The sequence below is a fragment of the Eschrichtius robustus genome, chromosome 15 (genome assembly GCF_028021215.1).
Source record: "Eschrichtius robustus isolate mEscRob2 chromosome 15, mEscRob2.pri, whole genome shotgun sequence".
Taxonomy (NCBI): Eukaryota; Metazoa; Chordata; class Mammalia; order Artiodactyla; family Eschrichtiidae; genus Eschrichtius; species Eschrichtius robustus.
In genome coordinates this window covers 80,745,081-81,031,759 of record NC_090838.1, presented here as the reverse complement: position 1 = coordinate 81,031,759, position 286,679 = coordinate 80,745,081, and the positions used below count along the sequence as shown (strand labels likewise).

The 286,679-nt window shown below is 47.4% G+C and overlaps 6 protein-coding genes and 2 non-coding genes across 16 annotated transcripts in view; 4 read left to right on the top strand and 4 right to left on the bottom strand.

Annotated features, from left to right (window-relative positions):
• Window positions 1-5,308, bottom strand: part of SH2D6 (SH2 domain containing 6) — a 6,669-nt gene extending 1,361 nt beyond the window's left edge. The window contains exons 1-13 of the mRNA XM_068564167.1: window positions 5,246-5,308; window positions 4,949-4,974; window positions 4,551-4,585; window positions 4,110-4,175; window positions 3,877-3,996; window positions 3,149-3,274; window positions 2,468-2,528; window positions 1,665-1,818; window positions 1,463-1,523; window positions 985-1,063; window positions 805-835; window positions 647-671; window positions 176-231 (exon numbers count right to left, since the gene is read on the bottom strand). Of these exons, the coding sequence (XP_068420268.1) occupies window positions 176-231; window positions 647-671; window positions 805-835; window positions 985-1,063; window positions 1,463-1,523; window positions 1,665-1,818; window positions 2,468-2,528; window positions 3,149-3,274; window positions 3,877-3,996; window positions 4,110-4,175; window positions 4,551-4,585; window positions 4,949-4,974; window positions 5,246-5,308 (903 nt within the window). The remainder of the gene's footprint in view (window positions 1-175; window positions 232-646; window positions 672-804; window positions 836-984; window positions 1,064-1,462; window positions 1,524-1,664; window positions 1,819-2,467; window positions 2,529-3,148; window positions 3,275-3,876; window positions 3,997-4,109; window positions 4,176-4,550; window positions 4,586-4,948; window positions 4,975-5,245) is intronic.
• Window positions 5,309-12,333: 7,025 nt separating this feature from the next.
• TRNAE-CUC (transfer RNA glutamic acid (anticodon CUC)) lies at window positions 12,334-12,406 on the top strand. The gene has a single exon. It is a non-coding gene; the product is annotated as a tRNA-Glu (tRNA).
• A 9,690-nt stretch (window positions 12,407-22,096) lies between these two features.
• Window positions 22,097-36,951, top strand: CAPG (capping actin protein, gelsolin like). 4 transcript variants are annotated; one of them, XM_068564887.1, is made up of 11 exons: window positions 22,097-22,167; window positions 22,995-23,050; window positions 30,397-30,432; window positions 30,595-30,767; window positions 30,873-31,027; window positions 31,218-31,385; window positions 32,847-32,996; window positions 33,343-33,435; window positions 33,931-34,063; window positions 36,091-36,179; window positions 36,770-36,951. In XM_068564887.1, the coding sequence occupies exons 3-11, from the start codon at window positions 30,410-30,412 to the stop codon at window positions 36,833-36,835; spliced, it is 1,050 nt and encodes a 349-aa protein (XP_068420988.1). In that variant the 5' UTR covers window positions 22,097-22,167; window positions 22,995-23,050; window positions 30,397-30,409; the 3' UTR covers window positions 36,836-36,951. The 4 variants fall into 4 exon arrangements, with proteins under 4 accessions (XP_068420988.1, XP_068420989.1, XP_068420991.1 ...); XM_068564888.1 differs by lacking the exon at window positions 22,097-22,167 and adding an exon at window positions 22,610-22,630; XM_068564890.1 differs by lacking the exons at window positions 22,097-22,167; window positions 22,995-23,050 and adding an exon at window positions 23,882-23,900.
• A 1,054-nt stretch (window positions 36,952-38,005) lies between these two features.
• ELMOD3 (ELMO domain containing 3) lies at window positions 38,006-66,261 on the bottom strand. 3 transcript variants are annotated; one of them, XM_068564884.1, is made up of 13 exons: window positions 66,054-66,261; window positions 64,752-64,928; window positions 63,376-63,662; window positions 59,452-59,529; window positions 58,879-58,948; window positions 55,080-55,148; window positions 54,009-54,100; window positions 52,533-52,656; window positions 52,176-52,298; window positions 49,370-49,500; window positions 39,823-39,899; window positions 39,408-39,535; window positions 38,006-39,020 (listed from the first exon to the last, which is right to left on the bottom strand). In XM_068564884.1, the coding sequence occupies exons 3-13, from the start codon at window positions 63,427-63,429 to the stop codon at window positions 38,758-38,760; spliced, it is 1,209 nt and encodes a 402-aa protein (XP_068420985.1). In that variant the 5' UTR covers window positions 63,430-63,662; window positions 64,752-64,928; window positions 66,054-66,261; the 3' UTR covers window positions 38,006-38,757. The 3 variants fall into 3 exon arrangements, with proteins under 3 accessions (XP_068420985.1, XP_068420987.1, XP_068420986.1); XM_068564886.1 differs by having other exon boundaries at window positions 38,006-38,955; XM_068564885.1 differs by having other exon boundaries at window positions 64,764-64,928.
• Window positions 66,262-66,375: 114 nt separating this feature from the next.
• Window positions 66,376-79,563, top strand: RETSAT (retinol saturase). 3 transcript variants are annotated; one of them, XM_068564602.1, is made up of 11 exons: window positions 66,376-66,653; window positions 68,767-68,949; window positions 69,276-69,517; window positions 70,358-70,559; window positions 71,149-71,346; window positions 73,102-73,221; window positions 76,593-76,731; window positions 76,966-77,075; window positions 77,151-77,317; window positions 77,513-77,672; window positions 77,932-79,562. In XM_068564602.1, exons 1-11 carry the CDS (start codon window positions 66,485-66,487, stop codon window positions 78,069-78,071), a joined length of 1,830 nt encoding a protein of 609 aa, XP_068420703.1. In that variant the 5' UTR covers window positions 66,376-66,484; the 3' UTR covers window positions 78,072-79,562. The 3 variants fall into 3 exon arrangements, with proteins under 3 accessions (XP_068420703.1, XP_068420705.1, XP_068420704.1); XM_068564604.1 differs by lacking the exon at window positions 77,513-77,672 and having other exon boundaries at window positions 77,932-79,563; XM_068564603.1 differs by lacking the exon at window positions 68,767-68,949.
• Window positions 79,564-79,570: 7 nt separating this feature from the next.
• TGOLN2 (trans-golgi network protein 2) lies at window positions 79,571-88,153 on the bottom strand. 2 transcript variants are annotated; one of them, XM_068564606.1, is made up of 4 exons: window positions 88,087-88,144; window positions 87,139-87,851; window positions 85,546-85,629; window positions 79,571-79,953 (listed from the first exon to the last, which is right to left on the bottom strand). In XM_068564606.1, the coding sequence occupies exons 1-4, from the start codon at window positions 88,130-88,132 to the stop codon at window positions 79,918-79,920; spliced, it is 879 nt and encodes a 292-aa protein (XP_068420707.1). In that variant the 5' UTR covers window positions 88,133-88,144; the 3' UTR covers window positions 79,571-79,917. The 2 variants fall into 2 exon arrangements, with proteins under 2 accessions (XP_068420707.1, XP_068420706.1); XM_068564605.1 differs by lacking the exon at window positions 79,571-79,953 and adding an exon at window positions 80,066-84,298 and having other exon boundaries at window positions 88,087-88,153.
• Window positions 88,154-95,293: 7,140 nt separating this feature from the next.
• Window positions 95,294-253,484, bottom strand: TCF7L1 (transcription factor 7 like 1). Its single transcript, XM_068564300.1, has 12 exons — window positions 253,248-253,484; window positions 253,101-253,164; window positions 252,735-252,862; window positions 120,614-120,697; window positions 102,459-102,591; window positions 101,370-101,472; window positions 100,982-101,065; window positions 100,092-100,235; window positions 99,197-99,356; window positions 99,004-99,111; window positions 98,015-98,090; window positions 95,294-96,728 (listed from the first exon to the last, which is right to left on the bottom strand). Exons 1-12 carry the CDS (start codon window positions 253,482-253,484, stop codon window positions 96,295-96,297), a joined length of 1,755 nt encoding a protein of 584 aa, XP_068420401.1. The 3' UTR covers window positions 95,294-96,294.
• LOC137778194 (U6 spliceosomal RNA) lies at window positions 241,031-241,137 on the top strand. Its single transcript, XR_011076774.1, has one exon. It is a non-coding gene; the product is annotated as a U6 spliceosomal RNA (small nuclear RNA).
• Window positions 253,485-286,679: the final 33,195 nt, after the last annotated feature.

Below are 286,679 nucleotides of genomic sequence, written 5' to 3'. Positions count from 1 at the left end.
CCAGGTTGCAGTTATTCGTGCTCGCGGCCACTCGAGCAGAACAAAGACGCGTCCGCGCCTGGAGCTGCACACACGTGTTCAGTGGTGGACACCCACCCGAGAGGGCTCCTGGGTGGGGACTCGGGCTCTGCTCCCGTGGGCCTCCCCCACCAGCCCTCTCCCAGCCCCTCCTCACCTCGGCAGCTGGGGCATTCTGGGTGGCAGCTACAGAGCAAAGAGAGGCTCTCCTTCCTGCCGGAAGAAGCAGATTATAACCCTGGGGCTGAGAGGGGATTAGGCCAAGGAGGCTTCGGGGCCCAGCTGCGAAGGTTAGGGAGGTCACAGAGGGTGTGCAAAGGCCTGAAGCCCAAAGCGGGACACCCAGTGCTTCACTCCCCCGCCCCAGGGCTCTGGTAGGACCCACCGGCTAGGCCACGCGTGACCTCCAAGTGAGGAGTGATTTTAAGGTACAGGTTGGGAGCTTCCTGATTTGGTGCAGACCCTGGAGAATGCCCAGGGCGTCCTCTGAGACCTGCTCTCCGCTGGAGTCAGAGCTGCAGGGACCCCCTCAGCGAAGCGGGGTGCGGGGGGCTGGGAGGCAGTCTGAGGCCCGCAGGGGAGGCCCTGCCGGAGGGCTTGGGTTCATGCTGACAATGGCGGTACTCACCTTTAGAGGTGGCATTCGACGCTCCCTGGCACACAGGATGTTGGGTCAGAAGAGCTTGGCCCTGCAGGCCTGCTCCTTTGGGCCGGAAGTCCTACCCTGAGCCTCCCTCTCTCCCTCCCAGCTCAGCCCACCACCACCCCGAACCCCCAGCCTCTTACATTCCGAGCTTCCTGGGGGGCCGTGGTGGGCCTGTGGGGAGTGAATTGGGGAACAGAGCTCAGGGGCTTTACCTCCTTCAAAGGAAAAAGTCCAGTGACCTGATCCCGGAGATCCCAGGGTCAGGGCTGGGAAGCCTGGGTAGGCCCTTCAGGCCCCCAGCACGCACCTGCGGCGCTCACCTGGGCCCCACTGATGTCCTTGGTAGAGGGACTGGGGGCCTCAGGACTGGGGAGCTCAGAGTCTGAGGCAAGGCCGGGGCTAAAACAGAGAGGGCAGGCCGAGCTGAGCCCCAAGCGGGGAAATCCGGGTGACCGGGGCAGGGCAGGGGACAGCGGCGGGGTCTCTGCTTCTCTGCAGCCTGACTTTTGGGGAGTCTTTCCAACCAGGCAGAGCGCTGTCCTGGCTGCAGCAGCTGGGAAGCTCCCCCCAAGCCCTTGCTCTAAGGGGGTCCCCTCCTTGGCAGGCACCGTGTGGGGCAGCCCAGACCAGAGGCGTCCATGTGGGTGTCTGAAGGCAGATGTGTGATGGTAGGGGTGCTGAGAGAGGATGAGGGCAGGAGATGGAGCCAGGAGACTGCATCGTGCTGCCGGTGGGCAGCAGAGGGCCTCAGGGCAGGGCGGGGCGGGGCGGGGTGGACGGAGGGAGGGAGGGGTTCACCTGGACCGGGCTCACAATCTAGGTATATGTCCTCCTCGGGCTTCTTTGCTGGGCCCGGCACCTAAGGTAGGCAGGGGCGTATGGGACCCAGGGTTTGACCAGTGAGCGGGAGGGAGGACGAAGCCATCACTTGGGGGAGCTACTGGCACCTCCCCCCCTCCCCCCCTCCCCCCGCCCCCCCCCCGCCCCCCCCGCCGCCCACAAGGTGGACCTGGAATGATTGAAAGTGCTCCTTTGCCCGGAAGGGGGCGCCCATGAGCACCTCCCCCGTCCTGTGCGCAGACACCGTGAGCACCCAAGGGGAGCTCTGGGCGAGGCCCTCCCCAGAAGGACACTGGCTGATGCCCTGCCAGGGCCTGTGGCAGAGGGGGAGAGCCTCGGCTCCGGGCCTTTTCCCTGGATTTAGGGATATTTCCTGGCCCTCCCAGCTCACCCATCACCACCACCACCAACAACAACTTCCTAGCCAGAATCCTCGAGTGAGGGGCCACTCACCGCCCGGTCTGGTGCACCCAGCTCTGGGAGGAAAAGGAGAGACCCACCAGCAAGCAGCAGCAGCAGGGAGAAAGAAATTCAGTGAAACTTAGGCTGGAAGAGTGGTGTATCCTTGGAACTTCTCTGAGGGGATCCTCAGAGCCAGCTTTGAAGTCCCAGGAGAAAGCCATCCTCACCCCCGATCGCCTTACTTCACATCCCCGGGATGCCCCCCGCCTGTCCCAGAGACCTCAGCAGGTGCAGAAGGGCCCCGGAGTCAGGGACTCTGTGACCTCAGGCAAAGCATTAAGTGTCTCAGGGCCTCAGTCTCCTCCCGAACTGCCTGCCTCAGCGGGGATTGGCAGGTAAAAATGAGGAACAGCTGTGGCGGATGCAGCGACCGGGCAAAGCATGAGATCAATGTAAGGCCAGCTCAACTTCCCCCTGGCCCCGACCTCGTGGAGGTCAGGATTCCCCTTCTCGGGGTGGGGAGTAGGTGGGCCTCGGAAGGAGATAGGACATCCCCATTACCTCGCCTCCCAAAGGGCCAGCTCTGCTTTGTGGCCTCCGGCGGGCTCCACGCTGCCTTGGGCTGTGGGCACAATGCGGTGGCGTGAGGGGAAATCGGGTGGGGGGCTATGGAGGGGAGCTGCGGCATCGGGAGGGCAAGGCTGGCCGGGGTGGGAGGCAAAGGGACTATGTATATCTGTGCAGCTTGAGAAACACTACAAGACAAGCGTTAATGTGCAAAGGAGGCGAGTCTCCTCTTTGCCTCTATTCTGTGGCTCTTTCTTTGTTGTGAATCTCTCCCAGTTTTTCTTTTTATTCCAATAAAATATATGATGAAAGTGGTAGCTCTCAAAGCTCACAAACGGGATCCTGGCAGGGCTGAGAGCTGGCAGCGACCCGCAGCTGAGTGAGGGATTTCTTCCCTCTGTAGGCAGGGAGGGCTCCACAGGCTTTAGGGTCCGGGAGGGGCAGTGGAGCTTCAACCCCCCCCTCACCCCCCCCCCACCCCCGCTCTCCTCTCCTGGCTCAGGCGAGAAGGGTGAGTCTTGGGTGATGCTGATGGGGAGGGTGCATGGACCAGGCCAGGCAGGTGGGAGGAGCGACTGTTAACGGGGCTATGGCTTCTGACGCAGCTAATTTTTCAGGGGCCTCTTGCATGCAGACGTGGGGGAATCTTGCAAATGAGATGCCTCTTAGATTTACTCACTGGGAAATGGTAGCCTGGGGTGGGGCAGGTGGGGAGGCTGTTCATCACCTCGGGCTGGGGCTGCGGTGGCGGTGGTGGCGGTGGTGGTGGTGACATGGGAGGGCCCAGGGGGCCAGAGTGATCTGGCAAAGAACCCCTGAGCATTGTGACCCGGTGGGCTCCTCCCACGTAGGTTCCAAATTTCCTCCTGCCCCCCACCCAGCCTCTGTTCCCTCCTCCCTCCCTCACTCCCCTCTGTGCTCTCTGGCTTCCCGACAGCCCCGTCTCCATGGCAACTGGAGGCGGCCAGCTTCCCTGCCCCCACCTGGCCGAGCCTGGGAGCTGTCGGGGTGGGATGCCAGCAGCAGCCAGGGCTCTCCTGGCATCCCTACCCTTGCTCCGAGATGTGCTAGGATCTCAGAGGGGGAGCGCCAGGCCCCAGGGACCCTGTCAGGCCTCCTGCTTTCCCACTGTTGCTTTGGTTACACTGCCCCTCCAGGCTCCTCTCCCCTTCCCACTCATCCTCCTTCCCTTCTCCCCTCCTCCCTCCCTCCCTCCCTCCTTTCCTCCATCCCTCTCTCTCTGCCCAGCCAAGAGGCCTCAGTGACTGCCAGCTGAGGGCTCCCCTCGCTGCCCCAGGCCAGACAGAGGGAGACGGGGCAAGGCCTGGGCCCTCTTCCCTTGTGGGGACCCTCCCGTCCTGCCTGACCACCCAACCTCCCTGCCTCAACTTCCCAGCCCTCACCCAAGTACAAAGAGTCCTCCTCAGTGCCAGGAAGGTGGGCAGGGGCTAGGTGGCGGAGCAGAGCCTCACAGGGGGGCAGCTCATATTTATCCTCCTCTTCTTCCTCCTCCTCCTGGGCTTCTGGGAGGGGATGCTGAGCACAGGGAGGATGGAAGAGATGCAGGAGCAGTGGTGGCCGCTGCCTCCCCCCACCCCCGACCCCGGCTCCGGCTCCGCAGCTGAACTTACCCTGCGCCTCCAGGTCCCTGGGGCAGACAGAGGAGATGGGCAGGGGTCATCTTTTCTCCAAGCTGGGGAGTCTGAATGGGAGACTGGTGAGACTGTCCTCATCTCCTCGTGGCCCAGTCCCTCTCTAGCACAATGACTTACTCTCTCTCCAAAATATCATAACCCATCTGCACTCTTACAGTGGCCTCAAAGGAACCATTCATGATGGGCCTTTCCAACACTGCAGCAAGACCAGTGAGGCGTTTTGGAGATAAGGGGGTCTCACAGCCTGTTCCACCTATGCCAATCCCCTACCCCATGCATCCCTAATTCTGACCAAGACAGGTGGAAGAGCTAGGCCCCAGTGACTTAGCAGCACCGGACTATAATGGGCAGGAGGTGTCCAGAGTCCTCAGGGGAGACTCGACTTGCAGGGGCTCCTACGCGTCTGGGGGTTGGTCACTTACCTGCACATCTTGGGGGTGGAAGGGGTGGCCCCAACCTGCAATCAGACTCCAGTCAGCTCTGCCCAAGGGGCCCTGCATTTGTGTCAGCCAGACCATGCACAACCCTGGGACATTCATATCCATGACGGTATGAATGGCGTCCCCTGGAGTTGTGTGATGGCAGCCTGGGACCAGGGCAGCAGGAGGAAGAGTCTGGGGGCAGAGCTAGTGCCTGTGGGAAGCTGGCAGTGGGGGAGCCCTAGCGTTCCCAGGGAGTGGAGGTGCATGAATGGTCTCACTGGGCATGGAAGGCCCAGGTGGAACCAGCAACACTCTAAGAATGCCTGTGCCCAGGAAAGGGACAGCGAGGTGGAAACAAGAGAGGAGGGCAGAGGAAAGAGAGGAGCCCAAGGACTCACCTGGCCTTGCTCCTGCTGAGCTTGTCCTAGAGTCAGGGAGGAGAATAAGGGGGTGGTCAGTGCAGGTGGGATGTCTCTCCCTGCCCGGAGTCCTGGGCCCCAGGGGTGGGCAGGTCTGTGCACCTGGGGCTGCCCCAGGACCAAGTCTCACCATGGCCAAGGTAAAGGAGCTATGCCTCCCCAGGGTCCAGGTTCTGCCACAAATGGCCTGGGGACAGGGGCCCTATTGTTCCCATCATTTGCATCGTGCAAGCACCAGGAAGGTGGGCCTGCTGTGGCCTCCAGCCCCAGACCAACTTCGTCCATGCCACTCCCAGGGCCCAGCCCTAGCTCCCCCACGACTGCATCCCACAGCTGCATCTCCTGCCCCCTGCCCCACGGGAGGAAGAGCTCCCTCCTCAATGCCCAGGCCCGCAAGGCTGGACCAAGGGCCCAAAAGCTTCCTGGTCAATGTCGCCTCCTCCCAGAGACTCAGACTCTACTCAGAATCAGCCAGACCATGACCCTTTACCAGTTCACAGAAGACAGGGTATTAATGGCAGATCCAATTAAAACCAGGAGACCATCCCTGCAGACACTTCTCTTAGATCCTTTGTGCCTGCTGTCATTTGCTGGTGAGTGATGATCAATGATCAAGGAGATGGAGGTTAGCGAAAAGCTCAGAAATACACACTTATATTTAGTTTGACAGCTTCCTTTCTTGGTGGATGTAGTTATTCATTCAGTAGGTAGCTACTGAATATCCACTATACCCCAGGCACTGTTCCAGGTGCTGAAGGTGCTGTAGGAAAGTTAAACAGGCAGGCATTACACATGAATTTCCTCACTGGATTCTCACAATAGCTTCATGATGCAGGTCCTAATTTTATCCCTGCTTTGCAGATGAGGAGCATGAGTGTATTAGTCAGCTCGGGCTGCCATCACAGAGCACCACAGGCTGGGTGGCTTAAACAACAGAAATTTATTCTCTCACTGCTCTGGAGGCTAGGAGTCCAAAATCAAGGTGCTGTCAGGGCTGGTTTCTGGCGAGAGCTCTCTTGCTGGCTTGCAGATGGTCAGCATCTTGCTGTGTCCTCATATGGCCTTTCTTCTGTGCATGCAGGGAGAGAGAGAATTCTGGAGAGAGAGAGATTTCTGATCTCTTCTAATAAGGACACCAGTCCTATTGAATCAGGGCCCCACCCTTATGACTTCATTTAACCTTAATTACCTTCCTAAAGGCCCCATCTCCAAATATAGTCGCACTGGGGGCTAGGGCTTCAACATATGAATTTGGAGGGAGACACAATTCAGTCCAGAGCACTGAGACTCTGAGAAATGGAGTGACTTTCCCAAAGTCATACAATTAGTAAGTGTTGGAGGTGGAATTCAATCCAAGGTTTGCACAACCCACAGCCTGTGCACTAACCACTGAGCTTCCTGTACCTCATCTAGGATTGGGTCCTGACCCTCCTTTCTTGTGATGGAATTAGAAACATCAGTGATCACTGGTTTCCTTAGGGAACCCATAACTTCCCGGTGCTCTGTTACCCGGGTGAATTTTGGACCTCTGACTTCTGAGAAGTGTTGAGGCAAAAAGAAAGGGCAGGGCCTGGTGTCTGACTCTGTTTAGACCAGGGAATGAGGGAACGCAGACGAGGATCATGAATATAAGATCCTTCTAGGACACTGTAACTTTCCTGTGGTTATCATTTTGGTGATGTCCTGGCTGTTGGCACAAAGGAAAAATGAAGGCCATGAACTTGCATCTTTGGAGGCCATGGGGCTGGGGGAACTGGGAAGAGAGTCCAGGGTTGGAGCTGGCCACAGACTTCAAAGGCCACATGATTCCTGAGACCTGCAGGCAAAAGGACACTTAAGAAGCTATGAGCTCAGCCATAAAAAAAAAAAAAAAAAGAAATAATGCCATTTACAGCAATGTGGATGGACCTAGAGATTATCATACTAAGTGAAGTAAGTCAGACAGAGAAAGACAAATATCATATAATGTCACTTATATGTGGAATCTAAAAAATAGTACAAATTGGGAGTTCCCTGGTGGCCTAGTGGTTAGGATTCCGGGCTTTCACTGCTGTGGCCTGGGTTCAATTGTGGCATGGCCAAAAACTGAAACAGAAAAAAGTCTTTAAATAAATAAATAAAAATTAAAAATAGTACAAATGAACTTATTTACAAAACAGAAACAGAGTCACAGACATAGAAAACAAACTTATGATTACCAAAAGGGAAAGAGGGGAGAGGGATAAATTGGGAGTATGGGATTAACATATACACACTACCATATATAAGAGAAACAACAAGGATTTACTGTATAGCACAAGGAACTATATTCAATATCTTGTAATAAACTATAATGGAAAAGAATCCCCAAAAAACTATATATATATATATATATATATATATATATATATATATATATACACACACACACATACACACACATATACATGGCCAAATCACTTTGCTGTACACCTGAAACTAACACAATATTGTAAATCAACTATATTTCAATAAAAAAGAAGCTATGGGGACTTCCCTGGTGGCAAAGTGGTTAAGAATCCGCCTGCCAATGCAGGGGACACAGGTTCGAACCCTGGTCCGGGAAGATCCCACATGCCGTGGAGCCACTAAGCCCGTGCACCACAGCTACTGAGCCTGCACTCTAGAGCCGCGAGCCACAACTACTGAGCCCGCGTGTCACAACTACTGAAGCCCGCGCGCGTAGAGCCCGTGCTCTGCAACAAGAGAAGCCACCGCAATGAGAAGCCCGCGCACCGCAATGAAGAGTAGCCCCCGCTTGCCGCAACTAGAGAAAGACCGCGCACAGCAACGAAGACCCAACACAGCCAAAAATAAATAAATAAATTTATTAAAAAAAAAAAAAAGAAGCTATGAAAAGTCATTGGGGTGGCTTAAGGGGGGGCCCATTTGGTGTCATGGGAAAAACTGTGCAAAGAAAAACAAAGAAAGAATCCAGGCTTGGAGTCAGGGACAAGAGTCTCCTCCCGACCTCCACTCCCCAGCTGACCTTTGTTCCACATTTGGACCGTAAGGCAGGGGGCAACTTCCCTCACCAAGGGGACCTGCTGTCAAAGTCAGCAAGATGCTCTAGACACCACCCCGCTGCAAACTCCAAACTGAGTGGGTTTCCCAGTCCAGACTGCCCTTGCCTCAACCACCTCCTCCTTCTGTTCAGGGCTTTGCATAGGCAAATGCCAGGGCCTGGGTGAGGGAAAGAGCCCCAGGCAGAGGGTGGAATCCATGCCTTCTGGGTGGGGGCACCGGCCTGGGCAGATCAGGGAGAAGGGGATGGAAGGAGGCTGCCTCGCAGCTTTGTGTCACCGCAGCCAGCCCTGTAGCACCGTGCTTCCTGCTGATGGCACAGGCAGATTTGGACAACCTCTTTCTCCATCTTTGGCACAGGACTGTTTTCTGTACAACCATAGCTATTCCCTCGGGATGAATTCCTAGAAATGGAATTACTGGAAACTCACATTTCAAAGGTTCCAATGCCCCATTGCCTGGCAGCACCTGAGTGCCCGTTTTATGGTCCTTCCAGAGCACACAGTGATTCTCCACATTTTCCAGATCTCAGCTGCTGATCTCCAGTAAGAACAGGCCATTGTTTTCAGGCCCAACATAGTCTAAACCCACCCTAAGAAAACAAACAGCTCTCTAGAGCAGTGTTCCCCCACGTGCATGATCACAAGAATCAACTGGAGGGGCTTGTTAAAAGTCTTAGACTCCCAGACCTTCCCTGAGAGCTTAAGAATGGGATGTTCCAGGAGGGAAGTGGGAATCTATATTACTTTAAACAAGCATCCTAGATCAATCTTATGATCAGTCAAGTTTGAGAAACGCTGCTCTAAGGGAAACATTCTGAGAAGATGCAACTCCTAGGACATCTTTAGAATCACACTCAGCCTTTAGCTCCTGGGGAACATGGGGGTGGCCAGCAGAGACGAAACATGACACAGACCCTATACTCCAGGGGACCCTCCGAGTGATGGAGAGGCCCCAGGAGACATTCAATCTCTCTGTGCTGCAGTCTCCCCCTGTGTAAGTGGGGGTGGGAACAAGGCACTCCTTGTGGTGGAGGCGCTTCTGTTGAATGAGATGAAACACGTGAAACACACAGCACATGTGTGGTAAATATCAGCTCTTCCTGAGTAGGTGGTGCCACGGTCCATGGAGTTGCTGCCAGCAGACAGGGAAGGTGGCCAAGGCTGGCTGGGGTCCCCGGTGTGAGCGACGTGGGAAGCATTGTGAGCAGGAGGGGGTGGATTCTGAGGATCTGATGGAGGACAGGTAAGCAGGCTGTGGCCAGAGGTCTCAGAGGTGAGAGAGTGCAGGCTGCGGAGCAGGGGATGCTGAGGTGTGGTGGCTGGACCCCTAGAGGCTGAAGGTCTGCCATTCCCACTGGCTGTGGAGCACTTCCTGTGTTTGGGGCCACTTCCACCGTATGAATCCTTGCCTCCATTCACAGAAGCCAGATGAGGCCTTCCCAGCCTCCCTTACAGCTGGGGTGCAGGCATTCTGCCAGTCAGATGCCCCCATGCTGGGCTTTGTATCCAAAGCAGGCACCAAGAGGCATCCATCCGGGACTTCCCTGGTGGCACAGTGGTTAAGAATCCGCCTGCCAATGCAGGGGACACGGTTCGATCCCTGGTCCAGGAAGATCCCACATGCCGCAGAGCAAATAAGCCCATGTGCCACAACTACTGAGCCTGCATGCCACAACTACTGAAGCCCACGCGCCTAGAGCCCGTGCTCCGCAACAAGACAAGCCACCACAATGAGAAGCCCGCGCACCGCAACAAAGGGTGGCCCCCGCTCACCACAACTAGAGAGAGCCCGTGCGCAGCAACGAGGACCCAAAGCAGCCAAAAATAAAATAAATAAAATAAAATAAATAAATTTATTTTTAAAAAAAAGATGAAGAGACTCCGTTTCTTATTAAAAAAAAAAAAAAAAAGAGGCATCCACCCTAGGGAGGAGGTGACAGCTATATCCTGTTTCCAGAGGCCAGGGAGGCTGAGATCCCAGTGGTACCACCCAGGGCCAGGATCAGTAGTGTTGGCCCAGAGGTGCCTCCACTAGGCCAGCTTGGCTGTGGCCTTTGGGACATTGTTCCTGGCTGATTCTCTGGTCCTCCTGGAGATGTGGCGAGCTACAGAATATTTTTAATAAATTATTTTCCAGCCTAAACTAGCTAAGGCTGGTTTCTCTTACTTTCAGTGAAGAAATCTAATTTAGAGACACAGCATCAGTGGGATCACCACATGGATACCAAGAAGCCCAAACTGTGAGGCCAGGTACAGGTGTCTCATGGGAAGGTGGGACGAGGTAGAAATGAGTATCATAGCTTTACATTTCTATACTCTTGGACCTTTTATATGACAAGCATTAATTAATTTTATAATTTAAAAAAAATCAGTCAGTACAGATTAAAAGATAAAAAGGAGATAAAAAAAATAAAAATAAAAATAAAACAAATTAAAAAAAAAAAAAAAAAAAAAAGAAGGAGGACTTCCCTGGTGGCGCGGTGCTTAAGAATCTACCTGCCAATGCAGCAGACACGGGTTCAAGCCCTGGTCTGGGAAGATCCCACATGCCACGGAGCAGCTAAGCCCACGCGCCACAACCACTGAGCTTGTGCTCTAGAGCCCGCGGGCCACAACTACTGAGCCCGTGTGCCACAACTACTAAAGCCCACGTGCCTAGAGCCTGTGCTCCACAACAAGAGAAGCCACCGCAATGAGAAGCCAGTGCACCGCAATGAAGAGCAGTGCCCGCGCACAGCAGCCAAGAGTAGCCCCCGCTCGCCACAACTAGAGAAAGCCCGTGCACAGCAACGAAGACCAAACACAGCCAAAAATAAATAAATAAAATAAATAAAATTTAAAAACAAAAAGAAGAAAAGAAGAGAAGGAAGGAGGGATGACCTGGAATTCAACCATGAGGAAGCACCAAGAGAAGGACAGCCTAGGAGAAGGTAGGGCCCTGGGAGTGGGGGTCAGGGCCAAGGGGAGTTCCGGGGTGCGGAGCTGGGGCCACCACGGGACAGCCAGGTCCCCTAAGCCAGGGAAGTAGGGGGAAAAGTGGGGGGGGGAAAAAAAAAGAAGCATGCTCTTAAGACAAGGATTCTTCTCCGGGGAGAATGGGAATCCATCGGGGCAAGTGGCAGGGGTGGGGTACAAAGAGAGAAGGAGAACTTTCTGACCATGAGTTAGGGCCTCAGAGGATGGTGAGGGGAGAGCAGGTCCTGCGAGGGGTGAGGGAGAATGAATGAGTCCTCAGGCAATTTTGACCTGAGCAAGTAGTCAAGTTAGAGGCCCAAGAAGCTCCTAGGGAGGGGCCTGAGGCCAACTGAACTGTCTGTGATTGGGTTAAAGTTAATGTCGGGGACCATTTTGAAGGAAGGTGGTTGAGAGGAGGGAGAGAAGGGGTCCTCCAGGGCTGGGGAGCAGAGGGCAATGTTGGGGCTGCTTTAGCACAAGCTGGCAGAGGTCCCTTCTCCTCCCCCCCACCGCTGCCCTCCCAGGCCTGCTGACTCAGCTTACTCTGGTGGCAGCTGTGACACGCGACGGAGGGCTGAAGGAGGGACGACACACAGACCAGCCTCCTAAGAGGGGTCTCTGGCCTCTGTCCCCTCCTGGTGCACCAGCATGGATTGCCGCAGCTTCAGAGGTTTGTGACAGACTCTCCTTCCATCTCTCTGAAGCCTGCGCACCGCAACGAAGAGTAGCCCCCGCTTGCTGCAACTAGAGAAAGCCCGTGTGCAGCAATGAAGACCCAATGCAGCCAAAAAATGAATAAATAAATAAAAATTTAAAAAAACCAAAACTTGTTGTGTGGTTTGTGTTTTTCTGGGGGGCAGTGCACTAGATTTCTACAGATTCGCTAAGGGTTAGGGTCGGGGCTGAAGGCTGAGGCTGGTTTTCCCTGGCCTCTAGGGTAAAGTGCACAAGCCGGCACCGCCCTGGTCCCCTCTGCCCCTGCTGGGGTGCTCCGTCTCTGTCCCACACACCCTGCCCTTCCCTGTTCGGGAACTTTTGCTCACAACAGATTTGGTCATGATGCAGCTCTGCCTGGAATCCCTGCATGGCCCTCCCCGCCATGGCTCCTCGAATGGAAACAGAGGCTTCTTGTTGCCTGGTAAGATCAGCCCTACCTACCTCTCCAGCCCCAGCCGTTCCATTTTCTCCCCACGGACTCACTCACACTCACCTTCTCTCTGTGGTTCCGCCATGACTAGGCCCAGGTGGCCCATTCTGCACTCTGTTGACTTAAGGAAATTTCAGGTGGAAGGAATTTAGATATTTATTGTCCTTACAGAATATGACAGAGAGAAGGCACTCTTCAGTATAGCAAAACGTGGAAATTCCCTGATGGTCCAGTGGTTAGGACTCTGCACTCTCACTGCTGAGGGCCTGGGTTCAATCCCTGGTCGGGGAACTAAAATCCTACAAGCCATGTGGTGCAGCCAAAAAAAAAAAAGAAAAGTATAGCAAAACACAGTAAAAAAAAAAAAAAGACGGAGAGAGAAGAAAAGAAAGAAAAAAGGACTCTCTTATATGTATGTTATACTTTAAGAATTTTAACCAACCCCCCCAAAGTCCACTCTCATCGACTCTGCAACTGGCAATCTTCACAGATGGTGCAAGCACCTTGTCCCCCCGAGACCCCAGCCCTCTCCCTCCACCTCAACTCCTTATCTTGCAGACCACCAGAGCTCCTTTAGGTGTCTTTCAACTTGATGCATTAGCCCACTGCTGAGATTATGCCCTTGGGAGAACCCAACAGGTGCCCCAGTAGCAGGAAGCCTGGGTAAGATGGGGGCAGGGTGGCTGCAAACACTTATAATAGTACCTGGCTTTGTTCATCTCTTTCTAGTCTCTAACAGTCTCCTTACCTGGGGGCTGTGCCCTTGCCTTTCTTCTGCAAGAACACTCCCGCCCCTTGCCTCCCTCTTCCTTCAGGCCACAGCTGAAGTCACCCTCAGCAGGGGTCCCAGACCACGGCAGTCTGGCAGTCTGTTCCCGACACACTCTCTGGGCTCCCACCGTAATTAAATCTATGGGTACATTTCAGGGCTAGACTGTGGACTCCCACTCAGCTGTAAGAGCTCTAAATGGGTAGCAACTGTGTCTGTCCAGTTCACTGCCAAATCCCAAGTGCCCGGCCCACAGCTTGGCACAGAACAGGCTCTCAAAAACTATTTGCTGTAGCTGCACATTCAAACCTTACTCATTCTTCACCGCCTGCTCAAAGACCCCGCCTCCCGCCAAACAACCTCGGTCTCTCTCCTCTGAAAGGCCCATGGCTTGCTCCTTTCCTGCCACCGGACGCTGACCACCGTGCCTAGGCTGAGCACAGTCCTGAGGCCCTTTCCCTGTTTATCTGCTTCTCTAAATGCAAATGGTTACCAAGGACTCTTCTCTGGGTACCTTTGACCCTGCCCTCACTCTACTGGATCCTTTCCTCTATTTACCTTAATGAGTGGAGGGGGGGTGGGCATCTATTCTTCCCCCCCACTCTCCCTGCACTCCACACACCACCACCCCCCACAGCCCCCGCCTTGGCCAGATGTAGTATGGCCCTGCTTAGGCTTCTTCCTTCTTCAGCTCATATCCGGAGAGCCAGGCATCTCCTGTTGCCGTTGCTTCCTTGTTCCTTTCTCCCAGGACTGATGAGCAGAAAGACTATGGACAACTGGCCTGCCTTCTACCTTCCCCCTAGGAGAGACCTGGCGCTGCCACTCACGGATGTGTCTTCATCCGCACATCCTTCCTTGATAGGTGTGGAGAGCCCTGAGATCACCCTCCCCACCTTTACCAACGGAAAAGCTGAGACCAGAGCGGAGGTGGATGCTGGGCCTTGGGCCAGAGCCATCTAATTATGTACACAAGACCAAAGCCCTCAGTGCCTCCCACCCCGTCGTCCCTGCCGCTCTACGGACCTGAGCAGCTGTTCCACCGCAAAGGGCGGCCCCTGGTGGTGAGAAGAAGCGTGGTGGCCTGTCCCTCACCCCCTAGACTGGCTGCCAGAGGAAAGGGTGTGGCCTGCAGGACCACCGACAAGGGCTTCATCCAGTTGTCGGTGCAAGAAAAACTCAGCAGAAATCTGTGAAGTCCTATACAAATGCAAGATTAGAAAAATATGTACAAACAGTATTCAAAACCTTAAAGATAACTTCAACTCTAATTCCACTATAGGTGGAAGGTGTTACTAAAACAATGAATTTGTTTAAGGTTTTTAAATGCCAGTTTAAACAAACTTTTATTGAAAGCATTCATGCGCTAAGGCTGTCTCTGCCAAAATGGGAATCTTGCTGTTGCCTCAGGATGTGTAACCCGTATAGGTGCAGGTACTTTCAAGTATAGAATATGTATGTTCCTGAGTCGCTCCCAAGGCCCTGAGGGGGAAAGCACCCAACTTTTGGTGCACCTTACCCTTAGACACATTTTCTGTCATGACTTCATAACACTGCCCTGTTACTTTAACTGCACCCTGCTGGCTGGATCTTCAGGAAGCAGAGATAGGCATTAAATGGCTTTGGCATATCCTTGGGCAAGTCACACAGGCTCTTACTGATTCAAGAGTCTGGTGCTAAGTCCTGGAATGCAGGAGAGAATGGGCTCTTATAAAGAGTGCACTGATGGGGCAAGGGCTGTCTCCAAGTTTCTATGGTAACTATCTCTCGTCTCTAGGGGCAGAGGGGCTACTTAACAAAAAGCTGGTTGTCTAGTTACTGAACCCAGGTTTGGCTGCTCCCCATTCAGAAGCCAATAATTTGAGAGGCAAGTGTCAGTAGAAAGGAAAGGTGCTTTAACCAGAAGAGTGGGCAATCTGGGGAGAAAGTAGACTCGCGTCCACAGACCAACTCCAAAGATTCTGCTCAGCCATGACAGTTTTTAAAGGGAAAAATGAGGGGGAAGAATCTCAGTGAATCATCAAGGCAGGAGGTTGGGTTCTACATCATTCTCCACTGAGTGGAGACTGGCTGACTCTTCAGGTGTGATCTGCCTGCAGGATTGCTAAAGGGGCAATTGCGGATAGAGAGCTAGTCATTTTTTAAACTGCTTAATTATTTATTCTTACTTCTTTTTATCTAGGAAAAGACTCAACAGGTTAGAGCATAAGTCAGGAGTTAGTTTCAATTGCTTAGTGAACTCACTCCTGTAATTAGGTTCTTTTAAGGAACAGAAATGGGCAAACAGGAAAGGGGCCAAAATGCTTTCAGTCTTTTTTTTTTTTAATTTTAATTTAATATTGGAGTATAGTTGATTAACAATGTTAATTTCAGGTACAGCAAAGTGATTCAGTTATACATATACATGTATCTGTTCCTTTTCAAATTCTTTTCCTATTTAGATTATTACAGACTATAGAGCAGAGTTCCTTGTGCTCTACAGTAGGTCCTTGTTGGTTATCTATTTTATATACACCAGTGTGTACATGTCAATCCCAATCTCCCAATCTATCCCCCCAACCACCCTTCCCCACTGTTTTCGGTCTTAACAGAAATACTTGGAAAACCAAGCCTTTGAGAACTTCCCAGGCAGCAATGGACATGCTTAGAGACCACCTAACCAGTACATATGACCCCTACTCTGGTTACCAAAGGGAATCTGGGCGTTCTACTTTGAATATCCTTTCTAGAGATGTTTCTAATTTTTCCAAGATTAAATTTAGGAATATGTCTAGGAAGCAGCTGGTCTCCACCCAACTACAGAAGAATAAACTCTCACTGACATTACAGGGTCGTGGCTATACTGTCATAAACTAAGTATTTTCCTATCTACCTTGACGATCAGGGTCACAGCAGTATATGGCCAGATCAGAAAGTGTAAACTCTGAAAATGGGGTTGGAGACAGAAAGTCCAATGTGTTGCTGGCCACTGTGGTGTCACTGCTCCCGATACAGGTGTAACCTGAATCCTCACTTGGGAGCCAGAAATCAGCTGAGAAGAGGCTTCAGGAGAGAGACTGCCCTGGCCCCGGAAGGTGGGTGAAGTGGGGCCTCAGCACTGCTCATCCCACCAGACGGGCTGGACCCTTGAGCTCCTGACTGGCACTGAAGGGCTTGGGTAAGTCCCTGCTGTAGTGTCTCAGTGGATACTTAACGCGACCCGGGAAGTTAGGACAAGAGTTCTGGCGCTTCACGCTGAGGTGTGAGCACTTTGAGAGCGAGCATACTGAATGAGAGTGCCCTGGTTATTACTTCCTGGCAGCCCCTCACTGTTATCTGGCTCTGCCATATAAAGCTGATGCCTGGGCGCAGGGCGCTGACAGCGGTCAGACACCGTGGACCGAACATCCTGACCTATACCCCAGAACTCGAAGGACCCTGGCCTTCCCTGGGCTTCTCCAGGAGACCTGCAGGCCACACAGAGACCCCAACAGGCTTAGTCCTGCCTCAAGGTCCGGGCTGCTCCTCGCTCCAGGAAAAGGGAGTTCGCTCCAGGCGATGGAGGAGAGGGTCAAGGAGGCAGACTCTGCGTCCCTCCAAGGCGGCTGGCCCAAGCGTCCACCGATCATCCCCTTCCCCGGCAATCCCAGCCTGGTAGGGAGGGCGGGGCTCTGGATCGCTGAGGAGGGCTCGGGCCGGCGACCCCACGGTGGAGCGGTGTGTGCGGGGGCGGAGAGCCAGGCTGCGGGGAGAGAAGGGCTCTCTTCCCCACGGCAGGGGGACCCACAACCCGCACTGCTGATCCCACCTCGCCAGACGCTCGCTTCCGGTCGGGAGCACCACCCTCCCCGAGGCCCCGCCCCTCACCCACTGCCTGCTGGGATTTGTAGTTTGTGGGGGAGGGACAAAGGTGGCCGGTGCGCGCGTTTGTGTCTGTGTGTTTTTGTGTGTCTGTGAGTGTGTCTCGAGGTCCGCTGTGGCGTCTCCGTCCTCCTGATCTCTCCCCCGAGGGCCCACTGGTCCCGGGCTTGGCGCAGGGATCGCAGGCCACCGCTCCCGAGGTCCCGCCCCGCGGCCCACTCTTGCTGGGATTTGTAGTTCGGGCCTGGGTGGGGCCGCAGGTGGGGGGTTCCACCTGGGTCCGGCGTGGTACCATCCTTATTCCTGCTTTTTCCCGCGTGCCCTGGATCTGGACAGTAGGTCTGGCGCGGTGTCGCAGCTCCAGCCGAGCTCCCCCAGCCCTTCCCCCGGTCCGCCGCCCCCGCGATGTATATGCCGGCGCCTGGAGGACAAGACGCTAGATGCTAAACTGAGGCACGAAGAGGGGCGCGCTCTGGCCGGGGTGGAAGGTGGGGAAAGCCAGAGTGAGGACTTGGCCTGGGAGGCCCAGCCCAGGTCTGCTGGGCATGGCTGGACTAGGCGACAGTCCAGGGCCCTTTCAGTTCTTAAGAGTCTGCGATCAGTGGTGTCTCAAAATGATGACCAGACCCGCCCAGGACTGGCTGGAAACATTAGAGGTGATTACCCTATAGAGCTGACAGATAACATTTTTATTTAGTCAAATTTAGCAACCCTACAGAAGGAGCCCAGGGAGGGAAGAGGGCTCTTCTGACCACGAAAACCAAGAAATGGGGCGACACTGGCCCATGGGTTTGCTTTGAGGATCAAGTTGTGGGGTGGGAGCTGTGTGTGGAGGGGGTGTTTTGGAAACTGTAAAGCTCCGGGCATGGGTGAGGTGTTATCTGAACTCTGAAGCACTGGAGAAAAGGTGCTGGGCTTTCAGGAGCCACACTTTAAAGGGGAAGTTACACTTACTGTAGTTAAGTAAGATGTCCTATTAGGAGAAGCTGGGTCGTAGGTACGTGGAACCTCTCTATACCATTTTTTTAAGTAGGGTACAAATGGGTCGAGCCAGGCCTTACCATTTATAAGTTACAAAGCCCTTTCATTTGTTGACAGCCTTATTGAATGTGCAATTCAGTGTTTTTTTAGTATATTCTCAGTTGTGCAATTGTCACCAGAAACTAATTTGAGAACATTTTCATCACCCCCAAAAGAAACTCGTACTGATTAGCAGTCACCCCCTAAAGTCCTCATCCCCTCGGACCCTAGGCAATCACTAATCTACATCCTGTTTCTACAGATTTGCCTATTCTGGACCTTTCATATAAATGAAATCATATGATATGTGGGCTTCTGTGTCTGGCTTCTTTCACTTAGCATGGTGTTTTAAAAATTCAGGTTGTAGCATGTATCAGTACTCTGTACTATTTTTATAAATAAAACTTTTTTTTAAATTTTTTTTTAAAAAGATTTATTTATTTTATTGATTGATTGCTATGTTGGGTCTTCGTTTCTGTGCTAGGGCTTTCTCTAGTTGCGGCAAGCGGGGGCCACTCTTCATCACGGTGCACAGGCCTTTCACTATCGTGGCCTCTCTTGTTGCAGAGCACAGGCTCCAGACTCACAGGCTCAGTAGTTGTGGCTCACGGGCCTAGTTGCTCCACGGCATGTGGGATCCTCCCAGACCAGGGCTCGAACCCGTGTCCCCTGCATTAGCAGGCAGATTCTCAACCACTGCGCCACCAGAGAAGCCCCTTTTTGAAATTTTAAATCCCAGTGTCTAGAGGATGAGCAGGGGTAGCCCCTTATGTGTGGAGGACTCAGAGCTGGCACTAGCATTCAATGCCGAGAGCAGGATGGGCCTTGGGAGAGGAGGAGGGAGAGCAGTGATGTGCAGTGATAGTTGGGAGGGGAGGCCGGGGGTCCTACCACCTTGCTCTGCATTTACTGAGTCCCGGAGCACGTTATTTTGACCCCACTTGGCCTCCATTTCCTCATCTGTAAAATGAGGATAATAAGAGGATCTACTTTAGAGGGCAAATGGGAGGATTAAATGAGAAAATCATATGAAGGACAGTGCCTGGCATATGGTGCCAACACTCAAGAGTGTTAGCTCTTATCATGACCTTACAATGGCGTGAGGACCCCATGTGACCCTGGCCTTGAGGGGGTAAACCTGTCCTCTCGTGTCCTCCCTGGGGACCAGTCCCTCCTGCCCCAGTCACTCGGTACCCTCCCTGCCACCACAATGCTCCACCAGAGCTTCCCCTGGCCCGCTCATTCATGCCGTACTGGACAGTCCTATTTTCCCAACAGGTCACCAAGGAATTCTGCGGTGTCACCATCCAGGATGCCTCTGAGCACCCAGCAGTGATTGAAAAGAAACTTTCTAATCATGAGCTTTATTCAGAAAATACGGCCATCCAGACCCCCAGCTCTTCCTCAGAGAAGCTGAAATGATCTAGAAAAATTCACTGCAGATCAAATTTAAAGCCTAGCAGTGGGCTTCCCTGGTGGAGCAGTGGTTAAGAATCTGCCTGCCAATGCAGGGGACACGGGTTCGAGCCCTGGTCTGGGAAGATCCCACATGCCGCGGAGCGACTAAGCCCGTGCGCCACAACTACTGAGCCTGCGCCCTAGAGCCCGCGAGCCACGACTAATGAAGCCCGTGCACCCAGAGCCGTGCTCCGCAACAAGAGAAGCCACCGCAATGAGAAGCCCTCGCACTGCAACAAAGAGCAGCCCCTGCTCGCCGCAACTAGAGAAAGCCTGCGCACAGCTACGAAGACCCAATGGAGCCAAAAATAAATAAAATAAAATAAATTCATTTAAAAAAAAAAAAAAGACTAGCAGCATCCTGAGTTAGTGCCTTCAAAGGAATATTCTGGGGGAGCTGTGATATTGGAATTTTCAGGTATTGCAACAGATCCCTGCCATCCCGCCACCACCCCGCCCCGCCCAGGCTGAGGAAATGCAACAGTTCAGCCTGATCTGCCCCTCTGGATTGGAGTCAGAGGAGCCAGAAGGGACTCCTGTCTAGTGCTGCATTTTACAGATGGGAAACAGGCTCAGAGAGGGCCATATGGCAGGGTAGTTAGAAGCCAGGTTGGGAACTCACTTAGGGAGAATCCTTTGCAATTTCAGGAAATTCTTAGCCCCGGAAATCAGTCCATAGCCTGGGTCTATGGGCACAGAACCAGAAAGCTGGCCATCTTGGGCGGCTGCAGACCTTGGCCAGAGCCCAAGTAGCCAAAGCCTGGAAGTCAGTCTCCGATGCCTTCCTCTCCTGGTTTATTTCAGCCAGATGTTTGTTTTAGAAGTAGGAGTTTATTAATAATAATGGTAACGGCAGCCTGCACGTGTCTAGGCCTTTATTCTTTTCAAAGAGGCTCCCATAGGTCATCTCATTGGACCCCCACAATCCCTCAAGGTAGGAGGGCTGGAGTAATTGTCCTTGTCTCACACGTGAGGAACCTGTGGTTCAGAAGGTTTAAGTGACTTTCCCAAGGTGACAGAGGCTAGGGCATTGCTAGAATTTGAGGATTTTGCTCTCTGTTAATTCAGTAAAAAAAAAAAAAAATTTTTTTTTTTTGGAGTGTCTCTTACCTGCTGAATGCTCTGCTGGGTGCTGGGGTCACAAGGATGACCTGATACGGTCCCTGGGCTGGAGGAGCTAACAGTGTGATGGGGAAAGCACACATGGCAGATGAGAGAAAGGGGTGGTGAGGGAACTTTCTGGGTTGGTAGAAGTGTTTTATATTTTGGTAGGGATGTGGGTTGTATGAGTGTTTGCATATGTGAAGACTCATTCAAATGCACACTTACGATTTGTGGTTTTCACTGTAAATTTTACCTTAAAAATGCAGAAAATGGAAATGTGCTGCCTAGCATAGCATAGCATACACTATGCCTAGTAGGGTCTTGGTGGGGCTCAGCTGTCCAGAAGCGGGCCAGGGGTTGACTAGGTGGCCCATGGATATAATTCCATCTTTGCTCCCGGGGTATGGCTGAAAAGTTTTCCCACGGAGTCTGAAGACTCAGATGGCCCAGTGGCCTGATGCCCAGAGCACCCAGGGAGGACTAAGGAGGAAGTCAGGGATTACTGCACATTTCGAGGAGGGATATTTAGGCTGAGTGTGTAGGTGACCAGTTGGTCAGAGGAGGGTGGACATGTGGGGCGGTTTCTAAGCATTACTCAGGAACGGAGTGTAGTCGCTCATTGTTGCCCAGATGGAAAGGGGTAGAACCAGGCTTTGAATTCCTTCCCTTACCCCAGGCCCCATCACAGGGCCTTGGAGAAAGTCATGCTGGTTGGAATTTTCCAAGCTGCTTCCCAAGAAAGGAAAAGTCCTCTTACCACTGCATCAAGGGGCCATGTCCTAATCCTGATGCCTCTCGTCAGCTGACATTTGCCGGGGTTTGCCTGCTGTGCAGGGCTCTCTCCATTCAGAAGCAAAAATGGAAGTGTGGACCACTTGCTGTCCTGCTCACTTCCGGAAGGCCTAGCCTCTGGGCGCAAACACTGGCTGGCCTGTTTTCCTCTGAATAAAGACAAGAAGGGTGGGACTTCCTTGGTGGTGCAGTGGGTAAGAATCTGCCTGCCAATGCAGGGGACATGGGTTTGATCCCTGGTCTGGGAAGATCCCACATGCCATGGAGCAACTAAGCCCGTGCGCCACAACTAGTGAAGCCCACGCGCCTAGAGCCCATGCTCCGCAAAGAGAAGCCACTGCAATGAGAAGCATGTGCACCGCAAGGAAGAGTAGCCCCTGCTCGCCACAGCTACCGCTTACCACAACTAGAGAAAGCCGGTGTGCAGCAACGAAGACCCAACGCAGCCAAAAAAATTAAAAAAAAAAAAAAAGACGAGAAGGGTGAGGAGTTCCAGTTCTAGCACTGGCTTTGAGGCCAGACCAGCCTAGAATCCTGGTTCTGCTACTGAACTAGCAGTGTGACCCTGGACAAGTTACCTACCCTCTCTGAGCCTCCGGGAGACTTCATCTATTAAGCGGCATAATGACAAATAGTTGTGAAGACTGAACGAGGTCACGTTTAAAGCACTGAGTACATAGTAGGCACTCGAGGGAGAGTAGCTGTTACAGCTTAATCCAGGCCAAAAATCTAACAGTTGAGTGGGTTGTGAACACTGCCTTGCTCTCACCAAGTTTTCTGCAGAGTACTGTTGTTAGTTTCCCGAATACCCGCCCCACTTCTAGGTTCGTTTTGGAGCCGAGTCTCCCCCATGGCTGGGGGGTGGGGGGGAAGGGCGGGGGGGTGCGGAGGAGACGACTATTGCGAGGGGCGGGCTCAGCAGCGCCCCCAGCCAGCTCAGGCCCCTCCCTCTGATTCACTCGGGGCGTCTTTTAGCCGGTCACGTCGAGGGCGGGAGCGGGGAGGGGAAGGGAGGGGAGGGGAGGGCGGCAGAGACAGTGGCCGGAACAAGGCAGCAGGGCGCAGGCAGGCAAGTAGCGCTTGGGGTCTGACCACCCGGCGCCCGGGCTCCCCCTGTAGGGGTCGGAGGGGCTCAGCTGGTCGCGGGCCCCCTCCTCTGCGCGCCCGGCTCCCCCTTCTTCTCCTAGGGGCGCAGCCGCGTGTCTAGTCAGGTCTCCTCGTTTCCCGTAAGGAGGGGCGGGAGGGGGTGAGTCAGTGCTAAAGAAATGCTTTATTTTCCTCCATTTGGGAATTGAGCACACCTGCTGGGGAGACCGGAGAGGGAGGAAAAATGAGTCTGTTAAAGAACAACTTTTAGAGTCTGGTTACCAGATAATGTGATTAATAACGTTAGTTATTGTTAGAGTTCCAAGGCGCTAGAGAGTCCTAGACTCTTTTAACTGACCTGCTCTTTTGTTTCGCTGTTCGTTCGCAAACGTCTCCCCCCCCACCCCGCACCCACCCCGTGGTGATGGGGCCACCTTTTTAGCCAGGTGAGGGTCCAGTGTGGAGAGAGAGCAGTGACCCCCATTCATCCTTGTGCCCTTGCTTGTGCCCTGCGGAGTCCAGAGCCCTAGAGCCACCGGGTTTTGCACCAGTGCAGACCAGCGTCGACGAACCTCGCTGGGGCCGGGTGGGGGCAGGGCGAGGAGAGGTGATCTGGGGTTTAACTTTCCATCCCTCTGCTAAACCGTGAAGGGAGAGGGCAGGGGCATTGCTTTGGGAGGTGCTGGGGTCCCATGGTAAATTGTGTGTTGGCAAGTGAAAGCCATCTAGGTTTATTGAGCGTCTATAATTTGCTCATTAATTATACCATTTCATTTAATCTTCACTTTTGTCTTCATGCCCCTTTTACAGGTAGGGCACAGGGAGGCTCCAGGAAGTTAAGTCACTTGCAGGAGGAAGCAGAGCCAGTAAGTAGCCAAACTGTCCAACTCTTTCCATTCTACCACGTTATCTGCCCAGCCTCTGGCTCTCGTGAGGACAAGACCCTCTTTTTAAGGCCATGGAGACACTCAGGTGCCAGCTAGCGTTTGTGTTCTTTGAAGAAGACATTCAACTTATCTTGTTCTGGTCCAGAAATTCTAACACATGCATTGATTCGCTTCCACTGCTGCCCCCTGGGTGGGGCCTGACCCTGAAGGCTGAGCCTTATCTCTTAACTAGCCTGTTGATCAACCCTGGGTCAGGCCTGGCCTGTGTCCAGGACAGGTGGGCCAGAGTTCTGGACTCCGCTGCATCCTCTTGCACGGATTCAGGAGGGCGTGGAAGCTTCCCTTGCTCTGTCTCCTGCTCCCTGTGTGATCACAGGCAAGCCACTTGTGCTCTCAGGGCCTTCATATCCTCCTCTGGAAAGCGGACAAGTGAGTTGGACCAGTCTAGCTCCAGGGCCTTACGATGTGATGGAGGCAAGATGGCCCCTGGGTTGAGCCAGAGCCATGCTTATTTTTATTGCTGTCCCTCAGAGCACCCTGGGCCGAGACTGTGTGACAGTCAACATCTGGTGAATGAGAAGCTGAGCAAGGGTAGATCTGAGAGGCATCCAGCATGCAGGACACAGCAAAGAATGTTTTCCCGGCCTCAGCCACTCCCTGGGAACTGAGCTTTAACAACAGCAACAAAAAAATCAAATGTATGCATTCAGGCAAGGAGAAAGGCAAGTCGAGAAGGAGGAAAAAGTGGTGCAGAGCCAGTGACCCCACCCAGGAAATGTGACTAACCCAGCAGAGGCTGGGGCCAGGCAGACGTGCCTGCCTCAGTCTGGTGAGTGGGGAACATAGGCAGTCTTGGCTTTCCTGTGGTTTCCCTCGCAGGTCCCAGACTCAGAGCTGCCAGCCCTGGCTTGCAGCCGGCGGAGGCCACTGTGACGGGGCTCCGAGCTGGCGTGGGCCTCCACCTCCCTATGGGGGTCTCTGAGGAGCCAGTCTGGCCGCACTCCCTGCCAGCCCCCAATGTCGATCTCCTCTATCTGGGACTGCCTGCCTGCCCAGCACAGTCTACCCTTTCCTGCCGAGGACAGGGCCTTGGCACCAGCTGGGGAAGGAGCCCAGGGGTGGGGCTGATGGGTGGGAATATCAGGAGATAGCAGAGGGAAGGGAGAGGCCGCGGGGGGGGGGGGGGGGGTGGGGGGTGGGGCTGGCTGGAAAGAAGCAGAGCCTGAAAAGCAGAAGTGGGAGGAAGCAGAGCTGCACGGAGAGGTGAAAGTGGAGCGAGGCTGAGGGAGGATCGGTGTGGGATGGGCTGGCCGGGACCCTCTTAGGTGGGCAGGCGAGGGCAGAAACAGAGGCTCATGTTTCTGGAAGCCGCTTTGTCCAGGACTGGTGTGCCCCACCTGCTGTCCTTTCCAGTCACTGGAGCCTCAGCTGTCCGGGCAACGGGTGGATTGGGCTCACCATACGGATAAGGAACTCCTGGGCCGGGGCTTGTCCTGGCTTGTGGGAAAGTGGTGCCCAACCTCCTGACAGAGGCCACCACACTGAGTGACCGGACACCTGAAGGCCCTCAGACAGCCCGGAGGTGCATTCAGATTTGAGGACACTTGTTCCTAAGACAGGATGGTGGCGTGATGGTAGATAGGTGGGCTGGAATGGCTGGGGGCAGGTGGGCAGGCCTCGCATTTGAATTTAAACTGTGTGGCACGGTCCATTTTTTTTTCTGACCTGGATCGAAGCCGTGCCCCGTGCAGTGGAAGCGTGGAGTCTTAACCACTGGTGGCACGGTCCATTATTTTGCAAATTCAAGAAGACCCCAGCCCACGGTCCAGCCAGCTGCCTGGGGTAGGGTAGGGGTGGGTGAGGGAGGCGAAGGTGGAGCCAGGAAAGGGTAGGAGTCCTGCTTGGTGTCAAGGGAGAGAGCACTGGCCGAGGAGTTTCCAGGCGAGGCCTCTGGGCCCAGCAGCTCCTGCAGATGTCCAGGGTGCAGGCTGGGAGGAGCTGGTGTCATTTCTAGTGCTGACACTCGCCCCTTACTCTTTCTAGGGGAGAAGGGTAGGGGCTGTTGCATTTCACACCTAAGGGCAAACCGGGACTGTGCGGTGAAGGGACCTGTTGGGCATCAGTGGACTCGGGATCTGAGGAGGGCACAGATAGCGGGGAGGACCTGTCATTCTGACAGCTGGCAAGCACTGCCGCAAAGGTCTGCGTAACTGACCCCCCCACTTCACAGTGTGTCCTCAAAGGCCGGCTCCTTCCGGAGTCGGGACCTTGGGACAGCCAGCAGGGCAAACATCCTGCCCCTACCCATAGCCTCTGCTTTGTGCCTCCAGGGCTGCTCCTGCCTGTTGATTTCCTGTGCTATCTCTTTTTTTTTTTTTTTAATTTATTTATTTATATTTATTATTTTTTTGGCTGCGTTGGATCTTCGTTGCTGCGTGCGGGGTTTCTCTAGTTGTGGCGAGCGGGGGCTACTCTTCGTTGCGGTGCGCGGGCTTCTCATTGCAGTGGCTTCTCTTGTTGTGGAGCACGGGCTCTAGGCGCGCAGGCTTCAGTAGTTGTGGCACGTGGGCTCAGTAGTTGTGGCTCGCTGGCTCTAGAGCGCAGGCTCAGTAGTTGTGGCGCAGGGGCTTAGTGGCTCCGCGGCATGTGGGATCTTCCCGGGCCAGGGCTCGAACCCGTATCCCCTGCATTGGCAGGCGGATTCTTAACCACTGCGCCACCAGGGAAGCCCTCCTGTGCTACCTCTTAGGCTCCATCTGGTCTAATAATTGGAGAAAGTCCAGTTAATCAAATACATTCTCTGAGTGCCTGCAGGGTGCCAGGCACAGTGTGAGGTTCCAGCTCGACCCAAAGAGGCAAAATATGGCTCCTCCTCAAAAGGCCTTATAGTCTAGTGGGGGAGATGGCCAGGCCCATAACGCAGCACACTGTGGCAGAGTGGGAAAAAGTAAAGGCTTTAACATAAGAGGTACAGAAGCAGCTGCCTTTTGAGGTGGTGAGTTCCCCATCACTGGAAGTGTTCGAGAAGAGGATGGTGAGGGATGTAGGGATTTCTGCACTGTGCGTGTTTAGGTGCATGTTAGGAGGCAGATGTGGAGTAGGATTAACTAAGTATTAAGGCTCCTTCTAATGCCAACATCTGTGATTCTGTGACATTCCCCACGTAGGGGAAGTTTGTCTGCGGTCCCTTGCATGTGATAGCTTCCTGCTTCACCACCCCCATCAGCTAGACCTTGAGACTCGCATGGGTTGTTCTTTATTTCTGTGTCCCTCCGCCCTCATTTTGCCCAGTGCCAAGCTCCCAGTATAGACCCTGAATGGAATTGAATAGACCCTGTTGTGGGCTGCTTAAGGAATGCAGGAGTACCAGGCATGTCCCCTGCTCTGGTTGAGCTGTCAGGTCATGCTCCAAGACAGCCTGTAAGCAGGAAATGAAGGGTGTGCTCCTAGGTGAGAGGGCTGGGAGAACTCCCAGAGAAGGCCGAGGCCACCCAGTGTCCTAGAAGCCTCTTCAGATGGCTGCGGCTTGAAATGGGCCCGGAGGGGTGGTGGGGCTTGGATGGACGTGAGGTGGAGGTTCACACTGAGGAAGCTGAGGAGCTGCGGGCTTGGGCAGAGGAGCTGGAGGGCGAGGAGTGACAGGCCGATGGCAGTGGGCGCTTGCGGGGGAGAGCTGTGAGCAGGAGGCTGGCGGGCAGCTTTAGAGTCATCTGGAACTTCTCCAACACTGACATCCGGGCTCCACCCTGGAGAGTCTGGTTTTTATTTTTAAAGAATCAATTGTATTTATTTATTTATTTTTGGCTGCGTTGGGTCTTCGTTGCTGCGCGCGGGCTTTTCTCTAGTTGCGGCGAGCGGGGGCCGCTCTTTGCTGCGGTGCGTGGGCTTCTCACTGCGGTGGCTTCTCTTGTTGCGAAGCACGGGCTCTAGGCACACAGGCTTCAATAGTTGTGGCACGCGGGCTCAGTAGTTGTGGCACACGGGCTTAGTTGCTCCGCGGCATGTGGGATCTTCCCGGACCAGGGCTCAAACCCGTGTCCCCTGCATTGGCAGGCGGATTCTTAACCATTGCACCACCAGGGAAGTCCCGAGAGTCTGGTTTTAACTGGCCTTGGCATTGGGATTTTTTTAAAGCCCCCAGGTGACTCTGATGTGCAGGCAGGTGTGAGATGCTGTTCTGGACAGAGTTAACTGGCAGCATAAGAACCACCTAGAACATAGTTCAAGGTGCAGATGCCCATCCTCACTCCAGATCCGTGGAATCAAAATCTTCAGGCCTGGGCCTCGATGTTTTTATAAGATCCCAAGGTAATTCTAACCGGCGGCTGGGCTGGAAAGCCAAAGTGATGAGGGCCAGGCAGCCAACCCCCCTCACCAAAACACTGCAGTGGTTCTCGGAGGCCTGTAGCCCCACAAGTGGGCTGCCTGCTTTTGAGTTATGGCCTGAGCTCTCAGGTCAGGACACAGAACAAAAAAATATGGGAATCCCCTGGCAGTCCAGTGGTTAGGATGCCACGCTACCACTGCAGGGGTGCGGGTTCGATCGGTGGATGTGTAACTAAGGTCCTGCGTGCCGTGTGACACGGCCAAAAAAAAAAAAAAATTAGACAGCTCACAGTTGGCCCACTTGTTCACGCCATCTCTGTCCACGAACTCTCCCCACCGGCTCGGTCTCGGGGGTGGCCGCCTCACCACTTCGGGCCTGAGTCGCAGGCTGAGCTGTCCGTTACAAGGGATGTGGGCACAGCATGTGACCCTCTGTGGGATGGAGAACCGTTACAGGTTCCCTCCCCCAAACCTCCCCCTCTCTGCCTCCCCTCTACCTTGGGGAAGTGTGGTTCCAAAAAATGCCTTCAGCTATGTTTTAAGTTAGGAAGGAAAAGGAAAGTCATTTTCACCTGGTATTTTACACCCATGGCCACTGCTCCTGTTTCCCCCTCTGTTTGGTACTCAGACTCAACATCCTCTGCTCTCCCGACCATCCCCCAAAGATTGCCCTTTGCCCTTCCTGCTTCCCCAGCCCCCAAGAGTCTCCTCATGGTGCCTTTTAACCCTGAAGTTCCCCAGGTCCTTCCCTTGCACCGCTGGGGCTCCCTGTTAGCTGCATAGCATGAACTAGGTGGCAGTGCTTGCTGGTGTGGGCTCTGCATTTTCAGCCAAAGAAAGAAACCCTCTAGTCATGGGAACACAGGAAAGAGAGTGAGTGAAGCTACAGCTACTACACTTGTGAAATTTTTTAAACGATAGTATTTTTTTAAAATGCTTGCCTTTAGCACTTTTTTTTTTCCCTAAATAACTTTTGTCCAAAAAAGGTTGCTCTTACTGACCTACAGAATAAAGATGATATTCATCATCCTGGCATTTGAGGGGAGCTGGGCGTACAGAAGTGATACCTGAGACACAGACGTAGAGAACAAACATATGGGCACCAAGGGGGAAGGTGGGGGTGGGATGAATTGGGAGATTGGGATTGACATATATACACTATTGATGCTATGTATAAAATAGATAACTAATGAGAACCTACTGTATAGCACAGGGAACTCTACTTAATGCTCTGTGGTAACGTAAATGGGAAGGAAATCCAAGAAAGAGGGGATATATGTATACGAATAGCTGATTCACTTTGCTGTACAGTAGTTACTAACACAACATTATAAAGCAACTATATGCCAGTACAAATTAATTAAAAAAAAAAAAAAGTGATAGCTGATGCCTGGGACTGGGGGAAATTCCCTAGGGAGGGAGTTAAGTATTAGAGAAGGCACTAAGTCTAATGTTAGCTGTAGTTTTTTTTGTTTTTCTGAGATTTTTTTGTTTGCTTTTGGTAGATGCCTTTTATCAGGTTAAGGAAGTTCCCTTCTATTCCTAGTTTGCTAAAAGCTTTTTTTTTTTTTAAATCAAAAATGGATATCGAATTTTTCTAAATAATTTTTCTGTATCTATTGAGATGATTTTATGTTTGTTTATATGGCTTGTTAATAGGGTGGATTACATTGATTTTCATATGTTAAACCAACGTTGCATTCCTGGAGTAAACCCTATTTAGTCATGATGTTTTATCTTTTTATATATTTCTGAACTCCATATGCTAAAATTTTGTTAATATTTTTTTCCTGTGTTCCTGGGGGATCTTGGTCTAATTTTCTTTTCTATAATGTATTTATCTGGTTTTGTTATATCAGGAAAATGGTGGCAGCATGGGATGAGTTGGGAAGTGCTCTCTTGTTTTCTAGAAGAGTTTGTGTAGAATTGGTATTATGCCTTCCTTAAGTTTTTTTTAAAATTAATTAATTAATTTTATTTTTGGCTGTGTTGGGTCTTCGTTTCTGTGCGAGGGCTTTCTCTAGTTGCGGCGAGCGGGGGCCACTCTTCATCGTGGTGCGCGGGCCTCTCACTACTGCGGCCTCTCTTGTTGCGGAGCACAGGCTCCAGACGCGCAGGCTCGGTAGTTGTGGCTCACGGGCCCAGTTGCTCCGCGGCATGTGGGATCTTCCCAGACCAGGGCTCGAACCCGTGTCCGCTGCATTGGCAGGCGGATTCTCAACCACTGCACCACCAGGGAAGCCCCTTCCTTAAGTTTTTGGTAGAATTTACCTGGACTTGGAATTTTTTTGGGAAGGGGGAGTTTTTAAGTACAATTTCAGTTTCTTTAATAGATATTAGAACTCTTCAGGTAATCTATTTCTTCTTGAGTGAACTTGCATAATTTGTGTTCTTCAAGCACTTTGCCCATTTCGTGTAAGTTGTTAAATGTACTGGCATAAAGTTTGTAATATTCTCTTTATCCTTTTAATACTTGTAGACTCTGTAGTGGTGGTCATCTCTTTTGTTTCTATATTGGAAATTTGAGTCTTTTCTTAATCAGTTTGTCTAAAGGGTCATCAATTTTATTGATTTGTCCAAAAACCAGCTTCATTGATTTTCTCTATTGTTTTGGTTTTTGGTTTATTGATTTTAAGTCATTGACTTTAGACTTTTCAAATATAAGCAGTTATTGCTTAGAGAGATGTATCCCAGCCTCATGCAATGCCCAGAGTTAGGAGTCTGGAAGCAGAAGAGGTCACAGCAAGGGGAAGACACCGGCCCAGGGCCAGAGACTCCTAGTCGTTTTCACTAGTCACTGTGTGATTTGGGACTTAGACTCTCTGAGCCTGAGTTTCTTTGCCTGCATAATGGAGCCAGGGATAATCTCCTCTTGAGCTCTTGGAGATGAATTAGTTGAGTATGAAAGCACTTGGCCACCCGGAAGGACCTCCCCAGACCAGTGTGAAGGCTGGTTGTCATGACATTTGTAATAAGAATGGCTTCTTGTGTCTTTCCAGATCTGGAGACAGCATGTACTCACCCATCCCCCAGAGGTAGGCTATGCACCCCGTTCCCTTCACCCCTCCCCTCTTCTCTTCCAAGGGCTGCCCCTCCTCACCCCCACACCACAGTCCCCAGGCCTGCCCAGGTCTCTCTGCTTGTCTCCTCCACCACTTGTGGGCCCCGGCCACCACCAACCCTCCCCCCTCCCGCAGTGGCTCTCCGTTCCCAGCCTCGGTGCAGGACCCCGGCCTGCACGTATGGCGGGTGGAGAAGCTGAAGCCGGTGCCCGTGGCCCCTGAGAACCAGGGCATCTTCTTCTCGGGAGACTCCTACCTAGTGCTGCACAATGGCCCGGAAGAGCTCTCTGACCTGCACCTGTGGATAGGTAAGTAAAGGGGCTGGGAGGACTGGTGGGGGGACTGGCCCGGGCAGGGGTCGGGGCTGGCAAGGGTCTCACGGGCCGTGCCCTGCCACCTCCCACTCGCCCCAGGCCAGCAGTCGTCCCGGGATGAGCAGGGGGCCTGCGCCGTGCTGGCCGTGCACCTCAACACCCTGCTTGGGGAGCGGCCTGTGCAGCACCGAGAAGTACAGGGCAATGAGTCCGACCTCTTCATGAGCTACTTCCCACGTGGCCTTAAGTACCAGGTCAGAGCCCACCTCCCGTACCCCAACCCGCGGCTGCTCTCAGAGTCGGGACCGCTTCCAGCTGGTCCTTACCCTGCAAAAGTCGCAGGCCCACACGGGGCTGGGTCCTCCCCACCTTTCTGCCTGCCTCCCAGTGGGATGGGGTGTGGAGCGCTCGGGCCTCCATTCAGGCTGGCCATCTGGGCTGTAGGAAGGCGGCGTGGAGTCAGCATTTCACAAGAGCTCCCCGTGGGCCACCCCGGCTGCCATCAAGAAACTCTACCAGGTGAAGGGCAAGAAGAATATCCGTGCCACGGAGCGGGCGCTGAGCTGGGACAGCTTCAACACAGGGGACTGCTTCATCCTGGACCTGGGCCAGGTGGGTAGGCAGGGTTGACTGAGCACCCACCTGTGTTGACACCGTGTGTGTGTGTGTGTGTGTGTGTGTGTGTGTGTGTGTGTGTGTGTGTGTGTGTGTTTTGGCCGTGTCTTGAGGCTTCTGGGATCTTAGTTCCCCAACCAGGATTGAACCCGGGGCCACAGCAGTGAAAGCGCTGAGTCCTAACCACTGGACTGCCAGGGAACTCCCTGGCATTGTGTTTTAAAAGGTCAGGGACCAGGAGGCCAGGGCAAAGGGAGAGGGGCTGAGAAGCTCTAAACCCATTCCAAGTGGGGTCGCTGCAGCCATTACAAGACATCCCTGTATTTCTTAGGACAGAAACCTCCCTCTGCTGTCTGGCCATTGCCTCTAACACTGGAGCCTACTCTCTCCTTCTCCTGGAGCCTTTGTAGCTCCGAGTTAAGCCGCCTTCCAGCCCATGCGTTAATCACTTCACTCATCCCTTCCCTCCGTGAATCTATGTGCCTGCTCTGAGCCAGCACGGGGACCACAAATTGCTCACCCAGGGCAGGCAGCCAAGACGGGCCTGTCACTGGCTGTAACCCACGGCAGGAGGTGATGAGGGCCCTCTTAGGGGCAGTGGCCTGTGCTGGGGGAGCTGGGGGCAGGGAGAGGCCTTCTAACCCAAGCCCAAGCCATTGTCCCAGGGAGGCGCCATTTGACTGGACCCTCACGGAGGGGAAATGCCGTTCCAGGCGAAGATGATGGGTAAGCCGAGGCACTGAGACAGATAAGGGTGCAGACATGCATGTCGACAGCAGGGAAGGATGTAGCCTGACCGGGACCCAGGGTGGGAACAGGAGCGGTGGGAGTGGAAATGGCTAAGGAGCTGAGATCCAGGGCAGGAGGAGATTGATTCTCTGAGGGTCTGGACCGCATCTGTCGTGCTAAAGATTTGGGGCAGGAAGAGCAACCCAGATGCTGTTTGGAAGGAGGACTGGAAGTAGTGAGATGGAGGCAGGGGACCCGCTCAGGAGGGCTGATGAGGGCCGTGCCCGGCGGGGGTGCAGAGGTGTGTGAGATACTGGGCCCAGGGATGTCATTCACCCATTCATTCATTCAATAAATATTTATTCTGGGCCTAACGATGTGCCCATTTCTGTTTTGGCACTGGGCCTACAGCAGTGGGCCAAGCCAAGCCAAACAAAACAAAACACTCATGCCCTAAGGAGGCTTACTTTCTAGTCAGGGAAGATAGATTATAAACAAGATAAAGATGTTTCAATATATGACACAAGTAATGTGGAGAAAGATGGGGATGCGGGGGCAGAGAATCGCTCTTGCGAAAGACTGTCATTCCCGTCCCCAGAGAGGCCTTGGTTCCCCTCTGCCTTCTTGATTGTCTTTGATCATCTTGCCTCAGAGGGCAGTTCTGCGGACCCTGTGAAGGGCAGGATGCAGGCTGTCGGCTCTAACCCGCGCCTCCCCACCTCCCTCCAGAACATCTTCACCTGGTATGGTGCAAAGTCCAACATCCTGGAGCGAAACAAGGCGCGGGACCTGGCGCTGGCCATTCGGGACAGCGAGCGCCAGGGCAAGGCCCGGGTGGAGATTGTCACCGATGGGGAGGAGCCTGCCGACATGATCCAGGTGGAGAGCTGTGGGGAGGGTAGCTCTGCTTGGAAGCCCCTGAGAGAGGCAGTGATCAGCTGGGGGCACGAGGGCGACGGGTGGAGGGCTGTGAGGGCATCTGCGGTGCTGCTCAGGGCTTGGCTAACTCATCGGGTGCCTTGGTGGGATTCAGAGTCAAGTACCCCTCGGGACGGAGGGGCTGGTGGCCGGGCAGGAGGACCTAGCCCTCCCCACCTGTGCCCGGCGCCCTTGTGCAGACAGAGTTTGTCCCACTGGGGCGGTGGCCCTGGGTGTGATGGGCTGGGAAGGTCCAGGCTGAGTGCCCAGGAATCCCTGGAAACGTGGCCCGCCCTGACCCCTGCAGGTCCTGGGCCCCAAGCCCGCTCTGAAGGAGGGCGACCCTGAGGAAGACCTCACAGCTGACCGGACAAACGCCCAGGCTGCGGCTCTGTATAAGGTGGGCGCCCCAGGCCTGCCCTAGGACCAGGCGGGGTACGAGCCTGGTGCTTGTGGGGCTGAAAGGAGAGGAGAAAGCAGTGGGAGGTTGCGCCAGCCACCAGGGTGGTTTTTCCAGGGCTTGGAGTGAGGGTAGGATGGGAAGTGAACGGATGTTGGAGGAGATGAATGCAACTTCGCTTCCGGCCCATTCTTGGAGAAGGTTTGAAACAAGCCCACGCTGAGCTTTATTTTGTGGGATTCTTTACCTTCACTCGTTAATTTGGAGTCTACTTAATTTCCATGGATTCTGGGGCTCTGTGAGGCGGTGATTGAGCCTGAAGTAGGGCTGGGGGTCGCCCAGGATTTGCCTGTCGTGCTCCCTCCACCTCCGGTCTGCTGCTTGGCCTGGGGCGGTGGGAGGTGCCGCAGCTGGAGAGGCAGCTGCTCCTTGGTGGAGATTAGGGCTTTGTGCTGCAGGGAGGAGGGTGACATGGCACTGCCCATCCTCCCCCAGGTCTCTGATGCCACTGGACAGATGAGCCTGACCAAGGTGGCCGATTCCAGCCCCTTTGCCCCCGAGATGCTGATACCCGACGACTGCTTTGTGCTGGACAACGGGCTCTGCAGCAAGATCTACATCTGGAAGGGTACGTGTGGCTTCTGCACCCCAGCCTGAGACCCCTGCAGCCACTCTGACCGGGCAAGGCTTCCCGCGGGAGGGCTCGGCCGACCCAGAGACGGCTGACTCAGGGAGCCTCCGCGGCTGTGGGTTTTCTCAGGGTTTCCTGTGCCCAGCCCGTTAATTCCAGGCAAGGGCTCTGCACCTTTAGTCTGCCTCCGAATCACCCGAGGGCCTGTTAACACCCATAGCTGGACCCCACCCCTGAGATTCTGACTCACGAGGTCTGGACCAGAGCCTGAGAATCTGCACATCTAACCAGTTCCCAGGCCTTGCTGCTGGCCCAGGGCCTGCGTGTTAGGGCCACTGTCACAGAGCTCTCCTAGGCCTTTGGCCGCTGGGACCCCTGATCCTGCCATTCTGCCTTGGGGTGTGAGAGATCGATCTTAGATATGAAATCCCACCTTATGCAGTGGGTAGCGAACTGGTAAAACTTGTTTTTCCAAGAGATTGGGTTGGCTGGGAATGAAACACTGTTGTGCGGAAGCCTGTTTGCTAGATCCAACTCTGAAAATGCAACAAAGCTCTGAGTCTCTGAGCGGTACCGGGAGCCTCCTTATTTCTCTGTGCTTGTCTTTTCTTGAACGTGTCTCACCTCCCTGCCCAGATTATAAACCTCTTGAAAGCAGGAACCATATGGTCTCTAGTGTCCTGACGAGATAGCATGTGCTCAATAAAATATTTGTGGGGTCAACCAAGGCCAAGAGAAATTCCCATCCAGGAGGATGGAGAAACGTTAGGTGTTCTAACTTGGCAGCTACTGGGCAGTAACACTCCTGCCTCAGGGAAGGGCCAGGAGTGGCAAGCAGCAGGGCAGCTTTCTAAGAAGTAAGGCGGTTGGGTGGGGGAGCATTGTGCTTCTGGGGCTGCCTTTTCCCTCCTGCCTCTGGGTACCTTCCCACAGAACCAACGGGGTGGGCGTGGTGCTCCCAGATGCCCACGGAAGTGTATTTAACCCCAAGCAAAGAACCAAGACACCGGGACTTCCCTGGTGGTCCACGGGCTAAGACTCCGCGCTCCCAATGCAGGGGACCCAGGTTCGCTCCCTGGTCAGGGAACTAGATCCCACACGCTGCAACTACAGAGCCTGCACGTGGCAACGAAGATATCCGGCGTAGCCAAATAAATGCATATTAAAAAAAAAAAAAAAAGAACCAAGAAACCAGTGGAGAAGCAGGAAACTTGGGAGCCAGGAAGAGGAGTACTTTGTAATCACAAAGGAAGGATACAGCACATTAATTTCAGACACGGTTGTCGCGAACTAGATTTTCATAGCCTGGCTGGAGAGCCAACCACAGTTCACAACATTGTTTCCCAGGAAAAGCGCCTCCAGCTGGAGCGCAGTTTGGTTAAAGGGACTGCCTGCAGGCAGGAAGGGAGGACGCCGCTCTCCCTTTTTATCGGCTCTTAGTTGGCATAACTATTAGGCCGATGTTGGCATCTGGCTTTGTGGGAGTAAGATCACAGTCACTCACATCCTTTTTTTGGTCCAATTTCATTTTGCAAAAAAACAGTTGATAACAGTGCAGCTGACAGACTCAAAAGGCGAGGAGCCCTGGAGTGGGAGAGAGGGGCCTGAGAGTCTGATGCCAGGGAGACATTAGTTCTCCCTGAATATCCCTAGGGCCCTGGCCCGGGGAAGAGGGCTTTGATGATTGGAGCAGGCAGAGGGCAGTTTTCATCCGGAGCTGCCAGGTTGGGAGGGGCTAACCTCCCACCTCCAAAGAGCCCCCTGAGTGTTCTTAGTGCCTCCTGGTCCATTTATTTTAAAAGGAGCCAGCTATTCTCTGAACCCCCTTAAGTCTCCTCGAGAGAAGTGGGATGTGGGCTAGAGAGGGTTACCTTCTCTTTTACAAAATCTCCTCCTGGGAATTCACTGGCGGTCCAGTGGTTAGGATTCTGGGCTTTCACTGCTGGGGGAACTAAGATCCTGCAAGCCTCGCGGAGCGGCCAAGAGATAAAAAATTTTTTTAAAGTCCCCTCCCTATGATCCAGGGCGCAAAGCTAACGAGAAGGAACGGCAGGCAGCCCTGCAAGTGGCTGAGGACTTCATCGCCCGCATGCGGTATGCCCCGAACACTCAGGTGCGGAGCCTCCCTTCCCCCCAGCGCCCTCCCCCTCGGGCTCCTCCCTGGCCTCCTGCCTCTCAGACTGGACTAGAAGGGCGGGAAAGCCTGGGGCACAGTCAGAAGCAGTCAGGCCTCCCTCCCAGACCCACCCTGTGGGAAAGGCCTTCTCAATCCTTCCAAGTTTTACAATGCATGTTGTTTTCTAAGAGGATGTTTGGGCAGTGCTCCCCTGGGAGCCCAGCACGTCGGGTGCGCCTCTGGGCAGCTTGTGCACCTTCTCCGGGCCGAGGTCCCTAGCTGGTTCCGCCCCTTCTCATCCCAGCACACGGCCACACCACAGGTCATCCTGAGGGGAGCTGATAAGGCTCATGTATAACTGGGGCATCTGTGAAACTGCGCCTGAGTCCTCGAAGCAATCTGTTTTCTCAGCCCGCGTCCCTGTGATCTTTCTCGTCTCTTGGCTAATCTGGAGGAGCATACCTGGCCTGGATGGCATATGGACTCGGGCCTGGTGCCCAGCACCCTCCTCCCTGGCTCTGGCCCTCCCCCGCAGAGGCAGAGGTGGCAACCTTGTGAGCCAGACTCCTCCCCTGCTCATCCCACAGGTGGAGATTCTGCCCCAGGGCCGAGAGAGTCCCATCTTCAAGCAATTCTTCAAGGACTGGAAGTGAGGGCGGGCGTCGCCCTGCCCCCACCTGCCGCCCGCTTGCTTCTCCTCCAGCTGCCTGGTCAGCGCCGAGAGGCCCCCCCGCGGATGATCAATAAAGGAGACCAGTGCTCTTCCCGCTCTCTGCCTGCATTGCCTGCCTTGGGCTAATTCTTCCCGCCCCACCTAGTCACCTGGCTCCTCCTCATGCTGGGCGGAGTAGGACCCAGGGGACAATTCCACAACCCGTGAGAGGCCAGAGCTGGCTTTGCATGATGAGGCAGAGGGGCCAGGAGTCCCAGTGGGCCTGGCAGGCACTGCTGTGAACCCAATAGGGAGGTGGCACAGGGCCAGGGCTCAGGATCACTTTCAGCCCGAGGTTCGGTTCAGTCTCACGAACCGACTGGGAGAAGGTTGTGGCGGCGGGTATGGGATGCATCTCCACTCAAGCCGGTATTTCCTCAGGCGCCTCAATAATCCACTGCAGGGCAGCTTCCGAGTGATGTATGATCGATCACCAAGCAAGGGCACGGCTCTACACCTCTGTGCGGGAGGCTGGCTTGTCACGTCGTTGCATCGGGTATTCGGCTGATGAGCTCAGAGACGACACAAGGCAAACAGCAGGGTCCATTACCAGCCCCGCCCTTGAGGCGTCCTGCTGACAGGAGTCCCTTCCATACTTGGGTGGCCATCTGTCGTCTCCACCTCTGTGATGGGCCTCCCCCTGCATGGGGCAGCCTTGGAGAGGCCTGCGGGGCTGGACAGTTGTCTTCCATGACTCTACTTGAGGGAGGTCAGAGGACGGGAGAGCAGCCTAGTGGGGCTCTCACCTGCCCCCCGCTCCCCAGCGCCAAAGCCCTGGAGGCCCTTTTGTGAGTCGAGCGACAACAGCCGGCTTCCCCAGAAGCAAATATAGGACAAACACCAGGCAACTTTAACAAGAGCCAGGGCCGCCTTGCCCACTGGTTACAGCGTGCAGTCTCCCGGTCTGTAAGTGCAGCAGGGTGAGGCTGGACAGTGTATATGAACTTGGCGGGAGTGTGGCCAGGGCACAGCGACCTCTCCTGGGCCCATGACCAGCACCAGAGACAACCAGGACGTCACCCGGCCGAGTGCCTGGCTCTAAAGGGGACCCTGGGGTAACAGGGCCGCAGGAAGGCACAGAGCTTGTCTGGAAGGAGAACACTTGAGACTCTTAACCCAGAAGAATTCTTTTATTTAAAAACTGCTGGTACGTGAATTTCCTCCTTCCCTCGCCCAGGCCAGGGAACCATCCCTGATGGGACCTGCACAGCCTCCACGGGGGTAGCCCAGCTGGTGGGCGGTTAGGATGGGTGGCAGCAGACACCTAGCCCAGCGCCTGGCTCTGTGTCACAAGCAGTGGGGAGGAGGGATGGGGAGAGGTGAGGGCAGGATAAGTGCAAGGCCAGAGACCCCAGGGGATGGTGAGGAAGGCAGGCCCATGTCCACTCTCTGGTTCATGCTGCCCCCTGTCAGCTGCTGCCACCGCTGCCATCTCCCTTCACATTCTAACTACTCAGCCCATGTCTGGTCCCTGTCCCGTGGACCCCTGAGGCCTGAAAGCCCCGCCGCCAGGGAGTCAGAATTCCGGCACCTCTCCTTGGGAATATCTTTGATGTAGGGCTGTGTGGAACATCCAGATGGGGTCTCCCACCTCATGATCTGTCACTGAAATTACCTAGGACCCAACTCTGGAAGCTGTAGCCCAACTAAGATTATGGCAACGTTTTCCTTGCTCTGTAGGAAGGTCTGCGGGGAGTGGGTCAAATTTAACAGCCCCTCATGTCTCATGCAGGTGAGGGTCCTTGGCTCCCCCAACAGGCTTCCTACATCCCTTCTGCTAGGGCCGCAAGGGGCAGAACGGTGCCAGGGTACAAAGCCCCTTCAAGGCTTTTGATCCGGCGGCGCTCACTGGGGTTGGTCAGATCAGCCATGTGCCTTCAGAGGAGTGTGGTGGCAGGTCACACACTCCTGTGAAAGTGAGATCCTTGGAGGGAGGGGCTTGTGGCCCAGCACACTTCCGCGCCCCCAACAGGGAGGCCTGTCCCTTTGACACTCCAGCCAAGTAGATCTCCAAGGTCTTGAGCAGCCGTCTGGGGCTCTTCTTGGCCAACACCTCCAAGTCTGGAACAGAGAGGATTGGGGAGCAGGAGGCTTGTGGGGGCTGTGGAATGCACAACCCAGAGGCTCTGGAGAGGAGGGTGAAGGAGTCGTCTAAGATGGAGAGCTCACCAGAGAGGGAGACCTAGGAACCAGATTCGGCCACAGGGACCACACGCTCTACCCTGTCCAGGACAGTCTCAACTTCGAATAGCCAGTCCAATTGTTGCGCCCAGCTTTTGATTCAGAAAATATAGTCACCCGATGTACAGGGCCAGAAAGGGAGGAGAGTGGCGGCAGAGGAAGGAGAGCGGCAGGCTCCCGAGGGTGGGATTGGAGGCCTGGCGAAGCTGGAACTTGAGAAGCCGTGAATGCGGGGTGGGGGGAAAGGAGGGCACCCAAAACCAGTCTAGCAGCCACCCTGGGGTCCCTGAACCCGGGGACCTAGGCCTCCCCAGAAGAGCGAGCGAGCACACCTCTGAGGACAAAGCCCGAGTCAGAGATGGTCTTGTGCTGCGTCCTCCAGACGTGCGCGAGGCGGAGGAAAGCGGCGGCGTAGAAGCTGTTCACCACCGGGATCACCTTCTGCTGCCGGTTACACTCCCTGCGGGACGAGGGAGGTCACCTGCTCAGCAGTGGACAGAGGCTGACACCTGGGGGCCCTCCCGCCCCGCCCCCAAGGGGAGCCCTTCCCCAAGCAGCCCTCACATCTGAGGTCAGGGTTGGGGAGGAGAGATGGGCTGCGAGGCTGGTGCACGGGGATCTGTCCAGGTACCCCGGAACCAGCAGGTGAGGAAGCGAGCTGGGAGGATGAGGCAGGGGGGTTGGGGGGTGGGAGGGACCCAGGCTCTGCTGGCCGGGGAGGGCAGGGTGAGCAGCGTGGGGACTCACCTGGAGAGACATTCCTCCCTTAAGGCCTGGATGGTGATGCGGGTGATGTTCACGGACATCAAACAGAAGGGGAATTGCTGGAATGGAGGGGGTACCGGGTCAGTGGCAATCCAGGCTCTCACCTTCTGTGCTTCCCGTCACCCACAACCCAACCTGGCCTGCGGGAGACAACAATCACAGCCAGAGGCAAGCAGCTGGTATTACTGATGCTTACGTTTAATTTTCACAATAACCTTCCCATTTTACAGAGGAGGAAACTGAGGGTCAGTGACCTTAAATAACCTTCCTAAGGTGTTGGAACCAAGATTCCTACTGAGGTCGATTCACTCGGAAGCTGGTGCACAAACCCCTGTGCTAGTGCTCCAGCCTCTTCAACATCCGATCCATCAGCTCTCCTTGGCCTTCACCAGGCCTGCCCCGTGCGCTGCCTGTGGACCGCATCACCCCCTGGGGTTGGATGGACACAAGAGGAGTGAGGCTCAGTTATCTAACCAATTCTATAGGTTCTTAAAATTTCTTCTCCCCTTCTCTGGGCTTCTGGTTATCTGCTCATAAGCTTTTCACCCAAAAGCAGACAGAGAAGGTACAAGTAGGTAAAAAGCCAGCCTTGACTTAGGGCGCACCCCCATCTCTTAGTAACACAGAGGCCTGAGAACGGGCTGTGCAGGTCCCACTCCCGAGCGGGGCAGACTGGGTCCAGCAGGGCTGCTTTACCAGGAAGGGCCTCCAAATTCCCTATAGCGTCCACCTGAATGCTTTCTTTTTGGAGGGGCCAGTTCCTTCCTATTCTTTAACAACAAAAACCCAAGCAAATGAAAAGAGGCTTTCCCCAGGGGATTTGCAAATACTGCATGTTAGTTTCCGCTGTTGAACCCACACAAGGACATCGGCTGAGAGGGACACATAGACCAGTGCGTTCCTTAGCTCAGAACAAGAGCCAAAGTCTGTTTATCCCATCTGCTTCCCTTGAGAAGAAAAATCCGTTACATTGTGATGTAGAACTGTGCTGTCCAGTACTATAGCAACTAGCCACGTGTAGCTATTTAAATTTTAATTAACTGAAAATTAAGTAAAATTATAAATTCAACTCCTTAGTCATACTAGCCGTATTTCAAGTGCTCAATAGCCACTCTTGCTTAGGAGCTGCTACATTGGACAGTGCCGATAGAGAATATTTCCTTCATTGCAAAAAGTTCTAGTGGCCAGCACTGAACTGTAGAAGGTCTTCTGGCTCCACAAGGATTTTTCTCAGGGCCTTCCATGACACCTGGATTCCAGATCTTGGCCTGGCCACCTGCCAGCTGTGTATCCTTAGGAAGGCCACCCAAACTCTGTGAGACTCGGCTCTCCCGTCTCTCAAAACCACCTAGAGGGGTGGGATAGGGAGGGTGGGAGGGAGACGCAAGAGGGAGGAGATATGGGGATATATGTATATGTATAGCTGATTCACTTTGTTATAAAGCAGAAACTAACACACCATTGTAAAGCAATTATACTCCAATAAAGATGTTAAAAAAAAAAAAAAAGAGTGAACACAGCAGGCCTGAGATTGCCATCCTTAGAAAGGCCTGCTTATAAGGCTGGCATCTGGGAACTTGGATTTTGAGAGGGTTCCCACCATTCCCCCTCAGGCTGACTACTGTACCCAAACTGTGCAAACCGTACGGTTTATGCTGAACACCTGCCTTCGCTCTGATTCTGGAATTTTGGTACGTGCTAGACAGATGGTGCCTGCGTGACCAGCCCCCAGTAAAAACCTCGGATACTGAATCTCTGACGAGCCCCCTGGTTGGCAACATTCCACGTGTTACGCAATTCGATGCTGGAGCAATTAAGTGCGTCCTGTGTGACTCTACTGGGAGAGGACTCCTGGAAGCCCGCACCTGGTTTCCTATGGATGTTGTCCATGCACTTCTTCCCTTTGCTGATTTTGCTTTTGCTGCAGTAAATCACAGCTGAGAGTACAACTATACACCAAATCCTGGGAGTCCTCCCAGTGGTCCTGGGGACCCCGACACAAGGGCCATGCTGAGTGGAGTCAATTCGCTAATCCTTACAAAAACTCCCCAGGGTAGCTTTTATTATCCACAGTCTACATTTTCTATTATCCCACAACCTACCTCACAGAGCTGCTCTAAGGAGTAATTCAGATCACATGTGCAAAATGCTAAGTGCAGCACTGGCCTGAGGAGGTGCTAACAAACGTTCATAATTATTATCTGAGCCTCAGTGGGTAGCTGAGGTCAGCAGCAATGCATCTCTACCTTCGGGTATTGCCTATTTAATTATCATAATATTTGTATAATATCATGCCTTCCCTTGATTTCTTTCAGTCTAAAAATAAATATGGGGACAAGAACATGGTAGCAACACAATTAACAGAGGATCTGAACTTAGTGTTCATTCATTCTCAGGAATATTTTTATAAGAGCCTACTTACTAAAAAGCAGTGAAAAACTGGAATTCAGATAGAAATATCTCCTTTCCTTTAGCAGTTCCCTTGGACCTGAAAAGTGTGGCTTTGAGCTAAAATACCACACTGAGGCTGTGTTTAGGGAACTGACTAAAAAGACAGCAGAGGAAATCAGACGTGGACACTTCTGAGCCTCCATTTAAAATTTCATTTCTCTTCACGCCTCACAGTTGGGACTGAACACCTTTGAACACTGAAGCAAGAAAACCAGATTGTCTTTTGCGGCTGCTGCCGACATGGCCCCATTCCTGGAGGTTCCAATTCAGTAGTTCTGGGGAAAGGAGGGGCCTGGGCACCTGCATCCCCCCAGGTGACTCTGAGGCAGGCTGCTGGCTGAGAACCCCGCTGTAAGGAGCCCACTGCTGGGCGAGCTGTCAGGTGATGGCGGTCCTCGCCCCAGCTTCACCACTTACTAGCTGCCCAGTTTCGTATATGCCCAGGAGTGAGATTGCTGGGTCATATGGTAATTCTATTTTTAGTTTTTTAAGGAACCTCCATACTGTTCTCCATAGTGGCTGTATCAGTTTACATTCCCACCAACAGTGCAAGAGGGTTCCTTTTTCTCCACACCCTCTCCAGCATTTGTTGTTTGTAGATTTTCTGATGACGCCCATTCTAACTGGTGTGAGGTGATACCTCGTTGTAGTTTTGATTTGCATTTCTCTAATAATTGGTGATGTTGAGCAGCTTTTCATGTGCCTCTTGGCCATCTGTATGTCTTCTTTGGAGAAATGTCTATTTAGGTCTTCTGCCCATTTTTGGATTGGGTTGTTTTTTTAATACTGAGCTGCATGAGCTCTTTATATATTTTGGAGATTAATCCTTTGTCCGTTGATTCGTTTGCAAATATTTTCTCCCATTCTGAAGGTTGTCTTTTCATCTTGTCTGTAGTTTCCTTTGCTTGGCAAAAGCTGTTAAGTTTCATTAGGTCCCATTTGTTTACTTTTGTTTTTATTTCCATTACTCTAGGAGGTGGATCAAAAAAGATCTTGCTGTGATTTATGTCAGAGAGTGTTCTTCCTATGTCTTCCTCTAAGAGTTTTATAGTGTCCAGTCTTACATTTAGGTCTCTAATCCATTTTGAGTTTATTTTTGTGTATGGTGTTAGGGTGTGTTCTAATTTCATTCTTTTACATGTAGCTGTCCAGTTTTCCCAGCACCACTTACTGAAGAGATTGTCTTTTCTCCATTGTATATCCTTGCCTCCTTTGTCATAGATTAGTTGACCATAGGTGCGTGGGTTTATCTCTGGGCTTTCTATCCTGTTCCATTGATCTGTATTTCTGTTTTTGTGCCAGTACCATATTGTCTTGCTTACTGTAGCTTTGTAGTATAGTCTGAAGTCAGGGAGTCTGATTCCTCCAGCTCCGTCTTTTTCCCTCAAGACTGCTTTGGCTATTTGGGGTCTTTTGTGTCTCCATATAAATTTTAAGATTTTTTGTTCTAGTTCTGTAAAAAATGCCATTGGTAATTTGATAGGGATTGCATTGAATCTGTAGATCGCTTTGGGTAGTATAGTCATTTTCACAATATTGATTCTTCCAATCCAAGAACATGGTATATCTCTCCATCTGTTTGTATCATCTTTAATTTCTTTCATCAGTGTCTTATAGTTTTTTGCATACAGGTCTTTTGTCTCCCTAGGTAGGTTTATTCCTAGGTATTTTATTCTTTTTGTTGCAATGGTAAATGGGAGTGTCTTCTTAATTTCTCTTTCAGATTTTTCATCATTACTGTATAGGAATGCAAGAGATTTCTGTGCATTAATTTTGCATCCTGCAACTTTACCGAATGCATTGATTAGCTCTAGTAGTTTTCTGGTGGCATCTTTAGGATTCTCTACTTATAGTATCATGTCACCTGCAAACAGTGACAGTTTTACTTCTTCTTTTCCGATCTGTATTCCTTTTATTTCTTTTTCTTCTCTGATTGCCGTGGCTAGGACTTCCAAAACTATGTTCAATAATAGTGGCGAGAGTGGACATCCTTGTCTTGTTCCTGATCTTAGAGGAAATGCTTTCAGTTTTTCACCATTGAGAATGATGTTTGCTGTGGGTTTGTCGTATATGGCCTTTATTATGTTGAGGTAGGTTCCCTGTATGCCCACTTTCTGGAGAGCTTTTATCAGAAATGGGTGTTGAATTTTGTCAAAAGCTTTTTCTGCATCTATTGGGATGATCATATGGTTTTTCTTCTTCAATTTGTTAATACGGTGTATCACATTGATTGATTTGCGTATACTGAAGAATCCTTGCATCCCTGGGATAAATCCCACTTGACCATGGTGTATGATCCTTTTAATGTGTTGTTGGATTCTGTTTGCTAGTATTTTGTTGAGGATCTTTTTGTCTATATTCATCAGTGATATTGGTCTGTAATATCTTCACGTTCCTTTGCCGGGAAATGAAGATTTACGAGGATCATCTCTGCCCTACCTTTTCGCAGGCTTGTCATGTTGATGGAATGAAATAACAGACGGAAATTGCAAGGAAAGCTATACAAGTTGTTGTCTGTGAGTAACTACTGTTGTGAGGGGCTTCCCTGCCTGCCAGCAATCAGCCAGATGGGGCCTGCATCTCGGCGTCTGAACTGTAGCACTCCTCCTCCTCAGGACAGCGTGGACCATGCACTTCCATGGAGTCCTGGGTTCCCCCAGCATCTGTAGTTTCTGGCCAATTCCCCTTTAGTAGGATGTACCACAGGTACCTGACACCTCAGCTCTCTCCTTAGGAAAGAGACAGGACTGGCTGCTGGCAGGTCTGAGTCCCCCAGCTGTTACTCTGGTCTCCTACATGCCTCATGGAAAACTGCATTTTCAAGATTCATAAGGGCTTGAGGTGAAGTTTTCCTTTAAACCTTGGAGTTACTTAAGAGTTCAAGGAATCATAAAGCCAGAAGGGACCTTAGAATCATTTAGGCCATATCTCTTATTTCATAAAACAGCAAAGTGAGGCCCAGAGAGGCTAGGTGACTTGCCTCAAATCACAGCTAAGTAATGATACTGCAGATGGAACTAGGATCTAGTTTCCTGACACCTACACCAGCCCTCTTATTTTATTATTTTAAGCTGCTATTCCTTCTTATTGTCTGACGTGCATGTTGTGGAGTAAATATAAATCCACAATGAATTCCACAAACGCCAGCAGGTGAAGGGATGAGGAACAGGTTGGTCAAAGTGGTCAGGCTGGTCCGTACCCAGATCAAGTACCCAGGGCATCCTCTCTCATCCTGCTCTTCCCTCTGCCTGGGACGTTCCTCCCTCAGATATCCAATGACCTACCCCTTCACCTCAGTCAAGCCTGTCCTTGAAAACGAATGAGGGATGCTGAATTGGCACTAACCCTCTACCCTGGCTTCCATATTTCTGCAGGAAGGTCTTACAAGAGAGCCTTCAAAAACCACAAGAAGGGAAGCACTGAGGTCAGAGATGATTTCTAGGAAATACTCATTAGCTGGGGGACCTTGGGCAAGCCATTTCCCCTCTCTGGGTCTTCACTGTCTGTACAACAAGGGGCTGGCCCAGTGACTGCTAAGATATGCCTCAACCTCTGGGCCTCCTATAACAAAGCAGCGTTGCTACAAGAGACCGCATTGTTTCAAAAGCTAACTGGTCCGGTTCTCAAACTTGACCCAGACATTAACTCCCCGCATCGTGAAGAGCACAGAATACGCCCACATTCTCAACTCATGGGTCCTGATATACCTCAAGACCAGATCCTCACAAAGTCCCCTCTTGCCTCCTCCAGTGTCTCCTGGAAGAGATGGGCGTACGTGAAACCGTCAGGTTTAATGGGTACTTTTCCTCAAAGATAACACAGATATGCAGTGAAAGAAATGAAAAACTGTCCAGGTGGCAGGAACTGTGTGACTATTTGTTTTGTAGTCAAGAAGTTTTAGATTCAAAATGGATCTATCTTACTTTACAATGGCTGTGTGTACATGTGTGGATGTATGTGTTCTGTGTGTGTGTGCAGGCGCAAGCGCAGATATGACTTTGAAAACACAAGATGTATTTACGTTTGCATGTATTATCCGTAAGATGCATATAAAATGTATTTTTGCTCACAGCAATCAAAAGTTACTTTGATAACTAACACTCCTTGAATGACTAATGTGCTTAGCACTTTACACAGTTTTTCTCCAACTCAGAATAAGTGTACGGAGTTGGGATTATTTTCTCATGTTACAAAGGAAGAAGCTGAGGTTCTGAGAATTAACTAATATGACCAACGACACAGTTACCGGAACAGTCTGTTTTTGCAGTGCAGGCTGGCCTGACTCCAGCTCTAAGACACAATGATCTGAAGAAAATGCTGCAGGTCTGACCTTCAGCCACTCATTCTCAGCTCCTCTCCCTCAGGCAGCATCACACCCCCCTTCCTGTTCTCTGTGAACTGCTGCTGGGGCCTGGGCAGGTCTGCTCACCACTGGAGACCATTCCTTTCAGAGTCAGGAGGGAACCAGTGACACATATATATTTTCCAAGCTCTGGCCACTGAGAGGGCCTAGAAGCAGTGAGATCTTAATACCAGTGAGAACAACCAGCACTCAGATCTTGGTTTCCAAATATCAGTCTCCAACTAAAGAACAAGAGCTCTTTGGAGAAGTGGTTGATCTCAGGGCTGGGAATCATTCAGGGAAAATACAAGAGCCTAGAGCATCTTTAGGATCCAGAAAGTAGAAAAGTGCTCAAAAAAGGACAGGGCATGCTGAAAGGGCACAGGTACCACCTGAAAGAGCTCTTAAAATGGTCGACATGGGAACAATTTTAGCAACAAAATAAATAATAAAAGTGTTGGGTTATATCCCATAGAATAAAATAAATATCTGAGTCCATGCGGATATAAAAAGTACCTGAATCAATAAATAGCAAAGACAATTCATTCTTACAGAAGAAGTCCAATTAATAAATTTAAAAATTATTAAATGTAGGAGGAATGAGGGAAACAAAATCACTATCAGAACCAAGTTTGAGGAAAAACAGGATATTTGTATAGCTTCCAAGTATCTTCCTCCAAGACAGTGATTAATTACAAAGGGAAACACAGTAACTTTACAGCGTAGAAACCTGGCTGATACCGCCTGAACCATGTGCCCAAGGTTAACTTCACCAAGAATAAGACATGTTGACATGGGTACTCCTGACATGAGGTACGTCACTTCTGTAGTTGTCAAAAACGCATAACCTGGGGCTTCCCTGGTGGCACGGTGGTTAAGAATCCGCCTGCAGGGGACACGGGTTCGAGTCCTGGTCCGGGAAGATCCCACATGCCGCGGAGCAACTAAGCCCGTGCACCACAGCTACTGAGCCTGCGCTCTAGAGCCCGCGAGCCACAACTACTGAGCCCGCGTGTCACAACTACTGAAGCCCGTGTGCCTAGAGCCCGTGCTCCGCAACAAGAGAAGCCACTGCAGTGAGAAGCCTGCGCACCGCAAGGAAGAGTAGCCCTCGCTCGCTGCTACTAGAGGAAGCCCGCGCGCAGCAACGAAGACCCAACGCAGCCAAAAATAAATAAATAAATAAATAAATTTATGAAACAAACAAACAAACAAATGCATAATCTCAGTCTAAAATTTATGTGGCAGATGGAACCACCCCCAGCCTCGCTCTTTCTTTTCCATTTCAGTTGGTGGTCACTCTGTCTTTCCAGCTGCTCAGGCTAAAAATCACCATTAATGCCTCTTTTTCTTACACCTGTACCCAAACCATCCGAAAAATATGCTGGCTCTATTCTCTACAGCCCATACACTCAAGATTCTATATCCAGAATCTGATCACTTCACAACGTCTCCTCTGAAAATACCCTGGTCCAGATCACCATCATCTCTAACTTGATTACAAAAGCCCTCACCAGAGACTACCCTCAACCCAACGGCTGGTAGGATCCATTTAAGAAGGTAAGTTGGATCGTGTCACTCCAGGCTGTTCAAAACCCTCATCTGACTCAGAATAAAAGCAAACATCCTCATCATAGCCTACCGGGCCCGACACCGTCTGCTCCCTGTTACCCCATCACCTCCTTCCTACCGCCCTCCCTGCTCCTCTGCTCCAGCTGGCCTCCCTGCCGTTCCTGCACATGCCACACGTACACCTCCTTTGGGACCTTTGCTCTAGCCGCCCCCTCTGTGTGCAATGCTCTTCCTCCAAATACAAGCTTGGCTAACATCCTCACCTCCTTCAAGGCTTGGTTTAAGTCTCACCCTCTCATGACAGCAACCCTAATACCCCATAAAACTGTAATCCTCCCACATTCTCCTAACCTTGCCTACTTAGCACTTACCACCTTTAACATACTCTATAATTTATTTATGTATTAGGCTTCCTGTCTTGTCCTCTCTGCTAGAAGGATCTTTGTCTGTTTTGCTCACTGATGTTTCCCAAGCACCAGGAACAATAAGTAGCACAGGGAATGCTAAATAAATACCTGTTTAGTACATGAATGAATTCCAGGCCCCATGAATCTGGGACAGATGAATGGCAGGAAACAGGTCAAGTTTGTTTTCTAAAATGGAGGGACTACCACCTTTTACTACAGGGGAAAACCATCAAACCAACCCTGGAGAGCAGGCCTGGAAAGAACCTGAGGGCTACAGGAGCCACTTCTGGCCTTTCAGCAAGTCCACGTGTCACCTGACACTTGGAGGCAAACCTTCTTCTCTGGGCAAATAAAGGCTGACCCCCCTCCTCCAGGGCCAGGAGAACCTGCCAACACTGGGAGGGCAGTGAGCTGAGACACTGGTACCACAGTTGTGTCTAGTGCTTTTGCACATTACCTCATTTAATTTTCCCAACTATCCAGCTGACGTTTCCATGATTTCCTCTTTATGGATGAGAAAACCAAGGCTCTGAAGAGTTGAGGCACTTGCTTGAGACACACACTAATGAGTGGTGGAGCTCAGATTCCAGCCAGGTCAGGGTGACAGGGATGCCCATGCCTGGTTTGCCTCAGCTGTCCTGAGGGCCCTCAGCAATTGGAGATCTACCTGCAAAGCTGTCATGGTTACTAAGGAGAGCCCTATGCCCAGGTCCTAGCCCCTACAGCCCTCTCTGCTGGCTTCCCACCAAAGCCCCACCTGGATATGGTGACGAGACAGGTGGAAAATCTCCTGGGCCATCAGCAAGGTCTTTGAGTCCATCACCAGGTACAGGAGATGCAGGAGGGCAAGGAAGCCTGCTCCTCTCAAGTCTGTGGCTGGATTTGTTCCTAAAACAAAAACCAAGAGGAAATTCAGGGTGCTTAATGAAATCCCTGCTCTGTGAGATTCAACGACTTGGTTACCTTAATCACTGTCCAAGTGGAGAGCCTAGACTTCCCCTGCCTGACTGTAACAAGGTGCCCCTCAGCTCTGCAAAGGCAGTCAAAGAAGCGGGGAGCTGGGGCTTTTATCCTTCTCTAGTGCTAAGGAGCCCACCACACCCTCTGCGACATCAGTGGAGGCTACATGGGGACAGCAATGAGGCACCCCTGCCCCACCCAGCCAGTGGTATTAGTGGAGGTCAAGTGGGATACCTGGATTTCTATCCCCACCTGGCAGTAATGAGGTGACATCACCCTTCCCCCACTGCCCAGTGTCAGAGGAGGCCTGCTAAAATAGAAGATTTAAAGATGATCAACACTGTCATTACATAATACCCACAATATCTAGGACACGATAAAAAATCACTCATTACACCAAGAACTAGGAAAATCTCAATTTGAATGAGAAAAGACAATCAACAGATAGCAACACTGAGATCACACATATGTTGGAATTACCTGATAAGCAATTTATAGCAGCTGTCCTAGGCAGAATAACGGCACCTCCAGAGATATCCACGTCCTAATCCCCAGAACCTACAAGTATGTTCTGTTGCACAGCAAGGGGGAATCAAGATTGCAGTTAGAATGAAGGTTGCTAATCAGGATAGGGAGATTATCCTGGATTATCTGGCTGGGCCCAATGTAGTTAGAAGAATCCTTAAAAGTGAGAGAGGGAGGTAGAAGCACAGAGTCAGAAAAAGAGATGTGAGGACAGAATCAGCTCAGACAGATGCTGTGTTCCCGGCTCTGAAGGAGGAGGAACGTGGGCGGACTCCAGAAGGTGGAAAAGGCACAGAAATAGATTTTCTCCTAGAGCCTCCAAAAAGGAATGCAGCCCTGCTGCCACCTTGATCTTGCCCCAGTGAGACTCTGTCAGACTTCTGAACTACAGAACTAGAAGATAATAAATCTGTGTTGACTTAAGCCACTAAATTTGTGGTAATTTTCTGCAGCAACCACAGAAAACTACTATAGCAGCTATCATAAAAATGCCTTTGACAAGCAAATACAAACATTTGAAAAAAATGAAAAAATAGAAAAGTCTCAGTAAAGAAATATCAGATGTAAAGAACCAAACAGAAACTTCAGAACTGAAAAATATAATACCTAAAATTAAAAACTCACTGGATGGGCTCAACAGCAGAATAGAGACCAAAGAGAAAAGAACCAGTGAACTTGAAGATGGAACAATATAAATTGCGCATCTGAACAACAGAGAGAAAAAACAAAACAAAATAAACAGAGCCTTGGAGACCTCTGAGCTATACAGAGATCCCCCTAAAATGAACAGAGCCTCTGGGACCTGTGGAACAGTAACAGAAGATCTAGCATCTGTGTCATCAGAGTTGTACAAGGGAGGAGAAAGAGCAGGGCTGAAAAAAGTACTCAAAGTAATAACGGCTGAAAATTTACCAAATTTGGCCAAAGACATAAACCTACAGATTCAAGAAGCTGAGCAAACCCTTAATAAGATAAGCCCAAAGAAATCCCCACAAAGACATATCATAGTCAAACTCCCGCAAACAAAAGAAAAAAAACAAACAAAAAAGATCTTGAAAGCAGAGAGAGAAACAACTTCTTATCTAACAAGGAGAAATAATTCAAGTGACAGCAGATTTCTCATCAGAAACCGTGGAGGCCAAAAGGAAGTAGCACATTTATTTTCAAGTGCTGAAAGAAGAGACCTGTCAACCTGGAATTCTACATTCAGAGAAATTATCCTTCAGGAGTGAAGGGGAAATCAAGACATTCTCAGATGAAGGAAAGCTAAAGAATTTATTGCCAGCAGACCTACTTTAGAAAATGGCTAAAGGAAGTTCCTGAAACAGAAAGGAAGTGATAAAAGAAGGAATCTTAGAATATCAGAATGGAAGAAAGAACAATGGAGACAGTAAATATATGGGTAAATACAACAGACCTTGCTTCTCCTCTTGAGTTATTTAAATTAATGGTTGAAACAAAAATCATAACACTGATGTGATTCTCAATGTACACAGAGGGAATATTTAGGACAATTGTATTATAGATGAAGGAAGGTAAAGGGACTTAAACACATTCTCAGTACCAACAGAGCACCAATTAATTATGAGTATATAAAGTTTCCTTTTTAAATTAAGATATTTTCCTATTCTATACAAATGTAACTTGATATGATTTTGAAAAAATAGTACAGTCCCAAAACAGGTGAAATCATTTTGTTTCACTCAAAAAAATGAAATAATATAAATAAAATTTTCATTGATAGTAAAAGAAAAGAATAAAAAGAAAACACTGGATTCTAAATCCTATCACTCCCATGCTTTCTATCTCACTTAGAGTAAATATTTTACACTGGCCTGCAAGACCCCAAGTGAACTATTCTCCTTCTCCACTTCAGCCACATTGCTTGCTATTTCTCAGAAAGAGTTACACACATTTCACCTCAGGGCCTCTGCATTTGCTGTACCCTCTTCCTGAAATGCTCTGCCCCAGATATCCTGTCTCATGGTGCTGGCATGACAGGAAGAGGACTGTCTGGGTTCTCACTCTATTCCTGGAATAAGGAGTCAGGGAGAAGATGAACCGTTTCTCTCTCTTACCCTGAAAGCCCAGATCTTCCCAGTGGTCTCCGTGGAGGGCACAGTCAAACTTGGAGCCGGTCAGCTTCTTATAGATGGTCTGGAGGACTCGGCCATGCATTGGGTCTTGGCTATCCAGGCCACCTGCCCCAAAACACACCCATGCTCTGTTGGATTGGCCCTCAGGGGAGGACTGAGTGCTTCCCAGAGAACGGTACAGCCAAGACAGACCTGGCCAGTGCTCCAGACACTCTGCTCTCCCCCCAACATGGTAAATGCAATAGCCTTGGCTTAGTCTCAGCAACCAGGTAGGCAAACTGTGCTCTCTGTCTGACCACTCACGCAGCGCCTGCCTTGTGGCAGCACCCGTGCACTCACACTGAGCGATGGTCAGGACCAAGTCCCTTTCTTCACGGAGGCCCTGGTGGAGCTTTGGAGGCCCGAAGAGGCAGTGCCGGAGGGCAGCAAGCCCGGTCCTTCGGATCGTTGGCTGGATTCTTTTCTGCAGGCAATAGGCAGAGTGTTGTGTTGTGTTCATTTGCTTTAATGAACTTACCATCAGGCTCAGTACAGGACTGGTCTTGCAGAAAGGAGTGGTTCTCCCAACTAACTGGCTGGCCTCTGGGCCAGGGAAATGGGGCAGAAGCTGTGAAGCAACTGCGAATCTCTGGAGACAGGCTCTTCCAGCTCGTAGGCTCTTTGTAAGTAGAGAGAGATGTCCCCAAGCACAGGCCTTATCAACCGGTTGTCTACATTTGGTCCTCTGGGCTTTTCCAGAAATAGCTATGTCACTGACTACCAAGGAAGCTAGAGGTGGCTGGCTATGGGGGCTGGCACCTCACAGATGCCAGGCCAAGTTTCCCAGCAGGGCTGCTTCTACCCTTTGTATGTCTGTCTCTGTCTCTTTCTGTAAAGGACATAAATATAAAGTCTAACAGCCCTCTCAACTTCTAAGATAAGACAGTCAGTGGGCGGGACTTCTCTGGCGGTCCAGTGGTTAAGACTGCACGCTTGCAATGCAAGGGGCGTTGGTTCAATCCCTGGTCGGGGAACTAAGATCCCACATGCCATGTGGCACAGCCAAACAAACAAACAAACAGTCAGTGGGCACTTTTTTGGAGCAGGATACCCCTGAGGGGAGCTGGCGCCGTCTGTCCACACCACAGCAGCAGTGCCTAAACCAGCTTCTGCTGACTTCTCCTTGTTCACAGCCATTGCCGCAGGGCTTAGGATACTCTGATTTCGGCAGCCTCTGGATCTCTGGGTCCTACAAACCAATCTGATTCCTATCTTTTTAGCCTCTCTCCTTGAGCCAGGCTTCAGGTTGAAGATCTGAAATCACAGTTCTCTAAACTTACTACTGGTCACTCAAGATTCCGCAGAAAGCTTGTCAGCTTTTACTCTCCTTAATATTCTTTCTTTTTCCAACCCCACATATTTTTAAAATTCCCAAATAACTTCTTGTTCCTCTAGGGGATGGAAGATTTTCCTACGGTGGCAGTGAATTACTCAGCTCTCTGGACAGGCCGCCCTGCTTCCCCAAGGAGCTCCCTAGCATCTGACTGCAGACCTCCCCATCCCTAGGAGGGGAGAGCGGGAGCAGCTCCACGGGCCCCTATAAGACAGGGCCACTAGAGCTCCGGGGGCACAGTCCCTGAAAGGCTGCCGGGGCCCACGACATGTGGGTCCTTGGCCACTTGTGATCCTGTGCCCCGAGATTTCTTAGTTGAGACAGAGCCCTCACCTGGAAGTTTCCATCTTGCTTGCCCAGTGCCCTATCCTGGTGGGGAAGAAGCCTGGCTCCTGGGAAGAAAGTGCTTTGCTTGAGACCCCCAAACCTCCCTACTGTCATACCTTGAAGGAAGAGAGGTCCACGGTCTGGAAATGCTGGAGGGCCTCACTGAAAGAGATTAGCTGCCCAGGCTGGTCTGAGCTGGCCCGGCTCCCTGCGGCAAAAGGGAAGACACTCTGGCACTTGTAACAGTAGTCATTCTATCAGCAGACATTTACTGAGGGCCGCTGGTTGTCACCTCTAAGCCCAGCGCTGACTTTCAGCTGTAAACGTCAGACACCTGCAGTTACAACCAACCCTCTGTCAAGGGGGTGGCGTTATCTGCTGGGCTGACTCCCTTTCGGACCCGGCTGTGCAGAGGCTGAGTAGGCTAAGCCCTGAAGTGAGTGGGGATAGATCTGCAGGGGTCCCTAATGTCCACTCATCTGTGAGCGGGGGCAAGTCACTGCCTGGAGGAGGTACCCACGCAGGAGCATGCTACAGGTTTGTTTAGGGGCCTTTCCTATCTTCTACTCTGCCCCTTCTCACGCCCTGGCTACGAATGATCCCCTATCCAGCCTTCGTCACAGGGTACTGACTCATCAGTCCGCAATACAGGTGATGGCTGATACAGTCCACTCTAACATCTCTTCAGGAGCTCAAGTGGGGCTCAGGCTAGATTTGGGTCCCAGTTCTCCCCTCCCACAGCTCCATCCAAACCTCCTGAAAGGCACGAGAGACAGTTTTTGACGCAGCCCTCAGAGGCTTCCAGCAGATTGCTTCAGCCCCCATTTCCAGGGACTTCCTTGTACAGTGAACAACCTGCTCGACCTGACACAGGGGTCCTGGCTGCCTGCCTCCATCCTCTGCCTGACCTCATCACCCTGCAGAAGTTGACCCTGACCAAGGTCCTCCCTGTCTTCTCTCACGGCCGGCGGCCCTCTCCCCATGGCATTCATCCCCATTCCCTCCAGAGGTCGATGGCATCACCTCTGAATTGGGAAAAGAGATTTTATCCTATGTCACGTATTGAAAACAATAAGACCCAGGAATTCTGTATCCTAATCCCAGAGGCACAGAACATGAGCCGCACGGGTGGATCGTGTGTTTAGCAGCAGCGGGCTGTGAGGAGGCGGCGCCATCCCTGCGGTTACCTGTCTCTGGCTGGATACTGTCCACAGCTTCCCATTCTTCTTGGGCTCGGAGCACCTCTGTATTCATAACTGCAATAGTGAGAAAAGGAGACCCTCTGAGATCTAGGTGTGTCCGGATTGCTGTCGTAGCCCCCGGCCTCACCTGCCTGCCTTGGGCCCTGTCGCTGCCCTCTGATATGCCAGAGTGAGCTTTCAAAAAGGCAGATCTGACGTCAGCCTGCTGCCCAGAACCCTCCAGGGATTCTCCACAATTCTCAAGATGAAACCCCAACTCTTCACAGTCGGGAGCCTTGTTACCTCTCTGGCTCTGTCCTAGGGCATCCAGAAGTACCTGAAGTCTCTCAACAACCCCCTTGGGTGCCTTTGCACACCCCGCTCTCCCACCTTCAGTTCCAGCCCCTTCTGGCGCAGTTCCATCTCATCCTTCAGCCAATTCCGGTATCACCCTCACCTGGGTGCCTTCTTTAGCCTCTGTAATCCGTGTTAGGAGCGGCTCCATGAGAGACCCCGACACCCCACGCTTATCACCATGTTGTAACTGTCTTGCCCACTGCACTGGGAGCCACAGGAAGGTAGGGTTCTCAGCGCCTGACACATGACAGGCGCACAATGAATGTTTTTGTTGTTGTTTTTTGTTCGTTTGTTTTGTTTTTGGCCGCACTTTGCAGCATGCAGGATCTTAGTTCCCCGACCAGGGATCAAACCCGTGCCCCCTGCAGTGGAAGTGCAGAGTCCTAATCACTAGACTGCCAGGGAATTCCCCACAATGAATGTGTGATGAATGAATGAAAGCACAACAAAAGCGGGGGAAACAGAAGAAAAGAGCAGCAGGACAGGCGCTCTATAACCACCACACAGCCCTCTTCTCCACACCACAGCTGCCACTCTCTGGCCCAAATTGCTGGCAGCATGGCCCATCACTGGCTTTTCCCATTTGCTACAGAGGACACTGGCAAACAGTGGGGAGGATGGAGAGACCTCCGTCTGACACCCAAACTCGTGAGACTTCTAGCCTGGGTGGTGAAAGCAGGTTAGGACAGCTCCCCTCTGCCTCGCAATCCGGGCTGAGGACATCACGTGACGGTGAACTGTTTTGGAAGTATACTTGCAAATGAAAGAAAAAGCTACCAAAAACTCAAAACACTAAAGGATAATGAGGACAAGGAGGCTGCTGGGGCGCCGGAGGGGACAGTTGCAAAAGCACAGTGTAGAGCCAAATAGCTCGTGAACTTTTCATCTCTGTCCCTCACGAGCTGTACTTCTTTGGGCAGGTTACTTAACCATTTGTAATCACTCTTCCAACTATTGTGAGGATGACGTAACTCTTCAGATTCTAGGGGAGTATGTGGCCCAAAGGCCACCTGCTCAATAAACAGCAGCTAGTATCACTGACACAGTTGTGGGCTCGGGTCTGGCAGGGATGTGGACGGTGGGAGCAGATGAGATGGGTCCGGGGTCCTGAATCCTGGACCTCTAGGACATTCAATCTTGCCAGCCCCACCCCGGGGTAGCAGACTACATTAGGGCTTCCAAACTAGATAACTTCAACAGAATACAGAACACTCAACCTGGGACAGTGAAGAAAATAAAACTTACTTCCAGCATGCTGGACCCTTGGGAGATGAAAAAGAGGGTCAAAGTGGCGAAACAAGAAGAGCGGAACAGCAGCCATGGATGCCCATCACGACGCTGAGAAGAAGCTCCCCACCCTTCACCCCTCATCCACAGCCAGCTTCACTGACTTGTCACCCTTCAGATCATTGTAAGCAACTCGATCAATCTTTCACCCCACACACCTTCACCTACAAACGAGCTGATGAAAGGTTGCGGGCCAGGAGCACAAACCTCACAGGCAAAGGTGTGGGAGCTTACTGTGACAGCAAGGTAGTCAAGAGAAAGTCCAAGGTCTCAAGCAGCAACGCAATCTGGTGCCCAAACTGGAGACCAACATCCAACCCATGTAAGAGCATCTCTCTCCTTTCCTGGTTCCTTTAGGACTCCCACCTCTGAAGATGATCCTGACATAAATACTATTTTTCCCCTACACTGCCAGAAGAACGAGGAGCCAAAACACAAATCTCCAGGATAACAAACCCAGCTCACGTTAGTACGGCTCTTTATCGTTTTTCCTTTTGTTGATTGCCTCCTTTATTTAGGCCCTCTTCTACTTATTCACATAGTAAACAGCACAGCTGATTTAGTTGGCCTATTAGTTTAAATTAGCTGAGAGCAATCTGGGGAAAAAATTGTAGTTGTTTAATATGATTAAAAATATCTGGCAGGGGGCTTCCCTGGTGGCGCAGTGGTTGAGAATCTGCCTGCCAATGCAGGGGACACGGGTTTGAGCCCTGGTCTGGGAGGATCCCACATGCCGCGGAGCAACTAGGCCCGTGAGCCACAACTACTGAGCCTGCGTGTCTGGAGCCTGTGCTCCGCAACAAGAGAGGCCACGATAGTGAGAGGCCCGCGCACCGCGATGAAGAGTGGCCCCCACTTGCCGCAACTAGAGATAGCCCTTGCACAGAAACGAAGACCCAACACAGCCAAAAAAATAAAATAAATTAAAATAAGCTAAAAAAAAATATCTGGCACATAAATGCCAGTTGTACTGAAATAGAAAATATTTTGGCATTTAAGGCAACACCTCTAATAAATGTTAGGTTTGTCACCACATGGTAAAGACAAAATTCAATTAAAAGATACTTTACAGACCTCCATATAATTTTTCTACATTGGAATATTTTTAACAGACCCCATATTCTTAGTGGTTACGTTTTCAGTCTGCAGAATTTAACGGTAACAATACACACCAATGAGCGCTCACTATGATTTACATTCTGTGTGCTGTGCACTTTACATTATCTCACTTAATCCTTACACAATTCCTATCATACAGGTTCTGATATAATCCCTGTTTTATAGATGAGGAAAGTGAGGGTCAGAAAGATCAAGTGACTTGCTCAAGGTCATGGGGCTGATGGGTGAAAAGAGCCAGGACTTAGGCCAGAGATATCTGACACCAGAACTGGTTCTTCTGAATTGGTGAGTGTGCTTTTCTGTGTAATAAATTAGCAAGTAGAATGAGCTTTAAAAACAGTATGGGAAAAGCCATGTCAAGGAGATAAAACAGGGTAACTTTTCAAAGGCTTTTCACCCACTCTGTCTCATTTCATTATCACAACATCCCTTTGACGACACAGGAGGTACTAATATTTCCACTGTAGACACAGAGTTTATATGATTTGCCCAAAAGGTGCACAGCAAGCTACCAGCAGGGCTTGTGGGGCCAAATTAGAACTCAGGTGTCTAACTTCCCTTGAAGGATGATAAATCTATGAAGTTCTACAGGAGGGGCATCCCTGGTGGCGCAGTGGTTAGGAATCCGCCCGCCAATGCAGGGGACATGGGTTCAAGCCCTGGTCCCGGAAGATCCCACATGCCGTGGAGTAACTAAGCCCGTGTGCCACAACTACTGAGCCTGCGCTCTAGAGCCCGCAAGCCACAAGTACTGAGCCCGCGTGCCTAGAGCCCGTGCTCTGCAACAAGACACGCCACCACAATGAGAAGCCCGCACACTGCAACGAAGAGTAGCCACCGCTCACCACAACTAGAGAAAGCCCGTGCACAGCAACCAAGACCCAACGCAGCCAAAAATAAATAAATAAATAAACAAATAAATAAATAAATAAATATATAAAAAAATTCTACAGGAAAAGTAGTGAGAGAAATTCAAATGAGGAAAAGCAGACCCATAGGGAGCTCCGCCTTGAGTCCCACCCAGGCTCCAAGGGGGACTTACCAGCCGGCTCCCAGCCATTCGCTTCTGCCGTTAGGGCCTGGAGGATGCCGTGGTTCTTCAACTCTGAGATCTGTAGGGGCAGCTGACCTTTAGTGTGAGGGCGGAGTCCACGTCCCCCCCACCCACACAAACAAGTCCCACCCGCTGTACCGAGTGTCCTCGAAACTGGAGGCCAGAAGAATCTAGTCTTCCCACATGCGTTGGTTAAAGCCAATCTTAAAGCAAAGCACCCGGAAAATGCCAACTATGATGGAGCAGTTGGGTGATGTGGGGACAAGTATGAATATATGCCCTCCTTGGAGAGCAAACAGACAAAAATCCACTCAACTCAACTGAGACAAAGGTGTGTTTTCGGTATTCCAGCTGCACTTTATATTCTGCCTCATTGTAACAATTATGTTATTAGATAGAGGTTGTTTTGCATGTCTGTGCCCTCCCCATCCCCCCACCCAAAGTGTGAGCTACTGGAGGGCAGGGTCTGTGCCACCCTGTGTCCCGGTGCCTGGCGCCACATAGCACCAAGTAACACAAGCTTCTACCAACAGGAAGCACTGAGGTGTGGGTGATACGTACAGGAATTCCCCTGAAAGCCAGAAAAGCACTGTTGTCCTCGTCACATGGTGGAGGGCACCCAGCAGACACACTTTCAACCTGCAATACAAACCAAAGTCAGTCTCCTGGGCACGTAGTAGCCCCTCAAAGATGACAGCTTAAACGTCACACCTTTTTCCAGTAACACACACACAGAAAATGGATGAACTCCCGAGAAGTCAACTACAAGGAATACTGTAAGGGAAAACTCCTGTTTAATCGGTCTTAAAAAAAAACGCGAAAAGCTTAATGTTAATATGATCTTTAAAAAAAATTTTTTTTTAATGTATTTTATTTATTTTTGGCTGCGTTGGGTCTTCACTGCTGCGCGTGGGCTCTCTACTTGTGGCGAGCGGGGTCTACTCTTCGTTGCGGTGCACGGGCTTCTCATCGCGGTGGCTTCTCTTGTTGCGGAGCACGGGCTCTAGGTGCGCAGGCTTCAGCAGTTGTGGCACGTGGGCTCAGCAGTCGTGGCTCGCGGGCTCTAGAGCGCAGGCTCAGCAGTTGTGGCGCACGGGCTTAGTTGCTCTGCGGCATGTGGGATCCTCATGGACCAGGGATCAAACCCGTGTCCACTGCATTGGCAGGCAGATTCTTAACCACTGCGCCACCAGGGAAGCCCAGTGTTAATATAATATTATACAGATTTCCTGGCTCCGTTCAAGGGCTCAGGGCTCTGAGTAAGTACAGTTGAGCGAAGCAGTTTCCTCACTTTTGGCCTTTCTGCTCAGCCAAACCTTCCCCCTACTGGAGCTTAAAAAACCATCTGACCAACTTTTTGCAACTCATATCACCAATACAGGGCTAATTTTCCTAATATGTTAAAAAAAAAAAAAAGATCCTACAAATCAGTAAGGAAAAAAACCAACCCAGTAGAAAAACTGGCACGGATATGGATGGTTTACATAAAAGGAAACACAAATAGTTCTTAAACATGTGAAGAAATGCTCAACCTTACTTATAACAAGAAAAATGTCAAATAAAACTACTCTGAGAAGTTTTTCATTTATCCTATTATCAAAGATCAAAAAGGGTGGTAACACTGTGCTGGCTAGACGACCAAGAGTTATAAGACACTGGAGAGTGAACTGGTACCACCTCTCTGGCTTGACAATACCTGATGCAATCACATATGCTGTGCACATTTGGGGCCTGCAATTTCATTCTAGGAATTTATCTAACACATACAGTCATCCATGTACAAATGACATGCTTACAGTGTTATTCATGGTAGTACTGTTTATAAAAACAAAAAGCTAGAAAAACCCTGACTGTCCACTAATGGACTTTTTATTTTATTATACTTTATATAATTTTCCCCCCAGTTTTAGAGATATAACTGACAGACAGCACTGTATGAGTTTAAGGTGTACAGCATAATGAGCTGACTTATATACATCATGAAATGATGACTACAATAGGTTTAGTGAACATCCATCATCTCCTATAGATACAGCATCAACAAATAGAAAAAAAATATTTTTTTTCCTGTGATGAGAACTCTTAGGATTTACTTTTAATAACTTTCATTTATAATATACAGCAGTGTTATCACGTTGTACATTACATTCCTAGTACTTATTTTCTTATAACTGGAAGTTTGTACCTTTTGACTGCCTTCATCCAATTCCACCCCCACCTCTGGTAGCCACAAATCTGATCTCTTTTTCTATGAGTTCCTTTGTTTTTGTTTGTTTGTTTTTGATTTTGATTTTTTTATTTTTGGCCGCGTTGGTCTTCGTTGCTGCGTGCGGGCTTTCTCTAGTTGTGGCGAGTGAGGGCTGCTCTTTGTTGCAGTGTATGGGCTTCTCACTGCGGTGGCTCCTCGTTGCAGAGCATGGTCTCTAGGCACGCAGGCTTCAGTAGTTGTGGCTCGCTGGCTCTAGAGCACAGGCTCAGTAATTGTGGTGCACGGGCTTAGCTGCTCCGTGGCATGTGGGATCTTCCCGGACCAGGGATTGAACCCGTGTCCCCTGCATTGGCAGGCGGATTCTTAACCACTGTGCCACCAGAGAAGTCCCTATTTGTTTGTTTTTGAAGTATAATTGACCTACAACAATGTTAGTTCCTGGTGCACAACACAGTGATTTGATATTTCTATACATTTCAAAATGATCGCCATGATAAATCTAGTTGTCACTAATGGACTAATTTTAAACAAATTAAAGCATATCCACTCAATGAGATCCTATACAGCCATAAAAAAGAGTAAGAAAGTGCTTTATGGACAACTTGGAACAATCTTCATGATATATTAAGTGAAAACACAAAGGGCAGAGTATATACACTATTTTACCATTTGAATTTCTAAAAAACACATAAATATATTTGCTTGTCTTTACAGAGACTATTCCCAGAATTATATCCAAGGAAGTAGTAACTTTGCCTCCATCAGGAAAATTGGGTAGCTGGGGGACAAGGGTGCTAGGTAGTTTTTTCACTATATGTACATCCTCTGTACTTTTGGATTTTGAACCATCTGCAGAATTATTTTCTCTAAAATAAATAAAAGAAAAAATAATAATTAAAGGAATCATTGCTTACGTCAAGGCCCGAGAATCCCAGATTGTCCTGTTACTCTAATCCCTTCCACATATTTTTGCCAACTAACACTCCTTAAACACAGCTTTGATTTTTCTGATTTCTTTTTCCCTGGGACACAAGAATGGACACCTAAACACACCACAGCTGAGCTAACTCCTCCATAACTGGCCTCACGATGCCTAAGCACTATTGTCTCCCACTTTGATCCAATGAACATATTCGCTGCAGCTCCTCTCACCTCCAGCCCTTGGGTCATGTGGTTTTCCTCCAGAATCCGCCCCCTCCTCCACCTTCTCAGTGTTTTCTGGTCTCTTCAAGATCAGTTCCACCTCCTCGGGGTGGCCGACCTTACCAACTGGGGCTACAGTGGTCCCTCACGTCTCTAAGTCTTATAGCCCCTCTGTATGTGGCACAAGGGCCTGTGCAAAAGACCCGTCTCCCCAGTCAGACTCTGCCACTTTGAGTGCAGGGACCTCCTCGTATACTTGTTTTATATTTCTTAGACCATTTGCACAGCACTAGGCTCAAGATACATTCTCAAAAATATCTGGTAATTCATCGTGCTGAACAGCTCCCTGGAGAAGTCTGTGTGCTCAGGACTCATGTTATCCTTCCTTTCCCTCTCCGATTCAGTCCCCTCTAGTGTCCAAAGATGGATGTTCTCTGGAAGAACAGTTCACCTATCTTAGAACAGTGACAAAAACCTCCCTGGACTCCCAAAGCACAGGCTTTGTCCCCATTCTGGCCACTGAATCCCACAGGCTCCATTTAAGACTGTTTCTGGGCAAGGTAGTGAAAAAGGTAAGGAATGCAGGGTAAGCCACCAGGCTCACACAAAGACACAGCACACTGGGGGACTTCCCTGGTGGTCCAGTGGGTAAGACCCTGCGCTCCCAATGCAGGGGGCCTGGGTTCGATCCCTGGTCGGGGAACTAGATCCTGCATGCTGCAACTAAGACCCAGTGCAGCCGAAAAGAAAAAAAAAAGACATAGCACATTGAACCAGGGGTCCTGACGATAATCAGGCCAAAACACGCGTTGGAGAGAGAAAGGGCCAGTAAGGTAAACAACCCAAATTGATGAAATACACATTTCTTGGGGGATTCTGCCTGAAATTCTCCTCCCACCCAAGCAAATCCAGACGAAAATCCCATAGCCCACTTAGAAAATAAGCTGTCAGGAAAGGCAATTGACCCAGAAGTGACTAGAAGCTTCTTCTAATAGAACAAAGAGAACTACAGTGAGGATTTTTCCTACACATTTCTAAACCTCCACACCCTCTTGATGTATGCTCTGTCTTATTACTATTAACAACATAACCCAAACCAACACCTTCTTTCCCAAACAGAAGTGCTTGCTTACCTGTCCATCTCTTAATTCTTTCTCATTATGGAAAGAGCAAGAGTTTTCATTCATGACTCAAAATCATTTGTTCAAGTGAGCTTTGTCCTTGGGCTCAGAAAGGAGTTTAATAAGGTCTGAGATTAGAAGCTCTGGGGAGAGCCCGAGATCCGACTCTTCTACCTTTGCCTTCCTTCTTGGCAGTCATTTAGACTAAGAACAAGAAAACAGTCCTTGTGTGCCATCACCAGGGTGTAGGTTTCTGTTGAGTCCTGAAAGAAGTCCCTGAGCTCTCTGGAGCCTCAGCCCTGAAAAAAAAAAAAAAAAAAAAAAAATTAAAGAATAAAACTGGTTCCGTCATTCAGTTATGCTTCTGTTAAGAACTGACTTTAAAAATCTTCAAGCAGCTGTAAACATATTCTGAATAAACAGGCTGCTTTAGCCAAATGCCTGCCTCTTGCTATCCATGTCACTGGATGGAAAGAAGGGGTCCCTGCAGGAGTCCGAGGGCTGGACCATCAGTACCCAGAAGGCAGCACCACTGTAAGTGGTGGGGATCTGTTTCTGACGATGAAGTTACTGAGATCTGGGGCACCATCTCAAAGGGCTGAGGCTAATTCAGAGTGACACGTTGGTGCGTGGTCTTAGCTGAAGTGCTCAGGCTTTGCTTAGGTCTCAGACGCAGGTTGGGCCTAATACCAGATTCGGTTCCTACGACGGTAGAAACTCAAAATGCAACACTGTGCCTACCCTTCCTCAGTTAGCACCAATATTGTACATGTGGCAGCTGCCTAGCCAGTCTGGCTAGCTCTAAGCCCTTCCTCTCATGAGTCCACCTTAGCAAGAGGGCTGGACAGGCCCACACCTCATCATGGGGGAAGTGGACACCATGGATGTCTGTCACAACAAGAATCTGGATAAGTACATAGATGACTGGCAGTCATACCTCACAAACTTGGTTGACTTTTTTTTTTCTTGGCACGCTGCACGGCTTGCAGGATCTTAGTGCCCTGACCAGGGGTTGAACCCGGGCCCTTGGCAGTGAAAGCGTGAAGTCCTAACCACTGGACCGCCAGGAAATTCCCCGGACTTGGTTGACTAAGGAAGGAGGGTGGCACTGCTCTGATGTCAGCCCTCCAGAGAATATGATCTGGGTTCCCTGCAAACTGGCTGCCAGTAACAAGATGGACTCTTTGTCAGGGGGCAGGACGCACTGACTGATTCCTAACACCAAGACGAGGAACACCTCCCGACTCTAGGGCTAGACATTTGGCTCACTGTAATTGAGGGGAAGTCATGGCTCCTCAGGAACTAGCTCTCTCTGGGGTCTCAGCAACTGCCTCCCTTTCCTTTCCCTCCTCCTTGACCTCCACGACAGCATATGACCAAACACTCACACACTGGCCAACCTTGCGAAGGTGACAGGCAAGTATGGTGACAGCAATCTCAGGAAGGCTCTTCTGTTACTGGGCTCGAAATGTATCAAGCAGCGTAGATGCATGACCAGCTTTACATGCCTGCTAGTGCCTCAGTTCTGGCTGCAGCCCTGCTGGGGGCTTCAATAGGGACAGTTACTATCTGTAACAGAGAAAGAAAAGAGCAGAAACTGTCAAACAAGCAAGTACTCGAAGTCACAAAGTCACTCCTACCAATATTAGGCAAGTTCCTCATAGCTGGGCCTGAAGAAATGGCCTTCCTATAAAGATGGATCCTTTCCAAATTCAGTATTTATAGTGCACCCACTTTACTTTTTTTTTTTTTTTTTAAATGGTATCGCATTACGGTTTTTATTTTTTTTTTTAATTTTATTTATTTATTTATTTATGGCTGTGTTGGGTCTTCGTTTCTGCGCGAGGGCTTTCTCCAGTTGTGGCAAGTGGGGGCCACTCTTCATCACGGTGCGCGGGCCTCTCATTATCGCGGCCTCTCTTGTTGCGGAGCACAGGCTCCAGACACGCAGGCTCAGTAATTGTGGCTCACGGGCCCAGCTGCTCCGCGGCATGTGGGATCTTCCCAGACCAGGACTCGAACCCGTGTCCCCTGCATTGGCAGGCAGACTCTCAACCACTGCGCCACCAGGGAAGCTCCCACTTTACTTTTTTAATTAAAAAACTTTTTAAAAATTGAAATAGAGTTGATTTTCAATGTCACGTTAGTTTCAGGTATACAGCACAGTGATTCAATTATATATATAATATATATCTGAATGTAGATATTCTTTTTCGGATAGTTTTCCACTATAGGTTATTACAAGATATTGAATATAGTTCCCTGTTGCTATACAGTAGGTCCTTGTTTATTTTTATGGTGCACCCACTTTAGGCAATGAGCTACATTAAGGGGAATGATTTTAAGTTTAAGCTTGCTGGAGCTTAAACTCTCTGAATAGGTATTTAATCTAGAAATTGGGTCCACACCTTAAATACAAATGCGCACACAGGTATGCCAGTTCTTTCATCGGCCTTGTCGCTGGGGCCTCCCCGGCCCCTCCAGCCCCAACCAGGCCTCCGCCGCAGGCATCACCATCCCATGGGGGCGCCGCAGCCAAAACTACTGGCTAATCTGGGGTCACAAATCCCGGTGCTCGCCGGCTGCGATGCACGTATGTTAACAGAGATCTCAGTCCATCGAGACACCCAGCCGGAGAGGGTGGGGACTCCGGATAGAAACTTTCTCGGTGGGGAAAACAGGAAAGCAACTTGCCTCAGGTCATCCAGCGAGACCACAACCGAGGTCTCCGGTCTGCCAGTAGGGAGTCTCTCTCTGTTCTGCAACTCTCAGCCTTGTCTCGCCCCAGGGCGACCACTTCCGCCCCACATCCCTTCTCCTCGGACCCCCGGGGCTCGCCAGCGGAGTCCCCGAGTTCCCAGAGCTTTCGCGATTGGGGTGCATCAGCCCCTCCGCGCCTCCTCCGCGCATGCGCACGGCCCTCCGCGCCGCCAGAGACGTGAGTACGACGAGCCGCGAGGGTCAATCTCCGCCGGAGACTTGGCTTCTGGCCAAAAAGGGCCTGGCTGAGCAGTGGCCAAAGTTGGTTCTGCCTTCCGGGTGCGAGGATAAACTAACTGGGCAGAGCCGCGGCCGCAGAGCCCGGGCGCAGTCGGAGCGGACGGGTTCCGACGCCAGCGCGATGTGGCTGTTGCTGCTGCCGCTGGCTGCGCTGCTGCTGGCCGTCCTCGGCAAAGTTTGCAAGGGGTTGTTCTCCGGCAGCTCCCCGAACCCCTTCTCCGAGGATGTCAAGCGGCCACCCGCGCCCCTGGTGACCGACAAGGAGGCCAGGAAGAAGGTTCTCAAGCAAGGTGAGCGGGAGGGACCCCGGGGTCCGAGGCTGCGCCCGGGCATCCTCGCGGGTTAGCGTTCCCCAGATGCAGAGCGATGGGAGGGCTTCTTTGCACGTGGAGGCACCCGCTTTAGAGTCCGCCACTGGCGAGAGCCTTGGTCCCCGCAGGCCCGGGGAATCGTGGCCACACGGGCGCGGGCATCGTCCTCGGCGAGCCAAGTTTTTGGCATAGCCACGCTCAGGCCCTGCCACTTAGTATAGCGGTGGCTAACCGGATAAACAAGAGGAGACTTTTCCCCTACTTTGCTTTAAGACCTTAACGTTTTCACTTATCTTCCCCATGGGTTCAGGGACTTGGGAGAGCTGCACAGAAACCTTTATAGGAGATTGCATTTGGCCCATCAAGTGATTTGACTGGTTATGCCTGCTCCCATCTCTTGTGGTTGAAACGAGGCTCAACAGGATGCCTCAGGCTCAGAGCTGCTCTTCCATTGACCTGCACTGTCATCTTTAAAAAGTATTTGTGAGTTTCTTTTAAGGTTTAAAGAAAGAGTTCTGCTGCTTAAAAAAGAAAAAAAGAAAAAAAAAAAAAGAATAACCTGTAAAAAGAATAACCTGTTGATATCCGAGATCTCTCTCACCTGTTCACTTGTAAATTTTAGTATTCTGTGCAACAAGGCTTGCTACACAGTTGGAGACAGTATTGTTCTAAGTGGAAGGCCTATTAGTTTGAACTTCTGAGATCAGAGTTTTAATTGGACTCTGTCACTAATTTGCTGTGAAACCATTAGCAAGTCACTCCATTTATCTGGACTGGTCTAAAAATGAGATGACTAGTTTAACTGTGTTTCAAACCAGGTTGTGATCTCTTAGTGGGTCATGAAATCAATTTAATGGGTTGCAACTAACATTTTAAATGGCAGTAGAATGGAAAATATCAGAGTGCATAATACATGGTTCTGGCAAGTATTGTGAAACTTCTGTATCAGGTATTTATATTATATACTAACATATGTTCTGGGATGTGAATATGAAATATATTTTTCACTATAGGTCTTTCTAAAAACGTTTGAAAAGTTGAAAGTTTACTGAGTTCTCTAGCAGCTTGAAAAATTCCAAATCTCAGTTCTTCAGGAGTGATCTTTTTTTAAAAAAAATAAATAAATTTATTTATTTATTTATGGTTGTGTTAGGTCTTCGTTGTGGTGCGTGGGCTTCTCATTGTGGTGGCTTCTCTTGTGGAGCACAGCCTCTAGGTGTGCGGGCTTCAGTAGTTGTGGCACGTGGGCTCGGTAGTTGTGGCTTGTGGGCTCAGTAGTTGTGGCTTGTGGGCTCTAGAGCGCAGGCTCAGTGCTTGTGGTGCACAGGCTTGGTTGCTCCGCAGTGTGTGGGATCTTCCCGGACCAGGGGTTGAACCCGTGTTCCCTGCATTGGCAGGTGGATTCTTAACCCTTGCGCCACCAGGGAAGTCCCTTTAGGAGTGATCTTGAAAGAACAAATCTTGTGTAGGAAGTGCCCATACAGCACCACAGGCTGTCCAGTTTTGTCTTGTTTAGGTGCTTCCTCCTCAACCCCACCTCCATGATTTCTCAGAGCAGCTCTGTCCTGCCTCTGCATCAGGATGTTGAAGAACCATCATCCGGCTGGGCTGCTCCACTGCTAGCTGCAGACCCTGCATTTTCCAAAGATAACCTGCTTGTGAATGGACCGGTCCATGAGCCAGCAGCCTGCACTGGCCCCCGTCCCCCTCCTCCTTGTTTTCTTTCTTCCCTAGCTCGCTCTCTGTCTGCACTTAGGTTTCTCAGCCTGTACTGCTGTCAGCATTGTTCTGTTCCTATGATAGTTTGTGGATTTTTTACTTTCTTTGCAAGTAGGAAAAATCCCCAGCTACATAGTGGCTTTGCTTAAATCTGTTCAGATCAAACCAAATCACTTTGTTTAACCCGCCTGGCTGGTCCTGAATATTTCCCAGGTAAAACGTTTGGGACATTTTAGTCAGGAGCTCCTTGCCAAACTGCTCTAGAGTTTTCTGGCGTTGTACAAGCTAGAGAATTCTGCGTTGGTTTCCACATCACTGCCCTTTCACTGCCCCCCCGAGAAGCCCCCACCTCCATCTCCTCCATCTGCTGCAGCTTTCTCAGCCAGCCGAGTGCCAGAGAAGCTGGATGTGGTGGTGATAGGCAGTGGCTTTGGGGGCCTGGCGGCAGCTGCAATCCTGACCAAAGCTGGCAAGCGAGTTCTGGTGCTGGAACAACATACCAAGGCGGGAGGCTGTTGTCATACCTTTGGACAGCATGGCCTTGAATTTGACACGGGTAAGGCTTCTGTGGAAAAGGGCTGGGAGCAGGAGGTTTGGAGCAGCCATGGTGGGACGATCCTGGGCATTTCTGTGATTTTGGAGACCCCGTCTTCTCCCTGGGCACTGCTTTCCTTGTCTGACAGCTGTACCCGCTGGCAGCTGAACTGGGCAGGGATTTGGTGGTTTCTGCTGCAACTCCCCTCTACAGAAAGGGTGTGTACCCCCTCTGGGCACAGACTCAGCCCTGCAGGACAACCTCTTTCACCTTGCTTCCTTGTTGGAGCTTTTCCAGGGCTCAATCCCCATATCCCTATGACACTTTGTTTTTCTGTCTCCCAACAGGAATCCATTATATCGGGCGCATGCAGGAGGGCAGCTTTGGCCGTTTTATCTTGGACCAGATCACTGAGGGGCAGTTGGACTGGGCTCCCACGGCCTCTCCCTTTGACATCATGGTACTAGAAGGGCCCAATGGCCGAAAGGAGTTTCCCATGTACAGTGGGGAGAAAGCCTACATACAGGGCCTCAAGGAGAAGTTTCCCCAGGAGGAAGCTGCCATCGACAAGTATATAAGGCTGGTTAAGGTAACACGGACATGCTGAGGACCCCCTGCTTATTCCCAGGAAGGCTGACCTTCCTCATTAGCGGAGTGACGGGTAAGGGAGGCAGGAAGGAGGAACAGGCCTGTCTGTCTGGAACTCAGCCTCCACCGGAGTTGGCCTCTGTGCCCCGGTGGGCCCTCCGTCTCTGGAGCCTAGGCTCCGCAGCTGCCACTCTCACTCTGGCCTCTGGGGGGCGCTCGGCTCTCCTCCCTGACCACGCTGGCCTCCCTGTGGTCATATCACCACTCTTTTTCACTTCATCTGATTGGGATTATTCAAAAGGAATTTGGGCCGGAAACTGAGAAGCAAAAAAGGACTCACTTGAGGGTAGAATGGGAAAAATTCACAGAGTACGGAGTTTTTTGTTTTTTTGTTTATAAATTTATTTACTTTTTTATATTTGGCTGCTTTGGGTCTTCATTGCTGTGCACGGGCTTTCTCTAGTTGCGGCGAGTTGGGGCTACTCATTGCGGTGTGCGGGCTTCTCATTGCAGTGGCTTCTCTCATTGCGGAGCACGGGCTCTACGCAAGTGGGCTTCAGTAGTTGTGGCATGCGGGCTCAGTAGTTGTGGCGCCCGGGCTTAGTTGCTCCGTGGCATGTGGGATCTTCCCGGACCAGGGATCGAACCCGCGTCCCCTGCATTGGCAGGTGGATTCTTAACCACTTTGCCACCAGGGAAGTCCCAAGTACAGAGTTTTAAAATCCAAATTCAGCCAAGTTCAGCCAGGGCTAAGTGTTGCTGGGCCCTCGGGCTATGCAGGCTGTTGGAGAGGTGAGTCAGGAGATGAGACCTGTTCCTCCCTGCTCGTTCCCTTCCCCAGGTGGTATCCAGAGGAGTCATTCATGCCATCTTGTTGAAGATCCTCCCGCTGCCCATGGTTCAGGCCCTCAACAAGTATGGGCTGCTCACCCGTTTCTCTCCGTTCCTCCATGCATCCACCCAGAGCCTGGCCGAGGTCCTGCGGGAGCTGCCAGCCTCCCCGGAGCTCCAGGCCGTGCTCAGCTACATCTTCCCCACTTATGGTGGGTACTGGCCTTGGGCCCCAGGCAGCTCCTGGCTCTCAGTCTTTCTTCCTGAGCCTGCTTGGCTGACTGAAATGGAACAGCACACACCCCAGGCCCTCTGGAGCTTATGGAGGAGATGTCTGTCCACCTCCCTGCTGGACACGCTGATAAAAATTCCCTTCACCCACGCCCTGGATGACTTTCCTTTCCAACCAACACTGTCCTCCCTGGCAGCATGGCAGTTTGCAGGGAGGACATTCCCACTGGCCCCAAGACCCGTAAGGTTCCCCGTTCCCCACATTTGGATGGAAACAGGCCCTCTGGCTGCCCTGAGCCCTGGGGATCACTTGGATCCTGGGATGCATAGACTCAGGCTGCGTGTTTTCTTTTTTTTTTTTTTTTGGCCATGCCTCACGGCTTGCGGGATCTTAGTTCCCCAACCAGGGATTGAACCCGGGCCCCTGGCAGTGAAAGCACCGAGTCCTAACCCACTGGACCGCCAGGGAATTCCCAAAGGCTGCGTGTTTTCTGATGGGAACCCGTGTTCCTTTCTGAACGAAGGTGCCGCTGCCCCTCCTGCCTCATCACCCTTTCCTTCCTTCTGTAGGTGTGACCGCCAGCCACACCACCTTTGCCATGCATGCTCTGCTGGTTGACCACTACATAAAAGGGGCCTTTTATCCCCGAGGGGGTTCCAGTGAAATCGCTTTCCACACCATCCCTGTGATTCAGCGGGCCGGGGGTGCTGTCTTGACGAGGGCCCCTGTGCAGAGCATCTTGCTGGACTCAGCTGGGAAAGCCTGCGGTAAGAGCCCTGCAGTGTCTTCACAGTCCCTGGCCGGGGTGGGAGAGACCTGGGGTCTCTGGGTGCAGAGCAAAGAAAGCACTGAGGGCAGAAGGTGTAGAAGAACTGACCTCCAAGTTGGGGGTTGAAGGCTGGAATCTGCCCCAAGCTGGGGCTGCCCGGGGATAGCGATTGGCCTGGAAGCAAAAAGGATGCGGGAAGGATAAAGGGTGGCATGGTTCCCAGAGAACAGTATTTCATCATTTATTCAATAGATAAAAATAGTTATCTGGTAATCTAGGACCTCCTGAGTGTAGGGGCTGTGTCTTTTTAATCTTTATGTCTATAGACTTTAGCACATAATAGAGCCCAGTAAGTGTTTGTTCAGTGACTGATGGAGTGAGTACGTAACCTGGGTGCTTGTAGGGTGGTGTGGAGGCCGGCAGGATGCCCTGCCTTCAATCTGTAAATGGCAGAGTGGGACCCAGACTCTACCCCGGCTCAGGTGTTTGCTGTCACCTGCACAGAAAGTCAAAATCCCACCGTGGATGAACTCTGTGAGGAGAGGCTCTATGCAAGGAAGGACTCTGGTACACAGAACAGGCCATCCAGGCTGCGGGTGCTTCAGAAGCATCAGCTAAGGGGGCAGAGAGAGGCCTGGGGAAAATAGAGCTGGTGTGACAGTAAATTCACCAGAGGAGTCTTTCAAGGAGGAGGTGGTGAGTGGGTAGCCCAGGGCACGCAAAAATCAAGGGAGAAAAGGCCGTCAGCGGTCTCCAAGGACATATGCGTAGAAGAGACTGGGAAGTTCCCGGTGGTGAGAGAGGGGTGGCTGTCCGACGTGTGAGACTTTCTCTCATATTCATGAGCAAGTTCTCCTTCCAGCCGTCAGGGGGTCTGTGAACCAAGGTGGGTTTATCAGTTCAATTAAATTCAGTTGCAGATACATTTATTTGTGTTTTTCACGTGCTAGGTGATAAAAGATAAGTAAATCCTAATCTCTAACTCAAGAAGTTTCCAGTCTCACAGGGAAGATGACTGCAATATAATTAAAGTGCCACATAGAGGCAGGCACCAAGGATGGAGGTGACACAGAGGGTGGTGGAACAGGGAAGGCCTCAGAGGGAGGTCATGAAGGGTGAGAGGAAGCTAGCCAGAGGGGAGGGGTGGTTATTCCAGGCAGGGGGAACAGAATGTGCAGAGGCACAGAGGTATGAAGGAGCTGAATATTTTTAGGCATCTGAAAATATTAGGTGGAATCATAAGAGACTGCCACATTTATAGGTTAGAAAAATGGTTGACTATCAGCTGTTTCATACAGTCCTGCCTAACAGTTTAGTGCGAATGGCCAGAGATGAGGCCGGACGCACGAAAGGGACCACATCAGGGAAGGCTAAGACAAGACCTCAGAGTTTAAGTAGAGGTTAGGTGTCATTGGAGGATTTTAAAAAGAGCATGTTGGAACGGGAACTCTGGCAGCTGTGGAGAAGGGTCTAGGATTCCAGTGAAGGCCTTCAGCCCATGGGCTCTTTCGGGGTTCGTGTGAAGGTTGGTGGGTTGCTCAAGAGAAGAGCGCCCACGCAGGGTGGGGAGAGAGGTAGTGCAGGGACCGTGAGCCAAGAGGGCAGTGCTTCAGGATGGTTCCCTTACTTTGCAGTTTGGCCTGGGGCCTGCCCGCTCGAGGTCAATGTGGGAGAGATCTGGGGGGTGGGGAATAGGGACCTTTCTCATCCTCCTGGAGCTTACAGAACCTCAGCCAAGCTCTTGTGCCTGCAGGTGTCACTGTGAAGGAGGGTCAGGAGCTGGTGAACATCTATTGCCCCATCGTGATCTCCAACGCAGGATTATTCAATACCTATGAGTACTTGTTGCCAGAGAAGGCCCGCTGTCTGCCAGGTAAACTACTGGGCTGCGTCACTGTCCTCCAAGTGCCCCAGGCCTGCCCTCTGCAACCAGCTGGCTCAGCCTGGCTGGTTCTTCCCCCAGCGTTGGCGCTGCCCTTTGACCCTCCATAGGCAGAGAAGGTGAGCACACCGGTTTCTAACATCCGTTCCCAGCAGGCCTCTGTTTAGGGGGTGGGATCAACTTCCTTTGTATCACATCCTCCCCAAAGACCCTTTGGTCCTTATCTCTCATTTCATTCTTGGCATATTTACTCCCTTTCCCCTTATCACCTCAACCATGTTTCCCTTTCCTCTTTCAAGTCTCCAGTCCTAGTTGCCCATTTCCAGTTTCCCTAGATCTTAGATCATCTCTCTGATAGTCAGTGATGGTGGGTTGAGTCCTCAAGGAACGTTTCTTGGATTTTCACTGAGTTTGCCATATGAATCCTGCTTCCTTCCTTAATTTCTCACTTATTTTGAGTGGGGAAGCCTGATCTGACATTGTTGGTAAGGGAAGCTAAGGCTGGCGTGGAGAAGAAGGAAGGTCTTGATAATATTGTTGTGGGCCTTATTTTCCTGCCTCTTTAGGAAGCAGCTCTGTATTGGTGCTGAGGCCGCAGGAGTATCCTCTGCTGCTTGAGCCCTGAACTCAAAATAAGCCTCAGTCTAGTCGTCTCCACTGATAGGCCGTGTCCAGAAATAAAAGCCTGTTTTTGTCCTTGCCTTTTATACTCAGCCACTGGGTAGAGAGCTCGTCATCCTAGTGTTGATGGCTGGGGAAACAGAGGCACACAGGTGAATAACTGCCCAAGGCCACCCAGCTGGAGGTGGCCGAGCTGAGAGGAGAAGGCTGGTGTGTCTGACTCCTAAGCCTGGGCTCCTGGCCCCCTCTGGGCTGGGAAGCATGGGGCTTCCAGAGAGAAGGCCTCACTCGAAGGGGCAGGAGAGCAGGTCGGCCCACAAGGAACAGAGTGGCTGAGCCAAGGTTAGCTGGGACGTCACCATTTGGAAATGTAGCTGGCAGCTCCCGATGTGATTGAGGGGAGGAGGCCGCTGGCTGGGAGGGGACCAGCGATCCAGGAGGGAGGGAGAGGCGTCTGCGTAAAGGCCTCTGGCTGGGGTGGGAGGTGGGGAGTAGGGAGCCGCTCACGATGAGTTTGGGGTGGACTTCACTGGTGCCCGGGGAGGAGCCCAGAGAGCAGTGGAAAGAGCGCTCCGCCCCGGAGAGCGGGCCCAGGGAGGCGGGTTCAGTAGAGAAGTGAGGCCTTGGATTTCCTGGTGGGGGAGAGGGTGAGTGGCCGTCATGACTGTCTCTGAGGTACAGGCCATGTGCTCCCGGGAACTGGCCTCCTCAGCCCTTTGCCTCGCTTAGCTGGGCCTCGGCCGGCATCTGCTGCCAGCAGGGGCCTCCCCTCTCTCAGGCCGGGTGAGCTGAGTGGGGTGGGGCAGAGACTGCCCAGTGGCCTTTGGTACTTCGTGCCTCCCTCTCTCCCAGGACCTCTGAACCCTGACACTGTCCCCTGACGGGCCCAGTGTTCCCCCAGGCCCGCCTTCTCTCCAGGCAGCCATGCCACAGACTTAGCTGCTGAGCTTGCCTCCCTTCACTGGCGGAAGCAGCTTCCACTGCTCTTACGTGTCTCAGCCCTGAAGACAGTCTCATGTGCCAGCCCCTACCTGCCTGAAGGACCAGCTGCCTCTCTCGAGTGGCAGCTGGATGAATCCCAGTTTGAGAGCATTTCAGACAGTGGCAGCAGTGACGCTTAACTCAGAGACCCCAGGTGCTGGGATTCCTTCGTTTCCAGCTGTTTGGGAGTAGAGATTCTCACAGTTCTGTCTCCCTCTCAGAGATGGGAACGGGATATCTGGTGGCCTTGGGGACAGGCAGTGCTAGTTGGGGTCGAGGGTGGAGGTGGGGTGGTCAGGCAGAGGGAGCCTTTGTGAATAGGAGCGCCTTTCTTAAATTCCAGGGCTGAGCTTTGAGGAGGTCACTGGGGGTAGTTTGGAGAGGTGTTTTGAGTAGGGAAGACTAGTTTGACAAAATCAGTAGGGGAGCTAAGGCTGGTGTGGAGAAGCAGGGCTTGGTCTCATCGTTGTGTGCCTGATTTGAGACCCAAGGTTCTATTTTTCTGCCAGGTGGGTGGCTCCTGGACCCCTTCCTTCTAGCTGGGGAAACGGACAGAAGGGGCTGGGTGGAGGTAATGGCTGTGCTAAGGGGCTTCTGAAGACCTGGGGGCATCACTCCTGGGCCCCTGGTTCTCTCCGAGCCCACCCTGCCCCACCTGGAAAGGGGGTGCCCGCAGCTGTGGTTCCCCAACGATGCTGGGACCCAGGGGAGAAGGTGCTTCTGATTTTCCAGGGCAATTACTACTCCTCACCACATCCCCTGCCCCCCTCGGCGCTCCCACAGCTGGGCGGCTGGGTGTCTGGAAGTCTCATGCCCGTTGTCCTGCTGTAATTGTTACAACGCCCCCTTCACTCTCAGAAGTGGCCTGTTCTGGATGATAAGTTTTATGGTCACCCTACCCGTAGCACTCAGGTCTTTGCAGCCTCTAATAGGAGAGCCAGCTTCTTCAGGAAAGTGGACCGGGGACAGGCATCACATCCGATTCCTTGCAGTGTCCCCAAGGCCTCGCAGAAGATCCAGCGCATTTCAGGTCCTCAACAAATATTTGTTACATGAATTAAGCAGAGCAGCCAGTGGCGACTTATCCCTCAGGCAGGGGCTGGAAGTGGTCCTGGGAATGGGAACAAAGGATAAGACTCTGTGGAAGCAATTTCAAGAAAACTGGTCTGGGCTCAGCTGTTGAGAGGTGGGAATGCCCAGTGGCTTCGGTCCAGGGGACATCCAAAGGCTCCCACGGTGACTGCTGCCTTCCTCCTCAGTGCTATTCTTCCCTCCTCCCCAGATGAACCCTGAAATGCCAAGTGCCAGTGATGCCATTTCGCATCTGTTCATCTGCATCACTTACCATCTTAAGGCCTTGTGCTGACTGTTCAGCACAGGAGGAATTATGCATATTCAGTCATTAGATGGTTTGTATTCAACTTAATACCGAAGCCAAGGCTTACAACCAAATACTGTTCCTAGCCGTGGTCTTTGTAGTGCAGAGCCCCATCATCCGCTCCTAACTGAGACATTGAGGGGACGATGGGAGGCAGTGAGCGGCTCAGAGAGCCGGGCGTCACTCACTGCTCCTCAAGGCGCTCAGAGCAGAAGTCTGAGGCCGTGGCCTTCACAGGCAGGAGACCGAAGAGCAGGCCCCTGCCAGGTCGAGTTGTCCAAACGTCTGAGGCTGCAGATGAGGTGAGCGGGCGTCCGCAGGTTCCCAGGGCAGGGGCAGCAGTTGGTGGCCTTGTTCACGCGGCCCTGCCGCCTGTCTGCAGGTGTGAAGCGGCAGCTGGGGATGGTGCGGCCCGGCTTGAGCATGTTCTCTGTCTTCATCTGCCTCCGAGGCTCCAAGAAGGACCTAGGGCTGCCGTCTACCAACTACTACATTTATTTTGACACAGACATGGACACGGCGTAAGGCGTGGGTGTGCGTGTGTGGGGAGGGTGTCCTCCCCTGATGCTGGGGGAGAAGCAGCAGGATGCAGGATGGGAGGAAATGGGCAAGAATCTGCTCCCGAAGGGCTTCTCCCTACCTAGGCTGTGCCTTGGCTTCCTCCCTTCAGGGGTCCAGGGGGTGCCCTGCCCTCGGGGTGGTGCTGGTGGCTGCGGGGAACAAGGCCGGGACCGACAGCCCCTCTCCTCCCCCAGAATGGAGCGCTACCTCTCTCTGCCTGCGGACAAGGCTGTAGAGCACATGCCCGTTCTCTTCGTTGCTTTCCCGTCGGCCAAGGACCCGACGTGGGAGGACAGGTTTTCAGGTGGGGCTTGAGGTTCTGGGGCGGGGCCTTGGGCGGGGGAGGGGCAGCAGTAGTGACCCGGCCCTGTGTCCCCAGGCCGCTCCACAGGGGTCGTGCTGGTGCCCACCTCCTATGAGTGGTTCGAGGAGTGGCGGGACGAGCCCCGGGGAAAGCGGAGCAGCAGCTACGAGACCCTCAAGAGCTCCTTTGTTGAAGCCGCTCTGTCGGTCATCCTGAAGCTGTTCCCACAGCTGGAGGGGAAGGTAGGAGGGCAGATTCCTGTGGCTGGTGCATCTCTACCCTTTCTTTCGGGCAGGGGAACGAGGCCCGGGCTGACTGAGCTCCAGGAAGGGATAGGGAGCCCGTGCCGGCTGGCAGCTCGTGCAGGGGCAGGCAAGGAGGTGAGGGTCTCACAAGGTCCCACTCCCACTCTTCAGCTGCCTCTGTTGCCTCCTCAGGTGGACAGTGTGACTGGAGGGTCCCCGTTGACCAGTCAGTTCTACCTGGCAGCTCCCCGGGGGGCCTGCTACGGGGCTGACCATGACCTGGGCCGCCTGCATCCTGGTGCGATGGCCTCCATGAGGGCCCAGAGCCCCATCCCCAACCTCTACCTGACAGGTACACTGACTGCCGCATTTTGCCAGGACCTGAGACCCTGGGCTTCCCTGTCACCCAGAGTCCTCCATGCTTGTCCTCAGATTCTGCTGCCCCCTGCAGCCTCCCACAGCCTGAGCTGGGCTGCCTCGGCAGCTGTGGACCCTGGTCCTGGTCTGAAGCCATCTCTGGGTGGCCCTGGCCCAGGGGCCCTTGTCCACCCCTGTCCCCCACTTGGGGGGGGGGGCAGCGATGCCCACGGGCCTCTGCTTTTGTCTCCTAGGCCAGGATGTCTTCACCTGTGGGTTGATGGGAGCCCTGCAAGGGGCCCTGCTGTGCAGCAGCGCCATCCTGAAGCGGAACCTGTACTCAGACCTTCAGAAGCTTGGCGCAAGGGTCCAGGCACAGAAGAAGAAGAATTAGTTTGGTCAGGGATGAGTCAGAGGAAATTTGGCCAGTGCTCTGGCACAGCCCCTGACTTACCCATGTCTTTCTGCATTAGCTCCTCGATCACGTAAAGCACTCGTTTTTGATTTCTGCATAAGAGGTCCGACACACAAGTGTAGCATAGATGGTGCCTGTTTTTTTTTTTTTTGGCTGTGCTGCATGGCACGTGGGATCTTACCCCGACCAGGGATTGAAGTCCTGCCGTCTGCAATGGGAGTGCAGTCTTAACCACTGGACCATCAGGGAGGTGCCTAGATGGTGGTTCTTAAACTGAAGCTCTTCCAGCCAGGCAGGTGGTGATCTTCCATACCTTTTACAACATGCTGTCTCTACGAAAGGCCCAGCGTGGGCTACTGACTTGGGTGACTTTAATGGTTCATCAAGCAGCGCTCTGCATCCCACACCCACACCTCCTAACTCTGAGCCATCAAACCAAATATTCTTTTGTCAGGTGGCTAGAACCCTTGAGAGTCTTGGTCGGCTGAAGCAGGGTGGTCCCATGGGCCCGAGGCGTCTCCTCCCATTCCCCCTTAGTGCCTCTCCGCGGGAGTTCTACGCAGTGGAGAGAGGGTGCCTGATGAGCATGGTTTGGGTTGTAGTTCCATAGGTTCAGAGGCTCCAGATCCCATTTTTCTCGTTCCACTGGCTTTCAGCGGGTGGGGAAACGCCTGTGATAGGGTCCATGTGGACGTGGGGGCAGGGAGCTGACAGGACGCATTAGTTAGCGAGGTGTATGTTACAGAACATCCAGTGCGCATGCAGCCAGGGCCTAGGCTCGTCTTCCTTATGATCGGGGTTAAATTGGGTTTTCACCATGCCAGCACCAAGATACCCTCCCAGACCTCAGGGCCTGAGCCTCAAGACTTAGCTTCCTAAAATACACAGCGAGACGGGCGCTCGCAGTCAGGGCAGAGGCCTGGAAAGACAACTTCACTGGGGTTGATGCAGGTGGAGAGAGCTTTCGAGCCAAGGGTACAGCAAAGGACAAGCCGAGAGGTAACGAGTGTATTATGACAAGAAGCCCAGCTACTCCCAACCTAGGACAAGGGCTGCCTTGTGAGGAGGAGGAGCGAGGTTGGCAGTCAGTCAATCAGAACATGGAAAATTACAGAACGTGCGCAAAGCCTGGGAATGCGTTTCCAGTGTATTGGTACTTACATGGGGATCGGGTGGGAAGGTGAGTGAAGGCTAAAGGTTAAAAAAAAAATGACCTTCCACTTACGTTAGGCCTTATTTTAATCAATTTCAATACAGTACTATTAAATTTATTAAGAGGGGGATTAAGAGGTACAATATAATCAATAATACTGAAATAACTTTGTATGGTGACAGATGGTTACTAGACTTACTGTGATCAATTTGTAATGTATACAAATGTCGAATCACTATGTTGTATACCTGAAACTAATATAATGTTGTATATCGACTATGCTTTTTAAAAAAAAGGAGAAAATTTAATTTAATGATTTTAGCGCTTTAACATTTGAAATTTATTTTGGTTTCTGTGCAGATACAAAACTACGTGGTGACGGCATTCATAAAAGCTAGGTAAAACATTATATATGGAAAAATACTTGTCATTAGACCAAATAGGCTTGCTTTTTTTTATTTTTTTATTTATTTGGCTGTGCCGGGTCTTAGTTGCAGCATGCAGGATCTTCATTGCCTCGTGTGGGATCTTTGTTGTGGCATGTGGGATCTTTAGTTGCAGCATGCTGGATCTTTTTAGTTGTGGCACGTGGGAACTTCAGTTGCGGCATGTGGGATCTAGCTCCCTAACCAGGGATCGAACCCAGGCCCCCTGCATTGGGAGCGCGGAGCCTTAGCCACTGGACCACCAGGGAAGTCCCCAAATAAGCTTTAAAGAAATAAAATTAAGTGATTATCGTTAAGTTACAAGGTGGAAATACAAAACACTGCAAAACAGTAGTATCCTGCTAATTGGGTAAACAAAAAAAGAAGGGAAACAATTTCAACAATCAACCATTTATTGAACATGTTAGACTTCTGAATTAAAGGAATATCGACAAGTGTAAGGAAGCTGACTTTGTTGGCAGCTTGAAACACTATACAGCTCAGACCCAATGCCTTTACAGAGGAGTTTCTAGATTGGGATATTTAGGAAATTCACACATGACTTAAGAAACTGAGGTGAGATTCAGCCTTGGTTCTGGATGTACAGTTCAATTAAACTTGAGAATCTCTTCCCAGGATTCTTTCTTAAGCAAGGCAATGCCAAACGCAACTGTCCCAGCAAGAGTTTTTAGAAAACAGCTGGCAGAAGTACAGGGTCTGGTGTACGGCATACTCTCTTCCCTGTTCAAATGATTCAGAACATGTGCAAAGCGTGCTAGCTTTCATCACACGTGCAGCATTACATAACAAGTTACCCTGCAAAAATGAGGGGCAGGCTTTTGAATTAAATGACATGAAATGGGAGAAGAAAATGAGAATCATTATCGGGAATTTTAGAGGTTTAGAGTTCTGTCACCAAAAGTTTCATTGAAAGCCATTATGTGAAAAGAAATGTCAGTGTGTACATAGCTAGTTGTCAGTTCTTTCTGAGTTATCTTAGCCTTTCTAGGTAGACTAGCCTTCCACTCCCCCCGAGTCCAGAGGTGGACTCTTCAAATAATCCTGAAGCACAGATTCCTGCAAATAGAAACCACCCTGCGACCAAAAGCTGGGGCCAGGAAAGGAAGCACAGAGCCGTCTGGATAGGGCACCTCTCATGCCCGCCCCCCCACGCCCCCACCAGCTGGAGAGATCCTCCCCTCCCCCACCAGCTCACCCTCATCTGCACAATCTCTAGGAAAACATGCTTCAAAGAGTCTATCTTCAAAAAGACAACTACCCAGAAAACAACTTTCCCTTTGTTGTGGGAGATTTCTTTCAGTGCAATTTCTAAAGTGAAACTTAAATTCTATTGTACTCTTTCACACAAGAAACTATACTTCTCAGAGGCTCAAAAAGTGAAGCTATGCGGACTCTACAACAATACTTATGTGTCCACTTGGTGCCAACCCTCTTGGTGCCTGAAACCAACCTTTCTTTCTGCTCTCCTCCTTACTAGCAATATCCATCAATGAGGGGCAGCAAGCAGTAGCCAGAAAGAGCCGTGTGAGAGACCTCAGTTAAGTCACAGCCACATGTCCTGAACAAAGAACATGTCTCCTTTGCAAGAAGAAACTGAACCCAAGTCCCCGGGGACTGTCCCGTGTTATGCAGATGGTGCCCTGGGTGCTCCTGGAAGGAGCTTCATTTTCTTGGGGAGACCAGACAGAGATGGCAGATACCGGCTGCCCTGTTTTGCTCAAGTTCCAAAATGTGTGAGTGGCATTATCAGGAGCTGTTACAGTAAAATGGAAAGAGTCAATCATGCGGGCCGGGGGAGTCAGGAAGGTGCATGGGCAAACGTGAGCTGGGCCCTGAAGAAACAGGTTTTGGGGAGGCAAGGGAAAGAAGATAAGGTGGGGGGACGCGCCCTAACTGAAAAACAGCCACCAGAAGCCAGGGCCTGGAAGACGCAGCAAGGACGAAACGGCACAGAGGCCTGGATGGGCCCGACAAGAGGGACCTTTGGCCCAGCGCGGATGCAGGGGAAGACAGGCAGGACAGTGCCAGCCTGCGGAGTCCTGAACGCCAGGGTCCACGAACTTGATTCTCGAGGCCACGAGACAGATGCTTCAGATCACGGCAAGCACTCTGGAAAGATCACGGACAGCAGACCAATTAAGGTGGCTCTTGGGAAAAAAAAAAAAATCTAGGAGAGAAGTGGAATGGGTGGCGGTGTGGGGCAGGGAAACAAGGAAAATGGGAAGACTGTAGTTGGAGATGGTTTTCTAAAAATGGATAGGACTTTTCGTGACAAGACATAAAAACGGCACAAGTCTGCAGTTTGAAGTTGAGATGAATAAAGAGACTGGGCAGTTGAGAGGGGCAGCTTAATGGGCAGAAGAGAGAAACTCCGTTTCAGTGACAACTGGATGACCAAGCTGAAATATCCAGCACACGGCAGGACTGGGTTCTTTGGGAACTAGGCCACGGATGAAAACTTGGGAGTCACTCACTCAGAGGATAAAGAATGGATGAGTTTCTAAGGAGACAAAGGAAAAGACAAAGACAAAGACCTGTCTTTGAGGGCCTTCTCCTCCACCAGCACAGGATAAGACAAAGGAGTTCTCAGAAGCCAGGATAGAGACCAAAAGAGGGGAAGTTCGATTTGGACGGTCTAAGTGTCCAATTCTATCAGGGACAAGACTAAGCTTTGAGAACAAGCCACTGGATCTGGTGATCTGAACCTCTGGGAAAATATTATTAGCAGGAAGACAAGGACCGAAGTGACTTTGTAAAGGTTATGAGGAAGATGAATGGCAAGGGAATGGAAGCAACACTTTTTGGAGAAGCTGAACAGCAGAATGGACCACAAATAGGATGGATGGGAGCAGGGGAATTTGGGCATGCACGAAGATGGAAGGAAAGGGGCTAGTGGAGACAGGAAGAAAGAGAAAACATTAGAGGGGAGGAAGAAAGGCAGGGAAAGGGGAGACAGAAAAGGGAATAAAATAACCATGTCTGAGGGGATAATGCCAAGAAGAGTCCTCATTCCTTACCTCTACAGATGTTACCTGCAGAGAATGAAAATTTCAACTCAAAAGTCACCGGCTGTTTTAAGCGAGGTGGAAGATACCATGACAAACAGGATGGCCCCTTCTTCCGCCAGACTTCTTCGATAGCCTAGAATTCATCCTATTCCTCTCACTTCCCACATTCTTTGCATTTCCCTGAGATCAGCTATTCTCTTTCAGGTTTTTTTTGTTTTGTTTTTTTGGGTTTTTTTCCCAGAAACAACTCTCTTTAGGCTCTTGATAATAGGGTAGCACAACTAGGACAGATTTAAATAAAACAATAATCTGATACACAACACTACCCTCAGTTACCTCAGGGGAACTCTCTGAGTTTCTTTCTTTTTTTTTTTTTAAAATATTTATTTATTTATTTGGCTGCACTGGGTCTTAGTTGCAGCATGCGGGATCTAGTTCCCCGACCAGGGATCGAACCCAGGCCTCCTGCATTGGGAGCGTGGAGTCTTAACCACTGGACCACCAGGGAAGTCCCCTGAGTTTCTTAAATTTTAATAACCCCTGACATGGGACAGAAGGAGAATTTTTACTAATTAGCATTGGCGTTTTATATCAGATAAGAGGACCATTAACTAGATTTAGTAAAGGAGGGAGTATAGTCAGTTTGTAAATATGTCTATTTTAGGCAACAAAGGCAAAATAGAGTTTGTGGGAAACCTGTTTCATAAAAGTCCTTCGAAATTTTTAGACCCAAACCAAACAGTCCTTGCTTTCTTGCCCAAAGCATGAACTCACCCTGCTTCAAAAAGTTTCTGTAATGATGGTGAGTAGGGATGAACACAATGTTTCAATAATCATAACTGTGATTTTTAAAACCTCTGTGATGGGCACAGTGGCTTTACAGCTTTCCTCCCAGAACCCCCAAGTTCAGTTTTCTGCTCAGTACAACTAAATGGAAGTGGCTTCACTTTGTCTTAAATAATATGAAAATGTCAGAAGAACGTGAAGAGCTTGCACTAGGCAGGTTGGACTCGCAGGCAATAAAGCATGTTTTTCAGCCGCTGTTTTGGTTTGCTGCTGAAGCCTTTGAAGAGAATCGTGTTCAAAGGAGCCCTCTGTCTATCAGCATTCACCACCTTCTACATCTTTTGTAGGGCACATCTCCCCAAAGGGAGAGGCCTTGGTAGAAACGGACCACAACCTGTAGTTTTCTCCTAGGTCCACGAAGGTAAGTAGAGGCGAGTGCAATGCTGTTTTCAAGGGCTAACTTTACGACAGGGCCAAGACCCGAGGGAGGGCAGTCAGCAGCAGTCATCTGCCCGGGGCTGAGATCTCCCTTTGGTCACAGCGGGGCGCGCCCACGTGCTTCCCTACTCACACTCAGAGGGGGACAGGCTGGAAGACACCAGCATAAATAACGGGAACACAGGAGGACAAGTTCGCCAAAGTGCAGGTGCAAAAACCAAAGCAATCCCCTCTGCCTCTGCCAGCCCCAACTTGCCACCAAACCCTAGAGGAGGGGGTGTGTCTCTTAGGTCACAGTAGTTTTCTCTTCATTTTTCTTGATTTAGAAACAAATCAGCAGGGAGGACAAGGTTCTCAAGAACAGAAAAATCAAATCTGAAACAAGAGCAACACAATCTATTGGTAACATTCATCTTTTTCCAGAGGAATATACCTCACTGCTATGATTTTGGGGTGGGAGGTGGGGGGAAGATCTTATAGGAGTTGCAATTCAGGAGAAAAATTCAAAATTAAGACAAACTGACCCTCCACCATACAAACTTCAACTGATAAAACAAAAGCACATAAGATTATTTTAAAAGTCAGTTTGAAATAAAACATACACTAGAAAGATACATACTTGGTGGAGGGCATATGGGAATCTTGGCGTCTACTTTGCACCATCCTGTATTGTTTTGAATTGTTTACATGCACAATTTTTTTTAATCAGAAAAAACTTATAACAAAGGGGAAAAGAAATCCTTAAAGTCAATTATCTGGGAAGGTTCTAGGCCAGAGTTACATTGTGCAGCTGACCTACTGGGCTAGCTAACAAAGGGATTCTGAGCTGTGTGGCTTATTTTGTAACTGGTATGCGGACTGTGTTCCCTGTGGGAAGTCGGGCACCAACTACTCTTTACCAATGTCCTGGCTGTGGCTGCACAGAGGGAGGGAGGGCGCATGCTGGCAGCAAGGCAGCGTGTCCCCATGCAGGCAGGCTGCCTCTGGGGGGGAAGGAGGGCTTTGCTTTCTGGCAGAGGCCTGGGCTGGCCGTACTCAGGAAGTCTATTTGCAGGGCTGATCTAGGGAGCTGGAAGCTCCCAGATCCTACATTTCTGGATTTGTTTGCTTTCAGGGCATGTAGTCTAGTGCTTTACTACCCGGAGTGTGGTTCCAGCAGCCTGTGGTGTCACCTGGAAACTCCCTAGAAATGAAGAAGCATAGGCTCACCCCATACAGAGTTTGCTCTTTTTTTTATCACAATTCCTAGGGTGACTCATATGCCTATGAAAATTTGTGAAGTGCTGATGGAGTGTGAAAAGTACAGGCCGGGAGCCAAGGGAGTTGCCCTCAGGTCTTGATTTTGCCAGGAACTTGTAGTGGGAACTTAGGGGAAAAAATCATAATGTTTCTGGGCCTGAGCTTCCTCATCTGTTGAAGGAAGAAGCTGTTGCAGAGGCCTTGAGAATCTCTTCTAGCTCGAACGTTGCAGACATGTTCATGTGGATGTCTCTATGTTGTGGTCTGAAAAGGGCGGGGCAATGGCAACAGCACCCCCAGAATCAGCTGCTGCTGCCGCCATGCCAAACACAAGCCCACTGCTGGGCCCATCTGAGACTGCATATCCCTCCTTCCTTCCTTACCTTTTGGTCCAAACGCTGGTAGTCACTGGCCTTTGGCCGCCGTGTAACTTTGGATCTTTTTCCTTCCAGGACGAAAGCAATTATCTGGGGAAAGGAACAAGACAGCGATGAACAAGTGACTCTCTAAAGACATATTTCAGTCTCTGAAATCAGAGGTAATCACCTGGTGGCCCATTTATTAATGACCCTGACAGTAAAAAGAGCAGGACATCCACAAAAAGGCCCTATTAACAATTGTTAAGGAGGACAGGGCCTAGTTACATCAGAATCCTTTATACTGCTAAACAGGAAATGACAGATGCAGGAGGGCTCTTCTGGGCTCTAGCTTGTGGTGGTCTATATGATTTACTCAAGAGCACTTGGTGAAAAGAACCACCAACTCCTCCCCAACTTAGCCTCCTCCAGGCTGAGTCATCTGCCCTCCTTTTATTTTAATATTAAGCAATAATTAATTTGCAGATAAGATAATTATCTTATCTGCAAATGTACTCTTTCACCCCACACTTCGCTTCATCTTAACCTTACCACTCTCATTTCATACCTAAGGTTACTCTCCATGAGGAGCACTTGGATGTAGAATAAGGAATGTACCACTTTTTTTGTGTGTGTGTGGCTGTGTTGTGAGGCATGCAGGATCTTAGTTCCCTGACCAGGGATCAAACCTGTGCCCCCTGCAGTGAAAGTGCGGAGCCTTAAGCACTGGACTGCCAGGGAATTCCCAGGAATATACCACTTTTACTAAATGTCTTCCCTCATTTCTTACAGCCCTAGGCCTTATGGCTATCATGAATTGAATCCTTCAATTTTAACCAGCCTACAGAAACTACTAAATTCTTAGGGCTCAGTAAGAAATGAAATCATTTTGGGAAAAGAATCTGAAAATGAATATATATACATATAACTGAATCACTTTGCTGTACACCTGAAACTAACACGACATTGTAAATCAACTACACTTCAGTTAAAAAAGAAAAAAGGAATGCAATCATTTTGTCCTTAGAGTGGTTACTAAGCAACACGACAAACCCTGCTGAAGTAAAAGATGAGTGTATCCATGCAATTTCTGGCCTTTCGTCTAATCAGAAACTCAACTGACTGCAGAATATAGTCCCTGGGCTCTCTGCTGTTGGTGCTGAAGACTATGTAACCATTCTTTCTGCCACTGCACATGGAAAACAAAAGCTTGGGAAAGGAAGCTAGAAATAATAAGACAGGAAGCACTGTCTTTTTGAGAGGGGAAACAGGAAGATAAGGGCTCTAACTACTTACAGACTGTCACATACCCAGGTCCTCTCAGGCTGTGATGGATTGTAAATTCCAAGATTACGGGAGGAGACCCTAATTTGGGTCAGAGCATAATAACCTCCTAAACTTGGCACCTGACGCAACAGCAGAAGGCATTCAGAGGAAACAGACATGAAAATACATGATTTCTAAAAGAAGAATAAAGGACCCTAGCAGGGTCTCAGAAAAAAATGAAGTTTGTTTTTAAATTCCTAGTGCTTACAGGCAGATGAGTGATGGATACCCACACACCAAGCTTTCAGGGTGGAGGAAATCCCATCCCTCCTCTTAAAGCAACTCTTGACTTACCTTCCGCTTATTGTGGTAGGCAATATAGAGGACAGCAACGAGAATGGCTGCTGTCACCAGATATGCAAAGAAGTGGCTGCTCTCTGCACTGGAACTTCCAAGATTATCCTTATAAAGGTCATCCTTCTCCCTACTCCAGGAATTCAAAACTGTGCTTTCACGGTTCTCACTGGAGGCGGGGCCAGGCATTTCTTTCTCGTCTTTGGGTGGTGCACCCTCTTCAGGCTCTGTATCCCCTTCTTCAGTCTCCTTGGGCTCCTCATCTTCAGGTGGTTCTAAAGACTTACCTTCTCCCTCCTGCTGGGTAGAAGAGGGGTCAGACTCTAGCAATCCTTTTTCCCCAGATTCAGTTCTGGAAGCCTGCAGAGCTTTGTCAGCTCGTGTGTTTAAATCAGGATTGGTTGGCTCCTTGTTATCAGAAGATGGGCTGGAGACCGACTTGGTGGACGGGTCTCTGGAGGAATTGCCAAGGCCGTCATTCTTGTGGTGCAGCTCGGATTCCGAATTGCCAGTGACGGCTTTCACGGTGTGCCGCTCGGGTTCCGAACTGCCAGGGACGGCTTTCGTGGTACTCTGACTCAGAGAGGGTCTGTCACTGTGTTCTTGCTCAGGCTGCGAGGTCAAGATGAGCTGCTTGGAGGCTCTTGTAGAAGCCGGACCTGTCACCGGAGCGTGTGTTGGGGTGACTAGCTTAGAAGGGAACTGCCCGGAGCCTGAAATAGAGAAACCGTCTGGCTGAAGAGAGGCAGGCGGGGAGAAAGGAATCCTCAGAACGTTGCAACGGGCAAACAGGGGAAGGGGGTGATGGCGAGCGGAGAGGTGGCGAGGGTCGGGCAGGGAAGAAGTGAGGTCAGGTGGCGACCGGCCACGGTGAGTATGGTGGGCCTGGGGGCGAGAGTGGGATTAGTGGAGGCGGGTCGAGGAGTGGTGGGGGGTGGATGGTCTTACCCGCCGCTGCGACGCTCAGCAAGACGAACACAACCCGAAACCTCATCCTGCACAGACTGCGCTTCCGCCCTCTACTGCTCTCGCGAGATCAGCGCGCGGGCTCAGCGCTCATGCCCCACCCCTTCCTGCGTGCGTCTCCCGCAGCCATACCCGGGCGAGGGGCGGGGCTTGGGGAAAGATCCGGCTGTGTGTGGTTCAGCTGTTCTCTCCGCGATGTGATTTCTTTTCTTGCTGTCGGCGCTGTATTGTCCCCTGTGGAAGGCGTATCCACCTTTTTCTGGTTTCTTTGCTACATAGCAGCCGCTACAGACCGTTACTCCCCCTTTTCTTCTTTGCCCTCGTACTTATGAGACACTATAGGCAGAGCAGGAGCTCCCTGGCCCGCGGACGATCCCACGGGAGTGACATCGCTGTGGCCCAGCGCCTCTTCGCCCCATCTTCTGCCTACAGTTCTACCTTCTCCTTCTCTCGTGGTTCTTTCCCTGCCGTACACAAATGTGTGGAAATCTGGAAACAGAAACCCACCCCATCACCTTTGTAGCGGGAGCCTTTGCAACCCTGCTCCCCTCTCTCCTGACCCCACGGAAACTGTGCCCTCCGAGGTCGCCAAAGATCTTTTCTAAAAAGTCCATCCTTTATATGTATTTGTATGGCAGATTCACTTTGCTGTACACCTGAAACTGGCACAATATTGTAAATCAATTTCAATTATACCCAATAAAAATTTAAAGAAAGGGATCTTCCCTGGTGGCACAGTGGTTAAGAATCCACCTGCCAATGCAGCGGACGCGGGTTCGAGCCCTGGTCCAAGATGATCCCACATGCCGCGGAGCAACTAAGCCCGTGTGCCACAACTACTGAGGCTGTGCTTTACAGCCCGTGAGCCACAACTACTGAGCCCGCGTTCCGCAACTACTGAAGCCTGCGCGCCTACAGCCCATGCTCCACAACAAGAGAAGCCACCGCAGTGAGAAGCCCGTGCCCTGCAACGAAGAGTAGCCCCCACTCGCTGCAACTAGAGAAAGCCCGCGTGCAGCAACGAAGACCCAAAACAGCCAAAAGTAAATAAATAATAAATTAATTTATAAAAAGAAAAAAGAAAATGGCGGGGGATGAGACTGGAGCAGAGCCTCCAGCCAGATTAAGTATTAAATGATCTAGGTTCCCATTAACACAGGTTGAAATGTAATCCTACCAAAAAGGATTACAGCTGCCAGGAGATATAACACTCTTCTGCAGTCTGAGTACAATATTTGGGTTATGTGGCATGCAGTTCTAGTCAGGTGAATTTCTGAAGAATTTTAAGGACTAGTATATAATGTAAATATAGTTTTCAGGAACAAGTACTTTGTTTTGCTACTTTAAAACCTTTTAGTCCAGTGGTTAGGACTCGGCGCTTTCACTGCAGTGGCTGGGGTTCAATCCCTGGTTGGGGAACTAAGATCCCACAAGCCAAGGGGCGCGGCCAAAAGTAAAAATAATAAAATTAAAATAATCTAAAAAAAACCCCTTTGATATGCTTCTCAATGTTTCTCTGTTGTAAGAGAATCTCTCACACACACCCTCATTACTAAGGAGAGAATAAGAATCAAAGAGAAGTGAGAAATCTTTTACAAATTAGTTCAGAACTGTGACTCTGGCTTAAGGAAGTGAACTGGTAAATGAATGTTTCTAAAATTCTCTCCACCTCCCCTAAATAAATACTTGACTAACATTAAAGGATTTGGCTTAGGACAAATGGTTACTAGACTTATCGTGGTGTATTTTGTAATGTATGCAAATGTCAAATCACTATGTAGTATACCTGAAACTAACAATATTGTCCATGAACCATATTTCAATTTTAAAAAAAGGAAAAAAAAAAAAAAAAGGATATTGGCTTGGTACACTCGTGTGTGCGTTTGTGTGCGCTTGTGTCTGTGCATGTAGGTAGGGGAATGGCAAATTATTAAGCCTGACCTTGTGTCCATATTATTAGGCAGGAGAGAAAATAAGGGTCCAAATCATACAGAGTTTGTGGGCTATGTCCAGGGTTTTATATTTTATCTTAACATTAACGAGAAGCCATTAAAGCTGTTTAAGTAGGGGAAAGATAGAGTTGGGAATTATTATTTTTTTTGGCTGCATTGGGTCTTCGTTGCTGCGGGCTTTCTCTAGTTGTAGCGAGCAGGGGCTACTCTTCGTCGCGGTGCGCGGGCTTCTCATTGCGGTGGCTTCTCTTGTTGTGGAGCATGGGCTCTTGGCACGCGGGCTTCAGTAGTTGTGGCATGCGGGCTCAGTAGTCGCGGCAGGTGGGCCCTAGAGCACGTGGGTTTCGGTAGTTGTGGCTCGTGGGCTCTAGAGCGCAGGCTCAGTAGTTGTGGCGCAAGGGCTAGTTGCTTCGCGGCATGTGGGATACTCCCAGACCAGCGCTCAAACCCGTGTCCCCTGCATTGGCAGGCGGATTCTCAACCACTGTGCCACCAGGGAAGTCCCCAGAGTTGGGAATTTTTGAAGATTAGACTGGTCGTAGGGTGAAGAATCTACTCTTGGGGTGGTGGGAAGAGAAGAGTGGATTTAGAAGTTAATCAGGTAGGAGGCTGTTGCAATAGTCCTAGTAGGACTAGCAGAGGGACACTGAGAATGGAGGGAAGTGGTTGGACTCAAGATAAATTTGGGAGGTAATACCAACAGACTGGATATAGGATATAGGCCTGGCTTATGTGAGGCACAAATCTACTGTGGCAACTATTTCAGGTGTGTGGTTTTTCTCCAGGAAGTGCTGCTACCTAGAATAGGAGTAGAGAAGGCAGATTTTAGCACTAACTCCTAACTCACACCAATTTTGGTTTAAGGGAATGGTAGGGTGCAACTTGAATAAATCTTAAATTTCCTTGTACTTCTTCGTGATAAAAATACTCAACAAATTTGGAAAAGAAGGGAACTTCCTCAACCTGAAGTGGGCATGTACAGAAACCTCACAACTAACATTATAGTTAATGGTAAAAGACTAGATGCTTTCCTCCTGAGATAAGGAACCATGTCTGCTCCCACCACTTCTACTCAACTTTGTACTGTAAGTAGCCAAGACAATTCAGCAAGAAAACAAAATAAGAAGCATCCAGGTTGAAAAGGGAGAAGTAAAACTATCTCTGTTTTCAGATAACATGATCTTGTATAAAGAGAATCCTGAGGATTTTCTAAAAATTTATTAGGACGAGTTCAGCAAGGATGTAAGATGTGAGATCAATATATAAAAATCAATTATATTTCTATACACTTGCAACAGACAATCTAAAAATGAAATTAAGAAAAATTCCATTTACAGTAGTATCAAAAATAATAAAATAAAATTTAAGAATAAATTTAACAAAAGAAATGCAAAACGTACACTCTGAAACAATAAAGTATTACTTAAAAAAACTAAAGAAGCCCTAAATAAATGGAAAGACATCCCATATTCATGGATTGGAAGACATAATTGTTAGAATGCCTGTGCTCCCCAAATTGATCTACCAACACAATCCCTATAAAAATCCCAGGTGGCTTCTTTGCAGAAATTGACAAGCTGATACTAAAATTTATACGAAAATGCAAGAGACCCAGAATAGCCAATACAGGTTTGAAAAAGAAGAACAAAATCAAAGGACTCTCATTTCCCAATTTTAAAACTTATTACAAAATTACAGTAATTAGGACAGTGTGGTACAGGCATAAAGATATATAGATGAACGGAATAGAATTGAGAGTCAGGAAATAAACCTATATATTTGTGGTCAGTTGATTTTTGACAAGGGTGCTGACTGTTCAACGGGGGAAAGAATAGTGTTTTCAACAAATGGTGCTGGGATAACTGGCTAATAAACATATGAATGGTTGTTCAACATCATTAGTATTAGTTGGGTAAATGCAAATCAAAATCACAGTGAGACACACTCCACACCTACTAGGATGGCTATAATAAAAAAACAGAAAATAGGAAAATGCATCAGGGAAATGCAAATCAAAACCACAATGAGATATCACCTCACACCTGCTATAATGGCTATCATCAAAAAAACCCCACGAACAACAAATGTTGGCGAGGATGTGGAGAAAAGGGAACCTTCGTACACTGTTGGTAGGAATGTAAATTTGTGCAGCCACTGTGGAAAACAGTATGGAGGCTTCTCAAAAAACTAAAAATAGAACTACCATATGACCCAGCAATTCCATTCCTGGCTATATATCTGAAAAAAAACATAAACACTAATTCGAAAAGATACATGCACCCCAATGTTCATAGCAGCATTATTTACAATTGCCAAGATATGGAAGCAACCTGAGTGTCCATCAACAGATGAGTGGGAAAAGAAGATGTGGTGTATATATGCAATGGAAAACTACTCAGACATAAAAAAAACACAAAATTTTGTCTTTTGCAGCAACGTGGATGGACTTGGAGGGCATTATGCTAAGTGAAATAAGTCAGACAGATAAAGACAAATACTGAATGACATCACTTATATGTGGAATCTAAAAAAATACAACAAACTAGTGAATATAACAAAAAAGAAGCACACTCAGATATAGAGAACAAACTAGTGGTTACCAGTGGGAGAGTGGGTGGTACAAACTACTGGGTGTAAGATAGGCTAAAAGATATAATGTACAACATGGGGAATATAGCCAGTATTTTGTTATAACTGTAAATAGAGTGTAACCTTTAAAAACTGTATTCAAAAAAAAAAAAGAAAATAATATGTTGGTGAGGATGTGGAGAAATTGGAGCCCTCAAACATTGCTGATTGGAATGTAAAATGTTGTAGCTGCTATGAAAAAGTTTGGCAATTCCTCAAAATGTTAAACATAGAATTACCAATATGACCCAGCAATCCCACTTCTACATATAAACTCCGAAGAATTGAAAACAGGGACTCAAACGTTATATTTGTATGTGAAAGTTCACAGCAACACGATTCACAATAGCCAAAATATGGAAACAACCCACGTGTTCATCAGTAGATGAATAAACAAAATGTAGTTTATACATACAATGGACTATTATTCAGCCATAAAAAGGAATGAAGTTCTGATATCAATACAAGCTACAATATGCATGAACCTTGAAAACATTATGCTAAGTGAAATAAGCCAGACATGAAGGGACAAGTATTGTATGATTCTACTTATATGAGGTACCTAAAATAGGCAAATTTATAAAGATATAAAGTAGATTGCAGGTTCCTAAAGTCTGGGGGGAGGGAGGAATGGGGAGTTAATATTTAATAGGTATGGTGTTTCTGTTTGGGATGATGAAATAGTTCCGGAAGTTGTTACGGTTGCACAACATTGTGAATGTACTTAGATTGTCCACTTATATATATATATAAAATATATAATATGTATATTTTATATTTTTTATATTTACCACAATTTTAAAAGCTTTATGTCCGAGTAGGGTAAAAAAATCTGGCAAGTACTCAAAAAAAGGTAAAGGAAGACAAGGCTTAAAAAAAATGAAATTCTGATACGTTACAACATGAATGCACCTTGAAAACATTATGCTAAGTTAAATAAGCCAGGCACAAAAGGACAAATGTTTTATGATTCCATTTATATGGAATATTTAGAATAGGCAAATTCATTGAAAGAGAAAGTAGATTAGAGGTTACCAGGGGCTGAGGGGAGGGGAATGAGGAAGTTATTGCTTAATGGTTATAGAGACTCTGTTTGGGGTGATGAAAAGTTTTGGAAACAGATAGTGGTGATGGTTGCACAACACTGTGAAGGTAATTAAAGCCACTGAATTGTACACCTAAAATGGTTAAAGTGGTGAATTTTGTTATTTATCTACTTTACCATCATAAAAAAAAAAAAAAGGGAATGATGTGCCGATACAGGTTACAACATGGATGAATCTTGAAAATACTCTGCTGAAAGAAGTCAGTGAGAAAGGACCACATAGTGTATGATTCCATTTAAACGAAATGTCCAGAACAGAAAAATCCAGAGATAGAAAGTAGATTCATGGACGTAGAAAATGGACTTGAGGACACGGGGAGGGGGAAGGGTAAGCTGGGATGAAATGAGAGATTTAGCATTGACATATATACACAACCAAATGTAAAATAGGTAGCTAGTGGGAAGCAGCCGCAAAGCACAGGGAGATCAGCTCGGTGCTCTGTGATCACCGAGAGGGCTGGGATAGGGAGGATGGGAGGGAGACGCAAGAGTGAGGGGATATGGGGATATATGTATATGTATAGCTGATTCACTTTTGTTATACAGCAGAAACTAACACAACATTGTAAAGCAATTACACTTCAATAAAGAAGTTAAAAAAAAAAAAGTAGCTTCATGGTTGTTTAGGGCTGGAGGTGGGGATGGGGGTGTGAGGAGGAGGAAGTGGAGGGTAAGTTCTGAAGAGTACAGGGATTCTTTTTGAAGTAATGAAAATGTTCTGAAGTGTGAAGTGTGATGATGGGTACACAACTTTGAACAGTCAAAACCACTGAATTGTATACTTTACGTGTTGTGTTTTTTTTTTTTTTTTGTCTGCGCTGGGTCTTCGTTGCTGCACGCAGGCTTCCTCTAGTTGCGGCGAGCGGGGGCTACTCTTTGTTGTGGTGCGCGGGCTTCTCACTGCAGTGGCTTCTCTTGTTGCGGAGCACGGTCTCTAGGAGCGCGGGCTTCAGTAGTTGTGGCACGCGTGCTCAGTAGTTGTGGCTCACGGGTTCTAGAGCACAGGCTCAGTAGTTGTGGCGCACGGCTTAGTTGCTCCGCAACATGTGGGACCTTCCTGGACCAGGGATTGAACCCATGTCCCCTGCATTGGCAGGCGGATTCTTAACCACTGCGACACCAGGGAAGTCCCGCATTGTACACTTTAAATGGGTGAATTGTATGTTATGTGAATTATACCTCAATAACACCGTAACAACAAAAAAAATTAATTGCAGTGCTAGATACATGCAAAGCAATCCAAGGATACCTCTCCTATCTTGGCAATTACAAGAAGACAAACGAAAATAAAAAGATTCATCCCTTTGTATCTCAGTTATCTATACTGACTGGTCTGTGCACATTCGAGGCTGGAAACTGGGTTGAATTTTTCTAGTCGTGTCAGGCATGATTTATATCCCCTTCCAATAAGCGGCATTCCTCCTTTGCATGTCTGCAAAAATCTCACACAGGGCTTGGTGTGAAGAAGGGGGCTTGATTCAAGAAAAGGACTAAAATACTCAGAAAAGGTCTTGCAACTGCAATTTTATTTTCTTTTGTGAAAATAAACAACTGGGAGTTTATTTTTTTATTTTTCAACTGGGAGTTTAAATTGCTCCAAAAAACCCCATAAAAATGAAAAGAAATACACACAGAAGAAGCATGTGAGGTGATGGGGGAGGGAGGAGGGTCTCTAGAGCTTTGGCAGATTGTGCTAGCACGGACCCGGGTGACAGGAGCCAGACCTTGGAGCCAGGTCCTGTCTGCCACTCTGGGGCTGTGAGGGAACATCTCGACTGGTAAGGGGGTGGTACACAGGCTTCTTCACTGAGGAAGTGGCAGGCACCTTGAGTCCCTTTAAATGCGGGAAAGAACCACTGCAGAGGACCTCTTCCCCCACCAAAAGCTGGAGACTGGGGCATTAGGGCCACTGAGGGAAAGGGGATGCTGGTGGAGACAAACGAGGCCAAGGTGTCTTCACACATGGTGACAGCCTTACACTGGGCAGAGAATGAAGATGAAGGCAAGAACCCATGGAGCTGAGCAAAGGAGAAGAACGTGGGCCAAGTTAAAAGGGAATGTCCAGGAGTGGGACGTAGATGAAGAGGCTGCGGGCTAGAAATGGCAGCAACGGCCAACATGCGGGCTGGGTGGGGGAAGCCGGGACGCGGGGGGACGATGGGAAGAGGGAGGAGGGCAGAGAGTCCAGGAGGTAGAGACAGAGGTGCCTTCTGCCCAGGTCCATCCACCGCTGCACATACAGGAAGAATAACACACTACTTTTCAGTTCTTGTTTTTTAAAGATTTTTTTTTGTTTGTTTTGTTTTGTTTTTTAAAAAAGCCTTAAGATCAGCTACTGGTTACATCTACAAAACGTAAAGTGCTGCTGTTACCAGTCACTTTACAGAACAGTCCAGAGTGGTCAAATATTGACCAATAAAGTTTCCTTTTTTTTTTTCTTCTTCTTCTTCTGCGTCATTACTACTCGATGAGTCACGTGACAGCCTGCATAGGTCAGGGGGCAGCTTAGTGGGCAGACTTGGTAACCAAGGAAAGAGGCTGGGCCTGGAGCACGGGGAGGGCCTGGTGGGCATGGAGCGTGGCTGGGAAGGAAGGGGGGGACGTCAGCAGAGCTGTGGGCACGGACCCCAGGGGGAGGGGCCGGGACAGGACGGGGGGCTGGCTGCCCATCTGGCCAGAGGAGGTGGCGGCAGCCTTCGCTGACAGGAAGGCAGCCGAGTGGAGAGCCAGCTGGGCCCGGGTCTCTGGCTTGGTGGTGAGGGAGAGGGGCTGGGCTTGCTCCGAGTGGGTGGCGGCCGGGGCAGCCGGGGAGGCCAAGGCCGTGGAGGGGGTGGCCGGCGAGTCCAGCATGCTGCCGTGGGAGGAGGCAGGGCTGTCACAGGGCTTCTCAGGGGGCAGGTACTGGACACATGGCTTCTTGCTTTTGGAGGCCAGAGCACCTAGGGGAAAAAAAAACCACACGAAAGAGTTAGCAGCTAGGAGCACGGGGGGAGGCGGAAGTTGCCGAGGAAGCCCAGCTGTACGCATCAACTCCGGAAACAAGAATGCGTACAGGGAGGGACGTGAGAACCTGAAATGACGGCTATGGCTTTCAAGACACCTAGAGCACAGACAAGGGGCAATGCCCAAATGCCAAAGACCCATTCAGTACCTGCCTGGAAGGAAAATAGCTCAGCCTATCACATCATCGTCTTCCTGCTGAAAGCTCATCATTCTGGGGATGGATCTCCACTCAATTTGCTTTAAGATCTTTGGTTTATGGTGCTGTCAGAGATAGTATAGCACCTGCTAAGCAACGTGGTATACAGTGGATTTTGCATCATATACATAGTTAACTTACATGTACTCCTATGGAGATGAATACGCAAATTATACAGATATTAGAAAGGTAGGAAAGGAGATGAAAAGAAAAGCAAGGTGATAAAAAGCACTTTAGGGGACCTCCCTGGTGGTCCAGGGGTCAGGACTTGGCGCTTTCACTGCTGTGGCCCCGGGTTTGATCCCTGGTCAGGGAACTAAGATCCCACAAGCTGGGTGGCGCAGCTCCCTCACCGCCCCCCGCCCCCAAAAAAGCACTATAGATGGAACTAAACAAGTTCTGCACTTGTCCCGGAGTGAGCATGAGATGGGAGGCTTGACTGAAATACTGGTCACAGTGTGAGCATCTCTGTGCTGGGTGTGATTCTGGTGTAAAAAGATACAGTACATATTTGTGGCACAAAGGGGCCCCCCCAATCCAAGTGAACAATTATTTCTGATATTCGACCAAACAAACACTGGAGGAAAACCTGATTCTACTGGATTCACTGATAGGTGATAATGTCAATCTCTAATGGGCTGCCTTCCTAAGGGAATTTCAAGGATCATTTCAGCGACATTCAGTTTTTACCTTATGCATTGATTTTAGAACCTAACCCTCAAATAAGACACAACTCAACTGAATTGAAAAGAGCCTTCCAAGTGACAAAGTGCTGGACCATTTAACAAGCAGAGTGACTGGAAAAATCCCTTCACTTCTTCGAGCCTCTTAACAGATCATCTCCAAAATGGGGATAATAATAACACACCCCCTGAGTGTACATAAGGCTGAGGCCTTGAAAATGGCAGCTATCATAATACGGCATTGTCACCGTGTCCATCAGAGACCCCGGTACAAAGTGCCGGCAGGTGTAGCTGGGATAGTGGGAAAAAGAAGTAAAGGTGCAGGGCCCTCCTGAAGACTCACCGTCTGCCTCCTGGACTTGCTGCTGGGACTGGGTCTGGGAAAGCTGCTTTTCTCGCTTCCTCTTCTTTTTCTTACCCTGAAAGATAACAGCCAAAGGAAGAGGTAACCAGGGACAGAATAACCGGCTTTCTGCGGGACTCCCAGCTATCAAGTGGGGAGACAGGATACTTCCTGTACTGGGCACCCAGATCACACTCCCCACGGCAGCCCCACAAGGTGGCACAGTGAGCCTTCCTGGAACACCGCTTCCCTCCCCCACTGGATCCCTTCCCTCCAGCTCCGGTGCCCTGGCTTTCTCGGAAGGCCTCATTCTTTCCCTGCCCTTCAGGCTTATTTTTCCATTTCTCTCCCTAGAACAGTGTAAGGTTCCTGATCTTTTCTGAGGGGTCCCAGGTCTCACTGAAAATCTAATGCAGCTGGGAATTCCCCAGCTGTCCAGTGGTTAGGACTCTGTGCTTTCACTGCCGAGGGCGTGGGTTCAATCGGCAAAAAAAAAAACCAAATAAACAAACAAAACCCCCAGAAAACTAACGTAGCTATGCAGCCTTTTAGCACAAAAAAAAGCAAGTAAGAACATACATACAAAAACCTTCCCAGTTTCAGGGAGTTATCAGAAACGCGGGCAGTGGCTGGTCTCTGAGCATTGGTCTCTTACGCATTGGTCTCTGAGCCCCAGGTTGGGAACCCTTGGCTAGAGACACTGACCACAGAGCTAGCACACAGCTCACACTGCACCCTGAATTATGGAATTAAAGGCTGAGTCCACTTCCAATGGGACAGGCACAAATTGGAGTCTGTCCTCAGGATACCAAACCATGGCCTTGTTGCCCTCCTGAGAACTAAAACGTCTTATCTCTAGAGAAATATAGACTTCTCCCTGGCCTCCCTGGAAGCTGACTCCGTTGATAGGGTCCCCTGTCACTGGAGTCAGCTTCCTTTCCCCCTCTTCCTCTCGCAGAGGCTACTCCTGGTGTCTGATGGGCACGTACGTAGTTGTCCCGGGCTGACCAGGTCGGGTAGAGCTGCGAGTGAAGCTGCCGCTCCTTCCGGGCCAGTTCGTAGTACTTGGCCTGTTCTTCTCGGGACAGGTTGTGCCACTGCGGGAGAGAGGACCAGCGAGGACAGAGCGGTGAGCGCAGGGGCGCTGAGCCGCACAGCCCGGAGCACAAGGGCAGGCCTTACCTTTCTCCCCAGGATCTGGTTAATGGCTGCACTTTCCTTCAGGGTGCACTCGGCCACCACCTTGGCCCTCATCTCCTTCATATATAACATGAAGGCATTAAGAGGCTTCTTCACGTGGGGTTTCTTTTCTTCCTCTTTTTTCACCGTGACGGGTGATTTCCTGGGGAGTCATAAGGCTGTCGGTTAGCTGGTGTCAGCTGTCATCTCTCTGGGAGGCTAAGCGCTGTCTGCCTCTGGGGAGGGGAGAGGCTGTTGCTTGGATGATAATGCAGGTTGCCCGGGGTTGCTTTCAGAGCCTGAGCATCTGGTTCCTAGCCTCTGACTGACCTCCGGCCATGTTCTAGGAAAGGACAACCTCCTGACAAAGGAGCGGAGGGTGGTGGTGAGGGCTGGGATGCACTGGCCGCAGGTGAGAAAGAGGAGGGGGGCAGGGCACTTCAGGCAGAAACGGAGAGGGGAGGTCTCCTCGGCTACGAGGCACCGACTTTGGCTTTCCTGCTGTCTTTATGGCACAGTGGACAAAGCACAGGCCTTGGTGCTGGGCACAGCTCTGCCACCGGTCAGCCATGTGACCTTGAGAATATTCTCCTTTCTGGGGCCTTACAATTTTCGAGTGTATGGGGAGTGGGGTGGGAGGGGGAGAAGGAAGCTAAAAGCTCTCTCAGGTTCTCTTTCAGCCTCAAAGTCCTGGTTGTAAAACTTTCCTGAATGTGAGAAGAGATGCACGGTGTCTCTGAGAGGATGGGAACTCCAGGGGTCAAAGGGAACAGTTCCCAAGGGAGAGGGTGTAGTTGAGGAAGCTGCCAGGCTGCCAGCTGAATGTCCCCAAGAAAGCAACCAATGGCACTCGCTGCTCAGAGACTGGCCAACCCCCATCAGGCAGCCTGTTACTCACGCGATCACGGCCGGGCTCAGGCTGGGGGGCGCCGGTTCCTGCTTGACGATGGGGGAGACGATGGCGGGGTGGGGGATCCCTGAGGTGGGCAGACCAGGATGGGCCGGAGCCACCATGTGAGGGGAGAACCGACTGGAAACCAGGCTATGTACCAGATGGAAACAAAGACAACAGAGGGATTCAGGCAGAATGCTTATCACCCACAGGGGATGTGGCGGGCCCCAAGTCTTGATGGCGGAGGCGTGTAAACACCTCTGCTGTGGCAGCGTTGGAGCAACGGAAGGCCATGCACTGACCTTGACAGAACCGGTTTGGGAAACACCCAACTAACCTCCCTTCCCCCACAAGCGTGCAGGTTTCCTATATCTGGTGCTGAAAGCAGGTAGGATGAAAAACACAAAAGAAGATGCAGCGGGTCTGAGGCCAGGGTACACAGGGGGGAAAGAAGGGCTTAGGCTGTGGGTTGCACTTCTTTTGTCATTGGCGGTACCACTGTCAGGTAGATCGGCCACTGAGACAGAAATCCCCTTTCACTGTTCCCCTCTCCTGACATCATTGCAGGAACAATTAATCTCCCAGCCTCTGGCTTCAGAGTGACGTACTCAAAATGCTTCAGTGCCACAAAGCCCAGCCCAGCCCGTGAGGGGACGTGCAGGAGGGTTGAGTGCGAGGGCTTTGAAATGCTTCTCTTAGAGAGATGGGGCAAGAGTGAGCTGAGCCTATGGTCTCCATCCCCACCTTATCAGAGAGGCAGGAGGAAAGGTGAGCACCTGCCTCCTCGCTTACTGCCAAGAGAAAGCTGTGTAATGGTCAGAAATGGCAGGGACGCTGGTAGACAACCATTCCCTGCACTGCCACTTCCTGCTCACAGCTCCAGCCCCAGGACTCACCTGGACATTGAGGCATTCATGGCGAGGGCAGGGTAGGGGTGCCGGAAGCCGCCGGGAGGAAGGGAGTACATGGGCTGTCCTTGCCTATAAGGGCCAGGAGCAAGGAAATCTGGTCAGCAAATTGGCTAAAATGGGAATGTTCAGGACAGGGAAGGAGAGGCGGTTGGGAAGAAAGGATGAGAAGTAAAGGCAGGAAGTAGGAAGGAAGAGTTGGGGGGACACTGCCCTGGGGAGAGCAGGGAGGTCTGAGTCCTGGGCTTTGGTGAGAGGGCTCCACGTGTGGGGGTGGGGCGTCTGTATACGGGCCACCAGGACCGGCTGGAGGTACAGAAGTTAGAACTCAGCATAAGGAAGAAGGGAGGGTAAGAAAGGCTGTAAGTTTCCTTACTGTGGGACGAGCCAGCCGAGGGGATGGGGGATTTGCCCGACAGCTCCGGGAGACAGTGGGTAATACGGAGACAGCTCAGATGGGTGAGGGGGCCGGGGGATTCCTGCTTCCAAAGAGAGATGTGTCAGACAATTCCTTGGCCCTACATTAACACCTTAAAATAATATCAAACAGGAGGTTCCTTGCCCTATATTCCCAGGTGCCCTGGAGCTTGGAAGGCCCTTTCTTTTATTATCCCTGCCCTCTGTCACCAGTAATTTCCAGCTGCCCATACAGGAGTCGTCCAAGACACAGGCAGGAAATTTTGGACTGAGAGACCCAAGATATCCCCAGAGTCATCAGCTAGAAAAGCTGCCTCATTCATGGAAAGATAAACTTTGGATCTCCGTTCCACATTTGTCCTCCTTATTATCTGTAACTTGTAGTAGCTGTGATTTCTCTAAAGAGGAGCTCCAAAAATGCTTTGACCCATGGAAACTCTATGGGAATTTTATGAAGACTATGGCTCCCTCTGGGATGGAGTTCGGGTGAGCAAGTTAAAAAAACAAAAAAAACAAAAAAAACAAAAAAAACACAACAACAAGCCAACTCAGTCTACTTCAGTCTACTGCTTTATAGCTATACTTATGTCTGGCTAGACTGTTTACTTCCATATGTTCAGTTTAGGGCATAGGTTTTGGTTTAAGGAGGCACAGCCTGCAGCCGGCTAGACTTCAACGTCAATGAGAAAGGAGATTTTTTTCCCCCTTCCAGGTCATTCCAATCTTAAAGTTTTAAGAGATTCTAAAGTAAAAGAAGCAGTGGCAGAGCAACACCAAATGCTTGCTGTGGAGCCAGGCCCTATGCATCATCTCATTTAATCTCCTTTCATCCTCACAATGACCCAGTGATGCAGAAGGGACACGTAAGGCACTGATGAGCGAACTGAAAAGGCTAAACTTAGTGGGCAGGGTTAGAGACAATTCAGAGTTGGAGACATGGTTTGAACCCAGGTCTGTCTGATTCCAGGGCTGAAATACTCCCCGAGAAGAAAAGCCCACCCCCACTGGAGCTGTGGAGCTGGTCCAGCCTGAGCAGCCGCTGACTCACCTGTCTTTGGATCGATCTCTGGGGAGAGGTGTGTGGGAGGGGAGCCAGGGGAGAAGTGGTCGTTGCTGTAGGTGATGAGGGGCGTCAACGGATGCATGTGGTGCGGGTGCTGAACAACAGGAACTTTATTAGACTGAAAGACAGAGAGAAAAAGACTAGGGACAGTTGCCAAGGAGATGGAGAGTACGGGCAGACCTCAGAGATACTGCAGGTTCCGTTTACTGCTTTATCTGCAGTAAAGCAAATCACACACAGTTTTTGGTTTCCCGGTGCATAAATCTATTTTTTTTTTTGAAAAAGAATTTTTTTTTTTTTTTTGGGATGTGCTGCGCGGCGTGTGGGATCTTAGTTCCCTGACCAGGGATGGAACCCGCACCCCCTGCAGTGGAAGAGCAGAGTCTTAACCACTGGACCGCCAGGGAAGTCCCTCCCAGTGCGTATAAAAGTTATGTTTGGGGCTTCCCTGGTGGTGCAGTGGTTGAGAATCTGCCTACTAATGCAGGGGACACGGGTTCGAGCCCTGGTCTGGGAAGATCCCACATGCCGCAGAGCAACTGGGCCCGTGAGCCACAACTACCGAGCCTGCGCGTCTGGAGCCTGTGCTCCGCAACAAGAGAGGCCACGATAGTGAGAGGCCCGCGCACCGCGATGAAGAGTGGCCCCCGCTTGCCGCAACTAGAGGAAGCCCTCGCACAGAAACCAAGACCCAACACAGCCAAATAAATAAATAAATAAATAATAATTAAAGGTGCTAATAATTAAAAAAAAAGTTATGTTTACACTATACTGTAGTCCGTTAAGTGTGCAATGGCATTAGGTCTAAAAAAATATGCACATACCCTAATTAAAAATACTTTATTGTGGGCTTCCCTGGTGGCGCAGTGGTTGAGAATCTGCCTGCCAATGCAGGGGACACGGGTTCACGCCCTGGTCTGGGAAGATCCCACATGCCGCGGAGCAACTAGGCCCGTGAGCCACAATTACTGAGCCTGCGCGTCTGGAGCCTGTGCTCCGCAACAAGAGAGGCCACGATAGTGAGAGGCCCGCGCACCGCGATGAAGAGTGGCCCCCGCTTACCACAGCTAGAGAAAGCCCTCGCACAGAAACGAAGACCCAACACAGCCATAAATAAAAAATAAATAAATAAATAAACCCAAAAGTTAAAAAAAAACAAAAAACAAAAAACTTTATTGTCAAAAGGTGCTAACTATCATCTGAGCCTTTAGTGAGTTGTAATCTTTTTGCAATAGTGACATCAAAGATCAGTGATCACAGATCAGCAATCACAGATCAGCATAACAAATATAATAATAATGAATAAATTTGAAATATTGCGAGAATTACTGAAATGTGACCCAGAGACACAAAGTGAGCAAAGGCTGTTGGAAAAATGATGCCGACAGACTTGCTGGATGCAAGATTGCTATAAACCTTCAATTCATAAAAAATGCAATGTCTGCGAAGCACAGTAAAGTACAATAAAACAAGATATGCCTGTAAAACCTGTGGTTATGTACTTGGTTGAATAGGTACCAGGTATTTTCCATGCAACATCCCATTCAGCCCTCGAAGAGTACTTGAGAGAAAGAAGCGGTCTATACAGCAGAGAAGGAACCAACAGAATTAGAGAAGGGATTACATCCACCCTCCTACGTACCCTCTTCAAAACAGCCCACCATCACTCACTTCATGTGTACTGTGTGGTGCTAAATGCTACAGGCTGCTCAATTATGAACCGTGCTCTGTGTAATCTCAGGGACTTTAGAACACACGCTTTCCTTTTCAGTTTTTTTTTTTTTTTTTTTTTGGCTGCATCGTGCAGCATGAGGGATCTTAGTTCCCCGACCAGGGATCAAACCCATGCCCCCGGCAACAGAAGCGCGGAGTCTTAACCACTGGACCGCCAGGGAAGTCCCTCAACACACGCTTTCCAAATGAATCTCCTAGAAAGGGTAGCTCATGGGTTCACATCTGAGACTGGTAACAGAGCAGTGAGGGAATTGTCACCATCAGACCTCATATAACCAGTTGTCATGTTCAGGGTTTACAGACACCACCAAGAGCACTTAAAACAGTTCTCCCTGGAGAGTTTCAAACACTCTGCTGACCTAATTATCACATTTCATTTACAACACCAGAGAGTGTAAGGAGCACATTTTACATAACTGTTAAGAAAGCAAAAACACTGGCATGTCACCAACACATCCTGCTTCAGAAATGTTAAAAAAGGGAAAAACCTGTGTGTCCTGGAATTAGTAAACTGAATTAATTTTTAATTGTTTTGACATCATCTGACTTAACAATAAAGATTTTTATTGTAAAAATGGCTATCGTCCTTATTATAACCTAGCAAAAAAGCTATGATTATCTTCATTTGAGGAATGAGGAAACTGAGTGGGGAAAGATTAAGTGACTTAGCCTGAGCCACAGGGCTAGTAAGTGGTAGAACTGGATTCCTATCAGCCCTTTATGGCTCTAACACACCAGGCTGTCTTCTCTTGCACTACCTGGCACCTCAACAGCCTAATCAAAACATCTGCAAGAGAAAGGACTGACACACATTTTTTCGGATAATAAGGTAAATGAGTTACAAGTGGAGAAGAGATTTATTAAAAAAGAGATTCGTAAAAAGGATGATGATTTGGTGGCATCTCAGGGGGCCAGAATTCCAAACTTCTGCCTTCCCAGTTGAATGTTTCGTTTCATAGATTCCTGAGCCCTTCTGCCTTTTACTCAGTGTCCCCCGGGCGCTCATCATGCAAGCAACTATATGTACACCTCCTAGGCATTCGTGTGCTGACAGTAATCTTGCTCCATTTTCAGTGGGCTAAGCAGAGATGAGAGGCAGAGTCCTGGAGCAAGGCCTAGAACCCAGGGGCCCAGCTCTCAGACTCACAGAAGTGAGACCAAGAATGCAGATGAGACCAAGAATGCAGATGGTTCATAACCAAAACCACTAGGTGGCGCAGGCACACGGCTGGACCCTGCTGGTACCTCACCTTGAACAACTTCCTATCACCACCTTCAGTGGGCACATTGGACGTTGCACAATAAATTCTAAAATTCTTTTCTTCTTACTGTTTTCACCTGTTCCCTCACTGGCTTTTGAAGAGGTCTCCACGGACATGAACATTCCGCACAAATAAGAGTATAAAAAAATTATTTTAAGGTCAGATTTCTAGGATCCTGATGCAACTCGATGATGCACTGAGGTTTCCTGGAAACAGCTTTGTCTAAAGGGTGATTTTTAGTATCATAAAAGCAATAGGATTATTGCCAAAGTGATAGTAAATGATAAAAGAATTACACAGAATGATTACAATTTTTAAAAAACACATAAATTCTATGATTTAAAAAAAAGACTAGAGGCAGTTCCCTGGTGGTCCAGTGGTTAGGACTCGGTGCTTCACTAGCATGGGCTGGGGTTCAATCCCTGGTTGGGGAACTAAGATCCCATCCCACCAGCCGTGCAGCGCAGTGGAAGAAAAAACAAACAAACTAACAAAAAGACTAGAAGCACACCAAAATGTAAACAGTAAGTGTATTTGAGTGGTGGGACTACAGGTGCTTTTGTTTTTCTTATTTCCCTTTCTGTATTTTCCAATTTAATTATTACCTACTTAAAACTATACTTATGATGAACACAATTTCCTAAGAAAGAAATATAAACTGTATTATAAAACATTTAGAAAACACAATCACACACACACACAAAAACAAACCAAAAAAACTCCATAATCACACTAGCCTAACCCAGTCACTATTATCATTTTGGCATATCTCCATTCATTTAGACTTCTTGTACATCTGTTTTTCACTTATATCATTTATAGCCATCTTTTTTTTAAATTTAAAATTTCAGCTTTATTGAGGTATAATTGACAAATAAGATTGTTATATATTTAATGTGTACTATGTGATGATTGGATATATGTACATAGAGCCATCTTAAAATACTTAATAGTATTATGAATCCTGACTGGCCATGTGCTGTTGAGTTTGGCTTCATCAGAAACTGACAAACAGGACTAAAGGTCTGGAAGGCTCGGGTTCAAGATGGTGGAGTAGAAGGACATGCGCTCACTCCCTCTTGCAAGAGCAACGGAATCACAACTAACTGATGAACAATCATCGACAGGAAGACACTGGCACTCACCAAAAAAGATAACCCACATCCAAAGACAAAGTAGAAGCCATAATGAGATGGTAGGAGGGGCGCAATCACAATAAAATCAAATCCCATAACTGATGGGTGGGTGAGACTCATGAACTGGAGAACACTTATACCACAGAAGTCCACCCACTGGAGTGAAGGTTCTGAGCCCCACGTCAGGCTTCCCAACCTGGGGGTCCGGCAACAGGAGGAGGAATTCCTAGAGAACCAGACTTTGAAGGCTAGCGGGATTTGACTGCAGGACTTCGACAGGACTGGGGGAAACAGAGACTCCACTCTTGGAAGGCACACACAAAGTACTGTGTGTGCATCAGGACCCGGGGAAGGAGCAGTGACCCCATAGGAGACTGAACCAGACCTACCTGCTAGTGTTGGAAGGTCTCCTGCAGAGGCGGAGGGTGGCTGTGGCTCACCACTGGGACAAGGACACTGGAGGCATAAGTTCTGGGAAGTACTCCTTCGCATAAGCCCTCCGGGAGTCTGCCATTAGCCTCACCAAAGAGCCTGTAGGCTCCAGTGCTGGGTCGCCTCAGGCCAAACAACCAACAGGGAGGACACTCAGCCCCACCCATCAGCAGACAAGCAGATTAAAGTTTTACTGAGCTCTGCCCACCAGAGCAATACCCAGCTCTACCCACCACCAGTCCCTCCCACCAGGAAACTTGCACAAGCCTCTTAGATAGCCTCATCCAGCAGAGGGCAGACAGCAGAAGCAAGAAGAACTACAATCCTGCAGCCTGTGGAACAAAAACCACATTCACGGAAAGACAGACAACATGAAAAGGCAGAGAGAGGGCTATGTACCAGACGAAGGAACAAGATAAAACCCCAGGAAAACAACTAAATGAAGTAGAGATAGGCAACCTTCCAGAAAAAGAATTCAGAATAATGATAGTGAAGATGATCCAGGACCTCAGAAAAAGAATGGAGGCAAAGATCGAGAAGATGCAAGAAATGTTTAACAAAGACCTAGAAGAATTAAAGAACAAACAAACAGAGATGAACAATACAATAACTGAAATGAAAAATACACTAGAAGGAATCAATGGCAGAATAACTGAGGCCGAAGAACGGTTAAGTGACCCGGAAGACAGAATGGTGGAATTCACTGCTGTGGAACAGAATAAAGAAAAAAGAATGAAAAGAAATGAAGACAGCCTAAGAGACCTCTGGGACAACATTAAACGCAACAACATTTGCATTATAGGGGTCCCAGAAAGAGAAGAGAGAAAGGACCCAAGAAAATATTTGAAGAGATTATAGTTGAAAACTTCCCTAACATGGGAAAGGAAATAGCCACCCAAGTCCAGGAAGCGCAGAGAGTCCCACACAGGATAAACCCAAAGAGAAACACGCCGAGAAACACAGTAATCAAACCGGCAAAAATTAAGGACAAAGAAAAATTATGGAAAGCAGCAAGGGAAAAATGACAAATAACATACAAGGGAACTCCCATAAGGTTAACAGCTGATCTCTCAGCAGAAATTCTACAAGCCAGAAGGGAGTGGCATGATATACTTAAAGTGATGAAAGGGAAGAAGCAACAACCAAGGTTACTCTACCGGCAAGGATCTCATTCAGATTCGATGGAGAAATCAAAAGCTTTACAGACAAGCAAAAGCTAAGAGAATTCAGCACCACCAAACCAGCTCTACAACAAATGCTAAAGGAACTTCTCTAAGTGGGAAACACAAGAGAAGAAAATGACCTACAAAAACAAACCCAAAACAATTAAGAAAATGGTCACAGGTACATACATATCGATGATTACCTTAAACGTGAATGGATTAAATGCTCCAACCAAAAGACACAGGCTTGCTGAATGGATAATAAAACAAGACCCATATATATGCTGTCTACAAGAGACCCACTTCAGACCTAGGGACACATACAGACTGAAAGTGAGGGGATGGAAAAAGATATTCCAAGCGAATGGAAATCAAAGGAAAGCTGAAATAGCAATACTTATAGCAGACAAAATGGACTTTAAAATAAAGAATGTTACAAGAGACAAGGCAGGACACTACATAATGATCAAGAGATCAATCCCAGAAGAAGCTATAACAATTATAAATATATATGCACCCAACATAGGAGCACCTCAATACATAAGGCAACTACTAAGAGCTCTAAAAGAGGAAATCGACAGAAACGCAATAGTAGTGGGGGACTTTAACACCTCACTTACACCAATGGACAGATCATCCAAACAGAAAATTAATAAGGAAACACAAGCTTTAAATGACACAATAGACCAGATAGATTTAATTGATATTTATAGGACATTCCATCCCAAAACAGCAGATTACACGTTCTTCTCAAGTGCTCACAGAACATTCTCCAGGACAGATCACATCCTGGGTCACAAATCAAGTCTCAGTAAATTTAAGAAAATTGAAATCATACCAAGCATCTTTTCTGACCACACTGCTATGAGATTAGAAATGAATTACAGGGAAAAAAACATAAAAAACACAAACACATGGAGGCTAAACAATACATTAATAAATAACCAAGAGATCACTGAAGAAATCAAAGAGGAAATCAAAAAATACCTAGAGACAAATGACAAGGAAGACACGACGATCCAAACCTATGGGATGCAGCAAAAGCAGTTCTAAAAGGGAAGTTTATAGCTATACAAGCCTACCTCAAGAAACAAGAAAAACCTCAAATAAGCAATCTAACCTTACACCTAAAGGAACTAGAGAAAGAAGAACAAACAAAACCCAAAGTTAGCAGAAGGAAAGAAATCATAAAGATCAGAGAAATAAATAAAATAGAAACAAAGAAAACAATAGCAAAGATCAATAAAATTAAAAGCTAGTTCTTTGAGAAGATAAACAAAATTGATAAACCATTAGCCAGACTCATCAAGAAAAAGAGGGAGAGGACTCAAATCAATAAAATTAGAAATGAAAAAAGAGAAGTTACAGACACCACAGAAATACAAAGTATCCTAAGACACTACTACAAGCAACTCTATGCCAATAAAATGGACAAGCTGGAAGAAATGGACAAATTCTTAGAAAGGCATAACCTTCCAAGACTGAACCAGGAAGAAAATAGAAAATATGAACAGACCAATCACAAGTAATGAAATTGAAACTGTGATTCAAAATCTTCCAACAAACAAAAGTCCAGATGGCTTCACAGGTGAATTCCATCAAACATTTAGAGAAGAGCTAACACCCATTCTTCTCAAACTCTTGCAAAAAATTGCAGAGGAAGGAACACTCCCAAACTCAATCTATGAGGCCACCATCACCCTGATACCAAAACCAGACAAAGATACTACAAAAAAAGAAAATTACAGACCAATATCACTGATGAATATAGATGCAAAAATCCTCAACAAAATACTAGCAAACAGAATCCAACAACACATTAAAAGGATCATACACCATGATCAAGTGGGATTTATCCCAGGGATGCAAGGATTCTTCAATATATGCAAATCAATCAATGTGATACACCATATTAACAAATTGAAGAAGAAAAAGCATATGATCATCTCAACAGATGCAGAAAAAGCTTCTGAAAGAATTCAACGCCCATTTATGATAAAAACTCTCCAGAAAGTGGGCACAGAGGGAACCTACCTCAACATAATAAAGGCCATATACGACAAACCTACAGCAAACATCATTCTCAATGGTGAAAAACTGAAAGCATTTCCTCTAAGATCACGAACAAGACAAGGATGTCCACTCTCACCACTATTATTCAACATAGTTCTGGAAGTCCTAGCCACGGCAATCAGAGAAGAAAAAGAAATAAAAGGAATACAAATTGGAAAAGAAGGAGTAAAACTGTCACTCTTTGCAGATGACATGATACTACACGTAGAGAATCCTAAAGATGCCACCAGAAAACTACTAGAGCTAATCAATGAATTTGGTAAAGTTGCAGGATACAAAATGAATGCACAGAAATCTCTTGCATTCCTGTACACTAATGATGAAAAATCTGAAAGAGAAATTAAGGAAACACTCCCACTCACCACTGCAACAAAAAGAATAAAATACCTAGGAATAAACCTACCTAGGGAGACAAAAGACCTGTATGCGGAAAACTATACGACACTGATGAAAGAAATTAAAGATGATACCAACAGGTGGAGAGATGTACCATGTTCTTGGATTGGAAGAATCAATATTGTGAAAATGACTACACTACCCAAAGCAATCTACAGATTCAAAGCAATCCCTATCAAATTACCAATGGCATTTTTTACAGAACTAGAACAAAAAAATCTTAAAATTTGTATGGAGGCACAAAAGACCCCGAATAGCCAAAGCAGTTTTGAGGGAAAAAAATGGAGCTGGAGGAATCAGACTCCCTGACTTCAGACTATACTGCAAAGCTACAGTAATCAAGACAATATGGTACTGGCACAAAAACAGAAATACAGATCAATGGAACAGGATAGAAAGCCCAGAGATAAACCCACGCCCCTATGGTCAACTAATCTATGACAAAGGAGGCAAGGATATACAATGGAGAAAAGACAGTCTCTTCCATAAGTGGTGCTGGGAAAACTAGACAGCTACGCATAAAAGAATGAAATTAGAACACTCCCTAACACCATACACAAAAATAAACTGAAAATGGATTAGAGACCTAAATGTAAGACTGGACACTATAAAACTCTTAGAGGAAAACATAGGAAGAACACTCTACGACATATACCACAGCAAGATCTTTTTTGATCCACCTCCTAGAGTAATGGAAATAAAAACATAGATAAACAAATGGGACCTAATGAAACTTAAAAGCTTTTGCAAAGCAAAGGAAACTACAAACAAAACGAAAAGACAACCTTCAGAATGGGAGAAAATATGTGCAAACGAATCAACGGACAAAGATTAATCTCCAAAATATATAAACAGCTCATGCAGCTCAATATTAAAAAAAACAAACAACCCAATCCAAAAATGGGCAGAAGACCTAAATAGACATTTCTCCAAAGAAGACATACAGATGGCCAAGAGGCACATGAAAAGCTGCTCAACATCACTAATTATTAGAGAAATGCAAATCAAAACTACAATGAGGTATAACCTCACACCAGTTAGAATGGGCATCATCAGAAAATCTACAAACAACAAATGCTGGAGAGGGTGTGGAGAAAAGGGAACCCTCTTGCACTGTTGGTGGGAATGTAAACTGATAGAGCCACTATGGGGAACAGTATGGAGGTTCCTTAAAAAATTAAAAATAGAATTACCATATGACCCAGCAATCCCACTACTGGGCATATACCCAGAGAAAACCATAATTTAAAAAGACACATGCACCCCAATGTTCATTGCAGCACTATTTACAATAGCCAGGTCGTGGAAGCAAGCTCTATGCCCATCGACAGACGAATGGATAAAGAAGATGTGGTACATATATACAATGGAATATTATTCAGCCATAAGAAGGAATGAAATTGGGTCATTTGTAGAGACGTGGATGGACCTAGTGACTGTCATACAGAGTGAATAAGTCAGAAAGAGAAAAACAAGTATCGTATATTAATGCATATATGTGGAACCTAGAAATATGGTACAGGTGAACCGGTTTGCAGGGCAGAAATTGAGACACAGATGTAGAGAACAAACATATGGACACCAACGGGGGAAAGTGGCAGTGGGGGGTGGTGGTGGTGGTGTGATGAATTGGGAGATTGGGATTGACATATATACACTAATATGTATAAAATGGAGAACTAATAAGAACCTGCTGTATAAAAAAATAAAATAAAATTTAAAAATTCAAAAAAAATAAATAAAAAATCAAAGAAAAAACAAGGTAAGGGGTGTTGGGAAGATAGATGAAATAACCACAGCAGAATACTGATGGTTGTTAAGGCTAGGAGATGGGGACATGGGATTTCTTTGTACTGTCTTGTTTTGTATATGGTTGAAAAATTTTGCAATAAAATTTTTACAAAAGAAACTGACAAACAGCACCGAATGGGTGGCAGAGTTAAGTACAAAGCAGGGAAATGTGAGTTATATTTGAAAATGCAGGTCCCTCACTTTAACACTCTATGAGTTATTATTATTGGTTCCCATTAGGTGGCATCATTTTCCATAAAATGGACTGGAAAGTGGTGGGTTCACAGAAAGAAAGAGGAAGGTAGACTTTTCCTTGGTCAGGCTGGGAAGACGAGGCCTCTGGGACTGATTAGCAAAGATCACTCTCTTTAGGGCTGACTCCAGGAAAGTTCTCTTAGGAGGCTACCATCCCAAGAAAAGTTCCCGCTTTTTTTGCTCCTTCGCTGTCCCCAGGGGCAGGATGTCCACAGCATAAACCCAGGCCAAGGGCAGGAATGCTGAGAACCACCACACACCTCTCAGTGGACAGCCTGCTGTGCAAAGAGCACCCCCAACCCAGGGTACAGGTGTTCCCTGGGCAAGGTAGCCGAGTCCAGTTTTATCCAAAGAAGGGCATCTCAGAGCCGCCTTGGACCTGAATCCTTCCAGCCCATCACGCAGACCCACTCCTTTCCCAGCTCAAGTGTTTTCTTGTCTATTTTGGTCTGTTTCTAGGGTTGGTCCAAGCCAAAGTTCTCCTTGAAACTCCTGGTCCTGAGGAAGCAATTCATCCTCTCTTCTACTGTTCATGACTTTCTTCCAAGCTCTAAGTAAAGCCAACGCTCCACCGCAGATGGACCAGCCACCTCTCCACAAACCGTCCTTCCATGAGGCTCTGCCACTCTCCACCGCCTGCTTCTCTCAGTAACTGGTTTGAGGCCTTCACAAAGCCTCCTGCTCCTAGTGTTCATTCACTATCTCCTTCTCTTCCTGATCTGAATTTCAGCGATCAGAAGGATAAGGTTTTTCAGATCAGGCAAAGAGGAGCCTTAATTCTGTGGCATCACCTACAAAGCAGACACAGACCACCCAACAGGCTGCCCAGAAAAGATCCTCACAGGTGCACAGGTTGCTGACTGCACCTGATTGTATATGTTTAAGAAATATGCTCTATCCACAATCAATCGTCTGTTTAGTGATTGAGAAAACCTTCTCTTCTAGCAGGCCAGAACTGTTTTCAGGAGATTATGTGCTTAAATGCAGGACTTGCGGGAAAAAGGAAACTGGTTTGTTCCTAAAATACCAGTCCAGTCACAGCGGTGGATTTATAACATAAGCAGGGGCAAAGAGGAACTTAATTAAAGTTGAGGGAAAAAACTCCCAATTCTCTCTGTGTGTGCACACGCACACACCACTCTCTAACAAATACCACTTTAAAGGCAAAATGTAAGCTCTTTGCCAATTCTGTCATCGTATCCTATTAAAGAAAGGAAATTTGAACATATGTCTCCTATACAGAATTCTCGAGAGAAATGGAAATTCACACTTTTATTTATTGGGTAAATGTTTGTGGAGACTGTCTACGCAGCAGGGACCGAGTTGGGCAGTCAAAGGGCTGGAGGCCAACAAGCAGAGGTGGAAAGAACCTGGGTCTCTGACGACATGGCTGGATTGCTGATCTAATTGGCCCTGCAGAAAATACGGATCCCAGGTATTTATGTTGCATCAACTATGTGCCAGGCACAGTTCTAGGTCTTGTGAAAATGCACTAGAGAATCTTGTCTTTTTAGACAAAAATACCTATCCTTGCGTTAGGTACATTCTAATTGGACAGACAGACAGTAAGCCAAATAAATAAATAACTAAAATATTAGATAGTGATAAATGTTAAGGAGAAAAACCAAGTCAGGGACGGCAGATAAGAAGCGAGGCAGGCGTGGGTTATAAGTTACACACGCTGACCAGGGAAGGCCTCAATGAGAAAATGACTTTTGAATGAATACACGAAGGCAGTGGAGTGAGATGTGTGGGCATGAGAGGGAAGGGTGTTTTGGCAGAAGGCACCCAGCGCATTGGCTCCGAGGTGGGCAGGAAGCTCCGCGTGTTTGAGGAACCCCCAGGAAGCCAGTGGACCGGAGCGCAGAGAAGAAAATGACGGGATGAGAGTCTATATTAACGTACTAACATAACAAATATTCTCTGAGCTCCTCACAGGCGGCAAGCAGTAAGCTGAAGGCTGTGAAAGATGTGAAGATAAATCCAGGGTCTCTGTAGGGCAGCAGCAGAGAGAAAATGCTGCAGGGAATTAGAACGTGCTTTAGGTCCTTCTTGGAAGCAGTGGTACATTTCTAAGGTCTTTGCAAATTGCACTGGGCACAAAATTCTTGGTATAAATCTTTCCTTATCAAGACTCTCCCTTTTCTACTGTTTGCTGGCATTAAAGGCAGCAAAAGACAACCCTGAGTTTACCTTTATTTTTGCTCCTCTGACACTGGCCTTTTCCTTCCTGCATAGATGCTTGCAGGAAAAGAAAAAAAACAAATTAAACCCTTACAATTCAGACTGTTGCCAGGACGTGTCTAGGTAAATGTCAATTTTCATTTACTTTGTAGACTTCAGGTGAGTGCTTTCAAGCTATACACTTGAGTTTTTGTTTTTATTCATTTATTTACTTGTTTTTTATTTTTTGGCCATGCCGTGCAGCATGTGGGATCTTAGTTTCCCGACCAGGGATGGAACCCATGCCCCCTGCAGTGGAAGCACGGAGTCTTAACCACTGGACCGCCAGGGAAGTCCCTAGTTTTTGTTTTTAAAGCCCAGTTTCACTTTCTTATTGCCCACTGCCGTTTTTATTGGTTGTGTGGTCTCTTCTTCAGGAACACTATTTGTAGACTGGTTTTTTAGTTTCTGTCCTCTATCATCATCTTTTTCATCTGTGTCATCAGGGCACAGACTTGACTTGTCACGATGTCCATGAGCTGGGAGACACAAGTAAGGTTTCCCAAAAGCTAAATCTCAGTAGCAGAAACTAATAAAGGAATGATGGAGGTCGATAATCTTCAATGCCTGCCATGAATCGTGGGTGCAAGTTTGATGAGAAACAGGGCATTTATGTAACTTCAAAGCCTCTCCCTACAGAGCGCTTATTAATTACAAAGGGAAAGAATAACCTCACAGAGGAAACACATGTCAGACACCACCTGAATCAAACGATCAAAGCCAACATCACCGACTTCGGGACAAATGGACAATAAATAAGAACAAATGGACATCGGACTCCCGACGTGATGCACGGAGAGGCGCACATCAGTGCGGTGGTATCCTTGCCAAAAACGCACAACCTGAATCTAACCATGAGGAAACCTCAGACCAACCCAAATGGAGGGACATTCCACAAAATAGCTGGTCTGTACTTCCCCAAAGATGTCAAGGTCAGGAAAGAGAAAGGATAAGGAACTCTGCGAGATTAAAGGAGGCTAAAGGACTGGCAACGAAATGTAACCTGTGATCCTGGGTTGAACTGTGGACCAAGAAACACATACAGCTTAACAGACATTACTGGGACATTTACTGAAATTTGAATATATATTGTGGGCTAGATAATATGACATGTTAATTTCTTGATTTTGATAACTGTACTGTGGTCATTGTAAGATACTGTCTTTCTTCTTAAGAAATACATCTGAAGTATTTAGGGGTAAAGGGACACAATGTTTCCAACTTACTGGCAAATTGTTAAGAAAAACTCATATATACTGCATGTGTCTGTGTGTGTGTGTGTGTGTGTGTGTGTGTGTGTGTGTGTGTGAGAGAGAGAGAGAGAGAGAGAGAGAGGGAGAGGGAGGGAGTGCGGGGTGGGCAAGGGATGGGGCAAAATCTCTAGATCTAGATAAAAAGTATATGGGAGTTCCTTGTATCATACTTGCAATTTTTCTGAAAGTTTAAACTTATATCCAGATAAAAAGTGAATACTGTGTAGGAGGAATTGAAATCAGCACTGGAGGTAGAATGGAGCAGCAACGGGCTATATGGTGAGTTTTGGGGTCTACACGGGTATATTTATAAGATGGAGAAACTATACAATTTAAAAAGGGAAACTTCGATGAATGTTTTTAATCGAGAACTGGCATGCTGAGCAAAGTCAGGCTTCTCAGCTCTCAGCTCAGCTACTTCTTCGGAGCAGTGAAGACAGTCACCCTTTAGGAGGGCTTCCAGGCCCTGCCTTCCATTAGCCATTGGATGCAAAGCTCTGCGCCTTGCTTCTGAGCGTGGCCCAAAGCTTAGTGCTAAAACAGGGTGTTCACTATGGTTAAAAGAAGCATTCAGTCATCATCTAGAAAGCAAGTTACAGGTGTGCACACACACAGAAAAGAGACTGAAATAAAATGCTTGTGGGTTGTGGGATTACAGGTTTTTTCTGTGTACGTTTGCATTTTCCCAAGTGTTCGACACACACATGCATTAATTTTCTGGTTTCAAAAACGATTTAATTAGGGACTTCCCTGATGGTCCAGTGGTTAAGACTCCGTGCTTCCAACGCAGGGGGCGCAGGTTCGATCCTTGGTCAGGGAACTAAGATCCCACATGCCACACGGTGTGGACAAAAAATTAAAAAAATTAAAAAAAAAAGATTTAATTAAAAATCCTGAACGAGAAGAGGAATTGGACTCAGGGGCAGAGAGGGGTTCAGAAGCGGGCATCGACCTTTCCCCAGATCACTGATTCTCCATCCATTCACAAATGCTTCCTGAGTACCTATTCTGTGCCAGGCATCATGACAGATGCTAGGTAAACAAATGTGAACAAAACAGTCGAGAGTCCTATCTTTGGGTTGGTTATACTCTGGAAGCGCGTACATTTGTTTTGTGTGGTTGGGCACAGCGTTCCGGGGAGAGGGTGGAGGGAATGACAGGGACCAGGCACGTGGGCCACGGTGAGGGATCAGGGTAACAGTCTACACGCAGGGATACTTAGTTTTTAAGAGCTTGTTTCGAAGGCATAAAAATTCAAGTGGTAATAACACGTAATTCCATCCCCACCCTGGCCCAGTTACGGCTTATTTATACACATTTCCCTGACAGGCAGCTTCGACATGACTCACTGCATCTCTCCAAGTATGCAGGCTGTTTCCTCCATTTGCCCTTCTCCCAGGGCCAAACTCATCTTAAAATATTTTGCTCATGATTCCAAAAGGAATTCCATAATCAAGTGTTTTCATTTTTCTATTAAAAAAAGCCAGCGTCCAAACCTCCGACTACTTCCGGTAACCTGCTTCTCTGCTTATGCCTGCAGCCTACAGAATCCGGCATCTAATAAACTGGGATGGTCTCTGGCCCCTCCTTCCCTTTTGCCTCTGATATGCGCTGAGGGCAGTGATTCTTAATTCTGGCTGCCCCTTAGAATCTTCCGGGGAGCTTAGAAAACTAAGATACCAGGCCTACCCCAGACCAGTTAAATCATATCCTTGAGAGGGCAGATGCTAAATTCTACAGGCTTATTACCTCCATTACCTTTGCAATGTGTCTATTTGATCTGGTACCTAGTAATTCGAGCCTTCATCACCTCTTAGTCTGCTAAATGAACAGTATTTTAATTGTTCTTTCCCTCTCTTCATCAAAGCAGTGCTAGTGGTGGTGGTGGTGATAGTAGCAAGCTAGCCAGCACTGAGTCTCATTCTGTGCAAGTTACAATTCTAAACTCATTACAATGCATGGCCTCATTTTCACACAACTCTGAGGTCAAGTCCTCTTCTAATTCCTGTTTTATAGATGAGGAAACCAAGGCAAAGAGAGATGAGGTAATTTCCTGCAGCTGCACAAGTAGGAAGAGGTGGAGCTGGGATTCAAGCCCACTTTATTAAACAACCTCCAACACACGGGCACCTCAGGTTTGGCTCCTACATACACATACACACGTGTATCTCAGAAGTTAGAATGAGAAGCTCTGACTTGAAAATGGAAAATGGTGGTCTTCTCCCAGTCTACAGAATTTCAAGTTAATGTTAAGGTTTTCTCCCATGAATGTTCTTTAAGTTTTTGAGGTCTGTTTCTGTTTATCTACATTAGAGTGCAGAGTATAATAATATACAACTTACTAGAAAAGTATCCATTTTGCTATCTACCATGTAATGTATCCACTGGTCCCGGTTTTCCACTCTCAGACAAAACATGAGCCCCTGCTCCACCGCAGTCCTGAGATCATATCCGTATAACACACATCTGCAGCGGCTGTAGGTTTGCCTGGCAGTGGGAACTATGGGTAGAGAACCTTGCTAAGAGCTTAGGGATTTCATATATTTTCATGCCACTTACACTGAGATAATAAGTGAGGATGAGTAGCTGATTTATTTAAGGAAAAGAATCCAGAAGGAAAATGGAAGCTTAGAGAGGGCAAAAAAACCTTGATAATGTCTATTAATACAGTCTCCCAGAGCCAATGAAAGAATTACAGGAAGCAGAGGGTTGAGAAAAAGTTGGGCAAATGACTAGACTAGGTATTAGATGGCAAATGGATCGGGGATGGAGGTGGAAGGTCCGGCTCTTGTGTGAAGTTGGGCGGTGAACATTAGAAGGGAAATAAGATGATGCATCACAGGAGGAGGAGGGCCATACACAACACAGGTTTTTTATTTCATTTTTCAGAGCTGGATTGCTCTGTGCAACGGGGAGGATGGGAAACTCAAAGAGTCCATGTGTTAATTTTAGAGAGCATTCACTTCCTCTAAATGTAAGTGAAGATTTTAGAAGATACGTAGACAGTATGTGAAGGATACTGGCTGGGGGACGCCACAGGATGGGTGGGGTGCGAGCAAAGATTTGAAACAGTTAGAGACAGCTGTGCTGGGAGGGGACAAGCCAACTTTGTGGCACAGGGGTTGGGAGGCCATGTCCCCCACAATGACTGACCACTAGAGGGCACCTGCACCTCGCGCTCGGCCATCCCCAGCTGTCCTGGAATCTGGAGGGCCACAGGCCCTACGGGCTACTCAGGACTTGGTGACTGGCCGCAGACCTCTCAGGGCAGCCTGCACAGGACGGCTGGCCCTGCTGCTCACTGGTTTCTCCTAGAGATTGTGAAACAGCAATCCCCACCCGTCTCCCCAGTGGATGGCTGTGACAGTCACCTCAGAACTACACATGACATTGCTTTGTGAACTACCAAGGGCTCTGCCACTGTAAGCTGGTCTCATGATTCCTGGAAATCATACGGGCTCACCGTGCCATTATGTATCTCTCTGTATACCTTCCTTCTCCTCAACTAGGCTCTAAGCTTTTAACGAAAAAGGACTATGAGGATATCTTAAAATGTCCTGAATGAGACGAAATACTACGTCTGGATTTGCTTGAAAACAACCCAGTGTGGGTGAAGGGAACCACTGAAATTTTCCCTAATAAAGTTTTAGAAGCATCATGTATTCCCAGGTCTCCCTGTCTGTAAAATGGATGAGTCACACCAGCTGGGGTTCCTTCTAACTGGACCCTCTGTGTTTCTGAGATCCACTGCACAGGGGACAACATCAGTTAGCTTGTGGGGCACGTGGGTTGCCCCAAGCTCTTAAGAAAGTCCAGGAAAAGGGGATGCAGGGTCCCGGCTGGGAACATCTCTTATCCTAACGATTTCAGTCTGTTGCAAGCCCAGAGGTGAGGAGACCTGTCAGATCCCACGGCCCCTCCGCCCAGGACGCTCCAGACCTTCCTTTGTGGCTGTGTTGCCTCGGACCTTGGCAGGAAGGCCTCAGTTGCCCCTCGGGATTTTTGTTTGCCTATGTTTTAATTTAATTCTTTTCTCTAACATCCTTTATAGAAGAGCCTCTTCAACTGTTGCCATGCAGCTCTGCAGGAGAATCGGGGCCTGCTGACCGAGCTCCAGCGGGAGAGAAAGGAGAGAATGGAGAACGTCGCTGCTCAGGTGGAGGGGCGGCAGGGGAGGACCGGGGTCACCAGCCAGGGGCAGGGCTGGCACTTCCGATGGCACAACATCCCGGGTGGTATGAGCGCATGCCGAGGTGGCAGTGATGGGGGCGTGCGTGGGCAACACCCTAATTGCTGTGCCCTTGACTGGTCGGCTCACACACTTGGGGCAGTACTTGCTAGAACTGCGGGAAGGTGGAGGCAGGGACATGGGACAAGTCAGCGAGAGTGTCCCTTCCACGCTTTAAGGAGAAACAGACTTACCAAGTGTGCTGGGGACGGTGACCTGGTATCCTTGACCGTGGCGCTGGTGGGGACATCGAGGAGGGGCCATTTCATCTGCAGGTACTGCACAGGGGACAGAAAACAATGCAGCTGGTGAGCGGGGGCCTCTCGTGCGTCCCAAGTGAGCAGGGAGGTGCTCTGCGGTGGGGGGACGACTGTGGCTTATTTTACCTGCACACTCCTTACTGGGTCAATAGCCAGAGATCAGAAGAGTGTAGAGCATACATTGACAACCACTACTGCCACCAGCCCCTCCGTCATTCTGGGGTAAAAACGTGACAGCACAACTGACCAAAGTATTCAAAGACCCTATTGGTGAGGGTCTTCAGTGGTGGGACAAGCAAGGCTCATCAAGGGACCCAGGGCTCCCAGATGGTGACCCTGCCTGTTCATTTCCATCTCTTACAGCATCACACACAACACTCCCCAGGAAATAAACAGCCTCTCCAGAACTATCTGGTGAATGAATGAATAAAAACCATCTGCCTGACACTTCCAGGGTCACGAGTAATATCTGTCCATATTCAAGGATGTGGATCTTTACTTCGTTGTAGTGTTTCTCGATCTTGAAAAGATTTTCCAGTACCCTACCCTCTCCCATGTATTACTGCAAAAAAACCAAACCGAACAATAAATCCCCAACACACACACACACACACACACACACACACACACACACACACACGCACACACACACGCACGTTGTCTTTAAATGAAAAGCCTCTCCTCAACCCCAGCATGGCAGAGTCTTGGGAAAGAGTCTGAGAGAGAATGGGTGGAGAGGCAGTGACAGGCTCTGGAGTTGAGTGTTCTTGGGTTCAGGTTCTCACTCTGCCAATTATGCTGTGTGACCCTGGATAAGTGTCTTAACAACTCTGAGCCTCAGTTTCTTCATCCATAAAGCAAGGCGATTATCATTAACTTTACACGTTGTTAGAAGGATTAGGGACAATGTCTAGTATTGAACACAGTGCTGTGCACGTGGAAGACATTTGATAAATGGCAGCTATTATTTTCATAAGCAAACCATTAGTCTTTGCCAGGAGCAAAATACACATGTTGTCTGAGTGTCAACACTGATATGGAGCTTCTGGGCAGCAGACCAGCCATGCAGCCTCTTTGTAGAATTCTTGAGGCCACTTTGAAAATTCGAGCTCTAATAGAATGTGGTGGCTCCAGGAAGAGTTTTCCCAAGGAGACAGAAAGAAGTCTTTGAATCATCCCTTGCTCTGGTCATTCAGTTTCAGGGGAGGGGGATAAAAATCATGATTTGGCCTTGAGCTCTGAGCACAGGTCAGGAAAGGAGGATGGGCAGTGCCCCTTTGCTCTCCATCAACCACAAAAATTGACTGAGAGGGCAGGGGCTGGGCTTTCCAAAAGGTATCCACAGGCAGGAATAATAACCCAAGGACACATCTGCCAAGGGCCAGCGAGTGGCAGAGACAGCAGCTGGGATGGGCCAAGGATGCTTGGCCATGGGAGGTGGGAATGAATAAGGACAGTTCCACTCGGGACCCTCTGGTGCCCTGCCCCTCCCCCCAAATGAATGCCATCTCTATCCCTGTGCTTTGCTGATCGTATCTACTTCCTTCCTTCACACCCTCACTCACCTATTTCCCTTCCCAGGAGCCTACACTTCCTAGATGAACTAACCGCGATTTAAATGCCTTTGGCAAGTTAATAGCACTGGACAAACATCGGTCTAGTGAGTTAAACTCATTTCCTCAGTGAACAACAACATTTGTGCTACGCTGGCAGTTTTCAAAGCAGACTTAACACACGTAAACCAGTTTAATCTCCACAGCACCCCTGCTACGACAAGTCAGGGTGACTGTCCTAATTTTCAGACGAGCTAATGGAGGTAAATTCAGGGTAAGTGACTTGCCCACGTTATGAGGAGGTGGAGCTGAGGTCTCTTGACTTCAAATCCCACACTCTTCACCACAACATGAGTCATAAAGCTTTTCCTAACACTGTCCTCTTGAACATTCCACTGCTCCCCACAGCCTCTGCTCTGATGGCCTTTTCTCTCTCCTCTTCCGTCTCGCACAGGGTTGGCCACCCAGAAGCTGAATGAATACATACCCGGCCATGTTCTCCTGTAGGGACACTTGAGGTGGCTGGAGCTTACTTACCCTTGAGTGCTAACCATCACACTCGTTTCTCTACAACCAATATCAGGTGCTAAAGAGAAGTGTCCCAAATTTACCCCTCGCCACACGAAACACAAAAGAAGTGTTCCTAAAATCCATCAACTCTACCAGCATCTGAGTCCCTATCTAGAGTCACAAAGATCCACACTGAACACTTCTTCACTCTTATTGCTTACCAGGAATGCTCTTAGACCATGTCAGGGTGGCCCAGAGAAATCGATCTGAATCCTGGTTTGGGACAGTGCTGCAGTTTTGGGTCTTTAAGAATACTATCCGCTGACCTTATGGGCTGTTAGACACGGCAGGTTTGTAGGGTGCTTGCACAGAGTTTCTCAGCCGCGGCACTATTGACATTTTGGGCTAGAGAATTCTTTGTCGTGGGGCTGTCCTGTGCATTTTAGGATGTTTAGCAGCGTCCCTGCCAGTAGCTCCCACTCTCCGGCCCAGCTGTGATTAGCAAAAATGTCTCCAGACTTTGCTAAATATCTCCTGGAGGGGCAAAACTGCCCCCCAGTGAGAACCACTGCTCTAGTGGTTGAGGAGCTGGTACTCACTATACTATAAGATGCATGAGGGTCCGTATGCCTCGGTACTGGGGCGATCAATGTACAAACATACATATAAACACATACACACACGCATAATAAGGGTTTTTAGTAGTAGCTACTATTTATGATTGTGTATCATGTGCTTGGTGGTTATGTACCCCCCAAGACGTCTGGGCTTCTGATGGGAGGAAACCACAGTGGCCTCTTCTCCCCTTAGGGTCCACTCTTTTTTTAAAAATTGAAGTATAGTTGATTTACAATGTCAGTTTCTGGTGCACAGCAAAGTGATTTAGTTATACATATATATGTATATGTATATTCTTTTTCTTTATAGGTTATTACAAGATATTGAATATAGTTCCCTGTGCTATACTACAGTAGGACCTTGTTTATCTATTTTATATACGGTAGTTTGTACCTGCTAATCCCAAACTCTTAAGTTAGCCCTCTCCCACCCCATTTCCCCTTTGGTAACCATAAATTTGTTTCCTATGTCTGTGAGTCTGTTTCTGTTTTGTAAATAAGTTCACTTGTATCATATTTTAGATTTCCACATATAAGTGATATCATATGATATTTGTCTTTCTCTGTCTGACTTACTTCACTTAGTATGATAATCTCTAGGTCCATCCATGTTGCTGCAAATGGCATTATTTCATTCCTTTTTTTAATGGCTGAGTGATATTCCATTGTATATATGTACCACATCCTCTTTATCCATTCATCTGTCAATGTACCTTTAGGTTGCTTCCATGTCTTGGCTATTGTAAATAGTGCTGCTATGAACACAGGGGTGCATGTATCTTTTCAAATTACAGTTTCCTCCAGATACATGCCCAGGACTGGGATTGTTGGATGATATGGTAACTCTATTTTTAGTTTTTTTTTTTTTTTTTAAGGAACCTCCATACTGTTTCCCATAGTGGCTGCACCAATTTACATTTCTACCAACAGCGTAGGAGGGTTCCCTTTTCTCTACATAGGGGCCACTCTCACTCACTAATTTTAGCTGAAACCTGGAGGCTTGGAGGGTGGGTGAAAATTTTGAGCCCCGTCCACTGCTGAAGTCTGGCTCCTTACAGATAAGACAGGCGTGGAGAGGTGGTTCTGGGAATAGTGTGTGTCTTCCCAGGACCCTTCCTGCTCCAGTCGATGACGGGGACTGGGGGGTGTGCCTGTGTTCAGAGAGGGCTTCATTCCGAGTCGTAGGGAAGTGGAGGGTTGTCACTTCCCCCTTTCCACTTTCCTGCTTTTTTTAAAGATTTTGAAACCAGTGGTGGGAGCAGGGGATGGGAGAAGACCTGTAAGAGTTGGAGTCCCTGCAGCTTAATCATGGAAGGCCTCTGGATTGTAATTCTGAGGAAAGGGGCATTCTAAAGGGACAGCTGAGCTTCCCAGAACCATCAGTTGGGGCAGAAGGAGCCAGCAACACCACTTATAACCCTTCCCAACCTCCTTCCCAGAAATCTGGAGGTGGCTCAGCCCAATGTTCAGCTGAAATAAATCTCTCTTGGCTGTAATTCTCATGTGCGGCCAGCCCCACAGGGCTAATCACTCATTGGTGGGGAACATGTTCTTGTGGATTAAGAGATGTGTGGCTAAGCCTAGATTCTCTGCACAGTAATGGCATGTGGGCAAATTAAAACTGCTGGTTTCTCCAAGCCCAGGCTAGGTTCCATCCAACTGGCCACAATTGGCTCCTGACCAGTCTGTCATGGCCAGACTTCAGCACCTCCCTCCTGGGGGATGCTCACCGTGATGGACCGCATGGGACCCGTGTGGCATCAATGCACTGACGGCCGAGCAACAGCAATAGCCACCACTTATGGGATAAGCGCTCTCTTCTGATTCTCAAAAAACAGAAAGAAAAAACTAAACCCAAATGGTGAGGACTGTTAACCCTCGATTTACAAATGCTACTGAACAACATGCTGCTGTGTACGGTGACCCTCTGAGACAGGCCAGACAGGCAGTTTCCTAATCTTACTGAATCTGGGAAACTCTTTTTGTGGGACTGGAGTTCCGTGGAATGCATTTGGGGAAGTCCTTTTTTTTTTTTTTTTCTTTTTTGGCGACGCCGCGTGGCATGCGGGATCTTAGTTCCCCGACCAGGGATCGAACCCACGTCCCCTGCGATGGAAGCTCGGAGTCTTAACCACTGGACCACCAGGGAAGTTCCCCCCACTTTTTCTTATAGTTGATTTACAATGTCATGTTAGTTTCAGGTGTAGAGCACAGTGATTCAGTCATACATACATATATATTGGGAAGTTCTGCTATTGTGGTTCACAGTTAAGTATAGTGAGGCTGTGGTTTAGAACCTGTCTTTTTACCTTGTTAAGGAAGGATGATTCTGTTCCTATTTTTAAATCGTTTTCCCTGGGACAGTTGTTGAATTCTCTCAGAATCCACCAAAATGGTGGTTTCTCTTATTTGACTCAGACATGAGATGGATACACAGTAACAGATTTTCTTACACTGAAGCACCCTTGTATTCCCCAGGTAAACCCTATTCGGTCACGGTGGCTTGTTCGTTCTTGTATATATTGTGGAATGCTACACGTGAGTGTTTTAAGATTCATACTTCTACATTCCGAAGAGTGAACAAGTTTTCTTTCTTTTTTTGGTGACGTCTTTATCAAATGTTGCTATCAGTGTTATTTTGGCTTTATCATGCATACGGGTGCCGCTACTCCTTTTCTTAATGTTCTGGGTCCCTTTTGGGCCTCTTGGGCCCCCCTCCAGTACCCTCCTTGGGGATATCCCTTGGCCAGGTGGGCTGTTTCCGCTCAACTTGGGCCTAGGGAAGGGTCCCTCTGCAGCGTCTCTCACTGGAGAGCCAGAGCCCTCTTCTTGCAGGGAGGTGGGGCACTGGGCCCACAGAATCCCGCTTAGCTTGGAGACTGTGCAGCAGATTAATTGCAGCTGTGCCCTGGAATTTCCCCAACATACAAATCTTCATGATGTAAAACAGCTGGGAGGAAATCCCAGCATGCCCTGTCCAGAGGCAGAACTGCCAATGAGCTCTGGAGATTAACCCTCCGCCTCCCAGAAGGTAGGAACGGCCCCTCCCCCAGCCAGGCCCCCCGGTTCCAAGCTTGCTTTGGTGGAGACAGGAGTCTCCAGGACTCTTGGGAACGCCCACATTCTCCCCACTCACAGGCTCTCACAGAAAACCCTTTAAGCGGGGCTCGGGCAAGAGAGGAAGCAAAGCCTCATGTTACAGACTCAATCGCAGTGTTCCCGGAGGGGGGTGCCCTACAGCTGGAAATCAGGAAGCAAGTCAGCTCCAAAAGATGCCCAGGTGAGAAGACCCCACTCCACAGAATCCCTTCTGCTTCTCCTTGGTGGGAGGGACAGGCCTGGTGCACACAGAAGGGGCCCCTTTCTCTACCTTTCCTGTCTTGTGGTTTTTGTGCTTCAGAGCAGAAGCTTACCAGTTTAGGTGACCAGTCTTTCCTGCCTCTCTGGTCCCCAGTGGTGAATGGAGATTCTGGGACCCCATGAATAGAGAAAAGGCCTTCCCAGGATTCCCTCCCAGGAGATCATGTGGTGCGGCAGCCACCCAGGGGCACAGGCTAGAAACCCAGCCCCACAGGCAGATGGCTGTCCACCCCACAGCGACGAGGACATCGTGCAAAATGCTCTCCACTTCCTTTTAAAGACGATCTTTAACATCAAGAATCGTATCATAAATGAAAAATGTGAACAATCTATCAGTTTTTCCTTACTTTCCATTCTGCCACAATCGGGGATGAAATTGTTCTTTGGGACAATTGCAGTGGTTTCCCAGACCCTACAAGAGTTCAGACTTCTAAAAACCAACCTAGGGTCTTCCCTAGTGGCGCAGTGGTTAAGAATCCGCCTGCCAGTGCAGGGGGACACGGGTTCAAGCCCTGGTCCGGGAAGATCCCACATGCCACTAAGCAACTAAGCCCGTGCACCACAACTACTGAGCCTGCGCTCTTGAGCCTGTGAGCCACAACTACTGAGCCCATGTGCCACAATTACTGAAGCCCGCGCGCCTAGAGCCCACGCACCGCAACGAAGAGCAGCCCCTGCTCGCCGCAACTAGAGAAAGCCTGCGCACAGCAACGAAGACCAATGCAGCCAGAGATAAATAAATAAATAAAACAGTTGATTTGACTGACATTCAACTAAATTTAAAAAAATAATAAATAAAAAGTAAATAAAAAAATAAAAACCAACCTACCAGATCTCTTCCCTGCTGAAAATCCTTTCCTGGTTGGTTGCTGGGTCAGGGGATACTCACCAGCAATCTAGGGCCAACCTATCCCTCTGGCTCCAACCCTCACCATCCCCACACCCCCTCACACCAGCTGCACTAAAGTTCTTTTCTTTTTTTTTTTTTTTTTTTAAATAAATTAATTAATTTTTGGCTGCGTTGGGTCTTCGTTGTGGTGCGCGGGCTTCTCATTGCAGTGGCTTCTCTTGTTGCAGAGCACAGGCTCTAGGCGCACGGGCTCCAGCAGTTGTGGCTCGTGGGCTCTAGAGCGCAGGCTCAGTAGTTGTGGCTCACGGGCTTAGTTGCTCCGTGGCATGTGGGACCTTCCCGACCAGGGCTCGAACCCGTGTCCCCTGCACTGGCAGGCGGATTTTTAACCACTGCGCCACCAGGGAAGTCCCTGAACTAAAGTTCTTAATGCACTCTGACTGTGCCATATTGCTCGACTGGTTCTTGGTCTGGTGTATCCTTTACTCGTGGGAAACTCTATCCCCTCCTTTAAAACCTGGCACCAAGCCTGGTCACCTTCCCTGACAAGGCTTCTCCAGCTGCACACAATGGCCAGTCACACTCACCTCTGGGCCCCAGCTGTGCTTGGTGTTCCCATGGCACTCAGTATGCTGCTGTTGTTACCCGTTTGCAAATTCTACCTGTCTTTTGAACCGTCAGTTCCTCAACGGTCACGTCCGCATCCTCAATTCCTTGCCCAGAAGCCAACATTCATGATGCCTCCAGACCCTGTCCCACCTTGAGCTTAAGCATGTTACCAATCTCATAAGCCCCAGTTTCCACATCTGTAACATGGGTCATCCAGCCTCTTCCTGAATCCTTTAGAGACATGAGACACACATAATGGAGCCCCTTTCACTCTTAAGCGATTGGTCCTCACTTCAGTTGGCTTAGTATTGCCGAGAATTTGTAAATGCAGCCTGGAGGCTGTGATACCCAACCCTGCCTGTTCCTGGAGGCTTCTTAAAGTCCTCTATCTTCTATCAAAATGGACACGTTGATCTAAATTTGAAAACGTACCAACACTGAGTAATGAACTCATTAGTGAGGAGACAGAACAGCTTTCCCAAGTGGGAACAACGTTTAGTGTTCAGAAGTCGCTGAGAAAGACAAAATGAAAGTATTAGAAGAACTGGTTCCCAAACACGATGGATTAGACACAACTCCAGGAGCAAAAGCATAAAAAACAAGGTTTACACCCTTATCCCTTATTACCTTTTTCTAAAGATGAGTAGTTTCTGCATTGCTTAGTTTTATGAATGGCACTAACCCCCAAGTACAATCACCTTCTTTGTTTTGCTCAAGTGTAGAAGGCTGGGTTCCTTTTTCTTCTTCTTTTTAAAAAATATTTATTTATTTATTTATTGGCTGTGCCGGGTCTTAGTTGCAACATGTGAGATCTAGTTCCCTGACCAGGCATTGAAGCTGGGCCCCCTGCATTGGGAGCACGGAGTCTTAACCACTGGACCACCACGGAAGTTCCCTGGGTTCCTTCTTGAGGTTTTGTTGATAGGTGAGTTGTTACAAATAAATCCAATTAATAAATCCTCAAAGCCCTATAATAAGTGACTATTCAACTTAATACAACAGACACAATTTTCCTTGGAAAAGTTATTTAGAACCACAGTTTGGTAGTGTTTTAAACCAATGAAGTGACTTTTGTCTGTCTAGCACCTGTCACAGCAACTTAGTCAACAAATATTTTTGGAGCCCCTCTGTGTACTGGCAGCAGAGGGTCTCCAAGATTATTCCACGACTGAAGAGTAAACTCAAAAATAAGACTGGGCTGGGGACTTCCCTGGCGGTCCAGTGGTTAAGACTCCGTGCTTCCACTGCAGGGGGCGCGGGTTCCATCCCTGGTCCGGGAACTAAGATCCCACATGCTGCGTGGCACAGCCAAAAGAAAGAAAAAAAAAAGAGTGGGATGGCTGGGTTTCAGTTTCCCCATAAACACCCGTTTCCTCCCCTTCCCCCCCAATAATTCCCCTTCTTTCCTGGATGGCCTCAAACGACTCTCTTCCCCTCCCAATTCAGAGAATCTGGCCATTTTGCCTACCAGATTTGATGAAAGGGTTATTTTTAAAATTGGCTCCCCCACAGAGGCCAATTTCTAGTGGTGGAAGACAGAACACAGAGGTGACACAGCAGGGTTCCAGGCTCTTCCTAACTTCTCTGGACTAGATCATCTCACCTTTAAAATGGGGCTATTTTACTTCATCAGCCTGAAGGCCGGGACCTGAATCAGCCAGCCTCCTATGGAAGAAAAATCAAATGCAGCTGTTTGTCTAAAGCACAGTGGATGCCTGGGAGTGGAGCCTGGGTTGAGGTGCTCCCTGGATACAGAACCAGGAGTCCTAGCTGATCCCCACTTCCGAGCTGTGGACCTGAGGACGTGACCTGACCTTTCAGAGCCTCTGCTTTCTCACCTGTAACATGGGAATAAAGGGTTTTTTATTTAGAGGGGTGATCCCTCGGAGAGGACCAAGAGCTGGGCACGCGGCAAGCTCTCGGGAAATGTGTGTTTAGTCACTAAAACTTAGTTATTCTTGCTCAGTGAGCATTACCTGCACTTCTCCCAGGGACAGCTCATTAACAGGCTTTGGCTCCTCACTCATCTCTGGGTGCTTCGTGGGGAGAGGTCCTGTGTGGGTAAATGCTTAACAGTTGGCTCTCTAAGCAAAAACAAAAAGATAAGCCCTGCTTTGCAGCACTTGCTGGGATTCACGGTGTAAATATTCCCACCGTGGCTGATTGCAAGCTCCCGCAGTGAGTCGCCGATGGCAACGTTGGGAAGAGATGCTTGTAACTGGCTGGGGCAACACCAATGAGTGTAGGCGGGAGCTGAGGGGGTCTCAGATCTGCCCCGACTTGCTGGGACTGCTGGCTGTGTTCACAGATGGCTGGAGGCTGACACGTGTGGTCTTGAGGGAGAGCTGGACACTTGGCCGAGCGTGTCTTCCTGGCCGCTGTGTGCTCCTTTCAGAAGGAGCAGGGGACCTCTGTCCCCAGAGCTCTGGGTACAGCCGCTCTGTGGTAAAGGGACTTCTGGGGCAGAGACCTGGGCTTTCCAGAAAAGTCAAAGTTAAACAAACTGCTTTTGGGTCCTCATTTTCCAAGCCTGGAGCTACAGGCCTCCTGAGTCCTATGTAGCCTCTTGCAGTAGCTTTGAACTTGGGTCTGCTGGGCCCAGGTAGTTTCTGCGCTCACTGCCCGACAATGGACACACCATAGAGAAGCTTCTTCACGGGAACTGGCCTTGGATGCCGGGCCCTCCTTCCCCGGGCGGACCCCTGCCTGACCAGTCCTCCTCTCCCCTCTGGCTCCGGCCTTGTCGTGGCCATGTCTGGCGTATACTGACGGTACACCCCTGCTATCACGTACGATCACCTGTCCTGGCCCCGCTGTGCCCTCGGCCCTTGCACCACGTGTGCACCTAGAGCTGACCCCACACCACTACACAGGGAGCTGCCTTATTCTGCTAACGGCCTCACAGTAAGCGCAGCATGGAGGTACCATAATCTACTAAGCAGTCCCATAACCGTAGACATACAGGTGCTTCCCAGTCTTTTGCCGCCATGAATATCCTCATCACTTTGCTCAGGTCTGAGTATATAATTGTACGACCCATCTCCAGTTGTGAGGGGACCTCTAGGTCAAAGGTATGTACACTTAGCTTTTTGAGAAGTATTACCGAAGACCTCCCAGTCTACACTGCTCGCTACCAGCAACACACGAGAGCGCTCATCTCCCCAAGCCCTTGCCCACACAGTGTTATTCAACGTAACCTTCTTTACCAGATGGGCAGGTGAAAAACCGTAGCTCACTGTAGTTTCAATTCACATTTCTCTTGTTGTAAGTGAGGCTGGGAATTGTCACAAGTACAGGTACTGGGTTGAAGGACAGAAAAAAGATGTGTAGCCGAAAGGGCTTACAGTCTATGGGGGCGGCAGGGAAGGGGTGAGAGTGAGTGAGAAGGGTCGCTGGGGTTCCTCATAATTACAGAGGACTGTGCAGCCTCTACTGCATTTGACCTTCACTCGGGAAGAAAAAGGGCAAATGTGATAGGAGCCGAGGGCACGGTCTCTGGGGCATGGATGCGAGCGGAGGGAGAGGGGAGCCCAGGAAGTCACTGCTGCTTCCACTTCCCACCACCGTCCCACCCGTCCCTGTGACTGCAAGGCCCTTGATGACTCGAGAAAGAAAATAAAGGCAACTGGCCTTTTACCTGCCAAATCCTATAAGCATCTCTGGGGAAACACATTTCCTGCCCAGAAGCCCTCTCCCGCCTTGGCTCCTGTGGTTCCAGGTTCTGTGTGGCCTCTGGTTGGTCTGCATTTATTGACCTGCATGAATGTCTCGGACCAACTCTTCAGTGAGAAAAGCCAGTTACGGCGTAACCCGGAAGGACAGTGACCAAGATATTCTCACTGGGTTTTAGCATTTGGGGCAATTCTCTTACTTTCTTCTTTGCGCTTTTCTTATTCATTTGAAATTTTTACAATGACTGTATAGCGTACTATCGCAACAGTAAGCAAAGCTATTAAAATAACAGCAACCCTAGGTTAATTATTTTCATCCCCCCAACCTGTGCCTTCAGTTTTCCCAAGTAGAAACCTCAAAATCTACCACCTTAATGTCTTCAGCTGCCTCCCCTACCTCCTGTTGGCCACCAAGTTCCATGGATCCTGGGCATCTTTCTAGATTCTAGGGATTCACGTCCTCCCTATTCACAGCTGGGCCACTGCAGCACCTGCAGCTGGTCTCCTGGCTCCTGTTCAGTGTCTGCTCCACACTATCCCGGAGGCACTTGGGGGGAGCAACCCAGTTCGAAGGGGGCGGGGGTGGGCTGCAGGTCATTTGGTCTCAGATTGACAAAACGTCTGTTGTCCATATCAAAGAACATATCAAAGAAGTGGTGAATGGAGATTAAGGGGTCCCAATCCTCTTCCACAGTGTCACCACTGCTTCTGTCTCTCTCCCCATCTCTTCCCATCCACCCCTTACTGGCTCCCAGAAACATCTTTCTAAAACATAAAACTACCCTATTTAAAGCTATCAGGTGGCTTCCCATTCTTACAGAACTGCCTACTTAGACTTATAAAACTGACCAAGAGGCAGTGAAAGCTCTGTACAGAACACTCCATAAATGTTTAATGGGTACCTCCTCTATCAGGTGGCGGTTTATGTGCATGATATGCCACAGGGGAGATTTTTTAAAAGCCATATAAACAACTAGAATATAAGTCAGCAGATGACAGGTTCAGAGAAGAGAGGGATTGCAGTGGGCAGGAGTCTCGCGGAAAGACCGGAAGACTTCACAAAGGAGGTGGCAGCTGAGCTGGGTCACACAGGGAGAATACACTTCTGTAGTCATTTACTTTCTTTAAAAAAAAAAAAAAAAATTTAATTAATTAATTATGGCTACACTGGGTCTTAGTTACAGCATGCAGACTTCTTAGTTGCGGCATGCGGGATCTAGTTTCCCGTCCAGGGATCGAACCCGGGCCCCCTGCATTGGGAATGCAGAGTCTTACCCACTGGACCACCAGGGAAGTGCCTGTAGTCATTTACTTTTGAAAGCACTTTAATTACCTCATTTGATCTTACCCCTAAATATGGATAAAGCAGATATTATCATGCTCATTTTAAAGATGGGGAAACTGAGCCTGCTGGAAGCTCTCGGATTTACACAAGGGTCATGAACTAGTTGATGGTCCAGTTGGCATGGGAATATGGGGCTTTGGACTTTTATGGTATGACTCAGAGGGTACGAGGGCATGCTCTCTGTCTTCTAGAAGCTTCAATTTCATCCTGGAATCTTGGGATAGCAAATACCGGGCATGGGTGCTGCCACACTCCCCTGGTGGACCCATGGCAGACATTGCTAATAGATCATGGGACTTCTCCCAATTATTGTTGGGTTAAGACCTCAGAATTCTCAACCCAGTACACCAGGCAGCCACTAATAGTTGGTTAAAATTGATCTGTGAGGTGTAGGCTATTTATTCTGATTTAAGCCTGAAGTAGATACAGATATTCCGGCTGGCGAAAAGGAGAGGTGAGACCAGGCCTCAGGAACATTTCCCTCCTGGCTGGCACATGAGGAACTAATGTGTTCCTAGACAGAGGGGAAGGAGCCATGGAGAATGTGACTGGATAGCAAAACCTGTAATGACTGCAAAGCCCATTGACCAAAAGCAGGCCTGGGAATTCTGAAGTTTATGGATTTCCCCTGTGGGAGGAGAAGCTGGAAGGCATCCCAGGTATTGAGGAGAAAGGAAGCAGGATCTGTGGATAATCAATGGGGAACAGGAAGCACTTATCTGGGGCCAGTAAAGCACACAACACAAAAGAACAGCCAGGAGGCCTGGAGCTGCCTCCCAGTGCATGGAGCTCCGAGGGCCTCTCTCCAGAAGCCTTCTCCGTGGCTCCCGCAGGCCCAGCAGTGGCCAAAGTCAACAACTCCTGGGCACCAGGAAATGGGAAATGTCTGAGGAGGTCCCTCAATAGGTGGGCAGTTCTGGGAGAGATCTCGGACCCCACCGGCGAGACAGGATGCTGAGAATAAGGCCACAGTAGCCGTCTCTACACAGGGCTGTCACTCCTGATAACGGAGCCTAAAGTCCAGGTTCCTGCATCCGATGCTGCTGTGTATGCAAATTTGTGTGCACGAGTGGGTTAGTCACGCAGAGGGAACCAAAAAAGATTCTACATTCATATGGAAGTGAGGCTGCAGGAAATTAGGATAGGATAGTGGAAGGGCTAAGAAAGTAATGTTTATGGTGGGTATATTGTATGTTGATACTTTATATGCATTATCACACCAAGCTCATGCCTCCTCCTCCTCACTTCATTTTAAAAATTTATTTAATTTTTAAATTTATTTTTAATTTTTTTCTTTTTGGCCACTCCATGTGGCATGCAGGATCTTACTTCCCTGACCAGGGATCGAACCTGTGCCCCCTGCAGTGGAAGCGTGGAGTTTTAACCACTGGACCACCAGGGAAGTCCCCTCCTCACTTCATGAAAGGGTACTGCACCTCATTCCCAATTCCCATCTCAATTCTATTAAATAACATCTCCTATTTTTAGTATTAAAATGAATACTTTAGTAGGCATTAGCATATATATATGTCTGTGTGTGTGTGTATATATATATATATATATATATATATATATATATATATATATATATGGAAAACTGCTTTCTTGGACACTGTTGCTTTCAATAAAGTTCCATTTTAAAAAGTAGAAATAAAGTGAGTCAATTCAAAGAAAAATGTTAAGTAGATGCCATAGGTGCTATGTGGGAAAGATTATGTACATAAGGGACATTTGAGGAACACTGTTGTAGAATCACGTGTTCAGTATGGTCATCCAGAGGCTACAGCAAATTACAGGCGGCATCCCTAGGAACTGGGAGAGGTCTGCAGACATAACCCCAAAGTCAGCATGTCCCAAGACACACCACTATTTTCTTCCCAAATGCTTCTCACCCAGACCCACCATCCTCTTGTGCACTCCCAGGTCAAAACCTCAGAAATCTTTCCCTCCACCCTCTCCCTCACCGCTGGCTAAGTCCAGTCCATGGGCTGCCCCGGTATTTTTTTCATCTCTACCACCCCTGACCTTGCAATGGCTTCCTAGTTCCTCCTGCAAGTCATGCACACATCCTGCTGCCCCACTGACTTCCCTGCTCATAGCCAGGCTCGCGGATCCCCCCTCATCTCCCCTGGAGCTTCTTGGGCTCAGGAACCACTTACTCGTGCCTTGGGTTGCCACAGCCCTTGGCAGAGCACATCATCTGAGAGCTGCTTGATGACTACGGCAGGGTGTTTCAGAGTCAACAGAATCAGAGACACAAGTGCTTCTACCCTCTAGGTGTTGCTTCCCAGCCAGTTCTAGGTGGAAATGCATCTAAAGGTCAAAGGCAATCAGTGGCTATGCTCCTGCGGTCGGTCGTTACCAGAGACCCTACCCTTGCTGGCCTAGGGCAAGAGCAGTGATAACCACAGCCTTCTGGGCAGGCAGTGGATAGAGCCAGTGGGACCATCTACTGGTAGTGGGTGGTCTAACAGCCGATAAAGACTCCATTTGCTTAATACAATAAGACTGATCAAATAAAAAAAATTCACTGATATCATATCTGCTTCCAACTATTTTAACATTTCACCATATAGTTTATATATTGATCACAAAAAATAACCTGGTATATCTTCTGTAGGGCTGGTGGTGGGGGATGATGACACCAGGCTTGTGCTGCTCAGCACTGCTGTGGAACACAGCATTTCTGGAATTCATATTCTGTCTGATATTACCATTTAGGTAAGCAGGTAAGTAGGTGCAAAAGCCAAGGATAGCAAACTGTCTGCATAGAAGAGTAAACAGATGTCTTTAAAGATAACATTTACTGGGACTTCCCTGGTGGCGCAGTGGTTAAAAATCCGCCTGCCAATGCAGGGCACACGGGTTCGAGCCCTGGTCCGGGAAGATCCCATATGCCGCGGAGCAACTAAGCCCGTGCGCCACAACTACTGAGCCTGCACTCTAGAGCCCACGAGCCACAACTACTGAGCCCACGCGCCTAGAGCCCATGCTCTGCAACAAGAGAAGCCACTGCAATAAGCCCACGCACTGCAACGAAGAGTAGCCCCTGCTCGCCGCAACTAGAGAAAGCCCGCCCGCAGCAACGAAGACCCAAGGCAGCCAAAAATAAATAAATAAATAAATTTAATAATAAAAAAATAACATTTACTGATCACTGTACCAAACTATTGTATTTCCATGTGTTATTTCATTTAACCCTCATAGCCTTATAAATTTTTTTTTTTTTCTGCGCCATGTGGCATGCGGGATCTTAGTTCCCCAACCAGGGACTGAACCCATGCCCCATGCAATGGAAGCATGGAGTCTTAACTGCTAGACTGCCAGGGAAGTCCCGTAGCCTTATAAATTGATGCTATTATTGTCCCCATTTAACAGAGGAATAGAACAGAGAGGTTAAGTAACTTGCCCAAGCCCTGTTCATCCCAAAGGCCACACTCTTAACCCTTTCTTTATACTACTGTTGGAAGAGAAATAAACCACACCTCTCCTCCAGTCCATCCTGGCATTTCTCAGATCAGGGCACTCAGGCCCCTGGCAGAGCTGGGATTAGAACAACCTAGGCATCCTGGCCCCCAGTTGCAGAAGAGCTAGTGTGGATCAGGTTATTTTTTTCAACCAACATATAACTTATAGGGGAAAATATAAAAATAATTGGAAGGGGATGAAATATTGCTCTAAACAAAGCAATATTATGAATGCCAACAGCAGAAGTCATATAACACACAACAAAGGAATGACTGTATTATTCAAGATTTTGTTTTGGAGAATCCAGAAGAGTTTTTGAGTGTGGCCATAGCTCCACACTGCCCCCTGGTGGTTCCCATGCACACACTGGGAGCAGGCCAGGCCAAGGACTAGCCTGAACAAAGACTTTGGATCAGGATAGATGCCATGTGTACTGAAAACCACATTCAGGGAAAGGCCTCAGAAATCCCAGAGGCAGTAAAGATCCTTTGGTCTGGGTACTTACCCAAACAGTTAAGGGAAATCTCTGGGCTCCACTTCCATTTGTATGCAGAATTTGAGGTAAAGAAGTTATGAACTCAGTAATGAGTTAAATACTTTCAGTCTGTCATATTGGCTAAGGCTTTCCCCTTCTTTAGTTACCATGGGCACTTTTTCATTCCCTGTTGGTGGGAAAGTAAATTAGTAAAGCTTTCTTGTGCAATTTGCAGGTAGGTATCAAGTCTTCCAAAGGTTTACCACCCCTAGGAATGTATCCTAAGGAAATAATTAAGGATGTGAGCAAAATATAGCTCAAGAATGCTCACTGAAGAGCTGTTTATTACAGCTGAAAGCTATTCAGTACCTTACGCTACAAATATGATATCCTAACTTATGAAGTAGGTGAATATTTATAGACGTGGAAAAGTGTGTATACTGTTAAAATGAAAAAGCAGGATACCAAACATGTATAGCACCCCACTTTTGAAAAAATGTCTTCATATATATATATTTTTAAAATTAATTAACTATTTTTATTTTTTATTTTTATTTTTTGCTGTGTTGGGTCTTCGTTTCTGTGCGAGGGCTTTCTCTAGTTGCAGCAAGCGGGGGCCACTCTTCATCACGGTGCGCGGGCCTCTCACTATCGTGGCCTCTTTTGTTACGGAGCGCAGGCTCCAGCCACGCAGACCCAGTAGTTGTGGCTCACGGACCTAGCTGCTCCGCGGCATGTGGGATTTTCCCAGACCAGGGCTCCAACCCGTGTCCCTGGAATTAGCAGGCAGATTCTCAACCACTGCGCCACCAGGGAAGCCCTTCATATATGTTTAGAAGAGAGGTCTGGAAGGATACCCATCAGGAGGTGAGCTGAACTTATCTCTGAATGACAAGATTATGGGTGTTTTAATTTTCTTCTTTTGGCTACACATATATTGCTTTTAAAGTATAAAAACAAATATAGGCAATGGGAATCGCTTTTTAATTAGAAGTTTTAAAGACAGATAAAACTGATTGGGGGGAAAAAAAATCAGTAAAGTCTATATTCAAAACTCCAGTCTCTCATTTCTGAATTTCTAAGGGCTATTTTTCCTCGAGTGGTGTCCTGCCCCTGACAACTCTCCCCCACCATCGCCACTAGGGCCTGAAAAGGGGTGATATCAGCCCCTCGAGAATCTCTACTTGTCTCTGGGCAAGATGTGCTGGGCCAGCAGTGACCACCAGCTGCACTCAGCCCCACTCCACAGGCAGTGCCCTTTGACACGCTACTCCAGCTGTTTTCCTTCCCCAACTGAACACAGATGGGTGCCCCAAAGGGGGCAAGTTTGGGTGGGTACCATTTCGACCAGAGGGGAAGGGCTGTGGAGATAACCCAGTCTACAGGAGCTCAGACCTCCCTGGGACCTGCCTGGAGGAGCTTGAAAACATTGGTTCCTGTCTCCCCTCCCTATCATGTTCTAGGGTAGGACTAGAGTATCCTTATTTCTTTTTTAAAGCTCCCCAGGTGATGCTAAAGTGCACTCAAGAGTTTTCTTCAGCTGCTAACAACCCCTTCCCCCTAAGAACTTTCCGCAGTTTCTACCCACTGGGCTTCTCGTTCAAAGATGACCTCCGTGGATCTGATCCTGTCCCTTTGACACTCTTCTTATCCCCCAGAGCAAGCATTCACCCACTTACCCTTTAAACATTTTTAAGTGTTTCTTATTGTATGCCAGGTCCCATGTCTCGCCCCTGCCTAAATGCTTACTCAGAACACTATCTTTATTACAGAGAAACCACTATATGGATAAAGTTCAAAGTGGAAGTGTCTGGGAAATATGGAGAATCCACAACCTGAAAGCATCCTTTGCAGAGTCTCACAAATCAACCATCAGGAGGTTAGAAAGGAAATGCCTGCACCGTGATTCCTGCAGATGTCAATGGGCAAATTCACCATCACAACCAGTATCCCTTTAACATTCCTACTGGCGTCAGCACAAGACATGCCTTATTTCTGGGTTGGGAGAGGGGCCGCAGCGCATTCCCCGACCTCTCCAACCAAATCGAAGGCTTGGTCTTTATGGAATTTCAAGCATCTGGGCTAGGCTAGTTAGGTTGGGGAAGGCGGATACATTTCAGAGCACGGAAGTCCTAAAAATATTTCTTGAATCTCATGTCATTTCCCAAGTGACCCAGGAGCACACCTACTCTAGGCATAGCCTGGGCATGAGGTTGCTTACAGAACTGAACTTTCATAGGCAGCTGTTTGGGGAGCGGGGCTGGGAGGTGATCAGGCCTTGTTCAGGGCCCGCATCTGACGAGCCCAAGATTCCACATTTCTGCCACTTCCTTCCTGAGGCCCTGGTTCCCATCCACTGACTCTGAAAGGCGATCCCTGAAATGAGTGACAATTCCATCTCCATGTCCCGGGATCTGTGATGCACACAGAGCCAGACTGGCTAAGTGCGGCTCATCTGAACGCTTTTGGTAAGTCACCGGCCAAATTCTCTATTTGATCCACCTTTATTTTCTATGTTACATTCGTAGATGTCCCACACTACTTATTAATTCCTTGAGGCCAGGGATACTCAAATACATGCTGAATTAAACTCAAAGTCATGGTTTGAATGGGTCATTAATTTCTTCCTTCTCAATTTCCATTTTCCTCCCCAAAGAAGGAAAATCAGAGCAGTTGGCCAGCATCCCACGATTGGGTGGGCCCCTGTGCTGCTGCCATCTCTCCCTTATATTATAGTCTTTGGGGGAATTCCCTGGCAGTCCAGTGGTTAGGACTTGGCGCTTTCACTGCCATGGGCCCAGGTTCAATCCCTGGTTGGGGAACTAAGATCCCACAAGCCGTGGGACATGGCCAAAAAAGAAAAAATTGTATATATATAATAGGCTTTTTATAAAAACCCCAAAACACCCCACGTTGTCCCTTCCACTCCCAATGCCTCATCCCACTGCCATCTGGCTTCCATGTCACTGACACTGTTCCTGGAAGGTTACTGCTGACCCTCTAACTACAAATTCAATGTCATCTTCCAGCTCTCCTCCCGAAGAAGGCCCTCAGCTTCTGGGACCCCCCTTTCGGCTGGTTCTCCACTTCCCCTCCCACTACTCCTTGGTGTCGGGTCTACCCCTCGAAGGCTGTGTTCTCAATCCTCCTCCCTGTGTAAGCCCGTCCACCCCGGTCAGGACCCAGTGGTGGGCACGCCCTGTGGCTGCCCCTAACCTCACTTCTCATTCCCAACAGCTTCCTCTGCACCTTGACACAGGCAGCTCGATCCCACACAGACTCAGCAAAACCCAGCCCTGATCCAGTTTCCTAACCTCCTACAAACCAGAGCTCTTTTTAAAGCAAAGGGGAACATTTTAACAATTATACCAGGTGTGATGGTTAGTTTAGAGGTCAACTTGACCGGACCACGGAGTGCCCAGATATTCGGTCAGCATTATCCTGTGCGTTTCTGTGAGGGTGTTTTGGGGTGAGATGATTACATTTGAATCGGTAGATTGAGTGAAGCAGACCACCCTCTGTAAGGTAGGTGGGCCCCCGTCCAATCAGTTAAAGGCTTGAGTAGAACAAAAAAGGCTGACCTTCTCCTGAAGGAGAGAGAATGTTTCCTGCCTGATGACCTTTGAACTGGGACATCAGCTTTTTTTTTTCTGCCTTTGGACTCAAACAGAAACATCAGCTCTACCTGGGCCTTGAGCCTGTCAGCCTTCAGATGGAAACTACATCATTGGCACTCCTGGTTCTCAGGTCTTTGGTCTCAGACTGAAATTAAACCATCGACTCTCCTAGGTCTCCAGTCTGTTGATTCACCCTGCAGTTCTTGGGACTTGCCAGCCTCTATACTTGCGTAGACACACACACACACACACACACACACACACACACACACACACACACACACACACACACACACACACACACACACACACACACACACACACACACACACACCCCTATTGGTTCTGTTTCTCTGGAGAACCCTAACACATCAGACAACAGATATGAACCAGGATGCAAGGTCACTGACTACTTTACAAACCTGGGGACAGTCTTTTCTCCTTCCCTCATCCTTACATCTGACGGAGGACCAAGTCCTGTCCTTCTAACTCTGGACTGTCTCTCAAATCATTCCCTTTCCTCTGTTCTCCTCCTCACTGCCCTGGACCTCTGCAAAGACTCCCAACTGACCTCCTGCCTGTAGCCCTTCCTCGGGCCAGCCCATCCGTCATGCTACTGATCGCCTCACTGCCTTGCCCAGAGCTCTGGCGGCTCTGTGTTGCTTGCAGAATAAAACCTGCCTGCTCAATGGGCATCAAGACCCTAGCCCACCCTTCCCACTGCCAGCCACCTGCCCCCAACCTCCAGCAACAACCTCCACCCATGCTCTAGCCACCCCGCCTTACTCTGTTCTCCGAGTGCTTCACTGTCAGGCCCCCGTGCTTTTGGCAAAACCCTGCCATGCTTTGCCAGGGGCTGGACCAAGGCACCCCTGAGGGACCTCAGCTCCCCCCAGCTGCATCCAGAGGATGTGTAGCCATCACAAGGTACATGAGACAGAGCAACTGAGACCCTTGTTACAGGGCAGACAGGCCTGCTAGTGGCCTCCTGTTATTTCTGGAATTCCAAGTTTGGGGTGAGGACAGGGTATAGGTGAAGCCACAGCAGTAACAAATACCTAGCATTATTCTCCAGTTCCCCACCCTCAGGAGTAATACTCCCTCGGTCCCTGAGTCATAATCCCAAGGGAACCTGCTAGAAGGCAGTATTAGGCATCGGCTCCAGGGACCACAACCCTTACCCTTGCTCTCGAATTGCTTTCGGGGTTCCCAAGAGACCCTAAGGTTGCCGGGTACCCCCATGTGTATAATGGCTTGTTCTTCTGCAGTTTATTCTCATTCTCTTTTGGCAATACTCTCTCCGGGAGTCTTCAAACCTGGATCTCTAACAAGTCCTCGATGAAAGTGCCTGAACGACCCACATCTGTACTGGGCACTCGAGGCACAGTTTCTTCCGAGTCACATCCCTGAGGCCTGCAGACCACTTTCTCCCTTACTCCACTTGGATTGTCAGAGGCTCCAGGGAACCGAGAGATTTCCTCCCGAGAGGAGGCCCCGAGCTCACAGCATATTCTTTGTAGCTTCGACAACACCTACTTCTACTTGCCCTGATCGCTTAGGTTGGCTTTTGGTCACAGCTAATGCCTATCTTCCTGTCCTTACAAACTCTGTCAAGACACGTGGGTGCTGGTGGAATCAGAGACGGCGCCCACCTCACAACATCCTCTCCACGCGGTCAGGGAGGTGTCCATGGGCCCGAGCTCACGTGCTTCATAATCCCAAACCCACTGAAAACGTCCTTCCCTTTAACGCCTGCATAGAGAGTGGCCACGGGAGTGGGAATCCAGAGGTCTGGCCTGTGTGATGCGTCTCAGTAGAAACCAAATACCTTCATATACAGGCTTGTGGGCCTTCGGGTATTCTAGTTAACTTTTATGGCGGGTTTGAGGGGATTAAATAATTCTACTAATATTATTAAAAGTAAATTTTACAGCTTTGGCTTTGGAATACACCCACACACACAAATACACACACACCAGCAATAATCCCTTAAGTAGTCAAGAACTATAACAATGCTCTTGAGTACACAGTCAACTACCCAGTACTATAAACCACAATGATACTAATTAGAAATGGCAGAAAGGTTATTGGCAAGAAGGAACTCAGAAGACGTATATAGGGCTTGTCACAAGAAGATACGATGATCGAGGGTGAGCAAATGCTTACTAATTGTAATGCAACCCCCAAATCCCAACAGAACTACTTCTACATCCTAGAGTTGAGGACTACTACTTCGGGGTTTCACCACTTAGATGTACCTCTAACTATGGTACAGATCACAGCATGATATTCAACACGTCTTTGTCAAATGACCACTGAAACGTCTTTCAACAGGTGTTGACAAATGGCCAGGCCCGTCACATACAATGTTTCTTTAAATGATGAATCAGAAACATGGACATCTCTTCTTCAGTTTAAATTCTGGCCTCCCTACCTGTAAAGCAAGGCTGGCAACACTGCCTACCGCACACAGCTATACTGAGGATTAAGTGAGGGAACGCGCGTCAAGTGCTAGTGCCTTGTAAGCACTCAATAGCCATTAGCCACCAGCATCGTTTCTTCTTGTTGATGTTACTGTGACACTGTGGACAGAGCAGTGTTTGCCTTAATAAATAAGGGTGAGTTTGCAAGGCTTGTCTCCAGGGACGTCTTTTTTTTTTGGCTGCACGGCCATGTGGGATCTGAGTTCCCCGACCTGGGGTCGAATCTAGGTCCTCGGCAGTGAGAGCGCGGAGTCCTAACCACTGGACCGCCAGGGGATTCCTGGGGATGTCTTAGTTCCAGGTGCTTCAATGTGCAGTCCAGGAAATGGAGAAGCCAGATAATCCTGTAGTTTGGGGCAGGCCCCGGAAGGTCTGCTGGGGGGGGGGGGGCACCATCCCTCTCTGAAGCCCCTCCCTCACACGTGCACAATGTCTGGTGACCTGGCCTATGCCCAGGAACACCCAGCCAACCCGCCCTCCCTTCTTTTCCCAGCATTTCACAGCTCTCCACCAGCATTTATTGTCCATTGTTCAGAAAAAAATGAATCAAGCCATGACTTGAGGCTTGAATTCAACTTAAAAAATTGTGTGGTTCTAAAGGTCTCCATCCAAGTTTTTCCCAAAAGACTATTCTCCGAGGAAAAAAAGACAACGAAATGGCTATATCTCAAAAATTTTCAGGCTCCATTATCCCACGGCTCTCCTTACCCCTTGAGACACAATTTTCAATAGTAAACTGGGCTGAAGTTTGAGGGCAAGGCCTGGAGAAGCTGTTTAATTCCTACCACCAAAGACAAACTCGGATTCTTTCACAATTCTCCCTCAGGCTGGCCCTCTGCTTTATAGAGCCAAACCACTGACAGAATAAATGAATGCAAAAAATTTGCCTTACAGCAGCGAACGCTAAGATTTTCTACAGATACAAATTCCCAAGCAAACCCACCCGAAAGATAATAAAAACGAGGATTGGGTTGATTGGGCTTGTTAAAGGCTGGCTGCCTGATTTTCTTTAGGGTCTGAATATGTTTACATGGGGTGGGAGGAGCTTACTGACACAGCAGTTTGAGAAAATCAACACAGGTCCACAGAACACTAATTAGTCTGCTCACCTCTCATTCCACAAATACTTGCTGTGCACCTACCGGGCTCAAGCGCTCTGTGTGGTGACACGGGGACAGAAAGACTGTGGCTTGGGATGGCCTCAGCCCAATAGGGAAGACAGGCCTTGTGCCCTGAGTGATACATGTGAGTGGGTAGTGCAGGCAAAGAGGTGGGATTTGACCTAGACTTTGAAGAATGGAGCGTCTGGGTTGCCACTTGGACAATCTACACAGAGCGGGGGCTCTATTCCAGAACTAGTGTAATTAATAAATATGCAAAGGTTCTGAATGGAAAGGATCTGGGACAATGTTTTCTTTTTTTTTTTTTCCTTTAACTTTTTGGGTTTATTTATTTATTTATGGCTGTGTTGGGTCTTCGTTTCTGTGCGAGGGCTTTCTCTAGTTGCGGCAAGTGGGGGCCACTCTTCACTGCGGTGCGCGGGCCTCTCACTGTCGTGGCCTCTCTTGTTGCGGAGCACAGGCTCCAGAGGCGCAGGCTCAGTAGTTGTGGCTCACGGGCCTAGGTGCTCCGTGGCATGTGGGATCTTCCCAGACCAGGGCTCGAACCCGTGTCCCCTGCACTGGCAGGCAGATTCTCAACCACTGCGCCACCAGGGAAGCCCCCAATGTTTTCTTAAAGACAATTATGGAGGGGGCCTCAGAGGTCAGTGGCTGTGACTGGGGAAAAGGGGGCACCCAGGAAGGCCCACCCCTAAGATCTGCGGGGCCCATGACAAGAGTGTAGAGGAAAGCCCATGTGCTGACATATTTAAGACTTAAAACTCAAGCTAACAAACTGTTAAATATACCCTATCCTCCTGCCTTGACAAATATGCCTTCCTAATTGTTAACGAAAAGGCTAGGTTCAAATTTAGAATTCCTAGACTTCTGAGTTCTGGACCAGAATGTGGTGGTGGAGGAGCCTGACCCAGGGCCCCTCCTTTCTCTTCTACCCCCAGTTCCATCCTGTACCATAAGGTTTCAGGACCACACAGGGGAACACCCAGACACCTCAGCCCCAGGCAAGCAAGCAGTCCCCTGGCCCCCCCAGTGTAGGGGTGTGCACACCATACTCAGGGCACACCCAGGAGGAGGGACCTGAGGAAGAGACTGGAGCAGGCCCTGGACTCAGAACACCCCCTAGTTCCTGGGCCCACGGATGCTCTACACCGTGGGGAAGACAGGGGGCGCTGGTGGCAGAGTGGGCCCCCTACAGCGGGGGGCCCAAGGCAGGGGCCCCTCCTGCTCAGCCTAAGGGTGACACCGAATACGGGGAAGAATTTGATTTGCGGGACGATGAGGCAAGGTGTCCTGTGGTTTTGGTTACGATGATGCTAGAGGCTAACTTTTATCCCAGATAATGAATACAACAACATTGGTTTTCACCTAATCCTCTCGCAAGCCTACAAGTTCAGTATTGTTTTTATTCCCTTTTCACATATGAGGAGGCTGAGATTAGAGAGATTTTAATTTTACCAAGGCCACACAGCTAGGGGTGGCAGAGCCAAGATTCGAATGTTAGACTGAGTCTCGTGGCCTAAAAATACAGAGGAAAATCATTTCCCGATCCTGAATCATGGAATCAGAGACAGAAGGAACCATGAAATTCATTATGGATGGATCCTCCCAGTGTGGATCTGCCGGTGGGCAGTGCAGAAGAAGAATCTAGGGTTCTGCCTGCTGGACCATCATCCCCTCTGTGCACTGGGCACAGGCTCCCCAGGGGTGGGGGAAGCCACCTGGGGCCAGCAGGTGGCCAGGGCTGCCCAGCAGGCATGTCCTGCCCAGAGCCATCTCCGTGGCCCTCTGTGAGCTGGGAAGGTGACTCAGTCCAAGCAGGCCCCTGGGAGTTCTTCCTAAAATTGCTGCTTTGATGTTTTCTCCAAATCCCGAGAGCAAAGTGGCGGGCTGCGGTGGGGAAGCCCCAGAATCTGGCTTCTGTGCAGCTTCATTCTGTCTGCAAATGTCGGTGTGGGAGCTCAGACATCCACAGTGCTCCAGGTGCTTGCATGCCCACGCGCTGGGCCCAGAACCCTTGTCCCCACCTTCCCTGCAGCTGTGCCAGCCAGGCAAAGCCTTGCAGGTTGGGAAGGAAGATTTCTTTCTTCCTTTCTTTTTTCAAAATTGATCTTTAAAAGCTTTTTAAACGGAGGTATACATTTTATATAGGGAAGTGCCTGAAACCTGTGTGTAGCTCGATGTATTTTTAATATGTACAATATTATGTAAGCACCACCCAGACAAAGATAGAGAATGTTTTACAAGTTGATTGTAGGGACTTCCCTGGCGGTCCAGTGGTTAAGACTTTGCCGCCCAATGCAGGGGGTGCGGGTTCGATCCCTGGTCGGGGAGCTAAGATCCCACATGCCTCGCGGCCAAAAAACAAAAACATAAAACAGAAGCAAGGGCTTCCCTGGTGGCGCAGTGGTTAAGAATCCCCCTGCCAATGCAGGGGACATGGGTTCGAGCCCTGGTCCAGGAAGATCCCACATGCGGCGGAGCAACTAAGCCCGTGCGCCACAATTACTAAGCCTGCGCTCTAGAGCCCGCGAGCCACAACTACAGAGCCCATGCTCCACAACAAGAGAAGCCACTGCAATGAGAAGCCCACCACAGCAACGAGGAGTAGGCCCCGCTCACCGCAACTAGAGAAAGCTCACACGCAGCAACGAAGACCCAACGCAGCCAAAAATAAATAAATGTTTTTTAAAAAAACCCCAAAAAACAGAAGTAATATTGTAACAAACTCAATAAAGACTTTAAAAATGGTCCACATCCAAAAAAAAAAAAAAATCTGTAAAATAAATAAATAAAGATGAGGAAATTGGGGGGGTGGGTGCGAGGTTAGGTGATTTGCCCAAGTCTGCAATTTAAAAAAAAATTGATTGTAAATTGCAGAAGTGAGCACAGGAACACATTCTCCTTGTAAAGCATTTAACACACCACACGTAAGCTGACCCCCCTCTGGCCACCGCCTCACAGCATTCCCCTCCACACACAAGGCCCCACTGTTATAATTCAGTGTGTCCGGAAGCAGGGGCTTCCCTCTCAGCATTCCCAGGCCTTCAGGCAGCAAAGCAGCCCGGCCAAACAGGTTTGGGGTCTTTCTCCGACAACATTCTCTTCTGCCCACCCCACCCCCCATGCAATTCCTGCAACAGAGAGCCTGTGATTCCCCCACTGAGGAGAGCACAGCTGCCTTCCCGAGCTCCTTCCTGCGGTGTCAGGGGGCGGTGAGGGCTGCAGGGACCTCTCCCCATCCTCCTGTCTTAAAGCAGTCTAACCAGGACCCCTCTGAAGCTTGGCTGCTGCAAACAAAGAGCGGCCCCCGGGGGCCTGGGCTGCTGGGCCTACACAAGGTAGAGGGGACTGGGGGGGACGCCAGCCCCTGAGAGGTGGAGGCACGTCTAAGCCAGAAACTGCCCGAACTGGTTACATTCCAGCCAGATTAGCACAAGGCCCGGGCCTGCTCCTGAGCCTACCCCTCCCTCCTCTCTGGGACCGTGAACAGGAGGTTTTAACTATTTCCCTTCCACTTGGTGTCCAGCTTCACACACACTGACAACGCTCCCTGCTGTTTGCACATTAACCTTCCATTTGCCAGGCAGCTTCTCAGGGGCTGTGGATTAACACCCTCCAACCCAGACAATGGCCTCCGGGGAGGGATGCAAGGGGCTCAGACAAGGGCTCAGACAAAGGCTCCGGGCCCCAGGCCCAGTCAATCACTGCACAGTAATCACTGCCCACATGGGGTGGGGCTCCTGAGGGTTGGCTGTGCTGCTATAACAAGGTCCTAACTGGGAGCTACCCCCACTCAGTCCGATCTGAATGTGCTGGCCTTGTGATGACTGAGTTCAGGCCTGAAAGGAAGCCCCAGCTCCTAGGAGAGTCCTGCAGGGACCAGGGACCAAATCGCTGGGATGGGGAGCCCTCGGGCAGGCCTGGTTACCCAGCCCACCAAGTTTAGCTTCTCTCCTTTCTCCTGGCAAAATTGGATTCTCAGGGGATACAGCAGCAGGAAGCAGGAGATTCTGGCCCCTGCCCCAAGGCTCTCAGGGAAGCTTGCCTGTTCTCTCATTAAGCCCTGACAGAGGCAACCAGTAGACATTACGCCATGTCAATGCCATCTTCTTACTCTCATGTGCAGGTACGCACACCTGCATGAACTTGGAAAAGAAGCGGGAGGGGAGGGGAGGGAGAGGGGAGAGAACCAGAGTATTAGGTGTAGAAATGGTTCTTAAATGTTCCAGGCTAGTGGCTTCTTAGCTCCGGCTGCAAGATAAAAGCCTGTCCTAAGTATTCAAAAATTCTACTCCAGGTGATTCTAATGCAACCCTGTCCTGAAGCAGTGCCTCTGTTCACAGGAATTAGCCTGGGATCTCATTAACTGCAGATTCTGGGGCAACAGGTCTGGGGTGGGGCCTGAGATGCTACATTTCTAACGAGCTCCTGAGGGATGCTTGTCTGAGGACCACGCTTTGTGTCCGAGGCACTAAGACTGACACCACGTTCACCAGGAGACTGAATCCTCTCCACACCCAGAGCAGTTGTCCCAGCTGTGCACAGCGCTGCTGGAGTCCTTCCTTACATGGAGATGACCCCACGACAATCTAAAGTCTCTCTTCTCTTGACCTGGAAGTTCCTGGCCCTCTTGAGAAAAACCACTGGGTTTCCACTCCTGTTTTCCTCACATGCCCGTGGCTCCTGGTCTAGGCCAACGAGACCATTTTTCTGACCTTCATTTCATTCATAGTACTAACACCAGACAGGGGGTGGGTGAGTGTGGCTGCAGACTGGTGAGACTTTTGGGGGTTGGGGTGCGAATACAGCCCCAACGGAAACAGAAACCCTGGGGCAGTGCACATACAAGAAACTTAAGGACAGTTAAAAAGCAACAGCCACAATTAATAGGGTTTACACAGGCAAAACTCATTAGGGTGGGTCAGGGTGCCAGAGTTTACCTTTACTGGGCAAACCCCTTCTTTACAGAGAGTACAAATTAATTGCAAACAAGACTGCAACGGGGGATATTTAAAAGGCTGTGAAACAACTTCCGAGCTCCCCAGATGCAGGCGGGGGCACCACTGACCTGCAACGGACACATGCAGACCCTCGCTCCGGGAGCCCTTTGCCAGCCTGGCCCAAGTTCCTGGCGAAGTTCACATGCAATAAACCTGTGCTCCGTTAGAAAGGTTTTTTAATTCAGAAGACTCCCTAATCCACACCGACATCCACCCTGAGACCGAATCAACCGTGCTTCCAGGCAGTGCTGCCCGGGCCCCTGTGTACTGCTAGGGGAATCACTTCATGGTCATGGCTGCTTACGGTTTGCAGTGGCAACAAGTCTACAAATGATTATCACAAACGAGATGATGTAAGAGCAACCTCAAATAAAGCGCTCATCTGGCCACCCGGTGCTCCGCAGGGCTTTCTGCCCTTCCACCTGGCTCCAGGCGATGAGCCCTCTGGCGGGATCTGAACAGCAAGAGGCTGTTCTAAAGGGTAAAATGTCCCCAAAACCCCAGGGCTCCTGCTGCCATTCCCTGGCCCCCTGCAAGGTCATAGACCATTGCAGGGTCTGGCTGCGCTAGGATTACATCCTGACTGCACCCCTTATGAATTGTATTACCTTGGTCTAAAGTTACCCTTTCTGAGCCTCAGTTCCCACTTGTTAAAAAGGTATTAGTATAATTCAGTTCATACGGTTGTGTTGAGGTGTAACTGAGTTAAAGTTTAGCAAGCATAGGGTCTGGCTCCTATAATGATAATAAGAAATGGGATTTTTTTTAAAGGTGGAGTTGGTCTTGCACCTCTCCTTCTTTGAGGCTCCAAAGCATATCATTCTCTTGAGACACTGACCTTTCTCTGCCTTGAGGTCAGTTCAGCTACTAGTCTTGTTGTCCTGATAGATGGGCAGATAGGAAGTCCAAGGTCACGGTCTTACTCATCTTTAAACCTCCCGCGATGCTCAACCCAATGCCTGCAGTCAGTAGGAAGCTGGTGGTTATTTGTTGCACTGATTTTCCAGCATGAACCAGCCAACACAGGACAAAGCATGGACCCCATGACCAGGTGGGTCCAGTGGCAGCACAAACCAGACCTCCCTCCCACCGTAAGCAGGTGCTGTTTCTGTCCTTAGGCACAATGGTGAAACAGGAATTGCACTTCTGCCCTGGTGCCAAATTGTTCATGAAAATGACCACCAACGCTATTTTAAAAAAATCAAACAGTAAATATGTCAGCCACACAATGAGTAGGATCATTAACCTCTGTAGTTTCAGAGGGCCCTGATTCTTTTTCAGAAGCATGAATCCCTAGGGACTTCCCTGGCAGTCCAGTGGTTAAGATTCCCCACTTCCACTGCAGGGGGCACGGGTTCGATCCCTAGTCGGGATACTAAGATCCCACATACCGCATGGCGGGGCCAGAAAAAAAAAAAAAAAAAAAAAAAGCACAGATCCCTGAAGTTTGTATTCAACGTGACAAAGGTTCAGAATGCATCGTTCAACAGTCTCATTGCACTGTCCCTATATTACACCTTGTTTTGTCATAAGGTCAGGGGCCACCTTCTCCCAGGCTGTGACACACTTTGGTTGGACAGGACTATCTCTTTTGGGGTGGTGTTGGTCTAATTTTAGGCCTTCTGAGAAACTGCTGTGCTGTTTTCCCCAGGCTTAATTTCCTAGAGTAGGCAACAAAGATGAAGTTTTTAGGTTTTCTGAGGTTTTAAAATCAGTAAGTACTTTCGTTTGTTTGAGCTGTCATCTATTGAGCCCGAGAAGTTTCAGCCTGCCCTTTTGGGCCCCAAGAGGGGCAGGACTAGCTCTGAGGAAAGCCCGCCCGTGGAGCTGGATACTAGTGGCGGAGTAGGGGTGCGGTAGGGCTCCCCAGGCAGGGCTGGGTAGGCAGAGGCCCAGGGTCCTGGGGGAGCTTGCGGTGCAGGCTGCTCCAGAACCACCGCTTATTCAGGTGACACTGTTTGTGCATAAACACTTCTGGAGCTCTTCCTCAGAAACGGGCTGGAGCGGACAGTTGCTTCATTACACACATACTCTCATGGTCTGCTCGGCCACTCCCTCCCTGGAGCCAGGGACTCCCCAAGCCCGCAGGGAAGAGCAGTGCTGGGCAGGGACCTCTTTTAGAGGGGTCATGCCAAGGGGTCCCACTGAGGCTTGGAGCAGGTGTAAGAGCAAGGAGACAGAGTGCACACCCATTGTGTGCAGCGTGCCTGGAGAGCTGTCTGCATGTTATGACAAGGATGTAACTGCCTGTAACCGTGTCTCTGAACTCTCCAGAAGTCCTGCAACTGTGCAGGCGGCAGTCCCTATGGCGGCCAATTCAGGCCCATGGCTATGGCTTCAACAGAAGGGAGCAAGTGTTCCTCAGCTGAGAACCACTGGAAACCAGAGGCACAGGTGAAACCTGTTGGGGGCGGGGGTGGAGGGGAGACCAACCCAGGGCTCCCCGTATCCTTGGGTGATCAGTCACTCTTTTAGTCCTTTCTGTTACACTACCTCCTTCCTGCCCTCTTGTCACTCCCGTCTCCCCACCACACACACACACACACACACACACACACACATACACACACACACACACACACACACCCCAGAGACACAGCATGTCCAGCAGGGAAGCGTCTAGAATGCCTCTTAACTGCAATCTGAACTAGAATGTGAAACTGTCCGCGAGTTTCAGGGGCAAGCAGACATAGATGTCAGTCACAGGGAACAATCAAGAAGCAGAGACTTGCCAGAGTGATCCTAGAGAAGAAGAGGGGGCATCTGACATGAAGCTGTTGTCTGGTCCTCTCCCCCAGTGCCTCTTATGTCCAGCTGGTCCCTTACCAGGTGCTGACAGAAGTAAACGGCATCAGGCGGGGGGGGGGCCAGAGACTTGGGTTTGGTCAACTCTGACCCATTAGCCGTGTGACCTCAGGCAGGTCCCGCCCCTTGCTGGGCACAGCAGCTAGAAAAAGCCTTTATTGAAACAAACAAGTATTAAGCACCCTCTGTTTACACTATATGCTGTGCACAATAAAAGGCCGAGGCTTTTTATTTCTTTCCCCTAAGCCTTCTCTTTGTGTGTGATGAGAACGAGGGCTGGTCATCACTCTGGACAATAATCCTATCCAGATATGGGTCATTAAGCGGGGCCATGACCTACCCACTTGTTACACTAACCTCTTCTTGGTTATTCCAACACATTATTCAGACAGCATGAGAAATTGCTTAATTTTTCTTTCTACTCCTAAATTGTTCAATTAGACCCAAGCCCCAAAACAAACAAACCATACAAACCTCCTAAATACAAAGTAGGACCTTGGTAATAACATCTGTTTCACTCCCGACACAGGGGCTGGTGGAGCTCTCTCCCCCTATGGTGGCCTCAGGCTATGCTCTCCACATTTGGCCCCTAACTCTTAGCTGCTATTTAGAAACGTGCTAATTACTCCTTTACCACCTTTTTGCTGCTCAGACTGAACATTAAGTGTCCTCCGGGGCCTCTATTTTCTGCTTTCCCTTTTCTAAGTGGCTCTGAAAGGTCTGTCAAAGGTTATTTATCTGTCCCCCAGATGTGCTGAATTCCCTGCATGCAGGTCTTCCTTCAGAGAGGACAGCACAACCTGGGGGCTTTGAACATACACAAAACACAAAGTAGTGTAATATTAAGTTTGCACACGCTTATTAAAAATCCCACTTTTTTTTTTTTGGCCGAGCCACGCAGCATGCGAGATCTTAGTTCCCCGACCATGGATCGAACCCGTGCCCCCTGCAGTGGAAGCGCAGAATCTTAACCACTGAACTGCCAGGGAAGTCCCCCTAAAAATCCCACTTTTGAACTAGTTTATGTTTAAGATCTTATCATTGAGTGCTTTTTAAAAAGGTCAAATTGGGACTTCCCTGGTGGTCCATTGGGTAAGACTCCGCGCTCCCGATGCAGGGGGCCTGGGTTCGATCCCTGGTCGGGGAGCTAGATCCCGCATGAATGCCACAACTAAAGATCCCGCATGCTGCACTAAGACCCAGCGCAACCAAAAATAAAAACAAACAAACAAATAAAAAGGCCAAATTACCAATTCCTATGTGTGGTAGGGGGAGAGGCCGGGGATGGCCGCAGCCTTATGGTTTCTGTCTATCACAGATGCCTCCCAGCGGTGCAGGAGAGCCAGCTGGCCCTGGATTATCAGCATCTCTTCCTAACCTAGTGTTCACTGTCGCCACACTGGTAGCTTGAAATCGGTCATGGTGGGAGTTTTTACACCATGGAAAATGACAAACACTACAAATCAGGGCACCCCCCACCCCCAGAGCCAGTTGTTAAACATCTACCAGCATATCATGCTTGTAACTCATCCCTCCCATCATTCACTTAAAAGAAACATTTATTGAACATACAATCTAGTACATTAGACACTGGAACCCCAAGATGAGTTGAATAAGCTCGTACTATAGAAAAAAAACAATGCAAACGCCACACAAAAACCACAATAATAACAGTTAAGTTACTGTGCCCAGCACTGCCCTAAATCTTTGCATATGCAAACTCACTTAATCCTTAAGACAACAGTGTGGATCAAGAACCATTATCTTATCTTTTCTTTTCCACAGATTTGGAAACTGAGCCTCTTCCTCACCCCTGGAGCCCAGGGGTTTTCTACTGTCCCGTGAAAAGGCCTAAGTGTCGCCCAGGTGCAAAAAACTCAGAGAAAGGCTCCACCGGAGCTCAGACTCAAAAGCAAACGATTTTATGGAGGCCTTCTGCCAGGAAGGGTTCCTGGAAGTGACAAAGATTATGTAAGTTATGAGGAAGGTTCCAGAGACCCCAGGAAAGGCACTGGAGTGACAGTTCAGGCCAGCCTGAGAAGAGGGGTGTTTGCAATACAACAGGCCCCTTGTCACAAAGCCCCCTTCTCCTGGCTCACTTTGTCAAGCCAGGGAAACCCCTTCCAATTCTGGAGGAGAGAAAAGGAAGAAGGCACAGTACGCAATTATGAGAGAACAAACACGTCCTTGGATTCTCACAGCTGAACAACCGGGGGAAAACCCAAGCCTTAAAGCATCCAGAACCTGGGGGTCGCCAGAGCAAACACCCTGAAGGTCTCTGCTCACCCCTGTAAGGGTAACTGCAAGAAACAGGGCCCATATCACCACCGGACAGCAAGGGGCCATATTTTCCAAGCAGTCATGGTGGTGGCGGCAGCTGGTTTTCCTGCTGGGTTCCCAGTTGGAAATTCTGGAGGGAACTGCTTTCTGCCTTTAAGCATCCAAAGAAAGAAACTGCAATTAGCGAATAACAAAAATTACATTTCTTAATGCTACTTCATAAGATGAAAATAGCCATATCCTGCAAACAATCAGACAGTGGGCTGGGCCTTTCCTTAGGATACTAAGGAGAGACAGAAAACCAAATCCACTCCCGCCTTTCCCTCCTTCCTCCTGCCTTGCGTTTTTTTTTTTTTTTTTGCCTAGGGAATGAGTCAAGTCAGTCAACAACTATTTATGGAGCAACCACAGGATTGCAGAGTTTGGGAGGAGATGTGGGTTGCTGGAAGAAGCCCAGGATAGCTCTCACTTGAGACAGTAAAAGGAAATGTCAATCCTCAGGCCAGGTCTAAACAGAGCAGTAAAGAACTGACTGCCACCCTGGGTGGGTTTATTCTGGACCAATCATTCCCTTCTGGCTGAGCGGCCTCTGAGATTGTAAGGCCAAATGGGTGGATCCGCCATGATCATGCACATTTTTGGAAAAATACAAGCACAATGCTCACAATCTTGATGGTTCTGGGGTGGGGATTGGCGGCTGGCTGAGATGCTCTTCTTTCTCCCAACTCCCAAAGGGCCCCACAGCAATCAAAATTAAACAAATGTTGTCAGATGTTCCTGATTTTCTCCTCTGCAAATGTAAACGTGTATGCGCTAGAGGGGAGAGGCTAGGAAAATCTAGGGCCGACAGGACAGGCTTCTGGGGGCCTGACCCTCTCGAGTTTGGAAACTGGGTCGCATTTACTTGGCTCTAGAGCCTCGCTACTCAAAGTGTGCCCCTCAGACCAGCGGCATCACCACCATCTGCATTATGTTAGAAATGCAGAGTCTCAGGCACCACCTCAGACCTGTGGAAGCAGAATCTGCATGAAATCAACAAGCTCCTCAGGTGATTCCCGCGCACGTGCAAGTCTGAAAGGCACCAACCAGATAACCATGCAGCTGTTGTTAAACGCCGCAGATCCCCCCAAAGTCACGTTTGGGGGACACCTGTCCTCCACACTGCAGGGGGCCAGTTAGCAGGTTCCCTAGATTTTCTGTTCACAAAGAAGCAAATATCAGGAAAGCCTAAAGATTTGTAACGATATTATGACTACTGATTTAAAAATAAGTCACCTGGAAGGTTCCAGGTCAATTACATATTTGTTTAATCAAGATTGGAAGATACCTTCTTGGAGCCGAACAGAACTGAACGGCAGCCCACATGGCGCCCTCACACTTCTGTATTACACTCGACGAACAGTGCATGCTGGCCTAGATTCTCTTCTTTTTTAAATATCCAAGTATGTTTGAATAACCTGTATGGTTACAATTAGGGTCAGTGCATCTGGGGAAGTCACCGCAAACCCCCGCACATAAATATGGTGATTTTAATAACAAATAACACGTTTGGAGACTGGAATATAAGTATGCAGGCAGAGGGAGCCACTGAAGATTGTTAATTTGCATGATCACAAAGGAATGGAATCCAGCTGCAACATTAACGCTTCATTCTACAGAGCCATAGGATTCACGAACAACCTCACAGTTCAAAGCCCATTTTCAACCCCTCACGATTTTGCCTAAAACTCAAATTTAGCTGCTTGAGAAGGAGACTGGATTTTATTTTATTTTCTGTGAATCCTGAAACAGTGCCAAAAAAATCCATTTGTTTAAGTTTTGTAAGTTAAATACAAAAATCTGAATAGATTTGATCAGATTTCTCAAAATACTCGCCTTGGCACAGAAAGAAAAATGGTCTAATTGGAAGAGATTTCTTCTAATAAGGCACCGGAATTTTAGGACTAGGTTCTAGCTTAGCTGTTGCTTTCTGGCCTTCTAGACTTGTTTTCAGTGTAAAACAAGCCTTTAAGAAGACAAATCTTCTGAAGTAGGATGTATAAGAATGAATGTGGGTGTGTAGGAGGGAGAGGCTATTAATACTAGTGGTCATATTGCTATACTATAGTCATATATGACTTATACTATGATATATGTAATACATAACATACTATAATAACAACAGGTAGGGTGCGAATTTGGCCATCTTTGGGGAAACAAGGTCCTGGGAGGCTTTGTTTACTTTATCAGTTTATCAAGTTCAATATGGAGTCTATTGAACCACTCACAGCATGTGTACTTTGCTCAAATATCAAATATCAGAAAGACATTAGGGGCCTCCTGGGACTTCCCTGGCGGTCCACTGGTTAAGACTCCGTGCTCCCAATGCAGGGGGCCCAGGTTCGATCCCTGGTCAGGGAACTAGATCCCGCATGCTGCAAGTAAGATCCCGCATGCCACAACTAAAATCCTGCGTGCCACAACTAAGACCCGGTGCAGCCAAATAAATATTAAAAAAAAAAAAAAAAAAAAAAAAAAAGACAGAAGGGGCCTCCTGTCTGGATGTAAACCCAGTGGGGCAAATAAACAGAACTTGGTAAGAGCATAGTCAATTAATTGTCTCAGTTATGAAGGAAATAGCTACAAAACCCTCCCACTCAAATGGCATATATCTCATTGAAAGCTGTTGGCATTCATACTTTACAGAGAATGGTGGGTAGCCAAGGCCTATGGTGACAACAGCCATAGGCCAACGCTCTGGTCCTACAAGTGACCAAGAGTGAAGGAAGGTTGTTTTTCATCCCCATACACCAAGCAGATGTGGGTCAAACCCTCCTTGGGGTGCATGTATCAGATCATGACTAGACGGCATGATTTCATGAGATTAAAAAAAAAATGTCTTGAGAGTTAAATGCTGAGGAGTCCTTAGGATTGCAACTCTGCTGAAGCTTTGGCCCATCTGTTCTTAATAAATGCCAGTGGCAATATCCGTGAATACACTTGTCGGAGGGGCTACTTCCTTTCCTCTTCCCTCTGCCCTGCCAGGCAATGGCCAGATGTGGAAATCAGGAGAACCGGGTGGAAAGTGTGGCCCTGCCAGGGGCAAATCCATTACCTCGATAAGCCTCAGCCCATCGCCTATTAAATAGGAGTGATTATAGCAGCTGCACTTAATTCTTAGAACTATTTTGAGGATCAAATGCGACAATGGATGTGAGTCCTTAGGTACGTCAATCAGTCAGGAACCCAAGCACCTATGAGATGATCTGGAACATCCGTGGGCGAGGCTGGGAGTGTTGGGGGTGAGCTTCGTTCTTCAATGTCAGAAAAGGCATGTAACACTCCTCATAGTACCTCCCCCTCCCAGGCCCCCAGACAAGCTTGCCTTTAAATTTTAACACATTTAGAATTCATTAAGCAATTAAATCCAGTTTTGATCTAATTGAGTTTCCTCTGAGGGCAGCTTAAGGTTCCTCTAAGCCTGAGAAGCTTATGAGTAATTGGAAGCTGGAACTCCACCCCACTCTCTTGTGTTGAGAAGCCCATCACCAATTTTCTTCCACCGCGAGACTTAAGCTCTCTGGAGGCCAGAGCCAAGCCAGCCTCCCTGACTAGTGGCAGCACAAATAACACCACTGCATCGAGTCAGCAGTGTGGATGGTCCTGCCCTGAGCCACTGGTCAGAAGGAATGCCCGGCTGCCTCTCAGATGGAGACCTTCCTGGGGGAAGGAAGGCTGGCCAGTCACTCGAGAACCAGGGCCAGCGCCGCTCTGCCCCCGAGGGGCATGGCTGCCCTCTATCAGAGTCCATCTGACAAACCCCTTTCAGTGTATGACAGTCGCTGGTTCACTTTAAAGAGGGCCCCCGGGCCTGATCCTGGAGCTCCAAGGGCCTGATCCTGGAGCTCCAAGATTTCCCACTGTGGTTTCTGGTCGCCCATCCGGGGCTCCTCGTTTGTACTGTGTCCAGCTGGGAGCCTCTTCAGCTATTCACTCCATCTAAGACGGCAGAGGGAGTGGTGACTGAGGCCCTCGATTCCCAGGAGTCCCCTAGATCCCACGCTCCTGAGCCAGTCCTGGGCCACAGGCAGCTTCGGTCCTTTTCATTGTGGGAACCCAACACTGACCCACCGATGACACCAATCTCCCCAGATCACGGAGTTCAGCGCAGATTCCAGGGACTCTCCGGAGGCTCCACGGCGGCCAGGCATGCCTGGCATTTTGGAGAGGAGCCTCCTTTGCCCCAGCATCTGCCTTGATGCCCCATTCTGGAGTCTGTCCTGCTCTCCAGCAGAGTGCCATGTCCACCTTGCGAACTCCATGGCAACCACGTTCTTGAGGACAGTGATGACCTCCATTAGCTCAGCCTTTACCTTACCTGGCCCTTGAGCAGCACCTGACTCCAGTGGTCCCTCCCTCTTCCTTCACATACTCCCTTCCTTGGCTCAGGGACCCCGGACCCTCCAGGCTCTCCTCCTAGCTCTTTGGCTGCTCCCCTCAGTTTCTCTTGTCAATTCTTGCTCTTCTCTCCAATCTGTGAAAGCTGCAGTGCCAGGGATCAGCCCTTCACCTTCTTCTCAGCCCTCATCCCCCAGGGATCTCCTGTCTGGGTACCAGCAATGTGCCAATGACTCTAAGGTCTCTCTCTCTCTAACTCAGGCCTTTTCCCTGAAATCAATCACCCTACTGCCCATCACTATCCTCACTGGATGTCCCAAAAGCAGCTCATATGCAACACGTCCTAAACGGAGCTCCGGGTGACTTCCTCCCCATATCTGCTCGTCCCACAGTCTTTCCCATTTCAGTTAATGGCACTTCCATCCTTCCTGTCATTTAGGAGATATCCCTGACTCTTTTCTTCTTCTTATACCCTATCAGCAAATTCTGCCGTTTCCCCTTTATTTATTTATTTATTTTAAAAAATTTATTTATTTGGCTGTGTTGGGTCTTAGTTGTGGCACGCGGGATCTTTCATTGCGGTGTGCAGGCGTCTCTCTAGTTGTGGCGCACGGGCTCTAGAGCACACGGACTCAGTAACCGCGGCACACGGGTTTAGTTGCCCCATGGCATGTGGGATCTTAGTTCCCCGACCAGAAATCGAACCCATGTCCCCTGCACTGGAAGGCAGATTCTTAACCACTGGACCACCAGGGAAGTCCCCCACCTTCAGTCTTTACTGAAAAGTCACCCCCCAGTGAGGCCTTCAATAAATAGTTGTTAAATGAGTGAATGAACAAATGAACTGGTGGTTTTGCCCTGAACCCTCCCTGAGGGGCCAGGACCCCACAGTCTGCCTTGTCCCCATTAGTTCTTTCCCTGGGGCTGGATGCGGAACCCTCTGCCCATGGCATCTCACACTTCCAGGGGGTGCTCTTCCCACTGTGGTCCATGACTGGCAGGGGAGGGGGTCTGTCTCTGAAGGCCAACTCCACTGGCCTGTCCCTCCCTGAGAACGGGAACTGTGCACCCTGTGCGTCCTAACATGTATATTTGACTCCTCACCTGGTGCAGGGCACGTAGAGTGGGTGGCTCAACGTGTATCTCCGGAATGAATGGGTGAACCAAACACTGCCTCACATTTCATGGAACAAGAATTCTGCCTCTTTGGCCAGGGAGCTCTCCTTTCCCCACCCCACAGCCCTGCCAGCTCCCCCTGGTCTGGCTCCCTCCCTTTCCTTGCTACGCTTCCCACACCTCTTCTGTTTAGACACAGACGATGGTTTCACAGGAGAAATGGGTTATATCTCTCTACTCAAACAACTGGGTCCCTGTGAATAATGTGTAAGCACAGCGTCCCCGAGTACAGTCCCCACGCTTGCCCCCTTCATCCCTTTCTACTCAAATCTGGTGCAGAGGTGGACACCGTGTCACAAACGCCTCAACGTAAGACACAAAATGGCCCTTGAGGAACTCAAAACAAAGCGTGAAGCCCCACGTGAGCTACTGAAAAGCCTCCATTCAGCTTCACCATTCCTGGCAATGAGCTATAAACGCTCAGTCTTCTGTACCCACCTCTGGGCGATAGCTGGCCTCAATGTCCCCTCCATCAAGACACGAAGAGAGAGCAAGGGGATCTCAAGCACTTCCTGATCCCAAGGAGCAGCCATCATGATTTACAGAATGAGTTCTTTTGCGATAGTATGCCAATTTTACTGGAGCTGAATGCGTACCATTTTGCCCATGTTGACCAAGATACATGAGGTTCAACTAGAAGCCAATTCAAGTTACTTATTTTTGAATAACTACTGTGTGCTGATACTTGGCTGCACGGAGGTCTGTAAGAACTGTAGGAGGCTTTACCTTGAGAGGTCTGTCATCTAAGTGGAGAAAGAAAAACATGCCCTCTCATTCAAGAGCTTTAAAAAAAAAAAGTGCAGCAGCATACCAGGAAAGTCCGAGACAAAATAGCTGCTTCTAACAATAGGGAGGCTGAGAAAGAGGGAGATAGAGGTGTCGGGGGAGAGTTCTTGCAGGAGACAGAAAACTAGAGATTTTCAAAGAGGAGAAAGGGCAGGAAGCAAACAGCCCGGGGACAAGGCTTCAGGTTTGCCATCCACAAACTGTGACATGGAGCCCATTCAAGAAGGAGGACCAGAGCCGAGTGCAGCTTCTGAGGTCCAGAGACATGGGGTTTGGGTTTGTATTGTTATAATAGTGTGGTCAGGCTTGGAGGAGAAAGTTAAGCTGACAAAACCTCAAGGACCAAGTGTAGGACCATTCTTTCAGGCATCCTGCAGGAACAAAAGGGAACGAAATTCTTATGTGTTCACAAATGGACAAGTGTGGATTTGGCCGGCTGTTGGCATTTTACTGGACTTGCGCTTTATGTGACATGGGTTCTATGTTGGCAGCTGGCAGCACAGGGGTAGCAGGAATGTCCCAGGGAAGCCAACAGCCATGAGGTTTCCAAACCTCAAGGTGCCTACGGAAGAACTATGGGATCATAAGTGTCAGAGATGGAAAAGAGCTATTGGGGGGACTTCCCTATGGTCCAGTGGTTAAGACTCCGCGCTTCCACTGCAGGGGACACAGGTTCGATCCCTGGTCGGGGAACAAAGACCCCACACGCCTTGCGGCATGGCCAAAAAAAAAAGTAATTAAAAATAATTAATTAATTAATTAATTAATTAATTTTAAAAAAAGGAAAAGACCTGCTGGAGGACATCTAAGTCTCCCTCTCTCTGGGGTCCTGCAGGTAAATGTTTGGTTTGGTTTGAAGTGATCCAGATAGTGGAAGACGTTCTCATCAGTTTCTTAAAGCTACATGTTTTTAGAATCTGGGTAATTGAAAAACTTCCCTGGCCATAAAAAAGAAAGAAAGCAAAAAGAAAACTGAAAGGAATATTTATGGGGAAATAGAAACAAACTATTCCTAGACCTATGTAGCTGTCCAGCTTCTAAAGCTTAGGAGAGTTTAGTTAAAATACTAAAAATAAACAGTGGCTGTATTTAACTTCTTTTTTTAAATGTTTCTAAGGGAGCCAATAAAATAAAAATATACTTGGGGCCTGAATTATCTCACACGAACAAGGACTGCTTAAAAACACATGCAGTCCCCCAGGCCAAAGAATGGGAAGAGCATCTTCCCTACTGCTCCCCATCCTTAAGGCACGATCTATGCGTCAGTCAACAAACTTCCACTGAGTGCTATCATGCAGGAAGCACTGAGGACAGGGCACTCGCACAGTCAAGTGAGAAAACCCTAGTGTTCCAACTCTGTTCCCACACTGAAAAAGAAAAACCAAAAAAAAAATGCTGAGCTCCAAAAGACATGCTGTGAAAAATGTTGAAAAGGAAGACAAACCCTTTTAAATGGGTGACCTTGGGCGTGCCCTTCCCAATCCAGTTAAATGTCACTGCTCTGAGAACTTGTACTTTCTGATTTCCTGATTCTGCAGAATCCAAAGCTAGCATAACGAATTTAAACCCTCCAGCTTCCTTCCTTTCTCTATTTCCTTAAAAACAAAAACAAAAGCCACAGATTTAATATTTCCATTAAAATACAAGTTAACAAAAAGCATCACACATGTTTACCGATACCACGGTTTAGGGAAAAAAATACATCTCTCTCTCTCTTTTTTCCTTTTGTTGAAAGATTACCTTTTTAAATTTCAGTAAGACACTAAATTCTGCCCCCACGTAATTTAGCCCATAAGTATATGCACTATTTTAGGCAATTTATCGTTTTAATTGTCTGTGCGTGTTTCTGCTATCTCTTGCTTATAAAATGGTGACTGTTAGAATCAGGAGGAAAATTCCCACGTCAGCCCTCTTAGTCCCCCTCCGGTTTTCCCATCCACACCTTCTGGGATGATAGCTTAGTTTATGAAGATCCTAAATCTCCACTGCAGTCCTCAGGCTTCCTCTCCTTTGTATTCACCACAGCCTTGTGAGGGAGGGACTCATCTCCATTGTGCAGAAGAGGAAAGGGAGGCTCCCAGAGCCACCCATGCAGTGCGGTGGCCACTCGCCGCAAGTGGCTTCAGAGCACATGGAATGATGGTGCAGCACACGTAAAACACATGTCAAAAACTCAATATGGAAGAAGAACATAAAGCACCTTGGGAATAACTTTTTATATTGAGTACATGTTGAAATGATAATATTGTTGATAAATTGGGTTAAATAAAATACATCATTAAAATTAATTTACTTGTTTCCTTTTAATTCTCTCTCTTTTTTTTTTTTTTGGCCGCACCGCACAACATGCCAAACCTCCCCAACCAGGGATCGAACCCGTGTCCCCCTGCAGTGGAAGCATGGAGTCTTAACCACTGGACCACCGGGGAAGTCCCTTTTTAATTTTTTTTTTAAATGTGATTACTAGAAATTTTTAAATTACCCCTAGGGCTCACTTTACATTTTTACTGAGCAGCGTTGCCCTAGAGGGCTTGGTGCAAAGTCATCCACTGGACCAGGGGCAAACCTGGGCTAGATCCATTGTTCCTACTGCGTTTGGGAGGCATAGAGTTTCCCAGGGCTTGAGGAATTGGGGAGGGCCTCGCACACAGATGGGAAATGGTCTGCACTGTGCCCAGGAAGGAGGGGAAGGATGCTGCCTGTCTGCGTCCAAGGCAGGGCAGGGCTCCAACCCTCACAGCAGCAGGGGGAAGAGGGTACAAGGAACCCGGAGAGGGCGGGCCCTGACCATCTGCCTGGGGAGGAGCCTGCAGAGGGGTGGCAGGGGGACCTCAGCCTGGCGGCCAGGTCCAGCAAAGGAGGTGAGGTGCACGCACCTGCAAACTAGGCACCCCCTATGGACCCAACTCCTGTCCCTTCCTTCCATCCCTTTTGGACACAGTAGCTGGAGAATTCTTTTGAAATTTATATTGCTGAAGTCACACCCCCCTACTTAAAATCCTCCAATCAATTCCTCTGCACACGGAGTAAAATCCAATCGCTACACTTTGGTCTGGCCTCTGCCCTCGTCTCTGATTCCGGCTCCCACTTCCCACCCCGTGGCCTTTTTAACGAACGGTACATCCTCACCTGGATCTCCCTGTCACTCTCATCATCTCAACTTCTCTATCTCAACAGCCCCCCTGTCCACCAATCTGAAGTAGCTCCTCAAACCCTACATGCCGCCCTGTTTTAGTTCTCTGCCCAGCACATCATTACTGGTGGTGTTTTATGTGTCTCCCCCAGTAGAATGTGATGCCCCTGAGAGCAGAAAGCCAGCCTGTCTCAGATCCTAGAACAGGGACTGGCTCTAGAAGGCAACCCATAAATTAGCGCTGAATGAAGGAGGAGTGAGTGAGTAGTAGCCCCCGGCAGTGCATGATGGCCGAGTTCCTACTATGTATACATGCAACACACTTGGTAAAATACTGCGTTTAATCCCCCACCCTGGGAGCTGCCATCATCTGCATGTCAGAGGCGATGGAAGAGTCCCGATCAGACAGTGCCTAGTGAGGGCTGAGGTTCAAACCCAGACCTAGCTCCAAAGCCCTGCTCCTCCCTGTTTCTAGCCTTTCTGCTCCAGCTCTTCCCTCAGTACCTGGCCCCAGCCAAGGCGCTAACCCTCCGACCACCATCAGTGCTCCTGCTGCCTGCGCCCCCTCCTCCTCCGACACCCCCTTGCAGGACACAAAGGGCAGGAGGGGGGTCATTTGTGTGCTGGCCTTTCTTCCCCACAGGCTTATGGACTCTCTGTGAATAGGGCCAATGTCCTACAAAGGAATCTCCACCCCCTGCCCGCTGCCACTGCGCAGAACTGTTCTCGGTATACGGCAGGAACCCAATAATCATTGGCTGCTGGAACAAGCGACTGAGTCGAGAAGGAGAGCCCTTCCTGACGTTGACCCCGAAGGCGAAGGCGCAGAGCCTGTCATCTGCCACGCCCCCTCTGTCTGGCCTTCCCCTATCACCTTCTTCCCCAATCACTTTCCTATCGCTCCTTCTCTTTCGGTCAAGTAGGCCCAGACCACTTAGGCTTTTCATCACTTCGCATCACCCCTACTTGTGTCCTCCGTATGCGAAAAGCCCAGAGTCTCCGTAACTCCCCCTCTTTATGCCTCACATTCTTACCCGCCCCTCCCCCACCCGGCTCAGAGTCCTCCCAGGGCCCCCAGGGAGGCCCCTCGATCGGGCACCCTCCCTCCTCCCCCATTATCCGCAGCTCGCCCCTCTCCCCCTGGACTGTTTACACAGCTGCAGAATGAAGGGGACGCTCATTTCTCCCCTCCCCAAACCCAGGGTTAATATATGTATATTTCCGGCTCCCCACAACCTGGGGCAATGGAACTGCTACTCCAGCCCAGTCTCCTGTGAATAGTCCGTCCGCTGATAATGGCTCTTTCTGGGGATTGGAAAAGCGTGCTGAACCGCTTACAGTAAATGATCTCGTGGACGCCCACGCAGGCTGCCCTTCCGCGGCCCAAGACGCGAGCAGCTGTTCTGCACCATCTGAGTCCCATAAAATAAGCAACGGAAAGGTAGGTGCACACCGTAGACCTCCAGGTGACCAGGGGTCCGGCCAGGGACAATTGCAGTGGGCATCCTTGCTTGAGTATCATTGAATCCAAGGCTTGACCAAGTTGCAGGCAAGTTGCAGGAAAAAAGAAAAAGTCCCCACTAGACGAGTTGTATAAATATCTTAGAACTAAACTAAGTAAACTAACTAACTAAAGTCCTGGAAAGTATTTTGGACCTCTCCAATCCTCAGAGGTGCCCCAGATGATTACCTCCTTGACCATACTCCAGGCCAGGCAGGAAACTCAAACCAGACACATCTTGAAAGCACCCCCCATTAACCTCTGTAGTAATGGAGGTCTCCCAGACTAATGTGGATTATATGAGATCAAAGTACAAATAAAAAAAACTCAAGATAGTGACTTGAGGTCTGAAGAATACAATTCCTGTAATTCCTGGAAAGCCATGGAACTTTTGAGACTTCTGTCTCTGAGGAAGGATTCTTACTTTGCATTCTGACTTTCTCCAAGGAACTAGTCTGGGGCTCTTGTTACCTCCTGTGTTCCCACTTCCCCCGGCCTGACACATTCTCAGAGGAATAAATACATACAACCTCCCCTACTCCATCCCAGGTCTTAGTACTGCAGGAACCAAAGGTCACTTTCCTCTTCCACTTACGGAATAAAAAGATTCCTTTTCAAGAGATGACCTAACTTGTCTGATGGGGTGGCCCCAGCCAGAAACCTGACAAATCAGCTTTTTCTTGAAATATTCACTTTTACACTCTGGGCTTCAGGGACAAAGCAGCACGTTTACACTATCCCATCCAGAAGCCTCCGCTACACACCTAGGAGAGGAGCCCCGGGGGTCTGACCCCAGCCAGGGGCCCCTCTGAAGGGAAACCTGAGGATGACAGGCCTGATTCTGTCTGTGATGTCTTCATGGGGTCCAGGACAACCATGACAACCCAAGTCAGCTCAGAGCAGAGGATGGAGCCTGAAAAAAGAAAAATCTACTTGTACTCAGAGTGCCACGGGGACTAAAATACTTGCTGATACAGACAGGGCACAAGCTGCGGAATCACTATAGGGCTGCTAAAGCCATCCTGGCCGATCTGCAAGGTTGTCCTGTGGCCAAGTTTTTATCATCGCCAAAAAGGTGCATGATTTACCCTTGCACTTGAGATCCTAATGCCTAGGCTAGTGGAGAGCCTCACAGGTACACATCTTCTCACTGACCTTCACAAGGTTCTGGGTTACAGGTAGTGCATCAGTTCTGTGTACAAATGAGGGAATGGGCCCATGGTCACACCACAGTGACTCCAGGGACATGGGTCTGCCCCTTAGGAACTACATTCCGGGGCATGTCCAGAGCGGTAATGACAAACCAATCCTGTCACCAGGGCTGAGTTCTGCTTTGTAGGATAAGGAAAATGCTTGGGGGAGAACAAGGGAAGACAGACAGAATCTGTAATTAAATTAAACTCATAATATCTAAGTGCTCTGGATTAATATTGGTGTGTTATTTCAACTTAGTGTGGACCCAGGCCTAAACTAAGGGAAAATGAAAACAACTTTGACAGCCATTTCCTTGCTTTCTTTCTCCACCCAAGAGGCACCAGTGGTTAACAGTATGGTGGCAACAAGTGGGTCAAAGGTCAGCCCCTCAGCCAGAGCTGGTTTCCATGGAGATGGGGCCTATTCATCCAGCACACAGAGCCTCTTCACAGCCACTTACACACAATTGAGCTATTACTGAGAGCCCAGGAGAGCTGTGTCTGGAGCACAGTGCACTAGACAGGGCAGGGTTTAATGGAGCTGATTAAATGGTAGTTGGGGAATTATCCCAGAGCAGGATTTGGGAATGTCCTTCAGAAGCAAGTTAAATCTCCAAGCCTGATCCCATTCCCAACACCCGTCCCTTGTACTGGGATAATGCCAGTGTCCATGCTCTCCTGCTCACCTCACCTTTCTTCCCACGTGTCCAAAGTTGAGGACAAACCCTCGTTCTGAGATTCCCAGACCTTTAGCATCTTCTTCATTTGCTCAGCATCACTGTATTTTTGTGATTTAGAAAGATATCAACCCAAAGGCAAAGACCAAAAATTTAAGTAGGCGATCCACTTTGAGCATAAAATAAATTCCAGTGGATAGAGAATGTGGTTCAAAACCAGTACCTCTTAGAGGTGAGAAGTCCTTGGCATTTGTTTGGGAATTCTTGAAATCCCGGTGTTTTTTTTTTTTTTTCTGAAAGAATGGGGGCAGCATTCCTTCACAAAATGCACTGCCATCTGTAATTTATCAGACATAGATTCTACCAAAACTCCCACAGCCTTTCAATCAGAGTGGAACAACAGAGGTGAAAAGTAAAATGACTAAAAAAAAAGCCCTATGAAAAAAATTATTCTCTCACACAAAAACTTTAGATGAATGTTTTATGTATAACCATCCAAATCTGGAAACAATCCAAATATCTTTTGACAGGTGAATGGATCAGCAAATACCAGCTTATCCATACAATGGAATACTACTTAGTAATGAAAAGGAAACACTGATACAGGCAGTGACAAGAATAAATCTCAAATGCATTCTACTAAGTGAATGAAGCCAGACTCAGAAGGCTACACGCTGTACGAATCCACTTATATGTCATTCTGGAAAAGGCAAAACCATAGGGATGGAGACCAGATCAGTGGTTCCCAGGATTTGGGAGTGATTACAGGGCAGGGGTTGACTACAAGGGGACGCCCAGGGGAATCTGGTGGCGGATGGACTTGTTCTATACTGTGACTTTGGTGGTACAATTTGTCAAAATCCATAGAACTCCACAAAGAGTGAATTTTATACTATGTTAAAAAAAAAAAAATCTCTGAATTAAGTCTTTTAGAGAACAAGTAAGGCAACAGTATACTGACTCTCCAGGCCAGGATATAACAATAAAGAATCTGCTCTGTTCTCCTAAATTAGACCTGCCAAGATCTAAGTGCAGAATACTCTTTATAATTCCGGTTGCTGTTATCTCTAACAAGGTGAAGGTAAAGAGGAATATAGTCAAGAACTGAAGCATATCTGTTTCTGTTTTTTGAGGCCTTGCTCTTCCTGAGTATGATTTGGGAAGAAAAAAATAATAGTGGAGGAGACATTCCTTAATAAGCAGGAGAGAAAATAATGGAAAGAGGATGAAAAGAAAATAGTCATGGTCTCAAGTGGGTTAGTGCCCGTATGCTGAACTGGGGTGAACAAATTCAAGGTCTTCGTGCAGAGGGTCACTGTGACCTCACAGAGGTCGCCCAGTCTTAGAAGATGAGACATACACATGTCTACCCAGATCCCTGGAATGGCATCTTCACCAGGACACTCATATCACTGCAGTGGCCCCAGTGGCCAGGACAATATGGCACCCACATGCATACAACAATATGTATAGTCAGTATTTGTTGAGTAATGAGTAAATCTGAGGTAGGAGCTCAGAGAAGAAAATCTGATTAGAGAGAAAAGGAGAAGAAATACATGCAAAAGAACGTGCTGTATAGCACAGGGAACTCTACTCGAGTCTCTGTAATGGTCTATATGGGAAAAGAATCTTAAAAAAAAAAAAAAAGAGTGGACATATGTATATGTATAACTGACTCACTTTGCTACACACCTGAAACTAACACAACATTGTAAATCAACTATACGCCAGTGAAAATTAAAAAAAAAAAAGAAAGAAAGAAATACACGGAAGATTTACACAGATCATTCAGTCAAGCTGAGTATTAGGAAGTGTGCTGAGAGAGATTTAAAATAACAATTACAGGGCCTCCCTGGTGGCGCAGTGGTTAAGAATCTGCCTGCCAATGCAGGGGACAGGGGTTCGAGCCCTGGTCCGGGAAGATCCCACATGCCGTGGAGCAACTAAGCCCGTGCGCCACAACTACTGAGCCTGCGCTCTAGAGCCCATGAGCCACAACTACTGAGCCCACACGCTGCAACTACTGAAGCCCGTGCGCCTAGAGCCCGTGCTCCACAACAAGAGAAGCCACCGCAATGAGAAGCCTGTGCACCGCAACGAAGAGTAGCCCCCGCTCGCTGCAACTAGAGAAAGCCCATGCGCAGCAACGAAGACCCAACGCAGCCAAAAATAGATAAATAAAATAAATAAATTTAAAAAAATAAAATAACAATTACAAAACCAAACACGCATAAAGCAAAAAACACAAAACACCACATAAAATAAACCCCCAACAGAGAAGACAGAGGCATACAGAGGCCAGAATGAATGGTATGGGAGCCTTAACTCTCTAGCCCTGAGCTACTCAGCCCAGACCTGTTTGCCATGCTGGCTGCTGACCTGGGAGGCTCCCTGGGCAGACCTGGAGGGAACACAGTGAAGATCCTAAAGCATCTCAACAGGGCGAACATTTCCATTGCCTTAAACAACATCCAGGTGCTGTTTACTAACATTAACTCACTTCATCTTCACAACAATCATCTGAGGTGGGAGCTGTTAGTCCCATTTTACAGGTGGGAAAACTGAGGCACAAGGAAGCTATCAGACTAGCCCAGGGTGGGATCTGAATCTACCCTGACCTGAGGGTCTGCACGTATAACCCCTACACTACTGTAAAAATGGGATAAACCCATGAAGACAGAGGTTCACAGAGATAAAGCCCTACACTCACAGACATCCCACTGCTAAGGGTAGGAAGGGCATGGAAGGGCGATATGGCTGAACTGACAGCTACACATATGACAATAACTTTGGCGGAGTCAATTCTGCCCTGTGGTGCCCAAAAAAGGAGGCTGCTTCACTGTCTGATGCTCCTCCCCAGTGCCCAGGGAATGGTGTTCTGGTCCACAGCAGAGCGGCGGCCCAAGGACATTCAAAACTGTATTGTCCGGAGAGAGTCGGTGAAGAGAAGACAACAGACGGCTGTCTTCTGAACGTGAAAGGCTGTCACGTGGACAGGGAGGAATTCTGTTTGCTCTGCTCTGCCCCTATCACTGCAGGTGTCCAGGCAGAGGCCAGACAACAAATTGTGGCACCAGATAACCCTCTGATCTCAGCCAATGATGAATTATTCTCAGATGCAAAGTGATCTTCAGGTCTCCGAGAGTGAGTGAGGAATGGAAAAGCCCCGTTCCAACTCGAAGAAGAAATGCAAACCAGGCTGCTGGGAGGAAGCAGCAGACAGCGGAGGAGAGGTGTCATGTGTGGCTGGGTCGGGGATGCAACCTTGCAGTCCAGGGCATCCAGACACCCCATTTCCCAAGGGCGGGCAAGCAGCAGAGCTCATGGCAGGGGCGTTCCTCCTGACGGCTTACCCACCTCGTCCATCAGCAAGCGTCCTTCCTGCATTGTATCGACAGTAACTGCTGACAAGCTGTCCAGCTTCCTAGCAAATGTGCTCGAAGCTTATTACCAGAGAAGCAATCGAAGCTTAGCGCCTGAGAAGCAGAGTTTGTTTGCTACCAAACCTGGAGGTGGAGCTTTGGTTTTCCTTGAGGCCTGAACACTGTAAAAATCTCCAAGAAACTATTCAGAGCATTTAGGAACTGGCGGGACTTCTTATGCGACAGCAAATTAATCCTCTTTCTGTTTTGTATTATGATGAACAGTTGCTATTATCAAGATGCATTTCCAAAGAAATGGTTGAAAGCTCTCTATGCTTCATAATGATTATTTTTTCCATCTTAAAATATGTTTTCTACAAATAAGAGCCAAAATTATGCTTGGACAGATCTCTTAAGATAATTTACTGGATTAAATTTGTGTGTTTCAAAGGATTTTCAATACACCCTATAATGTGTTTGGGAACATTTATATGTTCTTCCCCCCAAAATAGAGCATTAATCCTGAGAAAACCAAGATTTCAAAAGTTAAGGGATCTATCCAAGCTTAGACTAAGTTTTGGAAAGTTTAAGACATTTTCCCCTTTACGACAAACTAACAGCAAATTAAAAGGTGATATCCACCCACCCCCCCTCAGGCTTTTTCTCTGGCGACACAATCAAGTCGACTGTATAGGATGTACGGCCTGGGAAAACCAGTAAAAACAGCAACAACTTGAAGCTATTACATTTTTTTTTTTTTTAAAAAAAGGACTTGTAATACCACTGATTCTGTCCCACAGAATAGGAGTACCATGTAGGGGTGTAGGAGAAAGGGGTACTTTACAGTAGCCCCAGGTATAAACTGGTTGAGCCCACTGTAAGGAAATTTGGCAACATGATGAAGAGCTTCAAAACGCTTCTAACCTTTCACTCCATGAGCCCAGTCTGGGAATCAACACTAGGGTAATAATCCTAAACTTATAAAAATCTTTACACACAAAAGACATACACTGGACTATTGTTTATAAGAGTAAAATACCAGAAAAATCTGAGTTTCTAAAAATAAGGGGAATGGTTAAGTGTGTCAATTGGAGACAAAGCTCGTGATAAAATATTACGTGAAAAAAGCAAGCCACCAAATTCTACCTCAGTACGAAGACACTGATGTTTGAAAAGAGAAGCAAGTACATAATTCACACACCAGAAGAAAGGTCTGGCAGAAACTGGACCAACATAATTAAATGGTTATATTTGGATGACAGGACTCAGGGACATTAAAAAAAAAAATCCTCCCCCAATCTCCAAATTTTCTTTCATAAACATGCTTCTCTCTCCCTTTCTCTCTCTTCGAGTAGCTCAATTAACACAAGGAAATATTCCCTCTGTATGTGCTTGCCCACCATCTGGGGTGAATCTTCCCCATCTCCTTTCAAGAACGTACAGTCATATATAAACAAACACGCACACGTTCATATCTTTCTGATCCTTCCTTCCATCCTTCCTTCCCTCCTCTTCCTTACCCCCTCCCCCTTCTTCCTCCTTCTTCTTATTCTTTTTTTTAAAAATTTAAACAGACTTGGTATTATATCACACTTTTCCCAATAGCTCCTCAGTTTCCTTTAAAATAAGGTCCTAATTTCTAAGATTTATCTTGCCTTGGCAGCCCATTTCAGCCTCTCCTTCCCTGCTCACTCTCACTAAATTCAAACCATTCGGCACTCCTCAGGGACCTCAAGTCAAGATGTGTATCTTGAAGGGGACCCCAACCCACTTCTCCCCAACCTTCCTTCAAGGCCCCCTAGGAGGCAGGCTGGACTCCACATTGGCTCTGGCTGCCCTTCCCCAGCATAAGGTCCCTACATGTAAATGGACACTGATTTGTCCCCCCGCTCCCGCCACTTGAAATGCAGTCCCTCCAAGTATGGGACCCTAACTTTTTAAATAAATAAATAAATCTAAATCATTTACCCACTTCTCTGTAGTTTAAAAAAATGTTACTTTTAGTTATAGAATCAACTACCTATAAATAATACTATTATCCATATTTTTAAAAGTAGAGAAAATAACTGGAAGTACTAATGGACCCATTACCCATACTGAATAATTTAACATTTTCCCATAGTGATCTCAGAGCTCTCCCGACTTAAAAAAAAGAAGAAAAGAAACAAAGTGTTACTGATATGCAGCTAAAGTACCCAATCTCAGCCATCCATTTCCCCACCCTCCCCAGAAGTAACTATCGCCCAAACGTGCTGTTTATCATTCCTCTGCGTATTTCTACACTCATTACATATATAGTTTCACAATTTACAGATTCAATTTGGGTGTTTTCCCCAACTTTTTATTTAGAAAAACTCCAAATTTACAGGAAAACTGTAGGAGAACAATGAAAACCCATTTGCCCTTCAACCAGGTTAATCTTCATTAACATGTTCCCAAATCTGCTTTATGTTTACCTCCCTCCCTATACATGTCACACACACACACACACACACACACACTTTCATTTTGCTGAACCATTTGAAAGTAATATGTAGACATCGTGACACCTTACCCTAAGCACCAGGACACTCTCCTATGTAATCACACTCTCCTGAGAGTTTTAAACCTTCATATAAATGGCACTACATTTTAGGTATCCTTTAGCAGCTTGTTTTTCCCAATCAACATTAGACTTTTGGAATCTATTCGTGTTAATACTCATATATCTGGTTAACTCACTGTATTCTACCATATGACTGCATCTGTTTATTTAATGTATCGATGGCTACATACACTGTTGCAGTTTGTGCTACTGCATACGGTGAAGCAATGATTATTCTTGGTCATGTCCCTTGTGCCACGTGTAGGAGATCTGCTGGGTCATAAGATACGGGCATCTTCAATTTTACTAGATAGTGCCAAATCAGTCCTGAAAGTATTATACTAATTTAAGAATCATTTACTAACCAATATCCTCGCCAACACCTGTACTCTCAGACTTTAATTTCCGCCATCTCTTTATTTTAATTAGCATTTCCCTGACCCTGCTTCTTCTCTTAAACGGAAAGTATAGAACACATTGAACCTCTTCTGAACATTCTATGTCACCATCATGACCCTCCATTACAAAGCACCTTCCTGCAGTATTATTTCATGTCTTTCCCTTTGCCTATATGGTCAGCTGCCACTTTAATCGGCAGGTGATCAGGCCATCTAGTAACCAAGTGGTGTTCCTAAATCAAGTCAGTAAAATCCTGGATAAAGGCCCAGGGACCCCGCCTACAGATTAAAGAGCAAGAACTCCAGTAAAGGACAATATGACGAGTGTTTCAGTGGAACAAGGGCCTATTTTAATTAAATAGTTCCTAGTTCTTGATTTGAATACAGATGTTTGAAATCAGTAGACGTATAGTATCTAGATAAGTAGTATAAACTCTCTACTCTGGGAACTAGTAAAAAATGGACAAGACAGAGGTCAGAAAGCTTACCATCTCCCCTTAACAGAAAGGTGTGCAGCCCTCCAGCCTGAGTTGCTTAACTGCAGGTGAAAGGAAGCAGCCTCACTTCAATTACTCAGGAGGGGACAGGGCGGAAGAAGAAGATGGGCAGAAGGCATGTGACGATGGGAAATACACTCAGCTGAGAGTCAGACCCGGCTTGTGGTTCCAGCTCATTTTCCCGGTCTATAAAAGGAGATCAACTAGATGGCTTAAAATTTTGTTCTTTCAACTCAAACACTCAATGGTTGTACATAAAAGCCTTTGAAAAATTCATTTTACTTTGGTCCTAGTCAAAACTGGAGTTCACCGAGCTGATCCTGAGTCATCAAAAACAAAACAAGAAAGATTCTATCTTCATTATTTAAGACATTAGAAAAGGGTAGGATGCGTTTTAGAATATTCCCATCAAAAATGGCTAAAGTTACTTCTAGCGTTTTGAAAAGCAAGCATTTATTGTCTGGAAAACCAAATTTCTTAAGGGATGAAAGACATATATACACGAAATTTTTTACCCCATAAATACACAGTGAACACCTCTCGGGTACTCTTCCAGGCATGGGGAGAGAAGAACACCATTTCTGATGCCAAGGAATTAATGATCTAATGGAGGAGACAAACAAGAAAACAACTGTTTTAATATAAACTGATTGGTACTATTTAATTGTAGTATAGGCTACTGGGGGAAGGGGGGTACAGAAGTCAATCATGATCAAGAATAGGAAGTTCGCTGGCTTATCTGGTCCAGTCATTTATGAACATTTACTGCTGAGTGAATATGCCCCTAATGCATCAAGCTTGTTCTAAGATGATGTCAGTGTCTGGAAGGAGTTAGGGCAGGAGGTGTCTACACCACGAGTCATGCAATTCACCTACTGAATGAAGATGGTTAGCCTCTGAAGACTTCTGGTGAATCCCCAGCATTCTACAGACAACAGGATCACTAAGAAGACGGCAACTCTCTCCCCTCCCCGGGGGGCTTGCCGTCACTGGAATGGAAGCAAGCCAGCGGGACCCCGGCTACTACTAGAACTGATGCTTTGTGTTCTCCTGCAATGCTCTGCGCTCACACACCTCCTTGCCAGGGCCTCCCCTCACTCCTCCGAGCCTGAGATGCTCCAGGTGACGTTTTACTCTACTTTATCAGTTCCGTAAGGACTGGTTTTCCTGTTTGTCTCCCTGCATTACAAGCTCCCACGGGCTGGGACCCTGTCGGATTCTACCTGGTAACCCCAGAAGGTGTTCCGTAATTGTTAAATGGATGGACGGATGCATGCACACCAGGCATTCTTCTAAGGCAGGCGGGGAGGGAGGGGGTTGATAATGTTGGGCTGATTAATTTCACAACATGTATACATTCGCAAAGCAGGAGAAAGCATGGAAAATGTTTGCGGGCCGGTATGTTTGTTTTGATTTGTTTTATTTTCTGAGGCAAAGTGAAGCGGGTAAGACGAACTGAGTTAACATCACTGACCACTCACTGAAAGTTGTTCCGGAATCCATTGTTTCCGAAAACTCCAAGCACAGCAGGACGTGAGGTTCCCAGATGGCAAGTGGGCTGTCAGGTCTTCACGGGCAACGGAAACGGGCAAATTGCATTTTGCACAGTCACATACCTTCTCAGCAGATCCCAACTAGGATTTCCGCACCAGTCAAGTAATTCAGGGGCGGGGGGGGGGGGGGGGGTGGGGGGCGTAGATTAAAGGTACCTGGAGCCAGGGTGAGGGGAAGGCTGGGCAGAGAGGGCCCAAACTTGCCCATACTTTGTTAGTCTCCTTTCATCCCTTTTGAATAAAGTCTGCATTCCTTTTCTCGGAGAAGGAAGCCCTACTCCCCACCTAACACAGCGCTGAATGTGACGGACTCGGAGCCCCCCAAGCCAAGCTCCGCAAGGAAGCTGAACCCCGGCCAGTGTCAGCACAGGAGAGAAAGGCAGATTGTCCCCCTGGCCCAGCTCAAATGGTTCATTCTCTTCCTAGGCCTCAAAACCCTAATTTGACCACAAAAACCTGGCCTCTGGTGTTTCTGTTATGAGTATCGGATTCCTTGGGCTGAACTTGGCTGTTCACTGCCTGAACAAATTACATTAACAATACAGAGAAATGTATACAGGGCCTTAAAAACACTGCTGAGCAGGGACCAAAACAAAGACGGTGGTGTCCTAGCAACAAACCTCACCCCCCAGCAGCCTCCGGCCCTGCCAGGGATTGTAAGCCACGGAGCTCCTCTCTTCTCTGCAAACAATTAGGGACAGAGAAGTCACAATTACATATGGGATTTACAGCCAGAGGAGCAATCTATAAATCACGGAGCTCCCACCCCCAGCCATTCCCAGCCAGATAATCAGAGCCAGATGTTCACCACAGCTGCTTCAACGTGGGTACGCTGCTGTCCAGCTCAACCCCGCTCCTCCTCTGAGAACCGGCAGAGGCTCCAGCCAGAGAATCCTGCCAAGCCAGAGGGGGCCTCTGCACCCTGTAGCTGGCCCAACTGTATGAAAAGCTGGGTCGTGTGGGAACTGTTCGTGTGAGAGCCACTGCAGAGGTGCCCGGCGCTCTCACTGGTGAGCACCGTGGCTCGCGGAGTTTCCTGAAACTTTGCACGATTTGCTGACAGTGGCGACAAAAAACAATCAGCCGCAGCAGCACTGATATTCATTATCACTTGTGAAGTACTGAGCACCCCGTGAGTACTCTATAGGTCCTCCCTCATCGAAGAACACTCTTAAGAGATCAGCCCATTTACAGACCAAGAAACTGAGCCTCAGAGAGGGGCAACATTTTTCTAGAAGGCTCCAGTGCTGGTAAGAGGCAGAGTAGCAACTCAAAGCTGGGTCAGCTTGAAACTGATGCCCCAATACCCTCATTAAATCGTGGAGGGATGGAGACTCTGCTTCAGGGTGAGGGGTTGGCAGTTTCCAAATTACTCTCTTGACTGTCAAACTTGGAAGAGACTTGTCATTATTTTATTCCTCCATAGTGGCTGGCGTTTTAAATTTCTGGACTGAACCAAGTCAAACTGTTAGGACCTGGGGCCATGGAACAGCAAACTCCAAGTGTGGTAAAAGCTAGGCTATTCAAATATTGCCAAGGTGCTTCTCTTCACAGGCCTCCTTTTTATGCACGTCTTAATTTTTTAACTTATTTATTAAGAGATACATGCAGTGATATGCACACATCTTAAATGTGCAGCTCAATGAATGTTTACATATGGACAAAACTGTGTGTCACCACCACCAGATCAAGATATGGAACATTCTAGAACCCATTCTAGAAGTTTCTCACATGCCCCCCCCAGCCAATATTCCTCTGCCCCCACCTCACAAGGTAGCCACTATTCTGACCTTTATCACCATAGATAGCTTTGCTTGTTTTTGAGCACGTGGAATCACACAGTGTGTCTCTGGTGTAAAGACACGTCTTTTTCACAGTTTTGGTTATTCTCAGGGTCAAACCCGGGCTCCCAATTCAAAACTACCAACAACAAAAAGCCGACATTACACAACTAGTCCTGTCCGCTATACCAGCTGTGCAAGACAATTCCACGACACTCGGAATTCCTCTTCCCAGGACCCTGTTCGTGGTGTCTAAGACGCCCTGTCCTCACGGGGTGGACAAGCCCCTGGCCATTTGTCTTCGAGCGCTGCTGGTAACTGAATCTGGTAGTAACAAGCTGTGTTTACCCCACTTGTCACCTTCATCCTTCACCCGCTGACGGCCACCATCTTTCACTCCTCAGGAAGTGCAGGAGGGCAGGGAGGTCGTGGCTGGGGAGGAGCAGGGCTACACGGGCGGGAAGGGCTGGGCTCTGAGTGCCCTCCAGTTCGGGCTGTCCCTCACACCTCTCACCGCCCACTGGGGCAAGAGGAGGCCGCCCACTCGTCATCCACGCACATGGGCCCCCTGTAGGGTTGGGCCTTTCACTTAGAAACCTGGGCAGGAAAGCTATGCGGGGAGGGGGTGGAGCTGCAAGAAGTTTCCGTGGAGATGATGCAAAAAGGCCAGCACAACAGGAAGGGATCCCAAGCAAAGAGCTGGCAGGGGCAGGATTTTCTTTTCTTGGCTTTCTCCCCACCGTCCTGACCTCCCCCACCCCGAAACGCAGTGCTGCTCACCTTAACTCCTTGGCACTGCCCCAATTTCACTTCCCAGGGTGGTTATTTTTAGCTGCTCTGAGCACCTGTTTGTTTCCATGAACGTTTTAAAATTCTCAATCTGTTGTCATATTATGACACAGGATACTTCCAAAGGATCTAATTCTACCAGCCGGAAGTGGCAGATCCTTAGGAATTAATACTCTCATCCAAGCGTTTATGGCTGACATATAAATACAGTGACCTACCTTCCAAATAAAACTGCGGGGCATGGGATGCCACAAAAGGATATTTTTGGGTATAACTTCTAGATGCAAGAAACAATTGAAGAGATGGAAATATGGAATTATAGTATATTCTTTTTTTTTTTTGGCCATACCGCACGGCTTGCGGGATCTTAGTTCCCTGACCAGGGATGGAACCTGGGCCCCCAGCAGTGAAAGTGCGGAGTTCTAACCGCTGGACCGCCAGGGGATTCCCTGATAGCATATGCTTGACTTGTAGGCATATGTCTGAGTATCTGTGATGAGGACTGCTAGAAAATTTCAGAACTTAAAATTGACATAGACGCAGGCCACTCCCAAGTTCAGCATTTTGAAGCCCAATGCAGTCTTCCGTCACTGCCACTCGGGTCCAAAAAGGAGCTGGGGCCCATCCCAACACCCCTGGCCCCCGGCACGCAGGGAAACAGGAGGTTTCACATTCAAGGAATTTCCTGGGCTCCCCAGTCTCGGCCCGTACACCTCTCTTCTGCTTCACCACCTACCCCACCAACTTCCAGGACTCCTCCTGGAATCAAACAGATTCTCTTGTCCTGGGAGATGAGTTTTGTCCTGTTCTAGTCCTGGGGGTTTCTAAATGCCAGTCTATTTCCTAATTCAGTAACTGATACGGGAGAGTCTTCTGACCTTTCCCATGCCTCTCCTGGGACCCCAACGGTGACCCTGAGCACAACAGGCTGAGCGGGGGTGGGGGGTGGGGGGGTGTGGTCCAGAGGAGGAGTGCCCACGCCCAACCTGTGAGTGAGCACATCCTTCCCCAGGGGTTGGAGGTACGGAGGTGCACCTAGCTCCAAACCTTGTGCAAGGCACACGGAAGCAGGTGAGAAAACTCTTAGCGGTGATGGAAGGACAGCTGTATGTGTTTGTTTGCAGCCACTTAAAGTAGCATGCACGCTCCTACCTCCAAGCTTTTACTCTTGCTGTTCCCCTGCCCGGCATCCTCTCCTCTCTCTCCCAGTTCAGACTCAGTTCAAAAGGGAACTCCTCGGAAAAAACATCAAGACCCCAGACTGCAATGAGCCTTCCTTCCTCGGAACCACAGGTCAAACGCGTGAACACTTCCCAAAGCCAGGCAGAGAGTAGTCCTGATAATAACAGAAGCCACAGTGACTTTCCTGGTGGTCCAGTGGTTAAGACTCCACGCTTCCAACACAGGGGGAGTGGGTTCAATCCCTGGGCAGGGAACTAAGATCCCACAAGCCTCGCAGCCAAAAAAAAAAAAAAAAACCAGAAGCCACAATAATAATGATCTGGTGCTTCCTATGAGGTAGGTACTGCCGCTGCCCAGACCTCGAGAGAGGTCAAGTAACCTGCTCACGGTCATGCCATGGGGCCAGGGTGGGGCCCTGGCTAAGTGGTGCGGCCAGGGTTGAATCTAGCCCTGCTCTCAGCCCCGACACAACATGGCTCTGCTGGAGGGGTGGGCATGGCCCATCGGAGGGGGGCCGCCGACCGTTACCATGCAGGCCCAGCCTTGCTATGGCGCTGATTTTTCAAGAGAAGCTGGAAGTCTGGATTTTTACGTGACATTTTCAAACTTTGTAAAATCACTGTTCTAGCCCCAAATCATGTCTGAAACAGAACTGCGCCAGCGGGCACAGGCTGTGCCTGCTATGAACAACGCATCCTACATCCGAACAAGCACAGCCCTGTGGGACCTCTCCTTCCAGGCCTGGAATCCTGATTTCAGTGTCTGTGGTTTCAGACAGCCCTTCTTCCCTAATTTACAAGCTAAGTAAGGACAGAGAGCAGGTCTTAGAATTCATCATGTTTTGCAAAATCCTCTATAGCATCTTGCCCTCCTGGGAAGAAGCGGGGAGAGACTTAACCTTTACGGAAACGCTACTACATGCCAAAGCTGTTCTAGACCCTTCCATGTATCAGCTCATGCAATCCTCACCTGCTGGGTCGATAATACTGACCTAGCTTATTCTTTTTAAACAAAGGCAGATTGTGAAGGGTTAAGAGGCACTGAGTCTCTTACCTAAAGGCACGGGCATTGATGGCAGCCCCAAGCATGCTCTTTCCAGCTCGTGAAAGTTGTAAATAATTGTTGATGTGCTCTATCTCTTGTGGTTCCAGGCAGGGAAATCAATTCCTTAATTAATGTTTATGTTTACGTAATGTAATGTAATGTTTATGTTTGAGAGGCTCTCTGTAAATAATAAAGCACTTGGACCCCTGGACACCTAAATTCTTAGAGCTCTCAGGGCCATGCCACCTTTGTCACACCCCCATGGAAGGAACAGGCCCTAAGAGACAAGGTTAAAGCGTTGGGAACAGCCTGGACGAACCCAGCCCTCTGCACTGTCATCTGATGCTCCTTTCGATGGTCTACTGAAAACTCTTCCTCCTCTGGATGAGTCATGGCTGTGTCTCATTATTTACGGTGGGTTTCACTCAGCAACAGTGATCATTTTACCTCTTCTTTTCCAATCTTTACTGTCTCGGCTACTGTGTCAATGCAACCCCTCTCTCCCTTCCTAGCTCTTCACATTTGTTGTTTACTCGAACAAGAAAGCCTGTCTATCTCACCTACCCGGCAATGACCGGGAGGCACCGCTAGAGATGCCTGCCAAGGGGAGAAACCATGGGGCTCAGTGAGAGGCTGCGGCTGTGCGAGGTCCAAGGCCTCCCCATCAGGGCAGGCAGCTCCTGGGAGAAGCCGGAATGGAGATGGGGACACTCAGTGTGTGTGGAGCAGGGATTAGGCAGGAGGGGGGACCTCTCAGGAGGCAGGGGAGAGGCAGAGCTGAGGTCACTAGAAGGACCCAGCAATGGTCCTGTTGCGGGGAGTGTCCCCCACAGAGCCTGACACAGGGCTGGGACCCGAGAAGTACTGCTGAATCAACACTGACTTGTGAAGATTATGTCCTGTCCCCAGGGACACAACCTAGGAAAGGTCCTTCTAGATCCTCTCCTTCTCCAGGATTTTAGGTACGTGGAGATCGAAATGCCTTTTTTCTTACCAAGAGACACCTATGTCTCAAGTGGGAGATCCCTTCAAAGAAGATAAACAGTTTCCTAACTCATTAGCAATCTCACTGGGACTTCCCTGGCGGTCCAGTGGTTAAGACTCCGTGCTTCCACTGTAGGGGGCACGGGTTCGATCCCTGGTCGGGGAACTAATATCCCGCATGCTGCATAGTGCATCCAAAACAAAACAAAACAAAAAACCAAACTCACTGATTTCCCTGTCTGGAACCACCCTAGGTCTGCTAGACTCCCCAGGACTGGACGTATCGGTCACATTTGGGTGGGGGGAAAATCATCTCATAATTTGGAAATGCAGTAGTTGCAGCAGTAGGTTTCCACGCAAAGGTGTTTCTTCCCATCACCCACTCCCCGCGTCAGCCTTCAGTCTCAATGCTGCATCTTCTGCTCCTTGGGATGACCCAGGAATCTGCATTTCAACAAGCAGCCGGGACGATTCGGAAGCAGAGGTCCGTGGACCACACTTTGAGAATCACTGTCCTGAGGGTTCTGCAGGTTTGAAGCCCCTGAGCATCCTTCCTGTAGTTCTCTACTCCCTCCTCTGACCCAAGAGGCCCACCTGGACATTCAGGGTTTGAGCAGCTCCCTCTGGGAGCACAGGCAACGAGCAGACCACAGGAAAAGAAGCAGGCTGGCCAGCGACTCCTGGCATTGCGGCCCTCACCCCCAACATCCAACTAGGCTCTCGTCTCATTCAAGTGCCACTGGCTTCACACGCACCTCTGGTCACAGCCTCAAGCAAAGGAAGGAGAAGATGTCCCATGGGTTTCTGTGCCTTTGTGGGCCCTACACTGGGGTCCTCAATCACCCTCCTCCTTTGCGCTGCTGCCTGGGGATGTACTTCCTTATTCACGCCCCAGGCCCTTCTCCTGGGTGGCTTGGGAACACACATTCATCTGTCCCACTTGGAGAAAACTCTCCTAACTAGACCACCCTCTTTACCTGTTCACCCTGTGGCACTTTTAGATTAAGAGAAATACCTGACCCTGTTTTTCAATGACTCCTGTCAAATCTACAAAAGATGGGGAGGAAAAAGAAATCAATGACATACAAATGGGGCTGAACCTGCCAAGCCCAGAATATTTTGAAAAATAACCTTTAACTTTTTCGTATTAATTTCATATTGACTCCCAAGGGGAAGAAGAAAAAAATTCAGTTTTTTATAATCCATCACTTCCTCAAGATAATAAAAAATGAACTGAAGATAGCAAAAATGTGGCCTATAAACATCTTTTTCTTTTTTTTTTTCTTCCTGGAATTGTCCGTTCCACAAAAAAGGGAGTTCCTAGCATTCCAGAGGCTGTCCCTCCACTGGACTTGGTGTTCAGCCCTCCCTCGGTATCCACAGGGGATTGGTTCCAGGACCCAGATCCATGGACGCTCAAGCCCCCCTATATGAAACGGTGTCATATTTGCATATAACCTAGGCACATCCTCCCGTACACTTTCAATCATCTCTAGATTAACTGTAACACCTAATACAATGTAAATGCTATGTAAAGTTGTCACTGTGTGGCAAATTCAAGTTTTGCTTTTTGGAGCTTTCTAGAATTTTTTTCCCCCTGAATATTTTCAACCTGAAGTTGGTCAAACCTGTGATTCGAAACCCACAGATACGGAAGGCCAGCTATATTTGGCTCCAGATGTGTGGAAAAACTAAAACTGCGTGTGTGACAAGATAAACACACATCTAGAAATCACTCGGAAAATACGTAATGGTAAGAATTTAGCTTTTCTACCATGAATTAGATGTGGCTCGCCCCCTCACTTCCTTCAGGTCTCTGCTCAAACGTCACGTCTGTGAGGCCTTTCCTGACACCATCATACAACAGTATCCCGATCTTTACTCTCTCCGTTTCTTTCTCTGCTTTATTTTCCTCATCAATACCTGACACTGTATATTTCTTCACTGTCTCGTTCCCCAACCAGAAGGTGAGCAACTTGAAAGCTGCCATTTTCTTCCCTGCTATACGCCCAGTACCTTGAAAGCGCCTGCCATGTCAGTGTACCCAGTGAAGGACCTCGTCCGTCTGCCCATCAGTCCATCCACCCACCCAAACATCTCCCCATCATTTAGTAAATGCCAACCACAATCTAGACGCCATGATGGGTGCTGTGTAATGGGACAGAGACAGACGTGAGACAGATGTGGTTTTTGCTCTTGGAGAGAAAGATACCAGGCAGAGGTGTGTATACAAAATACAAAGCTATGTTTGAGGTAAGTGCCTGAAAAGGATGGGCAAGGTGCTAGGAGAACAAAAAGGGCAGGACCTATTTACGTTTAGGGGGATCAGGGAAGTGCTCCAAAGAAAGGGACATTGAAGCTGAGCCCTGGAGGCTGAGGGGGTTACCCAGATGAAGAGTGGGGTGAATGGGAAGCACTCAGGAAGATCTAGGGTGGAGAGCTTGGTGGATGTGAATGAGCGAGAAAGTGGCATGAAGAACAAGAAAAAGACCACATCTGGCAGACAGACAGGCGGTCACCTGGAATTGAATCCGTGACAATCAAGCAACGACTTTGCTTTTGCTTTTTTTTAAACAACTGAGTATTTTTTTCTTTTTCTTTTTAAAAATATTTATTTATTTATTTGGTTCCGCCGGGTTTTAGTTGCTACATGCAGGATCTAGTTCCCTGAGCAGGGATCGAACCGGGGCCCCCTGCACTGGGAGCGCAGAGTCCTAACCACTGGACCACCAGGGAAGTCCCAAACATCGACTTTATTTACAAGATTTATAAAAGCAGGGAAGAGACAACTTGAAATGTCTGTCACACCAATTATAAAAGAGTACTAATATTAATTACTAAAATATGGGTTGAAATCCTCATTTGTTTCTGCATCAATGAAGGTGCTTCTTAAATGTTTGAGAAAACCTTGGAATGAGGAGTAAATGTAGCTAAACATTTTCTGGTGACAGAATACCACCCCTTTACATTGTCGTTCAGAATGATGTTTCTGGCTGGAGAGTGGAGTCCACATTCAGGTTCAGGGGACTGGATTTAAGGTGCATAGTCTTAAAGGCAAATCCTTAGAAGACTGGATTTTCTTTTTTACTAGAGCAAAACATCTTATAATTTTTTTGTTTCCTGGGGTTTATTTTCTCCTCCTAAAATTACAATACATGCAACAATTTTATGTTGCACAAAATGAAAGAGGATCTCTTCATTGAACTATGAGCTCCTTGAAGGGAGGCATTAACTCTGGATTCCCAGCCCCAAGATTAGTGCCTGGCCCAGAAAAGAGCCTTAAAACAAGTTTAAAGAGATGAAAGAGCCTCAGTTTAAAGACTTTGCCTGGTCTGGTTTAGCACAAATCCTGTTCTCAATTCGGTGTCTGCCTCATGCTAGCTGTAGGACTTCAGGCTCTGGAACTGATTTCCAGAAAATTAAATGAAATGATGACTTATGAAAAGCACCCATTTTGAAGGCTGGAACTTGGCAGTCAATCAGTAAGTGGCAGGGATTACTGTTTTGTCCCTAAAATGCAAACAGAACCATGACTGTTCATGTAGCTTTTGCATTGTCATCTTAAGTGTCTATCTGAATCTTAACTTGGCACAAACCCACTAACCCATTGACACATTCTGTGGTCACACAGCCCCTTAGGGCCAGGGAGGAATGTAACCTGTCTGGTCAAAAACTAATATCAGTACAAAAGGTCTCAGTGATAAAAGGGCCACCAACAAGGCAAGTCAGTGTGGCATGGGTGGGAGAAAGGCCACCAACTTTCCCACAAGCTGGATGCAATCCCAACAAAGAAGTCACCCTTGGGCCACATGCCCTCATTTTCCACCATTGCCTCTGCCCCAAAACCCTCCTGCCAGGGTCCAAGGGCCAAACAGGAGGGAGTTAATGCTCCCCAGGTGGCTGTACATTCACTTGGAACTGTCTTTCTTTGTCAATAGTAAGAGGTCGACTGTGGACATCATACCAAGAAAAGAAAGCATCCAAGTAGGTGAGTCCTTGATGATTTATCAATCCCAGCATCCAACTAAAGTGGTAACATTTAATTTTTACATAATGTCCACTGTTTTTAAAACCCATTGGAGTTGGGAAAACCACTTGGAAATTATTATATGAAAAAAACTGGGATAAAGGGCGTGAGTTGAGGGCCTTCCCTGGTGGTCCAGTGGTAAAGAATCCGCCTTCCAATGCAGGGGACGTGGGTTCAACCTGGTCGGGGAACAAAGATCCCACATGCCGCGGGGCAACTAAGCCCGTGCGCCACAACTACTGAGCTGGCGCGCCTCAACAAGAGAGTCAGCGTGCTGCAAACTACAGAGCCCATGTGCTCTGAAGCCCTCGCGCCACAACGAAGAGCCCGCGCCGTAATGAAAGATCCCGCATGCAGCAACGAAGACCCAACACAGCCAAAAAAAAAAAAAAAAAAGGGACGTGAGTTGACACACTCCTGTCTGCTGCCCCCAAAGTCTTCTATGAATATAGCCATCGCTCCAGGGTGCAGAGGCTTACAACAATCTATCTGGACAGGAATCCATCATTTCAAAGACTCGAAATACTCAACCTTTGGTTGCCAATTGGTCCTACAGATGTGTGGTATCTTTGTTGCAGGAAAACAAAGAGCTTTTAATACACAACTTTCCTGCTGCCCTCAGCTCTAAGGCCAGCTCTATACTGAGACGGAAATGGCGACAGTAAACTACCTTATTTAAGGGGGGGGTGAGTTGTTTGATATTGTTTAGAAAAATATCTTTACTGTTTTTCAATTTACAAAAGCAATATATACATATATATATATATATATATATATATATTTTAAATTTATTTATTATTTTAAAACAACATGAAACATGACTCAAATTTAGAAAATGAAAAGTTCTCCCAATCCCATTCATTCCCAGGTAGTTCTCTATGCAAAGGTTAAAGATTTTTTTTCTTTGTTATAAAGAAAACCAAAAAAATGAGGTACAAATTCTGCCCATTGAATTAGTTTAAATTTAAACAGTTGTTGAGAGTATGGAAAGTCATTGCCATACTGTTAATGGAAGTGTAATTTCTATTCACGTGTCCATTTACAGAAAGCCTTTTTCTAACAGATGGCATTTTGGCCTAATTTATTAAAATTTAAAATGCACACATACCATTAGACCCAGTAAATCTGCTATTAGGAATCTATTCTAGAGAAAGACTAACTTGTGGGCACACAGAGACATGTATAAGGGTTTTTTTGAATGTTTATCAAAATGGGAATGGTTTCAAGGTAATCTTTACTGTGGAATGCAACACAGCAGCTGAGAAGAATGAGGTTGACCCATATGTACTGATCTGGAAAGGTCTCTGAGATACACTAAGTGGAAACACACACACACACACACACACACATTACTGAGTATGAATAATATGATCCTTTTTGTGTTAAAAAATATACAAAATAATACATAGTAGTATTACAAAATATTAATACATAGTACAAAATAATAATACAAATAATACACATACAGTTGGCCTTCCATACCCTTGAGTTCCACATCTATGGATTCAACCAACTGCGAATCAAAAATATTCCGGGGAAAAAATTAATTCCAGAAAGTCCCAAAAAGCAAAACTTGAATTTGCCACAAACCGGCAAATGCTATTTACATAGCATTTACATTGTAGTAGGTATTATAAGTAATCTAGAGATGATTTAAAGTATAGGGGAGGATGCACATAGGTTATATGCAAATACTACAGGCATGCGTTGGTGATATTGTGATTCGGTTCCAGACCCTTTCAATAAATAAAGCAAATATCACAATAAAGCAAGTCACGTGAATTTTTTGGTTTCCCGATGCATATAAAAGCCACGTTTATACTATACTGTAGTCTAGTAAGTGTGAAACAGCATTATGTCTAAAAAACAATGTATATACCTTAATTTAAAAATACTTTATTGCTAAAATTGCTAACCATCATCAGAGCCTTCAGTGGGTTGTAATCCTGTTGCAATAGCAACATCAGAGATCACTGATCACAGACCACCAAAACAAATATAATAATGAGAAAGTTTGCAAGCTTGCTAGAATTACCAAAATGTGACACTGAAACACATCTGTTCACTAAGTGAACACATGCTGTTGGAAAAGTGGCGCCAAAAGACTTGCTCAATGCAGGGTTGCCACAAACCTTCCATTTGTAAAAAAACGTGATTTGTAAAAAATCTGCAAAGTGCAATACAGCAAAGCGCAATAAAATGAGGTATGCCTGTATGCCATTTTATATAAGGGACTTGAATATCCTCGGACTTTGGTATCCATGACGGGGTATCCTGGAACTAACCTCCTGCAGATACAGAGGGACAACAGTATGTACATGTTCAAACCCGTCTGGGAGGACACACACCAAACAGCTAAGAGTGTGGCGTGTAGGTTAGGGCAGGGAGAGAGAAAGGAGAGGTCAAGATATAACTTCATTTCACTTGCATTGTTTCAATGTTCTACTACCATTAGCATACATTCTTCTCTTAAATTTAAAAAGAATGATGAAACAAAATCTTTAATCCAGTTGATATATTTGAATTCAGCATGAGGTTAGGGACCTAACTCCCCCTTCCAAGTCATCCCTTCCTCTATATGTGCTTGAGCCTGTTTGAGTTCTTTCCTCTGCTCTTTCGGTCTATTAGCACATCGCTATCACTTGCTGCGGTTTTACAGGATGCTTTAACATCTTCCACAAAACTTTTTAAAGTGCCTTTTAATTTTTTAACCTCGTAACATTTTAATCCACTTGGAATTAATTTTCTTTCATGATATAATTTCCCATTTAATTTGCGTCTGATGTATCCGTAATCTGAACTTGCATTTCAGTTACTCTTGACTGTCTAACTACTCAAGAATTAATATCTTTAAACATATGATACTGAGTTGGCATCTCATCTGTGGTAGGGGCAATGCAGTGTTCCGGTCATTTTAGTTAATCTGGTGTCAAGATGCACATAGTACCTCAGAAAGAAGTGCTAGCTTTCAAATGTTAGAAATGCTATTAAAATTCACAGAACACGGAGAATATACTCTAACCTTTCATAAGTCAGGAAGGATTTTAGATTTCTATAGGATCCTAGGGTTACTATTTGCCCCTCCATTGAAATAACTCAGTACCTCAAATTCCTCACCATTACAGTAAGGAGGCTGGAGCCCCCAAATCCCATGGCCTGCTCTATCATTCTAAGATTATCACACTACTTTGCACAGAAGGAAGCTGTACCCCTAACTTTTGGGGATGATAAAACCTACCCCCTACAAAATAGAAAAATTAACTCAAAATTGACTAAAGGCCTCAAATGTAAGAGCTAAAACTACAAAACTCTTAGAAGAGAGCACAGGCATAAATTTTCATGACCTAGGATTAGGCAATGGTTGTTTTTTTGTTTTGTTTTGTTTTTTTAAATAAACTTATTTATTTATTTTTGGCTGTGTTGGGCCTTTGTTGCTGCGCGCGGGCTTTCTCTAGTTGCAGCGAGCGGGGGCTACTCTTCGTTGCGCGGGCTTCTCATTGCGGTGGCTTCTCTTGTTGCGGAGCACAGGCTCTAGGCACACGGGCTCAGTAGTTGCGGTTGCACGGGCTTAGTTGCTCCGCAGCATGTGGGATCTTCCTGGACCAGGGATCGAACCCATGTCCCCCACGTTGGCAGGTGGATTCTTAACCACTGAGCCACAAGGGAAGCCCCTAGGCAATGGTTTTTTTTTTTTAAGTCTACCTATTTATATTAGGACGCACTCTTTATTTATTTATTTATTATTTATGGCTGTTGGGTCTTCGTTTCTGTGCGAGGGCTCCCCCCAGCTGCGGCAAGCGGGGGCCACTCCTCATCGCGGTGCGCGGGCCTCTCACCATCGCGGCCTCTCTTGTTGCGGAGCACAGGCTCCAGACGCGCAGGCTCAGCAGTTGTGGCTCACGGGCCTAGTTGCTCCGCGGCACGCGGGATCCTCCCAGACCAGGGCTCAAACCCGTGTGCCCTGCATTAGCAGGCAGACTCTCAACCACTGCGCCACCAGGGAAGCCCCTAGGCAATGGTTTTTTAAATAGATATTACATACAAAGCACAAATGACAAAAGAAAAACTAAATCATCAACGTTCAAAACTTCTGTGCCTCAAAGGATACTATCAAGAAAATGAAATGACAACCCAGAGAATGGGAGAAAATATTTGCAAATCATATGTTTAATAAGGATGTAGTATCCAGCATACATAAGAACTCTTATAACTCAACAATAAAAAGACAAATAACCCAATTTTTAAAGATCAAAGATTTGAATAGACATGTCTCTAAAGACATGCCAATGGCCAATAAAAAGATGCTGAACAGCATTAGCCATGAGGACAATGCAAATCAAAACCATAATGAGATACCACCTCACACCCACTAAGATGGCTATAATCAAAAGGACAGGCAATAACAAGTGCTGGTGAGGATGTAGAGAAATTAGAATCCTCATACACTGCTGGTGGCAATGTAAAATAGTGGACCCACAATGGAAGACAGATTGGCAGTTCCTCAAACGTTTAAGTTATCATGTGACCCAGCAATTCCACTCCTAGGTATACACCCAATATAATTAAAAACATACATGCAAAAAATTATACACAAATATACGTATTCATAATACTGTTCATTAATAGCCAAAAAGTGGAAACAATCCAAATGCCCATCAACTGATGAATGGATAAACAAAATGTGGTATATTCCTCCAGTGGAATATTATTCGGCCATAAAAAAAGGAACGTATACCGATTCACACTGCAATATTGAATAAACCTTGAAAACATTATGCTAAGTGAAAGAAGCCAATTACATAAGGCCACATGGTATATGATTCCATTTATACAAAATGTCTGGAATAGGCTGCTCCATGGAGACAGAAAGTAGGCAAGTGGTTGCCAGAGGTTAGAGGGAGGAGATAAGAGAAAGTGACTACTAACGGCTTGGGGTTTCTTTCTGGAGTGATGAAAATGGCCTGGAATTAGATAGTGGTGATGGTTGCACAATTCTGTGAACATACTAAAACCATGGAATTGTTTGCTTTAATAAAAGGGTGAATGTTACGGTATGTAAATTATAGCTCAATAAAATAAATAGGATTTATTTTCAAGCCATTAAAAGAATGAAAGAAAAAAATTATCGGTACAATATTTCTGGAAATAAGCCTGAATCTTTACATCCAACTGGCATACCCCAAACAATGGTCCCCAATCCCCGCTGCCCATTAGTCTCACCCAGGGAACTTTTAAAAACACACAGATGCTTGGACCTTCTTCCCAGAGGCTGTGATTTAATTGATCTGGGGTGGGACCTGGGGACTAGTGTTTTTCAAAAGCTCCCCTGTTAATTCTAATGTGCAGACAGAACTGAGAACTGGCTGCCCTAGAATCTGAGCTTTCAAAAGAGTCCCTGGTGTTGGTTTAGATATCTGTTATTTTATCCTTTCTCATAAACAAGAGACAAACAAAAATTTAAATGGCTCGAAGTTTCTGGTTGTTAGAACTGGGATTTTGTTTTATTGCCTCTTCCACATTAAAAAAAAAAAAAAAAAAGATCAGTAGGTTGCCATTTTACAGACAGAGAATCTGAAGTACAAAATGGCTAAGACACACACTGAGGTCACCATAGTGAGCTGGGGTGGGGATCAAATTACAGTTGAGTCCTTGGGAACATAACTTACTCCTAGTTACTCCCATTGAACTGTTTAGGAACATCCACTCGGCACAAGTGTTGCTGGCACAGGAAGCAGAAAGGCTGGATGGAGCCTCCGTCTGGGAACACTGCAAAGGCTCAAGTCCACCAACTTCACCTTCGGATTTGGTAAAATGGAGCCACCCCTCTCCCTCCCCCGACAACAAACAGTTTTTCTTACAAGGCTGGGAAGATGAGGCTATTTCACCTCCTCACCCTCAGGTAAGCCACCCCCAAGTGCTCATCTACCTAGAACACTGCTTGTCTGATTTTCACTATTTTCCCATAAGCTGGCGAAACCCACGTCAGGTCCGCATTAGTCTCCACGTTCGTTCTGGAGCCCCAAAGCTGTTTCCAATTGGCAACATCACAGCCAGTGCGTGTTGTCCATTAGCCTATCTGTGTGAGAGGCGCTCCGGGCACCCATGCAGCCCCCGCCTGTGGGAAATTCTTCCCCAATCCGAGGACCCACCAGGCCCACTGAGACCAGGAACAAGGGGGCCGCCTCCACCTCTCCTACACTCGAAAGGAACACGCACACACACAGGGGCTGTCTGGCTTCTGACTTTGTTGAGGAACCTCTCGATGATTTTCTATGCAGTTCCCTGGCCCTTCCGCCCTGATTTCTCTCTCACTCAGCTGTTTTGTAAGTTGAATTCTAATCTGGGTTTCTTCACAATGTCACCTTTGACTAAAAGCTAATAAAACCCCGAACGGGAAATTCAGGCGTCATGGAGATGCCACATGACTGTAACCTAAGGTTGTTGGTCAACCTGATTGGGTTTTCAGGCTTGTACACCATCTGGGGGCTTCAGTCCCGCCACCCGCCTTTGTTCCAATAAAGAAGGCCTTTGTCTTTCCTCGCACTGAACGTGGAGTCCTGCAGACAGCCTTGCAAAGACCCAGGACTACTGCGTGCCCCTCTCTACGCCTGTGACCCTGCCAGTGCTCTGGGCAGAGGTCCCCAGCTCTGCTCGCCCGAGCAGCCACCTCCACAAGAGCCAGCAGGAGGGACCCCCTGCCCCGTTGCGGGCTCCACTTCCTACGTGTCACCCACCCAGGCAGCACAACCGGGAGGCAGCTCAGACCCGCAGGGGAGGAAACCTTCTGGTTAAGGAGCATGCAAATCCTTGACGTGAAAACCAGATAAATCAGCGGGAAGGACAAAGGTGTTCTGCTGTGTCCTGACATCCACGGTTACATGGTTGAGGGCTGTCTTCTATCTGCCACATCACCCAGTAATTTATTTCTGATTCTCGTTTTTAACTGCAAAGCGTTGAGAAAAATCTTGATTTCCACAGATAAGTGGTAGCAAATGCTAACAGGCTTTTAGGAGACTGGCTTTGGATCTTAAAATAGTCTTTAGTTAACTGAGTGTTTCTCGGCCTTTCTTTCATTCTTACCTGCCCCCACCATCCCTGCGCCTTGGAAGGCATTTTTGCCTCACTGTGCCCTCCCCTCTTCCATGAATCCCTGGGCTTCTGCTTATGTACAGTGACCCTTTGGAGGGTCATGCACCATCACCACAGCTAGATTTTCACCTCCTTGGGGACAATACCTTTCTGGTTGAGAATGCATGAGTTCAACGGATCCAAATCCATGTTAGAAAATTTTTGTTTCATAGAATAGTTAAAATAATATTAGAAACAAAAATAGAAAATTCTTATGTGATAGTTATTATTTGTCAGACACTGTCCTTATTTATTTATTTATTTATTGGCTGCATTGGGTCTTCGTTGCTGCGTGCAGGCTTTCTCTAGTTGCAGCAAGCGGGGGCTACTCTTTGTTGTGGTGTGCGAGCTTCTCATTGCGGTGGCTTCTCTTGTTGCGGAGCATGGGCTCTAGGTGCGCAGGCTTCAGAAGTTGCGGCATGCGGGCTCAGTAGTTGTGGTTCATGGGCTCTAGAGCGCAGGCTCAGTAGTTGTGGCGCACGGGCTTAGTTGCTCCACGGCATGTGGGATCTTTCCAGACCAGGGCTCAAACCCGTGTCCCCTGCATTGGCAGGCGGATTCTTAACCATTACGCCACCAGGGAAGCCCTGCCAGACACTGTTCTAAGCACTTATTTTTTTTACTTATTTAAGCCTTGTAATACCATTACTATTATCCTCACTTGCAGGGGGAGGGCACGCTGAGCAGCTTGCGGGATCTTGGTTCCCTGACCAGGGGCCCTGGTAGTGAGAGTACTGAGTCCTAACCAGTGGACTGCCAGGGAATTCCCTCCTCATTTTAAAAATGAAGAAAATGAGGCACAGAGAGATTAGGTGACTTGCCCAAGACCACACAGGCGGCCCATGGCAGAGCTGAGACTCACGCCCCGGCTCCACACCCTGGACCTCTAGGGAATGCTGGCTTCCCGCACTACTGAACGACTCCTCGTGTCCTTATCACACATATAAAAATCAAGCAAGATGCACCCCAAACGTGCAATAAGCCTGAAACCATCCATCAGGAGACAGTTCCACAAGGCGATACATCACACATTAGTGAACTGGCCACTGAGCCGCGAAGACACACGAGCCAACCTCACCAACAGCATGTGCGAGTGTCTGGATAATGGCCAGAGAGCAGACTGTGTGTGCCTGAACGCTGAACAACACTGGTGCTGGACTACAAGCTTCCTAACCAAGACCACATGTACAAGAAATTCCAATACAGACAGAAAGTAGCAGGGGTCTCACCCGTCCCAACATGAGCCACCCCGGCAGCTCCATCAGTGCACCAGTGGTCTCCAGTACGTTGAAATGTGGGATATTCAATCAGGCATGTGTTATTTTGGTTACTTGTAAAAAGAGAATTAAAAAAAAAATCAAGTCCAACGTTTGAGCAGCTCTCAAAGCACCAGACCCATAGCAAAGAATTTGAACCGACCGATGACCCTGCAGGGCTCTTGGTCTGACTGACGGCGCTGCTCGTGCAAGCCGGGATGGTCTCAATCCAGCCTCCTGTGAGGTCCCAGCACCAGCTCCTGCTGTGGCATCTCACCCCTGACCCCTCTGACCTTCCAATCCCTGTCCCGCAGCCTCACTTCCCACCAAAGACCTGATTCAATCTGAGCCTGGGGGCGGGGACCAGCCAGTGCTGGTTCCTAAGCTCCCCAGGTGATTTCGAAGTGCGCGCTGGGCTTGAGAGCTACAGTTCTGGTCCTGCTTGTCTCCATTTTCAGAAGTTAACCCAACTCCAAGCAGGATCCCATCTAGCTGGTCCAAGCCCCTCACGCGCACCTGAAATATTCGCCACTTGTATGTGTGTTCTTACTCTTCACCGCCGTCAGGGAAGGGAACTAGTTCTCGACTCTCCACCTGTGCGTGTGCTCCTGTTCATTGCTGCTTTATTCCCATTCATTCACCTCTTATTTAGCAAATGCCTACCAAGTGCCAGCGGCTGGGAAATCAAAACAGACATGTACATAATCACATGCTGCTTCAAACCCCAAGCGTGACTCCCTGGGACAGCTGGGTTTGGACAACCTGAAGGCAGGCCGGTGAGGCCGGGGAACACGGCGGGCTGAGGAAGAGGCAGCGGCCTCCTCCATGGAGGGGCTTGCTTCTCCCCACCACCCTGTCATCCAGGAAGGCAGCAGTGAAATCACTGCAGTTAGGGGTGTGTGCTGGGTGGTGAGAATGCCTCACTCACTGTGACTTGGTTTCCTATCTGTCGATTAGGAATAATCACAACGCCTATTCCAGGTGGGGGTGGTGATGAAATGCAGCTGTCCTCTAGAAGCAGTGGTTCTTGACCTTGCCTACACACTGGAATCACCTGGAGCCTTGTAAAGTCCTGATGCCTGAGTCTCACCACCTGGCCTGGCCTGGGCGTCTGAAAGTCACAGTTCCCAGGTGATTTTAACTTACAGCTGGGGTGACAACCACTGCCTGCAGAGCACTGGCAGAATGCCAGACCCAAGGGATGTGCTAGAAAAATATAAGCTGTTACCATTGGTGGAGTCTTCAGTCCTCCCTCCCACCGTCTTTAAAAACGCTCAAGCTCCCTATCAGAAATATCTCTTAGCCCTTCAACCATCATTCCTGTGCAGATGACTTCTGTGAAAAAACTATAAAAACTGTTTAGCAGCCAGATTCATAGAGACACAAGGTAGGAAAGGAGTTGCCTTGGGGAAGGGGGTTGGGGAGTTAACTGTTTAATGGGCGTGGAATTTCAGTGTGGGAAGATAAAGTCCTGGAGATGGATGGTGGTGATGGTCGAATAACAATACGAATAAACTTAACTGAACTGTGCACTTAAGAATGGTTACGATGGTAATCTTTATGTGATGGGTATTTTACCACAATTTTAAAAACCTGCTTAAAATACTGTTTATTTATATTCACAATGTCTTTCAATGTCCACAGAATATAAAATGTCCACAGAATATAAGAAATGTTATCTTGAAAAATAATGAATACATTTATACTTTTCCATTTCGAAGAATCTACCCGACAGAAATGGCACATTTGTGTAAAGATACATGTACAAGGATGTTCAGTGGGGCATGTTGCAATAGGGGCAAAAGGCATAAACAACTTCGAAGTTTGTCACCAGGGGGGTGGTCCAATGAGTCAAGGACCATCTTGGGAATACTACGCATCCACGAAAAAGAACAAGAAGATCTGTCTCTGAGGATGCTGATGTGAATGAATGAATAACATACTATTCAGGGAGACATTTGGCCCCCTGGCATCTAAACTCCCTTCCCCCATTTAGCAATCTCTGCCACGTTTATGAGTCCTGGTAGGAGGCAGGATCCACCTCTCACTCTGAAGGCTGCCAATCAACTGTGGCAGTGTCCTCGCCATTCCGGTTTTGTGGCATCATTGTGGCCATGGCCTCGGCTGCTACCTAGTTTCCACAGTTTGAGTCCACAGCCTTCCCAGCAAGTCTGGGAACCACCCTGATGTCCCTTAAAGAAATTCCTTTTCTGCTGACATCAGTCAGTTGACACTTATTGCTTGTAACTATGAACACTACTGATAAAAATATTCAGAGTAGGACTCTGGTTTTTAACTCAAAGACATAGGTCCTTATATATCAGTAGATAACAATAGCTAATATTTCTTGGGCACTGAACTATGTGCCAGGCACTGTTTCAAGCTCTTCTCATGTACCAATTCATTTAGTCTTTACAACAACCCAGTCTGTTCTTCAGATTTTTAAAATAGGGAAATGGAGGCACAGAAAAGGGGTAAGTCACCTGCCCAGAGTTACAAAGCTTGGAGGTAGTGGAGGGAGTTTGTGAACACAGGAGGTCTGCTGCCAGAGCCCACAATCCCACCGCCATGCAAACAGGATACTGCAAGTACTTTGAAAAAGGACCGCAGGGAGACAAACTGTCCACACCCCTCACCTCTGGGATCGGACTGGGGAGGTGGGTGCCGCTGAAGGAGGCCTGTGACGCGTTGCCTCGGTTTGGTTTGAATCTTTCGCAACAAGAGCCATCCATGTGCTACTTTCAGATAAAGCAGCATTTGGGGTGATTAAACTTGAACCAGGGTGTGTGCACTGCTGCTGTGACGGCTTCCTGCTGCCACTAGCCAAGGACTTGAGGATTCAGCCCCAAATCTCATGCCAGTGTTTTTCTGCTGGTTTTCCTGTGATAACCCCCTCCTGGGGTACCTACTATGATGGGGCACACACCACTAGTTGTGTGACTCACACAAGCTGTTTACCCTGGGCTCCAGGGCACCTGGGGAGCCCGTGTTCTGCACACACTCCTGAAGCTTGACGGTCATCGAGCAGCATGTGGTCCCGGCCATCCTCACAGGATCTTCTGACTTATCCATCCCACCGCCCCATCCATCCACCCTGCCTTGCTCTCTCATGATTTTCACTCTCCAGGGCCAAAATCAGAGCTATTTCTCCTGGCAGCCTTGTTGTCTCCTAGTCTCTGCCCGCATCATTTCTGAGGGTAGTCCCTCCTTTTTTTGGTGGAAAGATCCCACGTTCAGGGACCGTTTCTCTCTTTCTCAGTTTATTCACCCTCTTCTCTCGTCCCTCAGATGGTCTTCATCCCCCAGCTCCCAAGGGCCACGGTCCTGGACGCCCCACCCGCGTCCTTTCCCACAAACACCCCCACCAGGGCGAATGTTTCTAGAAACAATGCCTTGATCACGAGTCTATTCTGCAATAACTCTGACACCCAAGCGCTATTGCTTTACATGAGCCCTAACCACAAGAGGGTTATTTTTAACTTTTTTATTTTGAAATAATTTCAGACCTAAAGAAAAGTTGCAAGAATGGTAAAAAAAAACAAAAACAAAAAAAACTCCCTCCACCTAAATACCCTAAATGTCAACACTCCATTTATCCTTTTCTCTGTCTTTATATGGCTTTTTTCTCTGAGCCACTTGAGACTAAGCTGCACACAAGATACCCCTTTACCTCTAAATACTTCAGCGTACATTTCCTCAAAAAGTCATTTTCTTACATTACCACATTAATTATTTAATCAGGAAATTAACATTGATACAATACTATCCTCCAATCTACAGACTTTATTCAAATGTTGCCAATTGTCCCAATAATGTCCTTTAGAGCAAGAAAAAAAAAAAAAAAAAAGAAAGAGATAGAACAAACCCATGGTCCAGGATCCAGTCCAACCTGAACAATGCTCAGACTGGACTGGACAGCTTGGACATGTCACTTTCCTCTCTGGGCTCCACCCTCCTTCACCCATGACAGGATAAAAGGACAGAGAAGCCTTTAGTGACTGCTCTGTATATCAAAGCCAGGGGGGGTCACAGCTTCCCCAGGCAAGGACATATTCATTCAACTGAAAAAAAGAAAAGCTAATTTTATTGAGCTATTACTAGGTGTCAGTGCTGTACCTGTTTTACGTGCATGATCTCACCTAAGCCCCACTGTTTCCACTGTTATCCCCATTTTGCAGATGAAGAAACTGAGTTTCTAGGGGTTAAGGGCAAGGTCTTTTGCTCAAGGTCTTTCATCAATGCTTAAACTCAGAAATGAGGAGGGAAGAAAACACACCTTGCCATTCACAATCTGACCAATCTTCTCTAGCCTGAAATAAGTCCCCTAGATTAGAGGGAAGCAGAATCTCTGAATAGAGACCACCAAGGCTGCAGAGGCTACCAGGCCATGGCGCTGGAACACTCCGGTCAGATGCAGCACAGGAAGAGAGGAAACGAATTCTGGGACCACAGTGGAAACAAAACTACACCAAGTTCTATGCTGCAAGGCGATTTCTCTTGGTGGCCTGGAGTTGAATTTTGTCCCCTTCCTATGAAGAGCTTTTTCCCTATGGAGCTGAATATGAAGTCTCGTCCTTTCATGGGAAGTTGGCCACATCCAATGAAGAAAGCACCTTCTAATGCACTAAGTATTAGAGTAATGAGCACACACTACGCCTCCAATGCTGACTAACTGTAGGAGGGATCCCTTTTCACAGCCAGGTTCCGTGACCTGCCCCAGGCTGAGATGGCCCTGGACCCAGGTCTGTGAGAACTCACGGAGTGCCTGCGCCTTTCAGGACAAGCTGTCGGGGCCAGATGTTTTAAAGCTGGCATCATGGTAAGCGAATCCACATCCTTCCATTAGCCATGGAGCTAATCTACTCCTTCCTCAGGAAAGAAGCCCATGCATTTGCGCCAGTGGGTTCGTGCCCACCTCCCCAGGTTACGCGACACACGGGACAGCTCTTCGCTTCCCGTCCTCAGCACAGATGCTGCCACCACCCTGGCTGCTGGCAGTTTGGAAAGTGTTTCTATGTTTGTGTGCTGCGTTTCCCCAACTAAATTGTGAGGCTCTTAATTCTTCTTAAGATGTCTACTTTTTGAATGTCATGGTCCCAACAAAAGTGTGTGTTTCCTTTTCTTCCGTTTTGATTAGCACTTACAATGGAGGTAAAAATTATGACAATAACTTGGTTCACTGCACCAGAGTAATGTTTGCAGCGGCCAACACCTTCACCGCTAAGAGCCTGAGCTCTTGTTTCCACTGAAGCTCTGACACTCACACCTTGGGAAGCCACTTACTATTTCTGAGCCTCAGTTATTCCTTCTGTAAATGGGAATAATAATCTTAAAATACTTAAAGCACTTATAATGCATACATGTATATATTTTACAAATGTGTGGGTGCGTACACAACAGCGTAACAGCTTAAATCAAATGAAGTATTATATACAAAGCACTTAGCCCAGTAAATTCCCAGTAAATAGAAGATTCTTTCTTTGCCTGCTACTGCAACTGTTTGCAGTTTTCACCAAACAGTTTTGTAAAGCTGGGGAACACTAAGGCTCCCTGGCATTTTGGCCGGTCCTTTTCATTCCCCCCATGTTCTCAGCCTGGTCCTAGGGTGCCTGAGCCTCGGGGAGAGCACAAGCTGGAGCTGACGGCCAGAGGTTTTGACAGTGTCAGCTGCCAAACAGCACAAGCCACAGGGAGTCAATTAAGTCCAAGCTCCCAAATCCACGTTTACCACTAACCTCTTCCAAGTCAGCCCAAGGAACTGCCCCTTCCTGCAAAGGGCCTGAGGCTGACCTCTGCAGAGGCCTCAGGCCACTCCCTGCACAGCCTTTCAAATTCCAGATGCAGGTCCCTAGCAGCCAAAGGGCCCTTCTCTATGGCCACGTCCCACCTTGAATACGTCCTTTGTCCCTTCAGGGTCTCAAATCTACTGTCCTTCCAAACATGAGGTGAGCCCAGTTCTTCCTGTAGGCTGCCCGCACCCCAGGGGCAGAGCACCCTGAAGCCTCTTCAGAGAACAGCAGCGCACATCTCCAGCATCAGTGTGCCCTGGGCCTAAACGGAAGGAGCACAGCCTCAGTTCACTCTTCAAGCATTTATTGAGGGCCTCCGGTATGTACGGCTGTGACGATAAAAAATGGCAAGGTCTCCATTCTTAAGCAGGGGATCAGACGGGTGGTACACAAAGATAAAGGCTGAAGGTCAGAGCCAGAGATAAGCTCAAGCAGGCCCGAGCTTGCACATTCCTCCTTCGTGGCAAGGTATTCCTCCCCCTCGCTACCACAGCCCCCAAGTGCACAGAATGAATGAGCCCCCAGTGGCTGTCCAGCATCACCCCTCTGGGCTCACTCCTGGGCCCCGGGCTCCGCTGAACAATCGGGGGCTCCTGGTGGCAGGCTCAGCCGGCGCGTTCTCATGTGCGGGGCCCAAGGCGCCCTTCTCAGCTGATTGTGTCCAGGCGGCCGGGGTCTCCGAGGCGCATGAATGCCCCTGAATGGGCCCATTCAGGCTGATGGACAGGAGCTGAAAGCTGCACACACACAAAAGCCACTGGGCAGCCGGGAGGGCTCCCCAGTGGTTTGCCCACGGGAAGGGAAGCCGTCACACCACAAAGAGCAGTGTGAAGACGTCTCTGCGTCTTCAATGGCATCCTCTGGGCGCCAACCGCATGCCACCACCACCCCACCTCGACGGCAGCAGAGGATGGCACTACGCAGAGAAGGCAGCGATCGCTGAAGGCAGAAATGAAAATCCAACAAACAACAAATAAACAGAGTAGACTTTTCTTTACTAGGGAGATGGGGCTCTGGGCCAGAGGGGCTGTAGGGCGCCTCCTCGCGCCTGCCGTGTACATTGGTTAAGGCTGCATTCCTGACACCCACGGTGACCCTCGAGGACTCTGGCTGACCTGAGATTGTTGAACATGTCCCCAAGAAAAATGATCTCGAAAGGACATGGCCAATATTTAAATGAGGATTGGAGAGACATGGTCCCATTCTTGTGTCACTCACTTGGTGTTTTCCAGGAAAAAAAAAAAAAATCTCGGAAATGACACTTGTATTTTTAAATAGGACCAGGCAGGGGAGAACCACCCACCTGGAATTCTTTTAATTGCTTCAAGGGGAGGGCAGGCTCTGCCAGTCAGAGGGGCAGAGAAGTCTATTCACACTGTTGTACACAAATATTTTAAGCTCGTTGTCAGGTGGCTACTTGGGAAAGGATGATTCTCAGCTCCGCAGATGACATTACTTCAGAAACAACCCCCCCAAAAGATAATTAAAGACAGTTCCTCCTCATAATGCAATTCTATAATGAGCAATTAAAATTAAATTAGCTTGTCATAATAACAAAGATGGATTGCGTTCTTAGGCTTCCTGACCCAGAGTTAGTAATTCACAGGAAGAAGGGAGAAGTCTGGGACTAAGTAGTTTTAGTAAGGAAACATTAAATGTTCAGACCAATTCAGTGAACACATCAAGATAACATGGAGACAGACATGCACCCCGGCATAATTATTAGTTTTGTTTACATTTATTTTATTTTTTAAATAATGGAATAATTCAGACATTTTTTTTTTTAAAAAGGACAGAGAAAACATGACAACACTAACAAACCCATCATCCCAAATTCACAAATGTTAACATTTTGTCATATCTGCTTCAGGTGTTGTTTTGTTTTTGTTTTTGTTTTTTTTAAATACATGTGAACAGGGGCTTCCCTGGTGGCGCAGTGGTTAAGAATCCGCCTGCCAATGCAGGGGACAGGGGTTCGAGCCCTGGTCTGGGAAGATCCTACAGGCCGCGGAGCAACTAAGCCCGTGCGCCACAACTACTGAGCCTGCGCTCTAGAGCCCGCGAACCACAACTACTGAGCCCGCGCGCCACAACTACTGAAGCCCGTGCACCTAGAGCCCATGCTCTGCAGCAAGAGAAGCCACCGCAATGAGAAGCCCGTGCACCACAACGAAGAGTAGCCCCCGCTCGCCACAACTAGAGAAAGCCCGCGTGCAGCAATGAAGACCCAACGCAGCCAAAAATAAATAAATAAATAAAATAAATTTATTTTTTAAAAAATACATGTGAACATATTTTATTTAATTTATTTTTTATATTTTTATATATGTTCTTTAATTTTTATTTTTGGCCACGCCACGCGGCATGTGGGGTCTTAGTTTCCTGATCAGGGATCAAACCCGTGCCCCCTGCAGTGGAAGCACAGAGTCTTAACCACTGGACTGCCAGGGAAGTCCCCTGGAGTTTTTTGGTTTTTGGTTTTTTTAAATAAATAAATGTATTTAGTTATTTAGTTATTTATTTTTGGCTGTTTTGGGTCTTTGGTGCTGTGCGCAGGCTTTCTCTAGTTGCAGCGAGCGGGGGCTACTCTTTGTTGCGGTGCACGGGCTTCTCATTGTCGTGGTTTCTCTTGTTGCGGAGCACGGGCTCTAGGCGCGCAGGCTTCAGTAGTTGTGGCACGTGGGCTCAGTAGTCGTGGCTTGTGGGCTCTAGAGCTCAGGCTCAGTAGTTGTGGCACACGGGCTTAGCCGCTCTGCAGCAGGTGGGATCTTCCCGGGCCAGGGATTGAACCCGTGTCCCCTGCATTGGCAGGCAGATTCTTAACCCCTGCGCCACCAGGGAAGCCCCCCCTGGGTTTTTTTTTTAAAGAAATAAAATGTTATGGGACCAGAAGAAGCCCTTTTGCCCTCCTTTTGCAGAGGCAACCACACATCCATATTTTTATATTTGCCATTATTGATGCGACATGAACAGATTTTAATATTGTTGTGTGTTTTTTAAACTTTTTATCTTGAAATAATTACAGATTCACAGGAAATTGAAATGAAATGAATAGGGAGGTTCCATGCCCTTTTCTCCCAGCCTCCCACAATGTGTATGTCTGGCGTAAATAACTGTAGTACACTATCAGAACCAGGATACTGACATTCGCACAATCCAGAGAGCTTATTCAGATTTTACCAGTTTTACAAGCACTCGTGTGTGTGTGTGTGTGTGTGTGTCCATGCAACTTTGTGTAACCAAGCAAGATACTAAACTGTACCATCCCACAAGACTCCCTCATGCTACCCCTTAATAGGGACACCAATCACCTACCCCAACCCTAACCCCTGACAACCACTAAGCTGCTCCCCATCTCTGTAATTTTGTTATTTCAAGAATGTTATATAAACAGAATAGTACAGTATGTAGCTTTTGGAGACTGGCTTTTTCACACAGTGTAATTTCCTTGAAGTTCATCCACCTTGTTGCACGTATTGATCATTTGTTCCTTTTATTGCTGAGTAGTGTCCCATGTATGTGTAGCTGTACCATGGTTTGTTCAAACATTCACCACTGAAGAACATCTGGGTAGCTACCAGTTTGTGCTTATTTTGAACAATGGTGCTATGACTATTCATGTATAAGTTTTTTTGTAAACATAAATGAAAGGCCCTAAAAGAGCCCAAATAATTTTGAAAAAGAATACAGTTATCCCTCTTCTCAATGTAAGCATTACTATATAACTCCAGTAATTGTGACAGCGAGGTACTGGTTGACGTCTAGACACATAGATCAATGGAACAGAACAGAGAACTCACAATTAGCGCCACACAAATATGCCCAGGTGATTTTTTTATACTGTGCAATGAATGAATTCAATGGTGAAGGTGTAGCCTTTTCAACAAATGATGCTAGAGCAACTGGACATCCACATGAAAAAAAATATCAACTTCAATTCCACACCTATACAAAAAGTAACTCAAAATGGATCACAGACTTAAATGTAAAACATAAACTATTAAACTTTTAGAAAAAAGCAGGAAATATGGAGATATCTGAGCTCAGTTATTCATAGAACACCAGGAAGTGCCTCTCACTACATCTCCTCTGGTTCGTTCCAAATGACTGAAATTCCACTATTAGACAGTCATACCTTTGGCTTGGAGGCTCATCCACAAAATTCCTTTGGGAGATAAGATATGAGCTTTAAATCTTGGGGTGAATCAGAGCATCAAGAACTCTCCAGCTGACAGCTGAGAGGAGGCTCTAAAAGGAATTGAAATGAAAAAGGCACTAGGTGCTTGGAGAATAGCGGAGCACGAAAAGGAGTCAGAGGAAAATAATAATGTTCTTGCAAGTTCCACCTGCTTGACAACACCAAGGTCAGTTCCTCCAAAATCTCCATCTGGTTTGGCATCATTGGCGGTGGTGGTGGTGATGATGGGTTTTCACCAAACTACACCCACCCAACAAGAGCAGATATCCACATGAGGTAACTACCAATGTATATGCAAAGAAAAGGATAGCGTGTATATATAGGTATAAGAGGATGGGGGCTTGTTGATGTTCCCTCATTAGTATAGCATGACTCTGGTGCAAAACAAGGAATTTATACTCCAAGCAAGACAATGGTATGGAAGATGCATTTACTACCCATCTAGTATTTTCCTTCCTGAGTTTATTATTTCTTTATATAGATATTTAATGGAACTACTTAGGCAAATGCCTTTTGAGGAACTCGTTCTTGAAGAATTCTAGTTACAGATCCAGTGAGCATATCACCAACTTCCATTAATTAAATGCTTTTAACTCTAAAACTCTGTTGAAACAAAATTTTCACCTATGCTAATTCAGAAGGCACCATAAAAGCCACAGGGTCATGAAATCATATTTACCAAACGATAAATTTATGTCATATAATCTGAGGAATACGCATATAAAAACAACAGTTAGGAAGTGTGGTCCATGAGATCTATAAGGGGCCATTGGTTGCTTATCCCATCCATGTGGGAAGAACGTTCAGAGAGGAGGCATCGGGTCTCAATGGCGCCCCCTGAGGGCAAGGAGGAGCCACAGTCGCTTGGAGCAAGCCTTGAGCTTTAACCTGCCACTCTGGGCCCTGAAACCATTTCCCCAGTATTCTCTCCTGACTGGCAGGTAAACGCTTATCTCCTGGCCAGGCTGCTCAGAGGATATGACCCTCAAGTTAAAATGAGGCAGCAGAACACGAAAACAGACCAGGAAGCAGAGCCTCAACAAACGATGTACAAGGAGGGCCTCCCCGTTCTACTACTCTTCCTTTCCCAGCTAGTCACAAAAGCCCACCATAGGCCATGAGCTGCCACAACCTTAGTGCAGGTGGCACCTCAGGCTGAGACACAGTCATTCCTTCCCTCAAGGCAGCCTCCGGAGAAAACGCACAAGCACAGACAGGACAACCCCCTCCAGAGCTGAGGCCACTCTGAGCCAAGCTAGCTTCTGTGAGGGCCCCGGCTGCCCCGAGGTTAAGTGTGAGGGCTCTGGCATCTGGCTCCTGCTCGGGGCCAGGCAACCCAGTTAGCCCTTCTGTGCCTCAGCTGCCTCGTCTGTAAAATGCTGTGACACGGATTCACGAGTCAATACGCAGGCCTGGCCCTCAGTACAGGCTGGTCATCACGATTTCACTTATTATCCTAGCGCGCACTTGCCTAAAGCTGATTTCCCAGGCATCTCTTAGCGTCTGCCCAGGCAGGGGCATTCTTAAGGAATGTGAAATTCTTCAGGGCTGTGAAGGATGCCGAAAGCTGGAACAAACTCCAGATGTGAAGTCAGGAAACTGAGACACAGGCAGACCCGTCACTCAACTTGACTGTGACACCTTGGGGCAGGTCCTTGACCTCTCTGAGATGCTGAGAGACTTTGCCTTGCAGAGGTGCTGTGGGGATCAGAAGGGAGGACTCACGCGAGAGTCCACAGACCTTTTCCCCATAAGCTGGCTCTTAAATTCAACCACTGTGCCTTATATTCTCCACCAAAACCCAATCTGGACATCAGCCACCAAACTTCTAAAACCACCTCCAGGTCACCTTTACACTGGAATATCCCACAATCCTCAGCCGGATTCCACTTTCCAGAACACTGGCTCTGCCAGGCCTGGTCCAGCCTCCCTTCCCTGCTGTCAAGGCCTGCTTGGCCCATTCCTCAGGCCCTCTCCTTTGGGTGGGCATTGGCCCACCCTCAATGCCCATCTGCTGACTGGAAGGCCTTCCCTCCAGCATTACTGAGATACAACTGACATACTGTGTAAGTTTAAGGTGTACAATGTGATGATTTGACGCACGTATATATTGTGAAACCCTCCCTTTCTTCTATCCACCCAGATCCTATCTGGCCTTCATAGCTTGCCTGAAGACCAGCTCCACAAAAACGGTTCTTCCAGATTTCTAGCCTCCAGAGACATCTCGTTTTTCTTCTAGTCCAATTTCTCTCCCAAAGACATCGTCTGAATGTGGAAACTGACCCACTCCACGTGAACAGTTCTGGTGCTGTGTAAGGCAGTAGTGCGCTGTGCTTTCGAACTGCCACAACGGTGCGGAAGTTCTCCTTCCACACCCCGAGTCAAAGATCCCCCTCACACTGTCTAGCGCCCACTTAGCTCCAGCTCTCCCCCCAAACTGCACCCTTCGTCAGCTTTGCTCCTACAGCTACAGCCCAACTTTTCCCAGCTCGTGACGGCCAACCTGCCACATCATCTTCCATCCTCCCCAGGCCAGGGCCTCCCACAGACTCCTCCCTGATCATCTATTTGTCTAAGGCCTGCTGACACTGCAGCTCCCAGAACTGAGCCAGAAGCTCCAGAAGTGGGTTAAGCAGGACTGAGCTGTTGGGGCCATTCTCTGCCTTGAGCTGGACTCTCTGATTTGACCACTGGACACACACAGCCCTCACTGAGCCTTCACTTGTTTCACCGGCAGACCTCAGAGATATTCTGGGTTTGGTTCTAGACCACTGCAATAAATCGAATATCGTAATAAAGCGAGTCACACGAGTTGTTGGTTTCCCAGTTCATACAGAAGTTATGCTTACACTATACTGTAGTCCATTAAGTGTGCAACAGCATTACGTACCCCCTCCAATTTTAAAATGCTCTATTTATTGCTAAAAAATGCTAACTGTCGTCTGAGCCTTTATCAAGTCATCATCTTTTTGCTGGTGGAGGCTCTCTGCCTCAATGTTGGTGGCTGCTGACTGATCAGCATGGTGGCTGCTGAAGGTTGGGATGGCCGCAGCAATTTCTTAAAATAAGACAACAATAGGGCTTCCCTGGTGGCGCAGTGGTTGAGAATCTGCCTGCCAATGCAGGGGACACGGGTTCGAGCCCTGGTCTGGGAACATCCCACATGCCGCGGAGCAACTAGGCCCGTGCGCCACAACTACTGAGCCTGCGTGTCTGGAGCCTGTGTTCCCCAACAAGAGAAGCCGCGACAGTGGGAGGCCCATGCACCGCGATGAAGGGTGGCCCCCGCTTGCCGCAACTAGAGAAAGCCCTCACACAGAAAAGAAGACCCAACACAGCCAAAAATAAATAAATAAATAAATAAATTTAAAAAAAAGACAGCAATAAAGTCTGCCACATTGATTGCCACTTCCTTTCACGAATGATTTCTCTGTAGCACGCAATATTGTTTGATATCATTTTACCCACAGTAGAACTTCTTTCAAAGTCAGAGTCAATCCTCTCCAACCCTGCCGCTGCTTTATCAACCAAGTTTACATAATATTCTAAATCCTTTGCTGTCATTTCAACAAGCTTCACAGCGTCTTCACCAGGAGTAGATTCCATCTGAAGAAGCCACTTTCTTTGCTCATCCATGAGAAGCAACTCCTCATCCATTCAAGTTTTTTCATGAGATTGCAACAATTCATTCACATCTTCAGGCTCCACGTCTAATTTTAGTTCTCTTGCTATTTTCACCACATCTGCAGTTAGCTCCTCCACTGATGCCTTGAACCCCTCAAAATCAACCATGAGAGTTAGAATCAACTTCTTCTGTTCACGCTGATATTTTGACCTCTTCCCATGAATCACGAGTGTTCTTACTGGCATTTAGAATGGTGAATCCTTTCCAGAAGGTTTTCAATTTACTTTGCCCAGGTCCATCAGAGGAATCACTATCTATGGCAGCTATAGCCCTACGAAATGTATTTCTTAAAAAAGAAGACTTGAAAGTTGGAATGACTCCTTGATCCATGGGCTGCAGAATGGATGTTGTGTCAGCAGGCATGAAAACAACATTAATCTCCTTGTACGTCTCCATCAGAGCTCTTGGGTGACTAGGTGCATTGTCAATGAGCAGTAATATTTTGAAAGGAATCTTTCTTTTCAAAGCACTAGGTTTCAACAGTGGGCTTAAAATATTCAGTAAACCATGTTGCCAACAGATATGCTGTCATCTAGGCTCTGTTGTTCCATTTACAGAGCATAGGCAGAAGAGATTTAGCATAATTCTTAAGGGCCCAAGGATTTTTGGAATGGTAAATAAGCACTGGCTTCAACTTAAAGTCACCAGCTGCATTAGCCCCTAACAGGAGAGTCAGAATGTCCTTCGAAGCTTTGAAGCCAGGCATTGACTTCTCCTCTTTAGCTATGAAATGCCTAGATGGCATCTTCTTCCAATAGAAGGCTGTTTTGTCTATTGAAAATCTGCTGTTTAGTGTAGCCACTTTCATTAATTATCAATATCTTAGCTAGATCTTCTGGATAACTTGCTGAAGCTTCTATATCAGCACTTGCTGCTTCCCCTTGCACTTTTATATTGTGGTGATGTTTTCTTTCCTCAAACCGCATGAACCAGCCTCTGCCACTTTCAAACTTCTCTTCTGCAGCTTCCTCACGTCTCCCAGCCTTCACAGAATTGAAGAGAGTTAGGGCCTTGTTCTGGATTAGGAATATTGTGGCTGGTTTGCTCTTCTATGCAGACCACTGAAACTTACTTCATATCAGCAGTAAGGCTGTTTCACTTTCTTATCATTCATGTGTTCACTGGAGTAGCAGTTTTAATTTCCTTCAAGAACTTTCCCTTTGCATTCACAACTCGGCTAACTGTTTGGTCCAAGAGGCCTACTTTTCAGCCTACCTCAGCTTTGGACACACCTTCCTCACTAAGCTTCATCATTTCTAGCTTTTGATTTAAAGTGAGAGATGTGCGACTCCTTTTTTCACTTGAACACTTAGAGGCCATTGTAGGGTTATTAACTGGCCTAACTTCAAAACTGTTGTGTCTCAGGGAACAGGAAGGCCCGAGGAGAGGGAGAGAGACCGGGGGAACAACCCGTTGGTGGAGCGGTCAGAACACACACATTTGTTGATTAACTTTGCCGTCTCTTTATGAGCACGGTTCCTGGTGCCCCAAAATAATTAACAGTAGTAACATCAAAGATCGCTGATCACAGATCACCAGAACAGGTATAATAATAATGAAAAAGCCTGAAATATTGTGAGAATTACCAAAATGAACATGATACAAATGAACTTATTTACAAAATAGAAACAGACTCACAGACTTAGAGAACGAACTATGGTTACCAGGGGGGAATGGTGGCGGGAAGGGATAGTTAGGGAGTTTGGGATTGACATGTACACACGGCTATATTTAAAATAGATAACCAACAAGGACCTACTGTACAGCATAGGGAACTTTACTCAATATTATGTCACAACCTAAATGGGAAAAGAATTTGAAAAAAATAGATACATGTATATGTATAACTGAACAAAAATGTATTACAGTCCTAGGGGGGAAAAAACCACTGAATTGTATACTTTAAAATGGGGGAATTTTATGATATGTGAATTATATCCCAATAAAGCTGTTATTTAAAAAAAACCAAAACACCGCAGTATCTGCAAAGTGCAATAAAATGAGGAATGCCTGTATTTGGGTTGCTCTGGCCTCTACAACTAGATAAGGTCATTGAGGATGGCCTGGAGCCGTGTTCTCTTGAATCCTCCGGCACAGACAGGCATGCAACACCTGCTGATTCATTCTTTGATTTTACCCCAAATCAGGCCTGAACTAAATGACATGCCTATTCACCATGGCTAAGATTCTGACTAAAAAACACCTCCTGCCCTATACAAGCAAGCAGGGTTACAGGCTCTGAGAGTCATCAGGCAACAAAAATGAAGACAAATACCGAGAAGGAACTGGGGACATCCAAAACAAAGCCCACCATGTACAATTTGGCTGCGGTTTGCAGCTTTCTTCCTTAGGCCTGAGCTATAAAGGTTGGACTAGGGATGCCAAGGATCATCCAGCACAGAACCTGAGTCTCAAATGACTCGCATGGTGGGACCAGTTAGACATTCAATAATGAGCTCCATGAAGGTCCTTTCCGCCTTCTTGAAAGGCCCTGGTGCCATGAGTAAAGGCACATCTTGGTCGACTTGCTCCACACATGCATTTTGAAATCTAGTGCTCCAGGCAGACACCCGCGCGATCAGGACCTGGGCTGCCCTTTTTGACTGTGGCACAGACAATGCCATCTTATCTTCCTCCTAGGCCCACAAGATGACTCTATTTCTCAGGCTCTCTTGGAGTGCAGCCACTGTGACTGACTTCTGCCCCCTGTCATCCCTCTGCTCCTGGCTGGATGCAGAAGCTTCAGTGGGGAACTAAGAAGCCCTAGGATGGTGGTTTGCCAAGTGTGGTCCCTGAACCAGCAGCGGCAGCAGCTGGGACTTGTTCGAAATGCAAATTCTCAGGCCCACCACTGTGGGAGTGGGGCTCAGCAATCTGTGTTTTCATAAGCCCTCGGGTGATTCGATACACACTCAAAGTGGGAAACCACTGCTCCAGAAGATGGCGGAGCTCTTAGATGGAAAGATCTGGGCTTGCGGGAATAGGAATAAGCCTGTATTGTGTTAAGCCATTTGGGGAGTTTTCGCATCCCAATTAAGACAATAACCATCCTGGGCTTCAGGTCCGTCTACTCATTAGGGTCATGTCCCACCTGGGGTTTCCCAATGCCAAAGGCTGGCGGCCAGGAGGCTGGGGTTATTTTACCTCGCTGTGAGAGCCCACACAGGAATCCTTTCTACCCACTCATTCATTCATTCACAGTCTGGTTGGTATGTTAACAATGGGGGAAGCGGAAGTCGCCGCGGGGCCAGGATCAGATAGCAGCCAGCTGCTGGTGTTAACACATTCCTGCCGCCCTGCAGCCCTCCTGCCCGCCACAGGCTGCCTGGCACCCTAGGCCGGCACCTGCCTGCTTGTCCGTTAAGGGCGTCCAGAGCCCTCATCTGGGCCCGAATTCACAGAGAATATCAGGGACCCTGTGCCTGCAGCCCCTGCAAGGCCAGCAGCTGTGGCGGCAGAACAAACCGGGTCCCAGGCTGCCCGGAGAGGCTTGGATGGCCGTCTTTCCATCCGTGACACGCGATTTGAGTTGTGAGGACTGGTCTCTCCTTGCCATCTTTCCCTGTCGTCTCCAGGTGAAACCTCACTTATTCCTCAAGGTCTCCCCCACATCCTGCCTTGTCCGCAAGTCTGCTGGCTCCTCCTTCTCCTGTGTCCTCAGAAGCCTCTATGTCTGACACTCTCAGTGTGGCCTTCGACGTCACCGAGCCCACCCACGCTGTTTAACTGCTTTATACAAAGCTCTGTGTCTTCCCATTAAAACTCAGTTCTTGAGGATGGGGGTTGTGTTTTGCATGCCTCCCACGTACCCCTAGACGTGGCACTGGACACGGAGCACTCGTATCACGCTGGCACTCACCAAATGCCTGCTTCATGAATGATGGGTGAGATTTGGGGAGAACGGAAACCCCAGGTGAGCACGCGGGCGATGCTGTACATATACCCGCAGGCCCAATGAACCTAGATGTAAGATACAGAGACACAGACGAGGCTTCTCTGCTGGGGGCGCACTGTGACCCCAGGCTTTCTCCTCCAGCTGGCCTCTTGCTCCCCTATGATTATTCAGTCATATAAAAGAGCCTCAGCTGCCTGAGGTTGGCCTTGCTATACTGAACTCTCTCCCTGCCATCTATTCTTTTTTTCTACGAGCTATTTATTTCCCAGGCCCAGTACAGAAGCACACATACCTCTGCGAGCCTCCCATCCGTCCTCTACCTTCCAAAGCAGGGACTTTCCCTGGGCAATTTTAAAGGATGTGGCTTACTTACTTACACTTAGGTTTTTGGCCACACACCAAACTGGACAAGGAATGCGTTCCCTCCACCCTCCCCCACCCCAAATGCATGCTGGCCACTCCTGTTAGGCAGGTCTGCTTCCTGGGTGATCCAGCCCTCTCTCAGGTGCCCCCTGCTCCCTGTACCTCTCTCTTTTGCAACTCTTGTCCCCAACCCCCCACCCCCAAAAGAAGCCCCCAGCCAGGCAGGACCACAGGGCAGGCTGCCTCAGAAATTTATGAAACCTGAAACCACCATCCTCCTCTTCTCTTTTTCCATCAGGAGAAACAGTTGACTGCCCCAGTTAAGCAGCAGCTATTCCGCATGCCTGCGGAAGGGGAAGGGCTGTGAGGAGCCTTAGCAAGCTGGGACTGGGGCTGGGTCTGGGATTCGCGTGCTTCAGACCTGCAACCAAACAGGCAGATGGCTAACTGCTTGTTGTTTGCTGGCTGCACGACGTTGAGCAAATCACGAAGCCTCAGGGCTCCTCAGTTTCCCCACCTGTAACACTGACCTCCTAGGGCTGCTGCAGAGATTGCATGAGGGAATAAATACAGACACTTGGACCGGCGCCTGGTGCATAGGAAGTGCTCCTCAGGGACCAGCTCTTACTCTTATTATGGTTATTATTTCCTCAAGCCTCACTTCAGGAGGTCACTAACCTCTGAAGAATATGCAAGGCAAAGAGCAGAGACCACTGTGAGCCAGAAGATAAAGGCCAAGGGGGAGCTCACGACTACTGAACCCTCTAGAACCTATGACCTCTGTGGAAGAGCATCTGGAAAACTCCACAATTATAATGCTGGGCGGAGCTCAATCCTTTCGATCCTGCACCTAGGCGCTAAGTCAAGTAGCAACTGACTAAGCTGGCAAGGATGACCTTCCATTTATTTATTTATTTATTTTTATTTTTGGCTGTGTTGGGTCTTCGTTTCTGTGCGAGGGCTTTCTCCAGTTGCGGTGAGCGGGGGCCACTCTTCATCGCGGTGCGCGGGCCTCTCACCGTCGCAGCCTCTCTTGTTACGGAGCACAGGCTCCAGACGCGCAGGCTCAGTAGTTGTGGCTCACGGGCTTAGTTGCTCCGCGGCATGTGGGATCTTCCCAGACCAGGGCTCGAACCCGTGTCCCCTGCATTGGCAGGCAGATTCTTAACCACTGCGCCACCAGGGAAGCCTGACCTTACATTTAGAAGTCATTTAATAAAACATTAAATTTAAGTCAACACAGTTCAATTTTTTTTAAAATAATTATTACCTCTTTTTTTTTAAAGCTATTTTAATTAATTAATTAATTAATTATTTTAGTTTTGGCTGTGTTGGGTCTTCGTTTCTGTGCTAGGGCTTTCTCTAGTTGCGGCAAGTGGGGGCCACTCTTCATCGCGGTGCACGGGCCTTTCACTATCGCGGCCTCTCTTGTTGCGGGGCACAGGCTCAGTAATTGTGGCTCACGGGCCCAGCTGCCCCGCGGCATGTGGGATCTTCCCAGACCAGGGCTCGAACCCATGTCCCCTGCATTGGCAGGCAGACTCTCAACCACTGCGCCACCAGGGAAGCCCCCAACACAGTTCAATTTTGCAGATTTCTTTATTTTGGATAAAGTATGTATGCGTATATATATTCATATAGATATTTTTGAGTCTGCAAATATTCTTCACTGAGCAACATCAGGGAGGTCACCTAGATGCTCAAGAATGTTACGGTCCGAGAGAAGCCCAAAGGACCTCTCTCTTTTAAGGGGACCCAGTGGAGAGGGTTTCAAGGAAGACTCGTTGAAAGGGGAGCGCATGTGACGGGCTGGCTAGAAGCCTTAGTGGCATCTAGCATGGAGCGTGCAACAAAAACGTGGGACTTGCGTAGCAGAAAAAGCAGAGGATCTATCCAGGCTGAGGACACAGGGTGAGCAAAGCCTGGGCAGAGTTGACGTATGTGGTGTGTTTGTTCAAAGAGCGGTAAGGAGTCTGGGGCAGCCACACTGTAGATGACATGGTGAAAAGGCTGTAGGAGAGATCAGGGCAATTACATAGACAAATGTCAGCACATGGACTCAGCAAACATTTGTCATGCTCCTGCCATGGGGCAGGCACTGGGGATCCCGTGATGAATGTGACAGGCAGGGGTCCCTGCTGTGTGTGGTGGACGTTCTCCTAGGGCTGTTGGGCACACTGGTCGCCTTAGCCCAGTACAGACTCCTGGGTCCCTCCCTGAAAGATACTGATCCAGCAGGTCTGAGCAAGCCCCACGGTACTGAATATTTTTAAAGCATCTCACATAATTCTTCTCCTTTTCCACAGCGAAATTTTTTGAGGTATAGTTGCTGTATAATATTTTATAAGTTTCAGGTGTACAACATAGTGATTCACAATTTTTAAAGGTTATACTCCATTTACAGTTATTACAAAATATTGGCTATATTCCCGGTGCTGTACAATGTATCATTGCAGCTTGTTTATTTTATACATAATAGTTTGTATCTCAATCCCCAGCCTTATCTTGCCCCCCTCTTTCCCTCTCCCCCACTGGTAACCACTAGTTTGTTCTCTATACCTGTAAGCACCCCACATAATTCTAATACACATTTGGAAAACACCCATCTGGATCCATCTAACTCTCAGAAGGGCCTGAATCTGCTCAACAACATCCCTTCCTGAACTTGAATCCCTCCAGAGAAGGAGGGCTTACCACCTCTCATGCAAGTGCTTTGCAAACTGTAAAATATCCCATAAAAATAAGCTGTTATTATTATTGATGCTGGGCTATTAGTCCACCTTTGGACAGTCTGATTTTTGGGTTGGTCTTCCTTACAAAGAGCCAAATTTGCACACTGTGACACCCTTCAACTCCGAGGCCCAGCTCTTGTCCCCTCCCTCTCTTCCTCCCCTCCAGAGCTCAGCAAAGCATCTTCTCCTCTGATAAGGTTTAGGACCCATGGCACCCTGACCAACCCTCCATAGGCAACCTCCAGTTGTCTAAGACCCTTTTAAAGTCTGAGTCACGGCCTCGACTCAGTATTTCCCCGGGTGATCTGATGGGGCAAGAGAACGCTCTGGCGGTCCCTCCAACAGTCCTCCCAGACCCAGACCAGACCATGTTCCCTCTGTGTTAGTTTCCGTTTCCCTCCTTTACAAAGGTGAGATAGATTCGGGGAAGCTCCTGTGTTCTCTATCAAAATGACATACAGATCCCAAGCATCAGGAACACTGAATTTGTACTCAGAACAAAACTAAAAAGCCCATGTATTGTCTTCAGCAAAGTTTTTCAGGCCTCAACTCATTTGGGAACCTCATCCAGCAGAGCTGGCTCTCAGTGGTCTGGGCCTGCTCTGTAAGGGTCAGCATCTCATAATGCTCCGAGGGGCTCCAGAATGAGCACCATGAGAAGCCAGGCCTCTCCAGCTGTCTTCCCAATGAGGGTGGTCTGCACGGAAGGGGGCCTTTCTTAGCCAGGCTCGGAGAAACCTGGTCTTTATGACTGGGCCCTTCTCCCTGGCTTTCTCCACTGCTCCATGACATGGGCCTCTTCCCTCCCACTTCACCGGTATTCTCCTCCTCCTTCGTACTTGGGTCAGAGCAGCAAAAGCTCTTGCTGGAGGCTGTGCTCTGGCAAGCCATCAACTTGTCAAACACACTCCTTTCAACAGCTGAAACAGCCAGAAGCTATCGGGATTGTCAAGACCCTCACCGGCATCCATGCTCTTACTCTGGCCAGACAGGACGGGCCAAATAGGAAAACTCTGATGCCAAGGAAATGGGATTTTTCTCACAGGCCATGGGAAGCCATCAGGGGTTTTGCAGTCCTGGAAGAGTGGGGAGCAGACTGGGCTCAGCAGGTTCTAGGATGGCAATATGGTAGTGGTGGGAAGGGCAGGGAGGGAGGGGGAGAAAGGGGAGAGGGAGGCTGGCTGCAAACTACTATAATAGTCTAGGCAAGGTGCGAGAGCAATCTAAGGAGGCGGCAGAGGGCACGAACACAAATAGGGATCCAGGGGGTCGGGGAGTCGTTGTTGTGAGGACCAAGGGGGAAGGCGATGTGGACAACAGAAGACTCGCCGGGATGGGAATTCCAAGTACACTTGAGAGGGGATGGTAACGAGCTGGGTTTGGCCATGAGGCCGAGATGGCTGAGCGCCAGGCAAGCGGACACCCTACTGGCAGAGAGGCCCATGGCTTACACGCTGTGGCCCCAAAGGCAACCAAAAAGAGCACTCTGCTGACCGGAAGCCTCGGGGCTCAACACCAGGTGCCCAGCCTTGCATCTTCTCTCTTGCCGCCCTCCCCGCCCCCCGACCCAAAGGAGGTCTCCTGACCCTCTCCCCAATTGGTGCCCCTGTGCCCCTCCTGGCCCATTTGGAGCTGTTCCGGGGCCTCGCTGAGCTGCGTCCTGACCAGAGACATCCTTCACAGGAGAGCGAGACTCCTGCACACAGGCGAAACCATTAAAAATTAACTCCAGAGATCTTCTGAGAGCAAAAGAAAGTCAGAGAAAATTGTCTAGAAGAACAGAGCATTAACTGTCTTCCCTCATTCAGCATCTAACAACAGTTATGACTCAAGAGAAATGCTGTATTTCTTTCTTTCACAAAAGGATAAATCTTTTTTATGCACTTACCACGGAAAATGCTTAGCTCGTCAAATTTCACGTGCTAAGAGGAGCTAAAGCAACATCGCAGCGGGGCCCTCTCTCTCTGCACCAGCTCACTCAGCCCTATTCTAACCCCTGCACGGGGTGGCATGTAAATGGAGGGGCTCAGCCTCAGGGGAGGGACGAAGGGGGCTGGCGGCCGGGCCAGGGGGCAGCTCCGGGACTCAGCCAAAGTCTCTTGACTACTCTATGCTGCAAGAAAATAAATTCTCTTCTAGACGGTGGCTCTCAACCACCACACCTACTGTGTTGGGTCTTGGGGGGTGAAGATGGGAGCAGAGGCCCAAATCTGAGATGTGCCCTAGTACAGAGGTTCTCGGAGTTAGGTCCCAGCAGTGGCAGCATGAGCATCTCGGGAGACCTCGTTAGAAATGCAAATTCTCAGGGCCCCACCCCCGTGAGAATCTCTGGGGTGGTGCCCAGCAATGAGCGTTAACCAGCAGGCGAGGCTGATGCACTGGAGAACCGGAACTCTAGCACTCAGGCTGTGTTTCATTCCAAGGAAAAGCAGAAACTGTTCTGTGCCCAGTTGGTAGGAAACAAACTCCAGGTGTTCCCAATTTCATTCGAAAGGTCAACATCATTCTGAGTTCAAGGTGAGTGGCTCTATTGATTTTTAACATGGCGGTAAAGGCAACTTACTCTCTTTTTGCTGTTACAGAGCAAAAGAAGACAATGCCTGTAGGACACAGATGGCTTTGGAGGGAATGCAGCTCAACGGTGTCTGAGCCCTCTTCTTGTCTGTCTCCTCCACCCAAGCTCCACTCACTCACAACAGACCCCAGCAGGGCTGGCTGAACCTCCACAGTGACCCCGTACTTGAGACGCTCAAGACAACAGTGTTTAAAAATGCAGCCCTGACCGTCTGTGTCTGTGGCTCTCAAAGCTCAGACAGGACAGGTGGCAACTGCAGCCGAGCCAGGGCTTTAGTGAGGCCACGCCGACCTCTGACTTTAGTGACTAACTCAGCTTCGACTTCCCTATCTATAAAATGGACAAATCACTATCTAGGAAGAGCTCATTAAATGTCAGAGTTTTGAGCCTCAAGAGAGCGAGCCCCCTGGGAAGGTGGGTGGAAGCATCTGGATGCTGGGATTCCAGCACCTACCACTCTGCTACAAGGCTGCCCCTTCTTCCTCAACACCCACCATGGCCCCTTTCTGGAACCCTGAGTGCACAGCAGGGGCTCAATAAATGAATTAAGGGGAGAGAGATGAAGCAAAGAGACTTGTGAATGTATGACTCAGGGAAAGGTAGAATTGATCAGGGATGGTATTTGAGGAGGAAGGAAATTGCTCAACAAAACAGACTGTGTTTACTACCATGAAAGGAAGCCAAAACAGTAACCAGCTACCATGAAACACAGGAAATTCTGAAAAGTACGTAAAAAGGGCACTGTTTTCTTTCCTCTTCTAAAAGGTTAAGACGGTTCCAAAACTTACTCCTTTCCTCTCTAAAGAGCTCACTGTCCTACGTATGGAGATGTTCCTGGGAGCCCAGAACGTGACCCTACCTCACACCGCATTCCTTCCCCTCCCCTCCAGGTCCCCTGCTTCCTCTCAGGGGCAGGGACCCACGACATCACTGATCTGCTGTCTAGCCACTGTCACAATTCTGTATCTGTTCCACTGAACGAGGTGCACCCATCCCAATGCTCACTGGAGCCGCAAAATATTTGTGTTCTTTAGTCTTTGTCTTACGATGCCTAGAACTGTGGGGGAAATTATTGCACAGTGAACGAAGAAACCATCAAAACTTTGTATACTGTACTCTGACTATAACTATATAATTGGATTCATCAGACTAAAGACAAAGGAAATACTCAAATGAAAACAGGTTTGTTAGGTGACGGGATTATCATCCTTTTTCTTTCTTCTATAATGTGGTGGATATCGACCACACACACACACACACACACACCCCGTATCAGGCTTCCAGGATCCACTGATCTTCCTTTGGAACAGATAACTTGCAGAAAACCATATTTGACAGGATGGTGAGGGATGAGAAGGGCACAGCCCACGTGAGGACCAGTTACCCTGAGACACCATGGCCCAATAGCCGGGGATACAGAGGAGGGTGAGACGTACCCTGGGAGACTCTAGAGCTAGGAATGGAGAAGATAATAGTTGAATACAAGGAAGATATTCCCCTGGAAATGGAGCTGTCCAACAGCGGAAGTAACTGCCAAACCCTTGTCTCCTGACCATGCAGATGTGTGGGGAGGAAGGTACTGAATAATCATCTACCTGCAGGAACTGGTGGGCTCAGGGACCTGCACATCTCAGATCTCATCACTGTCTGCTTCAAGGTAAACACACAGTCTGAGAAGGGTCAGAGCCCCACACCCAGATCTCCCAGGGCCTGGACCGATACACCAGAGCTTCTGATCAGTTGGTGGTTCTTGGCCTCACACTGGGCTAGGGTATGTCCAAGGCAATTGAGGCAAATCGGTTGGCTCCAGCCTTTTTATTGAACCCAGTACACCCGACAAATATCATGATTTTACACCCTTGCCATGAGGGGGAAAGGTTCAGAGTGCCTCTCACCACAGCAAAGAGGAGACGGCTTCCTACAAAAGCTGGTAAATATTTCATCAGAAGGAAGTCTGTTTTCATTGGAACTGCCCCATCTAACTGTCCAGTCTCTAACTCTGATTTTAAGAGATCCATCTGATCATCTTTCCTTTTCTTCAGAAACAACAGCTCCCCACCTCCCCGTTCCCAAAAACAGCTGACCTAAACATGCCTGGTAACAGAGAGACGGGAGACGAGCCAACCAAAATGAAAGCGCAGAGGGTCTGCGCCCAGATAGTCAGAAGTACTTGGTCACACTTCCACATGCTGGCTCGTGTTACAGCCAACTTTTGTTTACCGGGCCTACAGATTCTCTTCCTGCCCTTCCCAGCTTCCTATTTTAACTTTCTTCTTTCTCTGTTCACTATTATCTCAGCAGACAATGAACGCAGGCAACAGAGAGGTAGTGAAGAAACTAAGTTACCTGCTAATGTGGATTACCTGATCCATCTGGAGAACAGAACGGGAGTGGACAAAGAACGGGCGGACCTCGTTGTTATGGATGCGGTTATCTCGAGTCACCCCCTGCCCCCCAAGCCTAACTAAATGCTCAAGTCTGTGGCCAGCAGAGAAGGGAACGGGAGTTATCAAAGGTCCTGCCGAACGGTGGCTGGGCAGCAGTTGCTGTTCTGTAGAATTTGCACAGATGGGCTTGGTCACCAAGAAAACCCGTGGTTCAAAGTTTTGACCAAAATTCGGGTTACTTTTCAGCTAGTTCAGCCATGCACTTTCAGGAATCAACAATGGGCGGTTAAAACAGGATTCGCAATGATTTAAACCTGATCCCGCCTCCAAGACCATTGTACAGCTGAGCAGGTGCCTCCGTTCACCCTTCCATCCTCTCCAGTTACATGGCAAAGGGCTCGAAACTCCCAGACACCCAACCAGCCAGCATTCAGAGAACTCGCTGTGAGCTGCACCTGGGGGGCCCGGGGACAGGACGTTACGAGACACTGTCTGGCCGTGTTGCAGTTTGGTTTGGTTGAGGTCATGAGGCAAGACAACATCAAAGGAAAAAAACCATACATAGTAACAAGAAAACATACACTTAAACATAGGTAACAGTTTGAGGTAGTAATGTCAAAAAGGCCTGCGGGGCTGGCTTAGTATAATGGTCCTGAGGAGGAGAGGCGGGTTTCACAGGCACCTGCAGTGTCTGTGGGAGATGTCCAGGATGCCCAGCGGGGGAGGGCACAGCTGCAGAGGGCACATGTGGGGGGAGGGCACATCTGGGGGGGATACAGCTGGGGAGGGCACAGCTGGGGAGGGCTGGATGCCCTTGGAGCTGACTGGAGAAACCAGGTGGGCAGGAGTGGAGATTGGAGGGAGGGGTAGGGGTGGGGGTACTCAGTTCAAATTTGACTCACAGGTCAAAGAAGAGGAACACTTTGATAATCTCACACATCATACACCAGCACAGAAAAGCCACAGAAGCGAGAAAGGTCCACTTTCAGAGTGGACAACAAACCAGCTAGATGAGATGTCTACAGCTTTGCACATCCTCACACCCACCTGGGAGGTGGGCCACATCACCTCCAATTTAGGAGCAAGGAAACCCCATTGGCATCAAGCCTTTCATGACATTTCAGCATGGTTCAGTGGTAGCCAAAAAGTAGAAAGATTCCACATGCCCATCAATGGATGAATGGATAAACCAAACATGATATATCCATACAATGGAATATTATTCAGCCATAAAAAGGAATAAAGTGCTGTTGCATGCTACAACACAGATGAACCTTAAGAACATTAGGCTAAATTAAAGCAGCAAGATGCAAGAGATCATATGTTGCATGATTCCATTTATATGAAACATCCAGAACATAGAGGAAGATATTTGCCAAGGGTTGGGTGGAAGGGAGGATGGAGAGTGACTGCTTATGGGGTGATGAAAAAGGTCCCAAATTTTAAGTAGCAGTGATGGTTGCACAACTCTGTGAATATACTAAAAACCACGGGACTTCCCTAGTGGCGCAGTGGTTAAGAATCTGCCTGCCAATGCACGGGACACGGGTTTGGGCCCTGGTACAGGAAGATCCCACATGCCCGGAGCAACTAAGCAATCCACAACTACTGAGCCCGCGTGCTGCAACTACTGAAGCCCGTGCACCTGGAGCTTATGCTCCGCAACAAGGGAAGCCACTGCAATGAGAAGCCCACGCACCACAGTGAAGAGTAGCCCCCGCTCACCTCAACTAGAGAAAGCCTGCGTGCAGCAACAAAGACCCAACGCAGCCAAAAATAAACAAATAAATTTATAAAAAAATAAATAAAATAAAATAAAAATAAAAACCACTGAAATGTACCCTTTAAAAGGATGAATTTTATGATATGGGAATTCTGTCTCAGTAAAGACGTTACTTTAAAAACTAGCTTGACGGGAGTTTTTCTACCTATATTTGCTATCCCTCTATCTTCATACACAGGGTATATTTGATTCAACTTAATCTTCACTAAGATTTCAAGGTCACTGTTTCAATGATCAATCCATGGGCACCATGCGCTACAATTAAAATAACGTGCCCCCCACCAAAGTGCTTCTCAATATCCCCGCACGGTGCCCTTTTTGGGTTTCTGTCTCGGGCCCCCAGTGCTCGCTGTCAGGCTGTCAGCCAAAACCTGGCCGCTGTCAGGATGTCTCATCTCCCCGCATCTCAGCATCTCAGTGCAGGTCCCTGATTGTGCGGAAGCTCAGAGCGAATCGTCTCAATCAGGCCCTGGATGAGGCCCCTCTGCTGACCCTGAGTAGAAAGAGCTGGGGATATCACCCTGTTGTCTTCGTTTTCCTTTGGAAAGGAAGACTTATTAGATGACTTTAATTTTTCTCTGGAAGCAAGGTTTGTGTGGGGAAAGGAGGCAGATTTGGATCTTTTAAAATACTGTGACCACTTATTCATTTAATGAAAACCGTTTATTGGGCACCTACTGTGTGCTCAGCACTGCTCTGGTGCCAAGATACAGCAGCGGATGTGCCCTTGTGGGGCTGACATGCTAGTGAGAGGAGAGGGACGGTGACAGATGGTGGTGGTGAGTGTCATGGAGTGAAATAAACCTGGGGAGGGAGAGCAAGAGGGCTGCGGTTTGAAACAGGGTGGCCAGGAAACCAAGGAGGTGACAATTAAACGAAAGAAGGGGGGGGGGGAGTGAGCCATGCAGTTATAGGGAAGAATATTCTAGGTGAAGGGTACACAGAGCAAGTGGAAAGGGCTTGAGACAAGAGAGAGCCCAGAGGGGAACGAGAAGTATGGATGGCACAAGGTCTGTGAGGGGGCGGAGCCAGAGGGGTCATGGGAGGTCAGCTCAGGTAGGAAGAATGCCGGCTTCTACCTGGAGTGAGAGAAGGACTGACTATCACCTCACTGTTACCTCAACATCGGCTCATCACCTCCACATCATTTCCTGGTGCCTGTCATACACTGCTGTTGGGTACACCAAGCTGGACAGTCAGCTGAGCATGACTTGGGGTAGGAAGCACCACAAGGGCACTTGTGGTGGAGACGTAACTGGAATCTGCCTTCTGGAGGCAACATCAGGAGACATTTCCAACAGGCCTTGCGGGATGGCATGACCCACCTCGTTGGATAGTCCAGGAGAACACACGGGAGTAGTGGAGACTGACCAATGGTCTCCCCAGGGTACCACCAGGACCCAAGCAGTAGTAAAGGATGTGTTTCAGAGCAAGAAGTGGGGAAAGTTATGCCAAGAGGGTAAAAACAGAGCTACTGTGTACCAGAGACCCTCGGCATGCGTGGTCTCTACCCTTTACAATAACCTGGCAAAGGTGATGTTACAATCCCCATCCTACAGGTGATAAGACAGAGACCCGGAAAGGCCAAATGACTTGGCCAAAGCTTGGAGGCTAGCAGACGGGAGATGCTCGGCTCCAAGCCCAGGTGGGCCTCATTTTGTGGCCTTTCTCTCAGTCCAGTCATAGGGAATTGCTGATCATCAACTATTTCTGAACTGTAAGAAGGGCAGTTTCATACAGTGAGGCCTGAACTCCTGATAGTGACCCACGACAGAAGCAGTGAAGGTTCCTAAAGGAGACACAGCTTCTCATTCAAGTCTACTGTCAGGCCCTGTGAGTCGGGAGCGCACACCACAAGGCTTCCGGGCGTCCCTGTCGTCACAATCACCCTAGGAGTCCTCCAGATGCCCAGTCCCGGCCTATCTGAATCAGAACATCCAGGGGCAAAGTCCAGGCAGATGCATTTTAAAACAGAATCCCAGCTCCCCACCCCCTGCCCCACATCACTCTGACACAATCCTTCCCCCCCAAAGTCTGAAAACCCAACTGCCTCACTATTCTTTCGGCAAATGGAAACAAAACTAACTTCAAGGTGTGCATTTTCTGAAATGCTCTTGGACAGGAAAACCCCAGGGAATTCTCTGTCCACAGGTTGCCTGCATGTCCTCCTGTTGAGGGTCCCGTCAGGGAACGAGACCGTCACACCTACTGTGCGCTGGCTTCCTGGGCAGACAGGCAAAACTAATTTTCAAAACTCCACGCTGGGTGAGTTTCCCAGGCGCCATGTTTCTTTCTTGAGATGTGCAGTACTAAGATCTGTCTGCTCCAGTTAGCAGACAGAGAGGTGAGAAGAATCAGAGAGAACTCTCTCCGTTCATGATAAGGGAAGTCTGAACAGCAACAGGAAGGTGGTGGCAAAGTAACCAAGGAGGAGCTACTGGCTATAATTGGAAATTCTGGCGTGTTTTTCGAACAGAGTTTGGTGGTAGCTGGAACAACCAGCACTCCAAACCAGGAGCAGGGTTATTTGCTCCTCAAAGTTTTTAATATCTCAATTTTCTATATGGCTCGATTTCCTTTTTTTTTTTTTCTTTCTCCAGCTGCACTGCACGGCTTGCAGGATGTTAGTTCCCTGACTAGGGATTGAACCCGGACCCCGGCAGTGAAAGCGCCGAGTCCTAACCACTGGACCATCAGGGAACTCCCCTATCCTTTTGATAAATATACATGACTTCCCCCGCAACAAACTGACTTCATTCTATAGTCAGAGATTGCTTACTTTGTTAAACATGCTAGACTTGATGCTTCTGAAAATGAAGCCCACGTAGGGAACACATGGTCTCCGCCCCAACCCTAAGATGACGCAGCAGAACGAAGTCAGCTCTCCACACCGAAGGGAAGGCGGTGTGGACATCGCCACTCACTGGGCAGAGGGAGCCATTCCAGAGAGTTAGCAAACTGTTGGCCCTTGGGATCTCATCTCCCTCCCTCTGAAATTCTTATCTTTCAAGTCTACCTTGTCATGCTCTAGACTTGAGTTTGCAGAAAGCAGGTTTCAGCTACATCAACTTTTAACTCCAAGAAAATATTGTTCTTTTGTCCAATTCTGATCTTTCACGGTTATCTCAAAAGGAGTTTAGCTGACTATCTCACACTCAAATAAAACCTAACCATTCCTTAAAATATCCTGATTGCCAGCCCCTTGCATTCCAGGCTAATGACTACTAAAACAGGGAGCCAGTAGTTATAAATCCCAGTTTGCTTTGTTAAAGCCTGAAGAATAAGGACCCAGACCAGAGCTCTCAGGCACTTCATGATGGGGACTGGCTGTATCCATCACTCAGCACACCACTGATGGAACATGTACATGGCCACACGGGGTGCCCAAGGTGGACAAAATATATAGCACAGGCTCCCTGCCCTCCCCCTAGTTAGGAGACAAGGCCTACATATGGCAACAATTAGGGAACAACACAGTATGCTTTGTCTTATTCACTAATCACACAGACATAAGTAACATACAGAAGTTGACAATAAAAATACCATTATATCAGAAACCAATTGTGTTTGATTGTGAGGTACATAGGAGAAAATATGACAGCGGGCTAACCTGGAGTTCAGCTCATCAAAGCCAGTGTTGTCAGAAAAGGGACAGAATGTTACGGGATGGAGTCTAGAAGGGAAGCAGAGACACCCCAAGTGTGGGGAAGGGGCGGGGTTCAGAGACTGTTGAATGACGGGACTGGTTAGAAGTAAGGTTGACACGATGGGGTGAGGTCAGACGTGGAAGGGAAAGGGAGCAATTGCTGCTTTCCTAGAAATGAAGGTACAAGATGATGGTGTTTTGGAAGATGGAACTGATAATATTGGGCAGGTGAGTTGAATGAAGGCAATGGAGGCGGGACATCATCTCAATCAGATTTCCTCCCTGGGATGGTAGCAACCTTGGTCTCTTGCCCTGAGTTTGGTTTCAAAGATTATATTTCCACGTGCATTTGAGGCCTTCCTCTGACAACCTGCATGGGGCTGCAGCTCCCGGGTTCCGTCTAAACCCCAGCTTTGCCAGTCAGCAGCTGGGCTTAGGCTGGCAGCACCGAGGCCCCCCCCCCCCAGTTCCCTGGCACTGTGCTGGTCCCACCTCCACCTGGGTTCCTGGAGCCCCCTCAGGGCCTGCGTGGGGACTGCCTGTCTGAACCAGCCTTCCCTCTCCCTCCTTCTCGGCATCTTCCGTCTAGTGTCCCAGCACTTGCTCTCAGGAGGTGGTCTGGCACCATGCACTAGCTCTTACCACCAGGCAGCCCCATGTTGCTGGAATCATCCAGCGGGGGTTGTGTCTGCAGGGTGCCATCTCTTGACTATAAATGTTAAGTACTTGGCTGAAAACCTTAACCAAAGAAACTGGAAAAACCAGCAAACAAAAAATAAAATAGACACATGTGCGCCAATATCCCCAAATGGCTAGCTGAAAACATACACCCAGACACAGTGAGCACTGTTATGCTGCGTGGTTGGACAATGGAGTGTTCCACTTAATCAGATGTCCTGTAACTGGGAAGTGCCAAAGATACAATAAACACATGACTGGCTTGGGGAAGAAGTTACCACCTTTGAGTGTGCTCTGGCATTTCTATCAAGTATCTTCTCTCCTACCATGACCTCACGACAGCAATGGCAGCAAAGCAACTAACATTCCCATCCTCCATCTAGAAGCCATGCCCAGCAGAGGAAGTACTCAGCACAGTCTGTTCAGGGGCTCATGGAAGGATGCCCCCTGGGTACCCCCATGCTCACCAAGCTATGACCTTCCCCTACAACCCGCACCGTGTCTGCCCAGGCATCTCTCTAGTCTCTACCTGGCCCCTCACCCCCTGAGGCCTGAACCCCAGGCAGTTGGCTGCTGCCCTCATTCCCTGCCTCTCTCTTGCTTTACTCCCTCTACCCAGCCCAGAGAAACACTCTGATCTCAGGCCCTGGACACAGGGTGCTGTGCCTACAGAGTGCAAGCACTTTCGCCAGCCAAGACTCCTGCTGTGGGGCTCTAGGGCCAGAATGGACCTTGTAAATGGCGACCACACCTAGCACTGGAGTCCAAGTGCTACAAGGCCTCTGGACAAGTCAAATCACTACCTCCAGCCCTGAGGCTGATGGATAGTGCTCTGGTTAATGGAACAACTGACAAGTAATTCACTATGCTATGTGCCTCACAACCAGGTTTCAAAAACATGTTCTGTATCGTGATTGTTGGGGTAGTTACATAAATCTCTACATGAGATAAAACTTCATAGAAGTGCACAAACGCACGCGCGCGCGCGCACACACACACACACACACACACCCCATGAGGGTATGTTAAAAATGGTGAGAACTGAATAAAGTCTGTAATCTAGTTAACAGTAATGTACCAATGTCAATATCCATTGACATTGACGTTGGATGGGCATGGGGTGGGGAGAGGGATAAATTAGGAGTTTGGGATGAACAGATACACACTACTATATATAAAACAGATTAACAACAAGGACCTACTGTACAGCACAGGAAACTATATTCAACATCTTGTAATAACCTATAATGGAAAAGAATTTTAAAAAGAATATATATACACATATATATAACTGAATCACATTGTAAATCAACTATACTTCAATAAAATTTTTTTAAAAATTAAAAAAAATTTTAAATCCAAAAAAAGAACCTCAGGAGTGAGCAGCTGATGTATGACCTGCAAAGCCATGAAACACGCTTCCTGTCTATACCCTCATCACTCCCTCACCACTCACCAATGCTAACGTATGTACATTCCAAAGCAGTACCACCACCAACACAGGCCCTCCATCCAGAGAGTTTTCACGCATCCACTCAGACTGATGTTTTACACCAGCACCTGACTCCAGCCTTTACCTGGGACAAGGAGGCCCACCCCTCATAGCTCACCTCTCCTTCCAGCCTCTCAGCTGCCCCTGCCACTATCAGGAAATATGTCCATCTCTGGAGGAGCCTGAATGTAAACCTTTATCCTCCAAGTGTACCCAGAACCAGGGGACCAGATGTCAGTCCCTTGGCAAGTTAGTGCTGAATGCTGAGAAGCAACCAGTCCTAGGCTTTGTGCTCTGAGCAATCTGAGGGTGGGAACAGATGTAAAGAAAAAACTATACTATTGGCTCTACCCATTAAAAGCTGCAGCTAAGGTGGAAAGCTTGGAGAGCAGTAGTTAGAGGTTGAGTGGGATGTCCCTCCAAAAGATATGTTGAAGTCTTAACTCCCAGAACCTCAGGATATGACTTTATTTAGAGACAGGATCTTCCCAGAGGGAATCAAGTTAACATGAGGTCATTGGACTGGGTCCTAATCCAGTATGACTGATATCCTTCTAAACGAGGGAAATTTAGACACAGACACACACAGAGGGAAGAAGATGTGAAGAGACACAGGGAGAAGACAGCATCTAGAAGCCAAGGAGAGAAGCCTGGGACAGATCCTTCCCTCACAGCCTCAGAAGGAACCAACCTTGCTCACACCTTGGTTTCAGACTTCTAGTCTCCAGAACTGTGACACAATAAATTTCTGTTGTTTAAGCCAACCAGTTTGTGGCACTTTGTGACAGCAGCCCTAGCAAATTAATATTCAGAGTCAAATATATGGCTTGAAAAAGGGAGGCCATAATTCAGAGCCCATCATACCCGGTCTTCTTACGTGCCACTCATCAGTTTGAAATTAGATTCTGTTCAGAGTTGGCTTCTGGTCCCTGGGCAGGAGGAATGATCAAGGCCGAGTCTGTCATCAAGAATGACAGGACTGGATGATGGAGGGGCTTGGGGAATCCAGCGGTCACTGCTGGCGAATTTACCAGCAGCCTATGGGCTTTTGGGGAGCCATCAACTCGCTCAGAGACCTTTTTAATCCTTTCATTCAAACATTCAGCGAGGAGCTCTGGCCTAGAGCAGTGTTTCACAAACTTGGCTGTACATTAGAAGCCCATGTAGAGCTTTAAGAAAATTCCACCCAAGCATGGGTCCCACCCCAGACCAGCTGAACCAAAATCTCTGGGGGTGGGTGCTGGGCACAAGCATTTTCTAAAAGCTCCCCAGATGATTCTAATGTGCAGCCCGGGTTGAGAGCCTCTGGACTCTATGACCTTTGAAGGCCTTTCCTTCTTGGAGTTCGGCGAGAGTGCATTCTGTGTTTATCTTAGTGGTTTTCAGGAGCGTACTGGGGGCCGCCCGGGGCTGGTTTCTCAGGCCCAGCTACAGCCGCCTTTGCTGGGTGTGAGCGGATGAATAATTCTGATGAACAGGGGGACGGTGGCAAAGAGGGGAGGGAGTTTACAATGCCTTTTGCCATTTCATTAAAACATTCATTCCATAAGCTTTGGTTACAAAGCTCTTAACGTGCCAGGAACTCAAAGATGAATCAGAAACCAACACTTAGACCTCCAGAACCCCAGTCTCATTCCAGAAACAAGCAGACAGCTGTTACAGTGAGGAGTACCCCAGCTGAGGTGCATACAGGGAGCAGGGGGTCAAGACACCACCCCCAAAGCAACAGAAGGTGACTCCGGAGATGATCTTAAAGGAGAAACAAGAGTGTCTTGCACGAGGACAAAAGAGCACGGGAAGGCTTGATCCGTGATGGGCTGAAAGCGTACCGTTCAGCTAGGAACAGAGGAGATGATACATCTGCAGAGACCAAGAAAACGTGAGGACCACTGCTCTGTGGATCAGGGATTTAAGAAGGGGTGGCCTGGCTTGGGTAAGGCACTCCCCACTTTGTTGTTCTCTCACTGTCCATCTGGGCCCGGCTTCCGTCTGTACCCACAGAGCAGCCTCTGGACCCCACTGCTGCCCGAGGCAGGGGGTCTCAACACGAGCTGTGTACCAACATTTAAGAGAGAGCTCTTAATAATACATGTTCCAGGACCCCATAACCTAGAGATTCTGGGCACAGGGGTTAAGCACGTGAACTTTCCAAACAACCACAGGTTCCCTGGAATTCTGATGGGCCAGGAATTCTCAATCTTATGGGCACTCACGGCTCTGATCTCCAAACCTGTTTGTGAGGGCAGCCCCCCAGGCCTGTGGTCCACCACTGGCTTGCCTTGCTGGGTCTGCCTAGTTAGACCCTCGGCCTCGGTCTCCCACGCGGGACTGCTCTCCTGGCTCCCACCCGGGAGGCTGACCCAGGAGCCTGAGTTCTCCCTGTAAGGACCTGGCCAGGCCCAGTACCCCTCCAGCTCTGGCTCCTGCTCTCAGGCCAGGGTCCTGGCACCAACCTGGCCAAGGGGCTGACCCGGAGTACAACCCCCCTGCCCAAGTGAATCACCACAGACCCTCAGCCCACAGTGTGGGGCATTGTTCTCACCTTTTCACACAGGCTGAATCTGCACAAGGGTACAAATCGGGACCTGCTGTATGTCCCATGTGCTTCACACGTTAACCTGGCTCCCCACAAAGACCACGACAACAGGGGTGTATTCATTCTCTGCACACGGAAGTCGTCCCCTCTCTGCGCAGTCAACCATCCAATCCCAGGAGGCAGGCATCCCAGGAGGTAGGCGGGCAAGGCCTGGGCCAAAGGGAGAGCCTGGAGCTCAGGAAACCAGCCCCACGCACCTGGGCACATCTCCCCTCGCTCACAGCTCAGAACCCACCTTAAAGAAAACTACAGTCTTCAGACTGTCCTCTGTTCCCCTCTCACAAGGGCCAATCACTTCAAGCCCTGGCACCGAAAACCAAGCACCCAGATCACATTTTACAGACTTTATTTACCCTGAAAAATATCCCGGGCTCATTCACGCTTCCAAACCACCAGAGAATCTGAAAACTTACCAGGAAATTGGGCAACTGCAACTTATCCTGGAGACTCTGGAGTCAACACTTAATTAAATGAGAAAAACCTCTCTGTGAGTCAAAGCTGTCACAGTACTCAGAAGGATACGGGCAGGGTAAGTAGAAGTTTTTTCTGAGGGCAAGGTGGTTGGTAAATCCTTAGCTAGAAGGATACTGGCAAGTTCCCCAAAACCAGCCCAGTAAGGGCATTCATATGTCTGTGAGCTGACGGAACACATCTGTGGCCCTAATTCTTCCACACGGGCTTGGGGAGCCCAGCCCGACCTTGACAACCACACCCTGTCTTACTCCAATTAAACAGGAATGATTTGTGGGTTCTTGCTACAAATGACTTACAAATGATCTTCTGGAATAAAATTAATCCTCTTAACTTAAAAAAAAAAAAAAAAGATGTACCAAGACTTCGAAAATAAAAGATGGGCTCAAATCCACTGTCAAGAGTTTCCTGTGCACTTTTTTCCAACTCTTTCTCCCTTGGCAATCTCCAGCTGAGGGTTATTGTTACAGACAGCATTCTTTTAAACTTAGACTTCATCTGTTTCTTCCTATTACACATAATTTTGAAGCACTGGGCTAAGGGAGGCGTTTTTACGATGAGCAGGAAAACCGGGATGCGATAGATAAAAAATGCTGATGTGCAGGCACGGCTGAGGGTGGGGAGGAAGAGGGCTGGGTTAATGCTGACTTGTCCGTATTGCAGAAGCGCTCAGTAGGTGTCAGGGCTCAGCACAGTCATGATAAAGTGCAAAAGCAAAGGAAGGTGGAAGGCTTTCAGAAGAGTGGACTTCATTTTCATGCTTTTATCTTACGGCAGTAGGTACCAGTAAAATTTATGGGACGATGCAGTTAACGTGGACCACAGATCTTTGGGGAGCACGTCGGAGGACAGAGCAGTGGTGGCCGGGGAAAGAGGTGGGTGAGAGAGCATGACTAACAGAGGGGTCGTGGCACAGAGTTTTTAGGGGTTTGGAACTGTAGTGGTGGAATTACACAAGTCTATTTACATGAATCTATATGTGTTAAAACATGTAGAACTGTTATTATTTTTTAATATGAAAAAGAAAATAATCAACAACACAGACTCTAGGTAGGGGAGAAGAGTGTTGGCTAGAGATAGGACATGGCAAGTAACACCTTTCCTCCCTCGTGTGGCGGTGTCCGCGGGTCCATCTGGGCACGTGCGGATACTCAGCAAAGCTCTCCTTGGGACGGCAGGCAGGCTCCAAAACCCAGAAACCAAGTGACCATCACTCAGAGCACCTAGGGAGGATTGAGCCGAGATGCCAGGGAAGCAGCAGAGACGCTCTGGGAGGAAGCTGGCCCCCCTAAGCAGCCGATGGAGAAAGCAAGCAAAGAAGGACTTCGAGGGGCAGAAGGAAACTGGCCGACGTGGCAGGAGGAGGCTGCCAGAGCAGCATGGCCAGCAGGATACCTGGTCCAGGCCCAGGCCTGCTGTGAGGGGCCTTGGAGAGTAGCCAGATGTCCCACTTCTCCCTAAGCATCCCTTTCATCAAGGTTTCCACAGGCTTTGGGCCAGGAAAGCCTGAATAAGATCTTTAATTTCCTCAGGGCTCTCCCTGCTCTGATGGCAAAGGGCCCAGCCCCAAAACTAGTCAGAGGGCAGGCCCTGATGTGGAAAGCAGTAGGAACAGCCAAACCTGACTCCCTTCATACCCCACAAGATCTCCAAAGTGCAGGCAGCTACCTGTGCCCTTCTTGGCCTCCAGGGTTCTTTGTGCAGAGACCATCACTGCAGAATCTCTGCACACAGACAATGACGGCAACGTAAAGAGTGAGGAAAAGGACTTCTCTGGTGGCACAGTGGTTAAGAATCCGCCTGCCAATGCAGGGGACACGGGTTCAGGCCCTGGTCTGGGAAGATCCCACATGCCGCGGAGCAACTAAGCCCGTGCGCCAATAACTACTGAGCCCACATGCCACAACTACTGAAGCTGTGCACCTAGAGCCCACGCTCCGCAACGAGAAGCCACCACAATGAGAAGCCCGTGCACCGCAGCAAAGAGTAGCCCCCACTCACTGCAACTAGAGAAAGCTCAGGCACAGCAACGAAGACCCAATGCAGCCAAATTAATTAATTAATTAAAAAAAAAAAAAGAGTGAAGAAAAGCCAAAGCGGGGCAGGCATCTGCCCACTGCTTCCTGAGAAACCCCCAGGGGCCAAGCCTTACGAGGGGCAAGCTGTGTCTCTTTGGACCACAAAAGAGGCGCAGACCAGGGTCCTGAGGGTCAGTGCTTGGTCCAGGAGCTCAGGGCATCAGAGCTGCTCCAGGAGAACAGTCTCCAGGGCTGCCTATAGGCCATTCGAAAGGACCATGAGGCCAGAAGAAGCTGCAGAGGCTACAGAAACAACCAGGAAGAGTTTCTGGTCTCGGGCACCAGCCTCTCTCTTGTTCCAGGAATCCCCTTTTCCTGAAGAGATAGCCTGCTGCTATTCATTTATACAAGGCTGAATCCCACCTTCCAGGGCGCTGCAAAGCCCTCCTCCACCACAAAGCCCGATTGTGTTCCCACATCCTCACAGCCAACTCGGAGACAGAAACTCGCCCAAGGGAAGACAATTTGTACCAGAGATGGAGATTTAAAGGCGAGGTCCTTCCATAACGGAGATCTTTGTTGGGGTGGAGAACAACCTTCCAAGGAGAGACAGAAAGGCGTGGCGGGGGTTCCGGTGCCAGGAGGCTCTTCGGCAGGTGAACTGTGGCTATTTGGTTTTGGACCATCTTCAAAGAACCAGTCTCACCGCAAGCCTGACTGAGAGAGAAATTAGCTTGCTGCTCTGCTCAATTATCCACTTATAGAGAGGCACAATAACATTTCATTAAAGAAGGACATGCGCATGAAAGATACATCGAGAGCAGAAAACCCCAGAGTGCTTTTTTTCCGAAAGGAGACAGGAAACTTTATCATCTCTCCAAACTACTCCAGCCTAACCTATAGTGATTTTGGCAATTCAAATGCAATGATTTTTCCTCAGGACTTGCAATGCGGGCTTTCTCTCTGTCCTCAAACCTCTCTCAGCACAGGGTTTGGGAAGACGTTATTTTTACACAGGTTCTTATCTTCCCACAACAAAACACATCTAAAAAGTGCTGAGACAGCCCTCGGGAAAGTTTGGACCCTGGAGCTCTGGATGGGTTTCAGCTTCACATGGAGTCTGTAGATGGTCTCTTAGACACCAAACCCAGAAGGACAGAGAGGTCCCAGACAGAGGGCAATGGACTGCCTACGTTCTAGAGCACCCATGCCAGGGGGGACAAAGCAGCAAAATGCGTGCTCAATGGTCAGCTCCTCAGACCCTGAGGACAGGTTGAGAGGGCCGCTGGGCAGATGCCGTGGCCGCCAGCTCTCCAGCCGCTGCCCACGCAGCCAGAGCTTAAACGGCAGTGCGCCTGGTGCCTCGTTTATACTTTGGATACTTGAGGATCTGAAGTGACCTCCCTAGGAGGTGACTCTGAACCTTCTTCCTTCCCACAGAATGCCTGCTTTCCTCTCGGTCCTCCACACAACATTCTGACAGAGCTCCCCAGCCTCTATCCTGGAAGGCACCAAGCCCTGCCCACCGTCTGTGCAAACGGTGAGTAATTACCACCAACTGCCCCTCACCTCCTACTAAGCCCCAGGCCTCCCTTGAGCAGGGAAGGAGGGAGAAAGGAGGGGAAGGCAGGAAACCCATCAGGGTCTCTCCAGTCCTGCCCCACTCAGCTCCCTGGGTCCATGCAGACCGATTTGCCACCATCACTCCTGCTCTCCCCACAAAGGCCTCCAACCCAGTGCTGCGGACCCAGCAGAGGGCTGTGGGACCTAAAATTCTGTGGGTTCCAAAGCTCAGGGCTTCTCAGAGACAACACTCAGGCATTACGAACCATTTCCAAACTGGAGCCTCAGAATACAACCGCTGGACAGAGCCCCACGGGCCACCCCGTTCAGCATCTCCTCTGTTCAGGCCACGTCCCTCAAGCTCACACAAGCCTCCGCGTGGCCCGGTGGGAGGTGGTGCCGGGTGGGAAGAGCCGGGCAAATGTGATCTCTATACCAGTCCCTGCCCCTGCACGGCTGAGTGGCCTCAGGCAAGGATCTTGACCTCTCTGAGGCTTGATTTCCTCCAGAGTAAAGCAGGAATAACCACAGTCCCCACCTGCAGGGTCATTCTGAGGGTTAAATGAGTTAATGTACACAATATGCCTCTGGGACACAGAACACTCAAAGAAGGAGACTGTTACCTCTGCAAAAAGTACTGTTCAGAAAGAAGAGAAATTCAGGTAGCAGTCCTGCTATGTTTCTCTCTCTCTTTTTTTTTTTTTGGCCCAGCCTCGTGGCTTGCGGGATCTTAGCTCCTCAACCAGGGCTGGAACCTGTGCCCACGGCAGTGAAATCACGGAGTCCTAACCACTGAACCGCCAGGGAATTCCCCTGCTATGTTTCTCACTGGCTCTGTGAGGTGAGGAACTCTTTGCTTGTCCGGGACCCAGTTTCTTCAACTGTAACTAAAATCCAACCAGTATCTCTAATGTCCCTTCTTAAAAAAAAAGTATGGGTGTGTGTACAGACATATATGTACGTGCACATATATGTATACATATAGTCACATATGTGTGCATATATTCATATATGCATGTGAACACATATGCACATGGTTTATTCATGTATGATATGTGTGTTTGTACACCAGGGTTTTTCAACCTCAGCACTACAAACATTTGGGGAAAGATACTTTTTTGTTGTGAGGGACTATCTTCTGCCTTTTAAAATATTTAGCAGCATCCTTGGCCTCTACCCACGAGATGCTAGTAGTATCCCTCTCCCACCAAGTCGTAACAACCAAAAATGTCTCCAGACATTGTCAAATGCCCCCTGGGGGACAAAACTGCCCCCGGTTGAGAACTAGTCATGTGTACACACACACACACACACAAACACACACACATTAATATGACACGTGCTTTGACAGAGTGAAGAGGTAAGCAGGGTGAGAACAGAGGAACTAAATTTCCGTGTACAGAGCCCTTGCAATGTGCTCATGGAAACTTTACAGGGGTTGAGACTACAAACACAGTACTTTTGAGCTTCTTTACATCTGTAAAACGGTTACTGTGCTTGTAAAGACTGCCCGCAGACTTAATTTGGCTTAAACATACAGAGTCCCATTTAGTGCGCAAACTCGCCGGGCCCCAGGACTTCCCAGCTCCAATCAAGAATGTGCTCGGGAGCTCAGCCTGGGGGAGAAGAATACAGGGGGATCCTGTGTGCTCCCTCCTCACACGCTGGCCTTGAGCGCGCTTGAGGAAAAGGAGCCGCCTGGGGCAGCAGGCTGCTGGGGGTCTTGCCCAAGGAAGGAGGCGTTTTTGCCAAATGTGCAATTCCCTTTTCACCGGATGCATTAGCGGATTTGACTAAACGTCTGTCTGCCCGGTTCAGAAGAGCAAGGGGCTTGGTGAACAAACTCAAGGACACGGATGTGAGACCACATGTCCACACCTACCTGCCTTGCTAATTTAAGTGAAAATGAACAGTAATCATGATAGGCAGAGAGGTAAAGTGGAAGAGGGGGAGGTGAATGTCTGCTTTAAAGAGGGGTCTCTGCTTACCCCAGTGTTTAAAAACGAGAATCCTGAACTCCCTTTCTACCTCATCACGACTTCTGTAACATTTCTTTTTAATTTATCCAAGATCATAATCTTCACTGAGGACCACATGTGAGCCAAACCTGAACTTGAAAACCAAGCTGGGCCTTTTGTTCTACCTGCATTAATGAGTACACAAAGGGGCATCTGATTTCTCCTTCCCCCACCAGTCTGAACACGAGTTCCCATTTATGTAACTAACAACATGAGAAGGGACTGCAGGCGGCCTGTGGGTACTGGGCCCAGGGACAGGTATCAGGAAAAGAAGGTTCCAATCCCACCTGATTCACCATGTGCCACTGAGTCAAGTTATTTCAAGCACTGAACCTCATATTTATTTATTTATTTTTATTGGCGTATAGTTGCTTTACAATATTGTGTTAGTTTATACTGTACAGCAAAGTGAATCAGCTACACATACACATATATCCCCCTCTTTTTTGGATTTCCTTCTCATTTAGGTCACCACAGAGCACTGAGTAGAGTTCCCTGTGCTATACAGTAGGTTCACATTAGTTATCTATTTTATACATAGTATCAATAGTGTATATATGTCAATCCCAATCTCCCAATTCATCCCACCACCCTCTCTTTCCCCCTTGGTATCCATACGTTTGTTCTCTACGTCTATGTCTCTATTTCTGCTTTGTAAATAAGATCGTCTATACCAATTTTTTCAGATTCCACATATATGCATTAATATACGATATTTGTTTTTCTCTTTCTGACTTACTTCACTCTGTATGACAGTCTCTATGTCCAACCATGTCTCTACAAATGACCCAATTTTTGTTCCTTTTTATGGCTGAGTAATATTCCATTGTATATACATACCACATCTTCTTTACCCATTCCTCTGTTGATGGACATTTAGGTTGCTTCCATGAGCTGGCTATTGTAAACAGTGCTGCAATGAACATTGGGGTGCGTGTATATTTTCGAACTATGGTTTTCTCTGGGTATATGCCCGGGAGCAGGATTGCTGGGTCATATGGTAGTTCTATTTTTAGTTTTTTAAGGAATCTCCACACTGTTCTCCATAGTGGCTGTATCAACAGTGCAAGAGGGTTCCCTTTTCCCCACACCCTCTCCAGCATTTACTGTTTGTAGATTTTTTGATGATGGCCATTCTGACTGGTGTGAGGTGATACCTCACTGCAGTTTTGATTTGCATTTCTCTAATAATTAGTGATGTTGAGCCACTTTTCATGTGTTTGTTGGCCATCTGTGAGCCTCATTCTTTAAATGTATTGACAGTTCCCTGCTAGTTGGATGCACTGCGTACATTCAGTAGCATTATGAAGGTCTACAGAACTCTAGTTATTCACACTGAAAATGAAGACTGAGCTACGGTTCCCAAAGTGGGTTTGGCAGAGCTCTGGTTCCGCGAGATGCTACTCAGAAATAAAGGGGTCTACATCCCTTCACTCATCCGACAAATATTTGCGGAGGGCCATTCTAAATGCCTGATGCTGAGAATCCTGTAGAGAACAGAACGGACCCACTCCCTGACTTCTTCAGTGAGGGTAGGCTCCAGAGAAGACAAGTGTGTATCAGGTCATTGTTAAGCCACATATTTACCAGCAAAGAAACATGGTCAAGTACAGGGAGCTGAGCATTTGCAGCAGGGACCACATCTAAGGCTGGGAGCCAGGGAGTATGCAGTGAGACTTATGCACGGGGTGGGGGATGCCAGGTGGAGGGTAGTATTCCAAACACAAAGAAAGCCTTGATCAAATAAGCCCAAGGAATCCTGCGTAATACACTCTTCTCTAAGAGATTCGCAGTGCGCACTGGCATGTTAAAGGCCCCAGAAGTCTTGCAGAAATGAAGCAATAGGACTACCTCTTAACATCCCCTGGATGTTACTCTGGGAAATGCTGATAGAGGCACTATTGTTCCCATAGCCTATAAGAAAGTTCAGCATAAAACAAAAGCTCTAGTTTATGTAATTGGAAAACTATCATGTGTCCATTCAGAACAGCCAAAATACCTTGGAGTTGCTAATGTAATTCTAAAGTATTTTCCTTGGCAAAGGCCTAAAAACATATAGCTTCCACAACTGCTAACATACTCCCAGCATCACAGATGAAAGACTGACTGTCCACAGCTACACACCAGTGGGCACTCTGTCTCCAGCACAGAAATCTGCTTCTTTTTTAAAAGAATGTACAGCCTGAATACTGGGATTAACTGAGAAAATCTTGATAAAAATTAAAATTAAAATGATCAACCCACCAAAGATCAACTTATCAAAGATTACACCCTGAAAGGTCTCAGAAGTGAAAAATGATTTCCTTTGTTAGTCTAAAAATGTCCAGGAGGAAGACAGGTTTTTGCTGTTTATTTTATTATATATGATATATTAAAGAGAGAAATGCAATTAAACAAATATCCACACAGTACAGATTTTGTGTACAAGGCACTGTGCTGGGGCAATGGTAATCGAAAGGGAAATATGACAGCCAGGATTGCTAAGAATATGGATTCTAGAAAACCAGCAATACAAAAATGAACATAAGTGCTTGCCCAGGGAATGGTACCATATAGAGACTACATTTCCCAGGGGCTAGGGAGGCCTGAAAACCCAGGACCACCAAAGCTGATAATGAGTTTACCTTAACGAAGTCCTTACTATGTACCAGGCGTTGGTCTTTGTGCCCCTGTACAATTTTACTTAATCTTTGCAACCATGAAGTAGGTCCCAGGAATATAAAAATATGGCCTCGGCCTCAGCATTCAATGCAAATCTGTTGTTCAGCTGTGGCTTCAGTCTTCAGAAGGTCTGAACTTCTGCATGATGGATGATCATGTGGTCACAGAGGTGACCAACGTATCTAATTAGTGTCACAATGTGAGAAATAAGTAAATGAAGCATGTTTGGCCTTGCTGTCACTATCTGAACATGCCCTTTCAAAAACAGGAAAGCATTCCACAGGTAATTTGAGTGGAAATTTCCTTATGAGCTTTATCCGTTGAAATGCTAACAGTTGGCAGAAGCAGATATGTATATATTTTATTGAAAGAATAAAATATGAGCATGAAAGATGTTAATTTCATAGAAAACAATTCTAACATACAACTACAATTACTAAATACATAAGAGGATTAATTAACATTATTAAGACTAAAAGTACATTAAAAGTAGAGAACATTACATACTTTTAGAACAAAAAAAGTGATTGTTTTAGGGCTTCCCTGGTGGCGCAGTGGTTGAGAATCTGCCTGCCAATGCAGGGGACACGGGTTCGAGCCCTGGTCTGGGAAGATCCCACATGCCGCGGAGCAACTGGGCCCGTGAGCCACAACTACTGAGCCTGCGCGTCTGGAGCCTGGGCTCCGCAACAAGAGAGGCCAAGATAGTGAGAGGCCCGCGCACGGAGATGAAGAGTGGCCCCCGCTCGCCGCAACTAGAGAAAGCCCTCGCGCAGAAACGAAGACCCAACACAGCCAAAAATAAATAAATAAATAAATAATTTTTTTTTTAAAAAAAGAAAAGATGACTATTATCTTAAAAAAAAAATATTGCAGCTGATAGATGAAGTAACACTACAAATAGACTATCGCCATTTTTGAAACTGCTCAGGAAGCAATGGATGTGGGTGATGATCATCAGTGGCTATTAATATTACAGAGAGACAACCAGACCTTAAGTGTCTCACAGTGTAAGGACAACATCTATGAATGAGTCTTGCAAAAATAAGTTAAAAAGTAAAATAAAGTCTATAAAAGTCAATTTACAGAACCAAAAAGATTAAAAATAAAATAAAATAAATTAAAGAAGAGAGAGAGAACCGTGAAGCTTGATCAAGAATCTAAATCCAGCTAATGATTTTCAAGAACTACAGGGGACAGAAAAACATGTTTAAAGAAACCCTGGGGTTGCATTTAACAAAATCCAGACAGACTGTGAGAAACTCCAGTCATCAGATAAAAACCTAAAAATCCTAATTAGGAAGTTCTTTACATCCTATGAAGAACACAGAACAGAATGTCAACTCTGCTACCTCAATATTCCACAAGATTTCAAAATCATGTACCGTAATTTCTTAATGAATCATTGATTTATGATTGATGCTGCCATAAAAACTATGAAGAACAAACTATTATTTTTTAAAAAAGACCAAAAATATCTTGTTCCTTCATCTTATTCAGTATTCACAAATAAGCTATAGAGAAGCACAGAAACAATCTAGCACCTCACAGAGCTGAGAAATTGTTCCTGTGTTAAAATGTCAAACTTTAAAAATCCGACCACCATACACACACACACACACACACACACACACACACACAGAGAGACTACAATTCAGCCATAAAGAAAAACAAAATTTTGCCATTTGCAGAAACATGGATGGACTTGGAGGGCATTATGTTAAATGAAATAAGTCAGAGAAAGACAAATACTGTATGATATCACTTATATGTGGAATCTAAAACATACAACAAACTAATGAATATAACAAAAGAGCAAACTCACAGATATAGAGAACAAACTAGTGGTTACCAGCAGGGAAAGGGAAAGGGGGAGGGGCAATATAGGGGTAGGGAATTAAGAGGTACAAAATACTGTGTATAAAATAAGCTACAAGGATATATTATACAACACAGGGAATATAGCCAATATTTTATAGTAACTATAAATGGAGTATAACCTTTAAAAATTGTGAATTGGTACATTGTACACCTGTAGCTTACATAATATTGTACAGCAACTATACTTCAACTAAAAAATGCAAAAAATAAATAAATAAATAAATAAATAAAACAAAAAAATCTGACCACCAATCTGGCCACTACCACACTGATAACTGTTTTTGGCAAGATACATCAGTAGATGATGCTAAAACCAGCAGGCGAAAGTTTGATGAGAAATGGGATATCTACATAGTCTCAAAGTATCTCCCCATAAGACACTTATTAATTACAAAGAGAAAAAATAGTAACTCTCTTGGAGAAATCTGATAGACCAAATTTTAACCAAGTGATCAAAATGGGGAAAAACAGATGGCACCTCTTAGAAGCATTGAGAAAGACATCAATGCTGCATCAATTATGCAGTTTTGTTACCCAAAATAAACAACCTGAATCTACTTGAAGAAACATCATAAAAAAAAAAAATGTTCAAGGTCCTACAAAATAAATGGCTTGTTAAGAATTATTAAGAATTCTTGTTAAGAATTATTCTTAAAAATTATTAAGAATTCTTGTTAAGAATTACTCTTAAAAAGTCAACACAAGAGACAGATCAAAAAACTGTTCTAGTGCTCGCTTCGGCAGCACATATACTAAAATTGGAACGATACAGAGAAGATTAGCATGGCCCCTGCGCAAGGATGACACGCAAATTCGTGAAGCGTTCCATATTTTTTCAATAAAGATGTTAAAAAAAAAAAAAAACAAAAAACTGTTCTACAACTTCCCTGGTGGCGCAGTGGTTAAGAATCCGCCTGCCACTGCAGGGGACATGGGTTCGAGCCCTGGTCCGGGAAGATCCCACGTGCTGCGGAGCAACTAAGCTCGTGCGCCACAACTACTGAAGCCCGCATGCTACAACTACTGAAGCCTGCGCGCCTAGAGCCTGTGCTCTGCAACAAGAGAAGCCACCGCGATGTGAAGCCCACACACTGCAATGAAGAGTAGCCCCCACTCACCGCAACTAGAGAAAGCCCGTGTGCAGCAACAAAGACCCAACGCAGCAATAATAAAATATAAAATGAATAAATAAATCTCTAAAAAAAAAAAAAAAGACTGAGGGAGACTAAAGATACATGACAACTAAGTATAGCACAGGTCTTGGGGCCATTCCAGACATCCCCCAGACCCAGCAAAATTTTTTAGTTTTTTTCTTTTTTTTACTACAGAAGACATTTTAGGGCTTCCCTGGTGGCACAGTGGTTAAGAAACCACCTGCCAATGCAGGCGACACAGGTTCGAGCCCTTTTCCGGGGAGATCCCACATGCCATAGAGCAACTAAGCCCGTGCACCCCAACTACTAAGCCTGCGCTCTAGAGCCGATGAACCACAACTACTGAGCCCACGCGCCTAGAGCCCGTGCTCTGCAACAAGAGAAGCTACCGCAATGAGAAGCCCGTGCACGGCAGCAAAGAGAGACCCTCGCTCACCACAACTAGAGAAAGGCCGTGCAGCAACGAAGACCCGATGCACCCAAAAATAAATAAATAAAATAAATAAATTTATTTTAAAAAATGTGTTTAAAAAATTTTTTTTGGTCACTAAACATCTTAATCAAGTTGTAATAATACTGTAAATTATTTTGATGACATTTCTGATTTCTTTCTATATCTCAGAGATTCATCCTATGATATTTAGTTTTAGCCTTGGAAAAATCCTGGTTTTAAAACACAGTGCACTCAGCCAAAATGTAATTCAGTGACCCTCAAACACTACCACTATCCCCATTTTGCCTAAGAGTGCCCTGGGGCACAGGGGTACACAGCCAGACCATGGCTGGGCTAGGGTCCAAGGTCTGACTGACTGTGGCCAAATCCTAGTCCCAGACCCCTTAGCCACAAATATCACGGTCAGTGGAATATGCTTTTCTACCCCTCAAGCCTCGGGCTTCTCTCCACCATTCCTCTCTCCTCTCTTTTGGTGCAAGCTCAAAGGAGCAGCTTACTAAGGTGTTCTCCCCACCTCTGGACTTTCTCACCATCCCCTCCTCTTCCTGCATTAACTTTCCTTAGGAGGGCCTGGGAACATGCCCGTGAGGATGATCTCTTTCCCACTCCAAAGCTTCAGACCAATGTCTCTCTCCCCGACAATCATTTAATTAACAGAAACGCTTATGTTGTAAAGTAGAAGTACGAAGCGTTTTCATCTCACGAATCTCTAAGACTCCCGCTATACCTCTCCTCTATGTATCCCGCCTGGAAATGTTTAAATAGATGATATGATTAATAAGCAATGACTGTATCTAATTTACATACAAACTAATATTCACACATGTACAAGCAAGTGGGGCTGGTCAGGAGTGGAAGCAGGCAGTAGACCAAGTCAACAGATGCACATACCAATATTGCATATTGTGGTATCTAAGGATCCAAGTTTAGTACCTCAAGATGTCAGAAGAAAACACAAGGGAAACTGAAGGGGAAGAACATAGATTACATGGAGCTGCACAGCACAGAAAAGCAAAGGAAGATTAAGATCGCAATAAATACCATCTCTGGAACTATAAAGACACCAACCATTAAGGCTCTGACTCTACCCCAGGCAGAAGCGGTGATTAAAAGTTCCTCCTGTTAAAGGGCTGGGAAGGCCACTGAAGAGAATGAATGCAGAGATGTTGCTCATTAGCCATTTTTTATTCGCACACCATCTCTTTGTATCTTGCTCCAAATAGCATTTTCACATTAATTTGGCTGTCCACTTTCAGTAGAGGGGAGATTGCAGCATTGTGATTGGAACGATGGCTTTACGACCTTCTGGAGAGGTGTCTCTGGACCCCTCGCTTACTCTCTCAGGCTCAGCTTCCTCGTGGATAAAACAGATTGTACTAGCAGATGTGGTAACAGTTGTAAGTGGTGTGATATAGCACCCTGGAACACCGCAGGTGCCTACAAGGCTGTTTTTTTTAAATATAATGTTTAAATATTCATGCTGTCAACATTCAACAAATGTCTATGAATCATTTATCAGGGGTCAGGTGTTCTAGTTTAATAAAGAAATACTTTGAGGTGCATTTTCTCCATAGCATGGCTTTCTGCCAGGGTTGCTGTGGATCTCCCTGAGTAGTGGAGAGGGTAAAGCTCCAGGGGGTGCAGCTGAACTCTAGTCCTGTTTCCATCACTCATAATTGATCTTGGGCGGGCTTCCCTGGTGGCGCAGTGGCTGAGAATCTGCCTGCCAATGCAGGGGACACGGGTTCGAGCCCTGGTCTGGGAAGATCCCACATGCCGCGGAGCAACTGGGCCCGTGAGCCACAACTACTGAGCCTGCGCGTCTGGAGCCTGTGCTCCACAACAAGAGAGGCCGCGACAGTGAGAGGCCCGCGCACCGCGATGAAGAGTGGTCCCCACTTGCCGCAACTAGAGAAAGCCCTCGCACAGAAACGAAGACCCAACACAGCCATAAATAAATAAATAAATAAATAAATATTTTTTAAAAAAAATAATTGATCTTGGGCAAGTCTACAATCTCCCTGCGCTTGTGTTCCTCACCACTGGGGTGAGCTGGATGGTCCCTTCTAGCTCAGAGGGCTGCAGGGTACCCATGTGGAGTCCCTACACAAGAATCTCAGGGAGGAACCCCCAATGCACTCCTAGAAGGTATGTCTTATAAATCCAGCTGACTCTAGTGACTCTGGTATATCATTTTTGGAATTTATGGAAACAGTATAGTCCTAAATATCAGAAATCACTGCTGCCAACAAATCTGGACTTGTAAATTGATCAGCTTTTCTTTTCTCTTTTTTTTTTCCTTGTTGATTATTTACTTTAAATACAGTAGTGTGTACATGTCAATCACAAACAACTTTTCATACTGCTCATTCCTACTTCTTTTGCTTTTCTTTCTTATCATCAGATCCATCTACTTCTTAATCACAGTTACTATCTCAGATTTACATCTTTGTTTTTCCACACAACACACTTTCTATAGATATTCCTACAAATAACGGCCCCATTCATGTTATAAAGTATATAAGACATTTATCTCGCCAAGATTAATGCCCTGTAATATGCAGATCTCCAAGAGGGCTTAGATAGGACCCCCGGTGCCTCCCCAACTTCTATTAACCATACTTGGAAGCCCCTTATTACTCTTTCCACCATGCTACTGTTTTCAGAAAGAGACCACCTGGAAGATAAATTTGTAAGTGAATAAAAAGGTATCAAATTACCTGATTCCTAATTTCAAACTATCTTACACACACACACACAGAAAAGGGGTGGTGGTGGGTACTAACACATTCTCTGCAATTCTCTGTGTAAAAATTTAGTATTTATTTCTTTAACAGTCAATTTCCTCAAAGAGTTACAGGTGATTGGGACTGATTTTTAACTTATAAAGAACTTTAACAAAAGCAACCAATTTATAAAATATTTTATAAAATGCACAGTAAGGAAATAATATTTGCATACTCGGTTCACCAGAGCTTGGTTTGTTAACCGAACTACGCTGTAATCCAAATTGCAGGGGTAGCGAGCAAGCCTGCTCCTCCCGCCTCCTTCCACCCCAAAGACACACTTGTGTATTCTTCCAACCTCACCGATCTCAACAGGAAAAAACAGTCCCCCAGTTCAGAACAGTTCATGTCTCCGTCAGCGGATAACCACTTTTTCTCTGAAGGAAGGTAATGTGGCGGTAAGATTCCTGGGGCTGCCACCTGAAGGTTATTTGACGCCTGTGGAGCACGGATAGTACTGGACGAAGAACTTCAACCACAGCCGCTCACTCACTTACACAACTGTTTATTTGGGAAGGTACCTTCCCAGGTCCGATGTGTAAAGTTGGAACAAATCTACCTGCCCTCCACCCTGACTGGTAACTCACGTCAGGATTTCTGAACTGGGAGACAAAGGTCAGCTGCCCTTCTCCCAAGAGGGGGAGGAGCTAGTGACATCAGGCATGCGTGGAAAGTCACAAGGATGAAATGGGAAGACCCAGACTTTGCACTCACAACCAACTTAAAATCTTTGTGCTGTCGATGACTAGCTGCGTGACCCTGAACAAGATACTTGACCTCTACAAGTCTGTCTGCCCAGCAGCAAAATGGGAATAGCAAGTATCTACTTCTTAGGTCAGAAGCAATGACAAATGTTAAGGTTTTAGCAACCATTGCCAAGTGCTTTCCCAATGGGGTGGGCTGTCAACACCCTTCAAGAACAGCAACTAAGAGCACGCACTTCACCGTACATTTGCCAGCACTGAACAGTCTTAGTAAGACAAAACCTTTGTTAATTTGGTGGCCAAAAAACAGTGCTTATCTTTCTTAACATTTCTGACTACCTGGGAGGTTGAACATAGTTTCACATAATGAGTAGGCATTCGTAGTTTCTTCTTTTGTGAATTTTTTGTTTACACTTATTTTTTCCACAATTGGGGTGAACACTTGGAGTCTTTTTTGTTCCTCCTCTTGAATGAAACAGATTTCTAAACTGCTGTAACAGTTTGAAAGTGTATGTGTGACTTCATTTCCTGTCCTGAGGACTCCAGGTAACTGGAATTATCATCCCTTACTACTTCCACAAAATCTCATGAAAAGGGTCATGTTCAAGAAAACATTTTTATGATCTAATTTTCAAACTTTGAAGTGTATTTCTAAGCTAAAAGGTCATTTTCCCATGAAAATCTGTAAGCTATACACATAATGAAAAGGAAAGACTTAGGATTCTGAACCTAAAACCTTTAGAACCTTAAAGCTACCTGGCAATTGAGGGATAACTCAGCATCTCAGAAAGAAGCTGCCCAGTGCCCCAGAGTTGTTCCCTGGGCAGCACACAGAGTATAGAGGAAAAGGCAAGCCCCCTTCACTCCCCCCATGTCCCCTCATTCCCAAATGCCAAGGTTTTGGAAACTGCAATTATTTCACTGCTCCCTAAATCCAATCCAGTTTGGGAGGATACAGTAACACATGGGACATATAAAAACCTCCTCTAAAAATACATTATTAGATTAGCCAATATGGGGTAATTCTCTACATGCTTTTTTTTTTCAGTCCTTTCCCATACCCAATAACTTAACACATGCCAACATCTGTCCCTGACTGAAAATGAGTTGTGTTTTGATCCTCACCTCTATCCCCCTTCAAAGTCAGCCAGCTCCAGAAAATAAAAAGAGGAAAAATTTCCCAAGTGTGTCATATCTTTCAATCAATGCACAAACATCTCATTATTAACATGTAGCTAAAAGGTTCCCAAAAAGTTTGGCTTTATAACTGGGTACAGAGGAAGGGCCTGTGGTCTCCCTACTGCCAACAAAACCCCAGCCAACTTGCTCTTGGTTTTTACTGATAATCCCAAAGTCATCTAGCCAACCAATGCACTCCCCCTCAATTTCTACAGCTCCACCTCTGCATTTTTCTACATCCCCTTCTTCAACGCTTGGGCTCACCTGCAAAGTCAGGAGAACAATACCTGCTGTTCGTGGACCAACACCTTCCAGGTTACGGTAGATAGAAAGTGAAATGTGTAAGGTAGGAGGCTGCTTGCATGTGTGGGAGTCTGGTGTGGGTTCTGGCTGAGGAGTGAGGGACGGGCCACACGGCAGGACCAGTCCTGATTATAGCACCTTGACACCCGACGGAGAAGCCTGAAGCTAGTATCTCTGCCTGCCTACCTTTCTCATCATCACTTGCCTGGAATATTGCTCTCTGCACGCACCCATTACTTCCTGATTAGTGAATTCCCAAAGCTCCTTTTGACTCCTCAATCCTCTTCTCCCCTCTCTCTGTGGCATCTGACACTAAGGACCACCCCACCCCCCTTTCCTCCCCTCCAGCTTCCGTGCAGTCGCAGCACCTAAGCTCTCCTCCCACCTTGGCAGAGACTCCTTTCCATCCTCCCTCAGTGACTTCTCTGCTCTGAGCATCCCCTTCCTTTCTTCTGCTCCCTTGCATCATCCTGTTGCTGAAGTTTCAACTATTCCCTCAATATCCCCTCAAACCCAGTGCCTCTACAATGAGACTTAGCAGTTCCTCTAAGTGAGACCCTCTGACAAACCGTGCGGGCTGTTATTGCTAAAATAGTTCATAAGCATCTGTCCAGCACTGGGGAGGCAAAGATGGAGGGCCAGGGCCCCACTTGCCAGAAGTCACACCGCAAGTCTCCCAGGCTCAGACACCAGGAGTTAACTGTGACATCAGCCCCTTCCTCCCTCCCTCCCTCCCTCCCTTCCATCCATCTGCCACCTCTTCCCACACAAATTCAAGCAACCATGCCAGTCTCCCTCATCCTACCCTTCCTTTCCATTCAGATACTCTTAAGCCCCTTTCACCTCACCCCTGGACTCCTGTGAGTCTCCCAAGCATTCTAGCTCCTTCCAGGTCCTCTCCCAACAATCACTATTATCCTTTTAAGCACATGTACGAGAGTCACATTATTTCCCAGCAGAACGTTGGATGGTACCCTGCTGCTTCTTGAATAAGGCCAGATTCCTTCACTGGCATTCAAGGTCTGGCCCCTTATCCTTCCAGGCAAATGGAAAAACTTGCATTACCCCCAAATGGCCCTGAACTTCTACCCCACTCCATGCCTTTGCTCTCCCTGTGCTGGCTTCTACCTTCAGATGTACGTGCAGGACTTCCACTTTTCACTCTAAAAACCATTGTACTGTTTAAATTTTTTATAGTTAACAAAAATTACTTTGAATTAAAGAGTGATGAGTTTCAGGGACTAGTCTAAAACAATTTCCTTTACCTGCCTTCCTTGACCATGCCAGCCCAAGACAATTTTTCTATTCTTTTTATTCTGAAAATTCTTCTCTGAGTTTTATTGACCCTTAACGTGGACTTCCTGTTATAGTGGTTTGTACTAACATTACTTCTTCCTAACTCGATTTTTAAGTCCTTCAGGGCAAAGCTGGGTCTAATTCATCCTAACTCTCACAGTCTCTTAGTCATTGCCCATGATAGGCCTACAATAAATATCAGATGAAGTCAAGGAGTTATGACTTTTATCTTAAGGATGCCAATCTGAATTTTCCCAGTTTTAGCAAGTAAAAATTGACTCTAAGTTGGAATATAGGATCTTTACGTTATGGATTTTCCAACGAGTTAATCATTTAAATTCCTTTTTATGCCACAATTTTTTGGGTAACTTTGCACATCACTGTAAAGGCTGGAACACTCTGTATTGAAGGTTAGATGTGTGTGTGTGTGTGTGTGTGTGTGTGTGTGTGTGTGTACATGTGCTGGCCTACTTTTTCAAGATTCCCCAGAAGTAAGATCACTGAAGAATGAGACCAACCTAAACCTTTCCAAAATTGTAACAGAGCAAGCAGGTATTCTGTCAGATCCACCCACCCAAAGAAAAAGGACTGACAGGGTTTGAGTCCCTCCACAGAGTTTGTCATCAATTGTCACCCCAGAAATCTAAGTGCCAAAACTTCAGCAACGCAGGCAGGGCCCTCGTAAATGCTCATTCCATGTGAAAAGCCCTCATTAAACCCTGAGTTATATTTAGAGAAAAATAGAACAGAAGTTATATTTAGATGAAATGGCTTAAAAGAACTTTCCCAAAAGCAGCATGTTTATACTGATCTTCCAAAAGAAGAGGTTTTATCAATACTTGGCTTCTACATACAACTCCTAAAAACCAGAAAACTTCTCTATACATACACAAAGATTTCTGCTTGGGCTCCTTTGTGTCAGGAAGGAAACAGGAGCACCCAGGATATCAGCAGGACTGCCCATGGGAAGCAGTGGGATGCGAAGGACTTAAAAACAGGCTCATGTTTGGAGGACAGAGTAATTTCCTACAGAAATTTGAGTTGTGATGGTCTGAGAAATCTATGAATAACTTGGTGCTTGAGCTGCACCACGGCAGCTCTAAAATTTATACACTGGACCCAAAACTATAGATTTCCTCAGCAACTCTACCTGTAAGTGCTCTTTTCCAAAATGTCATTAGCACTCACATTGTGGTCACGGTCAAACGCCTATCACTTTGCTGCTCACTCACTGAACCACATGCTGCATTTTCTTTTTGGCTCTGATTAGTCCAACTATTTTTGACATCCGTTTTCTTCTGTGCTGACTTACATTTTCCTAACAAAATCCTAGTCAACAGCACCAAGGTGGTTTAGTGAACTGGTGAAGGCTTTTCATGAATGAATGTATAATTTCGTGTGACTACTGTAAGGAGTGAAAGGTGATCTGTGGCCGTTATTCCCCTCTCCCCAGAGCTCCAGATGAGAATGAATCACGGCTCCGAGGCTTGGCACACACCCCGGGTTAAGGGGACCTCTTCTCTAAAGAGCCTCAGGAAGAAGCCACTTCCCAGCCTCCCAGCCAAACCAGAGTGGAGGGCAAACGTAACGCATGGGGAGGAGATGGCCAGACTGGAGGACTGGCCGGCCCCCAGTTGTCCCAGAAGGAATTTTGCCAGTGGGTGAGGGTGCTGCAGCCCTGCTGCTATTCCTAGGATCAATTAATACTATTCCTAGGGTCAATTAATACCCTGAGAACACTCCAGCCAAACCTCACGTTTGCCTCTGGCTTGGTATTTCCAGAAAGTGTTAGGGCATAAGAGAACTAAGGTCACCCAATTTTATACCACTTATAGGCCTTAGAGCAGCAAGGACTAAGGTTGTGAAATTTAGATGTGAAACCAAAAACGACCTAGGCTGCTAAAAGAGAGACCAGATCATTTAATCCACCACCCCCCTCACCCTTCAGCCACCTTCCTCCCCCTTCTCCCCCCCATATCTATCTATCAATACATTCCTTTTACCAGGCAGGGACCCCTACAGAGGGCCACTCTGTCTGCACCTATAGTTTGCCTACAGTAAGAATCACATTAGTTACATTAATATAATCATCCAGAGGAAAAGCATCATCTCAATCCTACAGTCCAGACAATCAAGTGCTTAAGTGTTTCCTCCTTTGCTTTCCTAACAGCCATTGACGCCCAAGGATAGAGTCAAATTAGCAGGTTCTACTGAGCTGATCTAACTGCAGGAAACTTCAATAAATTTTGTAACCAGGCAGGTCAAAATACAATGACAGACACATAAGGGGCGCAGAAACAATGGGGGCATCGAACTTACTTTTCTGCAAGGGCAATTCATCAGGGAGGCAAGATGGAAACAGGAGAGTGAGACAGGACATACTAAGTCCCGTATGAAGGATCAACAGGGAGAGGGTGAGTGTTCTTGGAGGCTCAAAAAGGAGGATAGTGACATGGGCTCAGGCAGGGAACAGCTGCAGGAATAAGCAGGGACAGGCAAAAGCATGCAGAGGGGAAAGGTTGGCTTCCTCAAGGAGGGCTCCAAAAATCCCATGCAGGCCTGGATGCAGTAATCAGGAATTGCCAGTATGAAAAAGAAGCAGCCTTTGGAAGCTCTTAGGCAAAAGAACATGTAAGATGGTAGAAAGAATGAAGGGTGGTAGAAGATGGTAGAAGAAAGTAGGGGACTGACACAAACAAAATCTGTCCCATTTGGGCTCCTGAGGGGGAGGGGAAGAGCAGCATATGAAGACAGGCAGTTGTCACCATTCAAAGAGGAAGAATCAAAATGCCCTGGTGAGAAAGGGGAAAGGAATAGCTAGCTTGAGTGAAATAATTGGTCATTATTTGGAACATTTCTGGCGACTTTATCTGCACCAGGACATGGATCAGTGCTGACTCACAGAAATGCCAAACTCCTTTTCCCAGACAACTAAAGGTAAAATGGAGAAAAGGGACTCTGATAGTGTAGTGACCTACCTTTCCACACACACAGGTACAGAAACCCTACTAAAACTTTCAGAACTGAGCCACATCTGCGAACACGGAAGATAATCTGTGAAAACCTGAACAACGTTACTGCAGTTTGTTTTGCTCAACTTCTACTCACACATTTTTCTTTTAATATGAATGAGAAAAAGCAACAGCCAGATGCCCGTATCCAGCTCATATTTAGGACTTACGTTCGGGAGTTCCCAGGATACACCAAGGCAGGGCCAAAGGTGCAGGGTCTTCCCTGCTTGAAAGGAGAGGGCTGTGCGGCTCCACTCTGCTCTCGGTTGGCCAGAGTCCCCAACCTCCACGCCCACACCCCAACCGGCCGGCAGAGCGGCCCCACTGAACCGGCGGCAGATGTCTCCACTCTCCACCGACCGCTGTACCATGACAGCAGGGATGGTCCATTCAGCACCAGCGTTTCCCAGGCAGCCCTTTAACTATGATTGTTATTTAAGGACAACTTGAGCATAAAGTGAGTTTGTCGGGTCAGCTCTTAAGGCGCCAAACACCTTCCACCCCGAATCAAAACAGCACGAATTGGAGGGCACTGGGAAACCGGGCAGGGAGCAGAGAACCACTACAGCGTGCGGGCGCCCAAGCAGCAGCGCGCAAGAGCCTGGCGCATAGTAGGAGGTGTTCACCCAAGATCTGCCATCGGACCTAGCACCTGGGCAGGGGGCCCTCGGGTGGGGTGGCAACTCAGGGGACAAAAAAAGCCTGGCCAGCCCCAGGCTGTGCCCCTCGCGACGCGGGGGGCGGGAGTTAGAGCCAGGGAGGGGGCGAAGGAATCCGCCCTCATTTGCACGTCGTCTGAGGCCCGGTCAATTTGCTTAATCACGGCTCTAAATGCCAGCGCGCAGCACACAATGCGCGCCCATTAACAGGTTTAAAGTGTCGCAGCGCTCGCTTTAAATGAGAAAAGCCGGCAACAAAGGGCGAAAAAGCCAAGTTCCTCAACTTGAAGAATGCCTCGATTCGCTCTCGAAATCATCTCGGCGAGTTTAAAATCCCGAGCCTTACAGAAAAGTTGAGGCCCCCGCGCGAGGGCTGGGGGTGGGGAGGGGTCTGTGTGAATAACCCGCCACGAATACTGGGTTTCTTAGGAACCAACTCACAGCCGCCCAGCGAAACTGGAGTCGAGGGGCAACGTCGCCAACCCAGCTCCCCCGGCCCCACTGCCCAACTGCCAGGGAAAGCTGACCGATTTCCAGGAAGGAAGCGAGACCCCCCCACACACACCCCCGCCCAACCGGCACAAATCCAAGTTTCCCTTTAGTGCGAGCAAAGAATTCTGGAGACCAAGGAGGACCCCAGAAGTGGACCCCAAAGCCGCTCCCCAGCAAAAGGGGAGAAAGTGCCTGCACTTTCCTTTCATGCAGGCACTGCCTAGCGCAGCCTAACCCTCGACCGCCAGAGTAGTTCAACCCCGTAAGCAAGTTCTGCCCAGGATCCTCACGGGACGGTACCATCCCCCATCCCCCACCCTGTCGCCGAGCCCGGGGGCGCATCTCGCGGGCCCCGGCCGCCCACCCGCCCCGGCGCAGCGGGACGGGCACTCACCGTGCGCGCTCCTCCCGGAGACAGGGGTCCGTTGGGGAGGTACGGGCTGCTCAGGTCCGGTATCATCAGGAACGGGTACCCAGGGTAGGGGGGACCCTTAAAGAACGCGCCGTCCTGGGCCCTTCTCACTGCGGGCAAGACCACGGAGGGGGTGAGGTCGGGGTCCCCGGGACAGCCCCGCGGCTGGGGACCCGGAGTGGGGACCGGGGACCCGAGCGCCCCCCACGCGCACCCCAGGACTGCTGAGGCCGACAGGGGCGGAGAGCATGGGCACGGCCACGGGGGTAAGGGGTACCGAGAGCGGCCGGAGATGAGGCGCCGAGCGCCGCGGGGCCGGGAGTGGGGGCTGCGGGGGCCGGCACTTACCTTCGGCGAAATAGTCCCGCGGCTTCTGGAAAGCGTCCCGGGCGGGCTGCGGACGCCTCTCCGCCTGCGGAGGAGACACAAAGGCGAAGGCGGGTGAGGGAGCGCGGGGCTGGGGTCCCCCGGGGGCGGCCGCGGAAGCCTTCTCACCTCCGAGTCCGAGCTGCTGCTCTGGTTCTCCGACTCGTTGACCAGGGACGACTTGACTTCGTCCAGGTCCCGCTGCGCCGAGGCGCTGTCGCTGCTCGGCTCCTGCTCCTCGCCCCCCTCGTCCTGGAAGGGGATCAGCTCGTCGTTGGCCCCGAGGTCGTCCCCTCCGCCGGCCGCCCCGGCGCTCGAGCCGCCGCCGCCGCCTCCCCCGCCGCCGCCGCCGCCGAGCTGGGGCATGGTGGCGCCGCGGGCCGGGGCCGCCGCTCTCGGAGCCCCTCGCCGCCCGCACCCGGCCCGGCGCCCGCCCCTCCCTCCCTCCCGCTGGCCGGCCCGCTCCGCTCGCCGCCGCGGCGGCCGCAGCAACAAAGTTTGACAGGGCGTGGCCCGGAGGGAAGCTGGGCCGGCGCGGCCGGGCCGGGGCGGGGGCAGCTCGGCTCGGGCCCCACCGGCAGCGCGGAGCCCGGGGCTCCCCAACTCGCTGCCGCCGCCGCCTGCTCCGCCGGGGTGTCCCAGCGCCTGGCCCGCCGGGGAGGGGCGAGCGGGGAAAGGGAGGAGGGACCGGCGCGCGGGCCAGGGGGGCCGGAGGGAGGAGCCCCGCTGCAAGCTGACACCCGCGCGCCTCGCAGAACCCGGAGAGCTCCGGCGCGCACACACTCGCATTCACACTCGCCTGCCGCTCGCTCACACCTTCCGGGGCTGCGCCTCCCCGCAGCTCGCACCGCCCTCGCGCCCAGACTCGCCCAGACCCCCTCCCCGCGCCCTACCCTGCACCCCCGCGGCCCTGTCCCCACCCTCCGGCCGACCGCTCGGGTCCCGCCGCCACCCCTAGGCATCCCCTAACTTTCTTGCCGAGAACCCCCAGAACTCCGCACCGGCTCCACACCCCCTCCCACCGGATCCGCGCGCTGGCGGGCGGCACTGCCCCCTGCGGGAAAGCTTCGGACCCACAGACCGGCCGGGGACACTCTCGGTGCCTGGAGTCCTCGCAGCGCTGGGTCCCTCCCGGCCTGGTCGCCCTCGCCGGCTGCGTAGGGCAGAGGATTGGGGAAATGTATGGCACCCCGGAATATGCCGGGCGGCCTCCCGCTCCTCTTTCCTGTGGGGTTCCAACGCGCCCCCCGCCCCGGTTCAGGTTTCCGACTTTGTTCAAGTGTCCAGAGTCACCCACGCTGAAATCCCAAAGATCACCTTCGCCCCATAGTTCCGGACTAGGTCCTTAATCGAATAACTCACGGTCTTGGTTTCAGAAAGAGTTCGGATTTGGTTCGTTGCGAGGGAAGATTGTCTGCCCGGTGACCTTTGAAGCGTTCACGAAGCTGCCTCGAGAGCCAATGAGCGTATGAAAAATGCCCGACCAGCCTCATGCTTAAAGAAATGCCTCCTGTGATAACATTAAAATATCATCTCTCCACCCAGTTCAGGAAAGTTTGAAAAAGTGGATCTTGTGTCCTCCACGGTGGGGAACTACTGGTGAGAGCGTCCGTTTTAAAAGCAGACTGGAAGGCAGAATGGGAGTACTTAAAAAACTATTTTAAACGCGACTGGCAGAGGAGTTTTACCAGCGATGTGTATATATATGGTCAAATTCACAGATACAAGAAAGTTCAAAGCAGCAGGGAGGTTGGTGAAAAAAAGAGTTCTGGGACTTTCTTACGGTGAGAGTCTGTGCAACAACCACCTCAGGAGAATGAGGCCCCTGCACGTAAGGATCCTAAAATGATTTTGGAGAAACACCCGTAAGTGAAAATGTATATGGTACTCACTCTTCTTTTTTGTTCTCTAAAAATGACATACCTGTGTTTGCTTCTTCATGGAAAGAAAGTCTGAGAAGACGCACGGCAAATGATCAATAAATATTTCTGGGAAGGGGGATAATTGAGAGGAGAGGGACAGTTTTGTTTTCTACTTTCTACATATTTTATTGTTTACCGCAAGCAGATGTGACTTATCTATATTTTCACACAATTAGTACATGAATATAGTTTCATAAAACTTCAAACAATAGAGATGCATCTTGAGAAAAAACTAAAAGTTTCTCTTTCCCCCACCTCCTTCCCACACCTCCCTCCAGTTAATCACTGTTATTAGTTTGGTGTGCATCCTCCCAGACATCTTCTTAGGCAGTTGTGTACACTTGTAAACACATATACAATTATTCAGGTTTACTTTCACGAAAATAGAATTATACTGTTCATATTATTGCATGATATTTCATTTTTACAAGTTTTTGAAAGTCAGAAGGTTTTTTTCATGTGGCCCATAAACATGTGAAAAACCTATCGTATTAGTTTCCCATGGTTGCTGTGACAAATCACTGCAAACTTGGTGGCTGAAAACACCAGAAATGTATTCTCTCACTGTTCTCGAGGCCGGAAGTCCGAAATGAGTTTCACTAAATCAAAATCAAGGTGTTGGCAGGGCCATGTTCCCTCTGAGGCTCCAGGGAGAATATACTCCTTGCCTCTTCCAGCTTCTGGTAGCTGCCGGCATTCTTGCAATCTCATCACTCCAGTTTCTGCCTCTGTGGTCACATGGCCTTCTCGTTTGTCTTTGTCAAATCTCTCTCTGCCTCCTTCTTACAAGGAAGGACGCTGTGATGTCATTTAGGGCCCACCCAGATCATCCTGGATAATCTCCCCATCAAGATTGTTAACTTAATCACACCTGCAAAGACCCCATTTCCTTTTAAGGTAATATTCACAGTTTCCAGTGATTAGTACACAGATCTTTGGGAGTGAGCCATTCTCAACCTACCACACCCATCAACCTCGAAGAAATACAAATTGAAACAGCACAGAGATACCATTTTTCATCTATCAGATTGGCAAAGGTAGAAAAGAATAGCAACACCCAGCTCTGGCCCATGTGCTGAGAAACATACAGCTGCTGGGCATGCTCTTGTGTAACATTTCTGAAGGGAAGTTTGGCAATACCTATGAAAATTTTTAAAAAATGTAAACCCTTTGACTCACCTCTGTGCTTCTAGGATTTTATACTAAGGAAATAACAAGGTACACTAGGAAGCCTGTAGAAGTGTCGTTATCACGGTGAAAAGCTAGAAATAACCTCAAGGTCCCCAAATAAGGAAATGTTAAATAAAATCATTTTATTTAACATGATTTTTATATATTTTATTTAACATGGCGTGAAGGCCAGCAGGTCTCCCTGGGATCTGCAGTTGAACTAGATGGGGCAGAGGAAGATAAGAATGAAGGTCAGCTCACAGAAAACAAACTTATGATTACCAAAGAGGGAAGGCGGGGAGGGATAAATTAGGAGTTTGGGATTAACGTATACACACTACTATATATAAAATAGATAAACAACAAGGGCCTACTGTATAGCACAGGGAACTACATTCAATATCTTATAATAACATAATGGAAAAGAATCTGAAAAAGAATATATATGTATACACATATGTACGTATGATTCACTTTGCTCTACACCTGAAACTAATATATTGTAAATCAACTGTACGTCAATAATTTAAAAAAAAGAATGAGGGTCAGCTGATGCTGTGCCTGGGCACTACCACAGTAGTCACAGCTGTCCTTGTTTTACCTCCCTGACAGGTTACAAATTCCCTGGGGCATAAATCATATCCTGTGCATATGTAGCACTTCATCAATAGATGTTGAATTAATGAGCAAATGTATAAATGAACTTACATCTTAGAGGAAGTCCTGAGGTGTTATAGAATGGTGGAAATAATGGCCATATTAAGTCACTAATTTATTCATTCAACAAATTATTGTTCACCTACTACGTTTCAGGTATTGTGCTAGGAGGCACTGGAAACAGCAATGGACAAAATAAAGCAAAACCAAATCCCCCTGGGAGGAGGGATAAATTAGGAAGTTGGGATTAACATGTACACCCTACTATATATAAAACAGATAACCAACAAGGACCTATTATATAGCACAAGGAACTATACTCAATATTTTGTAATAACCTATAAGGGAAAAGAATCTGAAAAAGAATCTCTCTATATCTACATCTATATCTGAATCACTGTGCTGTACACCTGAAACTAACACGACATTGTAAATCAACTATACTTCAATTAAAAAAACAAACAAGCAAACAAAACCAAACACCCCTGTCCTCATGGAACTTATGTTGTAGCAGGGGAGAATTTATTCAGAATCTACTATGGTTTCTCTCAACTCTTGTCCCTTTGTCTGTATCACTAATTTGGCATTTACTGATATATATTGAACTGAATCATATTTTCATGTATGTATGTGCTGCCTCTGGAGCCAAATCTTATACTGAGTGGACATTGCACGATAGATTGGCTAGGGGTGAGTAGAGGGAGGGGACTAGTTAAGGGGCTAATGTAGTTGTTTTGGCTTGATCTGAACTAGGGTGGGCCAGTGGGATTGGATTGAGGGGAGGGATCTGGGGCTCTAAGAAAATTTATAAGGAAAGGTCAAAAGAACTTGCATACTGAGGAAAGGGGGATCATCTAGTGTGACTCAGGTTCTAAGCCAAGGATGACTGAGAGAACTATATGTCACTGATTTAAAGAAAACCAGGAGGGGCTTTGGGGTTATCAGTAAGGAGGGAAGAGTTTTATTAAGTAAATTTTTATTGAAGTTAAACATACGTGCACAAAACTGCAAAAAAGTGTAAGTGCACAGTTGAATGAATTTTCACAAATGGAACACGTCTGTGTAACCACCACCAAGATGAAGATTTAGAGCGTTAAGAACAATCTTCATGCTCTTCTCAGTCTTTACCTTTCCCTAAAAGTAGTCCCGATTCTGATACATATCACCATAGATTAGTTTTGCCTGTTTTTGAACTTCATATAAAAGGAAGCATACAGTATTTTTACCTTCTTTTGCGTAACCTTATTTCTGTGAGATTCATCCATGTCATCGCATGTAGCAGTAGTTTTTCTTCTCTTTTTTGAGTTGCTGTATAAATTATGTCATATGAACACAGCACAATTTCCGTAACCATTGTTTTGTTGATGGATGTTTGAGTATTTTCACATTTTTTGGCCAATACAAATGATGCTGCTATGAGCATTGTTCTCTACATCGTTGGATACTCACTTCCATTGAGTCCTAGGAGTGTAATTGCTTTATCTTGGGATAGGCATTTGTTCAGCTTTGTTAGATTTTGCCAGTGAATTTTCCAAAATGGTCATACACCAATTTACACTTCCACTAATAGTATACAATAGTTCCATTCCTCCACATTCTTGTCCATACCTGGTATTGTCAGTATATATTTTAATAGCTTTAGCCGTTCTGGTTGGTGTATATTAGTAACTCATTATGATTTTAATTTATATTTCCCCAAAGACTAATTTTGTTGACTACCTTTTCATATGCTTCTTGGTTATTTGGATATTTTCTTTTATGAAGTACCTGTTCAAGACTTTTGCCTATCTTTCTCTTGGGTTGCCTGTTTTTTTCTTATGGATTTGTATGAGTTCTTTATATATTCTGGATATGAGGATCTTGTCAGACATGTCTAATACAAATATTTTCTTCTAGCCTGTGGCTTGCCTTTTTACTCTACTAATGATGCCATGTGAGGAATAGAAATCTTCAGTGTAATGTAGTCCACTTTATCATTCTTTCCCTTTATTTTAGTGCTTTTGGGTCCTGTTGAAGAAATCTTTGCTCACACCAAAGTCATGAAAATATTCTCTATTATGTCCTAGAAACTATATTGTTTTACATTAAGTTCAGATCTATAATCAATCTGAAATATATCTTTGTGTATGGCTTGAATTAGAGGTCACGGTCCTCCCCTCCACACGTATGGTTGCCAATGCCATCCTTTCCCCTTTCATTGCAGTGGCACCTTTATCATAAGTGTAAGTGTGGGTCTGTCTCTAGATTTTTCCCTTAGTCTATCTGCCTAAACTAGCACCCATGACACATTATGGATGTGTAACAAGTCTTGAAATCTCTTAGTGAAAGTCCTTTGACTGTTCTTCAAGATCATCTATGCTATTTTTGGCCTTTTAAATGCCATATTGTTTTAAAATGTAGGTTTTATTATTATTATTGCTGTATAGTGAGCCCAACAGATCAGGAGATGACTTCCTTTGAAAAGATAGTTTGTTACTCACAGTCCCAAGAGGGCGGGACATGCCAGCCTACACAGGGCCACATGGAGAAGCACCAGGGTTGATTAGGAGGCAGAAGGAACAGGGAGAAAGCATGGGCAAGAATCTTTTTTGTGGTTTTCATGGGAAAGAAGGGGAGAGGCAGGGTAAGCAGGCTTAGCAGGTTTGAGATTGGCTTCCTTGAATAATTTCAGCAAGCTTTGGTGTATAGACTCTGTCTTGAGTTATCTGGTACCTGGCTCTGGGGTGATTAGGGCAAGGAAATATTGGCCTAGTGTATGAGAGCCCAGTGAGAGCCTAGTAAAGATGGTAGTTGTGGGGGTATGGGTGTTGGATTGTTTGATTTGGACATGAAAGGCTCATTCATAGGAGGGTTATTTGCTATCTTTAGGAATTAGCTTGCCTTGGGAGGGCAGTCTCTCCTGGATTAGCAAGGCCCCCAAGATATGAAAGTGTCATGAAATATAGAAAATAAAAAACATGATTAATACATATATAAATTTTAGAATCAGCATGTTAATTTCCACAAAAAAAATCTGCTGGAATTTTTTTATTGGCTTTGTTTACTGAATCTATTGATCAATTTGGAAAGAATTAATATTCTATAATATTGTCTTCCCATTGATGAAACCAGAAAAGTTTTACTTTTTCATATTAATTGAGGTTTTCTTTAATTTCTGTGGGTGATAATTTGTAGTTTTCTATGTAGAAATGTGCATATCTTTTGTTCAACTTATTGCTAGGTATTTGCTGTATTTTAATACTATCTAAATTGTATCTTTTATTTCATTTTCTCATTATTTATTGCTGGTATGTAGAAATACAGTTGATTTTTGTTATATTGAGCTTGTGTTATATTGATCTTGTGTTATAAAATGAGTTGGTAATTATGCCTGCTTTCTCTATTCTCTGGAATAGTTTATATAAGATTGTATATTAGTATCCTAGGGCTGCCCTAACAAAGTGCCACAAACTGGGTGGCTTAAAACAACAGAAATGTATTCTTTCACAGGTCTGGAGGCTGGAAGTCCAAAATTAAGGTGTCAGCAGAGTTCGCTCCTTCTAAGGGCTCTGAGAGAGAGTCTGTTCTCTGGGTCTGACGGTGAATTTTGTGTCAACGTGACTGGACCACAGGGTGCCCAGATTAAATATTATTTCTGGGTGTGTCCATGAGGGTATTTCTGGATGAGATTTGCATTTGAATTGGTGGACTCAGTAAAGCAGATTTCCCTTCCTAATGTGGGTGGGCATCATCCAATCCATTGAGGGTCTGAATAGATCAAAAAGCAGGGGACAGGAGGATTCGGTTCCTTCCAGCCTGCCTGTTCAGCTAGAATATTGGCCTTCTCCGGCCCTTGGACTGGGGTTTACACCATCAGCTCCCCTGGTCCTCAGGCCTTCAGACTTGGATTGGAATTATACCACTAGCTTTCCTGGGTCTCTAGCTTATAGATGGTAGATGGTGGGTCTTAGCCCCGATGATCACTAAAACCAATTCCTCATAATCATCTCTCTTTTTCTCTCTCTCTGTATCTATTTATCTAGAGATAGATCGATTGATCTAACAATTTATCTATGTCTATATCTGTTTATATTCCTATGGATTCTGTTTTCTTTGGAGAGCCCTAACTAATATACATTTCTCCCTTAGCTTCTGGTGATGGCCAGCAATCCTTGTTGTTCCTTGTCTTGTAGACACAGCGATGTAATCTCTGCCCTCATCTTCATGTGGCATTCTCTGTGTCTTCACATGACTGTCTTCTTATAAAGACTCAAGTCATATTGGATTAGGGGCTCATCCTACTCCAATGTGATCTCATCTATAACTAATTACATCTGCAATGACCCGATTTCCAAATGAAGTCACACTTTGAGATACGAGGGGTTAGAACAACAACATATCTTTTTGAGGGAACACAATCCCCCAAATTGTATTATTTGTTCCTTAAAAGTATGAAAGAATTGATCAGTGAAGCCACATGGGCTTGGAGTTTATATTGTGGGAAATTTTGAAATTATGGGTTCTACTCCTTTAATAATAATAGAACTATTCAGGGACTTCCCTGGCAGTCCAGTGGTTAGGGCTCGGCGCTTTCACTGCCGTGGGTCTGGGTTTGATCCCTAGTCTGGGAACTAAGATCCCACAAGCCACGCAGCGTGGTCAAAAAATAAATATAAATAAATAAATAAACTATTCAGATTTTTCGGTTCTTATTATGTCAGTTTTCATAAGTTGAGTTTTTCAAGGAATCTGTCCATTCATCTAAATTTTCAAACTTATTGGCAGAGTTCTTCATAATGTCCTCTTACTTTTTAAATGTCAATAGGTTTAATGTCTGATGTTCCCCTTTCACTGCTATGATATACCTTCTCTCTTTAAAAACATATCACCTAGGGCAGTGGTCCCCAACCTTTTTGGCACCAGGGACTGGTTTCATGGAAGACAGTTTTTCCATGGGCTGTGGGTGGAGGGTGGGGGGGCAGAATTGTTCAGGCGATGGGGAGCGGCAGACGAAGCTTCACTCACTCGCCCGCGGCTCGCCTCCTGCTGTGCAGCCCAGTGCCGAACAGGCTGCGGACCGCTAACAGTCCACAGCCCGGGGGTTGGGGACCCCTGATCTAGGGGACTTACCTGGTGGCCCAGTGGGTAAGACTCTGTGCTCCCAATGTAGGGGGCCCGGGTTCGATCCCCGGTTGGGGAACTAGATGCTGCAACTAAGAGTTCGAATGCTGCAACTGAGAAGTTCGCATGCCTCAACTAGGAAGTCCGCGTGCAGCAACTAAGACCTGGCACAGCCTAAATAAATAAATAAATATTTTTAAAAAATCACCTAATTTCCAAACATTTGGAGATTTTCAAATTTTCTTTTTCCTTTTTTAAGTTGTTTTTTAACTTATCTCTGCTGTGGTCAAGGAACATACTCTGCATGGCAGTTCTTTGAAATTTGCATGTGCACTTAAAAGCATGGAGATTCTGCAGTTGTTGGTGCAATATTCTATGTATGTCAAGTTTGTGAATTGCATTGTTCAAGTCTTTTGTTTCCTTGTTGATTTTGTGTGTCTTGTTCTATCACTTAGAGAAAGAGATATGTTAAAATTGCCAGCTATGTTTGTAGTTTTTGTCAATTGCTCCTTTTAGTTATGTTTTTTTTTCCTGCATAGATTCTGAAGCTATGTTATTAGGTAAATACAAATTTGAATTATTATATCTTTCTCTTTTTAATTATGAAATGTCTCTCATATTTCTAGTAATATTATTTTTTTAAAGTTTGCTTCGTCTAATATTACTATAGATGAATCAGCTTTCTTTAGGTTAGTGTTTTCACCTTTATCTTCTTTTATCCTTTTACTTTCAACCCACTGTATCCTCATGTTAGAGGCGTAGCTTTTGTAAGAAGCGTATAGTTACTTTTTAAAAAAAATTATTTAATTTATTTATTTTTGGCTGCTTTGGGTCTTCGTTGCTCCGCTCATGCTTTCTCTAGTTGTGGTGAACAGGGGCTACTCTTCATTTCGGTGCGTGGGCTTCTCATTGCGGTGGCTTCTCTTGTTGCGGAGCATGGGCTCTAGGGCTTGGGCTTCAGTAGTTGTGGCACGCGGGCTCAGTAGTTGTGGCACACGGGCTCAGTTGCTTCGTGGCACATGGGATCTGCCCGGACCAGGGCTTGAACCCGTGTCCCCTTCGTTGGTAGGCGGATTCCCACCCACTGTGCCACCAGGGAAGTCCCTATAGTTACTTTTTAAAAATACAATCTAAGAATTTTATCTTTAAATTTGTTTTTGTTTTTTGGGTTTTTTTTTTTTTTGGCCACACCGAGTGGCTTGTGGGATCTTAGTTGCCTGACCAGGGATTGAACCCATACCCTCAGTAGTGAAAGTGCAGAGTCCTAACCACTGGACCACCAGGGAATTCTCTAAATTTGGAGTATTTAGATAATATACATTTAATAAAGGTACAAATACATTTGATTTTGATCTATCATCTTAAAGCATTTATTGTCTCATTTGTTCTTTAATATTTTTCTCCTTTATTGTTCATTACTTTGTTAGTAATACATTCTTTAATGATTCTGTGAATGTCATCCTAGAGATGACAACATGCATCCTTGAATTACTAGAGTATACCTTAAATTAGTACTTTTACCATGTCTCAGCTAACCCTAGTACAGCTTAATTCCATTATCCTCTGTCTGCCTTTTGTGCTATTGCTGTCATGTATTTTAATTCTAAATATATTTTAAACCACACCAAATATTAGATTATTGTTTCAAACGTCAGTAGTCGTTAATACGTATTTACCCATATACTTACCTGTGCTGATGCCTTTCATTACTTCCTATTTTATCGTGCTCTTACTTGGGATCATTCTTCTTCTGCCTGAAGAATCTCCCTTTGGGGAATTCCCTAGTGGTCCAGTGGTTAGGACTCAGTGCTTTCACTCCTGGGGCCAGGTTCAATCCCTGGTCGGGGAACTAAGATCCCACAAGCTGGGCAGTGCGGCCAAAAAAAAAAGTTCCCACAGGAGAAAGTCATGGTAAGGATTAAATGACATAAACATTTAATAAAGCTTAGTACCATACCAGTTATACAGTAAGCATTCAATAAATATTAGTTAAAAAAAAGAAAAAGAAAGAAATTCCCTTTGTGTCTTCCAGAGGAGGTCTGCTGGCAATAAATTCTCAAAGTTTTCGGTTTTCTGTAGTTGCCTTTACTTTGCCTTCATCTTCATTTCAGTTCCAAAGTGAACATGTCTGTTTCTCAAAGCCTGGGTTGTATATCCTGTATCACAGCTGCGAGGGAGACTGGGAGAGTGAGAGCAACAAGAGCAGTCTTAGGTTAGGCTCTCAGGAAACAGATTCTGAGAAGATTTATGTGCAGGTTTGTTAGGGAATGATCTTAGGAGCAACATCGGTAAGTTAGGGAGGGAGGCAGGGTTGAATTAGATGGAAAAGTTGAACTGCAAAGTAGTTGCAACAGAGGACTCAGTTGATGCCTAGATCTGGAGCCCTAGAGCTAGAATATTCCTTTAGACTTGCCCCCAAATGAGATGAGGGGCAGACTTTGTACTCTTAAACATTGACTAGTCATTGAATATGGGCTGCCACCAGAGTAGGGCAAGACAGCTCTCTTTAGCCCAGAGCAATTTCTAGAGAAAGATGCAGCTGTGAGCCATTGGCAGCCAGTACTTCTGGCAGCTGAGGAAATGAGTATCTCAGTCCTAAAGAGGGAACTTTGTGTGGCACACCACAGCATTCACTACAGTCTATCCCTTGCACCACTTGGATCTGCTTCCTTTGTATTGTCAGTTCACTCCATCTGGGAACAGCTCCAGGGTTCTCAATAATCTTCTTTCCTGGGAAGACTTTTGGGAGAAAGGTTAGTGGGACCATCTATAGCCCTCACTGTTTCAGCTGGTCTCAAGCCACAATCTCTAGTCTAGCCACATTCTAGTCTCAAATTCCAGATTTCTCTCATCTTCAATCTAGATGGCTTATCTGATGGGTAGCCCAGACCCTCATTACTGGGTAGTTTGAGCCCATTGTCACCATACTTTTCTTGGACTTTGGCTGCTTCCCTGTCCATTTACCATAAATATTGAGCAGGGAGTACCAGGAGATTTCTCAGTGAATCAATCACTTGGGTGCAAAATGCATTCCTCCCCACCTCCACTGAGTAACAACAACCCCATCTCCTTCTGATGATCACAGACATTTAATTACTCCTGACAGTATGGTTATTCCTTTCCTTTTTTGCTGATTTCTTGGCACAAGGAGCCCAAGATGATGGACAGTAGTATAGGGAACACTTACTATGTCCTCCGGTGGAAGCAATCCCCTCTGGGAACCTGGATCTCTGGAACGTAAAATTGAGGGGATGGGAAGCTCAAATCCCCCAGGTGGGCCAATGAGAGTGATAGTAGGTGAGGCCACTCCTACTTACATTTCTTGGTTTCCAAACTCATATAGTCTGTCTATTGTGGATACAAGACTATATAATGAACATTGATTTAGGGTATATACTACATCCTGGAAGATGATGTCCCATTCTTTTTGAGTATCATCTCTAAGCTAATACCTCAGCTATTCCTTCAAAAGGCTGTTCCATCACTTTAGTAGTCCAGAAGCTTCTGAGTGCTGTGGTATGTGTGGCATGAGATCAGTGGATCCCATTGTCATATGGTGATTGCCCCACCTCCCTTGCTGTAAGTTAGGTTTCTTGATCAGAGGTGATGTTATGCAGAATTCCTTACTGGTAGATCACTCTTAAGTCATCAGATGGGGCGCTTCCGAAGGCACCGCAGGCAGAAAAGCAAGACTATATCTAGAACATATGTTAATTCCAGTCAAGATGAAGCAATGCTCCTTCCAGAGGGGTGCAATAGTCAGCTTGGCTCCAAGTGGCTGGTTGGTCTCCTTGAAGAATGGTGCTATACTGGGGACCCAGCATTGGCCTCTGCTGGCAGATTGGGCATTGCATAGCAGTAATGCTATGGTGGGTGGGAGCTCATGCTTCTGGGCTAATTAATAGCCACCAATCCTTCCACAATGCCTATTCCATTCCTGAGATGATTGTGCCAGCACTTGGATGGGTGAAAACAGAGGCTGGCTGACATCACCTGACTGAGTTGTTCTGTCTGATGGCTCTTCTGTGGGTAGATGTTCTCATGTGGTCATTGAAATGTAATACAAAGATATTCACGCTTTTGCCCACTTCCTTAGGTCCATCAGTACCAGGAGTTGGCAAACTGAATCCACCCACTGCCTGTTTTATAAATAAAGGTTTAAAGATGTGGCATATATATACAATGGAATATTACTCAGCCATAAAAAGAAACGAAATTGAGTTATTTGTAGTGAGGTGGATGGACCTAGAGTCTGTCATACGGAGTGAAGTAAGTCAGAAAGAGAAAAACAAATACCATATGCTAACACATGTATATGGAATCTAAAAAAAAAAAAAAAGGTTATGAAGAACCTAGGGGCAGGACAGGAATAAAGACGCAGATGTAGAGAATGGACTTGAGGACACGGGGAGGGGGAAGGGTAAGTTGAGACGAAGTGAGAGAGTGGCATGGACCTATATACACTACCAAATGTAAAATAGATAGCTAGTGGGAAGCAGCCGCATAGCACAGGGAGATCAGCTCCGTGCTTTGTGACCACCTAGAGGGGTGGGATAGGGAGGGTGGGAGGGAGATGCAAGAGGGAGGAGATACGGGGATATATGTATATGTATAGCTGATTCACTTTGTTATAAAGCAGAAACTAAGACAACAATGTAAAGCAATTATACTCCAATAAAGATGTTAAAAAAAAAATTAAAAATAAATAAATAAATAAGTAAAGGTTTATGGGAGCAAAACCATGCTCATTTATTTCCATGTCGTCTATGGCTGCTTTTGCACAACAGCGGAGTGGAAGAGTGGCAATGGTAACCATATGGTCAGTAAGTTTAAGATATTTGCTCTGACCCTTTACAGAAAATGTTTGCAGACTCTTGATCTACCTACCTCCAGTATCTCCTGTCTACAATCTTCCAGTCTTTTCCCTTTCAGGTCCTTGATCTATTTGCCACTGCTGTTAAGTCTGTATGTATTTTTACCTTGGGCCACTTCTCTTTCTACACAAAGTAGATGACTGGATGTGCCACCCAAAACTCTGACCATTGGGAGGATTTCCCCTCAGCACTCTTCCTGGGTCACTGCTGAGTGAGACTTCTGTATCAGCAGCCCACTTTTGGCTTTTACACCAGATATCAAGGCAGTTCATCCAGGAATCAACCTTGGAATTTTGCCTCTTCCATGAGCGAGTAGTTCTAGGAAGACGCATCAGTACAACAGTGGAGGATGGCATAGTGGTCTAGGCCACTTGCTTGTGTGGCTTGCTTTGGCCTCTAGCCCTACTTGCTGTGTAATACTGCAATTTTATAACGGATTGTTGCTGGGCTCACTCAATCTTGTAACTTGGTAGGTCTCACAGAAACCAGCTCATGATAGGCAGTTCTGGCTGTGTGGTCACCTGATGTCCCATAGCCGCATGTTCCATCTCTGTTGTGGCCCAGGAGCACACCAGGAGCTGCCTATTCAGTGGCATATAGTTGTCTTGGGTTTGCCATATACTCCTTACATGTCTTTTTTTTCACTATAGAAACCTCTACTGTCACAGTCTCCTCTATCACATGGCCCGCGTGGCAGGGTTGCTTGTAATGTTACGTGAACCAGTTGCAGAGGCTATTCTTGCTCCGGGCCCCACTCAAAGTTGTCAGCCCTCCCTGTGATCCAATAAATAGGTCAGAGCAGGTTTCCCCAGGATGAAACATACTGTCTCCAGAACCCAAAGAAGCTACCAAGTATTGTGCTTCTTTCTCAACAGATCCTTAAACACTTAATTGATGTGGTGGGCCCCAAAATCTTCCTAGGATTTATCTCCCATTCTCTGGAGAGCATGTATTTTACCAAGGCACCAACATACTTCCCACTTCTTGCTAATGTGCTCCAATAAATATGATGTTATTGACATAATGGACCAGTGTGATGTTCTTCAGGATGTTCAGATAGTCCTAATCTATTTGGACTATATTATGATAGTGTGCTGACTTTAAAATATGTCTAGAGGGGCTTCCCTGGTGGTCCAGTGTTTAAGACTTTGTGTTCCCAATGCAGGGGTTTGATCCCTGGTTGGGGAACCAAGATCCCACATGCCGTGTGGTGCGGCCAAATAAATAAATAAGTAAATAAATAAAAATCCGTCCACAAATTCTTTCATATTTTTTGCTTCAAGAGGTGGAGCTTAATTTCTCTTTCCTTGTGGATCACTTGTTCTCAGGGAAGTTAGTGGTCATGTTGTGAGCAGACATGCAAGCAACCAACGGAAAAGCACATGTGATAAGGAACTGAGGCTTCCTGCCAACAGCCATGAATGAGTCATCTTGAAAGTGAATCTTCCAACCCTAATTAAGACTTCATATGATTGCAGGATCTGTGGATATCCTGACTGCAACCATGTGAGAGATCCGGAGCCAGAACCACCCAGCTAAGTTACTCCTGCATCCCTGACCCATAGAAACTGTGAGATAATAAATATTATTGTCTGCTCCAGGGCTTTTGTGACATGGTGCCATGGGATGCCTTCAGAAACCTCAGCATTCATGCATGTGCAACCCTGAAGTGTGAGGTATCTTGGTTAATGGGGGATAAAAGCCAGTGGATAAAAGCTTCTCTCTTTCATTACCTGGTAAACGCTTCAGAATATATCATATGGCTTCTCAGATGGTCCCACAGAATCAAGCACTAGTTACCTATAATGGTGGCCAATTTGTTAATGCATCCGTGTACTGGCTTTCCCTGTTTCTCTGTTTCACTCCCTCTTATTCCCTGGGATTGTCTTTCCCCAAAACTATTTGTACAAAATCTTTTTGTTTGTTTTCAGGGGAACCCACAAGATAATGTAAAAAGTCACCTGACACAATTCAAACCTGATTTTATATACTACCCAATAGTTAACATTTTATCTTACTTAATGTAGAAATATTGAAATTAGGAATAGTGAAATTAATGTAGAAATAGTGAAATTAGGAATTACTATCTCCATTATGGTTTAACATCATTTTGGCAGTATTAGCCAACACATATTTTACAAGGGAAAGCATATTAGATAAGATATAATTGAGGGGCTTCCCTGGTGGCACAGTGGTTGAGGGTCTGCCTGCCAATGCAGGGGACAGGGGTTCGAGCCCTGGTCTGGGAGGATCCCACATGCCGCGGAGCAGCTGGGCCCGTGAGCCACAATTGCTGAGCCTGCGCGTCTGGAGCCTGTGCTCTGCAGCAAGAGAGGCCGCGATAGTGAGAGGCCCACGCACCGCGATGAAGAGTGGCCCCCTCTCGCCGCGACTAGAGGAAGCCCTCTCACAGAAATGAAGACCCAACACAGCCAGAAATAAATTAATTAACTAAAAAAAAAAAAAAAAAAGAAATATAATTGAAAAGGAAGAGATAAAAATGACCTCTGTTTAGCAGCGTGCCCAGTGCGCCTGTGGATCTGTCCCTTGTTTCAACAGTGTTTGGAGGGAAGAGACCTAGGACTCCAACCTCTGACCACCCTCCAACCTCCTCTCCAGCCACAACCTCCAGGACCATCTTCTTGGCCATTCCCTGACTCTGGGACCAGCCAGCGCAGAGGTTAGCTCCTTATTGCCCACCAACAAGGAGCTCCAAGATTCATCAGGATTATTCCTCTGAGATGGAGGCCATTGTCTACTGCCTGGTCAACCTGCATCTGCTGACCTCCTACACCCACTTCTTTCTGGGCTTCTATTCTGACCATGAGGATGTGGCTTTGAGGGTAGGAGGCCCTTCTTCTGAGAGCTGACCAGGAGAAGTGCCAGCGTTCCTCATGTCTCTTGAAGATGGAAAACCAGCACAGTGGCTGTACCTTCTTCCAGGACCTGCAGAAGCTGTCTCATGATGAGAGGTGTAAAACCCTGGACACCATGGAAGCCTCTGTGGCCCTGGAGAAAAACCTGAACTAGGCTTTCTGGGATCTGCATGCCCTGGACTCTGCCTGCACAATCCCCACCCCCATCTCTGTGACCTCCTGGAGAACCACTTCCTAGATAAACAAGTGAAACTCATCAAGAAGTTGGACCACCACCTGACTAACTTCTGCAGGCTGTCCAGCCCCTAGTCTGAGCTGGGAGAGTATCTCTTGGGAAGGCTCACCCTGAAGCAGGACCAGGAGCCGCCAGAGCCCAGCAGCCTCTGAGGGGTCCCTCTGCTCCCCACCCAATGTCAGAGCTTCAGCCTGAGCCTGTCTCTGTAGCCACTAGGTAGCTTTTTAACCACCCTGGAACTTTCTCTCAAGCCTTAGACCAAATGGAAACAATAATGTTTTGCAGCAACAAGCAAACAAACAACAACCCTATCTCTCTTTGCAGATAATTGTTTAGTTGGAACACCCAAAAGGGTTGAAGGAAAAACTATCACAAATGATAAAAAAATTTAGTAAAGTATCATGATATAAAATTAGCATGTAGAAATCAATAGCCTTCATATATACAAACACTAAGCAATTAGAAGATATAATGATAATATACATTTAAAATAGCAAAAATAGGGACTTCTCTGGTGGTCCAGTGGTTAAGACTCTGTGGTCCCAATGCAGGGGGCACGGGTTCCATCCCTGGTCGGGGAACTAAGTTCCCACATGCTGCGTGGTGCAGACAAAAAAAAAAAAAACAAACAAAAAACAAAACAATAAAATAGCAAAAATAGAATAAAATATCTGTTGTAGATCTAAAAGAAATGTGCAAAACCTCTGTGAGTAAAAACTATGAAACATACATGAAAGACACAAAAATGAACTGGAACAAATAGAGAGATGTACCATGTTCTTGGATTGGAAGACTCAGTGTTGTAAAGATGTCAATTCTCCCTAAGTTAAGTGATATATTAGTCATGCTCTCAATGGAAATTATCATCAGATTTTGATTGTTTGTTTTGTAGGGTTGAACAAATTTTTTATATAAAGTCTATTCTTCCAAAAAGGAAGAATAAACAAGCAAGAATTGCTAGTAAAATTCCTTAAGAGAAAAGTGGAGAGTCTAGCCCTCAACGACACTAAAACATTATGGAGTTTTTATAACTAAAACAGCATAGAAGTGACACATGAACAGACAGACCAGTGGAATTGAATAGAAATCCAGAAATGGACCTAGGTGCAAAAGGAAATTTGGCATACAAGAAAAGGTTGTATCTCAAATCAGTGGGGAAAAGACAAACTTTTAACAAATGATGTTGAGACCATATAGAAAAAGATAACATGAGATTCATGCTTTTAATATACCAAAATAAATGATGAATGAGTAAAAGATCTAAATGTGAAAAATGAAAATACATAAATACTAGAAGAAAACCTGAGTGCATTTCTTTATAGCCTGGGAAAGGGGAAAACATTCATAATTTCACAGATCAGAAGAAATAGAAGAAAAGATTGATAACTTTAACTATAAAGATATAAATATGCTTTGTGGGAGATAAATTAAGAGACAGAAAGAGGATACCATAAATTTTCAAAAGACAAATTGACAAATGGAGAAAAGGTATTACAGCTTGTATCACAAAAGGCTAATACTCCTAATGTATGAAGTGCTCCTGATTTTTATTTTTTTAATTTAATTTAATTTTTAAAAAATTAATTTATTTATTTTTGGCTGTGTTGGGTCTTCATTTCTGTGTGAGGGCTTTTCTCTAGTTGCTCTGAGCGGGGGCTACATTTTGTTGTGGTGCGCGGGCTTCTCATTGCGGTGGCTTCTTTTGTTGCAGAGCACGGGCTCTAGAGCGCAGGCTCAGTAGTTGTAGCGCGTGGGCTTAGTTGCTCTGTGGCACGTGAGATCTTACTGGACCAGGGCTGGAACCCATGTCCCCTGCATTGGCAGGTGGATTCTTAACCACTGCGCCACCAGGGAAGTCCCCCTGATTTTTAAAATGAGAAAAATATACAAACATAATAGACAAAGAAATGCAAATGGCAAAGATGCGCAATCGTTTTCATAATAAGGGAAGTGTTTATTAAAATTACCCTGAGATAATATTTCTCCCTTAATAATATTTCTCCCCTATCCTGAGATAATATTTCTCCCTTAATAATATTTCTCCCCTATCCTGAGATAATATTTCTCCCCTAAGATTGGCAAAATCCAAAAGTTGACAGCATACTCTGATGGTGAGATGTAGGGAGTTAGGCTCTCTCATACATTACTCACGGAATGCAAAGTGATACAATCTTTATGGAAGGCAACCTGGCAATATCTAGCGAAATTAAATATGCATTTACCCTTTGATTTAGCAATCCTACTTCTAGGAATTTATCACAAAGAGTCACAGGTAAAACTATGAATGACATACAAACAAGGAGTTCATTGCAGCACTATTTGTGATAATAAAGAGTGTATCTTAAGGACTATCAATAAGGACTGGTTGAATGTTATATCTGTGCAATGGAATACTATACAGATGTAAAAAGCAATGAGAAGAATCCCCGTTGCTATTGTCTGAATTGTGTTCCCTCAAACTTCTTATGTTGAAGCCCTAACCCCCTACATGATGATATTTGGAGATGGAGCCTTTTGTTAATTAGGTTTACATGAGGTCATGAGGGTGTGGCCCTCGTGATGGAATTAGTGCCCTTCTAAGAAGAGATACAGAAGGGCTTACTCTCCCTGCCTTGTGAGGAGGCAGTGATCAGGCAGCCATCTACAAGCCAGGAAGTGAACTCTCACCAGAAACTCACCATGCTAGCATCTTGATCTTAAACTCCCAGCCTCCAGAACTGTGAGAAAATTAATTTCTGTTGTATAAGCCACCCAGTCTATAGTATTTTGTTATGGCAGCCCAAGCTGCTTAAGATACCTACCTACCTCTGTGCAGTGATTCCAGGATATATTGCTAAATGAGAAAAAGCAAGGTACATAATAGTGCACAGTATGCAGTCCTTTGGGTAAGAATGCTGTGGAAATATGAATATATAAATGTATCTGCTGATATTTTTGTGAAGAAAAAATTGAAAGCATAAATGGTTACCTACAGAGCAGTCTTTCCCAATCTTTTTACTCCAAAGGAACTCTTGAAATTATTTTTAGGTTCCAGGGAACCTTGCATAAAAATTGTACCTACAGCTCATGATACATTAGCATGAATTGTAAAATGTAGATATAATCATCCAATAATAATTGACAGTGCTCTTTCGAGTAGAGAAATTTTTTTTCCCCTGTGGAGTGTGCATTTTGCTTAACTTACTAGCACACTCTTTTTTTGTGGTTTCTCCAGTCACAAAGGATATCAACTCCAATGCAAGTCACTAGTGTAGGTAAAGGAACTTTCAGCCTTCATTTCCTGGTGGTCCAGTGGTTAGGACTCCTCGCGTTCACTGCTGAAGGCCTCGGTTCAATCCCTGGTTGGGGAACTAAGATCCCGCGAGCTGCACAGCGCAGCCAAAAAATAAAATTAAATTAAAAAGTCCAACATGACTATTTTACATTATTCAAAAAGATCTAAAGTCTTACTTCAAATTTCAACTATACAAGATAATAATGAGGTATGGTATGTGTTATATGTGGGTTTTTTCCCCACTAAAATAAAAAAATGACTTTATAGCCAAACTCTCTTGAAAAAAAAAATAAGTAAGCTTAGCTTAACTTTTCGGAAATTAATTGATTTCTTTCCTTTTCACAAAATTGTAAACAGTTTTATTGAGATGTGATTCACATACCATGCAATTCACCCATTGCAAGTGTACAATTCAGTGGTCTTTAGTATATTCACAGATATGTGTAACTATCACCACAGTCAATTTTAGAATATTTTCATCATCTCATAAAGAAATCCCATACCCTTTAGCTGTGACCCCCACTCTCTCCCATCCACTCCAGCCCAAGGCAACCACTAATCTCTTAAGTGGAGTTATTTACTGTGTGGCCTTTTGTGACTGGCTTCTTTCACTTAGTTCATTCACATTGTAGCATATATCAGTACTTCATTCCATCTGATGGCTTAATAATATTGCATAATATGGATATACCACATTTTGTTTATAGATTCGTGAGTTGATAGACATTTGGATTTTTCTACTTTTTCCTATTACGAGTAATGATGCTATAAACATTCACGTACAAGTTTTTTGTTGTTGTCATTATTGTTTTGTTTTGTTTTGTTTTTTTGGCCACGTGGCTTGCAGGATCTTAGTTCCCTGACCAGGGATTGAACAGGGCCCTCACCAGTGAAAGCGCGGAGTTCTAACCACTGGACTGCCAGGGAATTCCCATGTACACGTTTTTATGTGGACATATGATTTTAATTCTCTTCCACCTAGGAGTGGAATTAACTTTATGTTAAGTTTACATACGTTTCCACTTTAAGTTTACATACGTTAACTTTATGTTTAGTCATTTGAGGAAGTGCCAGTCTATTTTCCATAGTGGCTGTACCATTTTATATCACCCCCAGCGGTATATGAGGGTTACAATTTCTCCACATCCTCACCAACACTTATTATCTGTCTTCTTGATTACAGCCATATTAGTGGGTGTGAAAGGGTATCTCACTGTAGTTTTTATTTGCATTTCCCTGATGACTAATGATGCATAGCATCTTTTCATGTGCTTATTGGCCATTTCTATATCTTCCTTGGAGAAATATCTATTCAGAAACTTTGCCTATTTAAAAATTTTTTTAAATTGTTGTATAATACACGTAAAGCTTAGCATCTTAACCAGTTTAAGTGTACAGTTCAGTAGTGTTAAATACTTTCACATTGTTGTTCTTTGCCCATTTTAAAATTGGATTATTTGTATTTTATTATTGAGTTGAGTTGTAAGAATTCTTTATTTGTTCTAGATAAAAATCCCTTATTTTATATATATATATATATATATATATATATATATATATATATATTCTTTTTTTTTTTTTTTTTTGGCCATGCCGTGTGGCATGTGGGATCTTAGTTCCCCGACCACGGATCGAACCGACACCCCCTGCATTGGGAATGCAGAGTCTTAACCATTGGACCACCAGGGAAGTCCCCCAAATCCCTTATTAGACATATGATTTGCAGATATTTTCTCCATTCTGTGGGTTGTCTTTTCATTCTCTTGATAGTGTTTTTTGAAGCACAAAAATTTTAAATTTGGATGGAGACTAATCTATTTTTTCTTTTGTTGCTTGTGCTTTTAGTGCCATATCTAAGAACACATTGCCAAACCCAAGGTAATAAATATCTACCCCTATGTTTCCTTCTAAGACTTTAATAGTTTTAGCTCTCATATTAGGTCTTTGATCCTTTTGAGTTAATTTTTATATATGGTGTGAGGTAAGATATCAACTTCATTATTCTTTTCGTGTAGCTATCCAGTTGTCCCAGCATCATTTGTTGACAAAACAATTCTTTCCCCATTGAATGATCTTGGTGCCTTTGTCAAAAATCAGTTGACTATAGACAAATGGTTTTATTTCTGAACTCTCAATTCTATTCCATTGATCAATATGTCTATCCTTATGCCAGTACTACTCTGTCTTGATGACTTTTGCTTTGTAGTAAGTTTTGAAATCAGGAAGTATAGGTCTTCCAACTTTGTTCTCCTTTTTCAAGATCGTTGTTACTATTTTGGGTCTCTGTCAATTCCAAATGAACTTTAGAATCAGCTTGTCAGTTTCTACAAAGAAGTCAGCTGGGATTTTGATAGGGATTGCATTTCATCTGTAGATCAAATGGGGGAATATTGTCATCTTAATAATATTAAGTCTTCTGATCCATGATCACGAGATGTCTTTCCCTTTATTTAGCTCTCTTTAGTTTCTTTCAACAATGTTTTGTAGTTTTCAGAGTATGAACTCTATGCTTTTGTTAACTGTATTCCCAGGACTTCATTCTTTTTGATGCTATTGAAAATGGAATGGTTTCTTAATTTTATTTTCAGATTGTTCATCTCAAATATATAGAAATGCATTGATTTTTACATGTCAATCTTGTATCCTGCAACTTTGCTAAACTTTTTATTAGTTTTCATAGTTTTTAAAGTGAATTCCTTAGGATTTTTTATATGCAAGATCTTCTAATCAAGATAGTTTATGTCTTTCTTTTCATCTGGTTGCGTTTTATTGCATTTTCTTGCCTAACTGCCCTGGTTAGAGCCTCGAGTACAATGTTGAATGCAGTTGGTGAGAGTGAACATTCTTGTGTTGTTCCTGATTTTAGGGGGAAAGCATCTAGTTTTTCACCATTAAGTATGATATTAACTGTGGGGTTTTTGTAGATGGCCTTTATCAGGTTGAGAAGATTCCTGTCTATTCCTAGTTTTTAAAGTGTTTTTATCATGAAAGTGTGTTGAGTTTTGTCAGATGCTTTTCCTGAATCTATTCAGATGATCATATGGCTTTTGTCCTTTATTTTGTTGATATGGTGTATTATATTAGCTGATTTTCATTTGTTGAACCAACCTTGCACTCCTGGGATAAATCCCACTTGGTCGATGTGTATAAACCTTTTTATGTATTGCTGTATTTGGTTTGCTAGTGTTTTATTATGGATATTTGTGTCTATATTTGTAGGAGGATATTGGTCTGAAGTTTTCTTTTCTTGTGATGTCTTTGTATAGCATTGGTATCAGGGTAATTTTGGCCTTGTAGAATGTGTTAGGAAGTATTCCTTCTCTTCTATTTTTTGGATGAGTCTGAGAAAGGTCAGTGTTAATTTTTCAAACACTTGGTAGAATTCAATAGTGAAACCATTTGATTCTGGGCATTTCTGTGTTGGAAATTTTTAAGTTACTGATTCAACCTCTTCACTTATATGTTTATTCAGATTTTCTATTTCTTTTGAGTCCATTTTGGCAGTTTGTGTCTATCCAGGAATTTGTTCATTTCATCTAGGTTTACAGTTTGTCAGAACATAATTACTTGTACTTTTCTAATTCTTTTTATTTCTGTAAGATTGTTAGTAATGTCCCCTCTTTCATTCCTGATCTTGGTAATTTGAGTCTTCTCTTTTTTTTTCTTGGTCGTCTAGCTAAATGTTTGTCAATTTTGTTGATCTTTGCCAAAAAAATAACTTTGATTTTGTTGATTTTCTTTATTTTTTTAATTCTGTATTTCATTTATCTCCATTCTTATATTTGCTAATTTCTTCCTTCATTTGCTTTGGATTTAGTATGCACTTCTCTTACTAGTGTGTAAGGTGGAAGATTAAGTTATTCATTTGAGATCTTTCTACTTTTTAATATAGGCATTTACAGCTATAAATTTCTCTCTATGCACAACTTTCACTGTATCTCACAAGTCTTAGTATGCTATGTCTTTGTTTTCATTCATCTCAAAATATTTTCTGATTTTCCTCTTCATTTCATCCTTGACCCAATTGTTATTTAGGACTGTGTTGTTTAACTTTCACATATTTGTGAGGGTCCCAGATTTCTTTCTGTTTTTGATTTCTAATTTCATTGTGGTTGGAGAACATACTTTATATAGCCACACTTTTAAATTTATTGAGGTTTGTTTTATGGGCTAGCATGTGGTCTATCTTGAGAATGTTCCATGTGAATTGGAGAAGTTCTATTCATTTGTTATTAGGTGGAGTGTTCTGTAGATGTCTGCTAAGTCCAACTGGTTTATAGTGCTATTCAAATCCTCTATTTCTTTGTTGATCTTCTGTCTACTTGTTCTAACCATTATTGAAAATTGAGTATTGAAATATCCAACTATTATTTTAGAATCATCTATATCTCTTTTCAATTCTGTCATTTTTTGCTTCACATATTTTGGAGCTCTTTGTTAGCTATATATGTGTTTATAATTGTTACATCCTGTTAATGAATTATGTAGCAGCTCTTTGCAGCAGAAAAAGTCGTCTTGAATTCCACCATTATTTACAAATATCACAAATGTTAAGGGGTGATATTTACTGGTGAAGTCTGTTGACTCACCAGCCTGGATAGAGATGTTGTTGATTTTAGTGTATTACATAAAACGTCTTTAGCATCATGTGACTGTCATCAGCACAGTGCCTCATTGTATTTTGGGGGAACAGAATTTTTCCATTTTCTCACACTGTACCTTGTTTTAGAGCTCAGTTAACTCCCGTCTTACATCTGGTATTATTAGATTCTCACCAACAGTGTGACCTTTTTATTCCTGGGCGACAAGCTCCTGCTTTTGGAGCTTTTTCACTGTTTATATTTTTTTTTAATGAAAACTTTACTCTGTTTAGAGATTCCAGTAGCCATTTATAATAATTAGCTCCTTTACTTGTCAAATAGCTGTTATTTGTAAAGTGCCTTTCAATTTTGGAGCCTGCTGTAGACTAATATTTTGTGTCCCCTCACAATTCGTATGTTAAATCCTAACGCCCAATGTGATGGTATTTGGATGTGGGGCCTTTGGGAGGTGATTAGATCATGAAGGTGGGGCCCTCATGCATGAGATTAGTGCTCTTATAAGAGAGACCCTTCCCTTGCCCCTTCACTTCCACACAGTGAAAAGACAGCTCTATGAACCAGGAAATGGGTCTCACTGAATTTGCTAGTGCCTTGATCTTGAACTTCCCAGCCTCCAGAATGGTAAGAAATAAATTTCTGCTGTTTATAAGCCACTTAGTTTATGATATTCTGTTGTAGCAGCCCAGATGGACTAAGACAGAGCCTTTGCTGAATGTGTAAGTTGTTCACTTCAGACAGTGCACAAAGGAACAGAACACCTCAAATTACTGGCCCATGTAAAACCCATTCATAAATATATTTCATTATAAAGATGAGCCTTTTATGTCTATTGTCCTTTAGTGCATTGAAATGACTTGGAAGACTGAAAATCTTCACCGTTAACTTAATCAGAAATGTTTATAAACCTAGGCCAGAATCCTGCTTTTCTTTTTCACACTGCATCTTCAAAAGTTACCATTTGGGGACTGTCAAACATGTTTGTAAACCACAAATGCTAGTGCTAACACAATGTGTAATATAACTGGAGGGATATATTAAATACCTACACAAAAAAACTGAAAAAATACTGAATGCATCACAATACACATCACTTTTATCACACGCAATACACATTTTGCAATATTTACAACAACTGCAAAATGACAGGGGTGGACAGCTAAGTTGCAGCACTAACAATTCCTTTTTCAGAATGAAATCTTCCCTTTTATATTCTGTTAAACTGGTAAGGCTTATTTGCCCTATGAGTAAGAGAGCAGTATGTAAGGAGTAGTTGGGGAAGGAAATTTGAGTGGGAGAATATGGTGTCTTATAAGACATCCACACATTTTTTGATACTTTTCCCTTCAAAAGGTGAAGCCTACTTGCCTTCTCCTTAAGTATGAGTTATTTTTAGTGATTCACTTAATGAATATCATGTGGCAGAAGTGACAGTGTGTGATGTTCAAGATTTGGACTCACAAGGCATTGTGGCTTCCTCCTTGCTCTCTCCTTTGGATCACACACTCTGGGAGAAGCTAGCAGCCGAGTTGTTAGGACACCCAAGCAGCCCTGTGAAGAGTCCCACATGATGAAGAATCAAGGTCTTCTGGCAATAGTCACGTGAGGGAACCAACTTGGGGGTGGATCTTCCAGCCCCTGTCAAGCCTTTAGATGACTGAATCCCCAGCTGACATCTTGACCGCAACCTCATGGGAGGTCCTGAGCCAGAACAACTTACCTAAGCTTCTCCCAAATTCTTGACCCACAGAACTGTGACATGATAAATGTTGGCTGTAAATTTTGGAGCAATTTGTATGCAGCAATAGATAACAAATACAGATTGGGGCTGACATCATTAGCTTACCATCCTCCTCTCCATATAATACAGAGTTCACGCTTTATTAGAAGTCTCCCTTATTTTCTGTCAAAACTGAGGATGGACTCAGCCAAATGAACTCAGTACACTGTGCACTGCCAATAATGTCCCAGTGACAAAGCAAGTCAGATGCAAGCCCATCTCCAAAGGGAGGAGAATGGATTCCACCTCTTGATGGGAGAAGCTGCAAAGTCATATACAAAAGGGCATGCATACAGGAATGGGAGGAATTTATGACCGTTTTTAAAAGTCTGCCATAAGCAGGGACATCTTATTGTGTCAGAAAGCACAGAAGCTGTCAAAGACTAATGGAGCCATTTCAAAAGGGCACAGGAGACAACCTGAAGGGGCTTCCACTGGCCTGAGGTGGAATGATGGAATTTGCTGTAAAATACTCCAGAAAGGGAATTCCACGACAGTCCAGTGGTTAAGACTCGGTGCTTTCACTACTGTGACCCGGGTTCAATTGGGGATCTAAGATCCCACAAGCCGTGAGGCGTGGCCAAAAAATGAAATAAAATAAAACAAAGTACTCCAGAAAAAACAAAGTTGGGGTATGCATAGATGAAATAAGATTGGCAGAATATTGAGAATAGTTGAAGCTGAGCGATGGACACATGAAGATTCATTTTAGTAGTCTCTTTACTTTTGGTATATTTGAAATTTTTCTTAAGCAGAATTTTATAAGAGTAATATGTATTCAAGATTAAAAAATGTAGAAAATACAGAGATACCAAAAATATAAAATTATTGGTCAATCCCCCCACTCGGAAATACAATTGGTAACATTGATCCATTCTTCTTGGCTGTTCCGAGAACATATTTGCAAACCCTGGCCCGTCCAGCATTGCTCAGGGTGTCATTAACCATAATTGCACAAATACAGCCTTTTGCCACTCACCAGGGAGCCGCACCTCACAGTTACCCGTGGGAGAAGCAACTTGTTTGCAAACTGGCACTTGCAACCCCGAGGCTCTGTCCTTGGCACTGTGGCTTTGGGGCACATGTCTGACACCAGTTTTTTTTTGCCCTGACTCAGGATTTTACTTGGGCAGGTCCCTTCTGGCCCTCACACAGGTCTCTCCTTGAACTTGTCTAGCTGCCTATCGCTGCACTGTCTGTCAGACCCTCACACCCACAAAGGGAATTTTGAGTATGCCATAAACCTGTACTTGAATTCAGCCCATCCTAAACATACCCTGCACGTTTGGAGAGGCTCTGTGGCCCCCTTTTAATTTTAGGGGGAACTGAACTTTTGTTTAATTCATATGGATTCATTTTGCAAAGTTAACAGGTTGGGATCATACTTTTTTTGCTTTACATATGCTGGAAATATTTTCATGTGCCAGTAAATACACTTTCTAATGTGATTTTTAGTGCTGGCATAATTTTCTGAAATAATAGCCTGCATGGTATACATTTAAATGATTTTCCACAGCATTTTTCACAGCTCTAAATAATGTTACAATGAATGCTTTTGTAACAAAACCTTCCACTGCCTCTCTATTTCCCTAAGATAGGTTCCTAGAAATGGGATTACTGAATCAAGGCATTTGAACATACGCATGTGTGTAGTATGTTAAAGTGTTGTCAGTGTGCTATGTGAAAAATGGTATTTTCCTTTGATTTGCTTTTCTTTGATTACCTGTAAACTAAAGAAGCATTTCAATGATTTGGGGTAAAATGTCAGGAGATATTAAGGGAAAAAAGGACACAGAACTTTCTCTTTTGAAGGATACCTTTATTGTGCCCTGCATCTGCTTTATCGGTGGTCGGGAGTGAGTAGTAGGGTGCTGGAGCCAGACAGATTGGGGCACCCTGGGTAGGTGTCTTGCTCGTTTCAGTACCTGTAAGAACAAGAGTCACAGGAGTACTTACCTGCCGTGTCCTGTGACGATCTCACGAGGTAATCCCTGCGAGGCTCAGCTTTTGCCTGCTGTGGAATAAACACATCTCTGTCAGGGTCATGACACGAACGTGACCCTGGAAATATTCCAAAACGTTAACAGAGATTATTGCTGGATGGTAGTATTATGTGTGACTTTTATGTGTGATTTTTGGTTTTCCTTTTTTTCTTACCTTGTTATGCATTTTTGACGTTTTAAAAATAATGATCATGTGTCACGTTAATGAATTGGAAAGACTTTCTAAAACCTTTTGTAAAAACGCAGCACCCCCCAGCTGGAACCCCTCACTCCCCAAGGTCTGCAAACACTTCAGCACCAAGCTGGCCCCCCAGACAGCTGACACCCCCATCCCGTGACCCTGCAGCTGCCTGCCCTTCGGCTCAAAAGCTGCATGGAACTGTGTCTCAGGGCCGCCTGCCAGGTGCACAGCTGTGACCCCTTACAGCTTGAGCTGCTCTCGCCATGGCAAATTGAGGGCCTGGCTGGTCGGGGAGAGGGTCCTGCTGGAGTTGAGCAGAGATGGGAGAGCCAAGAACTGCTGTGGTAGCCCCAGCCCATCCGGTACCACCATCTGTGTCTCTGGCTTGGCAAGCCCCAGAAGGCCCTGGATTATTTTTAGAATTGACAGAGGGCTTCCAGATCACCTAGCCTGTGGTTCAGCCTAGGCTGCACATAGGAATCAGGAAGGAAGCGTCTTAAAACACACGGATGCTCGGGCCCCACTCCAGGCCGATTAGATCAGAATCTCCGGAGGTGGCCCCTGTCATCAGCAGGTGAGTCTGATGGTCAGACGAGGTTGAGAACCGCTGAGTCCAAACTCTACATCTTATCATCTGAGATGCTGAGCCTCGTGGTATCACACGGCCCGTGGTAAGACTTGAACTCACTCCGCAGCTGGTCATGCAGCGCGAATCGTCACCTCCCTGACATCTCGAGAGGGCCGGGTGGTTTACAACGATTTTCTGAGAATCATCTCTATTGGTCCACATAACACAGGACGAGGAAGGCAGGCAGACATTATCTCTGCTTTGAGGACCAGGTCACTGAGGCCCACAAAGGTGAAGTGAATTGCAGGTCTGAGATGGAGCCAGAACTATAATTTGACTTCATTCCCATGACACCCGGAGGCAGGACCCCTTCCAAGGGGAGTCACTCAGATGCAAATGCCTTGAGGGCCTGCATTCCTGAGCCCTGCCCCAGACCCACTGTATCAGCACATCTGGGTGTGGGAGGGAGTGACTGCAGTTTTAAGAAACTCCTCAGGGGATTGTGATGGACACGAAAGTTTGAGGATCATTTCAAGCGCCTCCACGGTGGTGACCTGAGGCTGAATAACAACATATACGCCTATTTACAATTTAATTTTAATTGTGGGACAGGAGACTTCTGAGTTCAAGATGGCAGAGCAGAAGAACATCTCAAAGAAATGGTAATTAATGGCCTCAGAAAGATAAGATATTACATTCATTAAGTTAGAATATGACAGTCTTTCATTTTATCAAGGAGTGACAGCATTGAAAGATGGACCCCGAGTGTAACTCCAAGGCGATGGAGTTACACTTACAAAATTCTGAGCAACGAAGTTTTTAACCCAAGAACTCATTCCATGCCTAGCCAAACTATCAATGAAGTGTCCACGAAACAAAGACATTTTTCAGATGCTCACAGTAAAAAATGGACCAGCCAGCAAATAATCACACAAAAAAATGTGTCCTTTCTCAGAAAGCTACTGTGCATCACACCTAGAAACCAACCAGTTCAGACTGGAGGGCAGAGAACAGAGATCTCTGGGATGGATGTCTCTGTGAAAACAATGGACGGGATACATTCGACCCTGTGGAAAATTGTGCTAAGAGGCATTGTATAGAGCCGTGGGAATGCAGGGGAAGACGTGGCCAGAGAGTCAGAGAAAGCTAAACAAACGAGAAAGAACGAGGCAAACACAAAATGTTATGTTAGAAAGGAAATGTAATCTTAATACTCTACCTGGCTTAGTCATGAACAGTATTTCAGAGGCATAATAATGGAAAACCTGATTATCGATTTCACCAAAAAATGGTGATATATTAAAACGGTAGAGGAATTCAGGGGAGGGTGGGTTTGAGAGAGCTGAAGTCCCTTTCTGCCACAATGGGATGTCAGTGAATAGTGAATGAATAATGAATAAGACTGATTATTAAGAGATGACAGAGCATGCATATTATTTAAAAAAATAGAGGTACATGCTAACAAAAAATGAAAACAATTGAAAGTGATTGCTTCTAGGGAGTTGGAGAGGGGACAAAAGGGAGAGAAGGGGGGAACCAGCAGGCTAGTGATTTTAGTACAGACTTTTAGCCATTGTTTGACTTTTAAAACTACGTATGTATATTACCTTGATTTTTAAAAAAAAACTCCCATAACCTCCAAAAGTAATTCCAAAAATGTTTGACCCAATAACGTTATTGCTTGGTTGAATTTCAGAAAGGAAGAAGATATTCACAGCACATATACCCACGAAAAGATTTGTAGGGTAACTATATAAAGAACTCCTACAGAGAAATAAGATGGCGGGGGGAAACTTGAATCCAAAAGAATAATGGGCAAAAAAATAGAAGCAGGAATCCATGAATGGCTCACAAATATATGAAACATTTCTCATTAAAATTCAGGGAGATCCAAATTAAAAGCACAATAAGATACTGTTTCATTTTTTTCCCTTTTTTGTCTCTTTAAAAAAATGACTTTTAAATTTTTTTGTTTTCTTATTCTATTTTTCCCTTCTGCTAGTAGAGAAGTTATATACACTTTAAAAATTCTTTTAGTAGCTACACTTGAAAGTTCAACAGGCACACTTAAGAAAGCCTAAAGTAGCACAGGGAGCTATATTCAATATCTTATAATAACCTATAATGGAAAAGAATCTGAAAAAGAATCTATATCTATATCTATATCTATATATGTATATCTGAATCACTTTGTTGTACACCTGAAACTAACATAACATTGTAAATCAACTATACTTCAATAAAAAAAATGTTACAAAAGAAAGCCTAAAGTTACTATCTTAACATTCCTTCTGAAATAATCCAAGGATCTTGTTTATTTGTCCATTATTGTAGTTTTGTGGTTTTTAACCCTAGAAATTAGGCATGATGATGATGATGATTAATTGTTATAGAGAGTACTTGTTCAGATTTCCTGTATATTTACAAGTTTCTTTGCTCTCCAGTTCTTTTTGCATCTCAGGTCATTTTCCTTCTTCATGAAGTATAGCAGTAAACACTGTCAGTGCCCCACTCAGATCTCCCTGGGTTGGTGCATCCTCCCCCGGCTGCTGTGAGTGTTGGCTGCCAAAAGCCCACAGCTGCATCTTGCCCTGGAGAATTACCCTTAGCCAAGAGGAGCAACCTTACCTGGAGGGGCCTGGAAAATTATTCCCGCCTAAGGAGGCACAGCCAATGACGAACTGCCAATTACTGGGGGTGGGGGGGACATCAACCAAATATCAAAGTGGGAGAACTCTGAAGGACTATCTGTACTCCAGAGCTTCCCGTGGGATTAGTCGGATGCTAGATTCAGCTGAAACTCTCTCTGCCTCTCCTGCCCTAACTTGCTCTCTCACTTCCTTACAGACTTCTCCTGAGAGCGCTACCTCAATGAATCATTTGTACAAGGACCCCATCACAGGCTCTGTTCTAAGAGTTTCTGACCTAAGACAGCATCCTACAGAAGTTCCTTTTGTATAGGTCCATGATATACAACTCTCCCCATTTTTGTTTTCCTGAAACTGTCCATTTCTTCCTTAGTCGTGAGAGGTAGCTTTGCAGGGTACACAAGTTTAGATTGACATCTATTTTCTTCTTAGCACTTTAAAGAGATCATTTCAAATAAGCACATGAAATGATGTTCAGCATCATTAATCATGAAGGAAATGCAAATTAAAACCACCACAACAGACTACTTCACATCCACTAGGATGGCAATAATCAAATAGATGGACAATAATGCGTGTCAGCAAGGATGTGGAGTAATTGAAACCCTTACATATTGCTGGTGGAATGTAAAATAGTGTAGTTATTTTGGAAAGAAGTCTGGCTGTTCATCAAAAATTTCAACATAGAATAAGAAACAAGGATATATTGTACAGCACAGGGAATTATAGCTATTATCTCGTAATAACTTTTTTTAAAAAATAAATTTATTTATTATTTATTTTTATTTTTGGCTGCATTGGGCCTTTGTGGCTGTGCATGGGCTTTCTCTGGTTGCGGCGAGCGGGGGCTACTCATTGCGGTGGTTTCTCTTGTTGCGGAGCGTGGGCTCTAGGTGCGCAGGCTTCAGTAGTTGTGGCTCGTGAGCTCTAGAGTGCAGGCTCAGTAGTTGTGGTGCACGGGCTTAGTGGCTCCGCGGCATGTGGGATCTTCCCGGACCAGGGCTCGAACTAGTGTCCCCTACGTTGACAGGCGGATTCTTAACCACCGCGCCACCAGGGAAGCCCCTCATAATAACTTTTAATGGAGTATAATCTGTAAAAATACTGAATCACTATGCTGTATACCTGAAACTAATATAAGATTGTAATTGTACTTCAATAAAAAATTCAACATAGAGTTATCATACCCAGCAATTCTACTCCTAGACATATCTCCAAGAGAAATTAAAACATTTCCACATAAAAACTAATATATGAATGTGCATAGTAGCATTATTCATAATAGTGAAAAAGTGGAGACAACTTAAATGTCCATCAGCTCATGAATGGATGAACAAAATGTGTTATATCCATACAATGGCATATTATTCAGAAAAAGAAAAGAAAAGAAAAGAAAAACAAATGAAGTACTGATACATTCTTCAACATGGGTGAACCTTGAGAACATGCTAACTGAAAGAAACCAGATACAAAAGACCACATATTATGTGATTCTGTTTATATGAAATGTTCAGAATAGGCAAATCTATAGAAACAGAAAGCATATTGGTAATTGCTTAGGGCTGGGGTGAAAAGAGGGAGAAAATGGGTATGGAGTTCCTTTTAGGGGGGATGAAAATGTTCTAAAACTGAGTATGACATGGAAATAACCTAAATGTTCATCGACAGATGAACA

Coding starts and splice junctions, on each gene's coding strand:
- TGOLN2 (XM_068564606.1), bottom strand. CDS start 88,132: ATGAGGTTTCGGGTTGTGTTCGTCTTGCTGAGCGTCGCAGCGGCGG. Junction 87,852..88,086: donor GCTGAGCGTCGCAGCGGCGG/GTAAGACCATCC, acceptor TCTCTATTTCAG/GCTCCGGGCAGTTCCCTTCT. Junction 79,954..85,545: donor ACCAGCGTTTGGACCAAAAG/GTAAGGAAGGAA, acceptor ATTTCTTTAAAG/CTTATTTGGGGACTTCCCTG.
- CAPG (XM_068564887.1), top strand. CDS start 30,410: ATGTACTCACCCATCCCCCAGAG. Junction 32,997..33,342: donor AGCCTGCCGACATGATCCAG/GTGGAGAGCTGT, acceptor TGACCCCTGCAG/GTCCTGGGCCCCAAGCCCGC. Junction 34,064..36,090: donor CAAGATCTACATCTGGAAGG/GTACGTGTGGCT, acceptor CCTATGATCCAG/GGCGCAAAGCTAACGAGAAG.
- TCF7L1 (XM_068564300.1), bottom strand. CDS start 253,484: ATGCCCCAGCTCGGCGGCGGCGGCGGCGGGGGAGGCGGCGGCGGCGGC. Junction 101,066..101,369: donor CTCGGCTGGCTCGTCCCACA/GTAAGGAAACTT, acceptor TGGCCCTTATAG/GCAAGGACAGCCCATGTACT. Junction 99,112..99,196: donor ACCAGATCCTGGGGAGAAAG/GTAAGGCCTGCC, acceptor TCTCTCCCGCAG/TGGCACAACCTGTCCCGAGA.
- ELMOD3 (XM_068564884.1), bottom strand. CDS start 63,429: ATGAATGAAAACTCTTGCTCTTTCCATAATGAGAAAGAATTAAGAGAT. Junction 58,949..59,451: donor TGGCTTTCAGGGGAATTCCT/GTACGTATCACC, acceptor CTGCCCCTACAG/ATCTCAGAGTTGAAGAACCA. Junction 49,501..52,175: donor GGAAGATCTGGGCTTTCAGG/GTAAGAGAGAGA, acceptor TTTTTGTTTTAG/GAACAAATCCAGCCACAGAC.
- RETSAT (XM_068564602.1), top strand. CDS start 66,485: ATGTGGCTGTTGCTGCTGCCGCTGGCTGCGCTGCTGCTGGCCGTCCTC. Junction 76,732..76,965: donor GACACAGACATGGACACGGC/GTAAGGCGTGGG, acceptor CTCCTCCCCCAG/AATGGAGCGCTACCTCTCTC. Junction 77,076..77,150: donor GTGGGAGGACAGGTTTTCAG/GTGGGGCTTGAG, acceptor CTGTGTCCCCAG/GCCGCTCCACAGGGGTCGTG.